The 288,358-nt window shown below is 41.0% G+C and overlaps 7 protein-coding genes across 19 annotated transcripts; 5 read left to right on the plus strand and 2 right to left on the minus strand.

Annotated features, from left to right (window-relative positions):
- The first annotated feature begins 7,367 nt into the window (after positions 1–7,367).
- Positions 7,368–58,095, plus strand: ncam1b (neural cell adhesion molecule 1b). Of its 6 annotated transcripts, XM_079556929.1 has the most exons (22): positions 7,368–7,656; positions 29,198–29,272; positions 29,492–29,701; positions 30,216–30,359; positions 31,314–31,451; positions 31,976–32,093; positions 32,680–32,840; positions 34,245–34,387; positions 35,335–35,358; positions 39,947–39,976; positions 44,422–44,572; positions 45,779–45,966; positions 46,225–46,321; positions 47,381–47,551; positions 48,339–48,467; positions 49,336–49,368; positions 50,868–50,992; positions 51,156–51,336; positions 53,170–53,368; positions 53,696–53,812; positions 54,499–55,536; positions 56,362–58,094. In XM_079556929.1, exons 1-22 carry the CDS (start codon positions 7,605–7,607, stop codon positions 56,471–56,473), a joined length of 3,636 nt encoding a protein of 1,211 aa, XP_079413055.1. In that variant the 5' UTR covers positions 7,368–7,604; the 3' UTR covers positions 56,474–58,094. The 6 variants fall into 6 exon arrangements, with proteins under 6 accessions (XP_079413055.1, XP_079413056.1, XP_079413058.1 ...); XM_079556930.1 differs by lacking the exon at positions 35,335–35,358; XM_079556934.1 differs by lacking the exon at positions 54,499–55,536 and having other exon boundaries at positions 7,369–7,656; positions 56,362–58,095.
- Positions 58,096–59,633: 1,538 nt separating this feature from the next.
- Positions 59,634–76,158, plus strand: zbtb16b (zinc finger and BTB domain containing 16b). 2 transcript variants are annotated; one of them, XM_079564677.1, is made up of 7 exons: positions 59,634–59,758; positions 60,872–62,116; positions 64,025–64,122; positions 66,175–66,261; positions 72,397–72,567; positions 73,480–73,647; positions 73,894–76,158. In XM_079564677.1, exons 2-7 carry the CDS (start codon positions 60,999–61,001, stop codon positions 74,121–74,123), a joined length of 1,872 nt encoding a protein of 623 aa, XP_079420803.1. In that variant the 5' UTR covers positions 59,634–59,758; positions 60,872–60,998; the 3' UTR covers positions 74,124–76,158. The 2 variants fall into 2 exon arrangements, with proteins under 2 accessions (XP_079420803.1, XP_079420804.1); XM_079564678.1 differs by having other exon boundaries at positions 59,640–59,758; positions 60,868–62,116.
- A 4,467-nt stretch (positions 76,159–80,625) lies between these two features.
- Positions 80,626–84,042, plus strand: tmprss5 (transmembrane serine protease 5). The gene is made up of 13 exons (XM_079579945.1): positions 80,626–80,722; positions 81,118–81,247; positions 81,359–81,439; positions 81,519–81,632; positions 81,927–82,062; positions 82,220–82,333; positions 82,417–82,460; positions 82,622–82,784; positions 82,895–83,079; positions 83,269–83,367; positions 83,475–83,617; positions 83,746–83,898; positions 83,967–84,042. Exons 1-13 carry the CDS (start codon positions 80,720–80,722, stop codon positions 83,973–83,975), a joined length of 1,374 nt encoding a protein of 457 aa, XP_079436071.1. The 5' UTR covers positions 80,626–80,719; the 3' UTR covers positions 83,976–84,042.
- Positions 84,043–84,376: 334 nt separating this feature from the next.
- pih1d2 (PIH1 domain containing 2) lies at positions 84,377–87,176 on the plus strand. The gene is made up of 5 exons (XM_079580018.1): positions 84,377–84,622; positions 85,995–86,121; positions 86,203–86,454; positions 86,614–86,879; positions 87,038–87,176. The coding sequence occupies exons 1-5, from the start codon at positions 84,440–84,442 to the stop codon at positions 87,170–87,172; spliced, it is 963 nt and encodes a 320-aa protein (XP_079436144.1). The 5' UTR covers positions 84,377–84,439; the 3' UTR covers positions 87,173–87,176.
- A 2,349-nt stretch (positions 87,177–89,525) lies between these two features.
- Positions 89,526–97,802, minus strand: dixdc1a (DIX domain containing 1a). Of its 3 annotated transcripts, none has more exons than XM_079557158.1 (15): positions 97,573–97,802; positions 97,322–97,473; positions 95,614–95,771; positions 94,112–94,257; positions 92,772–92,858; positions 92,539–92,592; positions 92,403–92,453; positions 91,673–91,777; positions 91,492–91,545; positions 91,306–91,395; positions 91,066–91,227; positions 90,910–90,976; positions 90,604–90,712; positions 90,222–90,330; positions 89,526–89,969 (listed from the first exon to the last, which is right to left on the minus strand). In XM_079557158.1, the coding sequence occupies exons 2-15, from the start codon at positions 97,342–97,344 to the stop codon at positions 89,886–89,888; spliced, it is 1,299 nt and encodes a 432-aa protein (XP_079413284.1). In that variant the 5' UTR covers positions 97,345–97,473; positions 97,573–97,802; the 3' UTR covers positions 89,526–89,885. The 3 variants fall into 3 exon arrangements, with proteins under 3 accessions (XP_079413284.1, XP_079413283.1, XP_079413282.1); XM_079557157.1 differs by having other exon boundaries at positions 89,527–89,969; positions 91,306–91,398; positions 97,322–97,526; positions 97,621–97,802; XM_079557156.1 differs by having other exon boundaries at positions 89,528–89,969; positions 91,306–91,398.
- Positions 97,803–99,717: 1,915 nt separating this feature from the next.
- nkapd1 (NKAP domain containing 1) lies at positions 99,718–103,668 on the plus strand. The gene is made up of 6 exons (XM_079557286.1): positions 99,718–99,842; positions 100,087–100,155; positions 101,192–101,280; positions 101,430–101,564; positions 101,656–101,709; positions 101,788–103,668. Exons 1-6 carry the CDS (start codon positions 99,834–99,836, stop codon positions 102,239–102,241), a joined length of 810 nt encoding a protein of 269 aa, XP_079413412.1. The 5' UTR covers positions 99,718–99,833; the 3' UTR covers positions 102,242–103,668.
- Positions 103,669–103,798: 130 nt separating this feature from the next.
- Positions 103,799–241,856, minus strand: lrfn1 (leucine rich repeat and fibronectin type III domain containing 1). Of its 5 annotated transcripts, XM_079557018.1 has the most exons (6): positions 240,706–241,856; positions 212,827–212,976; positions 174,946–175,006; positions 140,089–140,195; positions 107,656–109,049; positions 103,799–106,743 (listed from the first exon to the last, which is right to left on the minus strand). In XM_079557018.1, exons 5-6 carry the CDS (start codon positions 109,029–109,031, stop codon positions 105,855–105,857), a joined length of 2,265 nt encoding a protein of 754 aa, XP_079413144.1. In that variant the 5' UTR covers positions 109,032–109,049; positions 140,089–140,195; positions 174,946–175,006; positions 212,827–212,976; positions 240,706–241,856; the 3' UTR covers positions 103,799–105,854. The 5 variants fall into 5 exon arrangements, with proteins under 5 accessions (XP_079413144.1, XP_079413145.1, XP_079413146.1 ...); XM_079557019.1 differs by lacking the exon at positions 212,827–212,976; XM_079557020.1 differs by lacking the exon at positions 174,946–175,006.
- Between the last annotated feature and the right edge of the window lie 46,502 nt (positions 241,857–288,358).

The following is a 288,358-nucleotide window of genomic DNA, read 5'->3' on the forward strand; positions in this document are numbered from 1 at the left end:
ACTCTAGTGTGTATTTGCATTTGTGTAAGCAATTTAAGTAAATGCACAACAAATAGGCGCTCACATTTAAAACCTAAATATACTGTATACAGGGGAAATATGACAACATAAGAGTTACTTCTAAAGTGAGTGTCAAGAGCACAGTGAATAAAAAGACTATAGTGGACACTTTTATTCATTAAAATAACACACTTGTCATTTGAAATGAAAGCAGATAAAACAAGTCACAATGTATCAGGCTGAGGTGCCTCATTTATTATGCACCCGTCTCTTGTCCACTTTAATGATATATACAAGGAAACAACCACTGTCACAATCTGTCATGATCGCTGCGGATGGCAATGATTTAGCATAGTCTACAATACAGAAGTGATTCCTAATTTTAGGAGAAGAAATGTAGCAGCTAAGAAGCTATAGTAACACAAAGCAGGTTCAGTTAATAAATCAGAGTTAATAAATTACCAACAAGTCTCTGGACACTAAAAAGACACTTCCCAAGAAGGTATGGCACAAATAGAAATAATGTGCTAGCAAGACCAAAGATATTGCAAAACATCAAACAACATCAACCAGTAGCTAGTAGTAACAACACTATGAATATGACAACAAAACTGACTTTGAGTGGCTACACAACTAGGCTGCCTCTTATTACTTGGAGCATAAAGGTTATTCTAGGTTATTTTGTTTAACATTTATTGTGAATTTGATCCATCCTCCACCATGGAGCAGTGCTTTGATGAAGGGCCAGCTTCACAGAGCTCGGAGACCGGACCCCTTCACCAGCCCTGTTTTCAGGATCTTGGTCAGCAATGCAGTATCGCCCATTTGGATAAGTATGGGAAACCACGTGCCTGAAGGAAACCTACCCAGACACAGGGAGAACATAGACAACACAAACTCCATGTTTACAAGACCCACACTGTCTGGGAATAGAACCCATGACTGGGAACCGAGTCACACTGCCTTAATGAATACATCTGCCTAGGCCTGTCACGATAACAATTTTTTTAAAAGTTTCATATACTGAGGCAGGAAATCTCGATAAGCAATAATATTGAGGACCAGTTCATATATACAGTCTATGGTTTATGCCGACAAAACTGTCACTCTCAAGCATGTTTTTTTTACTTACAATGAAAATGATAGTAGGCTATTACATAGAAATATAAGAACAACTAAGAAAACATATACAAACAATAAATATTGATCCCAAAACTATATTGTTTATCTTTCATTTATTGAACCATATAGTCATTATCGTGCCCTGGAATACATTTCGATGTCCTACTTTGCCTGGCCGTTCAGAAGACATCATTAACTATACTCAATCTCTGACTTCTGTGCATCTTTTATTTCTTTAGCTTAACTCACTTTGAATTCTAATCATTTCAATTATACATGCATATATATATATTCTAATTTATTTTCTCTATTTGCAACCAACAGCAGGTAAAGCAATCACTTTCCGGAAAGCATATACAATAAGGTGCAGAGTGACTTATAGCGTTTCTGCGCACTTCAAACAAAGGGATGATTGAAAGGCCAAAATGTATCAGGGATGTCAAAGGAAATGAGCAACGGACAAAAATTCTTTGTACTTATCTTTTCATGCAATCAATAGATGAGAACAAAGGGCCAAATATGGAATGCTCTTCCTTCAAAGTCCAGCTCATTCTGTTTGAAGTCCAAGTGTACTTTAAAATGAGAATAATGCCTCAGGTGCCACGCTGCCCTTGGCTCTGCCTTGATTCATGTAATATGAGGCAATAAAGGATCCAAAGAATGTCAAAAACATAACTGATGAAGCTAAAAAAAATATGGGTTTGTTGGTATGGATTATGTGGCTAAATGCAGATCTTCCAAGAATGCCCAGTGTGTTGGACAATAGGTTTGGTATCTGGACCAATATTAAATCCACTTTTAATTCCACACCCTCCTGCCTCTCTGACTTCTGTACAGTATCTTGTGGCACTAATGAGCTGTGCACATTTGAGTTTAATTTCCAGAGCCGTTAGTATTTTGGCGCTACAATTTCCCTTAGCTGAGAAATAATTAGGAGCAGAAATGAATGTCCTAAATGAGATATATCTGCACGACGGTTCAAAGTTTCATTCTTTATTCATTTAAATTAAACCTGTTAACTTCCCATTGGCGAGTTCTCAAACCCACTTCCATAAATTAAAGCAGCTAAATGAATTTGTAGTGATATGATCCTGTTATAGAGAAGCCCTTTGTGTGCACACTTTGATGTGACTTCCTTTAGACTTACAGAGGACACAAGTTCCCACATAAAGTGACATGTATTCCCTCCTTTACCCCAAGAACCTTAGAAATACTAAATAAGCTGGAATCCCAGTTTGGTACTCCTGACCAAGGGCATGGCTCTTTATAGAAGGGTGGTGCACAGCCATGTGAGTTGCAATGCATTTCTAACCGTAATCTTTGAAATTGTTTACTTTTGTCAAATAATAAGCCGTAGCCTATATCATGCAAACACTGAGAAAACTGCCACAGACCACAGTTCGACAAAATAAATAAAAAATCCTACTTCAATCTATTTTCAATTTGTGTTGTAGAAGGTGCTTTTATTCATAGCCTAGTAATCAGAATTAGAATAATAATTCCAGAAATGTGTAAATGTCCTCGAGCCAAAGGCAAACCTTATGATAGTGTTTGGTAAGCCAGATTCCTGTTCTGCATATTGGTCTGAAATGAGGTTTTTGAGAGTGTTTTCGGCTTACCATAAAACTTGAGTGAGATCCAAAGTGGCAGGCCTCTTGAAAGACTGACGATCTGATCTGAACTGTCACGGCACATTACAGGAGATGCACCGTGTTCGACTAATGCTCTGCAGAGGCTGTTTGATCAAAGTCTTCAAATCAGAAACACACAAATCAGAGGCGCAAGAACTATGCTTTTTGGGCCCCACTTTGAGAATTAAGTGTCCACAATTGTATAGATAGATAGATAGATAGATAGATAGATAGATAGATAGATAGATAGATAGATAGATAGATAGATAGATAGATAGATAGATAGATAGATAGATAGATAGATAGATAGATAGATAGATAGATAGATAGATAGATAGATAGATAGATAGATAGATAGATAGATAGATAGATAGATAGATAGATAGATAGATAGATAGATAGATAGAATTTGTATCTATATTGTAAATAGAAAGGCAAATAAAGTCGAATGAATTACACAGGGCGCTAAGTCTGAAATAAATCTGTTCCTTTTCCACGTTCAATAATGTGGCGATGCTGCCATCCTCAGTCCGGGGGCTGACATTGCATTCTTAGAAATGAGGTCGTCAACTTTTACAACAAATAAATAAATAAATGAAAATAAAAACGTGTATTCATATCACAAGATGGCAGCAGATGTCCACTATTCCATACAGTTCAGGGAGGGAGAAGAAGAAAATAAAAATCAGTTGCAAAATCTCAGTAAAAGTAAGTTAATCGGCTATTATTTTTACAAATTCAAAGTAGAGGGGGGTGGGGGGATGTCATCGTTTTGAGTTGTGAGAGCCTTGTTTGTTCTTCAGACTATTGCAAAGGTCCCTTGTGTCTTTACAGAAGACAATACAATCATTTGAAAGTTGATGACATGATGGTGGGATGAGTGATGCACAATGCAGTGTGTCACTGGCAGTTACATAATGAATATGTATGAGGCTGAGTCTGTGTACACATGTGTGAGCTTAGCCAGTCGCCTCCTGATCGTAGCCTGCATGTGGAGATTAATATCTGCTATCCACAAAGATGCTCTGTGTGCTGGGCAGGACACGCTGGACAAGGAATCCACTGTGTGGCTACTCCATGTCCTACTCAAGGAAAACCATGCACTTGTGTCCAGAGATAACGGAAATCTTTTATTGAGATTTAATCATTAAATGATGAGGCTGACCAAAAACAATTGCACACTGAGTTTATGAACAATCACTATCACCAATCAGACATACAGACCCTATTAACTCCTTTTGTCGTCCAGACCAGTATGTCCATAAGGATACGTTGTGTCTGCTAAAAGGGGAAAGAAAAAGCTTTCTCTTCTGAGACTACTGAAATCTCTTTATAAAGCCGAATACTACGACACAAACAGGCTTGTCAAAGGGGAAAGAAAGGTTAAAATTATTTCATAGACAAATGGAGTGTGGAATGGAATTCAGAGAGTCTGGAGTTATGAGAAGGGTTCAAGACAAGATAAAATGGGACTATATTGATCTCACAACAATTCCCTTGTTGCTTCAGCTCTCAAGAAACACTCAGACGGAGCAAAATAGACAGGAAAATGTGCAATCAGTAATAATAAGAGGTATCTTTTTGTTTTAGAATGATTTACAGTCATGGTGCAGATGAATATGAGACAATGCTGGAATGTGTGGTGAGATGTTGAAAATCTAAGCTAAGTTGCCCTGATGAGCCATTACAATTGTTATATTTCAAACATGTTTAGAGACAGTAGCCACGGTTAGTGATGCACAGTTAGTGCTCGTGCTTCACAGCTATGGTTCTGGGATCGGTCCCAAGGCGGAGGAGGGCCTTTCTGTGAGGAGTTTGCATGTACTCCTTGTGTATGTGTAGGTTTCCCTATACCACTAAAAACATGTACAATAAGCCAGAATTAATGTAGTGAGTGAGTGGTGGTGGTCAGAGAGGCCGATGGAACAGACTGGTTGCTTCCGTCAGTCTACCCCAATGAATGCTTTGAGAAACTTGGTAATCCAAGCTTGTAAAGCGCAATACAAGTGTAAGCCATTATAATTATTCATTATTAATTCCTTCTTTCAATGGATAATTCAATCGCCTGTTTTGCTGTGATTGAAACCATTTTTTGATCTGGAAGCTTCAGTTTGATAAACCTCACCTACTTTCACATGATCATGAATGATATTGTTTGGACTGATTCTGTTCGTTTGGCAAAAGAGGCAGGAAATTTGTTCTGACAACCCTAAAAAAAAACAATATAAATATTAATAGAAAAGACGAATGTCAATTTATCAAGGTAGTATGATGAATTGACTCCTGAATGCCTTGTTAATGACCAACTTAGAGAGAGGTACTGTTCTGCAAAAACAAGATAATGAAATCAACACTCTCGTCTGAACAGTACTGACAACTTCAAACAAAGAGCCCAGCCTCAGCCTCAGCCTCAGCATCAGTGTGGGCTACATTAAACAGGAGATTGTATTTGGAGGGCATGTGTAGTATATACGGCTGACTCACTGACTGACTCACTCCCATGATGCTAAAATGTCAGTCATCCCCCCACACACACACATACAGAGTGGACCCAACCTGTTCATGGTTCTCTATGTCTCCAATGTTTCTTAAATTACATCTGAACTATTTGCTTAGAGTTTTAGCTGCATTGCCTGCGCTCTCTCACTAAGTTTGGAAAAATTATGTGCAAAATCGACAGAAAAAAAATACATTAGCCAATCAATTTAGGCTTTCTGCTCCACTACAGAAATTGATACACAGTCTTTTACAGTCTGGAGTTTAACTTCTAATTGGGAATGCTTGAATTGGGAAGGGCATCGATACACAGTAAAGCAAATCTTGTTTATACAGTGCTTCTATGCTTAAATTTCAACTCAAAGTCCTTTATATATATCCTTATATATATCTCAACCCCAGAATCCATATCAGGCAAAATAAGGAAAACCATCATTCCAAATCATCAGTGAAATCATTCAACATCTTAACAAAATAAGCCTTTAGCTCCTAGGTTGTTTTGTATTTTAACTGTGTACAGTCTGGTAGGGTAGATATTTGTTAATTTGTTACATATATTGGCAGTAACTAAAAATTACGAATCACACACCTGTATTATTAGTGTAACAATGACCTCATTGACATGGTGAAAATAATGGTGCTTTTATAGAGACAGGGCACTAATGGAGTTGCAGCAGGCAGATGTATAGTATAGTGAATGAATGAATCATTAATGTACTGAGAGAGTTTCTATTGCTGTTTCATGTTACACTTCACACAGAACATATGGCTCAGTGGGAGTAGCATTCGTAAGGTTTAGTGTGAATAGGTTGACATGTTTCTTAACGTGTTGAATCACTTTGTTTTTTTTTTTCATGTTTAATGCATGATAAATGTAGGATTCCCAGAATGCTGCAAGACAGTGAATACCTTGAAAACGACACACACTGATGACTGGTCTTGGTTGCATATTTCCTTAGTTTAACCACAAAACATCATCCATCTAATTACTATTATGTTTAAGATTGTTTTAATCTTAATTTGCTGTAAGCATTTCATGTTTCCACCTAAAGAATTTTGCTTCTGTTTTGTATCTTATAGCGACTAAGCTCAATACTTCCAATCACTGTCCACTGATATGAGCACATTTTCAATGTTTCAATCAATAAAAAAGGTATTTTGGATTGCAGTTGAAGTACAACATTTTTTATATAAAATGTGTGTTCTTGTTTTGGTTCTCAAGCAGAACGCAGAATGAGCCCCATGTTTTATTGCCATATTCAATGACTAAAATCATTCTGATCGATGCTATCGAACCATTTGAGTTTAAAGCCTTTTAGTTGAGTGTATATTGCTTGTCCACAGAGAATAAGTACTGTCTTTACTCTGCCCGATCCCGTCACAACTCGGAAGCTACACAGGGAAGGGCCTGGTTGGTATGGGAGACCATTTCAGAACACCAGGAAGCCTGGTTGAATGTAGTGTGTGAGTGAGTGCTTTGTGGTGGTCGGAGGGGCCAATGGCACAGACTGGTAGCCTCGCTTCCGTCAGTCTACCCCAGGGCAGCTGTGGCTAAACACATAGCTTACTTGCACCATATGCACTGAATGAATAATGCAATGTAAAGCGTCTTTGAGAGTCCAGAAAAGTGCTGTGCATTACTATTGTTATTATTGTTATAAGTACACAAAAACAACCCAGTTATTGTTTGCTGTTGTTGCAATGCCCTTTTAAAATCAGTTAGAGCGCATGCTACATACCCTGCCTTGAAATTATGTTTATGTACTCTCTGGATTTCTATAACTTGCATTTTTTTTCTTTTCTTTTTTAGAACAGTCTCAGACATAAAAGCCTAACCAGAGAATGCTACGGGGAATGTTTAGCTCACAGAGAAATTATGCAAAATGCAGTAGCCTTTGCAATTGGACGTAAATAATGAATACATGAAAACATTTTAATATGCCTACTTTACACATTTTCTATTTTAAAATCATGCAAAGCGGTTTTAAGTCGGTTCAGGCTATTTATAAAATATATAAGACTTTGTTTATCCATGGTCATCCTTGGTAGTAGTCGCGCACTATTTTCCGTGAGCTGCCCCAATGCGCTTACGTGGCGGACTGATCCACATATGTGCGCAGGCCGTGCATGTCAGTCAGACTTTGAACGCTGCACTGGCGCCGCTCATCATCGCTAATCTCTGCCCGCTGCCCGACACTGCGGACGCTGCTACTGACAGCTATTATCTCTAGCATCTCAGAAATACACATTAGGATGAACAGTCGCTGGGAAAAGAGGGAATAAGAGGGGTAAGACACCGGGGCTGAGCGGACATCAAGCAACACCGTTTATCGTTCACGTTACTCGGGAGTTACGATGGTCCAGCCAAGGGACATCTTTTTAGCCTTGCTTCTAGTGAGCTACACAGGTAAGTAAGCCCTCTATTTCATCCTTGCATCCCGTTCGTGTGTTAGCGGGATTCACCCTTGTGCTACTACGTGCCTGGCATGTCTTTCCACACACGAGCAGTGGTGGGACCGCTGGCATCCTCCTTGGCTCCTGGTGTTCCCCCTCTCCGCCTGCTCCGCCCCGGGGCGCTCTGTTGTGCAGGTGCAATGGTGATGATACTGCGACTGCTGCCGCTAATGAGCTTAAAGAAGGAGATCTGTGCCGTTTGTTTCACTAAACCTTCAAGTGCCACAAATGCACTTCATCATTAATAACGCATTCATTGCAACGCTGAGTTTGCCTTTCTGGATATTTAATAAAATATGATCAGAGGGCGTGCAGTGCGCTGAATCAGTTTAGAATAGACCTATGCACTGGAGCTCATGGACCATGGAGACTTGAGCGATGGACAGGACGTGTTTGTTGTTGCTGCTGGGTTTGCAGACACGGCCCTGTGGATTAAATCTCTTTTTTGTGATGTTATTACACGCATAGTATAGATGGTGCTCTGTCACCAGTTACCCTCCACTTGTCAGGTTGTTATTGTATAAGGGCTGTCCGTGCTCAGCCTGAGCCTTTTGGACAAAGTGTGTGTGATGGAGAGCCAACACAACTTCTACTCTGAATCATCTGTTATGTAATCTGATGCCACGATAAATGCTTTGAAATGGGATCCCTCTAAGTTGGCAAATGTGCTGTTATGTAAGTCTAATTTGGAGAGTTAGCGTCAAATAATGTTTGAATAACCTTTGGGTTGAGTTCTTGATGGAAATCTCCTCTTCTCTGCTCATGGAGTGAGAGCTCCACTTTGCCTCAGATTCAGGGTTTGTCCTGCCTATGTGTTGGGGTGTTCCCCGCACACTTACTGCAGTTGACTGAAAGCTTGGAGATAGAAATGGTGATGTACACCTGGGGCCATGATTTATGTTTGGGAAGGATGTCTCAGAGTTGACTTATCCTCCATTGCTGCACTCTTACAAACACTCGTGTGGGCACTACAGGGAAAAGGTATGGCAGGCAAAAAAAAAAAAAAAGCTATTTAAAACCTAGCATGTATCCTCTGGGCAGCCATTTTATGTGCATTGAATACAACATACTGGTATAATAATTACTAAGATGAAAGAAATTGTGTTCAACCATATCAACATATGGCCTCTGTCATCTGTATTTCATCTTGCTTTGTAACACAAATAACTGATGAAAGGCAATCTCCATTACTGAAGCTAAAATTAAAAAGCCTCTTTGGGCAGTTTCATAAGTGGCTTTTGTTCCTTGTATTCTGCAGTGCAGTGTTAAAAATAGCCACCTTATAATTTTAACATACTGAATTGAGACAGTGAAAGAATTTAATATCATGATTTTTGTTTTGTCTATTTAAAGTCCGTTTGAAATACTGACTTATATCTAAATCTGTTCAAATAAAACACTTGACATTGAATACAGAACTACAGTTACACATTTCTCCATGGGTTATTACAAATGATGTTAATCGCGAGTCAAATTGAAATGGTAGTAAAGGTCAAATCATTGCAATTATAATGTCCTCTGCACACAACAGAATCACACATGCCATCTCTGAAGCTTTGTCTAAAAGCTACTTCAGATTGAACCTCTGTAAACCTGCTCTGAAATGTGTGATTGTTGTGTTAGTATAACAGCTTACGTTTCCGTCTCATATCAAACTGTGAATTTGATCTGAATCCTCTTTTTATACAAATTACAAACCAAAATTAATTGAAAAAAATCTTAATTTCTTAATGTATCGTAGTGTCAAATGGCTTCTCTGGTTCAATATGACTTGACCGTTGAAGCACATTTTTTTCAATGAGACCCCATGTGTGCCCCGGGACACTACTCGACATAAATGCAGGAGCCAGGCGGCCTCTCCAGCTTCTTCACGTCTGACCTGGCATCGCAAAGACCCAAATCAAAACAACAAAAAGATATGGCAGCCCTTCTTATAATGACAGTGTGGACTGGAGCCTTGGAGGTTTGTGCATGTACTATTACTGAAACTACTGCAATACAATCACAAATACATCGTTATTGAACAGGTCATTATTGATTGAAATGATATAAAAAGCCCTATAACTCTGATCGGTCTGCTTTTATATTTTATATTTATTATTGCTTTTATCATTCATCCCTTCTTCCAAGCTATAATCTCTAAAACAATGCAAATGAGCTGAAGGTAGAGTTCTCGGGTATCCTCTTTACCGGACGTTGCATCAATTTATTCTCGTTATTATTTGCCACTATGGACATTTGTTTACGTATTGATTGATGGCGGCACGGTAGCGCCTCCGCTTCACAGCTAGAAGGTCCCGGGTTCAATTCCCACCAGGACGGGGCCTTTCTGTGTGGAGTTTGCATGTTCTCCCTGTGTCTGTATATAGGTTTCCTCCGGGTACTCCGGTTTCCCCTACCACTAAAAACATGTTCAATAGGTGAATCCTCCAGCCAGGTGATTCTGACCATCAGCCTGGCTCCACATCATGGAGATGGGTCCCCGGGCGCGGCACGGCCGTCGACCACTGCTCCTTACGGGTTGCCCCAGTGGCATCGAAGGATGGGTTAAAATGCAGAGGACAAATTTCCCTACGGGGACAATAAAGTAAACAAACAAACATATTCACTGCTGCCAGTTGTAGTCTTCCATAGTAATAAACAAATGCCTTTGAAACATTACACTTTCTATGCAATTACAACAAGTGACACAATTAGCAGCTCTCTGTTCATTGGAATTGTTCTTCTTATCTCAGGCCCTGCAGTCTTTCCCTGACAGTGAGGACCATATTACAGCTTGTTTGAGGATGTCCCCGACGCCAAGGCTTTTGTTCCACGTTTAGGTCCGAAACAGGAGGAAGCTGTGGTGTTGTCTGGGCCAGCACTGCTCAGTGTTTGGTGACAGAGAGCGGATGAGACAGATCCAGGTCTGGGAGGAAATGCACATGACAGTACGCATTCACGTGACCCGGGCTGCACACTGTGGCCAGCATGCCTCCGCTCCCGGGCGTGTTTACAGATGAGGCATACAGGAGGCTAAGCAGTTGTTTTTCAATGACTAACCTCAGAATGAGGCAAGGTCAGCGGCAGGCTCCATTTCATTATTGTCGCTCACTTACGGTTTTAACCGCTGTGTTATTGAGCTGCTCGTTTCCCTCTGCTTTGACTGTAACTACACTTTTTTGAGTGCTTGAATGGTGAGATGAGTGAGTATGGACTGTAAAGACACACAAGAGCTTTTTCCTTGAGACGGAGGGCCTCACCTGATGACATCAGCTGGTGGGGCAGTCATTTAAGCTTTTGAGATCCAAGTGTACAGTATATGTTGGATTACTCAAATGCACACAAATAATCAAAATCTTTAAATAAATCACATTTTAATGTTCTTAATGGTCAATGATCAAACCAGAAATGACAGCACAATATCATATCCTCAGCAAGCAACAAATATCTCATCTCCATGTTTTTTTTAATGTTTATAACCTGCTAATCCTGTAGTTTAGATTTCTACAAACATGTTTAAAGCAGTACTAAGTAACTCATGCCCCTAGAGGCCATAAGCGCCACTGCAGGTGTTGTAGCATGTTGCATTTTTTACTCTTTAATTGTCTGTGAGAGTAAATACTACACTGACAGAAAATTCAAAGGGAGAGAGGGATATTGTACATTCAATTACACAATGGAGATCATTTTTCACTCAAACGTGGCTGTAAATACTGTTTAAGTGGCGCTTCTTCGTGATTCTATTAGTGTGTATTGGTGATTCCGACTCTGTAAAGGGACGTTTTAACTGTGGTTTTCTGGCCAGAGACACAAGGGCGAGATGAAAGACCCCCCAATCATCCCATTGACACTTGTATTGCCCCCAGAGGAACTACAAAAAACATTAATTGAGATAAACAAGATACTTCGTTCTGATTTAAATTGCACTGACATATTAGTTCATGTTTCTAAAGTTTCTGCTCCATGTGTTTCAAATGTGCACAGTGCGCTCAGTCTTGATTTAAAACATAAGTGCACATATTTATTTAATAATGTTGAATATACACAAACGTGATTGCAATACTTTTCAGAAACATCACTAATATGTTTTTTTTCCCCCCAAATTGTACATTACCAGAACATTTGTGCAAGCTCAAAAATAGGATGAAAATAGCCTTTTAAAGTAAATGACTAATCTGTGCTTCTTCCCTCATGTCAATGTCAAAGACTTACTGCTTAAGGCTTTTGATATCTAGGCTGCAAATAAAGACCAGGAAGCAAGGTGCAAGAGATAACTTTGTGTTGTTGCAAACATTGAAGACAAACCTGAAATCTGCATCTCTCTATAAGATCCCTTCATCTTCTGCTGCTGCTCGTAAAAGTCACTAATCGTCTGATTTGTGTGCTCCTGTTTGCCACTTTCTTCTTGTAAACAGTTAAATCTCCTGCAGCTTATTGTAGCATTTTGTTATTTGCCTTCAAAAACAGTGCGGCCTCCACGGACCACGTGTAGTGTTTGTCTTGCTCTAAATCCTCATATTACGCTGTAGTGCTCTCCAGTAAACATATGGCGCCCGTGAGAGTGGAGGGGATGAGCTGAGGGTATCATCGGGACAGGGGCCAAAGGTCAGTCAGAGCAAAACGACGATGGTAATGGTGAAAACAGAGACCTCGCCTCTGTCAATACAAGCACTGGACCAATTCTTACCATGGTTTCCCCTGGAGTTTCCTCAGGAGTGAATGGAGCGAGATGTGAATGTGATGCTCTTCAGATAAAGGAGGGGAGCTGAAGGTTCTCCTCATGTTCAGTCTGTTTGATCGGCCACAAACATTGTGTGAGCTCTATTTGTTTGCCTTTGTCTGCAAATAAGACCGATTTTCTTACATTTGTCAGGTTTCTTAGGTAGTTACTTCTGACTTGGCTTATTGTTACTGAACAAATTGCTTTTGGATGAACCTGAGATAGTCTGCTTGTTTCGACTCTGTCTTATTTGGGAAAGATTGGAGGAGGGCATGACAGGACCTCTGATCCATCCTCAGTGCAAACAGCCTGCAGTGCTCAGTGAGCTCTCAGTGTGTGCTTTAAGGCCTGTCCTCATTTACAACTTTTCAAAGAGATCCTCCTGTACGTTTGACTTATGAAACGACTCCATGTTTCATCTGAGCGTTATAAAGCAATATGCTGTTGGCGAGGATTTAGCCCTCCACGTCTTTTATGCAGCTTTAGCGGAAGCAGTGTGTCTGTGTGCTCATGCGTCCATGCACATCGTGTGCATTTATTATTGAAACACTATGCAGTGTATGACTGTGCACAGAGCAGGGGAAATTAGGATTGCTATGCCTCAGGCTCTCTTTTCATACCGTCACACTGTCCCAGCCCAGCAGACAGTACAGGCTCAGGTAGTGCAGCCTCACACACCTCTGTCTACAGCACTGTGACAGGTATTAAGTGTATGTGATGAGAAAATGCCTGGACCTGATAATGGTCAGGAGCTCTCATTGAGCTGATGGCTGTTATTTTTAATCTCTAATTAGAGCACAGTGTGCAGAGTCTCTGAGGAGAGCGTTTCTTCCATTCTCTGTGCACTTTCCACTCAGTGATGTCAGTGTTTGCTCATGAGAGAAACTCTCGAGAGTCGACCTTTTAGCACCAGCTGTCACTGGGTTCACATCTGTCAGAGCATTGCATTTTCCTCCTTGTCACTACTCCTTATAGTTTAACACTTACAGCAGGACATAATTACAAATGTGGATTTTTCACTGTTTCACTTTCAGCTTTTTAGCTGACTAATGTTTAGCCCCATTACTGTAGGCCTTCAACAAACGACATGTTACGCTGCTTAAGTCTTTCAGTTTATTTGACTTGAACATGACACAAAGGTATTATTGCAAATGTCAACCATAAAATAATCAAATTGTCTCTTTGAAATAATGACGTGTGGTGCTCCTGATAACGCCTTTGCGATGGACAGGATTTGGACTTTCTCATTTCAGATCACTATTTTTTATCTCACATTCGAAGTGTCCGTTCCCCTCAGTGCAGGGCTGTAAGTGCTAACTCCCACTCGAAAACAGAGAAGGTGCGGAAAGTAAAGTATCTGCTTTAGCTCCCGGCACGTCAGGGCAACCTCTGATACTGTATGTACACCACCAACAGCACCGGCACATCTGCACCTGCTCTGAGGAGAAACGACACGTCACTGGGTTTTACAGGATCAATCATGTCCATTGAGACTAATGCACTGACTATGTCACTCTGTGGAGCCAAAGGAACTTAGCAATGCTACAGTTTCTGGTTCTACAGACCATAACGTGGCTTTTTTTAACCCCTGTGTTATCCTTACATTTTCTTTCATTCGCCACCCTGGTGTACAAAAATGTACACGCCTAAAAACAGTCATACAATCACTGTACATTCAGATTTTTTACCTCTTTTTGCATAAATCCCTTCAGAAACTTGATGTTTTTCCAAAACGATTAAAAACATTCAATCATTTTATGGATATTAATCCTTTAAATTCCAGTTTTATTATGTTATCTTTTAAAAATGTCCAACCAAAAACCTAAAAAACATAAATGTTCTCAGTAATTAATATTACAGGGCTGGGGCTTTGGTGATGAGCCTTGGATGAGTCAAAGTTACGACCAAAATGGATTTGACTACATTTGTAGTTTTTCTGTAGTGGACGAATAAAACCCCAAATAAACTGCATGTTTTGAGATGGTGAAAAGTGATTTGTGAGACTATGAAGATTTTTATAGCTGTTTTTAAAGGTGGTGGTGAAAGGGTTCCAAATGCACATCTACAACATTAGGGGTGTAACGGTACGCTAAAATTGTATTCGGTTCGGTTCACAGTTTTGGAGGGCTCGGTTCGGTTAATTTTCGGTACAAATAAATAAGAACTAACACGATTTTTCTTTTGAAAAGCTGCCAATACACAATAGAATTCTTGCATAAAATAAATAGTGAAAAGTGATTATTATATTTATTTTAAATAAATTGCACTCTTAGAATGAAATACACATTTTGTAACATTTAAAATAAAAATTTAAATACTGCAAGTAAGTGATACAGTAAGCGCACTCAAGCGCATAGCTTGTTGACCACATCAGTTTGAGCTTTTTCATAAAGTGTTGGTATAACTATTTGGCTAAAGTGCGGACGTGATGGGATATTGTAGCGAGGCTCAAGACTTTTAATCAAATACGTAAAGCCAGCGCCTTCAACAACTGAATATGGGCGCAAATCCGTAGCGATGAATACACCTATACGATTGGTTTTGCCTGATCCGAACTACTTGACAGGGGTTGTTTGAATGCCGACGTTAGCGGTGTTTGCACAAGGCTGCTTTTCTTTAGTAAACATGTTATTCACATTCGGATGATGCCATTTTAAGTGCGTTAACATGTTTGATGTGTTGCTGCTGCAAACCCGATCTCCGTGGGACAATGTCGGCGTACAGCTTTGGATTTATCCACTCGTCTGTCCCCGTCATGAGTTTTAATGATGTGGCAGGGTCTTCAAGCTCTGGCTTCTCTTTCGCTGTTGCCATGATGCCGTTCTCTCAGCTACTCATGCAGCTTCAATGTACGCCACTCAATAGCGTCCGTGCGGAATCTAGCGTAGGAACTTTGTTCCGCGGCACTTAATATGACGCTAATAATAAATGTACATTATTTAATCAAAATAACACACCGAAACGGTACGCAAGTGGACCGAACCGAACAGGCCGAACCGAAACGGTTCAATACATCCCCGTGAACCGTTACACCCCTATACAATATTCACCATATTCCGGAAGTTCACATGGGCGCCGCCATGAGTTGTGCCAGCCCCGTTTCTCCTATCTATTAACATGGGACTGGAGAAGTCCACATAAAATCAGTTAGCACACAAAAACAAAGCCGCTTTTTGGCCGCGCTGAGAATCGGTGCATTGTTGACTTGTTGGTGCAAGTGAGCATTAGCTATTTTCCACAAATCAATCTACTAAACATCAGATTTGAGCGGAGAATGTTTTCCCTCACTCTCCGTTTAAATGAACGGGCTTTGCGCTCAACCGGAAGAGCCCAAAGCCGAGACAAAGGAAAAAGTGGCAAAAGTGGGCGGGGCGGAATAAGGTGAATAAACAACGAGAGAAAAACAATCACTGGATTCTGAAAATTTGGGTCTAAGGAATATTTTCTGCAGAAATCCACATCTCAAGCTGCGAAAATGTACACAGGATGTGTGTGGGATCACCCGCCATGCTGAAGGCTTTGCGGGTGAGACGGCGGAGTACAAGTTCCTGGAGGGGAGAGGGGCACTGATGACCGTCTCAGCTGATCCGTTTCAGTTCAGTATTCTGAGTCTAAGTTGTGTGTTTTGTTTTCTTGAGTTTGTATGTAACGGATTATCATTCATCATTATTTTTACACCGTTTTTTCTCAACAAAAGAAATCCAGGGGAAAGAAGAACTTAAACTTTCAAGGTGGGCGTGCACTGGTGAGTTTTTGATCGCTGTTGTTTTGCCTCAAAAATGTAATGTACAAAATGACATCAAGCTGCTGGAGAAAAGGGAACCAATAACAATCGTTTGATGCTGCGACCAGTTCATTGATTGAAGAATTATAGCCTATTACCTCACGAAAGAGCTGCTCATATTTGTTTAACTGACCTCATCGTCCCAGGTGTTTAAATGGAAAAAGGCTGAGGTGTTCCACAGTCCCAGCAGACCCAGGCTGCCGTGTGTGGTTTCATGGCGCTCCTTCTCAATCAGAGGTCACAGCGGCGCCGAGCAGCAGGAGCAGTGGGGAGGGGCTGCTCTTCAAACAGTCTGCCCGTCACCACGATCCGCTCAGCTCATTCATGGCTGCCCCTGCATTTTCTGCTAATTCTTTTTTTGGCTGATATGAAACAACTTGCTTCTGAAAACATTATTACCATGACTTTAATGACACTAAAGCAGTAGATAGATTTCAAAATGTAGACCCTCCACCTGTTTTCACAGTGTTTGTGAACACTGGTCTGAATAATGCAGAAGCAACTGTTTGTCGGAGGCACAGAGGCTGAATCCTCACACTGTCCTCTCGCTGAAGCTCATGTGCATATTTTTGGCAGGAGACCTTTCCTGGTTACTGAAGGAGAATGCCACATTAAGAGTGAATATAAATTAGGCCCGACCAGCTGCACATGTGATGTAAATGTGGTTGTGGTTGTCTGGTCAGTGATGTGCCTGATGAAGTGCTCATATTCTGGGCCCATGTGCGCAGCTCTGTGGATCTTCTCTGGCTGACTGAGCTGGAGAGCTCCATAAATTATCAAGCGTTGTCTGGGGGCTGAGAGTGGCACTGCTATAAAAAAGTTCCTCAGTTTGTCATGAATTTTTTTGGTGATGCAAGGCACACTATTTATTCAAATGGTGTCAACATTTTGAGAACAGCACTGACACTGTTGGGAATTAATGGAATATTTGTTGTATTTTCTATTATGAGTGATGTTTAGCTGTGATTTCCACACTGAGGTCTGCAGACATGAGACTCTGACATAAGTGCATTATGAATGAGCGTAAAGCTGCATGGGCTGAAGTGTCAGTGTGATCAAACATGTATACTGTGCTCATATGATATAATGACACATATATAATGCAGAGCAATAGTTTAACGCTCACAGAGCTCTGTCTGCACATATGTCTGGGCGGTGGGCCTGGTCCGCTGTGTCTCATGTCTCTCATGTCTCTCATGTTCTCCCTAAAGACTCTGACACACCGACTTGTGCCTGAAGCTGTGGAGCTCGGGTGCCAGCGCAGGCCGGATGTGTCATGAACCCCATCGCGCATCTTTTTCATGGATGCCACCGAGTGTAGAGGCGGCTGACAGACCACTGAAGCAAGTGACGCTCTCCCATGATCCTCTGCTGAGAGCAGGGCCAAGCTCCCGCTGTGCTCTGGTCAGGGCAAAAAATAGCAAAGCAATATGTCGAGGGCATGAGTGAGACGCTCAAACGTTGCAGTAAATCTGTTTGACAAAACAGACCAAATGATAATATGATGTTAATGCTATTTCCATTTTGTGCTGTAAAGAGTGATCTGACAGATCACAGTGCAGCTCTGAGGCCCACTGTCCACTGCTGCCACAGGAGACTCTGCACACATCAGCTCACACAGACAGAACCGGGTCACTGCCAGCTTCACACACTGCACATGTGGCCTGAGTGAACCGGGTTTAGGACGCTTGTCTGAGAGCATGGCACATGACTTATCATTTACTTTAGTGAAGCAGTATTAAGTCTGATCTTCTTTATCTGTAAACTAGTAAATCCAGTTAGTGACAAAGTTGGAAACTCTTTGACATCAGGAGGGAACACATTCAAATTTAAGCAAAGCAAAGTTCACAAACATAACATACACAAATCAAAGACACAGAGCAGCTGTCTCCTCAGGCAGAGCAAAATCAATTAGTGTGAGTCCAAGCACCTTTCCATAGTGCAGAGCGCTGTCGTAGGCATGCCTCTTGTACTCTCTTGCTATTTTTCTCTCAATCTTAATTACAAATGTAGCTTAAGGCAGAGCTGCGTTGAAACCTATTTCAGCACTGTTATGTGTTTTGTTTTGTTTTTTTAAACCTGCGGATGTTTTGCAATTCCAAGGTGACATGTGTTGCCAAAATGCATACATTTTGCAGATTGATGGCTTTGCTGTGTTGTACAGTTGGTCAAGTGCACAGTGTCTGCAGCACCTGTAGAAACACCATTTTGTGGAAGAACTTTAGAACAATAGAGTTACTATTGATTTCATTCATCATTTATAGTATTATTAGCAAATAGATGAAATCCTGTAGTCAGACTGGGCTCTTTCCATCTTTTTTCTGATATTTCCTGCATGTATTGTAAACAAAGTTGGTTATCTGGGATATTCTTCCTGTTTCATAGAGTCGAGCCCCTCAGAGAAGGACAGTTAACTCTCTGGAGACATCTATTTTTACAGTACGGCCTGTGATTGGCTAACGAGGTGTGTGTGTTGTGTCATAAGGCTCCTGTATGCCATCTGTCGCCCAGTGGAGCCCTGCTGAAGCCAGACCACGCCTCAGATCTGCCTGTGAATGTGAAACACAACCTTGGGCTTTCCTTGCTCTTTGAGTCCTGAGTGCTCCGCTTCAGGAGAGGGAGGGGCCATGCGGAGCGGAGCGGCCATCATGACGCCAAGGAGCTCCTCTCTGATTGGTGCCGCCTGATTGATTTTTATTCAAACTGCTAACACAAGTCGACAGTAAATAATTGATGCATGTCATGGTATTGATTGCTGGAGATTGGAAGTATTGGCAGAGAAAGTGCCATCTGGTCATACCTACTAAAAGTAATCAGAGCAGATTTACGCAGCAGGTGTCCCGACAGATTGTTTATTATTCATCTCCAGATTAGTCTAACTGCAGTTTCTTGTCGCACAAGAATTGTTTATGATTGAGCTGAGCTGGCTCGTCCGCGGTCTTGGATGACTGAAGCGTGGGCATGTGTGGGGGATTGTTATTTCAGCAGGATACAAGTTTAGCATGTAGCTATCATCAATCTACTCGGACGGGGACTTGAGGAGAGTGGAACATAACAATTAGTGTTCACTCAAGTCCGCATACGAGTAGACAGCCACTATAGAAAAAGAACATTCTCGGAAAACAGTTCAGCTACTTTTAAATTGCAAAAAGCAAATACAAATAATGTAACTTAATTAGGAATTTCGTTGTATTTTCTAACGCTACCAGTCATGTCATATTGAGAGTATGGTATAGCAGTGATACAGGCCCAGTGCCATCATCTGCTGATGTGGTGAATCCAACATGTCTAACTCTGTGCTGTAACGTATCGAGTCTGGCCCAGGGCCCTGATCCGCTTAATCTGCCACCTCCTACAGTGGTTTAAAGCAGGCGGCTCACAGATGGATACTCCATGGCTTATGTACAATGAGACGTTAATGAGAGACATCTTGAACAAGCATCCGCCATGCTACAGGCGGACAGGAAAATCAAAATTCATCTTTGTTACTCTTACATTTAACTTTTGAATGTGTTTTAAACATTTTGATTCATACATTGCTCATTATTGTCTTTTATCTTTGAAACATAGTTGATCATTATTAGGATGATGACCTTTACTGCCCTATAATGTTTTGTGTTCTTTTGCAAAAAATGTTGCAGCCAGGATGTGTCAGACTGTCAGAGGAAATGGAAGTTCTCCTCAAATGGAAACTCGGGCTTCATGTCCTCTACTGCACATGCTTGTCACTTTCAAAATACATTCATAAAATCTAAACGACCTGAATGTAGCCTGAGACACATTTTCTTTCCGGAGCATATTTAGTACATTATTATTTAGTGAAGGAACGCTTGCTATTTGAACATTTTTGTCACAACACATGCCCTCGTCTGAAGCAGCAGAGACGTCACTAAAGAACGTCCTACATTCTTTTATATCGGGACATAAACATCTCAGCTATTTATGAATTGAAGGTGATGTCATAGCAGTGAGGGCTTTTACCTATTCCGTTTTAATGAGACTACAGAGTGGTCTTAATGTTTGAGCTGTAAAAGTTTGACTTTATATCACCTGACTATGGCGAGATGACTGGATGGAAGAGTTATGAACTAATGCTAATTGAATGTCCTCACAGTTTAACACAAATGGCCGCCCTGCCCTTGAGACTGACAGGAACAAGTCGCCCTTCAAGATCGAGACGCCAAATGGCTTTCTTAATGTCTGCGGGTTCAGGTTTGTTCACTAGCAAGGACCACGCCACAACAAAGTGCAATTAAGATTTTATTCACAGGTTATAGTGTAGAGTGAAACTGGGCGAGACTGTGGGTGGGGGCTCCGTCTCGGATGAACCCAGCTATTCAGGACCCCCCTTCTAAGCAGGAGAATCATTGCTGAAATGGAACAGACGTGAAGGGAGGGAGGGTGGGGTCGACAGTTTCAAACAAACTGAGATGACGTGGCTTGGCTTGGCATATAATGGCTTGTGAGTAATTAGAGGCGTGGTTAGGTGAAAGCAAGAGAGCAATATTGACTCCATGAATTGACAATATTTTCTTCTTAGTGCATCCATTCAACACCAAGAGGAGTTTTTAGGAGCTTTTTCCAACCTGTGAGAGATTGATCTCGAATCAATAGGTAGCCAGAGGTTCCCATCCCTAATAGTAAGCTGATTAAAGCTACCTCCTCACTGTAAGGTGCATAGGAGTGGGCGGGGTGAAGGAGATGGCATGTGACCGTATTTGAGCATAAAGCTGCTGCCGAAAAGCAGTGAATCATGTGTCCACCACTTCTACAGAGTACGGCAGTTCCTCCTTTAGATCAGGGATTTAGAGAAGATTTTGGAATTGGTGTTGGTTTACAGTTACAAATGAGACACTGTTCAGGGAGCAACTCTAAATTTGACTGCCCATCATTGCTTGCTGTGTCTTGCTGGGCCTTTCAGGTTGAATATTTTGTTGTGGTTGACTTCATCTGCAGACAAGAAGAGAGCAGCTGATGCCTGATCATGTCATCACTGTTGGCGTTTGACTCGTGTTTATTTACCGGCAGAGCAGCATTTTCCTTGGCAGGTGCTAATGTCTGTCTCTGTATGAAAGGCAGTATGTAGCTGCTTAAGAGAGATGGCCAGAAGCTCAGCTACAGCCAATTGTCCTAATGCCAGCATGCAATGGGACAGTCATGGCCATCGCTGTCCACTGTGTTTGTTGGCCGCCTCCTGACTACATCATGGTCGATGCTTCTCTAACGCTCAGTCTCGCTTCAGTCAGACAGCTGGAACTCTGTCATCTACACGGCATAGTGAGTGCTCAAGTGGCGCCCTGCCTCTCTGCCCTGCCCCTACTGGCTGCTTCTGAAATGGTGCGTCCCTCCTATTGACGGTCTTCCTGGTCGCGCCGGGCAGGCTTATCCGGCCCGTCCCGGCGTGTCTGCAGGCTGCTGAAAGGACGCACAGAGAGAGCAGTGTGCTGGTGCCAGGCTGCAGCTTGTGGCTGAGTGCTCATTGTGGCTGCTTCACTCTGTCCCACACCACCCTCTGTTTTCACACCAACATCACCCGAGCAGGTATCTGTCATTCAGCTGCTCAGGTTCTACCTCTCATTCAGCTCTCTGGTCTGAAGCTCGTGTTTCTGCTGCTGCCTGGGCCAGTCTCAGTGTGGGTTTGTTAGTGGGAGTGTGTCGTGACTAGCACTAACAGGGAAGCTCTGAGAACACAGCCATGATTAATGTGAAGAAAGAGTGTTTTTATGACAGTCGGGTGATTCATTGCGCTCACACAGATGTGAACATCCCAGGCCTTGTTCATGCCACACAGACTCCCGATTCTAAGTGTTCTTGTAGACTTTCCTCCGAGATTCAGGCTGTGGAATATAAAAGATATCTCTGCTCAAACGCAGAACTCCACAGTGGTTCCATCTCACTGCCTTCACATGTCTGTTTTAGACACAGCAAACCCACTGCTTTGTTTATGCACAGGCTGTACTGCTCCACTGCCCTGGGCTCCAGAGAATTGTATTTCAACAAAGCCTCAAACTTGGAACATGTTTACCTAATGGCTGTTTCCAAATACAGCGTCTAAAATAATTTCACCATTTAATAAATGTGAAACTCATTTCCCTGCACTTGTTCACTTCATTCCACAAATGTCCCTGTGTTCGTCTGTTGTCGCATGGCCTTGTAATGAGCCTTTTAAACAGTAAATCATCCGAGTGGCACGAAGCGGCGCATGATGGCCACTGATGCTCTGGGCTTTTGTGGAGGTGCAGCTGAGGCAGATGCTCAGGGCTCTCAGTCTAAATTGGCTGAATGAGGATGGATTCTGTTGAGCACTATAGCTCATTCAGCCACTTTGTCTCCAAACTGCGCTGCTCAAAACCCAAACACACGGATGCTTTCTGTGCTCCCTAAACACGCTTTGCAATGTGGAAGATTTCAGTAATTCAGTGCTACCTCTATTCATCATTTTTGCACTTTAAGTTGCCACCAGCTGCCATAATAAGAGTAGGCAGACGTAACATACCTCTGACACAGTGACCTGCAGAAGGGCAGTGATTCACTCCTCTCTGGCTCATCATCAGCTCACGCTTGTGCCTCTGATGTGCGCTGTTCTCTTACATAACCCACTGGACACATTACGTCAGGGGTTCATTTCAGATTTAACTCATCTTTTTAATGCATCGCTCTAGACGTATAGAATTAAAATTATTTATTTAGACTTTATGCTTGGAGCTGCTGACCATCTGTCGTGCGCTCTTTGCACAAACAAAGCCTGCCAAATATTCATGCTCCACCAGCATTAGCAAAAGACTGATGTTCTCTACCACAGGAAGAAAAAAAACATTAGGGATGACTAAAAGGGAATGCGATCGTTGTGATTTGCTGAAAGTTTTCAATTCATTTGTGATTAGATTTGCAGCCCTGCAGTCAGCGTGAGGTCTCTCTCGCAGTGAACGCTACTGAAAAGCAGCTGGAGTGATCAGGTGCTGCTCCTCTGTTGACTACAATCCAGCGTAAGTCACTACTCGAGGCTCCGCTGCACCGTCCAATCAGGGAGCCGCGAGGGAGGGGTGGGAGACGGAGAGCGCTGATGTCAAATTATGGAGAGGGGAGCTGGGAAACACGTTACCATGGCAACTCAAGAAGAGAGTATAACTCCGCTCGAGAGGCATGAGCAGAAAGCAAATACTGACTGTTCCCTAAAAGTACAAACTATAAGCACTTGGGTCGCATTGTAATGCTGAGAGCTGAGGAGAGTTCCAAGAAATATTGTTTTGTACAATTTTCTAAAAAGACACACAATTATCAGCAGCAACAACTTTAATTTTATATTTGTATTTATACATCTTAGCTGTGATAAGTTAGTGCTCAATCTGCCAGTCCCAAGCCCAGATGAGAGTAGCTTCAGGATGAGTATATGGTGTGACAACTATGCCGATATGTACAAAATATGCACATAGAATGGTTTACATCACGCACATAGTATTGGTTACTTCATGCACATAGTTTGGCTCACTTCATGCACATAGTATGGGTTACTTAATGTGCAGTATGGGTTACTTCATGCACATAGTATGGTTTACTTCAAGCACATAGTATGGTTTACTTCATGCATATAGTATGGGTTACTTCAAGCACATAGTATGGTTTACTTCAAGCACATAGTATGGTTTACTTCATGCACATAGTATGGTTTACTTCAAGCACATAGTATAGTTTACTTCATGCACATAGTATTGTTTACTTCATGCACATAGTATGGTTTACTTCAAGCACATAGTATGGTTTACTTCATCCACATAGTATGGTTTACTTCAAGCACATAGTATGGTTTACTTCATGCACATAGTATGGGTTACTTCATGCACATAGTATGGGTTACTTCATGCACATAGTATGGTTTACTTCATGCACATAGTATGGTTTACTTCAAGCACATAGTATAGTTTACTTCATGCACATAGTATGGTTTACTTCATGCACATAGTATGGTTTACTTCAAGCACATAGTATGGTTTACTTCATGCACATAGTATGGTTTACTTCATGCACATAGTATGGTTTACTTCATGCACATAGTATGGTTTACTTCATGCACATAGTATGGTTTACTTCAAGCACATAGTATAGTTTACTTCATGCACATAGTATGGTTTACTTTAATGCACATAGTATGGTTTACTTCATGCACATAGTATGGTTTACTTCATGCACATAGTATGGTTTACTTCATGCACATAGTATGGGTTTCTTCATGCACATAGTATGGGTTACTTCAAGCACATAGTATGGTTTACTTCAAGCACATAGTATAGTTTACTTCATGCACATAGTATGGTTTACTTCAAGCACATAGTATGGTTTACTTCATGCACATAGTATGGTTTACTTCATGCACATAGTATGGTTTACTTCATGCACATAGTATGGGTTTCTTCATGCACATAGTATGGGTTACTTCATGCACATAGTATGGTTTACTTCATGCACATAGTATGGGTTACTTCATGCACATAGTATGGTTTACTTCATGCACATAGTATGGTTTACATCGATTACAGAGACCAGCCCGCGCTGTCAGGCTCCGAGTATGTGTGTGTTGTACGCCGACAGAATGGATAATGAGCATAATCCCACAAGGCAAGTGGAGCGAGTCACACAAGCTTTAGCAGCACATCCAACAGACCGGGCTGCAGCTCTGGAGGAGCCCAGATAACTGCGCCGGAGAGAGAGGGCCGCGACTGCACTCTGCACAAATCCCATACACTGTCCTGCCTCTCCTATCATATCTTTTACCAGGGCGGGGGTGAGATGGCAGGAAAATAAATCTCTTTTAAATTATTGTTATCTATATTTTAAAAAAAAAGTATATATGGCTTTTCTCTGGCTCAGGAGCATAGCCAAAATGTTGTTAAACCTCCACTTAACCAACTCCACTCCTGTACAGATTAATACAAAAAAAGTGGCCATTCTGTTCCTCCAAAGTCCTGGGCTCCATTCCTTGACCAAGCAGAACATTTCTGTGTGGAGTGTTGCCTCCATCTGCGTCAAGTTCCCCTTCCTCCTAACATGATGTTCAGGTTGGCCCATAATGGCGGCGTGTGAAGTAGCGGCAGCTCAGGATAGGGCTGCTCGATTATAGAAAAAATAATAATCACAATTATTTTAGTAATAATTGAAATCGCGATTATTCAAACGATTATTTGTTGCCTTAGTTGATGACATCATCACACAGCGCTAATGTTTTTATGTCAAACCAAAGCCTGAGCCTTTAGCTCGTGAAATACGAAGGGAACAGAAACAATCATCTCAGCAGCATGAAGTAATAAGAGTTTGTTTGAGCTCCGTTGATCTGCTCCTGAAGAAGAGTTAGACTTTTCTACTAAACAAAACCAGAGCCTGAGCAAAGGATGTTGAGGCTTCTAAAACAGCTGTTCTTCTTTCAGCACAAGGTGAGCTCTTAACAGTGGTGTTATCTCAAGAGTTAGGTATAAAAGTATTAGTAGATATTATTTACAGTTCTGTCACGCTGCGCTGGTGTTTCAGCTGATCAGACGCGTCACACAAACCGCGCAGGACGGACTTTTTGCGCTTTGGATGGACGAGCGGGAGGGCATCCTTAATAATCGTTTGTTCTCGATTATGCTATTTTTGTGATCGTCTAGTGTAATAATCAAAATCGTAATCGAATTTCGATTAATTGCACAGCCCTAGCTCAGGACTAACTCCCATTCTGAGATCTGCGCAATTTAGGTGTACAACTGTGTAATGATGACAATAGAACCACTTTACTTTTCTTGCTTCATTTGAATATATTGCCCAGCCTTTCGTTTAACATTAGTGCTAAGAAGTCCGAGCATTCCTGTGGCAAAGGTTCTTTAAAGACCCAAGCTGAGGAGGGGTAAACAAGGCTATTAAGGCAATCTCTCTCCACTGATGCAACCGCTGATTACTGTTGCAGAGAGACGTCAATGTCCATCATTTTCATTCAAGAAAATACTCCACCACCACCAGCAGCTGAACCGCATGCTCATCGTCACACTCTGCCACGTGCAAGCGCATGTGCAGGAGCTGCTATTAAAATGGCACAAAGCCTTCTGGGTGTGTGCAAGAAATAATGCATGGACCGCAAATAGAAACTCAAAGCAGCACGGGGTCCCAAAGAGTGCACTGTTATTACTGCAATTACTGTAAAATAAGGCCTGAGGTACGGGGATCAGGCGATGTTTGGATGCACTCTCAGCTAATGGGAGCTGGCTGTGTAACAAAATGGGGTTTATGATTGGAATTGGTTCACACTCCGCAGCATTAAGGATTTCGGTGACCCACAGAGATATGAATTATTGACACTGCAAGCTGTCTCCTATAGTCATAATCAGTCTGCATCCAAATGTGACTTTGCCCACAGCCCACAAACTGTGTCACATTCAGATGTGCGCGGCTCCTCTGCCTTCCAAAGTAAACAGATGCATATAATTTCCCCTTAATTACCATTTCAATTATAAGGCGTCGCCAGACACGGAACAAAGTCGAAAACACAGGATTTTTTGACCCATGTTTTGGCATTGATGTTTCGTTAAAATGCATGTTTGGCCAAATAATGATTTTGTTTATTTCTCTGACAAACTCAATTCAAAGCTCAGATGGCGTCAGCGTTCTTAACACAGTAACTGCGATGTCCAGTTAGTGGCGCATAACGTCTTGTTGGTTTCATAACCGTCCCTCGCCTTTCCTCTACTTATCTAAAGCCTTATTTGATTGTAATGGAATAGTGTCTGCCAATATTATAAAATCCAAAATGTTTCATTTAGTCTTTTTGTGTAACGTTTCCTTTTAAATCAGTCAGGTTTGAAAAAAAAACCCACACTGGTCTGACTTTAAAGAAAGCGTTAACATAACATGGGAATCCGCCATCTTAGGGAGTACTAGTGACATTTTCCATGTACACTAAGGGATACTTTACTATGGTAGTCACTGGAGTTGTTGCATTTGGACACCATCCTTTGCTACATGGATTTACCAGTTGTGACTCAGTATGACTTGTTCCATGGCTCTTCTCTACACTTAATGTATTTAGCTAATGTCTGTCTATGGACAATGTTGACTTGCGCAAGACAAATGACGGATTCCCATGTTAACGTCTAATTTACGTTTCAATTCCATTCCGTGCTCATAAGAAATGCACTGACAACACGGCATAACAATAATTATATTGCTGTCAGAGATGGTGTGTTATATGAGCCACAGAAGCATTTTCCTCTTTTTCTTTTGTTAAAGTAGAAACCTGTTGCTTGTTTTCTTTTGTTTGGCCACTTTCACAGACCACTGCACCCCAGGCACACCCCTCAAGTGCTGACGTTTTGGAGAAGCTGTAGCCCTGTCATCTAGCCATCACAAGTTTAAGGCTGCTTGTCAAACATGAATCTTTGCGCTTTTTCACTCCCTCCACATCCACAGAGAGGACAAGAGGCTCGCTTTCCCACCCAGAAACAGATGCAACAGTCTGAGTCATTCTCTCTTCCTGTCAATGGTCATATCGCTCTATTCTAATCCGTGTAGGTTTCCACATAGAAGCTTCGTATGGAGCCACAGTTGCCTTTGGTAGATTGACATTTGTGCCAATGAGCCCTCCGAACACCAACTACTCACACATTAAGCACGAAAGGCCGTGACTTTATCAGCAGAACTCCAGATGCTGGGGTCGGATTTAAAAGGAAATTGTTTCTCGAAAGCCTCAGTGGGATTACATTTCTAGGACGGTGGCCGTTAGTTGTCATTTGAGCACCTCCCGCTTGGAAAGAGTTGCCCTCTTTAACTTGCACTCGAGCCGGAGACGCTCGTTAGACTTCTTTATGGATCAAAAACGTGCTGTGGATGGAGAGCAATTTCCTGCTCTCTCTCTGAAATGATCTGGAAAAGGATTCATAGCTGTGCTCAGGGCCTGCGTTGGCTAATTAGCTTCGGACTAAAGAAGGATTTAATTTGCTAGGGTCCCTGATGGGGCAGGTGTGCATTTCTACACGGTGTGAAGAGATTACTTTAAAGCAGCGACAAACATACCGGATATCTATTTTTCTTCAGAAAAACGGCTTCCAGGGCTGCGCCAGAGCTCTAAAGCGCAAATTGAATCAAAATAGCTCATTCAATAGTCGTAATTTGCAACTTTCAAAGACCACTATATTCTTTGCAAACAACAAAATAACTCCACGTTGTTTAATTATGTATTAAACCTTCTGACCCTGACTCAGCAGATCATATTTCATTCTTCTCTCAAATGAACGCTCCTGTGTTTCAAATGTCCACAACTTTTTTATGTTTGGATTAAGAAAACTCTAAATCTTTGTATTATTATTATTTTTCTGAGAAGCTGTAATACCCAGCCTTTGTACCTGTACAGTGGCGCTGAGCTGCTTGAAGCTCGTCAGACTGTGGGAGTCGGTGGTCACGTTGCCGCTTGCGCATAATACTCTTTGAGGCTGGATTTTGGGCTTTTTAGTCACAGTTCTTAGCCAGCCACTGTAAGCGGACTGTCTCTCGGGAGCTTCAGCATCAACAGACAAGAGCAGCTTTGTTCTAATTAAGCCCGACCACACTCTGCTATATGGAATAACAAAACATTGTGAAATCGTGTTGGTATACACAGACATAAATTTACACACATAAACTGCTTCGCGAGACTGAAGGAATGGTATTTTTTTCCCCGTCGTAGTCTGCTGCTCAGATCTTAAATTAAATCCTGCTGCAGTGTTGATGTAGCCTTGCTTCAAACATGGAGATAAAGATAGAGGCCGCGGGCAATAATAACAAGTATCTTTGGGTAAACAGGTAGCCTTGTCAGACTCTCTCTCAAGTGGTGTATGTGAACGGCATTGATATCTGCTCATCCTCCTGTCTGAGAGCGGTAACAAAAAACAAAAAAAGTTCAGTTGAAGCCGCAAGTTTGTGTGTTTTTAATAATTTACCACTTTGCCGCGTCTTGCTTCAGTGAACATTTTCCGAATGACTGATTTGGTTTTTCACATTTGCCTGTTCTAGTTTCCCTGGATGTCCTGATAACCCCGAGTCACGGCGAGATTAGCCTGGGAGAGTCCAAGTTCTTCATTTGTGAAGGTAAGTGTTGGGACTGGGATCTGGGATTTAATGCTTGTACTGTGGAGGGAAGAATTCTTTCCTCCACTTGGTTTCTTCCCCTGTTATTATGTAGAAGTGTTTAGACTATTACATAATAAAATAGGAATAATTAAAAGAGGTCTGCAAGTTTCTGAAGTCACTGTAACTGCAACACGCTGCAAGCTTCAATATGTTTTTTCTGTATTTTGCTGTATCCAGTGACCGGAGCTGCCAAGCACATAGACTGGTTTGGACCAAAAGGCGAGAGGATAGAGCCCCACAGACAGGACATAACAGTCAGCCGTAATGATGAGTCATCATCCACCCTCACCCTGTACAACGCCGTAGAAGACAACGCGGGGACCTACAAGTGCGTGGCCACCAGCGGAGACCAGCAGGCAGAGGCCACCGTCAACGTCAAAATATTCCGTGAGTGCAGCAAAAACGAAAGCTCTGCGCAGAGGGGAAAGCTGTTTGTTGAAGGGTTTTTTATTGACTGTTCAAGGGCAAGACACTCCTTTTTTTTTCTTTGTGGGGGAGGATGGATTTTTCATCAGTTCAATAAACGGTGGGAAGGCCATTAGAGGGGCCGTCTAATGATCCTGTCCGTGTTTCTCCTGAACAGTAGCTGTTATTGTCAATGAACACCAAGCATCAGCAAAGCATCAGCACATGAAGTTTCAAATCATCTTATGCTTCCAGAGAGGTTATGTATTATCTATTTTAGTGATTCCTACTGTGTTAAGGTTTTGCTATGCTAAGTTTCTATGTAGCGTCAATTCACAAAATTAGAGAAGAGTCAGGAAAGGTGAAAAAGTCAGTTGTTTTTTATTTTTATTTTTGTCTATCTTAAATTTAGCACGTTCTTGACATATAACTACTTACTTCTATGAGCGCTGTGAGGTGCATTTAACAGCTCTTAAATGTGTTTCGTGTGTTGCAGAGAAAATCACTTTCACAAACGCTCCATCTCGACAAGAGTTTAATGAAGGAGACAGTGCCAACATAGTGTGTGATGTGACCAGCTCCCCTCCGCCCACCGTCTTCTGGAAGTACAGAGGAGTGGGGATTCAAATGCAGAAGGATGGTAAGGCTCTGAATTGGTGCTGTTTTGTTGACAGTGAAAAATGAAAAATCCAATCGTATGAAAGTTGCGACTAAAGTGAGGTGCTTTTTTTTGTTTTTTTGTTTTTTGCACTGAGTTCCATTGAAAGTTGTGGCTTTTTTCTGATCCTTTTGAAGCATAGAAGAGCTTTGTATACACTTGATCAAACATACTGCTCCGGTGTCACCAGAAGTAAGAAAGCTTTGTTTTATCATCTTATTATCAGGACAACTGCCTCTGAGTGAGAAATATCTCCCCAAAGAGTCTTTTCGAAAAGCAAAAGATAATTATTAGTGGAATGGAACCTTTAAAGGCTGCTTCTGAAACAAACCCTTGTTCAGAAATATTTCAGCCTGCATAACTAGCACTGAGGTGAAGCAGATGTGAGGCCAGTTGGAGAATGGGGTGGAGTTGGGCTGCAACACAAGCTTGGAAGCAGATGAGGCGGTGGAGGTGAAGGCTTAAATGTAGGGTCCCGGGCGAGGGGATAACACCGGCTGCTTCTGAAACACATCGTTTTACTTCCATGCACAAATTACCTTCAGTAGTTTAAACATTTCACCTCCTTTAATAAAATGATGGGGTGGAACCTTTGTTTTGCAGTACCGTTTTTTTCTACTATATTCTTAACCATTCAAATCCACCTGGTGTAATCAGTTTATTTTACACAATAGTACACAATAGATCCACATTGTTTTGTGAAAGTTTTATTGGATGGTCTGCCCAGTTCACTTCTCTACACAATCATGCTCTGAACTTCTGGCTGAACAATCGGGATGCGAGAAATCTGCTTAGGTAGCGCTTATTTTCTTTACTCATCTCTGACCTTTTTTTTTTTTTAAAGCCAACACCACATTAACAATATGTACAAAAAACTATGTCGGGCTTCTGAATCTTTTTTGTTCACTTTTTTTTGTTTGCTTTTGTCTGTCTCAGTTCGGTTCAAAGTTCTGCCCAATAAGCACCTCCAAATCCGTGGGATAAAGAAGACGGACGAGGGCTCGTACACCTGTGAGGCCCGGCAGTTCGCTCGTGGGGAGATCGATCTGCGGGTCATCAAGGTGGTGGTGAATGGTCAGTTCGCTCTTTTGATATGCTTTTGTGCACATCTTTGTTCGGCCACTGTCCTGTGATACACAAACACTCTGTGTGGAGCTGCCAGGCCTTTTGAGCTTACATGTGCATTAAGCGGATGTGACTGTAGGTTGTACAGTATAACGGCTGCCCAAGTCACAATCACATCGAAAGTTAATTGTAAATCACCAAGACTGCAATTTTTAAATCAGTTAAATTTTACAAACAACAACAAATATGTCTCCGTGGGGTCTTTTATGTTTATAACCCTGCTGCTAACTCAGTTCTGGCATGCATACAATTCTTGTTTTACAACAGCAGTTTATACTCTCAACAGTCAGTGCTCCTGGACATGTTTAAAATTTTAAAACATAGTTCACAAATCTAATCACAATGCTGGTGACTCATGTGTAGTCCGGGTTTTTGTGTGTGCCCCTGTCGCCATTACTTTAGTATTTACTTGAAAGTGTTTTCTTGTTAAATAGCTTGTTCTGTCTCATTTCATTCTTGTGTTTTTATTCCAGTGCTCCCGACCATCAGGGTTTGGCAGTCAGAGGTGAATGCCACTGCGGATGTTGGGAACTCCGCCATGTTGACTTGTGCTGTCGATGGCTACCCCGAACCTATGGTGACATGGACAAGGTAAAATGAGACAGACAAGAGATTATTTATTATTATAGTTTATGTTATGCTGCTTGCATTTTATGTTTTCGTTATTTTTAGTAAAGCACTTTTTTGGGGTAAAAACATTTCGATTATTTCAAATGTTCTAAGTGGCACTACATGGGAGAAGTTTGCAATGACCAAAGACATGAATTGAATGTAGAAAGACGCTTAATGATGGAGTATCAAAGGAGCATCTAAACAGTGAAACCTGAAGACCAGGCTATTGTCAATCGGCACACTATCCCCATTATGTGAAGCAGTCATCGATAGCCTCAGCTTTTGTCCCTGTTCCATTTGCTTTTGAAACTGCAGTTAGCTTAGAAAAACCTGTGCTCACTTTGAGGACTCACAAAAAGTGCAAAAACACAACTTGGCTATTTGAAGAAGCACTGTTTAATAGCAAGATATAAAAAGAAAGCCTCATTCACATACCCTGCTGTCACAAGTGCCACTTTGTTCATTAGTTATTGATAAAGAAATAACAGTTGTGGTGTCAGAGAAGTAAACACAGTAATAGTTTATTATTGATGTTGATTCAACTTGAAAATATGCTTTTTAACAGAAACAAAGTTGTTCTTGAAGCCGGGGAGAAGTATGGCTTTAATGAAGATGGCTCAGAAATGACAATAATGGACGTTTCAAAGCTGGATGAAGGCGATTACACCTGCATCGCCAAGAACAAGGCTGGAGAGGCGGAACAGGAGCTCAGCTTAAGAGTGTTCGGTAAGACCTGCCCACGGCCCTGAGTGCAGCATAAGGAACAGTAAAGGAGGCAGAGCGGGTGGGAGAAGAAAAATGGTGTCCATTGTCTACATCACAAAATGAGGTGTTTTGTGTGGGTTTGTCAGTGTTTCAGGATTGTGGAAAGTTCGAGAGTAGGATGTGCTCATTAGGTGCTCGGTTGTACTTGTGTTAGGTTATGCTTTATTTCATGTACACTAATAACCCTGGACTTTCACACTGCAGTGTATGGTTTATCTGTTTGGAATTCACAATGCATCACCACATGCAACATCCATTTGTGGAAATTATATCCTACATAAAATGAAATGTAAATGGATGATGATCTTCCATGTGGGACCACTGTGACCCTGTAAGTTAAGTGCTACTTTCGTGATTTACTTTTGCAGGTCACTTATAATTTAGTCTCCGGTATGTCGAGTGGTGGACATACTGGAGACTTCTGACATCTGGCAAGTAAAATGAATTGACGTATGATGCTACATGTACTGCAGAGTACTCCCAATATAAATGCACATTAGAGGTGAACAAAGCATAGGTCTGAAGATAATATTTCACATCCTGTGTGGATGTATAGCTGGAGCGTGCTGATATTTATATTCAGCAGAAGCCTCACATTCATCATGCACAATATTCATAGCTGCACTGCAGACAGAAAAGCTGCAGGCTACTCTTCACCTGTTTGTGCCATTTTAGGGTTCACTTGCTAACAATGCTCTTTGCTAAATAACCTTTCCTATGTTTACAATGGTAAACAAAGCACTGGAAATGAGTTTCATGCTTACTACAATCCATTCAGAAAGCAAATTACCAGTGTGCATAAGCTTGTTACACCCTGAGCTGCATTAAAAAAAAAACGGTACACAGGCTTTTTCAATCAAGCTTTTCTTTGTAAAATAATCCACATGTGAATAAATTGCAGATTTTTAAACATTGTCGACTGGACTGGGTTGGTTCAGGTGAGGGCATTTTGCTTCTATGTGCTGAAGCTTCTTACACTTTACAGAATACATAATTACTGGACGACTGAGAGCCTACTGATTAAGGTTGCACATGTGAAGTTCACTCTAAAACTACTTACATGTATGTGCTTTAATATAAGCATACTGAGATTCCCAGAAAGCTATTTTCTCCTCACTCCAGTCCAGTCAGCCCAGGAATCCCTTGAAATTTTATTTCTAATGTAAACACAAAGAAAGGCTCAATGCTTTCAAACAAGTGGTGAAAAAGGCAATGCGTATATTGAGTCTTTAGTCTTTAGATTCCCCTGCCCGTCAAGCCGCTGATCCTTGCCCAGCTTTTGAACTCATAGATTCTCTGCTCCTCTGTCTGTGTACCGTCAGCCCACCTGACTGTCTGCTTTAACAAGCCGTATGTGTCTTACAGTCAAACCCAAAATCACATACACTGTGAATCAGACCAGCCCGGAGATGGAGGAGCAGGTAACCCTGACTTGTGAAGCCTCAGGTGATCCCACACCCACCATCAGCTGGACTTCTGGTGAGCACGTCTTCACTGAAGGAGAGCAGGTAAAGTCTGAGCACTCGTCGTGGTAACAGTGTGGGCAACAGAGCTAGAAACAGCCTGAATCCGCGGTATCCACTTCCCCTCCTTGAACTGTGGCGTCCTGTGAGAATTTGTCTGACTAGAGTAATGAGCCACACCTGCACAAGTAGGATTATAATGGCCTATTTCTGTGCTCCCTGGCACTGGAGAACTACCTGCATCCAACTATTGTGCACATATGTGTTACCAAATCAAAGAATAATGTTTTTCAAACTCAACTATGGACAGATTTTATGACAAAGCAGTGTTTCTCATGCTGGTGCTTGTACTTTCTAATGGGGGCACTCTGTAACCTCTAGGGAGCAGACAAAGCAAAGCTGGACACCTGTGTTCCAAGAAGAGGAATTGAATACCTTTAACCTAAATTCAAGTGCTATATTGATCACTTGCAGATGCACTTTTCATTACAAAATAAGGTTTACAGCCACTACATCCACTTAAACAGCAATCTGAACCTACATATTGGATTTTGTGTAATTAACTGAACAGTTGTTTTTTATTGTCTTGCTCACACTTTTTAATTACAAAAGATTCACAACAAAAAAAATAATTTGAAGCTGCCTGGTGCTCTGTATTTACTCAAAGATGCACTTGAATTGTGTTTACATTGCCATTGTCCGGCTGTAGATATGATAAATGACTTACAGTAGTTGCCCCTGAAACTTTTGTTTGGCAGCTTCTTGTTAACTTGTCATTTACATCCTTGATACTGCTGGTAATATCCCATTTTCACTGCATTCAAATCAATGAATACCTCATTGGTATTCTCATACATGTGTTGCTCATGCAGCCAGTTGTTGAAGGTTGTACTGTCTTTCATTAGCTGAGATGGTGAACAGTACAAAGGTAGACTGTAGTCCATACAGTTCTGGAGCCAGCCCATTACATGCACTCCATTTTCTTCCAACAGGCACATCTAAACAGGATCTATCAGGTATGGCACTGATGTGGCACAGAAATGTACTAGAGTTGCCTCTAGATGAAATCATTTATGTTTAGAATAAACTCTTAATGACAAAAATTTGGTTGTGAAAATGCTGATTATCACAAGGAAGTAGCATTTCTGTGTCGCTGTTACCTGATCGTGTGAACTCTCCATCACAGCATGAGGTTGCCTGGATTCAAGCCCAGCTCTGTCTGTCATCTCCATAGTGCTGCTGTAGACTGTCTAACATTGTCATTTTACAATATCATTATTGCATCTTTTCTTTAAGCGATCCACTGAAAATCCAATAAAAAGCCACACTCTCTCCTGTAGGATTGTTTTGGCCATGTGCAGTTTGGAAAATAAAAAAGGCCATATGACAATAATAACAGACATGTTAGACATGACAGCACAAAGACTAAATGATTGTAGCTTGTTGTGCAGCCACCTGTCCTGCTACAGGCCTGAGTGTGCAATTGTATTTTGGTGGAGTCTTGTAAAGCACATTACCACCACATGAGACTGGCACATGAGCACCATCAGCCACAGTTTACACTGCGTGTGAGGCAGTGTCAGTTCCTCTTGAGAGCTATGTTATTGCTGAGCGCAGCCATCTGCTGTGGCTCTATTTTTGTTGCTGCTTTGACAATCTGATCAGGATCTGTCAGTGTAGGAGTCATCAGACGGTCTGTTCCAGCCTCCACACAGCACTGTTTAAACATGCCAGAAGAATCTTTGCAGGTGGGACTGCATTCAAACAGAAGCCTCCCATGTGAAGTGCAGTATCCACACTGATCTGTGCCGGTCACATGACACATCATGTGATGCACAGCTGTGCTCTGGTGGCAGTGTGTTTTGCTCAGTAGCTGCTGTGTCTGTTGTAGCCTGTAGAGTAGATTAAAGCTCGTAGATGATGTGTCCTAACGCAGTTTTCTCTCCATCACTGGGAATGATTGCAGGAGCGCTCCTGAATGCATGAGGATCAGCGGCTAATTGTTCTTTTTGTGTCCATGTGGTGTTTGTCCCCCATGCTCTGTTTTCATCACAGCTGTATTTCATCAAGGATGGCTTTGACAAAAACTACTGCTTTTTGTTGAACATGTGTCAACAATTACTCGTCATTGTCACTGTTCAGAATAGATGTACCGTAATCTGTTTTTAGAAACTAAATCCCTTTTTTATAATTGCACTGATGGCCATGCTTTCAGATAACAGTTTTAAATGCTCCAGAAAACTGTCCCACTTGTCTAAATGAACACAGTAGAGACTCAGCGCTGTGAGGCAACGTGATATTGGGCTTTACAACAAACAACTTTATTTGATTTGACTTTCTTTCAGTGTTGTTCTTTTTGTCCCTTTGTTGCTGAATTGTGAGGGTGAACATGGATTATTAAAAATAGAATTATTTAGTTAAAGGCCATTATTCTTGAACATAAATTGAAGGTGGCATTGTCTGATGCCCGTGAAGAGCACAACAAAGAATGGGAGGATTACTGCTTTGCTTCCATACAATAAGAGTAGTGCTACTGTACATAACAAAGGCCGGATTTGTCAGAAGAGATTTCCCCTCTTTAGGGTGACCTCTGGAGTCATTTTGTTCTTAAACACTGTTCTTGTCGCTGTTTTGCTCCTCTGGATCTTCTGAACGTCAATTTGACAGAATTTCTGTACATTATTGGGATTTTCTTTTGTTTTCCAGCGGTTTTTTGTGTTTTGATTTCTTTTGCTCTTCAAAGCAGCCTGACCATTGTTGTCATAGTACACAAAGGGCCACTCTTTTACACAGTACGTTACCAAATGCTCTGATGCTTGTCAGTTTTTGTACTGGAGAGAATTAGCCTACAACAATAACAACTCCCACATACAGTTGAAGTGGTTAAACTGTAAGAATAAAACATTTGAGGAGTTTGTTTGTTAAGTCTCTCCAATGGGCTTTTATGATGCACGTCAGAACAAATACCGGGACAGCGCTCGGTAGAAGTGGAGAACATAATGCTGAGGGTGTCCCTTGGGACCCGGGCGTCACCGCTTTGTGATTCTTCAGTTATACACATCCTGGTCGACTGTTGTTTGACTGGCTTTGTCTTTAACTAACACCTGTCACAGATATTACTGCGTGACCGTCAGCTCAGTGTCTCCGGAAAGCTTCTCTGTGAGTCAGGCGACGGTGCCCCTTTCACTGGATTGCTGTTTTTAATTGGCACCTACTCCTCCTCACAGTGTGGTTATGCACAGTTGAGATAAAGAAGCGTGTTCTGACAGAGGGTTCCAGTGCCCTTCAGAATAAATTACACCATAAACAAATACTATTGATGTACCTAGGATTGTTTTTTTTCTCTCATTCTCGCTTACCCCTTTTATTGCTAAGTGGGTTCAGGAAGTGTTCATTCCCCTCTTGCTTATTTATTTTATTTTGTTTTTTTATTACACACAGGCGTATAGAGACTTTACATTTCTGCGTTATGGGCAATGAAAGGAATCACTGTCCTAAACTTAGAGAATGGGTCTGCTGTCACTATAATTTTCATATAATATGGACAAAAGTATAGAAATAATTCCGAGAGATCTAAAAGCTCTCTGTATGCTAGCAATACTAAAGATACTGCATATTCAAAGGAGCATATTCAAAATGGAAAAAGACATAATGATCCCACTAGGTTGCTTCTGTTGATCTTACATCTTCTTGTGGCACCTGATGAAATCGCTGTATCATGTCCTTTACACTTCAGTTCTCTTTTTCTTTGTGGGCCATCGCTTTCTTTCACTTAACAGTATCACACAATTCATCAAGCATGCTTTGCAAAAGGCTGTTAGCGCTGTTGGCCTGTGCTTTAAATGTGTGTTGAGGATGTCTGATCTGTTTGATAATTTATTTAGAGAGTATTAGTTGTTTTGGGTTATTTTTGATGTAATCCAAACACTTGAAAGTTGTTTTTTGGGTGGGGGGGGTAAATATTTCTCATTTTCATTCCAAACATTGCTTTGCTCTTTTTTCCTAACTTGCAGGAGGCCATGTCTGAGCAGTAGTTTAATAGTCTGCTGCTTGTTCCAGATACACCAATGACCTCCTTATCGAAACACACGGCGTTATCACGAAGCCAATGGACATATTTATCATAGGGTCAGGAGCATCGTGGTTGTGCAGGAAATTATCACCAAAATATATTTTTTTTCTTCCTAACCCTTGTGCCTTGTGAAGGGAAATGCGTGTGTCTGAAAGAGAAGATTGCTGCAGAACCGTGTCTTTACATGCTTTTATACATATCTGAATTTTAGCCCGATCTGATCAATTTCACCATTTTGTACACACGGGAAATGTGCACCCATACACTTCCATTATCAGCTCTTTTCATACCTCCCTTCTCTAAGTCAATGTACTAACATTTATGTACCCTGTAGTTTCTCAGTTATATCTAACAGACTCTTTTGCAATTATTCTTGTAAAAATAAAGTCATTTTAAAATTTGCCCAATTATACTGTAACACTTGCTCTCTGGCCCCTATGACGCTGAGCAGTTTGGGCTCATTCCAGCGCTGGAAATGTGATTATTAAGTATTTCAAAGCAAGACATAGACTAATCATCATAACGTGATTGTTTTACAAGAAAGAAAATACCAAATGCTTAAAAATATGGTGAAATGCTTTTAGAATGTTTCTGTTTATAAGATTATGTATAAATTATGTAGATGAGTAACACATAGCTGATTAGCTGCTATTGTTCTTTTATCCCCTTACTATACCTCTTGTACAGGAAGTCTATGGGGATTTTGAATGGGATTATTACTTCCTGCACCAGGGAGGAGCTCATTGTGAGAATTCATGACTTGAAACCAGACCAAAAAAATGTGTGAGGCTGAAAACGGTTTTAATGTCAGTGAGTAGGGCTGTCACGATAATTACTATATTGACTTATTGTTCAATAAATAACAGATGAACTATACTATACTACTATTTTCGGGCTCGATGTTTATCGTCTGTACATTTATTAGCATTTCCCTCCTATTTTTTCTTTGTAAAACTTCGATCTTTTACTGAAGCAAATTGAATAATATTATACTTCATGTTTATTGCAGCTTGTGTGGTGTTTTAGGATACGATGATGCACTTTTAGAACAAAGGTTTACTGTCATGTTTATGCCAGAGAGTTGACAGTATCCAGTATCGTTAGAGTCAATAATATCGTCTACCGCGATACTTTCCTACCTCAATATATCGAACTTCAAATGTGTTATTGTGACCGGCCTATCAGTGAGTACCTCGTCGTGGGTTTGAGTGAAAAAGCCTTTTCTGGGAATGTGCCTGTGGGTAATCAAAAAACATGCTACAATATCATCTAAAATACAGCATGTTTGTAACAGAAGCTACAAAACAATATTCTTGCACTCCCAAGTGGCCCATTTTTTAACAAAGCACAAGGGTTAGTGAAGTTTAAACGAGTTTCACAAATGCATAACGCGGTTTCTTTGAACTTGAAGCAGAAGCACAAAGATTAAGGCAGACAGTCCAGTGCGCGTCATGCCAGCTTTACATGCATACCGATTATTTTTCTAAGAATTGTTTTGCCTTTTGTTTGTTGTTCTGTCTCTGTCCTCACAGGCATCGTGGACTCGGCCTGAGCAGCACAAGGTATTCTAAATGCATGCCTTTTTCAAACTCCCATCCATCTTTCATGTCAGGACGGTCTCATTTAGCTGCGGATGGACGTAGACCACGACTTTTGATTGGGGCGCGCCTGTTTAGGTCTTTCACTCTTTGATTTTGTTATAGGTTTTTCTCACATCTGCCTGATCTTCTGCCTGATCTTTAGTTGGACTTTGTGTTCTGTCGTGATGCATGCCGTTTTTTTCTCAAACTGTTTTTGAGGAAAAATATCACACTTTTATCTCCACCCACATGTCCTCGCCTGGCCTGCTGCCAAACTGATACCTTCAGACTTACACTTGCATTTATCTATAGCGCTCGCCCGTCATCAGTGAACGTGCATTGTAGAGAATGCCTGACAGCTTTTGCAGAAGCCAGATGCCTGTTCCTGAAACAAATTAACATTGGCAAAGAAACAATCGCCCACACGAGCCTTTTTAACTCAATCAGAATGTGGGTTTACATATGGGAGAATAGTGAGAAATTCTGCTCTCCTCAGGCAGCATATTAAAGTGATCTGGTGTACAAAGTTATTCATTCTCATTTGGCTCCCGCAGAAACTCAGTAAGAACTTTAATTAAATTTTACAACTTATCTTAAAGGTGGAAGCCTTTTTCTGTTCCGTCATTTTTCGTTCATTCATTGTGGGAAAAAAAATATTTTTCATTTCATTGAATTGGCCGACAACAGTTTTTAATAAGCCCTGCAATTCGATGTGATTTGATCAATATTAATGAGGGTTTAGTGATTCCAGGAGCACATGCTGTTTCTGCCGCTCTACAACTACTACAGCTACAACTTCACATTTGTTAGGCTGCACAATATATCACCAAGGTATTGTTGTTGCAATGTATTATCCGTATTGTACTAACACAGACTATTATTAAAAGGCACTGGTACTTAAAGCAGTACTAAGTAACTAATGCCCCTAGAGGCCATAAGCATCACTGCAGGTGTCGTAGGATGTTGCGTTTTTTACTAATTGTCTGTGAGAGTAAATACTACGCTGACAGAAAAGACAAAGACACAATGGAGATAATTTTTTTCACTCAATCTTGGCTATAAATACTGTTTAAGTGGCGCTAGCCCGCTGCTAGCTTTGCCCGTTTGCCTGTTAGCTTCTTCTTCGTGATTCTATTAGTGTGTATTGGTGGCTCAAACCCGGTGCAGGCAAAGTTGCAATTCTGGTTTTCTGGCCAGAGACACCAGGGGGAGATGAAAGACCCCCAATCATCCCATTAACACTTGTATTACCCCCAGAGGGACTACGGAAAGGATTTATTAAGGTAAACAAGTTACTTAGTACTGCTTTAAACATGTACAAAAGTCATGATTTATCATTTATCATGATTTTGGTCATTTAGTTCCATTTGACCCTTGTTTTGATCCTGCTTTAGTATTTTTGTTGTTATGGACTTTGTTGAAATTTGATGTACTGTTGGAATGGTTAAGGTAAATATTGTATTCAAAACAGTGTTGCTTTTTTATGGTTAGAAATGTATTAAGTTATGTTGTAAAATCCACCAGTGAGCACTACTGGTTGTCACATTCCTCTGTAGTGTGTGAATCCCGTTAAGAAGCTTAGAGCATGCAGAGGGTTTATGAATGTGTGGCATCTCTGTGAGTGATTTGAAAAGGTAGAGTCAGAGAAGGCTGCATTTGTATTCGGGTCAGCTCCAGCACGGTGAGACACGAGTATAACATGGCTTTAGTTAGTTCTCAATTTTATGCTCTGATCCTCCGCAGCGTGCCTGTCTACCCGAGTGAGCTGGGAACGCTGCTGGCTGGCTCTGCTTAATAAAAGCTATTGACTGGTAGCAGACTGTAAGGGGAGGGTCTACTTTAGTGTCGTGTAGATGGGAGTGTTACGCGGCGTCTTGAGCGGGGGTGCAGACTTTAGTGTTCAGGTTGTAGGGAAATTGTTTGTTACTTCGGGTCAGAGTAAAAGGGTACCGAGTTACGCAACGGTCTCTCCGCTCCTGCTACCCAGTTTGCATAATGAATGCCCCAGACATGCTTTGTCTTTTGAATTTGAATATAACCAAGGAGGTTTTCTCTTACACGACTGTCCGGATGGGCCCTAATTCAATATGTGTAAAAGCATCCATGCCTTTGTTGGGCCGACAGCTTGGATCAAAGCCATGTGAGCAATACAAGCCTTGATGTTCAGTCCTATTGCCCTCAAACAAAACAATTCACAGGAGCACAACAGCGCATTTTAAACGTACTTGAAAAATGTGCATCTTATTTGATTTTATTTGTTTAAACCAGGTTAGATGATCTTCAAAAAAGGGTCACTTGGTTATTATCCTTTGGGAGTGTAACTACAAACCCTAATAGTTAAGTATCTGGTGACAGCAGGTGAAACCACAGTTGATCTGGGGTCAGCAGCAGGAAGCACTTTACACTGCGTTCCAAATTATTATGCAAATGACATTTTTCTAAGGTTTTCTAAATTGTCAACTCAAATGAGAGTCAGCATATTTTTTAAGTCTTTAACTGGTAGAGGATCATTTAAATGTGGTGGAAAAAATTTCCTAGTGATAACAGTATTTTTTTCAAAAATAAATATAGTAAAAACCTCAAAATCCACTGTTCCAAGTTATTATGCAACTCATCGTTTCAATACATTTTAAAGCTTGTAGTTAACTGAAAATGGTCATTTGTTGTATTTGCAGCATTAGGAGGTCATATTTACTGAAATCAAAAGCTTTTTCAATCAAAAAAATATTAACAGGTCAAGTTATATTTTGACATAGGAGCCCTTGTGTGAAGCAGCTTCAAAATTCTTAAATCCATTAAAATTGTAAGTTTTTGGACAGTTTCTGCTTGGATTTCTTTGCAGGATGTTAGAATAACCTCCCAGAGCTACCGTTTGGATGAAAACTGCCTCCCACCCTCATAGAAGTTTTTTTTGTTGAGGCTCCAAATGTTCTCAACAGGGTTGAGGTCAGGAAAGGAGGGGGTCCACATCATGAGTTTCTCTCCTTTTTTGCCCATAGCAGCCAGTGATGCAGAGGTATTCTTTACAGCAGGACATGGTGCGTTGTCATGCATGAAGAGGATTTTGTTAGGGAAAGCATGGCTCTTCTTTTTGAAGCATAGAAGACAGTTGTCAGTCAGAAACTCCACATATTTTTCAAAGGTCATTTTCACACCTTCAGGGAGCCTAAAAGGGCCTAATGGGGCCGACCAGCTCTCCCACCATGATTCTGGCCCAAAACATGACTCCGCCCCCTCCTTACTGACGTCACAGCCTTGTTGGGACATTGTGGTCATTCACCAACCATTCACTACTCCATTGATTTGACCATCTAGGGTCACACGGCCTCATCAGTGAACAAGACTGTTTGAAAACGAGTCTTCATGTAGTTCTCAGCCCGTAGCAGCCGTTTTTGTTCATGAACATTCAATGAACAGTGTAGGGGAGGCCCGGATAGAAGGTTTATGCACAACTGCAGCCTCTGGAGGGTCCTACACCTTGATGTTTGGGAGACTCCAGAGGCACCAGCAGCTTCAAATACCTGTATACTGCTTTGTAGCATCTGTTCTCTGAATCTGATGTGTTTGTCTGGCAGAAACCGTCCATATTGTGCCTTTATCGGCACAAACCGGAGTGTGCTATGAATCATCCACAAATCTCTTATCAGTACGATGATTACACTTAATCTTTCATGAAATATCGAAGGTTTTCATACCTAGACCAAGGCATTCAACTATTTCACGCTTTTCATCAGCAGAAAGACCCTTTTTCTTTACCATATTGCTTAAAAATGATGATCTGCATAATAAAGTGGAACACCCTTTTTCAGTAGTTTTTCCCTTAACTGGGCTTAACCCGACAACTAATCATCCCAGGTCTCTGAGATTAATGTCAGTGATTCATAGAGCCCCAAGACACGATACCATCCATGAGTTTCATTATTATTGTTGTTTTTTTTACCTTTTTGACACAAAAATCCAATTTGCATAATAATTTGGAACGCAGTGTATAGCGGCTTCTTGAATAAATGACAATGTTTAGTAGATCGGGCATTTACACTGGTTTCAAATTCAAGTAAATTACAACCCTCATGTTATAAATAAAACATACTTTGACCTTAAGTGACATTTCTTCCCGTAATTTAAAGGCTGCAGACTGACTTTTTTGTAGTGTAGTGCTTAATACGGCTTGTTCTATTCTCCTCGATGTTCTTTCATCCGCCGTGTTGTTCACATGCCGAGGCCTTGGTGTGAAGAGCTCTGGATACTTTCTCATGCCCTGTCTCATTATTTATTGACAAATGCACTGCCCTCTTTCTTTAGCTTGTCTTATCTTTCTTTCCATCTTTCCAGGTCACACATTCATGCAGCCGTATGTCCTGTCAATGTTGCAGCGCACGTCTGAATGACGTCATTATCAATCCTACATGTGTTTGTTCTTCTTTTAGAGTCCAGATGGAAATGTAGTCGTAAGAAGTGATGCCCGCGTATCCTCCCTGACTCTAAAGTATGTCAAGTACACAGACGCGGGCCAGTATCTGTGCACAGCGAGAAGTGCCATTGGTGAGGACGCCGCCACAGTATACCTGGAGGTGCACTGTAAGTATGCTGTTGATTGTCAGATTAACGTGTGGAAAAGTTGTCTCTTGGCTGAGATTTTAAAACTGCATTGACAGGTAAAAGGTTGCGTTCAGATGACATCATGGATTTCCGCTGAACCAGTAGTTAAATAATGAGATTAATATTCTATTTAATATTGAGGACAAGTTTTGGTAGAATTTACCTTTTAAAAGAGACACATCTCCTGTATATAATAAACTCTCTTTGGGAGTATTTACAATATTATAACGTTTTGATCTCAAGGTAAACATACTTAGGGTGGCATTTCACTTCATTTACGCTGTTTTTAGTGATCCTGTTGAATCTAATTAAAGTATTAAAAGCGAATAACAGATTTCTAAAGATCTAACTGCACTTATCATGGCGCCATTGATTTGTGAGCATGGTGTTTGTATGTAAGTATGTAATCAACTTTTACTGACAAAATACAGATTGATTAATATTTCTAGGGGAAAAAATTGCTCGAGGTTCAATATCTTCTTAATGAGGTGAAATGAGTTGAATGGGTTAAAATACTTAAATACTATTCTATCAGAAAGGGGTGACCATGTTCAAACAAAAAGGCTTAATTGTTATCAGTTGAAAGGGCTTGAAGCTACAAGATTAATATGGCAGGTTTGTTCACATAATTTATCAAGACAGGTGCAAAATAGTGAGCACAAGCTGGCATATGGCTGTTTGTGTGCAGGAGGCGCCTAATTTAGAATTTTAAATTGCTTGTATTGCAGTTTTAGGGCCCCAAATCTGACATGTAAAGGAGAGAATGCTGTATGTCTAGAAAAAGCTTAAATGACTCTGCTACTTGTCCACTTTTGAGCAAATTACCCTTTCTCTTTGGATATTTCATTCAGTCGTCCATAGACCTGCATACAGGCCTGTCCTCCATCTGACAATATGACATCCAATTTTTGAATGTGAATTTAACCTATGTCTGACTCCCGTTTGGCTGTTACCAGTTTTGTGATTATACTGTATAAAGTCCCGAGGATGAAAGAGTTTTCAAACAGAGCATCTTTATCAGTAGTGACAACGCCCCAAAGGAGACAAAAGATCTAAAAATCCATTCTTAGCTGCTGCAGTCTCATTAATTCTGCCTTTGACAATACATAAATCACACCCCCTTTATGCACAGGGCACTGAAACCGAAAATGATTGCAAATGTAGAGTGTCCTTGTGTTTTGTCAGACGCTCCTAAGATTCTGGGCACAGTGGCTGTGTACACCTGGGAGGGCAACTCGGTCAACATCAGCTGTGAGGTTCGGGCCTATCCCAGTGAAGTGTCCATCGAGTGGCTGCGGGACGGACTTCAACTGCCCAACTCCAACTCCACGAATGTCAAGATCTACAGGACGCCTTCATCCAGCTACTTACAGGTAACTGCTTATATTCAACAGTTCACACACGCTCTGTTCATCAACATTTTATGAAGACTGCGCTGAAGTGTAGGATTTTCTTTCAGCTACATTGTGGAAAAAGATGTCCTGAATTATTTAGCAGGAAACCTCAACAAATAAAAATAGGCTACTCTAATGGACAAACGTAAAGGTCACCTACGAAGGGTTGACACAACTTTATTCATCTCTTCTGCCTTCCATACGGTAAACGCACTGCTTCCCCCTATTTCTCTGCAGATAACGCCGGAGTCGGAAAATGACTTTGGGAGCTACAACTGCACTGCTTCAAATGAGATGGGAACCGAGTCCAAAGAGTTCCTCCTCATTCAGGCCGGTCAGTCCTGTACCAACTCTTACGCAACCGTTTAATGATATTCCTTCTAGTGCCATAGGGCAGAAAGTGAGATATACAAAGGCTTATATTGCAAGATAGATATTGCAAGTACAAAACAGGATTGAAAACAGCCTCTTTAGAACCAAATAAGATAATTTTTTGTGTAAAAGGATTTTATATTCAGCTCAAATGCTAAAAGAACCACTGACAGATGATTTTCTCTTCGGGTCTTTGAGTTGTTAAGCAAAACAAACAGCCTTAAGGATTTTATTCAGCGCAGTTAAAAATAAACACTACTGGTGCTGTCTGTGTGTGTACACATGCATAGTCTCCCACTATCACTCACTACCACAGCACCACTCTCACACTGTGTGGAAGATTTACAAGTCTGCAGCTTTAAAATGAATCGACAACACCTCAGTTTCCTTGTTAGAGATTACACTGGCTCCTTTTCCTTCTCTCATCAATGCACTGAAATCATCAATCATTTATTTAGATGAAATGAAATGACATCAGTATCAGTTTATGGAGTCAGTTTAGCACAGTGCTATGTGAATCCAGCCGCAAGCTACCAAGCAACAACGTATAATCATACAAAAACATGATGGAGATGCTTTAGGGTAAGTTTTATTTATTTGAAGGACAATGTGCAGTTACATTAAAAAGATGGCTGCACCAGATGTAGCACCATGTCATTTCCAACAAGGCACATTTAACATACACAGTATTTAGCAGCATTATTTATGCAGAAACATATAATCTCACCCACAGAATTCTGCTGTGACTTATGCATATTTATGATGTTACAAGACGTTAAATGAAGTAGTTCATTATTGTTCAGCTTATTTATAGGAGGCCACCGTAGCCTCTTGTCTTGGTTCACTGTATCCACACTTGTCCTGACTTAACTGCTGTGGGTGTGTTACAAAATAAGAGTCTAAAAAGTTCAAACACACCTCACAGTGCAACAGATGTCACGTCCTCCACTCAGCAGCTCTGTGGGCATGCTGCAATCATTCCACTCCACCAGTAACCCCCTTGTCTCGCGTCCCGTTGCAGACGTCCCATCGGCCCCCTCTGTCAGCGAGGTGAGGCCCTTCTCCACCACCGCTCAGATCTACTTTGAGGAGCCCGAGTCCAACGGAGGCGTGCCGGTCCTGAGGTACAGAGCAGAGTGGAGAGCTCCGGGGAGCGGCCGCTGGCACCATAAGGTGTTTGAGGCTCAAGATGGTAAGAAAACAGAGCGTGGGAACATTCGGCTCTGTTTACGGGATGCTTTGTGTCATGTCAGTGCTATTTCTACTACTCTGTAAACTAATAAATGTCAGTAACAGATATTTTACAGCATTATATAGGCTTTGACAAACTATAACCTAGGGAAATGTCTTGGTCATTGTTACTTTATAATACAATATAAAACAAGTTGAAAGATACAAAAAATTATGAAAGATTAATAAAATTAGGGCTGGGATAATATCCACTTTTGTCACGGTCCAATAGGTATCACGATACTCAGGGGCCGATCCGACACCTATTGCAATACAATAAGTGCCGGTAATTATAATGAATAATATGTGTACCTTCATCAAAAGTCATGTGGCCATTTGATATTTATTGAGGTGTTAAGATTGAAAAGTGCATTAACACAAAATGTGGAGTGATGATGAAAATGCCTCCAGTAGTCCAACAGTATTAAAGATATTGTGATACTTGATATAGTATCGATACTTGGTATTGCAGCACAAAGTATTGCGATCTGATATTTTGTCCCAGCCCTGATAAAATTTAGGTATACAGATTTGCATACTTATACGTATTTCAAAATTCAATGTGCATATTATCTGTTTATTCCTTTACTGACTGATATAAAACTTGGCTTGAAGATTAAATAATGATTTTAATGACAGCTACAACACATTTTCTTTCATGCTGACTGTAGATACTGTAGTGATGATGAACCAGTAGATACTTGTGCTACTTCATATTAATTAAAGCTGTGAACTGCATCTCGTGACAGGTTTTGTCAATGAGATGATCATCACAGACCTGAAGCCAGAAACCAACTATGAAGTCCGACTATCAGCCATCAATGGGAAAGGCGAAGGGGAAAGGAGTCCTGAGGAGTTTTTTAAGACTGAGCCCGTCCGTAAGTACATGTTTATTATTCAAAATGCAGCATTTCCCCCTAAAAAAAACAATTGGAAATAAAACACTACGATGAATCCCTTTGTGCTCTGTCTTAAATTGAATTGCTCAAGTGTTTTCATGCAGAAAGTAGTACAATTCCTCACCCTTTGTCTATTACACAACCAGTGCCGGTGTTTGAACCGCTAGCATTTAGCGCCATCTGTTGGTTGACGACAGCGATGTCACGCCGCGTGCTTATTACTCACCGTAGGGTTGAAGTCTGTTTGGAGACACTTGGACAGCATTCAGTGTTATCTTGATGCTAATCATCGGCCGGCTCTTTCTTGTTTTTGGCTGAGTTTTTTCCTGCTCTCATGTGGGCAGTGCATCAGATTTAGTCGTCACCCGAGTCTTATTGAAATAAACACGTAGGATTGATGTGTTTTTCACTAAGGCACTGTTTAGTCTGTTTCACTGGATTATCATCTTTCTCCTTAATTGATTTATCTGTACACAGCCATATATGGACGCTCTACAACCAACTTTTTTCTTTTTATTTATAATGAACAAATTCTTTCTAATATATCAAACGCACAAAGTATATTTTTCTGTATTGTATAATCTTTTTGCAAGAAATTCTGCAAACCCATTTCTCTCTGTACAGGTTGTTGTGAGCACACAGGCATTTCTTAATATGCAAACCAGTTCAAAAGGGTCTTACCTAAAATGGCCTTCTCTCCATGACATGCCTCTCTTCCCCAGGCTGCGCCCAGAGCAGCACCGTCTGAAATAAAGTGCAAACTGAAGAGCCACTTCACGGGCCCAGACTGTCATTGGCGAACACAACTGATTCTGATTGCTTGATTTGTTTCCTTTTATGTCCCTAGATGGCACTTTTCGTTTTGTCGCGGAAGACAAAGGTTTGTTCCGTAGTGAGGATAATAGTTGATTAGCCTTTAGTGCCCTAGCTTTGTGTGTCCCTCTGGACCTCCATAACTGTCCCTGATTAGCTACATTTAGAGCCATGATTTAACCAAAAGTATGCTCCGTTAGCCCAAATCCCTGACCTCGTTTGAGTGTTACACCGGCGGAAACCTCACTTTTCTCTTACCTCCAGAGCGTTATTTACGTAGCGCGGTGTTAGCTATGAATATTAATATGAATTACTTCTCATGCTTGATTCACAACATGAGTAATAATTGTCTTAATGACTGTATTTCTGAAGTAAGTGCGAATCTCTGCAGTTCAAACGCAGTGGGGCCCCGCGAGCTGCCGCCATTGGGTGTGATTTGTAAATGTTTACTTTCGGATTAGGCTCATCAGCTTTGATTAATCAGCTGTCGCCTAAATCACAAAGTCTTAAGTGAAGACAAAGCTGCTGGATGCACCTTTAAGAAAACAGCGTTGTTGCGGTGCCATGCCAGTCTGTTTGTTCGCCTTAAAGGGATTTGTCATGCTTTACTCGTGCTGTCGTGTCTTATTCTTCATTTGTCTCGTTCACTCTCACATGTGTGCGTCATGTGATCTCCCACTCGCCGCAGAAGGTAACAGCCTATTTTTTTTTAAAAGGACCGTTTCCTCATCAGATAATTCAGATTAACTCATCCATTTAACCGTGATTGCTCTGAAGCGATCTTGTAATGTAACCCAGCTCAGCTCCAATTGACTAATCACTCATTTGGACATTTGCCGCAGCAGGATGAATGAGGATGGACCAGAGATGCTTTGGTGGTGATGCATAACTGTCACCAATCTTTAATATCATTATCACATTTGGTTCTTTCCCCCTGGTCTTATTTTCTTTGAATTATGCCTCAGAAATGGAGCTTGTACCAGTTTAGCCTCAGGTTTCCTCATCATCTACTGAGTGTGCAAGTAAAACATTGTTATTAAACTAATTCCTAACCTCTGATTCTCTTACATTTCAGACATATTGCACTAATATGTTTAATAGTTTGTGTTGATGTGCATTCAGTGTTTAGTTTGTTCCAGTTCCTGTGTGACAAAATCTAAATATGTAATGCAATAGTCAATAAAGTTGTGTGATTTACTTTCCCTAGAGTTACCTTCTCATCTGCTGTTTTTTTTTTTTTTACTGTGAAAGCCAGTATGTAAAATAAACAGTGAGTGAGAAACAAAAGGTTCACGTCCTCAGAGCTGTATTACATTGACACTATGTTGGTTGTCTGCTGATTGAAAAACACTCCCTGGCTGAATCAGATCAGCATGTGTGCGTGTCACTTGGTAATTAGACTGACTTGAGACAATCTCCAGAAAGTGATTTAGAAAAGGCCAAGACAGTCAAATGAAAACCCCACAGTGGATTGTTTGTTTCTAATAACAGAGTTTACTTATTAAGGACACTGGCATCTGTTTATTAAATATCGTGTTCACACAAGGTGTTGCTCTGTTCCCACAGGAAATCCCAACCCTCCAAAGCTGGAGTGGGCTCCTCAACCCAAAGGCAACTCCCTGAGAGTGAGCTGGATCAAGCAGGACGATGGAGGCTCACCAATCTTACATTACCTCATCCGTTACAAACCTGTGAGTATCGCAACTACTGGGCTAAAGTAATTAGTTGTGCATTATGAAAACAAGAACTCTGCCATTCTTATTTTTGTTTTCCTATCATCACATCTTTGATAAATTGCTTTGTACTTAGTTTCTCAAAAATAACAGCGTATGGTCCTGGTTTGTCCATGTGCAGGTCCAGGCAACGCAGTGGAAACCAGAGATCCGGATGCCCACTGGCAGTGACTCTGTGGTCCTCAGTGGACTGGAATGGGACACAGAATACAATGTCTTTGTTGTGGCCGAAAATGAAAAGGGCAAGTCCCAGGCAGCGTCGATGTCCTTCAGAACGACAGCAGAACCTGCCGGTATCCCAGGTATGCTCCCTCCAACTCTCACAGATGACTAAAGAGCAACCTCACAGCTCAGACATCAGAGTCTATTTTTACCTTTGCGCCGCTCAAAGGTGAATGACAACTAAATAAATCTTCAAAAAAGATTTCTTGGACAGCCAGAAATGATTTTCCGGTTGGATCTTCTCACTCTCGAGTTTTGACAGGCCTTGTTAAATGAGCCTGAGTTTGCTCTTGCAGAAATAGGACAGGCACTTCCTGCAAAGGATGACGGGATTTCTACTGAGTGTTTGTAATTTTGAGTTCTGCTTTGTCAAGAGTAAAAAAAAAAGTAAAGCATTACAAAGCATCCACGTCTCCCTAAATATTTCATATTAACATTTCTAACTACTTTGAAATGTGGAAGCAATCTAAAAATACTGTTAAAAGGTAAAAGTATTGCCGGTTGGAAAAGGTGAACTAAAAACTCCAAAGCACTATTGTTAAATTTAAAAAGCCTTTATTGGTTCATATATTATTTTATATTATATTATGTATTTTTGTCCACCTTTTCCACCTGACTGGCTATACCTTTACCTCTTTAAATAGCATCTGACTGATTATACTTTTTAACCAAATCCATGAAGCGCTCCCCATCCTTTATCTAAAAATAAACCAGCTTTTCAGATGTAGTGAATGCTTAACGGAGATTAAGCAGAGCTTGTGCTTTCTTTTTCCAGTCTAAAGCATCCCCTACTCTCCATCATCTATCAACATTGTGCTGTGCGTTTTTGATGTGTTGCCATTTCTCCCCGATATAATGCTGAGTTTCCTTATTATACTTTGTTTGATTTCAGACCGTACACATTTTCACTTTCTCTCTTCCTGTGTTCTCCCGCCCCTCTCTGGTTTTCCTCTTTGTTTCCCTTCATTTGCCCCGCTCCTCTCTCGCGCTGTCTCTCGATGTGCCCGCTCTCTCCTGGTCTTGGACATTGGTGTGGTGGACCACCAACATTTGCATCCTGACCTGTGTGCATTATCAGCCACTCAGGGCTGTTCATCTGTGACATACACTTTGGTATCACTCATCCTGTCTGTCTTCACCATGTTCCTGCTCTAATAGGACAGGGAATAACGAGCCGGCCGTTTTCAAGCCTCTCTGGACAATTTCACGCCTTAGTTTTATCAAATAAAAGGTGCTGAACATCTTTAACATGACAGACACTGAGCCAAATGCATCAGCACCAGCAGCATTATAGACTCTGCAGTCAGAAAAGTCTTTATGTGGGATGATGAATGACAAACAAAAACCCTTATAATGATTGATGAAAAAGTGTGTGTGATCGTAAAGTTAGTATTTTTAACAAATATGTGCAAAATATGTCGTTACATTTTCATGTCTTAATCTTATCCATATATTTGCATGTATTATGTGCTTTCATTTAAAGATGTTTTTATACATTTTTTAAAAATAATTTGCATCAAATATCTGGTGGGAGACTAACAAAGATACAGCAACATTTGATCCCTAATTTTATGTTATAAACTGTGTAAAATGATGTGTACAATACTTTCGGCAAAATATATTTTAAATAATATGAAAATGTGTTATATTATACTAAATGTTTAAAGAATACGAGCAACAATTTGATTGAGTGTTGCTTACTAAATAAAAGATGTATTGAAATTCAAAAGTATTTTATGCCTTGCACCATTAGTAGTTTGATGAAACATCAGATGGGTGAGTAGTTTCTGTTTTATGATAGACTGTACGATGCAGTAGGTATCATAGTATGTTAATGCAGTAAAAGTAGGTGTGTGTTAGAGCCAATTATGCCTCAGCCCTGGTACATAAACCTCCTGTTGTTTGTCCTGCAGATCTGGGAGATGAGACCGTGCTCAACATGAACACTATTCTCTGGGCAGGCATCATAGTCGTAGTATTTATCCTGCTCCTTCTGGCTGTGGATGTCACGTGTTACTTTGTCAACAAGTGCGGCCTCATTATGTGCCTTTGTGGGAAGTCGGGCACTGGCACTAAAGGACACAACCTGGAGGAGGGCAAAGCTGCATTCATGTAAGTCATGTTTTTATTAATAAGTATTTTTTAGCAGATTTGTGCCATACAGGTCAATACAGATTGTAACATTGTGTTGTAGTTGGGTGCAGTATAGATGCAGACTGCCACAGAAGGCAGACTTTAATCAAATTGTGTGGGTAGTAGAATTATATATTGATTTTCCTACATTTTATGCTTCTACTTTCAGTCATATGCAGCCACAAATATTGATCTTGTAGCGCTGCCGACAGACACACAGAGAGAAAATCTATACTCAAGTCATGTAGAAAAAAATACGCCGTATGCTGTTACTGTTATGAAAATATAGACTGTATCTTACAACAGAAAAGATGAGTCCAAAGAGCCCATTGTTGAAGTTCGAACGGAGGATGAGTGCACAGCCAATCACAACGCAGCAGGCCCCACAGAGCCCAGTGAGACCACGCCCCTCACAGAGCCAGAGTAAGTGACGCTGACCTGCAGGGGGCGCCCTTTAACTCTTCTTTTGAGCTGTCGTACAATGCACTCCACTTCAAAGAATAACAGTTTATCAGATGACACTGATTTGGCCTCCATTTATGCCTCTTTGAAAACGATGGGTCATTCTTGAGTGGAGTCCACTGAACTGTGTTGCTTTTTGTATTTTTTCCCCCCATTCAGAGGGACTATCGCACTTTATGTTTCTTCTCCTGCCATTGGAGAGCTTTCTGATCTAAAGGTTGAAGCAATACCAGTTTATGACAGTGATTATTTCCGGCATTTAGAGTGGGATCAACTCAATAAGTTACTTGACAACCACAGAAAGCCATTTTTCATGTAGGCAATGTGTAAAAATGCATTTCAAATTTGTCACTGGTACTGTTTAACCCGTAGTACTGTAGTTTTTACTCGACTATTCCTAGTATATTAGTTTTCTAGTCTGTGTACTCCATGTTGTGTGTATGGGGTGTATCTTTTATGGTCCACTCACTGCATGACAGCTTTTTTTAATTTATTATTTTGGCCTAATATGTGCTTTTTTCAGTTGCTTTGTCTTTACCTGTGTGGTGTTCTGACTAACCCCGTGCATGCTGGTCCCGGCCACCTCCCTCCGTCACAGTCCACCTGGTGTCTAGTCTGTGTGTCTCTGTTCTCTCCTGCTCTCTCAGGCTGGCGGCTTACACTGCTGCTCTGGCACTGGACACGCTCTCCTCCAACACCGCCACCGCCACCCTCGACCCCGCGCTGGACAGCCCCTCTAGCGAGACCACCACACTCACATGTAGCCTGTCCACTCCGGCGAACGAGCCCGCGCCCCCAGCTCCGTGCGCCGACTCCAACACTGCCCCACCAACTCCTGTCAGCTGCTTTACTGACCACTCAGAAAAAGTGGAGGAAACTGAGCAACCGGTGAGAAAAGTGGACAAACCGAGCCCGTTGGTATTGGATCAGAAGGAACTCAACATTCCAGAAGTGCAGCCGAAACTCAACACCCCTCCTACCACCCCGGACCGGACTAAAGGCTCCAAATCTCCCACGCCGATTCCACCGAAACGGAGATTTTCTCCCAAGCTTATGGCCGCACAACAGGCAAGAAATAGCCCGCCCGTCTCTCCACTCGCTGCCTCTTCCCCTTCTCCCTCTCCCACACTACGTAAGCTCGCTCCGCGCCCTCCAGTGGCCCAAAGGCCCGACCCGCAGGACTCTGTAGCCTTAGATATTAACACTGCCACCAATCCTGCCCCTAAACAAAATGTACACAGCACTGCCCAAGATCAGAGTAGCTTTACAGCCTTTGACACAAATAAACCACTTAACCAAATGGACGACCGTAACATAGCTATGACCAAAAAGGCTCCTTCAGGTGTCCTAGGCAACCCCGGCCCGAATACCGAAGAGAATGCAGCTTTAGTCTCAGATGTCCCAACTGGACACAATGCTCATTCCTCTCTCAACAACTCGAACGATCTCCTCGCGACACATCTCGACGCGTACGACCTGCTAACACCGACCGACCCACACCTCGCCGGCTTGGAAGGTTCTGACACAGAGTTTGAGCTGGGGAGCAGGCCAGGGAGAACGTCATCGCCACCTGCCGATCTGATTAGTCTTGACAGCCCACCCTCTGACCCTGCTCTGCCCGATGGAGATGAAGTAGACCCCTCAGCAGCGCCTGTGGCCAAGAACGCTCCACCTGTCTGCAACGAGTACGGCTCCCTCTAGAGGTTTATCTGTGTGTTTGTGCGCAAGTGTGTGTGTGTGTGTGTGTGTATGCCCATTCATTCACCACCGCATCCTGCCATTGACCACACACTATCTACCGTAATGGTTAATTTGGCAATGACAGTTTTAGACTAGTTCAGTGTTGTGCTGTGCTGTGAATGAAAACTCTGGTGTCTTAGTTGTTTTTTGTTTTTATGCTTGTGTGTCGTTCTCCATTTACTTTTGAGACCCACTAGAAAGGACTTTCCACAGTCTAAAGTTGAATAGTTATGATTAAATATGTCAGAGTACACTGTATTCATAAATCACGGTGATTGTGCTTGTAATTTGGAAATTACTTCACAACAGGTTTGTCTCCGCACCAAAATTGTCACCAATGCACCTAGTTATATATTTTCCTCTCTTCTTTCATTAACTGTTCTTTGTGTTGTTGTTGTGGTCGGTCATGTTGATCACATAAATAATTTATTGCAGTTTACAAACAACGTTTAGTGTAGTGATAGTCGCTTTTCTCAGTTACTTGGATTTACAAAAAAAACATTAGTATACAATATATATAGTAGCTGTCAGCCGCAGGAAAAATAAACCGCTATCCCCATTTTTTCTTGATGAGTCTGCCATAATTGTCGAGTTTTCCCTACTGTCAAGGTGGTGAAGAAATATGTAATAAGATGTCTAAGGATAAAGGACGTCTTTTTACATATGGGTGAAAATGTCATTCTGAATACATGGCTCAATTGTTTGAGTTGTTTGTAATTAAAGTAATTTAGATCCATGATTTAACCCCTTTTCCCATTTCACCCTTCCAGGGACTTTTTCTCAGATGAAACAGGCAAACTGGAGGAGGCCGTGTTAACAAACGCCCTGGCTGAGATCTCCACAGGACACAACAGTATCATACAAACTGAGAGCAAAGCATGATGGGACATGACCACTTTGAAACACGGACATTTTAAGTGAGAGCATCCAGAACAACTGTGGGAGTTTTCTTTCCAGTGCCCTTAACTTCATTTACAAATCACAAACACTGGTTTGAGTGCACTTTGTGTGCTCTTCTTGGGTCACATGACAAATGTTTACTTCACCCTGAACTTTAGGTCATAAGAGATTTATATTATTTTTTTATCTTATTTTTTATTTACTCTCACATTATACACAGTAACTATAATATCTGCCTGGAAATTTATGAATTTCACTAATAACTTTTTTATGTGCTTAAGGTTTCAACTGCCGTTGTGCACAACAACATTGAATTACTATGAAAAGATGTAAAAAAGGACTATATACAGTATATATATATATATGAATATAGAAATTATTTTTCTTATGTTCATGTTCTCCTGTTCAGATGTACATTGTTGTATTTTTGTTTGATGCTGAATTCGTGGGTTAGTCTTATTGAAGCTTGTTCTGCATGTCTGACCTGTAAGAGTTTTAAATTTTCATTTACAGTGGTTGGTGTTACAGCTTGTCTACTACAGGAATGTTGTAGGTGTGTGGATCATGAAACCAGATCTTTAAGAATATTAAGATAATGCTACAAAAGTTTATTTTTTTCTTTTTTCAAACCTCCTTAGATTTTAACTGTACTTGTTTTAGGCACTAAAACAAATTACATATCAATATCCTATGACAATATGAGAACAGTCAACACATGGCCAGACAATAAATAGTTAAATTGACATGGCCTGGTCCTGGAACAACAGCTACAAGTTCAACTATTTCTGTATCACGTGCAAAAGATTAGCTTTATTTTTTTGACTTATGAAAAGTGTGTTTTGTAGAAAAATGCATTTTTTGTTTAAACATTCCTGCCTGCAAGCTTGTGCACTGCACCTGTGTGTCTATACTGTCTTGTCCTCAGTTTCTATAATAATCTGCATAGCGTTGTGACAGAATTAGCCTAATTCTTTTTAGTATTCTGAATGAATAGAACTTAAGTATAATAAATGGACTAACATGGACTTTATTACATGTGGTGTATAAAACTGTCTGTCGCAGCACTACATTTTGCCAACTGTAGTGAAAGAAGGTGTTTGATTCATGGCATGACTTAAATCTTTTTAATAACAAATTGTGCTTATAATGTCCATGTTTGCTTTGGGCAGCCTCATTCCCACAAAGAAATGATAGTACAGTACAGTTTTCCTCTATCAAAGGCCTTTTTTTGTCTGTGTCCTGCAGGAGCTTTATAACATGCCATGCCAGTAGTAGAAAGTTGATGAACTCTAACCTGATGATATTGGTGTAAAAATATGCAGTGTTTTTACTGGGCCATGACAGGAAAAGGACTTGTTTGCAGCTCATCACTTGTTCTTCCACTATTCACATCATTCCTTGTCAATCTCATCTTTAAACACGTTTTATTTGACTTTGAATTGTGTTCATGTACAGTTACAGTATGGGTGCAAACCTAATAAAGAAGGCTAAGTCTAATACGTCTGGCCCATTTTGTCAGAGTGATCTTAAACGTCCTAGATCAGGGGGCTTGTGGTGGGACGATTTTCTTCCTCATCAAAAGACGAGGGGCTGAACCTCCCATATCGTAAAGTAAAACGCCACTTTCTAAATCCCAGTTGTGCATCATATATGACCTAATGGGATTAGGGACATCCCCGCAGAATTGTTTAAAGGAATTGACATTTTTCTGAACTATGTAGTTAATCTCTAATGTGGGCAATAATATTTTATAAAAAATAATTTAGGGGTCAGAAGTTCTTTGCTGGAGTACCATGTTTTGCCTCTGTATTCTTGCCCTACTTTGTGCTGTGAATATGTGTAAACCTGAAAACTATTAAAGCTAGAAAGGAGAAGGAATGGTTTGTAGTGGAGGCAATATGAGTTTTTGTGTTATTGTCAAAATGTTGTATTTAGGAGCAACCTATTACCATGCATTTATTTCCTCAAATCTGTATAGCGTTGTATTGACCCCGGTCCTCAGAATTGCTCAAGCATGTATAAATGAAACAAAAGACGGAGCGACACAATAGCATTGTTAGAAGCTCAAAAAGTCAATTCAATCCTTGAGCGCACGCAGTACCGTGTGTTAGTCAGTAGATGGCAGTACACGCCCTCCAATTGCGTCTTGTTTTCGCCGTGTCATGGGCGCGCGCAGGACTATTAACAGAAAGGTTACAGTGCAAACAGGTTATTTTGGGTTGCTCATTCTTCGGGACACTTGTTCAGATAGCGCCATGGAAAACAAGCACGTGGTTATATAATGCATGTTTGTGCGTGAGTCAGGTTAACACTTCCCGGCTTGGATGTCAAAATATTGAGTGGGGCACTGAGAGTTTGGTATTTTCAGCAGTGGCATGCCTACAGCTAATGTGACACGAAGCCACAAACGGGTGCTGTGTCAACAGTGTCCGTGACCACAGCAGACCGCGGTGACCTGAAGAGGCATCCTCTTTCAGTATGCCACTAAAAGGCCCAGCTTCACCTCAGTTCACTTTTCACTTGCCTCCTAAACACAACTCCTGTAGCGGACTCCGCTCCGCCAGTTGTGCTTGCCCTTTCGAATTGAAAGTGGCTAACCCGGTGCCCTGTCAGTCTTCAGATGCCCTGCAGATGTCTCTGATTGCAGCAGGAGAGACGAGGAGCAGAGGGCGATCACTCAAAGCCGTGACGTCGGCCGGTGATGATTTGCAGCCAGTCAAGACAGCGGCAAACTCCCGGTGTAACGCAGGTATTGACGGGAGGTGTCTTTCACAATAAAAGCAGAGGGCGCGCGATTCGACCCAGCACAAACAGCCTAAATCTATTTCAAATCACCGTAGGCTTGCTGCGCTCCCAACTTAACTTTGGCTTTTGGCTATTACTGTTGCATCCATGGTGGTTCATAAAATTAGGCTATCCCAATTCAGTCTCACACACGTGGGTCATTTTAGGAGAACTTCACACTTTGCGTCCCCATGAATTTCCTGTCTTTCACTCAGTGTTACACATGTGTCATGTAACCTAGCTAGTGGCCTTTGATGAAAGTTAACTTGGGATATGACAGGAGCTATCGTTTAACCTGTGTATAAAGGGCCTTTTATTTTGAAGTGCCCAGGTGGGTGGGCGCGTCTTTCCTCGTGCTGCTTGACGGCGGCGGCTGGCTGGTGATTTGCTTACTTGAAGCAGGAGTGAGTTTGGAGCGCGTACTGTGAAATGTGTAAGCATGATGTTGCCTGGATAATCAACGGAGGGCGCGAGGACAAGGAGGTAGGAACAACTGTTACTGCGCACTTTTATTAGGCTAGATGATTATAGGCTATTTGACAACTGACAGTTTAACTCGGGTCATTTCGGTGCGTGAACTAGGATGACTTTTCTATGGTGGACTGATTATTCTATATTTTATTGTACTTTATCATAGTCTGCCTGGGGTAAGTTTGATTTAGCACCGTTTTGGCTTCCAAAGAAATAGACTTGACGGAGTGATTTGAAACTATTATATCCTAAAATTTGGCCACCCCATTCACATCGCTAAGTATTTTTGGGAAATGTCCTTTTGTCGACAACAGGCAACTTGTCATTGCCCGGTCAGACAAGGCACTGCAGGAGAGTGTTGTGGAGAATAATTTGTCGCAAAGTGTGGGGATTTCTACGCGCGGGTATTTCATATGCACCTGATGCGCGCAGACGGAGGGGAGTTGAGGCTTTATTACTTGAGCATCACTCGGCTGCCGCCAGACCGTATAGACTATAGTCATCATAATTACTCACAAATCTATCTAACAGGCACAGCCCCACGACCCCATCTATTATCACGCCCTCATCAATTAAACACTTTGATAACTTATTTAGGGATTTTTAGCGGAGCGGTTTAATTGTCTTTAACGCGTCTAATCACGAAGACGTGCAGTCTAAATGAACTAATGAGCCTCGAGGGTGGCTGGTAATAGCGGGCCTACCTGTTGAGCTCAAGGATGTGTGAGGGGCTTGATAAATTGAAGCGTCACCTCTCAGTATGCAGACGTTATTACAGCGACGTGACCGCGCGCAACGAGACCTCCGACTATAATCACCACAAGTGCAAACTGTGGTGCGTATCGACCAGCCCCTGCCTCTTATCCGCTCTTTAATTAAAATACATAGCCCTGCACTTATAGCCATAAGGGTCTGGAATAAAATACTACAGTTGTCTTCAAATAGCCCAATTAATGGCCTCGGCCTTCTGCATTTTAAACTCAGAAGAATTTAAACTTTTAAACTCAAAACTAATAAACTGTCATTTACTTTTCTTACTAGATTTTACAAAGACATGCATTTTAATTGAAATTGTGGAGCTGAGTGTAATTAAATGTGCTTTGTGTCACAATGTAACTGAGACAGGTGCTAATGATCCTGTGATCCTGCACAAACCACACACCACAACAGCTGAGGCCAACAGAACCAGGCGGGACAGCACACCTCATGCGTGGCTCAGGCCGGGCTCCGAGAGGAATCTGCTCTGGCAAACATGGGTGTGCTCCAGCTCCACAATCCTTCTCACTCCAGCATTTTGCTGCAGCGGGCCAATCAGATGCGTCTAACGGGAACCCTGTGTGATGTCATCATCACAGTGGATGGCCAGGAGTTTCCTGCACACCGCACGGTCCTGGCCTGCACCAGCAAGATGTTTGAGATCCTGTTCCACCGCAGCAGTCTGCGATACGCACTAGACTTCTTGTCCCCCAAGACCTTCCAGCAAATCCTGGAGTATGCGTACACAGCCTCTCTGCAGGCCACAGCAGAAGACCTGGATGACCTGCTGTACGCTGCTGAAATCCTAGAGATAGAGTATCTGGAGGAGCAGTGCCTCAAAGTGCTCGAGACCATCCAGCACGAGGAGAGCCACGATGTAGCCCTGAAACACCACAGTCCCACAGACCACAGCGAGCAGCGTGCCCGCCACTGGAGACAAGTGCTAATGTCAAAGAAGCATTCCCTACAGGACGGGCCCGCCCGCTCTGCCCCCTCTGCCCTGCACCAGCTGGCCCTGTACCACATGTCTGACAGAAGCCCCACTGCCATGGAAACACATAACACTCCACTGAGCCCAAAACTGCTGCAAGAGGGCAGGCCCTCAGAGCTGTCCCAGGCGAGCTCTCTGGATCCCAGCAGCATCAAGTGTGAGAGCATGCAGGTAGATGAGTGCCCAGACGGCCAAGGCCACCCCTCCAGCCCGGGCCAGGGGAGCTGTGTCTCAGAGCAGCCTCATGATGATGGGCCAGGGACACCCCTAAGAGGCAGTGTCATCACAAGTGCCCGAGAACTGCACTCCAGCCCTGAGCATGGAGGAACAGTTGGCACTGCTCTGGACTCTCTCTCCGGGATAGGGGACAAACATATGACTTCCATATACTCTATGACTGCTAACCACACTGGGGACGGGATGATCCCAGTTTCTATGGCACCACCTTTGGGGGTCTCACTCGACCCAAGGGCCTACAGCGGCCTGCTGCACCAGGGTCTGCTGCACAGGGAACTGCTGAACCGACTGGGCCAGTTCGCAGCAGGGATGAGGCAGGACCAGAGCCAGTGCTGTGGTGAATGTGGACTTCAGCTGCACAGCAGACAGGCCATGGAGCAGCACAGGTAACTCACTTAACACACACGCTGACACTGAAGAAATGTAATACTTGTGCCAACACACCGAAACATGAAACAAAACATATCAAAACATTTATTACCTATTTTTTTTTTTGAAAATGACATTGAATCATTTATTCACTAATTACAGTGTATGTTGATTTGTGCGTTGTATGTTTTTAGCCAGTGTTTGTTGTGAAAATATATAGATTTTTTTATACAAACACTTCTTAAATGCAATGAAAATGTAGGCCGTCTTTACCCACCTAATTATTCATAGAAAAAAACTAAACAAAAGAGTGGTACCTGGAAGCAGTAGTAGTAAATATGGAAATGTCTTCTCAGGGACACCTGCACTCATGTCGTAGAAAGACGTCTCGGCGAGTTGGAATTAGCTCTTTGTGAAATACTTGGTATAAAGAGCCTTGGTGTCGCTGTTATTCACAAAGGCGTACTTTTTAAATTCTGTTTGATTATTTGTGCAGAAGCGTGCCTCTCACAACAGGCTGTCTCTCAGGCTATTTGATATGCATTCCTTTGCATCAGCCGAGAGAAGCCTCTCAGCAGGGACCGGCTGGACGCTCCGGCTTGATGATGGATAACTTCTGCCTCCCAACCCGTTGTGTTGTTTTGTTTATTTCTCTTTTATTTATGAGCCTGACAGATGAGATTTTGTCATTGTACACAAAAACTTAGCAGCACACACAAACTAGCTCAATGACAGCTCTAATTATCCTGATTTTAGATGGTAATAATTGCAATGGCTTGGCAGCGTTTTACTCATCACTAATCATTACAAACAAAACAGCCTTTGAGTGGTGAATCCTCATGTGCAGTAACCCATCATTAGTCCGGAGGCTGTAGCCTGTAGTGCCCCCCGCAGAGCCTGAGTGACATGAGCCTCTCTGTAGCAGTGGCTGAAGTACTCGGTCACACCAGCGTCCTGTGGGATATTTGCTGCTATGCCTCTCACTCGTGCACGCTCATGTCCGCGGGTCCAAGGAGCTCATTGGTGCCACTGCTTTAGGACGGAATGAAGTTGGTGCAGGGCTGGAACCAGGTCACTGAGCATTCACCTGGTCTGACGCTGACATTTCAGAGTTGTTTGAGGACACCACTTTTGAAAAAAAAGAAAGAAAAAAAGCAGGTTTTGTTGTTGAACGTGGAGCAAAATTTAGAAGACAGAAAAAAATGTAGAAAAAAATATCTTTTGTAGGAAGCTTATTTTGGAATACTGCTTGTGTGATATGTATTACTTCATCAAAGCCATACATTTTCAGTACCTTTTTTTTTGTTCACATGTAGTTATTGTGGTAATGTTGGCCAGTTGCCCTGCTGTATGCTGAATTACTTCCCATGTTGTTTGGACCACATCTGTTTTTAGGTCACTCGTCTGTTTGCGGGGTGATCCAAGGATAACAGTGCAGATGCCTAGCATGCTTGGATGTGTGTGATATGATATGATAGGTTTTGCCGGCGGAGCTCCAGCGAATCATCTTCTTTCCCTCTTTTCATTGCAGTTACAAGGGAAGTGTATATGCGTGCACAACACGTGTTTAGCTGGGATGTAATTTTGAATGCATTTGTGTCGTGTGTGTGTGCTGTCGTACAGCGCTGGCGGGTGGAGGCACGCGTTTGTCGGCACTCTGAAATTAGCCAGATATCCTATTGTCTGTGTTCTTTTAGCATTCATGCATTGTGATTCACAACTCCAAGGGCCTCTTATACTAATGATGCTGCATTCAGTGAGGGATTCTTGCCTGAATTCAAACATGATCCTCTTGTTACGAGGACAAAAATGCGTTTGGATTTTTGGGACCATACAGACCAAAGGCACACTAGATACTTTTATCATTCCAGTTGTGTTGTGGGCTCAGTTTCTGATAACACACACTTGTGTTTGTCTTTCCACAGGAGGCTGCACTCTGAGGAGAAGGGCCACGGCTGTGAGTTCTGCGGTAAACACTTTCAGGACAGCATGCGGCTCAGGATGCACATGTTGTCTCATACAGGTACAAAGTCACACACTCCTCACACAAACCACTGCTTATTAAGTCTCAATAGTGCTGTCTTTCAGATGCACCTGTTCCATACCACTCACCCCTCCCCACCACACACACTCTCAGTTAGTGCTGCTCCGAATACTTGGATCATGCTTTCTGTTCATGCTTAGGCCTGTGCACCTCTTCTCCCTGCCGCCTCCCGCTGCAGTCTCTTGCTTGAATCGTTCCAGTGTTTTTTCGGAGACTTTGGCAGCGGGCCAGCTCGGCCCCTTCTGAGTGATGACATCATGAGCTGCCGGCAGGCCTGGGTGTTCTGCCAGTGTTCCGAAGCGTGTGTGATGGCTCGCTCGCAGATGTGTGTCCAGGAACACACTGTACCCAAATGCAGACTTAATCAGACCTGACTGCTCTCCCAGCTACTTCATCCAAAATAGAGAAAGAGGAGCGAGGGGGGTGAGGGGTGGGGGCTAAAAATGAAACTAAAACACAAGATGAATCCACAGTAGGAATATGTGCAGACAAGGCCAGGTCCACATCATGTCTGCTCGTCTGACCGTTGTTTGGGAATGACATACTGCTGACAGATAAAAGAGAGTCTGTTTCTTTAAACTGAGCTTAAAGCGCTTCACCTGAGTCGGCCCCGCTTCAGTATCCTCCGTAACCCTAACCACACATCTAGCCTTTCCTCTCACACCTCAGCATCACGCTCCACACTTCAATCGCCTCTGTCATGTAACAGCAGCACCTTTAACCTTGTTTGAATTTTTGCATAAAGTCGCTACCCTGATATGTCACCCCTTAATACTACAAAGAAAGATGTGTGTCTCGTTTCTTTGTGGCTGTGTATTTGGTATAGCAGCCTTAGATCCTGCTGGTTGCTAAGGAGCGAGTGCTCCACCGCTCTAATGGGCTGATTTGGTATTCAGCTCGATGCTGGCTCTTATTTTGGTATGCCAGACAAAGTGTTTTGATGGAGGACGATTGCAGCCGCGTCTGGAGACAGTTTGATGGTTTATGGATGAGAGCACACTCCGTGCCTTTGACTGCACAAGACAATGCACTATGTTCTCTTCTTCCCTTATCACAGAATCACACACAGCACAACATACCACACTGGACAGTGCCACACAACATCAGCATCTACACACTTGTATTTTTATTACTATGGAAAACTACTCACAGCCAAGTTTTATTTTAGACTGGGTAACAAAACGTGCGCTTTCAAAACAATAACTATTTGTTTTCAGGAATTGTTGTTTTAAAAATGAACAGATTGGGGCTTTTATTATTTGCACAGCATTGGGAACAGTGGCACACTGTCTGTGCACAGCGCAAGAGTTGAAAGAGGACCACATTTAGGCTGTGCCGCTCAGAGTTCCCAAAGCTTGTGGGTGTTTTAATGAGTCATTTTAACTTCATTTAAAGCCAGCTGAGCAGAAAATAGATCAGTGAATGAGCCCTGGGCCAGTATGGATCTGCAACCGATTTACATCTCTGTGAGAGCCAGCCCACATCCCAACAGCTGTGTGTGTGTTCAGGTGTGAGAGCGGGCACCGCACACTGTCTCTTTCATGTCTTCATCAGAATAGACAAGGGCATTCCAGAGGTGAGCGGGGAGGCGCCGTTACACTGGCCGCAGTGGGATTTGGGTAGTTGACACTCAGTATTTTTGATATAGAATATGCTGGAGGCTGTGATGCTGTAGACAGAACCATAGACAGAGCGGCCTAAGAGCCGGTCTGCACAACCTTCACTGCACAAGGCCGCGGTAAATAAGTCTTCAGCGTGCCTCCTTTCTGGTTAAGAGAAGGGCCGGTGCCGCTTGTCTGGTGCCTTTGTTTGTCCTGAGTTGTGTTTTTATAGCACTTTCTCCTATTGAACTCTGCACAGTTACTTCCTTGTGTTAACACCTGAAAGGCACAAGTGCGTAAAACCCACTCCGTAGGCCACTTTTCATTAGGCCTCCTTTGTTCTTTCCTTCTGGCCTTTTGCTCAGCGTTAATGCTAAATGACTCCAATTACTAAAGTACTGTCTAAAATACTTCTCACTTGCTCTTACAGCTCCCGCAGAAGCACTAGTTTGTGATCAGTGTGGAGCGACGTTCTCCTCAGAAGATGCCCTGGAAGCTCACCGACAAACGCATACAGGTATTCATGAAAATAAAAACAAACTCTCTTTGTTACTTTTCCTTAACCTGGCACCAAACACCCAAACGCACTGTAAAGAGCCGTCTGATTATGGCTCGAAATGTGCTTGTCATGCTGGCTGGGTTAAACTGTTCCTGTTATGATGCTCCATAATTTATCAACACAGAGGTGGGAGGCCCTCTCACATGTCACCCACTAATATCTCTTGGCACCTAGAGCCACCGAATGCCACTTTGCCACAACACCAACGTCACCATTTTAAAGAAGCACACACCACAATCTGGTCAAGTATGTCACTTTTGAAACAACCAGCTACTGACAATATTTTTCTTTCTTTCTTTCTTTCTTTCTTTCTTTCTTTCTTTCTTTCTTTCTTTCTTTCTTTCTTTCTTTCTTTCTTTCTTTCTTTCTTTCTTTCTTTCTTTCTTTCTGTCTTTCTGTCTTTCTGTCTTTCTGTCTTAAGTTTTAAGTCTTAAGTATTAATATGTATATTATAATATACATGTCTTTTTTATTGGTAAAAAATACTATAAAATAGACATTTTATACATTGTTGAAAAAGTAAAGTAAAGTAAAGTACTTTTTTTTTTTTTTTTTCTTGTAGTGAAGTCAAGTGCTTTATTTGTCATCATACAGTTGCATGAACAAAATGATGTAGATGACATTGCTGATTAGTCCTAAGCCAATTCGCCGCCACTATGGCCACATGACTAGCACGTTTTTGGAGGTGAGGGAACTGGAGCACCCGAAGAAAACCTATGCAATCATGGAGAGAACATGCATCCTCCACACAGAAAGGCCTTGCGTTCCTGGGATTCAGACCCTGGACCCTCTTGCTTCGAGCAAAAGCTCTAACCACTTAGCCACCGTGCCCTCCCTAGTATTCAGATCCTGTGCTTTTTAATTGGATACAAACAAACAAATGTTATATTTGTTTATTACAACCATTACTCCTTGCTATTTTTTAGTGTTTAGTCTAAAAGTTTTTGGTCTGTGGTTAAATTCCATTTTTTGCTCAAAAAAGGAAGAATGTGTAATTAAAAATTAATAATTTTTGAACATTTTCAGTATCAGACTTCAGCATCATAACCTCAGAATAAATAGAGGGAATGATCATATGTTTTATAATAGCTAAACTGTCACTGGGGTCAGATTTCTTTCAATTTGATATAAGATGAAATGCATCTCCCTCTACTGCTGCTGACTTCAGAAGTTAAAAAAGCAGTTTGGTCTCCAATAATGATTGAGTATTGTTGTACATTACAGCCGCCATTGTCCACACCTTTTTTGTTACTGTCAGAGAAAGGCGATCAGCCTCTCAGGCACATTGGCATGTAACTGTAACTCCGGGTGGCACACACACAATGAATAGTTAATGGATGTGGACATAGAGGGGTGTTAACGATGCCCAGAAGTTTCTACCCTCATCTCCCCTGGTTGTAAACATCCCCAGCTCAGTTTCAGCTTGGCCGGCATTGTAGATCTGGAAATACTTCCCTATTTTGTTATGGCCTCAGTCTACAGTGCCCATCTCCTTTCATGCTGAGCTTATTTTGCTTTATGCGTCAAGCTGAAATTGTGTTATAAAGAAAAAATATGGTATAATTCTGATGATCATTGCTTTGGGGTGTGTCTATTCTAAGCCAAATTTGCTTCCTCATGACAGATTTACACGTGCCAGAGCTCAGAGTGACATGTTTCCCTTCAGATCCCTGAGCAGAAACATAATACTGCATAGGAGAGACTGGGTCCAGAGCTGTTGGGTAACACTGGCATGGGACTAGTTTACAGTGAAAGTTTAATCATTTTGATATGTCAGAGGTGAATGGCCTTTGGTCAGTGACATGAGATCAAAGGGAGGAGGTGCAGCGGGGGCAGGGACTGGGAGGATTTCCTGAAGGCAGCAGGATGGCTGCTGGTGTTGGATGCCAGGACTGAGAGAAAAACATCATGTGCTCCTGTTTACTCCTCACCACAGCCATGACATAGTCTCCTCTGACCTACTTGTCAGTGCCCAAAATAAAAGAATGGATCTGTCTCCGAACTGCTCCACCAACAAAGGAGTTTGCTTCATCAGAGGAGTCAAGGCTTTGGGGCACTTTGCTTTCAATTTCAGGAAACTCCAGGCAGGAGCTAATCTACAGCAGTCACAGAAATTGACTATATGCGTTAGCTAACTATTTTGCCACCTTGCCTTTAAGGCAAAGGCCAAAAGAGTGCTGCTTTTGTGTACTCACAGCAGCTGCACTGTTTCCACACATTACTGGTTGCTTTGCCAAGTGAATAATATTACCTTCTGCCCAGGCTCTAATTAAACAGTCCTGTTGCCCACTGAATAACAGCCTACTTTTACAATACAGCCCTACTCAGTGTGTAGCTGCCATCGTAACAACCAATGGCCACTTGTCATTTGTAAAGTTAAACTCAAATTAATCTTGTGCATATCTTATTGTATTTATTTGTTCTGAGAAGAGACTTTAGGTAAAGACAAATGAGAAAAACTCTGAACATCCAGGAACCGAAGGAGCTAAGACATTAGCGTATTGTGTGACCTCAATGAACTGGTCCATGGAATGGTGGTTAAACACGAGCGACGTATCTCTTGTTGTATTAATTATTGAGTTGGTTGTTCTTCACTCGGGTAGATTAGCCGCTCACTGGTGAAGGCCTGGGGTTATTTAAGGTACTGTAGTGTTTCTGTCTAGAGGGAGCAGCATGAGTACAGTAGCATGAACGCACAGGGTCATGTCAGGCCGAGCACAGCATGCATGACTGTGTATGTTTAACTGGCTAATATTATTATACTAACAGGAGTTAAGGACTGTCTTTATAGTGTCCTCCCACTATTCTTTAAGTACTGCTTAAACTATTCTTTAAGTACTGCTTATGAATATCAGTGTACTTGTAATATCTGTGCATTGAAAGAATTTAATATCTGTTTCTTGGTTAATTTATTTTAATAAGCTGTGTTATTTTCAGTTTTTAAAAAAAAGTAATTTTAGATTAACACACAAGCATTATAAAGGTTGTCAGTGGTCTTGTTCAATTTGCAGCAAGTTTACTTCCAGATTCTCAGGGTGGGAAAACTTTTGTGCGATGCTTGAAAAGAAACAGGCTGTGCTTATTTGTGAATGAAGGGATTAGCTTGAACACTTCACCCCAACAAGGATCATGATCCTATCTGGTTGCCTGGACACATGGTTTTGTTTCTTGGGCAGCGTGAGAGCCTGGCGGACTCCCACCTCAGTTGGACTGAGTAAGTGGCAGATGTATGAAAGCAGGCCATGTTAAATCACACGAGGATATACATAGTGTCACTGTGGATGGCATAACAACCTCAAATTGCCCCTAATTACCAAACTTAATTTAGCAAGCAGTCCAATAATGTAAGAAATGTACATTTTTGTTTTGACCAGGCAAATTCCCACTATTCAGCCTGCTTCCCACAAACACAATGCACAGTCAACTCTCCGGCCATTCTGAAATGCCATTGATTACATGGTATTTACCCCATTGAGGGCCAAAGGTCAGGGGTCATCCAGTGCCTTAAACCTAAATCCCAGGCCCATTGTCTGGTTAAGGGTGAGAAAGCAGGGGGCAATGACGGCCAACTTTAGAGCTTACTCTCTCATAAAGAAGCTCCTCCGCACTTATTATTGGGGCTTACTGGAAAACCCAAGAACCCAGAATGCTTTTTGTTTCAAAGGATAAAGCCTTTGAACAGCAAGACAAAATACGTGCCACCAAAAACATTTCATTGTCTTGCGATTTTTAAGTTTAGACTACATGCCTCGCTACATTATTTGATATTTTATTTCATTCTCTGTGAAGATTGTGCAGAAAAAAATAAAATAAATATCTACGGAGCCTTTCCACGGCGTGTCACCGTGAGATCAAGAGTGAGGGTTGGTGACAGGGTATTTGTCAGTGTTTCTTACTCATGTTGGAGAATTCTTGGTGACAGAAACAAACGACATGCAGATCAAGCAGTGTCTGGGAGTCCTGACATTTTGCCTACACTATTGTTAACTTTACTTTTGGAACAGACAGCACCGTGTATAGGCGAAATCAGGGCAGGCATTTCTACACAGTGGCATATTTTATTAATAGTCTGGATAAATAATGCTTCATTATGGTTCTGCAAATGAATGAAACTCCGCTTTGAAGTGTCTAAAGCAAAAGATGTGTTAAGTTTGAGGGAGGCTCTGCTTTCACCACACTAGACACATTAAAGTAAAACGCACTCCCCCTGCTGGCTTTAGGTGTTATTGCATTATTCTTTGGACCAGATCATAGCTTCTCATCTTTAACAGAGCATGTAATGCAAGAAAACCTGCTTGGTTCAGATGTGTGTTAAATACTTACTATTTTTAGATCAATGATGATTCTGCAGTCTCAGTTAAGCATGACTAAGGCAAAAGGTAATACTGTTTCACGACTGAAAGGATTTCCTGTATGGTCAGCGGATAAGAGGTGGGAGTGGGAGCAGAGGCAGTGAAAGTGGTGGGGGGTGGGCTTTTGTCCACTCAAATATTGTGATCCGTGGGTGAGAAAAAGCCTTGGTCATTAGGCAACAACATAAAGACAGGGATTGTAGGAGTTGCACAAGGAACCTATGACTAATGGGCTTGGTCAATGAGGGCCTGAACCTCATTGTGTGCCCTTTGTGCAAAAGTCCACAGGCTAAAGCCCCTGAACAGGTGCAGTTCATTCCAGCGGATCACCTCCCTGCAGGATTGTTAAGATCAGGGAATGTCTTTCATCCTGTCTTCTTTCTGTTAATGATTATAAATGTAAAAATGATCATCTATATTAGTGCAGTACAGGGATATCATTCAAAAGATAAACATTTGAAAGACAACAAATAAAACACAGACAGGCATTTAGTGCATTCATGCCTATTTGTTCTCTAACGAACTTTAAAATGTCCGGAAATGTCTTTTGTTGTCTAGATTAAAAAACAATACATGCTGAATGATTTCCATCCATTCTTAAAAATGTGAATTTGCTTGAATAGTTTTTCTGTCTTCTTTGAAAAGGCTTGTCTGTTAACTTGATTGAACCTAAAGCAAGTGTCTGACACTCTTCCCTCTTAGTATGAGTGTGCTGTATCCTTTTCCCTGCGTTAATTCCAATTTAATTGCCAGTTGCCTCAAGGCACTTCAATAACAGTAACAAATGATTTGATTTAGTGGACCTCATCAGACTGCATTTTAAATGCGACACAGCAACCCCACTTGAATTCCAATGAAGTGCTGGCACAGTCTTCTGTTTACTAATGATCCTCCGCTGGAGATGTCTGATTGAATCTGAGTCAGGACCAATGGGAGCTGCTAGCATTGTAAATGATCTGCAACCTGAGCAGACAGAGAAATAAGCGGCTCATAATCTCACATTAAAGCTGTAGTCTCTGACACCAAAACAACTAGTCAACCAGTTTTTAAGTCTGGCTCTTATGATGCAGTATAGTGAGTGCCAGTGTGAATCTGGATGCTGTCATACACACAGCTTGTATTTCGAGCATTGAGAGCATGACAGCCAATGGATCTTCACATAGACATTCTGACTTGAAGTAGCTTGCCAGCGTCTGCCTATCTGTATTCCTCTCCACACTCAGTGCAACAGGAAAGCAGCCCCAAAGAGATGCCAGGTCACACACAGGATTAAACTGGATTGTGTTTTTTCCTGCAGTCCTGCCTTTAATGGCTTGATATCACTGCTTAACATTCAGCACAGAGTGCATGGTGTAGGCATCATTTAGGGTGGAGTCACTATCTGCCGCTCTTTGAGCACACAGACAGAGGGCTTCACGGGCTGAGGCCGACTGCTGATGGGGAATGAAGAGAATAATTACACATCTAACACACCAGGAAGGTGCCATTGATTCCGTGATTGGCGTGCTGTGCATTGTGTGGAAAATTCTTAAAGAAAACAATGACTTTGATGGTTTAAAATAGAACATATAAAGACGCACAGTTGAGAGCGCCTGTGGGCTTTTAGAAGAGTTAGTTTAGGTGCAGGCACTTGCTCTTTGAAAGAAGCTTTTCCCTCAGAGGACTCACACAAAGTTGAAGTGACCCAGTTTCCCCACTTAAGGCCCTGTACTGAAATAACTGTGTCTTGTGCGTTCTCCAGGGACTGACATGGCGGTGTTCTGTCTGCTGTGTGCAAAGCGCTTCCAGACACAGAAGGCCCTGCAGCAGCACATGGAGGTCCACACTGGCATGCACAGCTATATCTGTAGCCACTGTGAGCGCCCTTTCCCCAGCCACACCACTCTCAAAAGACACTTGCGCTCACACACAGGTAAGACCTTCCGTCTCAACAGCCTACATAGATGCGGGATCAAACTCACAAGTGAAAAAGAGAATGCAGGTTATTGTTATACATTTGAGTTAAGGTATTTCGATGATGGTTTTAGCTGATTTGCGTGCAGCCTCTTCCACTTTTCTTTTTGCCGTTCTATAAGATGACTCACCTCTCTGATGACAGCACTGTACCGTTATGGCCGGTGCGTACTTTGGGCAATTTCATCCTGTTTATATTTTGGGTTCTTAGACAGCCTTTGGGCTTCTGCAATTCACGGCTGTCAGTTCTACTGTGGTTCACCCAAAATGATAGAGGAAACCCAAATAAATATTGAAGGAAAAGCAAATGGAAATGACTTGTCTGTGTGTTCTACTGAGGGTGAGTCTTAGTGCCGCGGGAGACGCAGAGATATTTACTGCCAAGATGTCCCCCTTTCTTCTTTTACCTTAAATAACACTCGCAGCTGTCAGGACGACTTGATGTCTAGACAGGAGAAATACATAATTGATGTGAAGAGACAGAAGTGAAGGGAGTTTTGGCCATGGCAGCGTATCTTGTTTGTATGCCTTTCTGCTTGGAAGTAACATTTTGTAAATGTCATATGCTCCACAGTGGGGTGGGGGATTGGGGAGAATCGGCCTGTAATGAGGAGAGCAATGTATCCTCTGACTAGGCTGTTGCTGTGGACACTGAGATAATGAGGCACATAGGTCATTGGAGATGAGTCAAACTCTCAGCCTAGGAGAGAAATAGATTAACTACAGTATAAAGAACAGAGCAGATCATGTCTGGAGGACTTGTATTAGCTGACAGCCCGGGGGGAATGTTTTATGGGCAGCCATCAGGATATCAAAATGACTCCAGACCAGTGCATCTGTGCATAGTCAGTGTGACTCTGCTTTCATTTAGGTGACCATCCATTTGAGTGTGAGTTCTGTGGGAGCTGTTTCAGAGATGATGGTACACTGAGGGGCCATAAACGCATCCACACTGGGGAGAAGCCTTATGAGTGCAACGGCTGCGGCAAGAGGTTCAGCCTCAAACATCAGCTGGAGACGCACTACAGAGTGCACACAGGTCAGTGCAACACAACACCTGCCTCACAGAGAACCAAATCACACTTTATTATCCAGCCTAAGGAATGTGCTTATCTACATCTTCGATCATCAATGCTCTGTGAATGTCTGTGAAAAATTAAGAACATCACATTTACATTTGAAAAGTATGGATTACACACTGCACAGGGACTGTCTTTGGGTCCAAAGTGATTGACTTGGCAATTTGTTCAATAAAAATATAAAAATCTTTAAATTTGTATTTCAGGGGAGAAGCCATTTGAGTGTAAGCTCTGTCACCAACGCTCAAGAGACTATTCAGCGATGATCAAGCACCTGCGCACTCACAATGGAGCATCTCCATACCAGTGCACTATCTGCCAGGACTTCTGTCCCAGCCTGGCCGCGATGCAGAAGCACATGAAGGGCCACAAACCTGAGGACGTGCCCCCCGACTGGAGGATAGAGAAGACCTACCTGTATGTCTGTTACGTCTGAGCGGGACTTAGACTGAGCACACACAATCACACTCCCTGTTCAGTCTTTTGGAAGGAGGGTTGTAGCGCTGGAAGACTGGGGCTTATAGTTTACAAGAGAGTAAGATTGTTTTGGATAACAAAGTATTAATGTGACCTATTGTTGGAGGAACATTGTACCTGACAGGGTAAGATATGAAGAACATGGGCTAAATAAATTACTATATTTAGTTAAAACATTCATTGAAACAGCAGAAGCCGGCTTTGTCAGTTTAAAGCCCAAAATAATTAAAATGTGAAGTTTAAAACATTTCTTCAAAAGCAAAAAAAATAAAATCTGTTATACTCACGTGATGAATATTGCTGTTTGTTGTGTTATTTCAGTCCATGGGATTGAACCTAGATTTCATCCGTGCTATGACAGAAAATGCTCGTGGCTGCCACTGCCTGTGTCTCTAGAGGAGGTTTTGTTACTTTCAGGATTGAGCATCAAACACAGATCACAGTTATTCCTTAAAAGCGTCTTGACTTAACGTTTTCTCCAGAGTCCAGCTCAGTTTTTCTCCTTTTGGTTTTATTTTTTGGAGTTGTTCGTTTTGTGCATGTTTTACTTGAATGGCTGCCATGTTTTGACCTCATAAGCTTGATTATTTAACTGCCTTGTCTATCTTGCAGTGGCTGTTCTTTCAAGCTAGCTGGCACAGACTTTTAGTTTCTTGCAATGTATTTGATTTTGCTATATATGTTTTTTACCAAATATGTGCTGGTGTGTATCACAGGCAGCATCTCTCAAGATAATTTCTAGTAGAGCAAGCTCTACCTCTGATTTTTCTTTTTTCTTTCAAACTTTCTGAAATGTGTTTATTCGTCAAAACATTTATTTTCTAACTACCACCATTCAAACACTGATGGTCAACAATGTGTAAAAAAAAAAGCCTTGTCATGGCTTTTATGTGTAGTTTTTATTGTTAGCTGTATACATATAGATGTCTTACAAAATCAAGAATCAGAATTTTCTATGAAAAGTTAAGAAAATGTGAACTTTTTTTTCAATATGAAAAAAATCTGACATTGTGTCATTATGAGCAGGTAATTGTTAATTGTAGTGTAGCTGTAATGTACAACTCGTCCCGTTATTCCCTTATGTGAGCCTAACAAGGCCTTATAGAGTTGAACTTGTTGTATTTTTGTATCACAGTAATTTGCTATTTGTTTACATTTGGTATGATTTGAAGAGACATCTTACTGTGCGTTTTGTAAGTGTTGATGAGACCCCTCCCTTGTGCCTCTTTTATATGTAGAGCCTTGATGTGCTTGAATACATGGGTCTGTGCTATTGGTAGATGTTTCTGAGTGTTTGTTTATTGTTACTTAATTCAAATAGACTGCCATGTAGATCCACTCGTCTGAATATTGCAACTGGAAGCAACAAACTGTGATAGTGGCTGATACTCTGATGCAAGTTACAAGCAATTTTGATGTAAAAAAAAAAAAAAAAAAAAAAATAAACTTAAAAAGTCCACACTCGTCTCAAATATGTAGTTGTTTCAAAGTGACAATAGACTGAGGTCTTTGGATGAAACCAGTGAGTAAAACAAACCTTGGCGTCTGTGGGCATTCCCAATGCCTTTTAAGTAGCCAACAACACTCAGTGCCATGAAAATACACATTACTGTATCTACATGAACATGCACTATACTAGATATTCAGTGGACCAAAAGAAACAGAGCACTTTTGTGTGAAAAGGGGTTTTCTTTGATCTTTCTATGTTGTGATAATGCAGATGTCCTTTTATTTGATGTGTCTAGAAGGATGTGACTAGCATTGTTTAGATTATGTCAATGTCTGTCTACCTCAGGGCCAGATCAAAGCTCGACCTGGTGTCCAATCAGGGTTGTACTTCTTGCCATGTGTGCAGTAAAACTTCTCTTCATTACAGCTTTGTAACACAGTGTGTGGAAGTGTTATCCTCTGTGTGGATTCAGGCACAACTCTGTATGCATCAGTGTTCAGTGGCATGGTTCAAAAAAGAATAAAACTGTTTACCATTTTATGCATTCGGTCTCCTTTGTGTGTTCTTGCTCATTGTTCTGACCACAGTGCTGCTGGTCATCACGTTACCATCAGCTTGAGTTTTTGTACCACGGGGACGACTCGCAAACAGCTGGAGTGGACCCTGGCTCTGTGGTAACCTTTGATGCAGCTGACCAGAGCCACAGCTGGAGCCTGCAACAAGCACAAATGAGAAAAATCAAGTGTGTCTCAACTCAGTCCTCAGGAGAACACACTAGCCCCCCTATATTACAAGTGAACAGCAGCTAGTGTTTACATGTTCAGTGGCTGTCCAATGCGAGTCATTATTTGTTATGGTCTTGTTATATCTTTCTTTTCACAGTAAAGTAGCCCTGGAGAGCCCTATAAATGTTTTATTTGGCAATCTATTTACTGGGCACGCCGCTGCTACCTGCATTGTTTTCCTCATCAATAATGGTAGCACTCCAAAGAAATGCAGGAATTTCCCAATGACAAAACGATTACTTACCCAGAGTGCATACAGGCCTTTTAAATGGTCATCCAAATTTGCTTATGCACATTGGCCTGAATGAGTATTGTTAATATGGCTCTTTTTATAATACAGTTATTTAAAAAGATGTCCTTGCATTTAATCTACTTTTCTTTTGTGAATGACCACAAATCAACATGAGAAAGTGTGATTATCAGTAGTTAGATGATTATGTTGTAGGAAACTGCTGACTAAATCATGTTTCTTTGCTGATAATTATAGGTGCTAACAACCATATAACAAATATCTGTTGTATTTGTCTAAATATACTCAGCCCATTGGGATGTTGAACAGAATAATTCATTCATTATCCATGAACACCCCTTGTCATAAATGTCGGAGTAATGCTTTAATATTTAGGATTTTATTTTATTTTATTTTATTTCATTTTCATTTATTTATCAGTTCAGTTCAGTTTATTATGAATATACAGTAAAAAAAACATTTTTACACATTCATTCATGGAATAATGCATATTCATAAATTTATGAATATGCATTTATTTACATAGCAATTACATTGGACGAACCAGATGCATTGTTTAAAGTGTTATAGCACATGTGCTAATTTTCAACAACTGTCCATAGGGGGCTTTTAGGTTACAAAGATAACACACATTATTGAACAAGGTTACAATAAAACACATTATTAAACAAGATAAGGCACAATTTACACATGGGAACAACTTATGGGGAAAGTATTTAGGATTTTAAAAAGCCAAAGTCCAACTTTGAGACAACAAGGGAAACCAAATTACCAAAAAATTCAAATCAATAGAATAATTCTAAAATTGAACTACATAATTAGTAGGGAACCAGGGAACCAGAAAGCATAAAAAACAACATTGAAACAAAGTTAAATAATAAAAAAGACAGTAAATATGTAAGCCTGGGCTACACTGAAATTTCATAGGCTCACACATTTCCCCCAACAACTCTTCTGAGGACATGATCAGGCTGCAGCATTAGGGATAAAATATTGGCAGTCACATTTGTATCCGTCCACCCCTGGTCCCAGCCCGCTCCAGTCGGAGGAGCTGAGTGAGAGAGGCAGCAGATTGAGTGGGGGCCAGTGTTAATGCAATCGCCTCTGTTTAATTAGAGTAAGCGTGGTGGGCAGCTAAGGCAAACCACATTAGCTACCATCTGCTGTGCTCTTAGCCACTCTCGCCATCATTAGCTCGTACAAGACAAGACGCAAACACATACATGACAGCTATTTATTCGGCCTGCCACTTCCAATACAGGCATAACTGCGTCCCATTTAGAAACTGCAGCGAGGATGTGCCGCTCATAGGCAAACAATGCACTGTAACTAAAGGGGGCTTTGTGGGACAACAAAGGAGAGACTGTAAAGGGACATTACAGTAGAATTGACCAGGTTCCACTTTTTCTTTTTCTTTTTTACAAAATATGTGTCTAAATCGCTCTTATCTCGTTACTAATGTTGCAAAGATGAGCGTAACTTCAGCAGCGTGAACGTCAACCACAAGATGGCAGCATGGTACATGGTATTTGCACTGTGGTTTGTCCACTCATATCCATGTCAGATTGTTGTTGTCTTTATCATAGTTTAAATGTAACATCTAAGTCACATTTAAACTAGTTATGTTTATGTTAAGTTTTATATTTCCTGTGGCACGATTGAACAGCAAAACAAAATTCAGTTCATGAGAATAAAACAATTCTGATTCTGAGGAGCTGAGGCGCAGGTCACAGTGGAGAGAGGATTCACAGCTCACTGGAAGTCCCAGACACAGCTGTGGTCAGGGGGTCCCGGACTGTTGCATCATGGTCTGTGCACGTGAGTGTTACAGATGGATAATTTGTTTTCATTATAATGACACCCTATGAGATAGAAAGTGCAAATAATGCTAAATCAGCAGAGGTGGGTAGAGTAGCCAAACTATTTACTCAAGTAGGAGTAACGTTGCTTTGAAATGAGTTCACTCAGGTAGCTGCAAGTACAAAGTATTAACTCAAACAATTACTCAAGTAAAAGTAATAAAGTACTTGGATAAAATTTTACTTGAATACTGTGAGTACTGAGTAAAAGTCTGATTTATATTGCACCCAATATTTAAATTTATATTAAATTGAAAATAAATGACTTTTACAAAACAAGAAAATACAAAAAAAACTAGGTGCAGGAGACAAACTACGTCTATTTTATAAATCAATCAGGCATATTTACCCACAGTGGAAACAGTAAAAAAAATAAAATAAAGTAAGAGTACCAATACAGACTTCATCATAATCTTACTCAAGTAGAAGTAAGTACTGCACAATAACACTACATGTACTTGAGTAAATGTACAACCCGCCTCTGTAAATCAGCAACAGATGTTTATACAATTTGAATGAATACACATTGAATTTGTTTTTGTTTTTTTATGATTAATTATTGATTTTGCTAAATTTCTCAATTAAATGCTCAATTTAACTAATGGCTTTCAGACAGTTGTCAAATTTTGAAGTTGATTCTCTCATATCTTCACAGAGGAGTGGTTTATTGTTTGCATTCTTTTTAATGGATTAAGGCCATTGTGGCGGTTCATGGAAAAACCCCATGTCACTAAACATAAGTTATTAAAGATCAAGTTAATTAACCACACCGTGAGGTAATGTTATTGTTGCTTCAATCATTGGCGCACACATTTCTGTCTGAATTGGCTCCAGTGAGACTACCTAGTGTGTATCTAGTCCAATCATTAATCCTTTCTCTCCAGGATGTCACGGTCAACATAAGCCACACATCACATGAATCAGTGTAAATGCCTCGGTGGGCTGGTACCGGCCGCCCCAGTCTCACAAGTTGCTCCCATCTCCAGTGCCCAGTCTGGTTGGGACATGTTAGCTGAAGGGCTTCATCTAGTGTCTGAGGTTTGGCCTCACCAAATGGCACACAAACTAATGGCTGAGATAAGAGCAAGGCTGATCCAATCTCAGCAGACAGGAGAGAGCTGGTCCCTGGGCAGAAGGACAGCTCCAGCTCACACTGGGCTGCGGCCAGGATCCTCGCAGTCTCTGGACAAACGTAGGCAAGATGGGCTTATGTGATGGTGACAAGATTCAGGCATAAATCACGAAATTAGGATGTGAAAATAAACATGACCAGAAGAGGGAGACAGTGCAAAAGTAATTAAACACAGTGTACTGTTCTCTTGCCTCAAAGCAAGAAGTCCAGGGTTCAATACCTGGTCCCTGTTAAAAAAAAGATCTCAACAAGTTCACAGACCAAATCTCAGAAAACATAGACCTAATGAAATAGAACAACCATCACTCAAGTTTGTTGTCCCTTAGAAGCATAGTTTGCACCCAGCAGAGTAAATGTAAAACACAAGCATTTTAAAGAAATAATAATAATAATAATAATAAATAATAAATAATAATGAAAATAGTCATAATCATAATGATTAAAAAATATTTAAAATGGCAATCAAGTCGTCTTCAAAGTGGTTTCTCTATAACAAGTATCACTCCTCAGAAAAATTGAACAATCAAAATGAGTAATTATAATAATAATGATAAAAGGAAAAGGAAAGAGAGAGTGAGAGTGTTGTGTGTCAGTAAGGGGACAGACCAGATGTTATTGTGTGACTGAGTGCTGAGAGACATTAGCTCATGACTCCAAATGGACATGATATGAGGCTTTTCAACAATCTGCAATAATGACCTTCTCTCTGAACCGACAAACTGTCGAGTAATAACCGTCGTGCGGTGAAAATTGACATTTTTTGGCACAGGTGAGATGGTTACCTAGCAACCCAGGGTCCTATCAGTGTCCAGTTCGCAGGTATCTCTGGAGATGCTCCGTGGACAAAGACCTGGTTCAGCCTGCAGTGTCCATAGGCCCCATGATCCCACAGGACAAACAACAGCCTCATTCTCTGCACCACTGCTGACCTCATTGTCTCTTTGTCCAGGGAAAATCCACACTTGCATTCTGTTAAACGGTGCGTCCTCGGTGAGCGGAGCAGACCTGTGCCTCCAGCTCAGGCCTGCCGATGAGCGCGGACGCAGCTGCCTTTAGTGGGGATTGAACGCAAGGGAAACATGGTAAGAAAGGCCAACATGACTTGCTTGAATAACTTCACTTCACTTTTCGTCCTTGGACCGATACACTTCTGACCAACTACCTTTCTTTAATGCACTCATCTGGTGGGTGGGGACCTTAAAGTGCATCATGGGACTATTTTCAGGATCAACAGATCTCTGTGAGGAAATACTGTATTTGGATTTTAAATATACTAAAAAAAAGGAGGTCCTGAAACTACACCAGTTGAGAACCACGACTTTGTCTCAAATTTGCAAACTAAATTGGTATTTTAATTTGGACTTTGAATGAGATTACTCTGATCAGTCTGTCACTGAAAGGTCAGAAAGGACTAATAATGATGAGGAAAAATAAACATAAATCAGGGTAAACACACCTATGACTCCGGTGCTTGCAGAGTTGCGATGGAGAGACATTATCAGTAATTGAAAATCCAGCAGCTGTCACAGCAACCTCTCACTCAGACAAAGTGTCAGGACTTGTGGACACCAAAGACGTGCAGTGCAGGAACTGGCTTCATTCCATTGGTAAGCACCCAAGAGGATTCCTATTGGCTACTGTGTAAAAAAAAACAAAAAAAACAATGCTCCCTTCGATTTTATGTTGCATATATTTTATAATGTGAGCTTTGACTTCAGCACACAGACTGGTGAAGCTTTTGGCCGCATTGTGCGCGGTGGGACTACTGGGGGGTCTGGCAGTTGGAGTCTGGTTTCTAGGTGAGCGCAATAAATGCTACCTTCAAATTCACACTGGATCAGTATAACCCAGATGCATTTTCTCTGTTTTTAACTGCAGTGAAACTACTCCTACGGCCTTCCTCTACCCATAGTCCGGTAGGTTTGGGCGACACCAAAGGAACCCCCTTCTGCAATGTAACTGAAGACATTTCGATCTCTGACTCCAGAAAAGGTCTATTTTCTCTAAAGCTTATATCAACTTAATAACGGATCATTAATTAAGCCGTGTTCGTTGTCTGAATCAGTGGTTGTATACTCTGCAGTGTTGCTTTGTTGAGCAGCTGCATTACTATTCAAAGTGCCACTTCACGTTGCATTGACTGCCATGAAAACACAGTGCATAATGGCCTGTTTGTTTTGTAATTCCTACATTAGAATAAAAAAAGACAGCTTTTCCGAGGGGCCGAGTATATAATTATTTATTGAGTGCCCATCTCTGAAGGGATTTTGAATGAATCAGGTTCAGTGTTTTACAGAATCAGTCCAGAGAATTCCCTTCTGGAGATCCAGCTGGGGAAGTTGCCCACTTGGCTACCTGTGTGCTACGAGAGGTGGAACTCCTCACTGGGAACGCTGGTCTGTCGGCAACTGGGCTATCTCAGGTCTGTTCTGAATCAACATCGCTTTACAATACCCTGAAAAGTCCTTACAAATTAGCTGAGAAATTGGCCTGTTTTTTAATTTCCAAAGCACGTGAGATTACCAGCCTGAAATCTGAGTGTGAATTATAGGGCAATTTATATTGTCCACTCTTTACAGACAAATGAAACACAAAGGAGTAAATCTTACAGACATTGGGCCAAGCTACACTGATGGCTTTGTGCAAATTGCTCCGGAAAATAGAAGTGGGCTGGAAAACATGTGGCAGCTAAGGTAAAACCATTTGTCTTTGAACGACTCTGCATATATTATACTTCACTTATGCATCAATAGTTACTCAGTTTGTTTTCATTTAGGGGAAGTTGTACCACAGGGAAGGTTATCGCTCTGCAATGTTTCGGTGAGCTAATTATTCACTTTTCTGCCTTTGCCTGAAATACAAAAGCCTATAGTCCTTAAGTAATTCTGGGGGAGAGGCGTGGATGGCTGACACAGTGATGGATGACACCTGCTGCAGCGGTGTTAGACCTTCTCTTTGCTGATGAATGGATCTCTGTGTAGAGTGTGGGACCAGGGCAAAGCTGCCCCGGATTATCGGCGGCGTTGAAGCCACGTTGGGCAGGTGGCCGTGGCAGGTCAGCCTTTACTACAGCAACCGTCACACCTGCGGAGGCTCCATTATCACAAGCCGCTGGGTCGTCACAGCCGCCCATTGTGTTCACAAGTAAGGTTTCGCCACGTCCCCTCCAATCAGTTTTTGCATCCGTAAGAGTTTAAATAAAAATGTAATTCTTTAATATTGTGTATCGCTTGTGTGTATGTCTACCATGAAAGCTACAGACTTCCTCAGGTGTCCAGCTGGGTGGTCTATGCTGGCATTATCACTCGCAGCTCGGCTAAAATTACTCAACACACGGGATATGCTGTTGAAAAAATTATCTACAACAAGAACTACAACCACAGAAGCCATGACAGCGACATAGCCCTGATGAAGCTGCGGACACCACTAAACTTCTCAGGTAAGCTAGGCTTCATCCAAACAGGCCTACGCATTATTAGGTATATCATGCTTATTTCACAATATGCTATACACTCGGAAATGGTAGCAATTTAAATAATAGTGCTTTCCCCTTTTATGATCCACTGGAAGCAGACTTTTACAGTTACTAATTAAAAAAAAGAATATAACTGTGCACTTCTTTCACCAGATACAATAAGACCAGTGTGCTTGCCTCAATTCGACTATGATTTACCAAAAGGAACACAGTGCTGGATCTCTGGATGGGGTTACACACAGCCTGATGGCAGTAAGAATCAACAATCATACTATCAATATACCGTACAAAATGTCTTTCTAATATAGCCTGCGATGATGTCAGACAATCTGTCATGTACAAATCCTTATTTTCTGTAGTACAGTCACCGGACACTTTGAAAGAGGCTCCTGTTCCTATAATAAGTACAAGGAAGTGTAACAGCTCCTGCATGTACAATGGTGAAATCACCCCACGAATGCTTTGTGCTGGATACACAGAGGGAAAAGTGGACGCTTGTCAGGTCAGACGAGTTTGAGCTATACGATAATGTAAAGAGGTTGTACTGTATGTAGTTCTGTTTTTTACATATAGACAAAACCATAAAGGAAACATCCTGGAGCCTGAGCGTGATGTGTACATACCTTTCAGGGGGACAGCGGGGGTCCACTGGTCTGCCAAGATGACAGTGTGTGGAGGCTGGTGGGAGTTGTCAGCTGGGGGACAGGCTGTGCCGAACCTAATCATCCCGGTGTTTATACCAAAGTGGCTGAATTCCTGGGCTGGATCTACGACATGATTGAAGTGAGACAACAATCACCCCATGCGTCACGTTTAATAGCAATACTGTATGGTTGTGTTCTGTTTTGCAGAATTACTGAGGAAGCATCAAGGCTGAAAATACTATTCCCACCGATTACAGCTGAATAAAAGATCTGTTATATAGGCTTGAAAGTATTTAAGGTTCTATTACATATTTATGTTATATTTTTGTGGCTTAAATATCAGTATATATATATATATATAATATGTTATTAAAAACAACTTTTTGTCCTACCTTCAAAAATGCAGCAGTTATTTTGTTCACCGCTTGGGGGCGTTAGTAAACTGCACAGTTTGATAATGGGAGCACTCTATCACCATGGAAACGGACAACAGCACTCTCGCTAACAAGTGAGAGACATCTCTTTTATAGACCCGGCTAAATAGCAAACAAAACTTTCCTAGAATAAAAAAAAAACCCGCAAAATTAGCATCAGCATTTTTGTATGAACACGAGGTCAACACTTGATCAACAAATCCAAGAACAAAATAGGCCTAGTTTATTTTGCGACGCACCGTGACCATGCCGTCTTCGGGAAGCACAGGAGATGTTCTGCAGCAAGTTAACCGGTTTTGGTCCATGCTGGATGATCTTTGTCAAGATGACCCCGAGGCCTATGGCAAACTTATCGAAAAATGTACCAAAGGAGGAGCTGATTTCAATGCTGCACCTGAAGTAGACTCATGCATCTGCACGGAAATACAGGTCAGTTTACAAGAGGATAGACAGAGGGAGGTTACAGGCTATTCAAAATAAGCACGAGACAATTCTTTGCTCATTCAATAACAAACTAAACATAACTGAGAAACTACTAGTCTGCTGTGACAACGCTCAACATCATTGTGGTAACTATGGTAATGGTAAAAATCCTAAATTTATGACTTGATTAATCCACATGAAACAAAAACAGTCACAAAGTTCAACGTCTTCTCTCTCTGCACATGGTCAACTTAAATGTCTTTATGTCATACAGGTGTTCAAAAGTGATTATTTGAAATGATGTGCTTTATATTGGTCCGATGAGAGGACTTTCAAGTTTATGTAGCAGGTTTGTGAATCCAATCACTTGCAGCCTATAGTCATTGTGTCACTAACGTGACCCCTGACCAGGGGCCCTTTGGGGCATGTCCAGTAGCCCTTGGGACTTTTTCTAAAGTGTAAAACACTTCATTTTCTTGAATCTAATTCTTAAAATAACAGTTATTTCGGTTCTTGTGACTCAGTATGAGTTTAAAATAAAGCTATTTTAATATAATATGGGGTCAATATCCTATAAGTGAACAGTGTACGTTTAAGTCTTTAGGATTTGTTTTTAACTGGTAGCCCTCGAACTACTTAATGCTCTTAAAGTAGCCCTCAGCTGAAATAAGGTTGGTGACCCCTGCTGTAGGTTAACTGATTTGAAGTAGTGCGCTATAATGTAGCAAAGAAATGTGCATTTCCTTTAAAAAACATTTTTTCCCCCAATGTACTTATTTTGTAGGCAAGTTTGTCCCTCCCCTTTCACCGAATTGCCTCTAAGGCCCCACTTTGGGAACCACTGAATTGTAGGCATTAATACATTCAACTTTTATCTACATTTCTTTCAGTATAGGTTTTTTACTCACAGCAAAGGCAAAGTACATGAATTAAAAACAAAACGTTATGCATACAAATCTCATAAAGAAAGTGTTGAAAAATTCTATAAAAATCAAAAAAATATAGTTCAGTGCAGTTTGCTCTTCCACTGTTTCCACCTTTTTATTTATTGTCAGAATCCCCTTGAGTCTTCATCGACCTTCCAAACTCCCTGTAGCCTGAACATGATACATATCCCACAATATAAGGTGTAAATGTAAAATTGTCATTTAGATATTGTTGTATTGTTCGGCGACGGCTGCCAGTATAACAGTTAATCACTTGCCTGTGCGAGATGATGGAGATTTAAATGACAGAGTGATTTTATGATATGGCAGTAAAAAATCTGAAGTGTTCACAGTGATTCCCATATGGAGCTGTCCCATTTGTCTCTTGTTTATTGGTTTGAAATGGTATGTTTCACCAATTATTTATGATACAACATCTGTGTCCTCAACAGGGACCAAGCCAAGGGCTGCTGTACATCAACCTGTGTAGCTGGAAACGCGTGCCAGCTCCTCAGCATCCCGGCAAGCCATTACCCTTGTGCGGCGGTAAACTGGAAATAGAGGGAAACAGAGGTCAAGGTAAAATATGGACCAGAGACAGCGGCCATTATACGCAACACGTTTGATATGACTATTAACGTAGTGTGGATTTACCTACAGGGTCTTACTCTGTGCTGGATGTCGCAGTAAATCCCGGGCTGCTTCGGGAATGTAAGCCCAGCAGAAAAGAGATGAACCAGCTCTACATTCTCCTTTTGAACTTTGCACAGAAGCAGCACAATCTCAAGTTATCTCAGCTGTTTACTCATGTAAGCTCAAGCCCTAAAAGTACCCCGGATGACTTGCACCGTAGACTCGGATTTCAGCAGTGTTCTCATGTGGGCAAAAAAGCCGACATAGGAGCACAAATAGGTAACAATATGATGGTGGCTACTACTGCACTGGGAATACAATGGTTGTAAAATAATCGTTTTTGCTCATGCTAATTTCCCATTTGTTTGATTGAAGAAGAAAAGAAAGCACACCAGAGTTTATAAAGTTTATATTAATATGACTTATTTCTTTTTACAGCCAGTCAAACACCAGCTTCCCTCCTGCAGCAGATATCTTCCCTACACACGGATAAGGAAGAGGGGGTTTCCGTTGCTCCTGAACCCACGGAGCATAAAAAGAAGAATTTGATCCAAATCCTCTCCTCCACATTTGTTCAACCACAGAGCCCGGAGTACCAGCTCGAGGTGAAGCCCGATACGGCAGGCGCTCCTCGCTGCGTGGAGCTGACTGTGGAGCTGCCAAAGGTTTCCAACATGTCAGAATGCCAACTGCGGATCTCCAAGGTTAGTGCTTTCAAGCAACCTTGAACAATGTTATAATGAACGGCTCCACTGAATCTCAGAACATAGTTGGAGATCATGAAAAATGCATAATTGCCCACGGTGATTTGGGTTTTTCTTGTGCGGGTCCAGGCAGCTGAAGTTGTTTTTCTTTTTCGTAGGATGATGTCTTAATGGAAGTTGAGGATGTTTACCACTTACTGCTGGACTTTCCGCACCTTGTTGATGAAGACTCTGCTACTGCTGTGTTTAACAAGAAGAAAAGACAGCTGACTTTGAGAGTCAACGTTTTATAATTATTCTTACTAATAATAATTAATTATTCTTATTACACTTAAAATTGTAAGAGAACTGCTGATTTAGAACATACATTTTGTTAAAGGGGCTAGATGCAAGTTAGCCATTTTATAATCACTACTGCCACCTCAGGTCATACGTGTAACTGCAGCGTCTATATTAAGCTCATGCATGACGTCACTTCGGACTGGAATTAACACCTTTTTTAACGACAGTGCAGGATTTTAGAGTCTGTTGTGGTAAATAGATCTGGGCTCATTGTACATGTAGGGTTAGGAAAATACTTAATTTTAACATTTTTAAACTCTGTATAGTCCCTTTAACCTTTTCTTCATTACTGCCATTTCACTGGTCTAAAACGATGCCTAATGCTTGCCTTCAGCGTTAACCCATCAAACTGAGTGATAATAAGAACAACATCTCATATGAAATTCACTAGCTACACTTCAAACTGCGTACATCCATGACAGTTTTATAGTAGGGCTGCACAATATATTGCAAAACAAAAATCGTATTGCAATATTAGGCGATGCAATATCCGTATTGCAAGAAGCCACAATATATCGCAACATCACATAGAAAATAGCCAAAAACAAACAATGCATTGAACTTATACATGTGTAAAAGTTTAATTTGACCCCCGTTTTGGTCCTGGTGTAGTGTTTATTAAGTCTTGTTTTGACACAATTTACTTACGATTTGTGTTCAATTAGACAAACATATTGTGTTGAAATGGTTTCGTAAAATCAAATCAATATCGTTCAGGCTTGTTTTATATACTTTATATACTTCAACAAAAATACTTAGAAGGAAGTAATATTGTTATTATTTTAATAAGATATGTGACACAGATGAGCAGAGACTGTGACAGATTTACTCAGATGGTGGAACAGTAAAAACCCTGAAATAAAATCTAATTATTTGATCTATATTTATTTCATTTCATTTTATTTATTCTTTTTTCAAGGTAATGCAACCTAAAATAAAGCAACAATCCAACAAAAAACAAACAAACAATACATTCCATGAAAAGAAGAACAGGAGTTGGATGAAGAAAAAAAAATCTTATAAACTCCAACCCCATTCTTGGAGAAAAACTTACAAACTAGATGGCCTAACCGATGTAAAAAACACATTTACACAATTACATATACACATATACACACATATACATACATTTACACACATATACACACAATACACACATATACATACATTTACACACATATAGGCAAGGCAAGGCAAGGCAAGGCAAGTTTATTTGTAGAGCACAATTCATACACAAGGCAATTCAAAGTGCTTCACAGTTGAAAACAAATAGAGTCAATAAAAACATCAACATAAAATTAATCAATTACAGTAAAAGGCGAGAGTGCAGATAAAATACTTTCAGTCATATGCATTGGTAAAAAGAACTGTTTTCAGCCTGGATTTGAACATTGTCAGAGATGAGGCCTGTCTCACATCCTCGTGAAGACTGTTCCAGATTTTAGCTGCATGAAACTGAAACGCAGCCTCACCGTGTTTAGTCCTGACTCTGGGAACCACCAGGAGGCCCCTCCCTGAAGTTCTCAGGGCCCGAGATGGTTCATACGGCTGTAACATGTCAGAGATGTACTTTGGAGCTAAACCATGAAAAGACTTGTACACGAGCAGAGCTGTTTTAAAGTCTATTCTATACACACATACACACGCAAAAACCAGATGTAATCAACTTTCGATTTTAACTTTTTTTTTAAATTATTATTACTATTATTATTAATGATTGTTTGCTAAAACAACAGTGATGCAATGGTGACAACAGTGGCAATGGAAACAACGACGAGGCCACCAGACCACACAACGCACACCCACACACGCACACAGGCAGGCATGCACGGGCACACACAGGCACACACACAGCACACACACAAAAGGAACAAGAGGAGGATTTACATTTGTATATTTTTTTGGTAGTTTATACATTACGGGCAGAACTGTGAGCTGTTACATTGATTTCTTGCCACAAAATAAAGTGCAAATATATACATATTATTGGGTGTCATTATCGGTTATCGGTATTGATTCAGATTTTCATTACCGTGCATCCCTACTAAGTAACCACTTCCCTTTTTTCATGTCAAGATGCCACAATCTCTCATCATCGCCTCATCAAAGCCCATTAGCTGCTATGATTTACCTAATTAGTACAATGGTACATGTACAGTTTATACAGTTGTTTATCTTGGTGTGTGGGTGTTGGGATGGGTGGTGTAATGATGTGGGGATGCAGCAGTTCACATGACTGTATAATTAGGCAATAACAAACAACTGATCCATGCATTTATTCATTTGTTTATTAATTAAAACAGGACACGCGATTTGGCAATGTGAACATGTTGTAAACACTATTGTACGGTTGGCAAACTCTGCACATTAGAGCTTATACAATATATTTTGGATGCGTTATGTGAAATATCATACCTTTCATGTATTGCATTACTTTGACCATTTAGCAAGCAACATCTTTAATGTATGAGATCGCAAACATTGTGACATGTGCTTTGGTTATATCCAATGTAAATACAAGTGAGCTTTGTGATATGGGGTTACATCCATTGGTCCCGGATCATTGTCTTGTTCTTCTTAATGCATTAATGGATCACAATCACAAATATTGTAGTGGTCTCTTGCGTTGTCAGGGGAGTTGTAACAGGTTTGTCGCACTTCTCTCTACCGTCTCTCTCCGTGGTCTTCTTCAACCCATGCCACAATCTTCCCCTCCCAGCCCGGCACTATCGCTCCATCTTGAAAAACCTACACATAAGAACATTCACAATTTTGCATATCTGAGAGAAAAAAAATCGACATGAATAACGAACAGAGATCTCGACGCAAACTCAAAACGACGACTCAGTGCTATCAGAGTCTTTGGAATGTAAATGAGGGTTTTGAAGTATACGCTGGACATGCTGTGACTATTATTAGCATATTATACTCCATAGCTGGCATGTATTTGCGTTGTGAAGCTGAGGGGGGAAAAGAAGTAGGGTCTATCATTTTTTTTACCTCCTCTTTGACGGTGCCAAACTCGGGGTCAAGGGCTTTGAAGTGGTATCTGAAAGTGCCTTGTCGGTCCACAGCGGCCTTGAAGTCCCTCAGTGTCACCTCACCCAGCCTGCAAGTGCAAGAGCGCATTATCATTCATTATCTGCGCAGATGTGCTACTAGAGCACACCCACACACGCATTAAGAATTCTCTGGGATAAACATTTAAAGAGCCGAGCCACAGAAGCATGCATTTATAGTCCTGGCCATACACGGTGCCAGCCCTCTGCCCTCATCTGCAGCTTTCAACCAAACATAATTTAGCTGAAATGCCACATGCATATGTATCAAGCGAATAACATCACCGTGACATAAATGGTACACAGAGCACTTATATAATCACCTTTTGGGGATGTTAATCAGGAAGGGAGTGAGCGAGCGATCAGTAAAGTAAAGCACTTTGGTTGTGACGGCTGCGTCCAACCCCGGGCTGCTCTGGGAGTGCGCCATTTCTGAGACAAATGACAGAAAAAACGTCAAACACGGCTTTTCACGGTCTCAGTCTAACACAGCAGCGGATTCACACTCAATATTGTCCCGCACACACTGGACTGGTCCGTAATTAAACGTCATCCTTTGATTTAAAAGTCAGATGAGATGGGGAAGGAGATATTCAAATCTAACAAGGCAAAGATTTTGGTTGCCTCACTTGAGCTTTGCGGCCAGGAGTCACGGTCTGTGGAGTTGGCTCTGCGCCCTGGGGATTTAAATTCCTCCTAGAAGAGAGGGGCATTACTCAGAATAAACAGACTAATCTCTCCATGTGTTTATTCAGCTCTGGATGGGGGGAAAAAGTGGCACGCACCCCTCGGTCCTGTCTGAGCTGTGTGTCCAGAGAGTGTAGGCGGTCCATGAGGCTGGCCACGCCCTGCTCCAAAGTGTCCAGCGTGTGATGCTGCGGGTCGTGTCCGGAGAAGCCGTCCCGTAAGCTGCGCAGAGCTTCTCTCACCAGCTGCAGCTCCTCTCCCTGCCAACGGTCAAACCCACTGTGTGAGTCATACCAGGTTAAGAGGTGGTAAAACGGAAGTTCCTTTAAACTTTGTACCCGTCCAAGGTTGACTTCATGTGCTTTATACTGGGCTTCATCAGGCTTCTGTTGCTGCACTAATCGGTCCCTCCTCCCGACCTGCTGCTGCTGCTGTGACAGGCCAGATGAATGCCATAAATCACCAGCCGCGTGCACTCAAATACATGTGCGAGCGCACTGGGTATAAATAATAAAAGACAATACCTCATATTCGCTCAGTAATTTGTTCCGTTCACTCAATTTGTGTTTGAGCTCAGCCTGCAAACACAACATCACAGCGTCACACTGATAAATGGGGACAGCATTGTTTTCCCATTAACTGCAGCCTGTGGTGAGATGGGTCAGGCATTACAGTGTGTCAAACGGATATCATAGCTTGTCTCACATTTTCCCCTTCCAGCTGATCTTTGGCCATGTTGCTTCTCAACAGTTCTTGCTTGAGCTGCAGCACGGTGTCCTCCTGCACTGCCAGGCGCTGCTGCAGAGCATCCTAATGAGACAGGGACCACATCAAAGAAATAGCAGTGACAGAAGCCCCGAATACTGAAATACCTTATACACCTGCCTTATTGACAGCATGCAGCCGCCACTAAAGCTTCATATTTGCAATAGGACATCGATATTTAAAGCCACTCTGTGTGACACATTTCTTCCTGTACATTGAATAAAATACAAGCCTTTTCTTCAAGTAATTCTAGTATCCCAACGTCATTTTACATTTTAGATCCTCTTCCAAATGTTGAAGCTACAAATTGAAATTGAAACTATAATTTGTAGTTTCATTTTCAGTGGTTCCCAACCTTTTTTGTCTCAAGTACCCCTAAACTTTGAGTACCCCGTACCTCGAGGATCTTGCCAATATCTTGCCAAAAGTGGTCAACTAAACAATTTTTTTCAGTATTTAATGGAGTGTGTGTCCAAAATGAAGCTGAAATACTCTCACATTCAAAACCTTGTACTGAGACACATTAAACTTTCTTTTGAAGATAATAGAAACATAAAACTGGAATCTTCCGCAGTGGGGCTCTAAAGCACAAAAATCCTCTTGGATTGGCATGGCAAACACAGGCGGGCTTTATAAGTTATACTGGATGCTGTATGAAAGGCTTATGTACCTTGATGGCCTGAATGTGGCGCACCTCCTGTTTGTGCCTCAGAAGGTCTCTCTGAAGCGTGAAATAAATATATTCAATTATAAAGGTTCCCATCTCCACACAATGTAAAACCTAATAAATGTTTGTGTTATTGTACCTTAAGATCAAGGGTCTCTTCCATACTTTGGTCCAAGCGGCTTCGGATTAAAACCTTCAGAGAAATAGAAAGTGTTAGTAGCATGTGTGACATATGACAAAGGCCACCACTAGATCAGAGCGATTCAGATGTGCTTTACACAGGAGTCATGAGACAGCTGTAAACAACACAAATGTTCTGATTTGTGGAGCAACAAAGTACATATTAGTTTTGACAGAGAGGGGGTGCTGTACCATTTGTTCAGTGTTGGGTCGGCTGTCTCCGTAGCTGGCTGTCCCACTCTGGTCCTCCTCTGGGAGGGATCCGTGTATCAGCAGAGCCTATAGGAAAACACACAATGTTTGTATGGAGGATTTACAATGTCCAGAACAGTGATTGCCATCTTTACCCAACATCCTGTATTGACACAAGCATTTAAATCAATAAAACAGCTTCTAATGAGCTGCCTAACTGTTTAGTAAATTGGACACCAAAGCTTTACAGTAAATGATTTAAGTTCTTCATTACTGTAGGTCTGAGCACTAGCCACGAAAAATGGACTAACTTATTGTTGTGGTGATTCAGAGCTCTGGAATATCCCCACAAAAAGGTCAAAGTGCAAAGACAAACAGCTGAAAGCAAAAAAAATATAGCATTGTATCAGATTCAAGATTTATCACAACAGAAAAAGCAATGTTAATGATATCACAAAGGCTACAATTATTTTTAGAGTGATAAACTGATCTGTACTAACTGTGTAGTCTCGACTTCTACAAACATGCTCCGAAATGCATGACTGCTCTTTTTATATTATTACTTTTATAAATCTATCGTCTGTTCAACGTTGTTGTTTCTGGGAGTGTTTAACATGTGCCCCGTGAACTCAATGTATTGTTCAGACATAAAGAGTTGTACTTTTTGTATTGTTCCGTGTCCTACAGCAAAAAAAAACTAATTTCTTGAGCGTGGTTAAACACACTTCATGTAACCGTAACATTCAGTAAATGATATTCTTCTATACAATTATGACACAATACAGCGTGCTGTTGAGACAGAGCAATTACGGTTTTGTCAGGCGTCATCGTGACGCAAATCAAAACAGGTCTGTAATTGGTATAGGATATTTGACAGAACACCACTTAAACATGAATTTCCGTAACATTACAGACAACTTCCCAAGGCGAGATTAACAAGATCGTATAGGGAGAAAGGTTTTTTCTTTTCTTTTTTCAGACATTCATTGATTAAGCCTTAAGGTCAAAGTCAATTTTTATTGACTTTTCTATGCACGGATATGCAGGATTATGTGTAGGCGGTCATCCCATGGTCACGGTATGGAGAACTCAAATTACCCTATAATTAAAGTTAACAGCAATTATCAGGTCAGATGTGAACAGGGTGTAGAGTAAATTAAAAGTGTTTGAAAAGAGAAATTAATTTGATTTCTTTTTTGCATCATTAAGTTAAAAAATGAGACATGGGGAAATTATTTATCTTAAAAAAAAAATCCTACAAAATCCTGCTTCTGTATGCTGAGACTCGTATGCTGAAAGTGTGAGAGCACTTAGTTTGGCTCCATTAGTCGCTCAAATACCTGAAGGCGAAAGACCATCCTCCGTGCATCATGCATCTCCTTCTCCAGCTGCTCCTGGTGGGCGTCCAGCTGCTCCACCCAGGACTTCTCCTCCTCCTGCCCATCCTGCCCCAGGGACGGACACAGGCCACAGAGCAGCGCCTCCTCTGGAACAGACACAGGAACGAGGGACTTCAGCAAATGAAGGGGGTGGAGTAAATATGAAGATTCATTTCATTGCATCCAATCAACATTATCTTCAGCTTAGATATTTCTATCAAGTATTATGATTGTGATTTCTTTTTTTAAACTGAAAAACGTAAAGTACAAGTAAAGTACAAGAATCACAAGCATTTCAGGTGTTAAACTACAGCTTTGACAGGGTTTACATAAATGAACCAATGCAGACCGAATGTGTTGTTGGATATTTGTGCTTTGCAAATGCCAATTCAAACTGAAATGAATCTTTCAGCCATGTTATGAACACTCATTATAGATTTGAATCCTTCTGATATGCATCTATGTGAGAATAACATCTGTTTGTGAGTCATTATTAGGCAACAAGTCACTATCTAGCTTTCAGTGTAAAGCAACTTGAGTGGGTTTATGGCACCTGAACAAGTCAGAAAGCTGTACCTTATGTGATAGTACAGCTGTAGTAGTTATCTCCAAAGTGTCCAAAGAAAGAAAGAATGGTGAACATCACAATGTCTGAAATTGAGACAGCTTTTGCCTCTACCTCAGAGCGGTATTCTGACAGAGCGCCAGTCTCTGCCAAATAACACAATGTTCTTTGATTCAATATTGAATTTGGCAGTGATTTGCCAGATTTTTTAAAAATCTGAGCATGGTTGTCTTATGTGACACTATCTTGTCCGTACTCTTTTGGGGGCATAACAATGTTAAATCTAAGTGAATAATTGAGTGTTAGAGAATAAAATTAAATCGCTATTTATCATACTGGGTCAAGCTGTACAGTTGTACTATCTCTGTCATAGCCTTGACTGTAGAGCTCAGGCGCCTTCGCTCAGCCATTGAATGTGTTGCTTGCATATCAGTATGACGCTCGACAGAGGGTATTTATCCCTCTTCCTGTGGAAGCATAGGGAGACTTGAATGGTAAGACTAGCGCAATGTCTCCAGTTCTTGTCTCCAGGTCCTGCACTGATGGTAAATACCCTTCTCCTGCATAAGACATCCAGACTCCATTCTATTTTTTTATCTATCCTCTAGGACACCATTGTTTATTCTGTAACATTGAGGATTTCTGTTTTTTTTTAAAGTTATTCCCATACCTTTATGAATTTATGTACCCCGTACATCGAGGATCATGCATATATTAGTGACCAACTAAACTAGGATTATTTAGGGGGGTCATGATGTTATGCTCATTCTGCATTTATCATATTAACGTGGCAAGCTAATTCTGAATTGACATGTGCAGTGAATAGAACCTTTTAGTGGTCCCTGTAGTTTAGTTTCAACACTACTCAGAGTGTCTCTTCAGTAGAATGTGTACTGACCTAAGGCTGGTTTCTTCTCTGTCACCTCTGATTTGTCCTCCAGAAGTTCCCCCTGGGCCTCAGAGCGATCATTGGCTGTTTCGTCTTTAGAATCATCTGCGGTTTGGGTAATAACATACTCCTCTTTGGGAGAGTGTGCCGGGCTGGCTGAGGAGAGGCTGAAACAGATGGTGGGTACAAGCAGCAGTGAGTGCATTTGCATTTTTTGTCTGATGATACGCAAAAAATAGACCTCGCGACAAAATAGGAATACAGACCTAAATAATCCCCCATAGATCACAGGCATAGTGCTTTATGGCACCTAAGCTGAAAATTCTAAGTCATAAGCATTTTCAACAATACTCCCAGGAGCTTAGTACCATTGACTTTTAAGTTTTAAGTATAATATTATGATTCAGGGCGTAGAGCTTCTAAGAAAATCTCAGTCCAAGCAGAAATGCATGCAACTTTGTCATTTTTCACGCAGGAAATTCTTGACATAGTTTGCTCCCCCTTCGGCTATAATTTCAAAACATTATGCAGTGCACTTTGTGAATGGCTTCAGAGTGAAGTTGCTTGTGTTTTCTGAGTTCACAAAAAGCACCCCCAGGAGCCTGAGGTCTCGACTTCTGTCATCTCCACTTGGTTTTGTTTAGAGAAGAATTATGCGGCCAGTGTGCCCTGTGACTTAACTGTGAGTATATAGAGTGACGTCCACTTAAGCTTGATTTCTAAATGGAGATCAAGAGTGAGGGCGGGACAGAGCTGTGCATCTTTGATTTTCAGGCTAAAAATACATCAATGTGAATAAAAATATCAGACTAAGTTTAGAAACCGCTGAATTCTTGGCTGAGCATTTGCACAGTCAAACATATGCAGTCAGATCCAGCTTTGAGGATTTTCTGCTTACCCAATGGCATTAGTCTGCAAAACTAATAACACAGCTCATGCTTAACACAAAACAGAAGCACTTGCCTTTATAAAACCAAACTGTTACTAATACAGTGGTTTATGTATTATGTTTCAAGCCTCCAGCTAGAAAACAAAGATCTAAAAACTCTCATGAAGATTATTCTTGCCATCTTTGCCACCAACAAGACTAATTGCACAGGGTCATGTAAAAACAAGACGTGCTCCTTATCTCCTACTGCATTGATTATTCCTCAGTGTTTGTTTAACGGGATCAAAGCCTACAACTTATCTTGCCATTGCAGACAATGACATTTTCAAGATAGCCTTGATCACTGTCTCAGGGTTCAGCTCAAAACATGTGTGCAGTAAATGTACAGTTGATGTTCTCTGCTTCTTTGTTCTGCCAATGAAACAGAACACAAGTCCACTAGATTTCTACATACAGACAAATATGTGGACTCAAAAATATTCTAAATAAAGCAAGTGTATATACGTATTTCAAATAATAGAACTGTACAATGTTGGTACACTTTGTACTAATAAAGCAATATATTATTTTAAAATGGATGAGCGCTGCCACAGGAAGTTGGTCGTTGCTAGGCAATAGCAGCCTTCTGCCTGCACAGAAACATGCAGAGACACACCCACACCTCCTGGGCTCTGAGCACTGAACAATAAGTACAAGGATTAAAGTCATGTTGCCATGGAGATGTATCTTTATCACAAAGACATCACCTGCTGATTTAGATGTTAAACTGCCTCACACCAGAGAAAATCAAAGCAGGCAGTGCAATAGCAATGAACAAACAACGCTTACCATTTCATCTGTTTGGCTCCCATGCTGGTTCTCACAGGCTTAACCTCCGGTACACTCACTGAGATGCATCAGGGTGATGCCCTGCTTCTGAGTCAGGACCATAGCCCAAACACAGCCAGGGGCAGCAGGGAAGGGAGTCTCCACGTCCCACACTGGGTTCAATCAGAAGTAACAGCATGTTCAAATCCTCGGCAGCCGCATATTCCTAAAACATAAAGCATCAAATCCTAATGAAAAGCCATAAAGCATACCTCTAAATCATAGCAGGGCTCGGGATCAGCTGGCAGAGGCAGACTCACGCAGGGAGACAGAAGGAGGAGGTTTGTGCTCAGCGGCTCCTCATTGCTCACGCCTGGTGGTTCAGCTCCCATTCACAACATTATGTTTTTTGTTTCTCGTGGACACCGAGAGATGCAGCCCTCACGCATCTTTCACATTTCTTTTTATGCCTTGATTTCCTCCCTCCTCCTCCCGTCGCTCTGTCCTCCGCTTGTCTTTGTAGCAGCCCTGCTTCTTTTCAGTGCGCATGGATGTCAGACATGGTTGTGTCTGGGAAGGTGCACCCTCCCCCACAGCTCTCTTCTTTCACACTGAGGCTGGGTTGGGAAAAACTCCTTCCTCCGCCCTTTTCTTCTGTTGGACTGTAATGCAGATGAGAGCAGGACATACAACCTCTAGAATTATATTGTATATGAAGAGAATGATAAAATAAAGATACAAGTGTTTGGACTTGGTGATAAAAAACAGAGCTGTCTTAGAATAACGTTAATTGTTATGCAATCAATAAAAAAAATTGCATTAATAGTAGTAGTTGTAGCAGTCGCAGCAGTAGAAACTAGTAATAGCAGTTGATGTAGGAATAGTAATTGTGGTAGCAATAGTCCATCATATAGTATAGTTTATATAGTATACATTCATTTTTGCATACAATGCTGGCAGCAGTGATTGGGATACTTTCCCAGTAATAATTGAATATGTTTTAAGTTATTTTGTTCATATCATTCATGTGCAACATTTGAACATTTGAATTTCTTCATTGTAAGATCAATAGTTTCTTATCGTAATTAGATAAGTGGTAGGCTAAAGCTACATTACAAACAAATGCTGACTGTAGTGAGACTTAAGTGATTTTAGTGATACTTTAAACAACTACAGAATGTGTCATCAATAGAAACGACAGATGCTAAAAAGTTTTACTAAGCGAGAATGTGGGTGGATGTTATTATGAATGCAGAATAAATAAGACGTGACTTTGCCGCTAAAAGTAAAGAGAAAGTCATCTGTGCTTTGGAGCTAAGAGACAAAACACTTTGCAGCAGGGACACTGCGCACTCAGGCAATTTGTAAATCAAATGAGCTGCAACAGAAGGGCATATTGTTTGCGTGGCCACTGTGGAGTGTGTATGTAAACTGTTTTTGTCCTGGCTCAAAAAGACTTACCATCCATACTTCTTATTTCAGCGACCCCCAAAGGCATATTCACAGAGCTGGACAGGGTGATAAGATTCACTGCAGAGACTCTCATCCATTTTGCTGTCAAATACAATTCAAATATGTCCTGCCACTGATAAGTATTTTGGGAGAAAAGAAAAGAGAGAGGCAAGTGAGACCAACTATTGACACTTTGCATTAGTCACTGTCATTTCCAGATTTGTATCACTTTTCAAAGATTTCCTACAAAGAATTCACACAGGACAGCAAACTGCAATTTGTAATATGACACAAAATGGTATTAAAGGGCGAAATAACAATTTGATTTATGAAAACAATAAGCAAATGAAGACAAAAACATCTACAAGCAAATAGCTTAATACACAGACCTCTAACCCTGTCTTATAAACTAAATACCAACAATAACCAAGACTGATCAGCTAAAAAGGCAATTGAGTCTTTAGCCTAGGCGTAAGAGTTCCTGCAAATTGTCATAATAAAACAAAACAAAAATGCAAAGATAATTTGTTGAAAGATAACATTCAGAGCTATGAAAATGTGGCTAGACTACAATCCCAAAACAAAACATATCATGTAAATAAATGAAATCCAAGAAATAGCCTCACAGGAATACAGGCTACAGTATTTATGGTAAAGGCAACTGCTCACTCAATCCAATAACCAAATAGTAAGCAGTTATTGCTGAGTCTGACCAAGCCAACCCACTTTTGTAATATTTGCTAATATTTTCTCTCCTTTTCACACACAAAAAAAGCCTAACAGACTGGGCCAACCTTTTCATTACAGGCTTATGGCAAATGTTTCTTGTGCTAAAATGTTGAACTGAATAAGAAGATACACTTTGTAAAGGTTCGTCTAGTTTCGCGTTTTGGTCATTCCATGTGGCAGTACAGATGAGTAAAGTAAAAACTGAAGCCACACCGCAGGAAAGTCATTTCAGAAAACGTCAACGTCATCCTGCGCGACGCTACGTGTGTACGCTGGGCGGAAGTCGCCACCGGTGTATTTTTAGGACATGTTTTACTTTTATTTTCATTTTAATTCTCGGTTTTAAAGGTGTATGATGAAGGTATTGAGAAGTAGCAACCATTGTGTTAATACTCGCGAACAAGATGTTTGATACACTGCACCTATATGTTGTTATTATTACATCGAAAACTACAAGCTAATGTGCTAGGCTAACCACTAATGTTGTCAATCCCAGATCTGTAATAGCTTTGTATGAGCTTTTATGCAGTAATTGCGTGTTTGATGTGTATTGTTTAATATGTATACCTGTTCATACTTTTAACGTATGGTGTTCTGTCTGGTAGATGTCCAAACAACCGATTGGGAAGACGCTCCTGAGGAACGTGATCAGACACACAGATGCCCACAACAAGGTTAGTGATTTCAAAACAACATTTATTCATTGGTCTAAATACCATATATGCAGTGTTGGGTAGTAACTGAATACATGTATTTGGAATACTCATTTTGGTTAACTGTATTCAGGTACAGTTACTCTTTCATTTGAGGCTTTCTTCATATCAAAGGATTACATCAAAGTACTCAGTCATTAAATTTCAGTTTCATAATCATAACATTATGAAGAAAAAAAGGGTTGTGGGCATTTGCAAAGTGCTTTTTTGCATTCCAAATTAGCTGGTTAAGTTTGGAGCAAGTGTAGCCTAAACATCTTCTTATCATATGCCACATTTATGCTTTAATAATATGCAAATTAACGTTAAAGTATTCTAAGTATTTAGAGTACAGCACTCTGATTAGACAAAGTATCGGAATACGTTACTAAATACACTTTAAGGCGAGTATTCAGTATTCTGTAACTACATACAATTTTAAAGTATTCTTCCAACACTGCATATATGTGATTACATTTTAAGCTAGTCTCTTGATATGCAACCAATATTTCACTAATTTGATTGAGACTATGATGACATAGGTGATTTTAAATATTTTTTTAATATTGATGCTGGCAGGAAACATGTCCCTGAATTTAAGGCAAGGCAAGGAAACTTTATTTACCCCACGCATTTCGTACACAAGGCAACTCAATGCGCCTTAATTTAAGGGAGTCTGATTTTGAACAGCCAAGTCATCTTTTTATGTTAATACTAATTCAAATTGCGAACAATATATTTAAAAATGCGACTATTAGGGCAAGGCACCTTTATTTATACCGCGCATTTCATACACAAGGCATCTCAATGCGCCTATTAAGCCGTCAGAATGTTTTCTATTAATGGGATTGGAATGGCAAAGTTTGACAACAATAGATTAATACTTTATGACACAGTTTTGATTCTAAGTTTCTGTCATAACTTGTAATAAAACGCAGTTAATCCAATTGCTATTTTAAGATTATTGTAATGTCACAAGAAATATAGCTGGTACTTAACCGCTCTTGATCCACTGCAGATCCAGGAGGAGATGGAAATGTGGAAAATGCGAGAGTGGGAGACACACACGTCCCAACGCAAACATTTGCCAGCAGCAGCCAGTATGAGGTAGGACCTGTGAACGTCCCAGCTTAATATAAACTTGCTGAGTACAAGTGCCACCAAAGCTCCCCTGGGATTTGGTCTTATATTGTGGAAGTGCTTCTGAGAGTTGTCAGGCCATCTCTTTGATCTACTTGTTGATGGTTGTTTTCCAGGGGACACATGCACTGTGATCAAGAGTTGGATCCATCTAGACACATCAGCCGAAGCAGAGTTTCTGAGCATGACGACAGAGAGGCCAGATACTGGACAAAACAACTGTACGAGTTTGAAGCGAAGGATCCCGAAAGGTATAGTGTTGTGTACAGATTAACAAGATAATGTATTAGTAGTAAAGTAATACTAATCTCCTGTAATGCTTTTTGTGTGTGTGTTTTATAGATGGGGACACAGTGGCTTTAAAGAGCTCTACCCAGAGGAGTTCAGTAGTGACAGGTGAGTGCAAATCCTGAATTAAGAAAATGACTGAGACAGTAAATTAAATGGCAGTCATTTATTTGTGTCGTATGGCAGTGATTCCAGTGATTCGCAGAAAATGATCAGAGCAAAAGGTAAAAAATCCAAGTCTGGCAAGGAAGCAAGACTATCAAAGCGTTCAAAAAAATCCTCTCGCAAGAAGAAAAAGAAAAAGAAGAAAAAGGACGGGGAGAGCAAGCGAAAAAAAGCTGAAAGCGGGAGCAGTGACAGCGAAAGTGATGACAGTGGTGCTGCTAAAGACAGACCAAGACAGAAAAAAAGGACCAAAAGTCGACATAAAAACAAGAAAAGTGCTAAAAAACGGAGGGAATCTGACAGCAGCTCAGTGGACAGTGACAGTGAGAAAGAAAAAGAGAGACAGACCTCCAGGAGAAAAAAACGCAAGCAGGGCTCCCATAAACCCACCGACTCTGAGCCAGACTCCAAGAAAAAGAGGAAAGATTGGAGGGCAGCTGGAGAGGAGAGCTCTGATGGAAGTTCTGGAGATTGAGATGCAGCTCAAATAACAAGCACAAAACTACTGCAGCCTGTTGTTTGTTTCCAGTGTGCAGATAGTTTTCTCGGCACTCCTGAGTTTCATTGTACTTTTTTAGACAACTAACCTGTGCTGTCTGTCTTCTCCATGGGCGTTCTTTTGTTGCAATATCTCATCAGCACCACTGTTGCTTGTAGCCCGCAATACAGCAGAGGAAGCAGCAGGAAGCAGGGTAAAGCTGGCAGGGCGCACACCTCCTGCTTCTAGAGGAAACGGGAAGGCTGTAGGTTCATTCCTTGATCACTGACTTTCTCTTTGGGACGTTCACCACTAGGATTTGTATGCACAGCTTGAATATCGTAGTACTGTTTTGAATTAATTGTTTTTTTTTTTAACATGTTTTAAACGAGGGTGTTACAATCCTGTGAGCAAGAAACAATCATATCATTTGATATTTTTTGTTATTCCAACACATCGTACAAAACACAGCCTAATGTCCTCCAATCATCAATTATGAGCTCACAAAGAAGCTGAATAGTAATCAAAAAAACTAACAAAATCATGAAAATATGGTGCTTAGCTGTGAGATTATGTAAGTTGTGTAACATTTTACACTTCTCTTTGGTCAGATGCAGTAGTGTGTGAAACACACACAAATAAAACCGTTAAACTGTTGTTAACTGCAGTAGATGGATTGTATTTCTGCATCTTTACATTCTTAAGCTCAGCCCAGTCTGAAGCCGTCTTTGGGATGCAGTACACCGCTATGTCAGCAGCTTGTGATCAAGGTGAATGAATGTAAAGACTTGCAAAACTGCTCCTTGACTGCTGCTCAAGAGGTCTTCACTGCGGTAGAAACAAACTGCAAACATGTACTGTATTAAATGAATGACAAAACCATTTTTACCCTTTATCCAAAAAGAAACTGTCTTCTGTTACACCTGGCAGATTGCATTTGTTCTCCTTTGGAAAAAGTAGTAACACTGAAGAGAGGTTGTCTAAACAAACCTGGCAACAAGCAATGCCCTACCATCTGTGATTTTCGATTAAGAAATGTTGCACAAGGAAGCCCACTGGTAAACTATTTGTGTGCTGGAAAAGCCTAAAGCCTTTCTCACAGTCTGTGTCAATAGGCTAAGTGTTTTCTCCAAGCTGCAGAGAGTGGGCTGCATTAAGCTTGGCTGCAACTGCCCATTTGTTGGAAAGGGAAGAAAGAAAGCAATGCTCAGGCAGCAATATCACAGTTGACATAGGTGTAGAAAACAAGTTAAGGGTTAATAAGTATTGAAGTAGTCACTTCCATAAGAGGGTGTTGATGTAACTTTTTTGTTGAAATTGAAAAAGCACAAATGACTATCCTTTGTACATGTTGTAAACCTGTTTTATACTTGAGATCTATATAAAATAAACAAATACAATATAGGTTGAAAAGCAAAAAAGTTATTTTTGGTTTGTCTTTTTACCTTTTTACAGCACTGTAGCATTGCCTGTTATGCCTTAGCCACTATTTTGGCCATATTAGGAAAAAACAACTGCAACGACAAATAGCTAAAATTACACAAAAGTGCTTTAAAAACACTACTTTTAGTGGTCAGCATGAAAGTTTTCTTGACCACTTAAAGACAGTCTCCCCAAACACATTACTATGCATTATACATATAATGGGTTTTTCGGTGGGAAAATTACCCCTGTGTTGCATAGAGGCAGTTTTTCTCTCCTCTGTCAGAAGTGCTGATGAGACACACTTTGCTCCGTTCTCAGTGTAAGCTAGAGTGTCTGTCCGGGTCAATCTCTTACACTGGCTGAAGCCTGAGGCACTGGGCTGAGCACATTTCAGGGTTATTTTGACTGAGTAACGATTACAGATTGGCGCAGACAGTCATACTTGTACTTGTGTTGTAATATAAACCTGCACACATTTCAAGTTACCTGCAGTAAATTATGGTGGAGGCACAAATCAGATGGATGTTTCTGTACACTGTAGCAGCCTTTTCAACTAATGACAATATTTAGTCATCTATAAATGTGAAATGTGCAAGAGATGTGCACTGGGTATTTCCTTTGGAACATCCGAGTCTACCACTATAAAACATTTCACCCAATAAATAGAATAAAATACAAGCATTTATTTTATTACAATTATTCTTATCATTGAAAAATACCTTTAAAATGAACAAACAGAAGAGCTTTTTGAGCGGTTCACCTTTGCTGAGACCTGATAAATAATCATCTTTAATAATCCACTGCACATGGTTGGAATCATAATGAACATGTCAAAGAAAACGTGCTTCTAGATAGATCTGTGTTTTCATCTTTAATGTAGAGCAAGTTCATTGGTTATTTAAAAGCAATCTTTGCTTCAATGGGGAAGCTACTAAAAGTTACCTTCACATCCCTCATCACAGCAGTGTATGTGTGACTCTCTTGGTGAGTTATGTCTCCCCCTAGTGGATTGCCCTCTAAATTGTTTGCCAGGCCACCTCGACAGCGTTTAAATTCAGCGTCCTATTCAGGCTGTCATGTTCCCGGGAGTCCACTCTGCTACACGGCCGCTATGCAGCTTTCACAGTAGTGCAAATCTTATAAATAGTACGCAGGCATCAAATATTTATCCTCTCGATTCATGTGTCCCTCTCTGCCGCAGTGGACACTCGGAGCGGTTGATGTTGAAGCACAAAATGAAAGGCTTGGAAACACACATGATACCCACACAAAAATGTTTATTCCCCTTTTCCTCGGGGTTAATGACCCAAATCTCAACATACTAAATAGGACGGGTGTGATGACACAGGTTTTTAATGTAAAAACTTGCAGCCAACACCCAAATGCTTTGTAAAAAGTCATGTGACATATGACTTACTTACATAGTTAGTACACATACACCAATGTTTTTATATACTTATATATGTATCTTTTGTCTTTTATCTAGACCAGCCAGATACAGTACCCATTATTATACACAATACCTATTCAACATGATACAGTCCGGCCACCACAGAGGAATTCAGGTCCATCCTCCATAGAAATCTGCACTTGTAAAATTCGGTTCTTTTTCATTATTACTGTTATTTGTATAGACTGGTGGTGATACTTGTCCTTGTATCTCGTGTCTTCTGTGCAAAAGTTTTTTTTTTTTTTTCTTTAAAAAGAACCAAAAATGATTGACGTAACAGGTTACCTTGCTGTTCACTTTACATTTATGAAGATGGTGTACTGTTTTTTTGTTTTGTTTTTGTTTTTTGAACAATTAATCAGAAACAGTCACATCCAAACATCACACTCCCTTGGCATGTCACAGAAAAATAAAAATGTAAAAAATAAACAAAAATCCAAAGATACACTCTCAATGTCAGAGGCAATGAAAAAGAGGAAGGTTTATGACTAAGCAGCATCCTCCATTCGTACATCTTTTAGAGTAAGGCACTGCTGCATAAAGTAAGGACATGATCGACAGAGCTCTAGGGAATATGACAGGGAGCCAAGATGGAGAAAAACTGTTCAGCAACTCGGAAAGTTTGCTTTGTAAATGTGCTTGTGTCTCAACTGCTGTGTACAGGAGTGTGCTTATGTCATGGCCTGTTCTGTTTGTACATGTGCTTACTGCTGTCGCACAGGCTATAATGCTCCCTCACACGGTGCTCTCCAACATCCACTCAGTGCTGCTGAAGGTAACTTTCCTGTTAGCGAGAGGGGACGGCTCTGTGTTGAGCTGGTTGGTGGAGCGGTGCCACCTTGTCCTCGCTCTGCGCGGGTAACTATGACTCTGAAATATGGAGTAATCCCCACCATCAAAGGAAAATCTGTGCCTAGTTCGTGACAGATCATTGGGGAACAGCCCCATATTGGCCAGAGCACTCTTCTTGTCCTTGAGCCGTGGAGCCTCTTTGGTTCCAGCATTGGGCCCAATGAGGCACAGCGACATAGTGGAGCCGGTCAGGCTACTGTCCGTCTGTGTGTCCTCAGATGGAGGGCCAGAAAAGTGTGCGTCCAGGCTGGTTCTCCTCTTCATCCTGTCTGCAGACAGCACAGGCAGCTCCACCTCCAAGATGGCAGTGGTGCATGTGGGGTCCTCCTTCTTGTCAGAGTCCACTCGCAAGACCAGGGCCATGCACTCCTTAGGTGCCTGCCCCTCATCAGACGGCTGCTTGGACACAGAACGTGGCAGCCTCTGCTGGCTGCCGTTGGTCTGTGAGTGCATGCTGGAGTTGCCCTTGCTCTTGCTGTCCTCTGGGCTGCTGTAGGCTTTGTAGCGTATCATCAAGATGATAATAAACACTAGCACCGATGCCACAATTATACCTCCAATAATAATAATCATGGTGCCTCCCAGGAACTGACTGTGCATGAAGCGGCACTGGCTGACCTCGCTGGCTGTGTGGAACTGTACACAGCCCACCACTCGAGTGGCTGTGAGGGAGGTAATCCCATCATCATACACTGCCAGTACACAGAGGTCATACTCGCGTCCTGCTGCTAAGTCATTGATCAGGAAGTTCTTATTGGTTGAAGGTATCATCCTGCAAAGAAACACAACAGTAGACCATTAATCATCTATATTACAGTGCTCCCATCCAGCCATTTGCATATAGTGTATTAAATCACACAACGGTGTCAGTTTCTCACAACAAAACACTACAGCCATCTCAATCTCCTCCGGTGTAACGTTAGATATCAGTCACAGAGGTAGGCAAACATAAAGGGCCTAACACTTCATTAGAGCTGAGTGATGGGAGAGCGGGTCAGATCACACCATGCCTCTAAAAAAGCCCTCAATGGGTTTGTGCATGAAATGACAACAAAGGTAAGCTACAAGGTGATAAACAGGATAGACATGGCTCAATGGCTAAACAATATTCTACAACAGCTGCAGGCTCTTGGACAAGTGACGCATGACGCTCAGCCACTCTGGGTCTGAGTACCTGCGGTTACATATTGTCTATAACAGAGGGATTACAAAGTAGCTCACGGAGGAACAGACACTTCAGGTCAGCTCTCGCATTAATAATTAGATCTTTGTTGGCTCTTCCTAAAGGGCTTTGATGGTTATCATTTGTTGGAAATAATGTACCACCTAAAGACAAAACAACACTAAATAGGTTGAAAAAATTATACGGATAAGTCAGTTATTGTATTAGATCAAATGACTTCCTATTATTTACTACATAAATAAACAGGCATAGTACGGAATATGTTTTTAGCAAGATGGATAACTGGCTATCAATCTGTATAATTCTTTTATTGTTTATTGTCTTGCTTACAGTGTAGTATTTGATCACAGAAGAGATGTGTTTGATAACCATCCTTCATCTTGCTGCATGTCATGCATTTGTTATGGACCACAGTGGCAATGACCAGATGGCAACTCCAGATGCTCCTCTTTCTCTGATGTGCCCTCTCTAAGACCCTCCCTTCCCTATGCCCCTCCATACCTGTACACCAAAGTATCATCTGCCGTGCTGTTGTACTGGATCTGGTACATGCGGATGCCGGGGATGTGGCGCTCGGACGGCCAGCGGATGACCGCGGAGGAGGAGGTCAGCTCAGACACCATAACTCTCCTGTCCTGCTTGTCGTAGCCCTTGGTGTCGTTGCCAGATTTGGTAGAGGTGGTGATGTCAGAGAGGCCAGGGTCTTCCCTCATGTGGCCCGTGTTGTTAACAAACAGCGGCAGGGGGATCATATTGATCTCAACAGCAGCTGTGGCGATGCCTGCAGCATTAGATGCCACACAATTAAAGGCTCCACTATCCTTCAGAGTGGTGATGAGAATATCAAGGGTGCCATTATCATAGAGGATGGTGCGGGAATTATTATGCACTAGCTTTCCATCTGGAGAGCGCCAGTGGATCTCTGGGTCTGGATCACCCACTGCTTTGCATTTAAGAGTGACCCCCTGACCCTCCATTACAAAGGGCTTGGTGGCTATGTGTTTGGTGATTAGGGGTGGCTCACAGATAAACTCCTCTTCTTGAATAGACCAGAAATACTTGTCCATGAGGTGATCTGGAGAGGCGCAGGTCTCCAGATCGTCCTCCCTGGTCAGTCTACGCAGCCACAGCAGTTCACAGTTACAGTGGAGAGGGTTTCCTCCAAAGCTCACTGCCAACGTGGACGAGCTGGAGCCTTTAGTGTCTGACAGAACCTGGGCATGTTGAAAGAGACTGTCAGGTGGCAGCTTCTGCAGCCGATTGGAGGTCATGTCCAAGCGTACCAGTTTGGTCAGCAGTGTAAATGTTCCTGCACCAATGTGGTCAATCAGATTGTGATCCAGCGTGAGAGTGTTTATGTTAATCATTCGCCCGATGGCCTCCCACGGCAGAGTGCGCAGGTTGTTGTTCGACAGATCCAAATCCTCTATAGTGGATACAAATTCATCAAAGGCGCTGGGAGCGACCTCGTGGATCTGATTGTTCCCCAGAATAAGATGGCGCAGATTGACCAGACCTTTAAAGTGGTCACTCTTAATGGCAGTAAGACGATTCCCATCCATATGTAGCGCCCGCAAAGCTCGCAGGCCGACAAAAGCATGCGGCGTGATTTGACTGATGGTGTTTCGGGACAGAGTCAGGTGCACCAGACTGGTCATGTTGTAGAAGTCTTTGCGGCGAACGATGGTTATGAAGTTATCAGTGAGGCGCAGCTCCACGGTCTTGCGGTCGATCGTGGGCGGGACAAAGAGCAGGCCGGTCTTGGCGCACAGCAGCGTGAGGGTGGGGGACAGGTGTTGGCAGATGCAGCGGCCGGGACAGCTGTAGCCTCGCACCAGAGCCGCGCACAGGAGCACACACAACACCAGCCGCTCCATCTCGATCTGCTTCAGCTCCTGTGAGGGGAACACACAAAAAAACAGAAAGACAGACGGTGAAAAAGAGATCGCTGAATTAATAAAAAGGGGCCTATATCTGAGGCAGCTACAAAAAGACTGACACTGGCCAAGATTGCTGAGACTGCCTGTGAGGTATCAATCACAAAATGAAATAGAGCTTTTCTGGAGTAATGGCACCTGGAATGAAAAGCACCAGCAACATTGTCCAGGTCCCTGCGCCCTTTAATGGACTTTTTGTACTTTTCTTCTTTAGTGCCCATGTACAATGAACCTGTATTATATTGTAACTATTTCCCCCTCATTAAGCTTGCAACAGGCTGTGCCATATGTGCGTCTGCCACTGCACAATAAAGCCCATGTTTCTCTCATGGTGAATTCCCATCAGGATGGAGTATTCGAGGCAGAAAAGGGCACTTGTCAGCAGGGTGTGAGGATTTTATGACCTTTTCAAGAGCCATGCTTTTCCTCCACTCGTCATGTGTACTGCTGGATTAGACAGAGAGCTGTCATGTAAATCAAAGCCATAAAAAGTGAAACGTAAAAAAGGTGTGGTGTAACCAGTTTTTCAATGAAGACATGGCTGCAAGATATACAGGTTTAAAGGATGTCCGGATTCTCTGATTCCCATTTAGCGGTATTGATTTCACTCCTGGAGTGAACGCGCCTGTGGTGACAGGAGTAAAAAGAGATCCTTGGCTGTAATAACCATGAAGGACCCAGTGGAACACAACACTGAGATACTGATGCCAGTCTACCAGTGGTTTCAAACTCTTTGGCAGCCATCTTGACTGCTAATGCCCTGAGCTCATCAACACTGCTGATGAGAAGCCTGTTAATGCCAGTAAAGTGATGACACGACACGTGACGTCTCCTCCTTCTTTTCCACAGCCTGAAAACATCCAACGTGTCAGTCCACAGCGTTGTGTACTGGGTTACTGAATAGATGTCGTCACAGATCAAGTCTATCACTTTTGAATTTGACAGTCAGTCAGTGTGGGTCCAAAAGCCCTAAGGCAGAGTTTATTTACAATTAAACACAAATACTAAAAGTAGTTGTTGAATTTGAACTGTGGTGGTGTGGCCTCGAGCTGGGGTGAGAGGTATACTATTAGTGAAAAACAAACACGGTAACACTTTATAAGGTTACATCAAAGTGATGCACTTTTATGCTTTGGGCAATAATCAAGGACAAAAAACATTTTAATGTCATAACATTGACATTAAAAATTGTAACTGTCCACAGTGCTGTATGAGTTTCAATTAAGTTAATGTTTTGTGGTCCATTACATTTCACTTACGTCAACATAAACACTAAATTAAAAATATTGCACTTTTTTTTTTACTCTGTCACAAATGTGTCCAAAGCATAAAAGTGCATCACTTTTAATTACAGCAGTAAGTGGCATATTAAGGTATATCTTGCAAACTATTTTTTTCAAATCATGATGATTCATGATATTCATGCATAAACTTCATAATTATGAGTAGTTAATGTTTTTGTTAAAAAAAATTAAATGTTTTAGTGAATTCATCATGATTCTAAGATCATGATATATTAACAAGATTTCCTCATGAATTCAGTAGTTACTTAATTAATTCATTAATTCATGAAGTCATCAATGAAAGAACATGAAGTCATGTTAACTCATGATGAGTCATGATATCACCATGCATGAATACATCATGAAATCCTGCATGACTTCATGCAACCTTATTATTAAGTGTAACCACAAACACAAGGTTAAACAAACACAAATAAACACCATTTCCATAACAGAAATCACCCATATATACATGTGCCACCACCACCAAAACTACAAACACAATCACCACCTAAAGTGAACCCCTGTCACACCCAGCTGTCGATAGATTGGATCAACACCGACAAGAGGGATATTGTTTAAATTAACAAAATAACAGTAAACTAACTCAAAAATAAATGGCAACCAGCACTGAGCCTATAAAAGCACAGTGTGATTAGTAAACAATAATACCAAATTAAAGCCGCAAGCGGCATCGAACGGCCCTCGCGGGCCGTGCCTCCTTTAGCGCCTCTATTGCCGCGTCTATGTAACCGTACCAAGGGCGCCACACTGCATTTTATTGCCCTGATGTGCCATTAATCTTTGTCAGTAAACATCTGAGCTACATTTTTAGCCTCTCCATGTAAGCAATGGCTCAAGCCTGCAGAGGGCGCTAGCGCGCCCGTAATCTTTTTAATTTCACAAGTGGCATCAGACGACCCTAACGGGCCGTATTTCCATGACCACTGTCCACAAGCTCCTGACAGGGGGCGCTAACGCGCTGTAATGTTGTATAATGTGAGATGTATGTGTCAGCCCCATTGGATAACATGGGGGGCCCCGGGGGTCACCATGGCAACACCGTACAAAATACGATATGGGTCTCATTGGCTTTTTGGATCGGGACGCCATCAACTATTTTTGTGCCGAATTTCATCCATTTCCGACAAAGTAATTTTTTTCCCATAATGCATTTTTTCTTCTGCACCTGGAGGGGGCGCTATCGCGCCCAATGGCACTTTTTCCACATCTGTTGCGTCCAGGGGTGAAAGGTCAATAAAATGTATATTTCCGATTTTTAATCGGAGTTTGTTTGTGCGAATGGGAGCGATTTTTAGTTTTTGATGAATCGCAAAATACTTCGGAAAGATTGCGGCTTCGCCGCAAACAAACCATAAAACTTAGCCAAAAAATTTGGATAACTTTTGATGCCCCACATCTCGAGATGAGCTGGAGCGATTTTGAGCTCATTTGGTGAAACGCCCTAGGAGGAGTTCGTTAAAATGCGACGTCAGCGAAAACGCTGACTCAGCATTCTCCGGCCTTCCTTTCAAAATGGCGGACTTCCGGTTTGTCAGGGGGCGTGGCCACAATAATATTTTTTTTTAGTCGTCACATGACGAATATCTGTACCGAATCTCGTCGCTCTACGACAAAGTTTACTTCGGCCCCTCCCCCATTGGCGTAATGTATTTTCACTATTGTAGGTGGCGCTGTCGCGCCATTTTTTTTTTCCCCAATATGAAACACACATTTTAATTAATTTTTCACCGGACCTGAATTTTGGGCAAAGTTTGGTGAGTTTTCGACTATGTTCAGGGGGTCAAATTCCTGCTCAAAGAGCAGAAGAAGAAGAAGAAGAAAGAAGAAAGAAGAAGAAAGAAAGAAAGAATAATAATATTTCCGAGAAAAACAATATCGTCGCTTTCGCGACGATATCATATTATACATTTTTGGAAAGCTTTCAACGATCCGCACGCATCCGTGGGGTTCCTGGGTGGATGACGAGCGCTTCGCGCTCGTCATCCACTATATACCCCCATTCACACTATATACCCCCATTCATTTTAATGCAATAATAAGTATAAAGGCCCCACACCTTCGGTGTGGGCTTCACTGTTTTACACGGTGAGTTTACGGTTGACATGGGGACAGCGCTTCGCGCTGTTTTTGTGCGCTCCGCGCACTTAGGTTCAGTGCGCTGCGCGCACTGCGCTGTGATTGCGAATACAATAGGCCCTTGCGACGGCAGGCCGCTCGGGCCTAACAAGCCAACAATATTGACAAGATAAAATCATACCATTAAACTGGACTGTTAGGACCCTTAAGTGTTTTGATTACAATAAAGAGAATATAGAAAAGTCTTAAAACCTAAACATTTCTTCAGCTCACCAGAAAGCAACATGTGCACAGAAGAGGAAGTAGGCATGTGTAGCTCCACCCTTTACAGACTGTCATGTGATGTGATGACCAGACCCTGTCCCTGCCACAATTGCCTCAGATGAATCATGCATTGCACATGCTCTTGTCTGATAGCAGTTCGAAGCCTGGTCCAAAACATGAATAGTATGAAAAATTGGTGGTTTTCACTGTCATTATGTCGACTTCCTCGGGCTCATTCAGTATAAAGTCTTGGCTGGTTGTTGCCTTCCTTTTTTGCTCTGTTGCACTCTCCTCGCTGCGTACACTCTCACAAACAGGGCTGGCTACTGTCTGACAGACAACAGCACCTCGTTATCTCTGAAACAGCGTTGTCCAATCACAGCGCTCATTAAAATCTGCCTTTGTGTAATGTCATTTTCACAGAGGTAGAACAGCTCCGAGCACAAGTTGTTCCACCTTTTTAAGGCGCTTGATTACATCCACTCTGTTTCTGACAGCGCTGAAGCTATACCTTATTTTACTGAACTATTAAGAGCTTATTTCAGACAGGCACCAACCAATCCTGCTTAATCTCTGGAACTCTGGAGCAAAATACTAAACTTGTCCCAATCCAACATTATAATCTTTAAATAAGGACGATGTGATATTTTAAGATACGCTGGCTGGCTGTGCCTCTCCACCACATGCACTATATAAAAGTCACTTAATAAAAATGTACGGTGGTACAGCGGTTAGTGCTCGTGCTTCACAGCCAGAGGGTCCCGGGTTCAATCCCTGGGAGTTCTGTGTGGAGTTTGCATGTTCTCCCTGGGTACTACAATTTCTCCAACCACTAAAAACATGCACAATAGGCCAGAATGAATGTAGTGTGTGAGTATGTAAGTGATTGGTGGCGGTCAGTCTACCCCAAGGGGCAGCTGTGGCTACGATAGTAGCTCACGATAGTAGCCTGTCTGTGTGGAGTTTGCATGTTCTCCCCGTGTCTGCATGGGTTAGTGGTTGGTTATAAAAACATGTGCAATAGGTGAATCCTCCAGCCAGGTGTTTCTGACCATCAGCCTGGCTCCACATCATGGAGATGGGTCCCCGAGCACCAGCCCACGCTGGCAGCTCACTGCTTCTACAGGTCACCCAGCAAGATGAGGATGGGTCAAATGCAGAGAACACATTTCTCTTCAGACATTTTTTCTACAGAGATTAATAAAGTATAACTTACCTTACCTTTACAAGCAAAGACCTAATGACATATATAGCCTACATAAAGATATATGACATTTGTAAACCATTTGTTTACAATGAACATATTTGTAAAACCTTCTTCAGGATTTGATAATATTTAAGACAGTATGCTTACAAAATACATTTGAATATAAGCGGCGCAGGTTTTCATAGTGCCGTGCGTCCGCTCAGAGCGGCCTACGGCGCGGATGAGGAGGAAGAGTCACCTCATCCAGGAGAAAGGTGCAGTTGCGAGCAGAGGGAGGGCGGCAGGGACAGCAGTGATGAACGTGTAAAAAAGGCCAGTGTAGCCTACCTCAATGTGGGATGTGACGTGCAACCCGTCTCCAGCTCACACCGCTCCCCAGCTAAGCCCTTCGACATTTAGACTAAAGTGAGCATCATTTTAAAAGTTACTCATCTACCGTTCCTCAGCCAAGAGCAGTGTTGATTAGAAGTTCAGCCATAATCTTTCGCCAAGCCCATCTCACTTTTGCGTTTACTGCAAGAGAGTGCTTAGTGCCTGTTGGCGGCTATATATTGGCCACAAGGTTCGAAGCGTGGGAAAAAAGTATCGGCTCATAGGCCGGAAATTACAGTACTAATGATGGGCCATTATATATCACTGACTTCACTTTTTCCATCGCCAGTTCATTGTTCATTATTTGCCATTGTTTGCTTTTTAGGTATTATTTTACTTTTGGGCTAATTATGACGTTGTTTACCAACATTATTATGCTTAATAGGATAATTTAATTGTTTCCCTCTTTTATGTCTTCCACTTCCCTTTTTCTAAAGATCCTGGCCAAGGCAAAACAGCGTGCAGACTATAAAGCAAGTTGGATCACACAGTTTCATTAAAAGCACTCCCTGAGCACTCCCTGGTGTTAAATATGTGTAATTTGAGTCCTAACCTCTGGATACAAACACACTTATTTATTATTCTTGTTACACTGTGTTTCTGTAGTTTATTAAGGCCCTAACCTTGATTGTGTTAGCCTCCTTTAACTAGGCCACAAAGCTCGTCGTCTCTCGGAGGGCCATCTGTGCACAAGCATTTTCTGCCACGCCATCAAGAAAGCTCTATTGATCTTTGGGCAGATCACACAGGAGGGAAAACTTTGTTACCACAGCAACTCCGTGTAGAAATAGGTCTTTGAATCGCATTAACAAGACGCCCAAAAACGCGGGGGCCCTGATCGTAATGGGTGTTAAGAAGGTAAGATGGGACGTGCACTGATGTACAAATGGCTGAAGCGGTGGAGAGAAAAGGGCAGCTCTGCCTACAAATGCTTTATTGCTTAATATTAGCCAGAGCTGCTAAAATCGATAAGACGAAGACAGCCCAAAGCACAAGGTGAACTGGAGTTTATTTTTGTGCCGAGTCATGCCACCACAGTGCACATTAGGATGATTCAAAAGATTACTGAGGTCTGCTCTCTTATTTTACTATTCTGGTGGTATGGTGATCACACACACTAAGGTATTAATTAATTAATTCTTAGACAATTAATTGATACAAGTGTTTAAACAGTGCAGGCGGAAGTGGAGTGAAGCTCATCAAAAGTTGCAGTATCATTACTTAAAATAGTATCTCCCCACTTCCTCTCTCAGTTGAGGCAAAAAGCTATTTCCTTTGTTTGGAATTCATAAAATAATTCTTGTTTCCTTTCAGTGCATTAAATCTGTGAAAAATGCTGGTAAAATATGTATGCCACTCACTGGTAGTACAGATTTGCCCAGAGGCAGACTGAAGGTGACATAGCAGCCATACTGTGTCAACACGCTCTCTAACGGTGCGCCCCTAACTCTGCATTCACACCCACACCAGCCCGTGCGACACCGGTGGAGAAAGTGGGTTAAGCAACAAGGAACTGTAACACCTGTGAAATACTGTGCCAGAATTAAAGAAAACAAAACCGCTGTGGAAAATAATCTTATCGTGTCTGTGCGTGGTCTTTAACACCATGGCCTATAAACTGTTTTAATATATGTCGCCGTGCTGGATGAGATTTCTTATTTTATTATCCCAGTGCAAACCTGCGGAGTGTCATTGTGCGACCAAGGGCGCCCAAACTGCTGTTCTGGCTGCTTTATTTAAGGCGTGGCAGGGTTTGTTTTATCTGCTTGAGGGGATAGAGAGTATTTTCTTAGATCTTTGAGAGCTTAACCTTTGTACCTTTGTGAGCTGTCCTTCAGGCTGCCGAGGAGAGGAGCTGCCCACTGACCATTTACAAACTCGGTCCAAGGGGGAAAGGGAAGGTAGTTCAGCTGGGGGCGGAGAATGTCGAACATTGACTTCACAAGCCATGTTCTTTCAACATTTACTTTTTTTAAATTTAGTTTGAGTACCGGATGGTAGTTAATTACTGTGCCCAGTTATTACTGATTGCAGTGTTTGAAAAAGAACAATGATTACAGCAATTTCTCGTTGTCGCTGTTACTAATTACGTTTGTTAAGTGATGATGTCATCGCTCTACTTGGAGTCCAACGGCGCTTTAGCCCTATTCACTATGAAGGGATTTAGCTGATTTTAACCTGCAATAGAGCTGGCTATGAGGCTCTTTTTAAACATCTGATCACAAAGAAATATAACATTTACTCTGGATTTTCTTTTGTAGTGCTTTTCTGGCCTTACTTACGAAAAAAAACAAAAAAAAACATTGAAGGCTTATTTGATATCATTTTACCTGGAGAAATGGTTGAGAAATAGTGTTCGAATTAGGTGTAAAACAGTTTTTGGCCTTTTATCTGTTGTTATTTCAGCAGCAGATTCGGATTAAGTTGTATTTTTGGCTGTGTTTATCAGTTGAACTCTCAAGTAGATAATTTATTGTGTGTGATGTCACACTTAACAAACGTATAGCCAGCATCTTATTCCAGGACACTGGTAACTGGTATCTTTCCGACTTGAAAATTATGACTTGCGCCCTCAGCGCGTTCCAGGTGATTAAACTCGTATCTAAACAACACGGCTAATGCTACAACTGTTAGCTCATACGATGCTAACATTATTCACCTTATTCCGCCCCGCCCACTTTTGCCTCTTTTTGCCTTGTCTCGGCACTTCCGGTGTATTGACACTTCCGGTAAAGCCTGTTCATGTAAACGGAAAATGAAGGAAAATGTGCTAAAATCTGATGTTTAGTTGATTGATTTGTGTAAAATGTCCAATATTTGCACCAATATGTCAACACTGCACCGTTTCTCAGCACGGCCTAAAAACGGCTTTGTTTTCGAGTAGTAACTGATTTTATGTGGACTTTTCCAGTCCCATGTTAATTGATAGGAGAAAAGGGTCGGACACAATTCATGGCGGCGCCCACGCGATATAATAAAAAATATGCGACATAACATTGTGTTGCAAGCTGTAACTTTTGTTGCACTTTAATCATTCGCTGCTCCTCCACTGGGGGCCGCCATTACTGTCTTCATCTTGCATTTGAAAACGTAGAAGTCTTGAGGTCTCCGAGTTTACAAGTTCGAGCGGTGTTCGAAGGCCTTTATCCAAGTCGGAGGTGGGAAATTGACCAGTTACCAGTTGCCTGGAACGCACCATTACTTACAATCGGCTGACAATACTGCCTATTTTCAGTCACAATGGTACTTTCTTGTTATGGCTGCCATAGATAGTTTTTATGTGAGTTTTTATGTTCACAACAACATTTGCTTGGAAGGCTCACAGGTTAACACTTCTGCACCGTCTGAAACACTGTTTACTTAAGTTAAAGAACAGTCAAGCATTTAGTGCATCGCCATGGTGACTGACATTCATATTAGTCAATAGAAACTAAACAAAGGATAGTATGTCTATTTTTTGATTGTTAATTGCCATGGCACTGATCTTAATCGTTTTGTCACTTGAGACCCATGATAGCAGTGTTTCTACCATTGCTACGACAACAACTTAATGATTCACTATTGAGCAGAGCCACCCACATACCTAAACATGGGGATAGTTACAGGGAAGACACGTACGTACATACATGTTGTCATTGACATTCGCAAACAGCCTGTACAAAGACAGAGAGCCAGGGATTAAGAGTGAAATAATATATTATCAGGAGTGTTTCACCCCCCTGTCTGTTTGTTTGTGTCCAGGGGATGCTTATAATAGATTCATAGTGCAGTAACCACAGCCCGGAAATATCCTAATCTTTAAGGAGCTTGAGAAACCAAATAAGCCATTCCTATAGGACCATGGTGTAAGCAGTTTGAGCGAGTCTGCGCTATTTCCGTGTGTCACACCTCTCTGCTGCAGCTGCTTCTTCAAACACAGAACAAAGCGCATGTGAAAACAATCACGGAAACTGCGCTATGTGTCTGAAAACAAAAAGATCCTGCTTCGTTATATATCGAAAAGCCTTCCAACGCGCTCTCTCACGGTATCTATGGTACTGCATCGGTGCAACAAGGAACTAATTCTGTGTGTCTTCTAACACAGAACAAAACAGATGTGAAAACCATCATTGGGACCGCGCAGTGTTCCCCTCAGTTGACTAAAAGATACTGCTTAGTTATGTATCTTACAAGCAAGTATTCTTGGTATAAAACGTCAGAATTCACAACACCTGTGGGCAAACTTGCTCTTTCCAATTAGCACATTGGATAAAACAGAAACAGAGATAATTGTAAAGTGTGAGGCTGAATGTGGCACCACCCATTGCATATTAATAGAGAATTAAAAAAGCACATAAATTTGTGTGAAATGCACGTTTAGCCGGTGATTACATGGGCTTGGAAACTCGCATACCAATGGAATAAGTTAAGAAAAAAGTATCTTCATGTAGTGACATATAAGTGTTGTCCCCTGCAGTATATAACATAACAAGCCTGTAAACAGTTTGAAATGAATCAATAATATATTGTCTAAACATAATTACTTTGAATCTATATTTAACCCATTGTAATTGTTCTCTTTAATCTATTAACCCCCGCCTTAATCGAGCACATTTTCTCCTCACGTTTACTTTTTTCCATCATCACCCTTTTGTCACTTTTTTGTTGCTTTTTCTTTGCTTTTTCGGGTCACTTTTTCATTGCTTTCTTGTCACTTTTTTTGTTGCTCTATTGTTGCATTTTGTCACAATTTTATTGGTCTTTTGTGGCCTTTTTGTCAGTCTTTTGTTGTTTTTTGTAATTTTTCTTGTCACTTTTTACATTCTTTTCTTTTTCTTTTTTTTACGGTCACTTTTTCATTGCTTTTTTTGTTGCGTTTTCATCACATTTTCCCTCCCGAGGTTAAGGATTTTAATGTACATTTATGACAAACAAAACATGACATATTCTTATCACTATTATATTGTCAATTCTTTTGTTTGGGCGGGACAGAGCTGAATTTTGGATCCACACGGGGTCTGCGACTCACTGCACTTTGTGAATATCTCTATCCTCTACCACTTATTTAATACGTTCATATGTATTATAAAAGAAAATGGTTTCCACTGCTGCCTGTGAGTGTAAATAAAATAAACTATAAAACTCTCATAATTCAACTTTTCCGTATGTTTTCATTTGTTTTCATAGATGCCTCTAATGACATTGACAGAGATGGCACGTTCCCCCATCTGCGCTGATGCAGAGTAAGGATATTTTAACAGACAGTACTTTGTCAGAAAAGGCATAAACACCAATTAGAGTGTGCTGGCGGTGAACTGTTGGCTGCCCTTCTGCGACTTCTGTCAGGGTACAGGCATAATTATTGACAAGCCAACTTCATCCCCGTCAGCTCTGTCTGCAGCACTGGTGGCCCCGGAGCCCGGCAGTGCGGCCCCAGGGAGTTCTGGTCACATCTTATCAAGTGGGGCGGAGGCTATCTGCGTAAACAGCCACAGGGACATTTGCATATTGTAATTATGTCCGCATGCAAAGATGGTCTCCTCAATTACATCCCAATGCGAACGTCCAATGACAAAAGAATTAAGGAACCATTGCAGCCCCCCATAAACTTTAATTGTAGCTGGCGTTTCTAAAACAAGCTACTGAGGGCTGGCATCTTAGGCAGAATACGAATGGACACGCTTTACCTTCAAAGCGTTGATCTCTATTGAAATATTTACCCTCTTTACTAAAAAGCTGTGGCATTGAAGAATAATTAGGCTATTTTACTCAAACTGAAGTTGTAGCCTATGCCTGAGAAAAAAAAAAATACACTGCAAAATAAGCAGGTGTATTTTGTAGCACTGTTACTTTTGTACAAAAAAGAGGAAAATACGTTTTTGAATACTTTTTCAATGAGCACTGTACCCGAGTGTAGATTTGAGAGTCATAATCCCAAAACAACAATCAAATCTATTGTGGCAAAGACGCACCATGGGGCCCTGAGCTCCATTACAAAGACTCTTGGCCCCCACTGGGTGACTCACTGACTTAAGTACCATCATTATGTATCATTATTATTATGTATACAAAAGTAAATTCAGCATGTGATATAGACAAAACAGAGTAAATATAAGATACAGCCAAATACTTTCTACGTCTGATATTTTTTTGCCAGAACCGGCAAGAAAAAACCCCCAAGAATAACAAAACAAGAGATGAGATGAGAACTCTGAGAGGGTGGCACTCGGTAACAGTTTAAATCTACCTTGAAGAAATGGTTGAAAGATGGTAAGATTTGTGATCACTGTACAAACCTAGCAACCATAGTATCTTTCTAAAATGTTAAATATTTTGTAAATATCTGATCATAGTTGTTGAGGTGATCATTCTGCCGGTGCTTCTTGTAGATGCCTGTGGGGTGTTTTATGTGTATGTGTTTGCTATGGACTTTAGTGAGAAGGCTCACTGCACACAGTAAACCTGCCGTCTCTCTGCCTCTGCAGACTGCAGATGAAAATGAGCTTGTAGCTTTCTCTGGTCTGTGCAACACATTTTTTGTGCAATATCCCAGACAAATAAAAAAACAAAAACATTTTTTAATAAAGAATAGTTGGCCCGTAGACTTTATTCGATAGAACAGCACTAGATGAAAAAATGTGAAGCGCGGAGAAAAACATTCAGCAAACTGTCGGGACTCAAACCCAAGACGCTGCCTGAAAGGGATATTTCAGGATTTTTGACATAGGGCCTTATTTCCTAGTTATCCAGAGTGTTGTTGATTTCTGGAGATTTTTTTTTTTATTCATGCAGTCCTTACATTTGAAGAGTTTAGTGGTGCTATAGGCTAGTGCCAGGCTAGAGCATATCTATGGTAACTAGTAGCCTGCATTAAAAACAAACTCAAGCAAAGACCACCTGAAGCAAATCCCTTATAACACCGGACAACCGATTTAAATGTCTGTGTTGACTGAATCATTTTCAAAATTTTTGCATTTAAAAGAACTTATATTTGAGCAGCATCAGCTTCCTGGTTGTAAGCTACGCAGCGGCAGAGTGATCTGCTAGGTGACCGGATCTGCAGTAGTTTATTTACCTGCTGCATTACAGCACGTGGAATTCACAAAGGAGCTTTCTACAAATCAGATATGGCAACATTTGGAGGGCTACTCGATCATTTTGAAGAGGTTTTTAATGCAGGCTACTAGTTACCATAGACATGTGCTAGCCTAGCACTAGCCTAGCACCACTAAACTCTTCAAATATAATAATATAAGGACAACCCTCTGGATAACTAGGAAATGTGGCCCTATGTCAAACATCCTGAAATATAGACTAGACTATCGGATGCACCTCTGGACTATTTTTATGATTTCCCAAAACTCGACACTTTAACCACAACAAACATATAAAATATGACCAACTCTTCTACCCGCTGTCAAATGATGTGGAAACCAGGGAAATGGAATCCTCCGTGCAAGCGCATTTTACTTTTAAAAGCTCATGCTACATATTTTATATGAGAAAACGAATATCTCCACCATGCATACAGATGTTGTTCTTTTCGCCATGAGACAGATTTACTGTCAAATCCCATGAAAATGCTGAAGAAAAGTTGCCAAAAACACACAGACAAACAAGTCATGATAAAATAAGAAGTCGGTCGCGAGTGATGCTAGGAAACAGAGGGACGATGCTCAGTGACAGGAAGCTTATAGGATTTCTATTTCGAGACACAGTTATTTTGAAATTGTACAAGGGTCAGTGACAGGAGCAGAAGATTCATATGTCCTTTTGCTCTGTGATTATCTATGGGAGCATACTTATGATTTTGTTCCTTTGTCACTATATATACAGTATATTCATTTTGACAAAGGTGGAGAATTACACTACGATCTGTATTCAAGCAAAGAAGGATCCAGATCAAATCAGGAATAGACTGGATCTAAAAGGGGTGTACAATGGCCTTAAATTGCACAAAGTTATGTCTAAACTGTGTGTAAACCACACCATCTGCAACAAGAAACTAATAGTCGAAAATGGCATGACCCAAATTACCACCTGAAGAAGCCCAAGTACCACCGGTGATACACGTACCACGGTTTGAGAACCCCTGTTATAGGTTAACTAGCTGAGACCCGGCCTTCGGCCGGGCCTCGCTAGTCTCCACATTTGATATTCTGAGATTGTGAGTGATTACAAAGAAATGTCCAACCCGTCACACAGTTCAACTGTAGACCAGTGGTTCCCAACCCATTCCAAAAACTATGGCCACTACAAATGAGTAACAGAATGAAGGCAAAAAACAATTTCAAACAAACTGCAATAGGAGTGTTTGATGCACCCGTGCTCCTTTCTTATAAACTACAACCACAATATGTTCACTAAACTCGGGGAACAGGATTCAAGAGACAGTGGAATAATTATGGATAAATATTAGGGGTTCAGCTCTAACGGTTTGGTTCACGGTGCAGGACCTGTGGTTTGGTGCATCACGGTAGTGCACAATCAAAAAAATAATGAGTAGGTTTTGAACTGAAATAGCCTAATGATCGTTGTTTGACAGTATTTATAACCTGACAATAAAATGGGCAATGCGTTCAAAGCTGCTTTAGAATCAAATGTACCTCTGGGCTCACAATACGTGAAAGCAAAATAGAAAACAAAAGGTCCAGCAGCAAAGTAAAAAAAAAAGAAAAAAACTACGCAGTGCAGGCCATGCGCTCGTTAAGTGGTAGTTTCATTTTCGCTTTTACTCACACGGAGGATAAATCAGTCTGAGCAGCGCGTTTGATTAGAGGCTCGTGTTAGAGCAGGTTTTGGGCACGCACGCACACACATACACACACGCCCACACACGCACACATCGCCCTGTTTGGATGCGCGCACACGCACGGCAGTCAGATCTCGTGCACTCGCTTTTTTGTGACAGCGGGTTGTCCTCGGACAGCAGCACCACCAACCACGCACACACTCAGTACTGTCGCCAGGCTTCCTGGTCTTCCCAAACGGTCTCCCATCCCAGTCCTAACCAGGCACTTCCCTGCTTAGCATCAAAGTCGGTATGGGAAATAAACATGGCGGCGCCCAGGCGACGGCCATTGAGATAGCGTTTTCTATAATAGATATGATCCATATAGTATTGTTTGCTTAACAATAACCAAAGTAGAGTCACTTTTCTCGTTTGCTACTTCTGTTTTGTTGGTAAATCTTTCTTCTGAGGCCATGCATTTTCAATACTAGATACTTACTACACTAGACATGTGATGGCAAGGTCTGAAACACTGTTGAAAACGAGGCTCATATTGCACCGGCAGATCCCCTCTCATTGATCATCACTATTGCCATGTGGTTATATGAGTCTACACTGCATTCATGACTGACTTGTTTCGAGCTAAATGACTTTTGCCTGAAACAACACTGGCATCTGTTACTGTTTCAAACATTTATGACAAATTTCACAGATCAAATTGGGAAACACTGGACTCATGACCCTTATATGACGAGATTGTATTGTCTCCTCTCTATAGTTCATTCATCTTAATCCGACCAAACTCATTCTATCCTGTGCCATGTTGTTTTTTGCGACGACATGAGGTCACGATGGAGATTCATTACCAACAGGCTCCACATGACTGTAATCCCATTTTGAAAAAACTCACACTTTTCTAATTGTTACTCAAGACAGAGATTCAAACCCACACAGACTAGGCTGTAATGCATACGACTCAGTGCACACAAATAATGGACCGCACGGCGTTCAATTTGACACACTTCACAGAAACCCTGCACGAAGACGATTTAGGAAGAACTTTCAGTCAAACACCAGTCTTCGGGTATTAGCGAAATTCAGGTCGCGAAGCCAGACAAAGCTAAGACCTACAAAAAAGATTGCAAGTTTTTGTCATTTTTTGTGGCTTTTTTGTTGCTTTTTCATCACATTTTTTCATTGCTTTGTTGTCATGTTTTCGTCACGTTTTTGTCACGTTTTTGTCACTTTCTTGTAGTATCTAAACCAGACCCAGTGCTGGCCCTTCTGGGGCCCTAAGCAAAAATCCACACGGGGGCCCTACAGTAGCGTCCCATGGCTATTCGACAAAGAGAGAATCCATTTATGGTCAAAACAGTTCCACTGTTCCAGGGCAGAAGCAGAACATACAGACCTCAATTCAGGCCCTGCCCCCTGTGTGAGGACCACTAACCACTAAACCACTGTGAGACTGGGATTTAGGACTACTAATAGACTACTAGTCTATTTCCCTTTTTAAAATAGTAAATGGCAAATGGTCCCATTCTCTCACCTCTGGTCCCTGACCCACAGATTGGGAACCGCTGATTTAAAACTAACTGAAACCTGCTCCTAACGGTTGTTTCTGTCTTAGCGCTGAGAATTTGCCTGTGAGTCACCCAACCCGTTTTAGACTGTGCACATTCAGAGAACCAGAGTTACTGTAAGTTACTGTGCTCATGAGAACCATGTGGATTCAACTCAACAAAAAGGCCAAGAACGGCTTTACTCTCATCTACTCGTCAAACTACTGTCCTGATACTCCAGACTCACCAGACACAATAAGAAGAGAGTTTAAATGAGAGTGAGGCCCAGAGTTGCAGCCCAGAGTCCGTGCAGAGAAAACATGAGAGCTGCACCCGGACACGGGTGACATGATGCAGCCGCGGAGGAGCCGCGCATGAGGCGAAGCACCGGGAGACAGACGGCCGAGCGGGACACGAGCGGAGAAGCACTCGCGCTTTGGAAGAGACAAGGGGAAGGCGGTCGGTCTCTCCTGCTCATTCACTTGCAGACTGCTCCGTGTTGGTGTGTATGTGGCGAAGTAGGCGGAGAGTGAGTGCGCGCTGGAAGAGCCTGTCCCCGTAACAACGCGTTGATTAATCCGTGAAACAACACCGTAGTTTTACTGAGATGCGGGGCCCTTGCGGCTGCGGGGGCCCTACGCACCTTGCGTAGTTTGCATATAGGAAGAACCGGCTCTGATCTAAACAGCCAATAAGAGCTGTGGAGAGCTCCAGTCAACTGCCATCCCTGAAAAAGCAAAAGACTTTAAAGGGACTATACAGAGCTTAAAAATGTTAAAACAAAGTATTTTCCTCCCCCTACATGTTCCAGCAATGTCCTAATATGTAGAATGAGCCCAGACCTGTTCACCACAACTGCCTCTAAAATCCTGCACTGTCACTCAAAAAGTTTCAGGGCTGAAGTGCCGTCATGCATGAGCTTAATAAAGAAACTACAGTTACGCGTTAGACCTGAGGTAGCAGGTGTATAAAAATGACACACTTGCATCTAGTCTCTTTAATTCCCCGTGCATTTCATAATTTTACGTGCATATTTGATATAAAACCATAAAACCACATGACAAAGTTTACAATCATTAGCCAAAAAGATAAAGACTGAAATGCGTGTAAATAACGACCCATGCTCATGATGTACAACATGTGTGGCATTATACAGATGACAGCCTGGATAGAAGAGGCATTAATCCTGTCAGGGAAGAAATGTCAATAGAGAAATAGGGCACTGGGGCAGTAAATACTCACAGGGGTGGACTTTTGTGTTGGCGGTGATCCAACAATCTTTATTACAGAGACCTGTACGTGTGTTCACCGCCCCCCAAAACACTTCGATATTGTTTTTGTGCAACCTCTGTTTCTGTTATTGACTTTCTTTTGCGTTCATTGTAATAGCCGTCTAGTTTCCCAGCTTAACTCATTTTCTTAGCACAAATGTTTGTAGTTCTAGTCACCTTTCTCTGGCATTGTTAGCAAATACCAATCATAATTGTTTGTACATGTCCACAATGTTTTGTTCTCTAATAAGTAAATCATCATCATATCAACAATTTCTTTAACTCAGAAACATGTGACCTGTATAAACCAATCAAACGGCAGCATGGAAACTGATCAGGCACAATGCTAGACTTTTGTATACAGATCCCAGTGTGAGCCTGAGTAGGAATGATAGCAATTCTGGTCTTTCTCAGTTGCTGTAGTTTGAAATATGACTTTTGAGTGTTGGCTGCCAGGTCAGGTGTGGTTGCTGCAAAGCTGATTTTCACAAGAATACTTTACACCTCCATGAGCTTTGTGCACATATTTCACAATTGCAAAACCTCTTGACACATCACCGGCAGCACTGGATGGAGGCAGATTCAACTCAGCAGCCCACATGCCCACTTGCATGTGCATGAGATATTAATAAAACAGGAACCCACCATGAAACAGTAACCGCAAACCTGTATGACTTAACCATATTTGAGCGATTCACAGAGTGTGGGGGAATGCAATATTGTAGAATTAGCGAATGCGGCAGCACAATGCTAAACCTGTTTTCCATAAGCACATGATAATGATTTGCAGAATATGTATTTTTTATATTGTCCCACATCTCTGAGTCTTGGAGTTTTTTTTTTTCAAATAGATGTGTTGACCAGCTCCAAAACCAAGATACATTTTGAAAGAAAGACACACAGCACTGGATCAAACGGAGGAAGGTGATTCGCTACGGTCACCTATCACACCAAACGAAAGGAAAAGAAACAGAAAAGCCAGAAGAATGTTCAATTATGTGCATCCTGACATACCAGCATCATGGCTAATGAGGGAATTAAACGTTCAGAGGGCCCACACTGGGGCTGATGCCACACAGTGTGACAACCCTAATCACAAACCTGTCAGGGCTGTTTGTAATGGAAATGCTTATTTAGCTGTCTCTTATCTGACGCGTAATTATTATTATTTTTTATCTAAAGTTAATTTCACCAAATCATTATGAAACATAGCGTACAGAGCTACCGCGGTGAAGAAGGACTGACAGACTGACAAACGACGCATCATATATTGTGTCCGTGAAACGAAGCTGTAGCATAATTAAACGCCCATAGTGTGGTCAGAGCCTATTATAAAGGACTTAAATACTGAGCACATGCAGTGACTTTACCGGCGGCTATGGGAGCTTTATCAGGTGGCCACTGTCCTTTAAGCTGCGCCATAAGTAATTAGTTCACAACCTTTTTGATTGAGGTGGCATTATCAGAAATGTGTTCTTTATTTTTCCCGCCGCTGGTTAATTAGTAAATTTGATAAATTGGCTGCGAGATTGAATTGCAGTCCAAAGCTATCAAGTTCGAAGCAAATTAAGCCTGAAAAATGAGGACATCAGAGAGCACGAGGCGGGATTGAGGAGAGAGTGTTTAAGTTGGTTCTTCTTTTTTTTTTTGAAGAAGAAGAAAATGTGGTTTTAATTCGAAATCCGACATTACACGGCGTCAACAGATTAAGGCGGCGGGAAAATCAGACGTGGTTTTGGTAAATAAAGCTTCTGTGAGGAAATGTAAATTCACTTTCAGCGTGTGCATGATCGTTCCTGCGGTTTGAAACCCCTACCGCGCCGAGTTAATAATAATTTCTGCTTTTTCATTATTCTGCGTTTTAGCTGTCAGCGATGGCCTTTCTGTAGAGCTGAGTTATTTCCTCTAGCTGATTCTAAAGCCTTTAGAGATCTCACTTCAAACCAAAAGACTGTACTTTAGTGTAAAAAATTGTGAAACCCTATTGCATTTGGGTTTGTGTTTGTTTTTTTCCTAAGGTCAAAGCAATTATTTTGTTTCAGCCTTTCATTTTTCTCACTACAGTAAAACATGCCCGACGATATGCATTTATTTACTTTTCAAATTGGCACTGCTTTTAACAATGGATGTCACGCTGGCATACTCCTCTGTATGTGGCACACAAACACTGGCACAAAAACTAAACTGGTCTGTGACTAGAATACAATATGTAGAAGCAAAATCACAGCGATTTGACACAACGTTAGAACTGACCGGCAATTACACACCAAAAACTCACCGTTTATTTCACTGCATTGCATAAACATTTGGCACAAATCTTATTATTTAGGTTGTGCATTATCTTTTGCAAACAAAATAACAAAATATAGTTCTGAAATGCTTCTAATTGTATTTCAATCTTCCCTCAAATGTTGTTTAAAATGTGCACTTTGTGTGTCATGCAGCTGATAATCTAATGCGTTAAAGCCGTACTAAGTAACTTGTTTACCTTAATAAATCCTTTCTGTAGTCTCTCTGGGGGCAATACAATTGTTAACGGGATGATTGGGGGGTCTTTCATCTCCCCTTGGTGTATCTGACCAGAAAACCACAATTGCAACTTTGCTGCCTCCGGGTCGGAGGCCTAAATACACAGTAATAGAATCATGAAGAACAAGCTGACGGGCAAAGCTAACTGTGGACTAGCGCCACTTCAGCAGTATTTACAGTCAAGTTTGAGTGAAAAAAATATCTCCATTGTGTAATTGGATGTACAATATCCCTCTCTCCCTTTGTCTTTTCTGTCAGTGTAGTATTTACTCTGACGGACAATTAATGAGTAAAAAAATGCAACATGCTACGACACCTGCAGTGGCGTTTATGGCCACTAGGGGCATGAGTGACAAAGTACTGCTTTAAGGCTGCTGCACATATGGCACTGTTCTCTCCACAGCGTCATGGGTTCAAGTCCCAGCTCTGACAATTTGCAGGACGTCGCTCCCTGCTATTCATCCACTTGAGCTGCCCTGTTGAAAAAAAAAGCCTACGGGCCAGAAAGTCCTTCAAAAGAAAATGTGAGCGGAGTCTGGATTTGAAAACTTAAATTGCTAAACTAATCACATTCGCAATACTTGTACGTGAAAAAATAAAAGTAATTACATAATTCCCTAAATCGTGCAGCCCTTGTTTGGGAAAGTGTTTGTGGCATGCTATGAATACCCTTATGTATATCTTTTTGTCTTCCTGCGCCATGCTTTGAATGTGACTCCACAAATCAAAGCTATAAAGCATGCAGCCGCCGCAGTGAATGTGACTGGAATCGATTCAAAGCCCACATTTCTATAATTTACACCGTCCACTAACACCGGCCCTGTAATCTCAGCCAGACGGACAACCTGCTCTGCGCCATTATTGCATTTTAATACAGCGCTGCCTATGCCAGTGGCCCATAGTGCTACATCCAGCACAGGGCCCCGATGCGCTGCCAGGACCACTTATAACATCCCTGCCTCACGCTCGGCTCCTCCTCTCCCGCTCTCTCCTCTCCCTATGAGCCAATGCAAATTACAGTAACAGCTTGGACGTGAGTAAAATCTCAAGTGGTGCGAGCTGGACTGGTGGTGAGGCATGTGGGCAGATGGAGGCTCAGAAGCTGCCAGGCCTCTGTAGGAGCTCCTCTCTGTGTCCAGCCGGAGACAATGAAGGAACTGTGGGTCTGCTGCCCCAAGTGCTGTGCCCATTCCCAAGTGTTGCATTAGTTAAAACGAAAGGCTTCCTGTAATGAGTGTGAAGCACACCTGGCTGGAATGTGTGTGGAAATGTTCATTCATTTGCATTGCTTAGCTGGGAGAGGTTTTTTGGGAAGCCATTATTTGAGCTAGGTTAGGGCCTGTTTACAAAACTGTATTGCTTGCCAAAAATACAATCATTGTGTTCTGGACTGGTCTCTGTTTACCCGGGACTGACATTTGTAAGCGCCAACTTTTTCAATATTTCAGAGTGTTTTGCTTCTTGAATCTTCTTTTTTTTTTAGACAGGACTGCACAGGGTGAAAGGGGGTTAAAAAGCAAAGAGAAACACTCAGCAAACTGTCAGAATTGCTATTCTAACCCATAACGCTCATGTCAGAACATTGTCTGGCATACATGTGCAGCAGCCTTACCAACTAGGCCATCGAGGCACGGGCTTCCGGTATCTACATTAAAAGAGCCATGTTAAACAGCCTGTGAGTATGTGACCGGGCAAACATTTTTTACATTGCCTACTGACGTATTGAGAGGTACGCTTTGTCCTTTTCATCGCTTTTGTATAATTTCTCTGGTTTCTTCATCATTAACATCTTATACGATGACGTTTAGTGGCCACTGGATGTGTATTCGACCTAGGGCTGGGCGTTAAAAATCTAATCGTGATCTGATCTCCATGATGATCTGCTTATTTGGTAACATCGAAACACATTCCCCCACTCACTGCTTCTACTGTCAGGATTAAACCAGAGCTAAACCAGGAGACTAGGTTTAAACTAAGTCTAAACCAGGTCTAAAATCGCACAATATCACAGACTGAATCTGGATTAATACAGGACTAAACCAAGACGTAAACCAGACTAAAGCACAGCCTGGCATCAAGGTCTAAACCAGGATCAAACTAAAAAAGACAAAACCAGGGACAGAACGAAATTAAGATTACCCTAGACTAGACCAGGTCTAAACCCAAGGTCTCAATCAGAAATAAACCCACCAACCAACTGGTCTAAACCTGTACAATATCACAGATTGAACCAGAACTGAACCAGGACTTAACCAGGATTAAACCATGAGAGAAGCATGTCAAAACTCGGACTAAAACAGGTCTAAACCAATACTAAACCTGGACAACACCAGGTCTAAACCATAGACCGTTAAAAAGAATAGACGTCTCCTGCTCACTCCTCCCCGTTTGCCACAAATACTACACTCAAGGGGGAGATCGTGGCAGGTTTACAGACTCCGCCTCCCCAGCTCTGACGAATCACGTGCCTAAAAAGGGCGTAAGGGCGGGATCTTCACTTTAGACTCGGCCTATGTTTATTTGTATCTAAAGGTTTGTAAATTCATTAATGATTTAATTAATTAGTTGACAACAGCTGAAAACATCTGGATCGTTCATAATGGTTTAATGGTATAATCTGCGATGATTGATGGCTAATGCAAATGGATATAGGAAAAATACATTGAGGCAGGCTAAGGGACACTGAAAAACCTCCCAGACTAGCCGACTTACTAACTGTCCGCATACGTTAGGATCGAACGCCACTTCTCCTTTTTATTTCTATGGTGCAACTGGAACAACAGTAGTTTAAAGTAGGAAAGAAAGAGATGTTGATGCTTTTTCAGGTGTAATGCACTGCATACAGTGGCAGTTGTTGGAATAACAGGTGAAACACATTTGTCGATGCATTTCATACGCTGATTATTACTATGTGTGTGATGTGTAAACAAACCTTTATTTTGAACATGCCTGCATAGGGCATAAAGCCAGTCTCTTACTTTGTTCCTATATGAGCATTCATTCTTTGAACCTGTGCATATATACAATATTTATATAGCATTGAGGCATAATTAATGTGAGCTTTTGTTGTGGCGCTACAGAGAATAATCACATATTTTTTCATGATGCACCCTTATGACTGAGGCAGCTTCTTTGTTCTTCCTCTTGATTTCCAACGTCAGTGCCTCGTGTCTGCTGCTGTCAGGAAACTGACGTGAGAGTTTAGCGGTAATTTGCCATGCCCTGCTGACTTTTGCATCAGTAGAGGGAATAATGAATGAACTTTGTGCACAGGAATGTTAACTTGCTACGGAGATTTGCCCACCTGACTACAGTTGAAAAATCCTCCAGATGTGTTGTTAGTTTGAGTGAAAGAGCTCCAGGCTTTCAACTCGCATGACAACTCGGATCAGATGCTGTGCGGCTTGTTGCTCAGGGAGAGACTAGAGACACTGATTGAGCTATTCTTAGTCATTGATAGGAATGAATTGTTAAAAAGCGTCTGTGCTGCGCCGTTACCAGCGAGGCGGCTTACGTAAGCGGACCGCACCTGCACATGTCGTTGGGCCTGATATTTGCAATCATGTGATGTTGCAGATAAAGAGACAAACAGATGCGCTGCGGAAGACTTCACCTCCTATATAGGTTGTTTTCAGATTCAATTCAATAGCGTGTCATCTAAAACCCAGCATGTGGAGGATTTCTGAATGTGATCATTCCAGATGGGGTGCGAGAGTCAGTCTTGCATATTGATGACGTGCACCTAAAAGAAAAGCCACAACATTTGCTGGACCAGACCATTTATGTTTGTGACATTTTGAACTCAAATCTGGTTGCTAAAAATAGGGATTTTGTCTTTCCTGAATGTTATTCATTATAATTAGAAAGAATTGAATTGTACTGGATTTAATGTGATGTTTCAGATTTTGGTCTATATTTGATCCTTCTTTCTTTGGTTCTGATTTGATCTTGATCACGGCCTTGTGGTATTTGGAAGGCCAAATATTTTATAAGGTGTGCAAAGTTTGAGAAGCTAAAATAATTTTCTCACAATAGAGTTGGAAAAAAAAAAGCTCTATTCAGTCACACAAGAAACATTCCTGTCAGTTCAGAGAAAAACCTTGATGAGATTAATTTCCCAAGTTTGTAGACACACACATAAGAGACCTATAAATTGCTGCGCTATTATAAATCCTCTGTTTGGATATTTCTTTGGAAAAATGTGTCACCGCAATCTGAATTTTCCACATCACTGTATTGAGACCGTGAACCCAACCCATACACTGTTATAGAATCACCAGAACGAGCACAAAGAAAAATCAAACAAATGAATGTAAAGTGAGTCAGCAGCAGCTTTAAGATGGGCTTGTTTAAGTGAGTCAGTCTCCTGTGTGTTTGCCAACCTTGAGAGCATTCACACTCACAAAAAAGAGATTTGACTGAGAGAGAAAGACAGAGAGCGGCGTGACTGAGCGGAGCACGATAGTCCCCTGCAGCTAAGCATCTTTTGTACCAACTCTGTACTGACACTGCTTGCGCAAACGCAGGTGTTTTTGAATTCACCATATTTTTCTCTGCTAAAGCTATAAGCAAAGGCACAAAGCCCTTGTTATTCTGGGATATAGCAGAGACAGAGTATGAGGCTCAATGAGTGTGTCTGATTATAGCGATGCAGCGAGCAAACCAGATTCTGCCTCATACAGACTGGGGTTTCTATAAAAGTAAGATGCACTACACGGAATGTATTGCAGATTGTTCGACAATAGCTCTGCAAACCATGGGTATGATGGAAATTTTAATGTTTGAGGAAATACATTGCTCAGAGGGTAACAAAGAGATGGTTTGGGCGACTACAAATTGGAAATGTACTGTATTTTACGGACTATAAGTCGCACTTTTTTTCATAGTTTGTCTGGGGGTGCAACTTATACTCAGGTGCGACTTATATATCAAAATATACAATTCCACATTTGTTATTTTCACACTGACAGTCACTAGAGGGCACTGGAGGCTTGTGTACCAGCATCTGCTACTCCAGTATCTGCTACTCCTGTACCACTGAAAATAAAAAAATAAAAAAAATAGAGCAGCTGAGAGAGTTTGGAGTAAGTGAGAAACTTGTGAGGGATTTGCGAAAAGCTCTTTAAAAAAAAAACTAACCGCGGGCTAAAAGCTACATGGCCACAGCTAGTGGAACGAGTTCGCAAATGAGAGCTTGAACAACGTGCTGCCAGGAGAGGCTTGTCAATGGTGCAGTTATGCCTCCATGCTCAGGCTGGTGCGACTTATACCATTATGTTGTTTTCTTCTTCATTATGCATTTTTTTGGCTTGTGCGACTTATACTCCGGAGCGACTTATAGTCTGGAAAATATGGTAGCAATAACCCTAAACTTTTATACATCAAACCTGCAAGAAAGCAGCCAAGAAAAAGAATACGGTAGAATAAGGTGCAAAACTCACAGATAAAATGATGCAAGACAAAATCTATGCTCGCTACCAAACTTACCTGTGCCAGCGTAAACTCAAAATCAGAGCTACACACTGTTAGCCTGACATTTCCACACAGAGTGAGACAATCTTTCACTGTTTCCACTGAAGGTCAGGCAGAGAAATGCGATGTATCTGTCCGTTTCACACCCCCATTGCACCCCAGGGAGCTTCTTTATGGCTGCTTTTTGTTACCACCAACGCCCACCAGATGTGTTGGTGGGCGTGGGTGCTAACATCACCGTGACATCATCACTGGAGGGTGCCCCAGATGTGGTCACGGCACTCTCCGCACAGCTCTATTTTCTGTTTGTTTGTTCAGGCAGATCTCAGTCAGATCAATATAGAATCGGACTCCTGTGATACATATAACGCAAGGGTCAACTGCGCTATAGTTAACTACAAAATGGCCAGTCCTGTGTTAGAAATTCTGTTAAATATGATGTCACCTGACTCTGGTATACTGCTTCTTCCAGGAACCGTAAACCCACAGCCTCAGATTTCTCTAGAAGAGCAGCAGACCACAGCGCATGGGGCAGGGGAGGGCTGTGCATATGCATGGTGCCATCTCTGGAATATTGAACACACAAGGGTAATAGCTTGACCTCCTCATCATTCTCCCCCAGACCCTGATTAAACTGGTATTCGCTACCTACTTAGAGCGCATTTGAGGTGTAGCGCGGCCATTCTCAGTGCTTTAAGATGAACTGATAGAGAAACCTGTTGAAAGACCTCTTATTAGCCTTAAAACGATTAAACTCCAGAGATATTACAGACTGAAAAAGACAGACCAAAAACAAGCACGTTTGCCCTTGAGGGTGTGAAATAATTAGCGGTGGAATCAAAACTTACATTTTACTGGCTGCAGTTTGAAAGACTGAAATTACTTGATTTATATATTCAAGGAGCCTCGTTCTGAATCAAACCAAATGCATGCGTTTAACAGTTCATTCTTCTGTCAACTGTTAATACTCCTTGTTAATACTCCTATATCAAAACATACACTGTGATCTGAATCTTTAAAACACGAATCTCTAATTTAGTCAACTGCAAGAGTGAACGTTCAGCATCAGGACCTTACAGAACGCCACGGTAGAAAATTACTATTTATGTAAAAAACAACCATCTCTCTCTCTCATAAATAGTATAACTCCAACTAACACACAACATATTCTGCAAAGTTAGAAAATGCCTCTTTTACTTTGTAAATGTGCCTCTCGAAAGCTCATAAACCGATTATAAGCTACAGCAGTCAAGCTTCCTTTAAATGTTTACGACCAAAGAGAGAGCAAAGTAACCAAAAAAACAAGCTAGCCAGCGGCAGAGTAGTGACCCAGAATAAGTGTCCTCTTTGGTCTTAAATGAGTGAGTTTGGCTGCAGACTCTGGACTTGTCATGTTGTTCTGCTTGTTTCTTGCCAACTGCTATTTCAATCTTCAGCAGGTAGGGTCACCATATACAAATGAGACTAACACGAAGAATACAGATTCACAAAGAACAATCATCTGTCTTGGGTTGCTTCTCTAATCCGGGCATCGTGTATTTATTATATCTTCAGGCCCCAAAGATGATTTTAAAAATATTCATCATCACAAATGTATATATTTTCGATTCATAAAAAAAAGACTTGATGAACAGACCCATTTTAAGTTCATATAATGGTAGAGTTAGACAAGGAAAAAAACTCACTGATCGATGGTTTACACAATACAGAAATCAGCATTTAACAAAGAGGCCTCAGCGTTGTGAGATTGAGATTGTGAAGCTACCACATATAACAGAACAAGACTGTAGATAGCGCACTCACAGAGAACTTGTTGTAAAGTAAAGAGTAACACTGCAGTGAAAATGAAATGGATTTACGATTTACAACAGAAGAGACGAGGTGGTGTTGGCTGAAGGGGACGATTGTTCTTAAGTTTCTTGTCTCAAGAATTGCATTGTGTGGATGATGCGTGTGATGATCTTTTGTCATGATTGTTGTACACTGTTTCATTGTATTTTCTTGATCTGCGAGGGACCACAGATGGAAAGTATCCAGGCTAATTCTGGCATATTTACATTTATATGTTCATTTGGATTGTCCCTTTAAAATAATGCATTTATTCTCCAGACCTCACGTGACTAAAGCAGAATTACTGTCATTGACCGGACTCTTACTGTCCTAACTTTTCTCCTTGTCACCTGTTGGTCGGCTCGTGGTGGAACAGAGGAGCGGAGTAAAACTCATAATAACGTCAGTAGATTATGGATAACATACCCAACTCGGGTGCTATGATGCCAAGCTGCGGAGAGGCCGTGACAATGGAGACAGGTAAACAGCGTTTTGAAATCACACTGGAACCTTATTTGGCAAATGTTCGTTTACAGAACCCCAAAATACCCGTTTTGTATGCTGGATTCATAGGCGCCGATTTATGTTCATTCCAGTGGGTGCCCAGTCCAAAAAGAGATAAGAACGAAAACAATACAGGGTCAGAATCTAATTCACAAACTTGTGCGTATGAGCCGGGCGCTCTCCTCATAGACCTAAACCTGCAGGGCAGTGTGCTGCTGCTGCACCTACATTAACGTAATGGACCGCCTCACACTCGCATGTTCACAGGAAAGGAAGTGACAGCTCGTGATTTACAGGTTATATCAATTGAATCATTTTGTATGTAGGCTTGTATGTTGACTTTGTGTGGACCAGGGCCTCACTTTTGGTTCTAGCAGTCTGTTCATGCCACACTGTTCTGTCCAATAAAGCCAATAAAAAAAAAAGCCATAACATCAGCCTCTAATGTGTGCATACATTTTGCCACTATTGAGTTCACTGTACGGTATACAGTACTATGTGTAAACTCAAATTTCCCCACCTGCATATCGTGTGGGAGAAAATATGCAAAGTTATGCAGGGCGAGCGTCTGTTGCGGCGGCTGCCTGTTTGCTGCATGACAAAGGGGAGGGAAGTACACTGAGGGGAACAGCAGTTGCGTTCAGACCGCAAACACAAACCGGCTAATTAGCGCGGCCCTGCCATTGCCTTTGAACCGGCTGAGGACAACCGGGAGCCATTGCATTTCTCTGTTCTCAGCAAAGGGCGCGTCTCACCCCGACCGCAGGACTGGCAGGGGCTCCGACCACCAAGGGTCAAAAAGCACGGAAAGGCAAAGTACCCCCAACCGCCGCTACCGCACCTCAGGGGAAAAGCAGTAACTTTTTCTTCCACACACTACCTTCAGCAAAACGCACCAACTGGCAGTTTGCTGGCTCAGATTCTGTACTTAAGTGTGGGGAGGTGACATTTTGAGGATGCACGCGTCTCCTTCAGGTACACTAGACAGATGTTGAGGGGATACAGCTTGCACTTCACAGTTATTCTCGGCTGGCTGCCCTCTGAAGGCGCAATGCAGATTGTTACCTCTATCCTCTTGTGTATAGAGGTAATTAATAGTTTGATGGGATACGATATACAAATGAAACAAGAAGCTGAATTTATGTAGCGCCGCTGTGTTTAGGACATGGTTTTATGGCCCATTTTACGTTCGCTAGAAACACTGACAATTCTATTACAACTCCAGATAGGCTGTTTTTGTGCTACACTGGGGAGACGTAATTTCATTCCTTGGCCTGGTTAATCACAGCATTGAAGATACTTGGCGAAGTTAAAATGGGCTTTTACATAATTAATAAGAGATAAATTTAGTGTTTTCAGTGTACTTGGGATTTGTATTTTTTTATACTCGTATTTATGGCATTGATTGAGTGACTTCGTCCAAAGATTTATTGTGGCAGTTAGAATCTAATAATCTTTCATTCTAATGGCAGATGGTTAGAGCAGAAGGAACGAACATTTTCAATGATGATGTTGGTGAAAGGTATTTGCTGCTATACTCAAAAAGTTGCATGGATTTCACAACACCTTGATTGAGTATTTAAAGTGGAGATGTCTGGCTATGTGCAGAAGTGGGAAGAGTAGGCACAATATTTCCTCAAGTAAGAGTAATGTTACACTTTAAAGAGTAATGTTGCTTCTGAATCATATACAATCATCACTAATCATATACAATTCATTCAAATGGAAGTAAAAAGTAAAGTAGAAAACAAAATTGTGACTCAAATGAATCCAAAAAGCATATGGTGATAATCACTTGTGTATCTGTCTGAGCGAAAACTCTGATTTACGTTTCTTTGCCGGAATAGGGACAGAAAAAACTTTAAAAGTACATGCCATAGAAGAGGGTCTGCAACCTTCAACATCAAAAGAGACACTTCAGCCCGTTTCAAACCAGAAGAATGTCTCTAAGAGCCGTGTTTATGCTCACAAAAAACAAAGCATACATCTTCTTTTCTTTGATAGTATGATGAGAAATAAATAAATAAAGTTAAGACAAGTTGAATGTAAAAAATATTGAAAATGTATTAAAGGGAAATATCGGGGTATACTTTTTCAGAGATCAAACGAGTTGTACCATAGGCTTTAAAGATGTGGCCCTGGAGAGAGTGGTTGCCTGACATAAAATATATAATCAAAATAGATAAAGAAGTCATTCTTAAGACAAAATACAAGAAAAATAATTCAAGGCCATAAGCGCCACTGCAGGTGTCATAGCATGTTACGCTTTTTACTCATTAATTGTCCGTGAGAGTAAATACTACGCTGACAGAAATGACAAAGGGAGAGAGGGATATTGTACATCCAGTTACACAATGGAGATACTTTTTTTTTCACTCACTTGGCTGTAAATACAGTTTAAGTGGCGCTAGCCCACAGTTTACTTTGCCCGTTCGCCTGTTAGCTTTTTCGTCGTGATTCAATTAGGGTGTTTTGGGGCCTCCAGGTCGGAGCAGGGAAAGTTGCAAGTGTGGTTTTCTGGCCAGAGACACCAGGGGGAGATGAAAGACCCCCCAATCATCCCATCAACACTTGTATTACCTCCAGAGGGACTACGAAAAGGATTTATTAAGATAAACAAGTTACTAGTACTGCTTTAAGACAAAATTAGAACTAAGTAAGTCATTCCGTGAGAGTAAAAACTACGCTGACAGAAATGACAAAGGGAGAGAGGGATATTGTACATTGTGCCACAACCCAATTACACAATGGAGATGCAGTTAGCTGCAGTTAGCTTTGCCCGTGAGCTTCTTCTTTGTGGTTCCATTAGTGTGTATTGGGGCCTTTGACCCGGAGCAGGGAAAGTTGCAAGTGTGGTTTTCTGGCCAGAGACACCAGGGGGAGATGAAAGAGACCCCAAATCATCCCATCAAACCTTGTATTACCTCCAGAGGGATTTATTAAGGTAAACAAGTTACTTAGTTATTCTTTAAATAGCTTGAACTTAAAAGCAGTTAAGCATTAACACAATAATCAAATCATTAAAATATGGTGACTCACTATGCAAATTCATCGATTTTCATGTGCAACAGTGTTTTAGTATGGGGAGGAGATATTTCTGAATAAAATACTAATATTCAAAATGTCTGCAGGCCTGGAAAAGACAGGGATGGATATGCATTTGAAGCAAAAAAAAAAAGGTTTGATAATGTATTATTTTGCTGCTTTCACGCACAGGCGACATGACTGAAAAGTTTGTAATGTTAAGGTGTAGATGAAAGTGCAATGACACGTCGTGTGTCATGTTCAGTGCACTAGATCGGCCGGTAACCAGGGAACAGTATTGGCACTCTGCAGTCACCCGTGCATATCTTCCCTGACGGAAGCTATAAAAAATGTCCCTGTCAGGATATTTACATACGGCACACAGCTCCTATACGTGTTCCAGCGCTTCAATCACTGTCAATCGCACTTTGAGGTGATACATTTTCAGGACTATGCGCTGCAGGCAAAAAATAGTAACGTATTGCACTCTGTAGTTGAAGTTAAAAGTTTGCTAATGTTCCTCTTTTTGGAGTATTTTGTAAACACATACATTCATTTTAGCCTCACTGTCTTAATCCCGGTTTGTGCTGAAATGTCTCCAGGCTTATTACGCTGATCCATCTGCTTCTGTAATAATGTAAAACACAGACAAAGGCAAAAACAAAAGGAATGTATTTGCAAATTTGACCTAGTTCTGCCTCACACCTGTATAGCTTTCACCACCGTCTCTCTAGCAAAATCCCCACCGGTGCTCCATATCTGAAATGTGCTGATGCACCACAGTTAACGTAATACTTCCAGAGTAGTTATTGCTGAGCTGAGTTTGAGGTGAAAGCTGCGGTCGCTTGCAAGCCAATAGAAAAGCGTACCTGATATCAAGCCCTGGGGTGCATTGTGGGGTTTGGCATCACCCTCCTGGTCAGCGTGTGTCAACAAAGAGCGCAAGTACAGGAGTCTTTTACCAGGGAAACACCACCTAGAAAAGAAACATATAGAGTTAGTTTGAATGTAAACTTCAACCATTTACTTCGTCAAGAGTGTTTTCCCAAAACAATTTGTAGATATCTTCTTCCGCGAGAAGCACCGTATTACCATTAACTACAGAACTGTAGCATACAAACAGTGCACTCAAAATGTACTTTTGTATGATTCAATTGGCTTCAACAACTGTTTCCGAGGCCTCAACAATTGTCAAGTATATGTCATTATGAACACAAAAGAAGAAATTGTTAAAACATCAATCCTGCTCTCTGTTCTCTGATTTCACTTTGAAATATTTTACATAAAAAAGAAAAGAAACTGTAGTGGATTTCAAGCTGCTTGGACACATTTTGTGATGTTCATTATCTATTCCTCGACAGCACTCTGGCGAAGAAAAGAAAACATAACTCAACACACAAGAGGCGCAGTCATACATTCATAATCTCATTGACTGAGCTTGCTTCCCTTTTCCACTTGGCAGCTTTGGGTGCGATATGAACGCTCATCTGATTACGAAGCCAACAGGAAGGCAACATAAACAGCGGGAGCGGCACCAGCACAGGGGAAGAGCTGGAGACACCGTGACGGTGGATGTGTGGCCTGCCATTAATATTTCACTGCATCATCGTGAGGGAGCACAGAACAAAAGTGTAAAGGGGGACGAAATGAAAAATTAATCATATTTTGACATTGCCTTGGAATTTATCTGCGCAAAAACCAAGAGAGGCGCAGCTCCCACATGTGATGAGATTATACTGGGAAAATACTGGATAGTGGATAAACATAGCTCTAATATTAAGACAAATGAGGACAAGCTTTTGCAACTTACTCAATTCAATACCAACTTTTGCACTCTCTGTCTGCCTCTTTGGATGACAAAATGTTACAGAAGCCTGGTTTTGACACCCATATAGATCTAGAGGGTAGTGTATGTTTTTGAAAACATTTTCTGACATTAATGACTGCTTATTTATTTCCGAAAATGGCCGCTGAGATTGGTAACTGTATTTCCTGGAAGGTCCCAAGTGAAGACCCTATTGGATATGTTCTTGGTGGTCGGGGGGAAACGTTCAAAATCAACACAAAATCACTTTCTTCTCGGGCCTAGTAGAAAGGACAAAATTCATCATATAATATGAAGTTTATTGTTGCCCTTGAATTCTGACCAATTTACTTTTATCTGTATCAGAACGATTTTTACAGAAGAAAACTATGGAAAAACAGCCTTAGCAGAGGACAGACGAGAAGAGTTTTATTATGCCAGAAATAATGTTTTTTGAAATAGCTATTTTAAGCTATATCTTCAGTGAATGGAGCTGCAGTGCCAAGGTCACTGGCTTTCACATTCTCACTTGTCCCTAAAATTCAAAACAAGCTACTTGACATGTCACAGCTCGGCCCACAGGCGAGAAGCACGCGACCCGGGGGAGACGAGCCCAGCGCTGGCAATTTGTCTGCAGAGGGCCTTCATGCATTAAAAACAGAGATCTTCACTTATGCTTCCTCCACTGTACCTCCATATGTATTCAGGGACAGGCGTCAGACCTGTCACCCTGATAATGAAGTATTTATGACGCAAGCTTCTGCCTTTAGATACGTCACTTGGACACTCTTCAATTTGTCCGGTGTCAGGGTTGAAGAAATTGAAGGGGAGAAACAAGTTAAGAGAGCAGGTACTTCAATTTCCTGTCTCCCATGTCCTGAATATTAACATTTACGCTTGTGCCTTTTTAAGAGCGAGACGTGAGATGTGTGACTGCGATGAGACACTATAAGGGCTGCGGCAGAGATGATATAATGAGAGTCAAGAACATCTCGTAACTGAACACAATTATTAATATTCAACACCCACCGACCAAATCAAAACTCATCAAATCTCAATTTAGTTTTCTCTTTCCATCCCTTTCCTCCGATGGCCAGAGAGCTCTTCGCAAAGCTGTGATCCAACACTTGGTGATTCATCTGCTTAAGTCGATATAGCAAAGTAATTATATGGTTTAAAAAGGACATTATGTCATACATCGCTCCTGCTTCAGGATACAGTAGATACATGTGATATGTGCACAAACAACAGATTTTGTTTCTTGTTCAACCTCTTTACCCCCAACTTAACAGAGCACATTTTCTCGAGTTCGGCCTTACCCAAATCTAAAAGTTTCTTGGCCAGTGTAATGGCTCATTTGATAGCTGCAGAACTAATCGTAACATTTTTGTTGCGTTGTCGCTGTTGCTTTTGTTGCTTTTTCATTGCATTTTTGTGTCTTTTGTTTGCGTTTTTGGTCACTTTTTTTCCCATCACTCTTTAGTTGTGTTTTTGTTATTGTTGCTTTTCCGTTATTGTTGCTTTTTCGGCACATTCTTGCTGCTTTTTTGCAGCTTTTTTGGACACTTTTTGGTTGCGTTTTTCACCCTGGTTTTTGTTGCTTTTAGATTTGGGTAAAGCCGAACTTGAGAAAATGTGCTAGGTTCAGGTGGGGGTTAAGAGTTTGAGGGTCTGTGCTGCAGAATACTCTATAGTTCTCAACCAGTGCAATATAACTCTATCCTCAAGTCTTAAACGATCAGTTACACTGCATTTCACCCAATAAATAGCATAAAATACAATTACAATGCGATTTAATTGGTAAAACATATGTGTCTTTACTGTAAAAGGCCTCCCCTCTGCTTTAACTACAGGTTTGCTGCTTTATTTGGATAACCCACAACAGAAATACGTTTGTCAGAACATGGAGCATAATTAGTAATACATGTTCTTAAAAAAATGTTTAAGTTTTGCGATCATTTTAATATACCCTGCGATGTGTGTGTTTGATGAAACCACAAACTTACCAGAGAGCACAAGGGCCTGCTTCAAGAGGGGCAAGTGTAATCGCAGGCCAGGGGGGGCGAGTTGGGGGAGTTATGCATGAGGAGTTACGTGAGCACAGCATGCATCACCTGGCTCTCGTGCGCTTCCATTATAAAAACATTACATTTGGAGGAGTGTTAAAGGGTTAAAGCACGTCTGAGTCACATGGAAGTAGACAAAAAGACACCTTACAATGTAGCTTTAGAAAACTGGCGAACAACACATGAAGGTCAACGTTCAATAGGAGAATAAAGTCTCTCTCTTCCCCACAATAGTCCCGCGAGTTATATTCCAGTTAAAGTTTGCTGGACCGGCATCACATCATTACCTGGCCCAGCTTGATAAGTCCAGAGTTGGCTCGGGACAAGACAGTCTCACTTAATCTCCAACACTCGTCTCTTTCTCTGTATCAAGAAGTCCATTTCGCTCCGGCTGCCCAAGGATCTCTCCTCTCTATTCCCTTTCCCTTCGCTATCTCCGGGCTCTTTACTCACAGTGAAAGGATGTAGGAAAAATCTCAGCACCGTGGCGTTCCTATGGCCAAAGGACATGCTCTGTCAAGTCATTATCCATCACAGTGATTCCTCACTTTCCGACTGAGACAAGAGCGGTGGTAGAGCAGCCCCTGTTTGCTGGGACTGCTATAGTATTGTATGAAAACAAAGATGGACAATGCCCCCGTTTCTCACCTCAGTACATTTACTGTTCTGCGCAGAAGTCTTGTGCAAACTATACAAGTCTAACAAGACACAGCTCTCGCTAAAGTGAATGATCTGGATTCAAACTCCCAGTAATATCTTCCACTGGTGAAAGAGGTTAACTTGCGCATTTCGAAAGGGCATAAAGTTCCTGTTACAAACCTCGAATCATTTTGTGTCTGGCCATAGCAAATTAAATAATATTTATTTCATGAAGAGCTTTTTTTTGTTAGTTGGCAGTATTTTCACACCCTGTGAAAAACTTGCACAGAATCGTATATTCAGCCTGTCGAGCCAGACCGAGGTGCGCATGATGTATGTGGCTTATAAATTGTCCATTTCAGCGCAGAAAATGATAGTATTTCTTCATTGCCCCAAGCATGCAGAAATGTGGCTAACACTCTGGGCCAATATAGATTAGAACAGTGGAGAAGGGGGATGAAAGCATGCACGCCTCATTAAAATAAAAAGAGCAGAGGGGATTTGTTATGAAGGTTCTTGGAAAACTTCACAGACATGGTATAACAGAATATTGTGCGTGTGACCATATGCCTTATTAACAGCCTCATAAACTCTCATTGCTTCAAACCAGAAAAAAACAATGGCTGGTTGCTCTGCTTTGTGACCGCGACGCTAGGGTCCGACATTGCCCGTCATTGCTGTAGTACCTCCATATATGGGCGGCAAAGCAAGCTAGTTTTCCATTAGAAATTACTGCACTTTACACACATTCTAAGCAACTGTAAAGCCTGGTTTCTAATTAAAAAAAAAAATTCTACAGCTAGATGTTGCTCCTGTGATAACGTAGCCTGGCATCCAGACTAATCTCCGATGTTTATTAATTAATAAACAGGAGACTAGTCTGGCGACCCTGTCGTAGAAAAGCTACTGCTTGAGGCGGGACTAATGTGGGACAACTGAAGCGCATAGCAGCCAATGAGAACATAGCGGATGTGATGACAGAAACAGCGAAAAGAAAGTTGTAGTCATTCGGATATTAACAATGGCGCTCCCTGCCACACGGAGTTCAGTAAATGACTTCTGTTGTTTATGTCAGAAAAACTTAAGAATACAAGCATACTGGAGCATTACGTTGCTTGTGTTGAAAAACTACAAAACAAAGGCGCAAACAACGTGACGCCCGTTCAGGGAGCTGCTCTGATTGGTCGGTAGGCTCCATATCACTGCGTCACTTCCTTTGAAAGCGCGCAATGGAGTGTTGCCAGACCCTCTTCTGTAAAGAAGCGGAGTCTGGTTGGCGAGACTAGTGATAACGCTGGGTTAGTTACAATTAAAGAAGTCAGGCTGATTTTCGTAAGGCATTTTAGAAATCTCGTATGCTAATGAGAGCCAGACTTTGATTGACAGGCCGTTAGCATCAGAGCTAAAGGCGCGGCTACGACCGAACTACGCGCCCTCTGAGGAACGAGTCTACGTGACGATCCCGCCCTTTTGCCCTTTTTTGGAACTTGCTTGGTCAGAGCAGGGTAGGAGGAGTCTGTAAATCCACCATCACTTCCCTTTCGAATGTGGTCATTATAGTAAACGGGGAGGCAATATTTCTCTGTCTACTATCACATTTTTGGGCCCTTTGCAAACTCTCTCAAATGCTATTTTTTTAGGCTCCATTTCCTCACACAAACTTAAGTTACAAACCTGTGCAATGTTGCGTGCTGTCAGAGGTGGTTTGTTGTAGCTCGTGAAAATAGATTAGTTCTCTGCAATGTCAATGTAAACTAATAAATTAAATCCACTTCTGACACTCAAAACTAGTGCCCAACCCTCCAAGCCTTTTATTACAATCTTGCATCCATAGGGAAAAATGGAATAAACCAAATCAAGCCTCAAAACTGCACTCATGTATGGATTTTAATGAAAGCACACATGGCGAGGAGGCAGTCATCCTGCGTCCTGCCCTCCTCAGATATCGACAAAGGGATGGCAGTTCCTGAATGTACGAGCGAGTAACCAAGGAGTCGCAGTTAACGGGGCTGGATCCCACCGTGAGGTCGATACTTTCTTCCTGTTGTTACACGGGCGCTATCTTGATGCACGTCAGACCTATAACTCCAAAAATAAAATTAATGCTCTGTATTTTACTGTTTACGATTCTCATTTGCAAGATGCATAACCCTCTGGTGTTGTTGATTTGTTTTGAGCCAGGAGGATTCAACATTCATCATGATCAAATAGCTGATATACGGCCACATATAACAGGCTCGGTCTTTATTTTTCATTTTTATTGACCTCTTCATTCTAAAAAATAAGCACATTGTGAATAAGTGAGCAAATGGAAGACTTTAGTGTTAGCTCTCAGTCAACCAGCAGTTTTTTATGGTTTTTGCCTTGGCAGAAGTGAGGCTTTCCAAGTATGACACAAATTTACTTTTGTTGTCACCCCACTGATGAATGTCTTCTTGAGCTTTCAGGTTATTTTTCAATTTCTCCGCCAGGGTAAAGGGCTTCTAAAGACAATATTTTTTTTCACGGAGATTGCACCAATTACCAACAACAGTGATCACTGTGGCTGGGACAAAGGCAGGCTATAAAGCAGCTGCAGCTTATTAAAGGACACTCTCAATGTCACCATGACTCAGCTCTGGACCAAGAACTACTCTGCCTGTGTGAAGTGTGGCCTGCTCACAGTCCACTGTGCCTGCAAGCTCATCTCCTGCAAATCCACCAAACTGAATCCCAGAAGGCATTCTTCTCCCTCCAACTTTTCTTATGTCCCATGTGTCAGTACTTTGATTAATGGTTTGATTTAAACTCAGAATTGTATATGATGAACTATCAATCACACTCTGCGTGTGCTCCAGCTACTACAGCATCTGTGTTCTCGGGTCAGAGCCTAATTACGTCAAAGTAATCGAGGTGCATGAATAGCAATGCCCCGAAACGCTGTACATATCGACTATCTGCCACTAAATGCAAAGCTAATGTGTTTAAATACATTAGAGATATCCTGTTTATTCACCACTTGCAATATCGCCAGCGTCAACTGAGGACAGGGCCGTCAGAGCGAAGTGATTATGAGGCAGAGTGGACTTGTTTTCGTTTTCTTTTTTTTTTTTTTTTCGTCTGATCCATTACCGCTAATCTAGCACGGCATCACACCTCCCATCCCACTCGCCTGCATTACCTGAAAATGAAGGAAAAAGCACTTAAAGGAAAATTGCTTGTAGGAGCAGTCTGTTTAAATAATTAGCGTTTTATTAGCTTCCACAAACCTTTGGCATTAGAGGTCACAACGAGATGAATGTCTGCGCGTTCCCTCGGCCAATCAATACTCATGAATTTGTGCCAGCGGCCATGGTTACCAAGCAAAGAGGTGCGACCAGAGAGAGAGACTTAGGTCACAAAAGACTCACCTCCATTATAGTTATCGGGCTTATGGCGCTATTACTACAAACGCTATTGTCTTAATAGTTAGCATAAAGATAGACCCGACAAGTCATACTGTATCTCTGGGGACTATGCTTTATACTTAATGGCCACTTGAGGTTGGAGTTTGTATCGCATTGTATGATTTTTCTAAAAGGGATTTTGTAACGACTGGGGGGGGGGTGTCTAAATTACACGATTGAATATAGCATGATTATACACATAACGAATAATAATACACACTACCCGAGTGTTTCAAACAGCTGACGCCACACTGCTGCATTATGTTTCATACTGTGTCTCCCTCCCTGCTTTATTTCTCTTTTCGGAGAAAAAAAAAAAAGACTCCAGATCTGTAAACACTGTCACTGTTTGCCATTGTGTGTCTCCGGATTGGTCAACAGTGGCATGTGATTGCTGTCTGCTTTGGTAGCCCGCTCCCAGCACGGCGCTATGTACAAGTGTTCCTGAGCTTGTTTAGACTGTTGTTGTCGCAAATGAAATTAAAAAGAGAGGAAGAAGTTGGATGTATTTCCATCGTGATAGGGGAAAAGAGAACATCGATGGAGAAGTAGTTTTAGCCTGATAGTCGTGAGTTTACTTTTAAAGTTCGTCTGCGGTTGAGGTCAGACTGAAAAAAGTGCCTCTTGTGGCTTTTCTGTGTGGTCTGTGCTCAGCTCGAGCTATAGATACAGATGGCATCTCTGGAGTCGCCCATACATGGTCATGTTAGAAGTAGTTGAGGGAGAAAACAAACTGAGTAGAAAAATCTAAACATTCAATATTTGCTCCAAAATGACTTTAACAAATGCTGAATTATGAATATAGTTTTCTACCCAATAAAGATACAAAGACATGTATAGGAGCAAAGTGGTTCTACAGCCCAGAATTACATAAATAACAGAGAATGCTACATGCTAATGCTGGCTATGACGATAGCTATCATATAATAAAGGCTAGATGTCTCGTACGCGCTGCTGGCCAGTGGAGGGCGATGTCCGCACACGGCGGCCATCGTGCTCACTCGTAACATTGTGTTTTATGGTGCATGTACTTTTTAAATAACCATAACTTGCTAAATTTTCTACAGATTTTCAAATGATTTGGTTTGTTATACACGTCAGAGATGTAGTTATGACACTAAATACACATGAACATGAACATAATCAACATGTTCCAGCATTCAGAATTACGTTAATAATGTTTGTAAGAAACCAAACCGTTTGTAAATCCGTCTTCCCTGTGGCAAGATGGCCACCGGTTATGCCGGAAGTGACTCCGCCTTAAGACATCTAGCCTTTATTATATGATATCTGTGGCTATGACTGCCGTTTTTTTGCTTCTACTGAATAATCAGCTGTGAAAAAACATCCATATGGACCCGATTTAGACCTGACTTTATTTGTGTGTGATAAATACCTTAATATTCCACCAGAAAACGGCTAAAAAGAGTGAAGAATTGTGCTTCCCAAAACATGCTTCCTTCCTCCCCGGCGAGGCCACGCCTCCTTGTATGACACGTTGCCATCTGTATCTGTGGCTACACTATTTTCTATATTCTGCTCTGTTATTGGCCGCTGGGCTCTGTGTTTTCACATTTGGGTCGGTAAAATAGGCCACGCTGCTCCTGTGCGTCCAAAATGGGCTTTAAAAATCAAACATGTTTGATTAATCGCAACTGGGGTTTTGGTCATCTATTTCCTCCTCACACATTGCGCGATTCGAAGTCAAGACTAAAAATTACAGCAAAATCGGGCAAAAATATAGTTTGTCCTCAGCTTGAATCTACCCTCTCAATCCATTTTTTAGATACATTGCAATTCGCCAATTATGCAGCATAAAAAGTTTCTAACAGAGCCGAGGATTTATCAATATGGACATTACTTTGAATTTACTGCATGTTTTTGACTTCATATGTGAAAATCAAACTGCATATAAAGTATGCTCGTGCAGCTTCCCGAAAAACAAGTGGCGCCTTTCGGAGATTAAAAGTGGATGCACATAAGCCAGAAAAGTGGAAAATCCAGGCCAAACATGGTGAAAAAGTCTCATTACTGGGGTCAGAAATCGTCATGTTTTGTGAAGAACTCTCTGAGAACATTCTGGCGCCTTTCCCCATGTAATACCGAAGGGAAATATTGTACTTTTTTTGGAGATATGATCTAAAACACATAGTAGGTCATGACTTACATTACTAAACATCAAACATCGTGCTGTGGTCGCGGTCCAAGCAACTGGCAAGTGATAAAAGATTAAATTCAAACTAGGCGGGAGTCTGATGAATAATAAAATTACTTGTCTCTGAGCGTGTTGAGCGGTTTAGGCTACAAAATACAAGTTCAGCCGTTGAGCCGTAGCTGCAGTTCGTCTTTCCCAGCACCTCAAGGGTCAACTTATACAAGTCACAGACGTAACTATAGGCAGGATGTGCGCTCCGCTGAAGGAGAGCATAGGAGATCCATGGGTGAGCACTTTTGGGAGAAATTGACGGATAATTCCAATTTCCGGGAAGAAACACGCCGTCTCCTCCTCAGACGGTGATGCGCACACACGGAGAGATGTCATGCAGCGCTACAAATCACTTGAATATCGGTCTTAGCAAAAACAGCGGGCGATCGGGGAAACAGTGGGGACACGTTTCCATATGGGGAAAGGAAGTGGTTTTGGTGTGCCGTAAAGCAGCTGTGGTAAGTTCATGAAAAACAAAAGGGGAGAAAAGCGTTGTTCTGATTGTAAGTGAAGCAGCAATCCTAATACAGAAATGTCACAGCGTTCCAGGTGATTAAACTGTTAGCTCATACTTTGTGTTGAAATCTGTGTCCAAAAGTCATGCTCACATCAATGATGCAGCGGTTTTGTTACAGTTTTAACATTAGCAGCGCACCTCCACTGGGGGCCGCCATTACTGCCTTTATCTCATACGAACTTGTAGCAGTCTTGAGGTTTCCAAGTTTCCAAGTTGTTATTACCAGTTTGATTCCAAGGCATTTTTACAAGTGGGAAGTGGAAAAATTACCAGTTACCAGTTGCCTGGAACGCACCATAGCACTTTCGCTCATTTCTCATAGCCTACGTTTGTTAAGTGGTGACGTCACAGCTCTACGTCCGGGCTCGCATAGACCGGCAAGAAACTACAAAAAGACTCTTCAATACCACAATCAATATTTCTGAAATTCAACAGAGAGCTACTGAACATACTTATTTATTAGGCCCATTAGCCAAAAATTCTGTACCTACAGCTATATATTTACCAAAATCGCTACATTAGGGTTTAGAGGAGAAAAATGCTAAGCAGCAGCTCCGCTAAACCCGGAAGTAGCAACTTTAGTAAACATAACTTTTTTAGTAGTAGGTGCGGCATTTTTTGGCTAATGAGTCTGAGAAATAAGAAGGTTCAGTAACTCTCCGTGGAGTTTCAGAAATATTGATTGTGGTTTTTAAGAGTTTTTTCTCGCAAATTTGCCGGTCTGCTAGGACCCGGAAGCGGAAGTCGTGACGTCACACTTAACAAAAGTATTGACTTAACATGGTTGGCACGGCAACAGTTTAAAATAGTTTACCTTCTTCTATGTCACTTCCTGTCGGTGTCCAACTATAAACATCACAAAAAAGGGCCAAACTAAAGAAAGCTGGGTACAATCTTTAGCAATATCTTAAATATAATCGTGTTAACTACGTTTTAGCAAAAATTGTGTCTAATGTGTCATATGCACTTTAAGTTTTGGACAATACTGAGACACATGGGATATTGACTATCAAAAACAACGTTACGGACAATTGGTTTTAAAAATGTGATGCTGAAGTGAAAATGGTTGATTTTTTTCCCCCATGTTTCATCATCAGTGGGGTCTTGAACGTTGATTTGTTATAGATCAAATTTACTTCTAGAAAATGCTGTGGCGTATTAGAATAGATTGATTGAAATAGATTACAATTGATAGTGTTCATAGGCAAAATACTAGAAAATTATTGCTTTAAATTTCATGTTACAATTTTTCTTAGTTAAGTCTACATATGCTCTCAACTGGTCCAAGACAAACCTTTATTTGACGAACTGGTGAGTAGAAAACATGAATGGTTGAACCAGCTCTCATGTCCATTAGTTTGCACAGCTTTTGCAATTTTGACTCCCGTTTAACAGATAATAAAATGCAATCTTGACTCTGATTAGAAGAGGCTGAAACTTGTTTGGACACTTGTTATTATGCGAGTGTGGACATCGCCACAATCACCTGAACCTGGATAAAGTGATTGCTCGTTTGTGATTATGCTAAATAGAGACGCCCTTGACCTTTTCAGGGGACCAAATTGAAAATGCAGCCGCAGAGGACCAGGCTGAGTTGTGTGAGTAGAAAGGTGATGTATGGTTCCCTCGTGCGTACAGCTCATAATAAATGCTGTCACTCTTTTAGATCACACTCCAGCTACAAAAAGCGCTTATGGATTAGATTTCACATTTACTTAATTCCCATAGGATTCCCGTGCATTTGGAGTCATAATCCCTCTGCAGACGAGTTCTACTCATCGCATGCGCTACATTTAGAGGGAATTGTGCTGCGTCCATGACTTGGGAACATTTAATATGAGAAACAGTGGGTGTGAATAATAATGCAATAAAACAGCACAACACAGACATGAAATATGAGACTAATTTAGCCCACCTTGAGATTGTGTGACACGGTGTTAGGACGTGTTGCTTTCTGCGTGTCTAACACTGTTAGCGCATGACATTATTTCAGTAACAGTGACACTTTGATCATCTCTCGGAGCCGTAATAGTAAAAGACAGCTCTGATGTTCTAAATGAGGGTTTTACAACTACCAGACTTGCCCCATTGAGCTTTAACCTGAGAATGCAAATCAGCTTTATGAAAACCAAGTGATTTCATGGTTCACCGGTGGCTACATAAGCATATGCTCAGCAGGAAAACTTATTATACCATAGCACACATGAAGCTCACTTCCCTAATGTAACGTTTGTAATTTTCCAGTCATATTCAGGCAGGGCATACTTGATTAATGGTTTAAAACATTGAGGAGAACAGGGTATTTTGCATAGCTGAAAAAGTGTGCCACCAATACCCACTACATAAGACAGGGCTCTCTGTTCACAAATTCAAGCATGAAGATTACAAGAGCTTAGTGAGACAAGTATTAGCATATCCTGTTATATGCGAGCCTTTAAGCAGGGTTTGGAGACAGTAATAGAATTGAAGTAAAGTTACTGAAAATTCTGCAACAAAATGTTGACACATATATAACACAACTTGTTCAAAATATCAATCATTTAGGCTGAACATGATCGTAAGCTGAAGACGGGGAAAATTATTTAAAATGTCTACTTACCATTATCAAAGTGGGAGGCCTCAATTTGACTAAGCCCCCTAGCACATGCATAATTAGCTAAATGAATGTGACATCTTGTTGGTAAACAGAAGTGGGTCTATATGAATCATACTAGCTAGCCAGATATTTTCTGCAAATCTGCAAATAATGTCAGAGTTGTGCCTGCGCTCTGCCAGCGCTGTCACTTTGACAGGCTCTGGAGGTGGTGTTGCAGCAGTCATCAAGAAACAGGTTCAAAAACAAGCGCTCTTCATTTCCTCCTCACGGAGACAGATCCCAAATCTCTGCAGGCCAATAAATACTCACTCCTATAATTTATGTGTGTCACAGTGGAATTTAGTGCCTGACTGTAACAGGATTTGTTTGTCAAGACAGAGTGGCAATGAAGAGCCCATGCAGAGGAGACGGCTGATAAGATTGTGTCCAATGTGTCAAAGAGGAATACAGAGAGCTTATCAGATTTCCACAGCTGCCTCTATTTGTCTGCTACAAAATCATCTGCTTGGACTCCTCCACCACTCTCAGCTGGATGGGCCTGTTTGTGCAAATCCAATTTTATTATATGTATTTTCTTGCTTTACAGTATATTATAAAACTGGCAATTATTTAGTACAAAATCTCTCAAATGATCTTCCTTCATCTTGACTTCGTGAACTACTCAGCCCCAAACATCAAGTATTCATCAGATCTGAAGGCTGCGCAGTTGAAAGGCAGATGGCCTGAGAACCCAGTGTTCTCCAAAGTGAGCCGGCCCCGCCACCTTATGCTCTATGGGACTTCAAGATCAGAATTCAAAGTAGTTGTTCAGCTAAGTTTAAACTCGGGACAGCGTGAGGTGGCAGAATTTCATTTTATTCTCTTGCCACATCCGGGAGCCTGATATAACCACCACTCCGATTTATGGCCTAATAAAATATTTCATGTCAATCTGAGTCATAATCCAATGATACTGAGGAAATTTGATTTTCACACAAATATGAATCATTAAAAATATTTGAAGATGATGAATGAAACAGCAATTAATCAGAAACTCCCCCAAAGTGTTTGATGTTACATAATAAAACAAACTCCAATTTAACATGGTGTGAAATGTGAAGATTCGCTAGCTGTGTCTGATTCAGTGCAAACGGCATAACTATATCAACATGTAAAGCCGGGGTAGCTGATTTTTTCTGCACAAACCGTGACATTTTTTGATTTGGCCCAAACTTGTCTCTAGCTCTCACAATCCCTCCTGCTTGTCCAAATTGTTCAAGCAAATCGTTTATATGAATGTCTCAGGCCTTTTTACAGCTTTGAGCGGTGTCAAAGTGAAGAAAGGGGTACAGCCCCCAAAAGAAATTGCAGTAATTTAGATTCTTCTATCTTCTAAAATAGGTGAAGATCATGCAACAAGGTCTGGTTTACTGGTGGTAAAAACAGAAACAGTCAGGTAGCCCAGCTTTATAGGGATTCGATGGAAGTTGACGTTTTTATACTCACTACTGCCACCTCAGGTCTAGCGCGTAACTGCAGTTTCTATGTTACGCTTGTGCATGACGTCACTTCGGCCCTGAATTAACACCTTTTTGAGTGACAGTGCAGGATTTTAGAGGTGCATAGGTTGTGGTGAATAGGTCTGGGCTTATTCTACAAATTAGGACATTGCTAGAGCAAGTAGAAGGAAGAAAAATACATGTTTTTAACATTTTTAAACTCGTCCCTTTAATGATATTTACCACAAGGAGTAAAAAAGCACCCGTCAGATGGAGTGCATTTGCAACCTCTCACTGACCTCTCCCAGTGCGGTTGACAGCTGTAAACATATGTAAAGCACAGGAAGGCTGAGCTGACCATCTATAATGGATACAGCGACATGTGGAAAGGAGCTCGTCATCTCCACTGAGATACTGGGACCACATAAATGTGCAAAACACTGCTGTGAAAGCTCTGCATTTCCATGAATAATATCCGAGCTTTGAACCTCTTTATCAGACCTTCCGAGATCTGCAGTTCAAGGAAAAATATGTCTGTGTTCAATCTATGTTGCCTCAGAGATGTTCCATGTTTAATATATGGCCTCCCGCTGGTTTGAAATAACCAGAGCTAATCTTCACTCACGCCACTGATTGTTCACACTGTTGTTGTGCGTTTCACCTTAGTTGAGGATGAAACAGCCCCCACAAACTGAACCGTCTCTTGAATCCTAATGCGCAGGAAGTTGAAATTGGATTTTAAGCTGCTCTCTGGAACGTGGGGCATTTTCTATGGGCTCCCCCGTTGCTGTTTGTGCTGGTGATTGCTCTGTTTGAATCCTTTTTGATCTCAGTCAGCCAGTTGACACCACGGACCAGGTCATCCCACTTGAAAGCCTCCAAAAAAAGGTTTGTGATACAGTTACAGCTCTTCAAATGCTACCTATTTGTGCTGGTAGATCTGCTACTGCCTGTGTTTTTCATGTATTCACTAAAACATTGAAAAATCAATAGAAATGTGCTTCAGTCATTAGCTCCACTATCTTAATTGTTGGATGGTTCGCTTACCTTTTTTACCAATTGAAAAAAAATCTTCCTCAACATTACCTAAGTTTGGTAAGACACCCTTTCCCTCCTCAGTAGCAACAATTTAAATAAACTTGTCAGGGCTCTCAGCTCTTTGTTTGAATTAGAAAAGCATTAGATCAAATTTAGCTTGGGCCAAAAGTGATTTACTTTGTGTGGCCTTCTTCCAGTCTGCAGTAGTCAGCATCTGCCAAAAGTGGTGCAAGGAAAGAGAGGAGGCTTGCAGATAGAAAAGCACACTTTAAGTGGTCGTAGAAGTAGAATTACATTACTTACAGAAGCTTTCACTATTGTACGCGTCTAATTTTGCAGTTTGCCTGGTTTAATCACGAGCGTCAGCAATACCAATAAACCAATAAGTAAACCAATTTAAACAAACAAAAAGAATGAAATTCAAATTGACAAATACGCTGACTCTTTGTTATCTCGGTAAGGTTTGAACCAGCATGGCCTAGTACCATGATCCTCTTTTTGGTGCCTGCTGACGTGACTGCGCTCTGATTCATTGTTTTAATTAAAGTATCTTTCTGCTCAGTTGGTTGCTGTCTTTACCGACTAAATGTCAAAGGACGACGGCACTACTGTGACATTTGGTGATGATCTAACTCAAACACAGTTACTCAGGCCTTTGCGAAGCTGATGCTACACAAACCCCTGAGCCGACCAGTCATAGCCTTTCGCCCTGCGGTGCACTTTGTGACTGAGAGATCTGCCCCGTGTGTGTCGCCTCTGGTCAGTTAGCGCTGCCCAACGACGGCGGCTGCAATATTAGGGTTTTTCATCATGGTGCGAAGAAAAAAACAGAAGAAAACAACTGTGGTTTTGTCACACAGTAAGTTTAGTACATATGCATGAAAGATTATGAGTATTATTGAATAGATTCCTCAACCTCACCCACATTCAGGGCCATGACACCATTGTTTACGTGCCAAAGCTATGCTCTGCTAAATGAATTTAAGAAAGACAAACAATTGCCTTGAATAATTTGATTAATCCTTGGTTGAGTTTGTTGTTCAGCAATTACCTTTTCAATTAGGACACTGACATTTAATATAGTATTTTGCAAAAACAAATAAAAAGCTTTCCCTGGTCATTTTATTTGACGTTTATAACTCTATTTCCTTCTTTGGACATGGCACAGTGTATGTAACAGTTGCCCTGCACCAATACTGTACGAATGGGCCAGGAGAAGTCACATTTATCCCTCTTCCTACCACTTTGTTCACTTCCACAAAATTAAAACTCACCACTTGCGTTATTCCATCAAAGTTAGAACCATAAAAACTTGGAAACTTTGCACTTCAAGTTAATTTGACATAATGGACATAGCTAATATTGCTTTTAATACTGTATGTACCATAATAAATGAAGTAACCTAAGCATCTTATTACAACAGGAAGATAACAGCCTTTTCATACCTGGAAGTCGAAACTGCTGAACAAAGTGATTTGCTTGATTTATAGAACGAAACATCTCCTTGTTTCTCTCGGTTTCGCCGCACATTTCCAATAAAAGGTCAGCTAGCTCCAGATTTTAATCAAAGTGCCACCCTGACTACGCTTCAACAAATTCTGCTTCACAACCACCATCTCAATACGGCTAACAGTGCGTGACTAATGGCCAAACACTGGGACAAAGGCAGCCAATTGGAGACGCATGTTTTATATTTATTTGACAAATAGCACAGTGGAATTATGTTGATGCATGTGTTAGTTTGGTTCCCTTGCAAGGACAAAGTAAAAAGTATCGGTCCTATATGTTTAAAGATGTTATATTAAAAATGGCCCCATTAAAAACATTATAATTTAGTGATCCATAATATTAGGGGGATGAATCCACCTCACCATTTTTATTTCCTAATTTCTTAGACCGTGTGGCAAAAGTGTTATCCCAACACTTGCAAATGATCGCTCTTAAAATGCAAATTTAGAGTCTAATACCGCTCTTCTAAATAAAGACACAGTTTATTGTGACAAGACCGTGGAACACAGAGTAATTAGACTCTTTAATTATCTGGCTTTATGTGGCTGGTAGATGGCGCTAACTAAAGCGCTTGACTAGAACTGCAAAGTAAACTTGACAGGAAATACAGTTGTACCTTTTACTGTTGCAAATTAAAACAAAGTGAAACTCCAAAAACTCACTTTGGATTTAGGGGAAAGAATTTCTCACACAAACTTGGGCCGATCAAAGCAGCAAAGAAATTAGAGCAGCTATTGATCTTTTAATTTGGCGATGTCTCACTCTAACATAAGCGGTGTGTCGGTGCCGCCAGTAAACGGGTTTATCATAAACCCAGTTTCTCAGTGTATCTTTTGAACATTACTTACGCTAACATGAAAAGAGGCTGAGTAGAAGTAGAACTTCTGCCTCTAAGTGAGAAAGTTATGGATTTTTACACCAGTTGACTGCAGTCTCTTTCAGTGCATTAAAGAACCATTAAAACAACCAATAGAAATGTGAATCAAGATTTATAGACATTGGGTGAGAACTTGTCTGACAGTGTACAGTACACCACGCAAATGTTGTGGACATGTTGTAGTCCTAAAGACAAATATACGGCTTTTAAAGCAGAACTGAGTAACTTGTTTACCTTAAGAAATCCTTTCAGTAGTCCCTCTGGGGGTAATACAATTTCTAGCCAGAAAACCACAATTGCACCTTGACTGCCACCGGACCGGAGCAACCAATACACACTAATAGAATCACACTAATAGAATCATGAAGAAGAAGCTAACAGGCTAACGGACAAAGCTAACTGTGGGCTAGCACCACTTTAAACAGCATTTACAGCCAAGTTTGAGTGAAAAAAATCATTTCTATTGTGTCATTGGATGTACAATATCCCTCTCTCCCTTCGCCTTTTCTGTCAGCGTAGTATTTACAGACAATTACTAAGTTAAAAAATCGCAACTTGCTACGACACCTGCAGTTGCGTTTATCGCCTCTAGGGGCAGGAGTACTGCTTTAAAAATAAAGAAACATGTTGTCCTAGGGCTGTGCAATTAATCAAAAATTCCATTATGATTTTGATTACTAAACTAAACAATTGCAAAAATAGCATAATTTGATTTTTTTTTCTGTTTTTTTATTTAATTATTCAAAAAGACAAACAAACAATACTAACAATTTCAACAGTTACAATACATTTGACAAACTAACATCAAGCCAGGATTACAAAACAACACAATATACAGTAGACAACAGTCTTGACTAGACAGACAACACAACACTTCAGCACAATGCATTCCAAAAAGAAAAAGGAAAAAAAATAGTAGTAGCTTTACCTGGACTGCATTCTTCCATCTCAAAAACATATCACGACTCCGCCCATCCCTCACTTTCTCTGCCGCTGAATCTCTGATTCATGCCTTCATCACATCCAGAATTGACTACTGCAACAGCATCCTCTACGGCTGACCATCCAAAACCCTCAATAAACTCCAGTACATCCAAAACTCTGCTGCCCGCCCCCTCACGCACACTCGCTCCCGTGAACACATCACCCCTGTCCTTCAGAACCGTCCCTCAACGCACCCAGTTCAAGGTCCTCCTCATCACTTTCAAAGCCCTCCACAATTTGGCCCCTCCATGCCTCACCGACCTCCTCCACCATCACACTCCATCTCGCTCCCTTCGCTCCTCCAACGCCAACCTCCTGTCCCTCCCCTGTAAGACCAAGCGCCGAACCTGGGGAGACAGAGCCTTCTCCATTGCCGCCTCCACACTCTGGAACTCACTGCCCCAACTGCTCCGTGCCTGTTCTGACCTCCCCACCTTCAAGAAAGAACTAAAAAAAAAAAAAAAAGGCTTTTAATGTCGAGTAGCTGCCCTCTATTTTTAATGTGCTCATTTTTATGTGTGATTTTATTATTGTTTTTCTGTGAAGCGTCTTTGAGTGTCTTGAAAAGCGCTGAACAAATAAAATGTATTATTATTACTATTAGCTTTAGTAAATGTTTGGTTGATGATGAGGATGTTCATCCTTTTAACTTACTATAGAAAAAACGATTATTAAGGATGCCCTCCCTCTTGTCCATCCGAAGCGATCTCACGAAGCAAAGCAAACTTGCATTATTTCATGCCACTGGGATTATTTTCCCTTCGCCATTTCACGTGCCATGGCTCATGCTGTTTGCGCTGTGTGATGATGTCATCAGGCTGCGCTGCTCAGTTTACTTGCGCAGGTGTGACTGCTGGCCAGGAGGCAGCAGGTGTGAAACAGAGAGCTCTCCTCAAAAAAGGCATACAGTATTTGAAATCATTTGTACTTCTATGACTGTTAAGAAAACAGAAAATATTCAGCATAGTTTTTTTGATTAATAAATAAATGAAATAAAGATAGACTTTTTTTTAAAGGCAACAAATAATCGTGATTTCAATTATGACTCAAATAATCATGATGATTATTTTTTCAATAATCGAGTAACCCTATGTTGTCATCTTTTTAGCACAGTAGTCATCTAGACTAGGGGACTGTCAGGATACTTTTGTAACCATCGTAAAATAGACCGACAATGGAGAGCCAATGCAGACTATATAATAATGTTGTTAACTACACACTATTAGGTAATGTGTAAGACATCATTCATAAACATTTACACAGTGTTACAACAGTTAATCGTTTGTAAATGCCTTTAAACTGTGCACATCCCAGCACAATAGTACGCAGATAAACGGCATTTAATAAATAGTGGAAAAGCCAGGAGTAACGGAAGTCAGTTTAACGCTCCTAACCCAGCTATTGAAGTTACCAAATCCAAATCTCACTGTCGAAAATATGCAAGGTGTGAGATTTCACTTTCTGCAAACCACCTGAAAAATTGACTGTTCACAGCTCCCAAAATCTACATATCCAGCTTATCCAGAAAATGTGAACATAAAACCCATAGAAATGCTTCACAGAGGGGCCATTCAGCCATCTTGCATTCCCCTGGCAGTGAGTTCTGCAAATCGCACATAAGCGTGAATGAGGGCGCAGCGACAGTGGAGAGAAATGACATGCTGTACTGTCTCGAGACGTGTCCTTCATGGGCCACCATACCGCAAATAGTGTTATTAGCTATGACCAGCGCATTCTGTTTTCCCAGCCCGACTATGCCCACAATGACTAGAACCACCTTTCATCTTGTTATTTCAATGTTTCTCTTATAATCTCCATATGTTCCTCCCCCCCCCCCCTTTCACTTTCACAATTACAGGTCTTTGCAGCAACACACATTTCAGAGTCTGGTGGAGGCAATGAATAAATTAGACATTAGAGGGAAAAACAAAGCTCCTGCAGTCCGAGGTCACATGTTATTTGGCGTCCATTTTCAAAACGACGGGAATAAGCATACGCCGGTGAATTGGCGGTCAGTGGGGATTGGCTGAATAATTTATCAGCCCCCTTGTACAATCAGGGGTGGTTTATTTCAAACAAAAGGAACAAGATGTCTGATATGAATCCCTGTTACGCTTTGTCTCGCCCCGTTGTGTTTGTCTAACTGAATCAGATTTGCACAGATTAGGCAAAACATTACGACCACCTGCTTAAATCTAACGCTGGCAGCAAGCCCCAACAAGACATTCGCCTTTGATCATCATCAGTGCTTGTTTAAAAGAGTCTATTTCACGGCATTTTGAAGTTGTGGTCCTTGCTGGTGAATGCTGTATGTGTCTCATTATGCAAAAACTGCTGTATTTTCTGAGCCTCTGAGCTGTCTGATCCAGAGCGTCAACTTTCATAGCAATTTCACCAAAACTTGCAGGACAATTTTGCTCAGAAAAGTGCTTTCAGTCGCTGTTACTTGATATTAGTTTTAGATATTGATCTTTGTAGTCCATCCCCCAGAGCTGCGAATTCAGGAGGCGCTCTGACCAAGTGCTCTGGCCTTTACAGTTTATCACACTCACAGAAGTGCCTCTACATTACCATTTTTATGCTTTTACACATCAGCCATGTCCACTTGCCTCCCGCATACTGTTCATTCTAATTCACAGTAGATGTTTGGTTATGCTTGATTGGTTTAAGCTCTTGTGCTTCACGTTGCATGCGGTGTAGAAAATAAGACGTGTTATTTTTTTTTTTCTTGTTTTTTTTTGCTGTGTGTGTGTGTGCGCTTGCATTACAGAGATGTATTTATGCACCAACATATAATCTGGCACCTCTCATCTTCCCCGCACAGCCCGGGATGTCCCACTACGTCTGTCTCCAGAGATGGCGGTGGGTCTCGCTGACACAGTTCCTCAGAGAAACTCACAGCTTGATCCCTTAAACATGCCACTTTCCTCCCAGAATTCATACTGCGATGCGCTTCGGCTTTTTAGACTGCCAAGACATTTCCGAGGCCGTGTCACAAAGGCCCGGGACAGCTCTCATTTTGTCAGGGTATAAAACTAATGGGTTTAAGAACAAAAGAGCAACAGACTCCTCAAGTGGAATTAAATGTCAGTAAAGGGAAGATTAGCCCGAATTAGCTGATGTAACAGTATATGATAACGCCAAAAGTTTTATTCAGCTAAATTGTCCAGAAATTAGAGTCTGTGAAATGGTTCTGCAGGCCAATATAGTTACACAAGACACTGCAGACTTATCACCTCCTGTAAATAAGTGTACAACCATAGAGCCTGTTAGCAAGACACATGGGAAGGCTTTGCAGCACTTTCAATAGTCACCGTGGAAGATTAAAAGATTACTCAAACATGCGTCAATGGCTCAAAACACAACTGCAAGTAAGTTTTTGGTGGGAGGACAACATTGCAACATGTCAAAAAGCTCTAAAAAGTCGGTTTTGCATAATGGTTTATGAAGGTGAGGTCTGCTAATGGTTCCTTTATGTTAAGCACCCTGAGGTCAGTCACATTGTGTAGCTAGCTGTTACACTTTTTTCACTTTCCATTATAAAGAGTCTGAAGTCTTTCTGAAGTCTGGCAACAAAGAGCACTTTTGTCGTTTATTATAATAGATTATTAATCACTAAAAGGTACACTGGGAACACTGCGAAATTCGTACTTATTTGATGGATAGCACTCTTGTCAAGCAACTATTACAACCGACACTGCTCACATCCACAAACACAAAAAAAACAACCTGGCAGACAAAGAACAGCTATTAATGGACTTGCATCAAAATGTGGCTGCCAGTTTCACACCATTAGGGACTGGGCAGACATAAACTACATTATGCTCTCCTTCATGATGTAACACAAGTCATGTTCATAAATAAATCAGATGTTATTTCAACTGAATTCAAATCTGTCCGTGCAAATACGCAAGTCCACTAAAGTTCCCTGGTCTAAGCTTGTTGTTCGGTTCTTTGGAAGTCTTATCATAATCAAAATGGATGGTGCCCTTTCAAACTTACATCGACGGAATATGAAAATAGTGGAAGGAGCCAAGTTGGGGATGTTAAGTGCCGAGCAACGTGATTAGTTTTCAGGCAATAAACAATGATGTCCAAACACTGGCAATGAGCAAATCAAGGCCACACGAGGACATGCACAGTTTTTCTCAGTTGAGGTTTCCAGTCGCAGCTTCCAAAGTATACACAAATGACGAACTTTAGGTAAAACTGAAAGTTCAGATTCTGACCTCATCTTTCAATTTTTCATTCAAAATCCAAAACCTTGAACATAAGAAACAGCTTTTAACAACAAAGCCAACCCAAACAGAAGCTTTTAAACTGAACATTTATTTATTTATTATGGCAAAGCAGTTGTAGCTTGTTTTCTTAAATGGTGACTTCAGGTTTTATTCACATCCATGTTTTTCCAGGGTTAAGCACTCAACCAAAAATGTGCCTCTTCGTATTAACTTCTGAGATTAACAGGAGTTCTTGCTGAATAAAACACTCAATTTATCAAGTCATCTCAAAGACTTAGCTCCACTAATCCCATCACTACACACAGGAGACCCTTATAAGTTTACCTAAAATCTGTCAAGAATATTTTAGTTTTCAACATTTTCGGTAAACATCCTGTAAATAGCCAGGAGGTCTAGTGCTTCCCATTCATCAGCACAGACTAATATTGGATTTCTGTGGTTTGAATTTAACCATAGAAGCTCTATGATGGCCCCAGGCGCGGATCAATGTCTGTAAGATCAAGTTACAATTTTGCTAGTCTAGTTCACAGCAAAACAGATCAAAAATTCTTAGCACTCCATATATTTGAGGCATTTAACCATATAGTTTTTAATGCTCTGGCACATTTTTGTACCCTCCCAGAATCGAATTTCCCAACAAGTGGCAGTGATCCGAAGCTCAACGTGACCTATAGATCCATTGCCTCTCCAACTCAGTGAAAAGCAATTAGCAAATCGATCCAGATGCCAATACTGAAAATTAACGATAATGGTTCCGGCGATCAATCTGTCACTTTTTTTGTGGCCGTTTCATATTATCTGAACCAGTGATTGTGCAGCTTGTGTTGCTTGGGCTAAGATACCGATGCGCATCCATTGCTTAGAAGGCAAAAACAATAGCAAGCTTTGAACACCAAACAAATTAGCATCTCATAATGGCTCACAGCCTTGTTTAATGTGAGTGCAATAGCGCTAACTTTAAACACATTTAACACTGGCTAGCTGTGAACTTGCATATAGAGTATAGCCCCGATCCGCCAACGCTACACATCATTGACAGCTCTTCAATACTATTAGAGATGTCTCCCTTCAAAACATAGAACTACGCAAACTAGAGGGACATAAAAAAGGGGCCTATATGCACTGCAACAACAGACGTAATCATTTGATCTTTTTTTTTTTCCAGCTTTGGAGAGTTTTGCTTTGAATCCTAACAAGCCTCCGGAGGATTATGTCGTATTTGCAGCTTGTCTATAGGATCAGACAGTAATTTGCTTGTGCGCATGTGATCGTGCGCAAACAGTATATAGCAACAGGAATATTTGCTCAGCTCTATCATAATCCCCGACTCATCAAGGAGATCTGTTTTCTGCCCCCTTCGGTACCTTTTTGTAGTGGACAGCAAACACGGACAGAGTGGCCGGGGCCCGCACTGTGCGTAAGGATGATGAATGGGAGTTATCTCGGGGGTGTCGTCAAGTTCCCTGGACGCACTTGTAGGCGTAGACCTGGGTGGTGCAATGTGGAGAATAAATAAGAAACACAGTCTTTTCTCCTGTAATTGAAAGGGATTTATCATGTGATGGAGAGCTGAGCTATAACAAAACAAAACAAAAAAAAGTCTGAACAGAACAAAAAAAAAAAAAGCAAATGCTCAGTTGCTTTATAGCTGTTAAATTGGGCACGACTGCTTAAATATAGGAAGTCATTTTCTGGTTTGATTCCTTAAAACGAGGTTGTTTAAGACATTGTGGAATTCGTTTGACTGGTAATAAGTCTCAAAATGCTTTAAAATTTGGCAACGACAAGCAATTCTCATTCTGCGTTTTCATTTTAAAGCGTTTTTTTTTTCCAACACGCGCGGTAATCGCCTCTCAAACAAGATTCTTCACAGATTTTAAGCACTCTTTCTTAGCTCTATGGCGTAGCGGTAATGAAGATAGATTTGCAAATTTACTGCTAACACGTCCAGCCCAACATATTCCATTGTTTGTGCTTTATTGTTGTACCACTTTGACACAGTGGCTTTTCTGCAGCAGCTATTCCTCAAACTGACACACAATAAAGAAGAGCTGCAGCCTCCTGCTTAATTATAGTGCCCTCAGATTACCCACAGATGCAACAAAGGGACTTCAAAACAGTCATTTGCATGAGTCAGCTGGAGAACGATTTTAGATATGAACCCAAAATCTCTGCTTGCAACGGCCCAATTTACTGCTATAGAGGTAAGTACTGCGCTGTTTGATTTTGTGAGCGATAAAATTAAAACAATATGCACATCTTCTCGGCACAAAGAACTCATTCACTGAACAACCTTAATGTGTGTTAAGTGCACCGGCTGCTTTCAATCATCCAATGTAAATGTGCCACATAGGAAATCAAATTTGTACTGAATGGCAACACAAAGACCTCCTTCTACCTCCATTTCGCCCAATAATTGATAAGAATTGATTCACCCATTGATCTCATTAAGTGCTTGCGTATTTTCTGTGAGCAGGCGGTCTCTCCTCAGACCTGCAGTGTCTTTGCTTCCAGTGGATAATATGGCACTGCTGGTGTTTAGATGTTCGTTAGGATCATATTGTCAGTTTGAGTTTTAAAATAGATGCTCTTGTGCCATAGCAACGCATAACAAACACTTACTGAAGCACTTATCTGGGGTACTTTGAACAACCTATAATAATCAGAATAATCAGTATGAGATTTGGATTTAAAGAAGAACTAAGTAACTTGTTTACCTTAATAAATCCTTTTTGTAGTCCGTCTGGGGGTAATACAAGTGTTAATGGGATGATTGGGGGGTCTTTCATCTCCCCCTGGTGTCTGGCCAGAAAACCACAATTGCAACTTTCCCTGCACCGGGTCGGAGGCCCCAATACACACTAATGGAATCATGAAGAAGAAGCTAGCAGGCTAACGGGCAAAGCTGACTGCGGGCTAGCGTCACTTAAACAGTATTTACAGCCAAGTTTGAGTGAAAAAAAATCATCTCCATTGTGTAATTGGATGTACAATATCCCTCTCTCCCTCTTTGTTGCCAACTGCAACAGTGGCGCTTATGGCCTCTAGGGGCATGAGTTACTTAGTTTTGTATGTCTAGTGTATTCTAGCTTTATTTTGAACACAAATCACAAATGAATCGGAGTTTAGTTTTATCACTTTATGAAAATGTCAGGATTCTCGAGGTATGGAGTGCTCTGAGCAGTGTTGGGGGTAAAATATTAGCTACAAAAATACATTTCTTTTTTCAGTAGCTATGGGATAAAATATATTACTTACACAAAGTACGGGAATATGTTAGTCATTACAATTTAAGTAACTCGAGTTACAAGTGCATTCAAATGTACAGACGAAAAAATGCCAAATTTCCCTCAAATAAAATGCAGCACTAAATCAAGTTGGACACTGGTGTATTAGATATGCATTGACAAAACACAAGAGAATGGGAAAAGCGAAGGAAAAAGAAATCTCCTACTGCATTTTGGTGGCATTATTACTATTTTCAGTTTACATTTGGCTAAAAGTAACTCAAACGTAACTCAGAAGTAACTCAAAGTAGTGTAACTCAGCTACATTTTCGAAACAGTGATATGTAATACAACTTATTACATTTTTAAAGCTGTAATCACTAATATAAAATAGATGACGATTTTTTAAGTAATTTGCCCAGCACTGGCACTGAGTGTAAACAAACGACTCAAGGGGTACACCAAGCAAAAAAGGTTGGTGAGAATTTTTCATTTTCAAAATTTTTCATTTTCAGTATACTCATTTTTTTGCCTGACTGTACTGAGACAACACCATTACAGAATCCAACACACTGTTCTTCCTGGAACTCCTCAGAGTCTATGTTGTACTAGTTTACAATGTTGCCTGTTCAGAGTATGGTTTTACCCTGTAACTATTCTGCAGCGCCAATAATCAATCATTCATGAACCGCATTGCTTTTGGCTTGAAACATTTCTTACTACTAAGCACTATGCTAATGATTTTTACTGTATAAACACACAGGAGTTTCATCACCCCAGGAATTACTTCAACTTAAAGTGAGGAGAAGTGTTAAATAAGCATTTTGAGTCCATTTTAATAATTCATACTAATTAACTACATTAGAGATTATTTAAATATTTTCCTTGTTTACTATTGCACTCCCCCTAACCATCAGCAACAAGCTGAAGAACTGAATTAGGGGGTCTCAAATGGGATGAGTTGTGCGGTGTAAGCTGACAGCAATTTAGGCTGATTCCCTGTCAACAGTGGGACTCACGGAGACTCCAGCTGAGTTCCTCGGCTGTACTCAGGTGCAGCTTTGTGCTAACATTGTGTCCGAATATAAGACTATTTTATCCTCATTAAAAACACTGTCCAGACAGGAAAAGAAAAAAATCTCCAAATACACTGGCTCAGGACAATTATGAGTGTTTAGATAGGGGGCTAAACATGGTCGAGTATTGTAGTGGAAGTAATGCCGGGGCCACAACATGTCAGATGAGTCACAGTTGGGACTGGCTATTTAAAGCAGGACAGAATCATAACAACAACAGTGTTGGTATTCTGAATAATATGAGCAGTGGGAAAGTTTTTCTTATTTTTTATGAAAAGACCAAGACTCTGGTATAATTGGTAGTATTATATATTTTATTTGAAAAAATTAGGAAAAACGTCCTTTTTTGAACTTTGGACCATGGTATAATGTGGTTCCCTCATTAAAGACATACCTGAAGTATTTCAGTAATCCATCTGAAGTGCTTTCTGGAATTTTGTGGCGTAATCAGTCTGTTACTGAAAGAGCTGCTCAGCTCCTCTACAGTCCCATGCAGTGAGTGGGAGGTGTTGTCCATGATGGAGGTAAGCCTGGCTAATACCCTCCTGTCCCTCACCTCGTACACAGAGTCCAGGGGGCAGCCCAGGACAGAGCTGGCTCTCCTGACCAGCTTGTTCAGTTTGTTCTTGTCCTGCTCTGTGCTGCCCGGGGCCCAGCACAGGGCAGGGTAGTGGATAGCAGAGGCCACCACAGAGTCATCAAAAGAGGCTCGCTTACTCCGAAGGACCTCAGTCTCCTCATGAGGTGGAGTCGACTTTGGCCTTTCTTGTATCTTGAAGTTTGTATCCACTGTTTGTCCCATGTTGCCACTGTTGCCGGTCGAGGCTGCTCTAGGTTAATTCAAACTCTCACTATCCTCACTGTCCAGAAATAGACATTTCAAATAATAAAATGTAAAAATATCAATGCTGAGGTACCAAAAGCATGTTTGTATAAGCTACAATTACACATTTCTCCATTTTAACCTTATAGGTTTCTGTCATTTCTTTTTTTTCCTGTTATGCACCATTTTGAATTTCAATAGTGAGAGCAGCAACGGTTTGAATTGTTTATTGCATCACTTGAAACCTCTCCCTCAGAAAATTTTGAACCGAACATATTATAACTTCCTGTAATTTTATGCATTTTAGATGAACTAATTACATTGCAACACAATTGTAAAAATACATATATTCAAAATGAGACATTATTTATCATAACAATTTATAGGATGCTAGTCGGACTGTGGCATAATTGTCTTTCAAGAGTATATGACAGTTATAACTATTTATTTTGCCTTCCTATTGTGCCAATATGTCATGAGTGAGTTAGAATTGTCTGGCATTCTACCTCTTGTGTCTCCAATGAAACATACATAAAATCAACTATATTTTCATACAAATATAATATGATAAAAATATAGGAATAATGAAACAACAAACATAAAAAGCTGTCATATGCACTTTAATCTGAAACCTCTGTCAGGACTCCTAGCCTAAGACCAGCACCAAAGTAAAAACTCCGGGGAGAGATGAGTAGAGTCTGAGGCGACAGCGCTACGAGTAGAGGGAAGGGGGAGAGCTCAGCTACCGCAAGTGAGACATCAAACCCAAATCATTTAGTGAAGAGGGGTGGTTTTATTTCTGTAAATAAGCCTATTCTACTAAATCAACCAAAACAAAAATATAGCATTACATTATACATTTTAGCGTGGATGCTATATAGAACTTAAAGTAAGAGGCTTAATAGCGACACAATGCAATTTTGAGTGTTTTGCATGCGCGCCAAATTAAAATGACACTCAAAGCCCAAAACAAACTCTTCAGATTAATGAGTGCACATACATTTTTATTTGAGCAAATTTTCTGACTCAAACAGTGATGTGTTTACAAAGGGGGAACAATCATTTCAGTGCAAACATAAATTAATAAACTATTCAAACAGTCCAATTCTGAATGCATTGTGAATACCAATAGCGCCGCGCCTTACCTAAGTTCACTTACCCAGGAATGCTAATGTTTCTTCTTAACTATAAATCCATCAGTAAGCCTGAATCCCTGACTCCATCAAATTTGCGCCGCTCATTTTTAGCGATTTAATTAAAAGTTAAAAGCCGCATATCGCTTCGTGTACTGTGCGTGGAAATACAACCGTAATGACCACCATCAGGGCCCTTTTCTTTGTGCGCTTTGCTATGCCTCTATGGATTATTAACTTTCTATTTTATCCCTGTTCTGAAATTAGCTGATATGGCCAATTTGAATGTGCTGCTGCTGAGGCAAGACTCTGGCCTTGTGCAGAGAGCAACACCGAGCAACTGAAATCGATCGCGTTTCACAGCACCACATTATGTAAACCCCAGCCGTCTGAAAAGAATCATCTATTGTTTCTAAAGCACTTGGTGACCGGGTCATCTCATTTGTGCTGGAGATATGAGACTCTAAATAATGTCACAGATGCAGGGTATATTCCAGGAGCCACGGATGAAGCCATGAAGTCGGGCTGCTATATGAAAAAGCCACATCACAGTATTGTTTTAGTTTGGATATTTCAAAACAATCCAATCCAACTATTTGATCTTATATGGTAAATCATGGACAGTGGCCGTATATCTATGTTCTGTTTCAATTAAGAGGATTATTTTTCAATCATCTGCTCCGCCAGGTCAAGCTCCACAGAAAGAACACGAGCAACATCTGGATATTCAAAGTGAATACTCTGCACGGACTGTATTTTATCAGAATATTTCCTTATTTTACACGTTAAAACCTTGATATTTCCATTCAGTAGCATGTTTATTATCACTCTAGGCCATCAAAACACTCACACAGCATGATTGAAGACTTATTGCACTCATTCACGTATCTGTTCTCAGCCCAGTGTCCTTCATGTGTGAGGAACACTGGGCTTGTGAAAGAGAAGGTGATAAGTTTCAAAGCAATCTCCTGTGACTGAGATTTCAGCTTGTCTGCTTCAAAATAGTATCAGTGTTGGGCAAGTTCCTTTGAAATGGTAATCAATTCTAAATTAACTGTTGAGTTACTTTTGGCAAATAGTAAACTGAAAATAGTATTAATGCCACCAAGCAAGATTTTCCTCTTTCCCCATCCTCTTGTGCTTTGTTTGGATGACATTAGCTCTACGCAACTGCAGATCTTATACACCAGTGTCCGACTTGATTTGGAGCTGCATTTTATTTGAGAGAAGTTTGGCATGTTTTTGTTCATAATTTTTTACTACTGTATTTTGCTTGAGTAATATGTTATATTACTTAGTAAAACGGTAAATGGTCTTATATAGCGCTTTTCCACCTACAAGGCACTCAAAGCACTTTACAGTAAGGATCCACTCACCCATTCACACTCTCATTCACACACCAATGTACGCACACGCTGGAGGCAAGGTGGGTGAAGTGTATTGCCCAAGGACACAACGACAGTGTGCACATTCAGGAGGCGTGATTCGAACCCCTGACCTTCCAATCATGAGACGACCTGCTCTACCATCTGCGCCACTGTTGCATTTACGTAGTAGGGCTGGGACAGAATATCGGATTGGACTTGGATCGCAATACTTTGTGCTGCAATACCAAATATCGTTACTTTATCAAGTATCGCAATACTTTCAATACTTGTGTTTGGAGGCATTTTTTATCATACACTTTTTTTTTCCTGTGACAACACTTTGTTACGTTTTGTGTTAATGCACTTTTTAATCTGAACACTTCAGTAAACGTTAAATGGCATTTGATTTATAAACTTTGGACACATGACTTTTTACACATTTTAAGGTAAACATAACACTTGTTATAATTACTTACTGTATCGCAATACGTATCGGATCAGTCCCTGGGTATCGTGATATGTATCGAATCGTGACAAAAGTGGATCATCCCAGCCCTATTACTTAGCTACTGAAAAAAATAACATATTTTTGAAACTTGTTACGAGAGCCTTTTATTATTTTATTAAGAGTTTTATTTCTATAAACCTTGCACATGCTCTCTTCGAGCTCCTCGGGAATCTGCAACCCAGTGGTGAGGAGCCAGGCGGACTGAAAGCGCATGTAAGCGTTCATTTTTGTAACCATTTGGATGCGGTCAGGAGTGGAGCATTCATGCATGCAGTGGAATCCCCCTGATCCTAATTTGATCTTGGTGGAACTTGAAATATTTCAAAAGTTGTGAGGTGTAATTGGTGTGAAAAGTATGAGAACCACTGATATAGCCTTTTACTAGAAAACAAATTCAACTAAAAGTAATGTAAAATCTGATTCATTCTCCACTTTTTGTTCAGAGCAGAGAATAGAAAGGGCTCAGCGAAAAGGCTTATATGGGTCAGTAGCATGGTCAGTTAATCACAAGGGTAATACAAAGATCTATTAGAGGCATAGGACGTGAACAATTTTTCTAATTACATGAGATTGCAAGTATAACCCAACCATTATGTGTCCTGGATGGAGAACACTATGGACAGCAGCCACCGGTGAACACGCACAAACTCTTCTCATTCACATTTATTCACAGCGGAGAAGTCGGAGTAACCAAACCGTGCAGAGTGCGCTCACAACAAAAAGCTTTCATTTTACAGCCCAGGAAAGTTGGGAACAATTACTCCTCTAGTGTCTCTTTATGACACTGATGAAGCTGTTAGCAGAGGCCCGGAGAAGCCACAACACGCTGGATCCTTTAGTCCCATTACCCAGCCTGACTTCAAACGGAGGCGGAAAACTTTTGCAGCGTGTCAAAAACTGAACAAACGAGGAAACAATTGGCAAAGTAACTTCACAGTGCGGTGCTTTTGATTCCCCCCTCCCCCCTCCCCCGCCATTACAAACGCATTTATGAAAAGACGTCATTAAAAGATCTCCGACTGCTCTGTTCTCCGAGAGGTGATCTTGTGATCTCGTGAGAGCTGCGACAAAGGGGGCCGCACATGTGATGCAATGCATGCTGCGCCACGCTATCACATGAGACTACCGCAGATGAAAAAGACCTGTATTTGCAAACACGTATACCATGGATCAGCCAAACAAAGGGGCACGCACAGCAGCTCAGACATGCACCTAGTAGGAATCCTGTTTAATGTTTGATATGTCCTAGATGGCAGTCCATAAATAATTGCTTCAGCTTTAGATGAATGGTGCCTTCTCAAGTCATTATTTACAGTGGAAGGCAAATTCACTGTGTCCCCAAACAAACTCCTGAGAGACATATCACAGAGCAGCACGCTCAGGTTTATGAACCAGTCACCTAAAGCTACAACGATGATCAATCACATTTGACGTGGAACTCCAATGATAAAATGTATTTACTTTTTAATTGCAGCACCATAATGAATGTCAGGGATCAAGGCTAGAGATTTATTGTATTATTGAAGCAGAAAATAGAATGAAAACTTGGTGATATTGTGTCATTATTCTGACAGTATGCCTTTTACAAACATGCAAAAGAGCTGCTTATTTGTACACAGTCCCACCAGCTTTTCCCACCCGGAGGAGATACTACTCTGGCCCTAGTGCTGAGTGTGGCTAATGATGACGCATGCTCCTAAAACTCAGTGCGCCCCCAACAAGTCTTTGTGCTTCACTTTTCTCTGTGTGGCGAAGGTGTGCACCAGATCAGAGATGTTTGGTGGAAATATCACTGTGTATCTTGCCATGACCGATTTCTACAGTTAGCCTTGAATACAAAAGCCACACATAAACTGTGTGCATTGTTTGTAAAAGACTGAAGTTCCTTAAAGCAGTACTAAGTAACTCGTGCCCCCAGAGGCCATAAGCGCCACTGCAGGTGTCGTAGCATGTTGCGTTTTTTTATGTATTAATTGTCCGTGAGAGTAAATACTACGCTGACAGAAAAGACAAAGGGAGAGAGAGATATTGTACATCCAATTACACAATGGAGATAATTTTTTTCACTCAAACTTGGCTGTAAATACTGTTTAAGTGGCGCTAGCCCCCAGTTAGCTTTGCCCGTTAGCCTGTTAGCTTCTTCTTCGTGATTCCATTAGTGTGTATTGGTGGCTCCGACCCGGTGGCAGCAAAGTTGCAATTGTGGTTTTCTGGCCAGACACACCAGAGGGCGGTGAAAGACCCCCCGATCATCCCATTAACACTTGTATTACCCCCAGAGGGACCACGAAAAGGATTTATTAAGGTAAACAAGTTATTTATGTCTGTATCTTATTGTGTATATTGCTGTACTTTATTTGTTGTATATATTTGTAAATAGTGTGTGTGTGTGTGTGTGTGTGTGTGTGTGTGTGTGTGTGTGTGTGTGTGTGTGTGTGTGTGTGTGTGTGTGTGTGTGTGTGTGTGTGTGTGTGTGTGTGTGTGTGTGTGTGAGTGTGTGAGTGTGGTGGTCACATGACCACCCTACCAGTACTTAAGGCCACCTGGTGCCTCTTTTAAACATATGCCCTGAGGAAGACCATCTGTAGGTCGAAACGCGTCGGCATGTCCATTCAATAAAGGACTTTTAACTAAGTCAGAGTGCCTCAGATAATTTTTTCCTCTGATAAACAAGTTATTTAGTTCTGCTTTAACTGAGCGAAAATGAGAAAACCTTTGAACAGACTTAAGTTGGAGCTGGAGTTTGGGCTACTCTGAGGTTCACACCCAAACATTTCAGATCTAGGAACGTAAAGAAAAAGAGGGTGAAAAAAGCCGACCACCAAACAATTTGCCTGACCCTGCCTGGTTTTGCGTGTATTTTATGTTTATACACTTTCCAGAATGCTGGATCTGATTTATCCTGGGTAACAGCTAAAAGTGCACTATGTTAAACTATACTAGGTTTGTTTTTGTTTGTTTTTGTTTTTTACAAAAGACTGGTCACAAAAACATGGCACGATAAGTGAAAAGAAGCACTTTGCTATCTCAATGGTACAGAAATATTTACTGAGAAGTGAACTCAAAGCTAATGTTCTTCTAGGTCAGGGTAACTGCACTTTCTGTTGAACCACAACATTTTAATATTTCTTTTGAGGAATCCTAAAATGAATCTGTGTCTGTCAGTGAGGTTCGCGTCTTCTGCAAATATTATTTAGTGCACATCTTATCAAAAAGCATAGCACCTCTAAATGTAAACAGTCATCTATATTCCCACTAGAATTCATCATTTGCCCCAGACCTTTACTGGAAATGTCACCAAAATAAAGTATTAAAGCATGTTTATTGAAACACTCCTGGTTAACAGCATATTTCACACCTCATTTTGACGGCGCGCTGTATTCAATGTGCATGTCAGAGCGGCCCTGGGTGTTGTGTGCCGTTCATTTGAGCGCTGTTTTCCCTATTGAGATAAGAAATGAAATCTGCAGGAGCAGGGGATGCTGGCTCTTGCTGCAGGGTGGCGAGGCAGCCGCTCTGATAATGGAGCTGACTCCCTTTGCACAGGCTGAGAGGCACAGAGCCGTGGCGCCGCTGTGTAAGGAGAGCCGGGTGTCATGCACAAGAGCTCTGCTGCTCACAACGGGAACACATGGGCCAATCTGCATGCGATAAAGAGCGAGCGCAGGGCACAAGTTTATATGCGGTTACACCTCAGGGGGAAATTACTCCAGTGTTACTAAAGTCATTTAAGAAGCTTCATAAAATCAGAATTCATATGTAATATATTCTCGCTACTTTGAGGAGGCTTTGCAGTAGTCTCTTGATACGAAGAAATTGTAAAAGCTGTAAGTACAGTATGGTGCGATAGAAAGCGTGAAGACTAATTTCAGTTGTAACTAGGGGCGGGAGACTTGCCAAAACAATTTATATTCTAATTCTCAAACAGCCTGGGTCACGATTTTTGATTTCATCCTGAATCCTGTGCACTTCTTCCTCAACAGAAGCGTCTCTGTGTTTGCCGTAAAATAAACTGGAACCATTGCACCAAACGGCAGCGACCTCAGGGAGACAAACTCAATGATTGATCAGGTATCCCTCTATCAGAGCCGTGCCAGCAGATTCCCTGTTGCCCCCTCATTGTCTGCGGCTGTCTGCTCCCCTGAAACTACCTATGTGTCAGTGTATTATGCAAATGTAAAGAGGGTTTTATTTTACCAATTGGCCACTCACCAGGAATATTGTGCGCAGTTTTTTTTTTGGATGTTCCTCACAGGGTGGACTTCAAAGTGGTCTGTGGAGAGAAATGAAACGGTTACACCTTAATATGCAGTCGCCGAAATAACAGTTAGAAGCATACGCCACCAGTTGTAATAGTGTCACAATCATAAAAAGAGTTCAATTTATGCTTCCACCTTTTGTGCATTCCCAGACTTAATACAAATGGTTTTTCTGCCAGCGTGGAATAATCATCGTCTGCCCAGAGCCTCAATTGAAGATGTAATTTAAATCAGGAATCCAAGCAGAAATATTATTTTACCTGCTTGCTCTAAAATGGCTTCCTAATTTGTGAAATCATATTTTAGTGATTCCGCGCACAATAAGAGCAGAGTAGTTCTTTCTTCTAGTAGTAGTTGTATCAGAAATAGCCCAATTATCACTGGTAATATTTCAGTCACAATATGGGCAGAAAAGAGACGTAGATCAGAGGCAGATGTGTCTTATATTTTTACTTCTATCATTAATCGAACTTTTGCTGTGGATGACATAAATATGAAAGACGGTACTGCAGTTTTTTGGGCATCTTATGTTTCCGTATAAAAATGAGGTCTTTTATGCCTAAAAATGCCCAAAATTCCACATATTTGCGGCCATAACTGAATAATGGATGGAGCCTGGTTTGAATTGATGGTTTTATTTTGTTACAAATACGCTTTCAGAGGAGAAATCTTGTTAAGTTGTAAAACAACTGAAATTTTGCCGTGTTTTTTGAAATTCCAAACTCAATATATCAGGTTATGAATTTTACTTTTAAAAACCCCTCTGAAAAAAATCTTCAAAATGTTGCTATGTCCAAGACTGGAAAGTTAAGAGTCTGTAGGTGATACGGATGTGGAGATATTGTCTGTGAGAAAAGTGCATTTTTAGAAAATGGCTCTTGAAATTACAATTTTCCATATAAACCTATGGCGAAACATTGAGTCAGTGCAATATATAAACATGTTATTGTGAAGATTCGGTATCTTGTTTGTTTCCAGGTGAAAGTTTGTATCATGTTAAATTGGAAAATAATATATATATATATATAGTTTCGCCTGTAGTGTCTCCCCTTAAAGCAGAACTGAGTAACTCATGCTAGAGGCCATAAGCGCCACTGCAGTTGTCATAGCATGTTGTGTTTTTTTTTACTTATTAATTGTCCGTGAGAGTAAACACTACGCCGACAGAAAATACTCAAGCTTGGCTGTAAATACTGTTTAAGTGGTGCTAGCCCACAGTTAGCTTCTTCTCCGTGATTCTATTAGTGTGTATTGGTGGCTCCGACCCGGAAAGGGTAAGCTGCAGTTGTGGTTTTCTGGTCAGAGACACCAGGGGGAGATGAAAGACCACCCAATCATCCCATTAAACTGTTGCTTAATATTTTTTGTCCCCTTTAAACATTGATATAGTGAGAAAAAGAAGAAGAAGCAGGAATAATGGTTCCGGTTTATCTTGCACTTTACAAGCTGGACAAGCTTCTCAAAGCCAACATCTCATTAAATATAAATCTGTCACAGCTGCCCAGTGGCTGACTGACGACAGCGTGCCTGCCAAAATGATCCTCCATAACCAACCTCAAATATTGAAAGAGTCTTGTTGTTAGATGATTCTCTACTGCCAGAGGTGAGTTGTCCTGCACAGGGGACGAAGTGGCAGTAAGTAAAAGTAGTAGTTGTAGCGATGAAAAACATTTTGTTCAAAGTAGCAGTTTAATGATGTAGGCCTATACTTTCAGGTCTTCACCACTGAAATTTTGAAGCACTCAGATTTGGAGTGCATATCCCCACTCAGCTGAGAATGGCCCTGAACTATGCTACAGCTCATTACTTTTAATTAGGCCTACCTTTTAGCTCATTACTGACAGATGCACTGACTCTGTCATTGCCATAACGCTGTGAAGTAACCTTTGGAGATGATTTCTGCCTTGAAGCCAACTAGCACTCAGTAGCATAGACGGCTGTCAGTCACAAGGCCAAGCTTAATTTACAGTACGCCTTATATGTTGTATTCCATCATTTTAGTTGACTCGCTCTGACTTTGGTGGGAGATATATCCGTGGTCGATATAGTTCTTTAATGCTTTATTCAGGTGCCAGTCTGTGTGCAACATTGCTCTGTGATGTCTCCTCCCATCGCCTGCAGCATCAACAAGGATCTCACACCAGCACTACCCAGGGCATCCAGGCGCTGTTTTTGGATAACACACAAAGTGGCTCTTGGTAACAAAAGTTATTGTCCAAATGATGAAAGTTTACCGTTCATTATCAGGAGCTGAAAATATTACGAGGCGCATTTGTATAAATGTCAGATATTTTTTGACTAATACATTGAGCTGCTCTCCAAAGCGGTGCCATGAGCAAAACAAATTAGCATTAGCAACCAAAATATGAACATATGAATAATCAAGTGCTGCAACTCACAGCTAATTGGCCACAAACGTGTGAGTGGTGAGGGCTATTTGTTTTTCATATGGGCCGATCACAAGAATTCTCCACAACTCATGGCTTTGGTGGATATATTCACCAGAGCCTCAGATTTTAGTGCTTGTACAGCCAAAACAACATTTCATGCAGCATTTTATGTATCAAGCTGGAACCAAGCACCAAACAAAAGCAGACTCAAACAGAAGGTCCATGTTTCATACGCTATGTTTTTAATAAACATCTGGTGTCACAGTATACAAGTCAAAGGCATTTTCATAGAGAGGCAGTATTTATTTTTTGAATTGAGAGCAAAACAGTCGGGGTGAATCTAAGATCACACTGTCTTAAAATATGCAAGAGATGGATTTCATTTGTAACTTGTGATAACATTACGCTGAGACCTAACCACCATAACACCGATGCTAATTAGGGAAAAACAAATCTCAAGTTGTACGAAGGGTAAACAAAGCTGTTGCACATTAGTGACACTGGGAAACTTTTAAGGTCCATGAGTCAGCCATTAGCGCTAAACCACAACCTCATAATCACAAAAATCCCACATTAAACCCATTGTATTAAACCATTTTGTTTTCCAATGCAATTTTCTGTCTCCAAAATCCCATTATGTGTCACCCTATGGGCCGCTCTCCCACTGACCTATGGCAGCAATGTGAAAAGTCTCATTTCGTGGCTGCCCCAGTACACTGGGATGTCCATCTTCTGCTCATGTCCCCTGAAGCAACCAACACCGAGGAATTGATTAGAACATGGAGCAAACACGCTCTTACACACTGGCCCGTGCAGTTATAATCTGCTGTACCAAGGCGGCATGCTAACTGCCTCTCCATCTCTTCATCACACGCCCACGTATCAAGCAAGCATACAGAACCCAGCACGCACACAGGCCCAGGAGATGGACACACGGCTCTGCCATTTAATTACTATTGTCACATATATAATTTAACACACAGGGAGATCTAACAGTGACCTGGGAATTGGAGAGAGGCAGCTTTATCAAAAAACAAAGACAACAAAACGTCCACAGGGTCAGGTTTCACATGAAAACCGCCTCCAGCCTTTTCTTCAATTAGGACTGGAATTAGAAAAATCATGCTTTCATTGTTTTGTAACTGATCATAACTGCCACACAATTGAGACCACCTGCCAATTATAGTAACTGCTATGTAATTTTTCCCTTTCTTTCTGCCGAAATCGACTCAGACGATGTGATGGCTCAGACACAATGAAGACCAATTGGCGAGGACATAACGTTCGCTTCAATGGTCAATGGTCAGATTTATTGTTTTGTTGCATAAATGTCTTTCAGCAGCACGACTGAATGTAGCTGAACAGTTTTGCTGTGATGTACCCGGATTCAGGCTCTGCCTTCTCATTTGCAACCGTCCTCAAGGACAGGCAGCTATTTGTTCAGCGTTCACCACCTCCGAGTTTCAGTATGCAGGGTGAGCTAGCAACGTGGTAGATCGGTGTCCGCATGGCAACAAAATTTCATGAAACCACTCCAAAGGTTTATTCCAAAGTCGAAAGCATGAATGTGTATTGCTGTTGCTGGCAGTGACAGGGAGCACACACTGGCCATAGAAACATTACCACCTCACAGTTGAAACACCCTGTGGAATTTTTAATGAAGAGTGACAAAAAAAAGCTTGGGGGCAATCCTATAATGGTGCATGTGTGAAAATACACCCACACAGCCAAGCCCACTCGGATGGAATAAACATTTGGAGGGCACTTGCTATTATAAACCCTTCAATAAAAAACAAATAAACATAGTATATAGCTGATCCAAGTCACACTGAACTTAAGCATCAGCAATGAATGTACACAGGGCGTATATGTGGTCTAAGCAAAGACTCTCTCTCTAATCCCTCTCCCCCTGAAGGCATCATGGCGGAATACAAAACAAGGAGCGACACGGTGCGAACAGGAAGGATACCTGTGCTAATGCACCGCGCCACGGCTAACTGATGGCACTGATGATAGCACTGAGCTAAACAAGCATGTGTGTTGACTGCCCGCTGCCTCCGCACCGTGAGGAATAACAGACAGCATACGGCTCCGTTTGCTGGCCCACTCACTTGGCACCCTGACCATTAGCGCTGCCTCGAGGGCGGGCCGTGGTGACCTCCAGAGATGAGAGAGAGCAGCAGACAAAGGCAGCGAACCCGAGGCGAGATACAGACCCACACTCAGCTGAAGCACGAACAGCACATGCATGGATAATCGCTCTGAGGGAGGTGTGAAAGGATGAGGAGAAGACAGGACATTATAGTCGGATGTGAATGTTAATACTTTGACATAAGATACTGTATAATGGAGACAACTTGCATCTCTTCTGAGAGACGGACAGCTGCTGCTATGAGTAAATGTGCCAAGAGAGATGCATGTAATCTTTTTAAAACAAGTGAGAGATGATTACCGTTATTCACCGGGGGGAAAGAAAGTGCCATAGCTGGATAAAGTACTTAAATATACATTGCGATAATCTTCTGAGTAATTTTGATGTAATATCTAAAAGACCTAATTTAAAATCAATTCAGCTTTACATCCTGCTGAGTTGAACTAATTTCTAATTACACAGTAAATAATGATGTTTTTCATTTGACTGATGTGTTATTCGGAAAAAAAGAAAGCCGGTCAAGTGTATCAGCTAAAATATTAACAGAATCGGTGGTTGTTTTTTGTCCTGAACATTTAACATTGTTGATACTGCTTAGAAAATGTCAAACTGTATCTGCTGTAATAAATGCTCTGGTCATGCTGCTATTTTGATCAGAAAACACATTAACTATTCAGTGAACTTAGGTCAACAAAAAGGGAATTATGAATCCCCTTTCTGAGATGATAATAATCTGCATAAAGTGACGAAGCATAATCGAGTCCAGACAGAAGTACAAGAACAGCGAAGACCATATCCTGCTCATACAGTGAGAATCATATGTTTGCATACACTTCATAAAAAGACACAATTGCATTTTTTTCTCACTGTCTGACATATTTTCAACTAAAATGAGATCAGGCCTTCACAGAAGTTGGACATGCAGTCGGACATTTGTTTCTGATTGAGCGATTTTCTGTGCAGTAATTGCAACGTGGGCAGATAAATCCAAAATGCAAAGATCTGAGCAGCTCGGATCTTTCATCTGAGCACTTCTGATGATTCAAAAGTGTGTGCTCATGATCTTCTGCTGGCATAGTAAGGTTCACAGCCCTGCCTACTTCTTCTCTAAGTGAGTTGATGATGTCCACAGAGCTATTTATACACTCAGCCAGGCTCAGCACATTTCGGGCCGGCACATAAATAATCAGTAAGGTATGAGAGACACACCAGATCACTTTGCTTTAACGCAGCATCTTCTGGCTACACACTTTTTGTAGTGCAACGTTGGCAACATCCCTCATAGCGTTGTTTTTTCCCTGCTGATGCGCTGGGCCCTGAAACAGTTACTTACTAATGCAGATGTAAACAACTGACTGGCTGCATTATGGTTTATCTAACTGCAACGCCTGCAATGGCCACATCGACTACTTTGGACAGTATTGATAAGACCTGACTGAGAATATACTATGTGTCAGCACAATGCAAACTTCTGCCTAATATAATATCATAGTGACAAATATAGCTGATTCTGAACAGCCTTTTCTGCTTACAATAACATGAGACTAAATCAATACAGATCTTGAATGTCGTGAATATTATTCAACTACCGGTACTGCATATGCAAACATAGACATATACCACAAAAGTGTCATCAGAGGTACAGTGCTATTTCAGGTAGCACTTTAGCAGTGCAATTAACATGGTAATTATGGTAATGACCTGAAAACAGGGCTCAAACTTCATTTATTATATGACTCTTTTGACATAACTCATCATAACACTTACCGTAACCCAGTATAAGGACTGTAAATTACCAGACAAAATGGCTAGCATTTTAATAATGGAAATAGGGCTGCAAAATATTATAGTTCTCCATTTACTCCTTGTTACGACCACACTATTTCGATTCTGTTATTACAGGAGAGTTGTGATATGACGATGGACACATGTAGTTTATAATATAAATTTAATAATACAAACACATAAACCATGTCTTTATTACTGTAGCGGTTTGTTGTTTTGTGAGTTGGTTAGGATTGGCTAAAGGGATGATCAAATCAGCTGCAAATGCTCTGCTAAAAGGTCCTTTCGCTGTAAACGATTTAGAGAGCCATTCCAGATTGATAGTACTGTATTACAGTGCTGTTATTTGCACTGGAAAAGCAAGCTGGCTCTTTCCATGTTACCAGTTTGACAAAACAATCTGGCAAACTCACCTGTACGGACCTAGACTGCAGCTTTAAAACAACAACAACAAATAACCCCAATACTTTAAAGGATGACATTTCTGAGTACCATTGTGGTTAGTCCCTATCTACCAATAGTCCAATACATCAATTAATATTAAAGATAAGATAAGATACTTGCTTGGGCAACAGTGCTACTTGTCGTCATTTTCCAGATTGGATTTTACTACTGAAAATGCAAGTTGATAAAAATAGGAGCCGTTTACAAATGACAGTCACTTGAGCAAAACAAAAACTTTTTTTGACACTGCATACATCAGAGGAGCATGAACTTATGGAGCTGTCAGGATTGTGATATTCTTTTAAGTCTGCGAGAGAAGACGTGTTAAAAACTCTGGGAGGTTCACTTTAAACCCCAATATGTCAACAGACAGACACAGGAGCTGTTACCAGCTGTCTGTCTATGTCAGAGATAAGCACACCAATTATCAAGGAAATCTGAAACACAACAAATGCTTTACAAATGATGATCCAGTGGGCTGAAAAATTAATCAAGAACACAGCTTTACAACAGCAACAGCTAACCTGCTATTAACCTTGTTAATAACAACTAACCTATCATCAGCTAAAGACTCAAGTTTCAGTCTTACTGTCAAGTTCTTTTATCCAGGTTTGGGAATGGGAGACATGTAAACCCTATGAGGCTAGATTATAGGCCAATACAAAATACTATGCAATAAAGACCAGTGGCAAGTTATTAATGGGCACTGCATTACACGTCACATTTGGACAACACTTCCTGTTGTAAAGTGATTGTTTTCATAGCTTTCTCAAACGGTCATGGTTAGTTGGACCTCAGACAGCCGCGCTTAGTCATACTGACAGACCACTGCTTCAACCGAACAACAGCAAAGCCCTGGTATGATCCACAGTCAGAGCCCCATTTAAACTGCTGCACCAATTGTGGCAGAATCACTTTTGTTTGTTTAGCCCCAGAGATGAGCTTTGTGCCGTTCGGGACCCTGCGTGTCTACTATCCAATCATTTGCTGCAGTATCCGCTGGACACGAAAATACCACATGCAGTAGTTCGGGCTGAAAGAAATCAAACGTAGCTGTGTGACAATATGTTATTAGAAACGACAGCGTTTCACCGCTGACTTGAATACCTTGTCTTCATGGTGTCAGAGGATCCCTCACTTACATTTATATCCCTACTGTCCCTAATAATAACTAACTCCAGCTTTCACAGCGAATAATGTGATAAGGACCACCAGACTTGCAGCACCGTGTGAACCATGCTGTTTTATCCCACATGCACTGGCCAAGAAACTGAGACAGAGACCAAGAAAAACAAAAATAAGTAGCTGTTTATACAATTTGTCGCTTTAGTTTGTCTCCTCAGTGAGTGATTTTTGTGTTGATCATCTAGCTACGGTATTCATTTAACCTTCAATAAGAAAACAAAGACTATAGAGAATACTTTAAAAAGAACATTTTTCACCCTGTAATTGAACATTGTTTGAGAGAATAGTCTCTCATCTTTAGAAAGACTATTCCACACTAGCTGCTAAAAGAGAACTACTCAAACATCTCCAGAGAAAGTACCTTCTTCACAGTCTAAAATGACACATTATCTTGTCAAGGAATCCACCCTGACATTTATGTCTCTGTGGAGCTTTTCATAGTCCATGCCATACTGCCACAGCCCACATGAAACATCTGAACGCCGGCCCTGTTGCGCTCTCTCCATGTATGTGCGGAGTATTGACAGGCGTTCTGATATTGAAGGGGATTATGTGACTTAAGTCTCCGTGTTGTGCATGCCTGGAGAAGTGTTCTACTTGGACGGAGACTGATCTCGCCTTGCCAGTCAACTGCGTCTAAAGAATACCCACTTCCTCCTCTTCTGCCCATAATCCCGGGAAAATACGACTCTTTAATGCCTAACATCCTTAACACGGCTCTGTCAATGCCTTGAATCAGAATTAGCCACCATGGATGCCCAATCCATTTTGCGGCGCACGTTAGGCCTTTTTGCATGTCACTGCTTTTATGCCAGCGCCATGACTCCGGTTCAAAGTGATGTGGATAAAGAGAGAGAACTGATAAGGGGCATGCAGGCAAAAGATGAGATTCTCTATGTAATGCCTTTATCAGATTAAACCATCTCCAACCCTCAGTACATCTATATGTCTTCCACAACATCATCCTGGCACTATCCCTATGGTGAGTTTGATATACAGGGTGCACTTTAGGCTGCAAAGTAAAGCTGGAGATTTCCATTAAGATAAATTGGAAAAACGTCGTGATGCGAAGGCCGCAAAACTCCCTGCTATGGTTTCACGGAAGGACAACCTACAAAAAAAAGCAATAACTGATTTAGTTTTTGTGTTTCTTGACAGTAATCCCGTCTTCCTGGTGCTGTGTCTAACCAGACCTGCCATCTATTTTATTCAGCCTCCCCTTTGTAGATGTTGATGGCGGCTGAATAGAAAGAAAAGCCACCGTGCCGCTGTATTCAGTTATTGTCAAGGGCGAAATGCTGCCTCCTCCTTTACATTTTAATGTCTGCGGATATGTGATGCAACGTGTTGTTGGGGACATCAATGCCTGCGAATATCTTGCCAAGCCAAAGACTGTGTGTGCATGAGTGCATGTTATTACCCTCCAAATATTCCTCACAGCGACCAGCGAACTTTTCAGGGTGTCTGGAAGGTTGCAATAAAAGAGCACAAGCCTGGCTAAAGACGCAATTTGAAGTAAAATTTAAATATTGTATAAATTTCTATGTATTCATTTTGGTTTGCATGATGTTGATAAAAGCAGAGATGCTCCGATCCAGCTTTTTTCTACCGATGCGATTCCGATACTGGGTTTTGAGTATCCATATTTTGAGAGCCAATATTCGATATTTACTGACACCAAGAGACTTTCTTAAAAGTCTCAGCGATCTGACCATTTCAAATATGTTGGAGCAGTTATTTCTTAAACTAAAACACAAACACTAGGCTTCAGCAGTGTATATTATAGTTTCTGACCCAGCCTTGATCCTTAGCATTAGCATGCGCCTGCTAGCTTTAGCATACTGATGCTAACCGCAGCATTTTGCGTGGCGATATAAAATACATATAGCGGAGGTTAAAACTAACTCAGCTATTGAATTCTCCAGCTTCTTAGCCTTACAGTGACATACAGCATGCCCATATTCACTTAGATTTAGGTGGCAAAAGGTGTGTTTTTAGGCACTGAGAGACAAAACTAGTATCGCTTCAGTATCGGATATTTGTAGCCGATACCCTATATTTAATTTTTTTCAGTATCGGCTCCGATATCCGATAGATAAAAGACAGAAGAAACTCTTAAGTGTTTAGGTCATATTTCGTATAGAGGTTAAAGTACTCACAAATTGATAGATTAAACAATTTACCTTACCGCTCATATCGCTATCACTACTACAACTGCTGCTGTAACTAAATCCTACTACTATGGTTAATCCTCACAGTGGCGCTTGAGAAGAATAGTTCTGAAAAGTCTGTTATTTACAAACATATACAACTGGGCACTTTTCACCACTGGGTCATGTTACCTTTAGAACAATTCCAGTGATAAATGCACTCAGTTTGTAAATGAATTACCTGGATATTTCATCGTTCAATCAGCCCCCTAATCTGCTTTACTTTGAAAGGACAAAACAGAAGAGAAATATTTAACCTTGGGCAGTGGCCAAGCCCTATACCAAGATTTGTGAGTTCACAAAGTAGAATCCATCTTCTCCAGCTCGGGGCAATGTGTTTCTGGTGTGACCAATGGTGTGGGTGGACTGGCAAGGGCAGCTTTCTGGATTGAAACTGCACCAAGTATTTTACTGCTATTTGATGGTGGTTTACGAGGGCTGCACGACATAAGGGGGTAAAAAATGTGGTATTGAACTTTGCAATTGACATTATTCCATTACCTTTTAACAAAAACATCTCAAGCAATCAGACAAAAAAAATAGACAATCACCAAATCAGCAATGCAAAAACTTCAGTTCGTCAGACGTGAAAAGTGCATTAATATAATACATAAAAATCCAACAGCAGAAAGCATATAAAGATACACCACTCAGCGTTATGTATGGATTTGAAGTAGAACATACAATGTACAGTCTAATTTGCACTTGTTTACAGTAATCCCAGGCGCTTATTCGTGCTCCCTATATTGGCTTCCTTTTCTATATACTATATTAGCTATATGCATTCTATTTCCTCCACCCTGTAGCCCACAAATGCATTAGCGGTGGCATCTCTCTTGTCTATCATTAGCGGTGTTGCTCGTAAATGTCACTATAAAGCTGGATTCTCGCTGTAAATGCCAGGCTCTAACAAGGACATCCACAGCCAGTACAACACCAAATTACATCTTTTGTATTCTCTGTTCGGCGAAGCTAAACAGTAGGAAGTCTGCAGCTCGCATCCGGGGAAGAAAATTTATTCAGAGCCAAAATATAAAAATACAAGCAAGGCAACACATTGTCAGTTGTAATTCCTGTCCATGTTTTGACCCCTTCTGACAGCTGACTTGATGCGCACCTTTTGGAGGAGGTGAGGTCTTTCACAAATTCGAACTTTCTGTCTATTTCTAGACGAGAAGGAAGCCGGAGAGAGACTCAGGGACCTATTCTGTCAAAATGCAAACAGCGGACGGTGTGGACAACAAACTACAGAGAAATCCCACACAATCAGCAACGTTTTGAGCTCTTCCACCTGCCTTTGAAATGAAAACAATAGTGATTCCCTTCATATAAATACCCTAATACATGAATATCACAGCTATACTATACTCTCTGTGAAAGAATACCTCAAACATTCTGTATTAGCATCAGTATATTTCAAGAGAAACATATTTACATCTTAAAATCCCCTTTGGCTTCTCTGTTTTGTTTTGTTTTGTTCTTTTGTGGTCAAAAAAATCTGCAAATGTCCTACATTTCTATAGCCACTTTCCACCTCTGGGACTATATAACAATATGGCGTGTCTCTATTTTAAACGGCTTCATACTGTGTCATTTGCATATCCCATATTGCACATTTATTACGCTCCCATGAATAATCTAATTTCCATAGAGATCTGCAGGGGTACCTCTGTATGATAAGCCTGAAACGTTATACGGGATTATCTTGCTGTTTAGCTACTGTGTGTTTACAATATTACCCATTACACTTATGCAAATGTGAGGTGACCCGACCAGCGCGGCCTGAAAAACACAACAGGAAGTCCATTTTATCAGTCAAATCAGAGGCAGTCGAATGTACAATTCACTCCTATCGGGAATGCTAAATAATTTACAGAGTGAGAGTGCATAAATATGATTTCGTTTTATTTTTTTTTACACCAGGACACTGAGGCTTATGAAAATGCTTACACTGAGTGCAGCGTACGAATACATTAAAGTTAATTGCAAATTGTGGGTCTTTCAAAAGAATAAAAATACCTCAAAGGTTTGCCGATCTAAATAAAGTGAAACAGTAAAAGTTCACAGTATTCACAGAGCACAGAAAACATGTTTGTCTCCATGCATATTCTATCTAATTTAGAATTTGTACTAAAGATACACTGCATGTTGGCAATTTCCATGTCTTTGCAATAATGGCCCAATGAGGCTTCAATTACTTCAATTGAACCTAGGGATTTTGTTCAGCCATGGTCAGTTATTTTGAAAGGTTATGTGTTTGGTAAGAAACCTGTATTGATCAGTATTAATGGTGTATGTTGTGGGCAGTCATTTGGTTTGTGATATTTGTCTGTAGGACTATGTTTGGGTTACACTTGATCATATGGTTTAACACACTGCGGACCGATCTTGTGTTTTTAAATGCAGACTATAGCGTAATATTTTGCGCTTAGTAGGAGCGCGCTTTGAGATCTTGCAGCTCCTAGACTTAGCGCATTGATGTGGGAAGTACGTGGGGTGGAAAAACACCCATGGCCAATGTTGATGTTATGTACAACAGCCTTTTTCCTCCAACCAGACTCTGCGGATGGGAAGGGGTGAGGGAGAGGGGTTGTGGGGAGTGGGGGGTGAACATGTGCTTTTGTTTTGGTCACAATTACGGCCAAGCGAGTGCCGATCCACGCCACAGTGGGACGGGCATAGGCTACAACTCTTTCTCTTGAGACGCGGACATTGTTTACCTCACGATGGGGTTAATAAAGTGATTAGTTTGACCTGCTTGTAATAAACCACGCCTCAGTCGACCTCTTCTCTTTTTATAAGCGACGCCCTCTCGCAAGTGGCGAAGGCACATAGTACAACACCAGTGCCACTCGGGAGATAGCCATCAAGTTAGAGTTTGTTCTGTCCTTGCTCCAGGCACAAGATCTGGCCCAGTAACTTATAGGGCAACAAGACGTCTTAACACCATTTTAAAGCTAACCATCTCTTTGCAGTGAATATTGTTGGATATCATGACGGCTTGTGAAATGGAATGAAATGACATACAAAGTGGTTTCAAGCAGCATTCGAACAATAGTGGGGAAATGCAGGTTGTAGCGATCTCAGTTATGCTCAAACTACCCTTGACAGCATTCATTATTAAAGACAGAGTGTTATACAAAGTGTAGAAGACACAATGATTAACATGTGTTGTCAGTGGCTTGCTCTAAACCAAGCCGAGTGAATACAAGAGAAGCACCCACCCGACAATTTTTCATTAATTTGTCATCATTTAGGCTTAGACAGTGAGAGGGGAATGTAATTATGTAACCAAAGCCCTGTTCCATCCCTTGTGGGAATAACCAGTGAAATAAGATTCACCCTGCAGAGTTTTAAAGCCAGATTTGAGATTGGTGTCATTGGAGTTAATCCCATTATAGGGGCAAATAGGAGTCTGGGTGAAAGTACGGATATGTATACAGAGAAAATAGGATCAGCGCGCAGATTCAGCCAAAGCCGCGCTATGGGTGAACTCACGCTTTAATGGATTAAACCCAGTCAGCCGCCATGATTAACCTGAACTACTGTTGGAGCGATGGCCCTTTGCACTTTAGAGCTTACGCAATGCACTCACAAACCAAGGCTTCGGGATCACTACAGCGTCCCGAGGTGAGAGAAAAACATGTCGTCTCATTTACCGGGGAAAGCTTTCAGCAAATACAAACGGTGATGATAGATGATATTTCAAACACTGATTCAGTATCCATGTGTTGGCATGGGTGTCTCATGGAATTATGGCTTCCCCAACAACTGTAAAATAAAGGCTATGAATCAAGCTCTAGAGAAGACAGTCACGATCGTCCCAGGGCGTTGAAGGCCGGGTTAAATGCACAGAACAAATTTAGCAACAAATTGAATAAAATATGAATCTTTAAATCTTTAGTATTTTTAAGAGAAAATAAAGCCTTGTGCCCTTGCAATTCCCCTGCGGAACATTTAAGTAGAGCTAACATTAACTTTAGTCTATTTACAGTACCTTCAAAATCATATAACTCCACCCACTGCATATCCTTTTCATCGACACTCTTAATAGGGTACAATTCTTGGCTCCCCCCGCCAGCGCTTGGCCGCCCCTCATGTCCATCTGTGTCAGGGCAGAAGACTTGAGGGGGGGTTGACTAGTACCGCGAAGACCAGCGGGGTGACTCAGCTCGGCAGGATTTGTCACAGAAAGAGAACACTGGCTGTTGGTGTTGAGTCGTGGCGGAAAGGGGGCGGGGGCGCGCGGTGACAACTGTGTGATACATGCTCTGGTGACGGCAGCACTATCAGGCCGAACTGTCACACGCTGATAACCCAGACAGGAGGAGGTAACCACGGGCTCCGTCACCGCCAAGTCTAATCTGAGGTTCAGCAACACCAGTATACACTGCCTTTTCATGTCTGTGGAAGCATTCAGATGAAGCTGTACCTTTGATCTGTAGACCAGTGGCTTGCAAACTGTGGTATGGCGAGTGCAGCTGATGCTGAGGACGCAGGCAAGTAATATAATAGATTCAACCCTGGAATACTGGTGTGTAAGGGTTAGGTTTAGGGTTTAGGGTTATAATTAGGGTTAGGAACGGCACATGTCATGTAGGGCTGAACGAAAATTTAATATCTCGATACTCATGCCAGATATCTCGATATCGATATGATACAATATACGATACATAGTAACTGTGGGTTAGGTGAAAACCAAGCATTTTTCAGAAAAATAATAGCATAACACAAAAGAGTGCAGTTTCATTGATGAAAATCTATATAGTTTATTTAAAGCTTGCTTTTTCGATTTTAATGTTTTGAATCTTTATACATCAATCCCAATACGATAATGATATATCTTTCAGCCCTAATGTCATGTAAGTTGTGTTTCACTCACACAGATACAAGAACAAGAAGGTCTTGGCTTTCTAATGAGGTATTACACTGGTATATAGGCTGTCAGTTCTCCAGTCAACACGCCTTGAGATATGGATTTGCATAATAGCTAACCCTAAGCTGGCAGGTAACAGGTTAAAGCTGTTTTCCCTATTTCAGTCCTTATTTAGGCCAATTTTATGCATTAATTTGCCTAAATTCATTTAGCAATGTACATGTTTTTTATTGCTTAGGCTTAAGTTGATCAAATAAAGATATAAAAGTTCTAATCTAATCTAATATTTAGGTGCAGATAGATATGCAGATCATTATTAACTATACTGTTGGTGTCATAGATTTAGCAAAGAAGAAGTTCTCAAACTTGAGGACCAGCTAAATCCAGTCTATGACGAGACTTTGCCAGTTCTAAAGTTGGACTGAACCCAAAAGAGGACAACAAATTGTCTGTGTATTAGACAAGTATTAATGCAGTCGAGAATCTAGTGATACTGTTGAGAATGACTGCACTAAAGAACAGATTTTGCTTTCATCACATGTTGGAGCACAGTGTAGACATGCATGTTGCTATAATGTAAAACAGTGACTTACGAACATGCAATTTTGTTATTTCGGTCTTTTTGGTTCACTCACTGACACACACGGCAACTGAAAGACAGCTTAACAGTCTAAACGATGTTTCTTGTAAAATGTCAGCGTAGAGCTGTTTTCTGGCTGTAAATGTCACTACAGATAACAAGAGTGTACAGTCAGTATCAGCTCAAATTCTCTGTATCCACAGTGGAATTTTTCTTCAGCCAAGAGTTAGTGAATTCAAATTGTAATTTTGCCTCCACTTAATCAGCCAGGAAGCAATGAAGAGGCAAGAACTAATCAAAATGCAATACATTTCTCAATAAGAGCAATATAAACTATCAGACATATTTACTTTGCATGAAATATGTTTTATGCACAGTTCTGTAAAAAGTATTGCACTTTCTGAACTGCTCAGTGGCATCTTTTGAACAAGCACTCTGTTTTCTGAAATTGTAGACTCAGAAATTCATTTTTACCAAAGTATCAGTGAAAATGTGTTCCACCTCGAGGGCTAAACACTGTGCCTGGGTGCAATTGAGTCCTCACCATATCATCTGCCAATAAACCTGTTAGTGGTTTCTACAGCCAGAAGTGATTATGATATTTGGGAAAGGGTTTAGGCTCAGGAGGCATGAAGCGTGACTGTTGTATTGTCAGACTTCTCTTCAACTTTAGGTGGCAAAAGAAAACGTGCTTATAGAATGTGATGGATACCAATTATAGCAACTCCACATTTCTATTACGGCTTCAAGGCTTAGTAAGAAAAATCTAATCTAATTTACAGTAGTGGGATTAAAACATGCACGGATAGCATATGGTAAATGATAAAATGAGTGAATCACAGTTGTGTGTGTGCCAAAGTGCCTGAAAAGCCCTGAGCTGTCTGACCTGAGCATGGGTGCTAGACTAATTAACAAAGACATTAGCCGGGCCCCGAAGCCTCAAACAAGCACTGGACGAGAACAAGGGCTCGCACACAACACTCCTCCAGATTTGACCATTTCAAACTTACTATGCTTAAACACAGACCATGCATGACCCGTAACTTCAGCAAAACGCCACAGAAGTCACAGAATAAAGACAATCCAATGGTGTTTTTGTTAGAACTAAAGCATAAAAAAAACAGTAAAACCTTTATCTACGGCTATGTCATATCAGAACGAAGAAGAAGCAGAACAGGCTAACGTGCAAAGCTAGCTGCGGACTAGCGCCACTTTAGTAGTGTTTGCAGCTTCAATCTTTTCTGTGAGCGTAATATTTACTCTCACGGACAATTCAGTAAAAAAAAACGCAACATGCTACGACACCTGCAGTGGTGCTTATGGTTACTTAGTTCTGCTTTAATCTTTAATGATTAATTGAAAAAAAAAAGATTTAGATTTAACTTAATTAATCGAATCATATGTTTTGAACAAGCACACACCTGTCTCTGAGCACACGCAAGACCTAAAAGACAAAGCACTTGCATTAACTACATGTTGTTAGCCTTTTGACATGATGAGGTACTTTTATGTAACAAAAAGGGACAGAGAGCTACTTATGCATCAAAGAGGCTTGTCTAATTATGCTGAAAATGACTTTTGTCCTTAAACTTTATTTTATGTACCTGAAGGTTTACAAATTCTGTTGAAAATGTTCAGCACCCAAAGAAAATGTATCTAAAATGTGACTTATCAAGCCTCGGATGAGCGACTAAGAAAGGGCTGGAGAGATCTCTGTTATAAACTGTTGTGCTTTTCTTGTAGAATTATGAAACTGTGAATATTTGGTTAATGAAATGAGAGCAAATACTTTCCATTTGAGTACTTTATGTTGGCCAAGTATTAATAATGAATATAATTATTAGACAAAAATTCAACGCAATTGACCACGATTTGAATTTTGATTAATCTCAATCAAAAGAATTAATCGACTGACAGCACTAATAAAAATTCAAACTTTGTTCTTCCTAGCGTGGCTATGTGATCTCTTTGATACATTTTCATAGAACCAGCACCGAAAAAAGTACCCTGGTTTATAATCTCTTGTGAGAATACCTCAGACATTTTCTGAAATATTTAGTATGTTTGACAAACCGCAGCAAGAAAGTATTTTCATCTAAAAATCATCTTACAGCGTGTTTTCTTGCTTTAAAGTATATGCCGCACTGGAAATATATACCCTTCACTCAGTGGGCCTACTCTGAATGCCTAAATCTTGGATGCAGAGCGTATTCTTGGATAACTCAAAGTTCATGACGTGCGGCATTGATCAAACCAAGGATGTGACAGTATAGCCTGAGCCGGGTCTGGAGACAGATAAAAGCAGTCGTTCCACAGCAGCCGACAGCAGCTCCGAGACATTAGGATCACATCATGCGACCATTCAGCCCCTCTGTCTCACAGACATGGCATTTGGCCGCATTCTGATTAAAGCACGGCAGATGAAAAGTAAGTTACATTTAAAACCATAGTTGAAGTTGCAATGTTTGTGAAGGTTGTTTCTAAACCGCCACAGAAAGTCATCTGCCCTGCATGATTTCTACACATATGTAAATCCACAGTGGGACTCCCCCTACAGACTACAATGTAAAAGCAACGCGCGATTAACCTGCCACTGAGGTCCACACTCTCAAAAAATGATTTGTGATTATGAGCTCGTGCCCATCCAGTCTTTTCACGGTGTGAGCCCCGTGTCATAAATGTACTTGTTCTTTACTCTTCGCACAAATATTTATCGAATGGCGAAATCATATGTTAAGGTTAAACCAATAAAGGATATACCACAGTGTTTTAGTGTAAGCCGCTTGTGCCCTGAGAAATGACCTGTGCACAACACCGAAGTTTTATTTACTTTGGAGCAAGGCCGCTCTGTGGGCAGCGGTGGGAACTTTTCACGCCTGATAAATTACTGTGCAGCTTCAGTGCATTCAATAGTTAATAAATCTCGAGAGTCCCCTTGAAATCAGAGAGGTTCCGTCAGGCCATAAACATATTTTTAAGACATTGCCCTCCATATTTGAGCAGAACGCCATCACAGGGAAGACTGAAAGTGTGCAATCATTTTAGAGCTTCACCTTGGCGTTCTCAGCCAGATGAAATGACTAGTCACTACAAATAATCTAAAATCAACAATTCATATCTATTTTTGTCAAGCTTTTCCATTTGAGATTACTTATAGGCAGCAATTTACACTGACAACCAACCCTATTCTTCACATTTATACAGGCTTGGGGCAGGCACAGGGAGTATACTAGTGTCAAAATACAGTTCATCTCTAAGCAAAACTTTTCCCATGAAGAAATTCCAAATCAAATGCGTTGCCATGCGGGTGATCAAAGGTGCGCATGTCTCTTGGATATTTTGTCAAACCCCAATGAGAGAGCCTTTCATGCTCACTTTGAACCCCACCCTGTCGACAGAGCCTCTCTGAAGGCAACTGTAAAGATGAGTGCTGGCATCTGTCTGCCACAAAATCTAAATCCTGCACCTCTCCCTGACAGTAGTGCCAAAACACCTGGGAGATGAAATCGAGGAAAAGGCTCAACAACTCCTGTGAATCCTGGCTACACACCCAGAGCGAGCTATATGCAAACAATCGTAATGCTAAAGTGATACAGCAGTCGGATGAGTGGGAGTACTCCTGGCACTATTCTGACAAACTCTTCTTTAAAGGTGAGTATAGTGGCAGGTTTTCATGACATAACAAGGCATAACTTCTCGGAATTGTGTCAAGGATTGCTCTTAAAGCAACAGTACGAAACATTTCACCGGATAAATAGGATAAAATACAAGCTTTTATTTTTTTTATTACAGATATTTTTTGTGCTGAAAAATACCTTAAAATGAACAAACAAGCTCTTTGCTGAGACTTGACCTATATCTTTACAGAGCGAGGACGTCTGCAGCTCGTCTCTATGGTGATGTTGACTGAAGTCAGCCAAATATGAGATTTAAATAGGTTTGGTCCTCATCCAAATCCATTCTTTGATTACCTTCTGCAAAAATACTATTTTCTGTGTCTCGTTGGTCATTAGGAGAATGTTGTGTATTGATAGCAGCAGTATAATGTTACGCAGTGTGCCTTTAAAGATCCTATTCTTAGCTTTAATTAGGCTGTTTAAAGCACTTCTGAACAAAACTATACAATATGTTTAAAAGCAAAACAACTCGAGTCACGTTTTAGATGCTAAGATTCGCTCTCCATCTTTGAGGAATTAACTACCTATATGAGAGAGAATTTATATCATTACTCTTTTAGACACTTTTGCTTTGTAAAACAGTAAATCTATATATTTACTATTCTTATACTTTTTTGATCTCACAGTGGAGGCGTCACAAGAGGAGCTACAGGAAACAAAAAAAGGGACAAACGAGGAGGTATCCAGGCAAGACTCCCAGTGAAGCCACACATGCCTTCTATTGTTCTGACTAATGGACATTCACCGGAGAATAAAACAGATTATCTGCTAAGTTCTTCCAAGAAGATGGTGAAAGACTGTTGTGGAGCAGAGGGAGCTGCGCAGGAGGAAGAGGGAGGAGGAGGTGGAGCTGACCAATGCAGGACACCACGCTCTGAAACAGGGACAAACCCAGGAGGCGCTGCACCGTTTCAGAGGATCAGAGAAGTACTGAAGGCAGCCAGCCAGGTTTCCTCCGGATTCTACGGTTTTCACAACTTCCCGGTCAGGTCGGCCCACAATTGCTGGCGTGGCTCAGACGCAGCGGCTCAGGACTAACACCTGAACACTATTTAGTTGTGCGTTTGTACAATAACAAATAAAGCACTTACTTACTTACTTACTTACTTAATATAACCTAGGCCAATGTGTCTACAGTCGTGGTTCTCTATTGGTGTAGCCTTGGGACCCACTTTCAACATATCAAGACAAGACACCCACAAGCTTCCCAAAAATATTAGTTTAGCTAAGGATAAAAAACATTGTGTAGTTTGGCCTTGTTTTAGTGTTTCTTCAGTGTCCCTGCATTGCCCCTCTTAGTCAGTCACTTCTCTGTACTGTCAATGTGTTCACAGCTTATAGGCACAATAAGCCTGGTTATTAAAAAGAAAATTAATCCCCAAACAGTGAAAACTCATAAGTCTGTCTCAATTTCTCACTTATGTTTTATTGTCGATGTGTGATTTGCGATTTGTTTGGCAAGCCAGATAATTCATGCATTAAGTTCATCAAACTGACTCAAGTTTCCAAAAATACAAAATAATGTTAGTCACTGCACAAAGGAAACACTGGATCTGTGCTTCTTGTGACACTTCTGTTGACTAACCCAAAAAATGTTGCAGTCGCAGTAGCAGTGACAGAGGCTGAATTTGTTAAGTAGTGACATAATAATAGCAATACCAAAATACTAATAAGTAGCTGTAGTTATTGTAAACTAATAGGATCATTTAGGAACTGTTAAATCTATTCAAATCTGGACAATAGAAGGCAATTGTTTAGTTTTTTTGAGGCTATCCAATTGTAGCAGGGAACAGCCAAAGGGAAAGTGGAAGGAGAAGTCCCTGTGCTATCTGCAATTAGAGCCTGGTTTATTCTGCGGAGGCTTTTGTGTTGTCCAAGTAAAAAGAACAAGAGTGCATTGTGGCATGTTGGTCCTTGTCACAGAGACAAAAGCCCCAATGGGAAAATTAGCTCCCATATTCTTCAGAGAGCAGCGAGTCCAATCTGCTGCGTTAAAAAAAAAATTGACAGCGAGGAGAGAGGCGGAAGGGAGCGGACGGAGGAAGAGTCTGTAGCGTATCGACATAAATATGGTACAACATGGGTCTGAAGGGAGCGCAGCAGCAGGCGTAGAACTGTCAGACGACGCTTTGATTAATGACAGCTCTGTCCAACGGAGGTGGGTATATCTGCCACGGTTCAGCTCGCGCCCGAGCCCCCAGCGCCTCAAAAAGTAGATTACCCTACAATAAACTCGCTCATTATAAGAAAGTACAAGACGTTGCATCCGCTCTCATAAGCACTGAAATGTAGAAAACATGGACATTTGGACATATCTGCACTGAAATATAAAGATAGCTCTATCTGTAAAATGTGTTCTGTGCTTTCGATTCACATTGGTATCGCACAATATAATGTTCGAATATGCCATATGAGAGATTAATCAAAACATAGTGTTGAGCAAGTATTTCTGCTGCCACAGCCAAGACATTTTGTACGTTGCTGTTTCTGGTTCCACTAGGCTGTAAAGTTGGTATCATGAGAAAGAAACATATATTTTCTTCGGTACTATTGTGTCCACCTTAATGTTTGTTTTTAGTGACCTTTTACTGATGCTCAGCTCAATAACAGCACTGTGGTAGAAGTTCTTTCACCTATATGTCAGACGCTGAGTACTTGGTCCACTCTCTTCATATATTAATGTAATGGAAGATACAAGGCAGAGTGAATGAGCATCAATCAGAGCATGTGGAAAACCAGTTTGTCACGCGCCTGTGAAATGACATGCACGTCTCAGACAGATGAAAATGCTGCTGTGACAGACGGCACTGCATTTGTCATCTACGACCTGTTCAGCGTGAACGAATCTTTACAAAACAATGACATTTCAGACACTTTGAAATGACCAGCAACAATGAAGTTGCAAAAAGAACATGTCGGAAATTGGATGACACTGAACAAAATAAATAATCTGCCTGTGACTTGTTGTTTTTATAAAGACAAGTTTGGATATAGGCCACCATTTAAATCATTGGGGTGAGACAGAGTTGTATGGTATTAAAAAAGGGATGTGTTATTTATTTATGCTGAATATAGGCATCGCAAATACTTTCTGACTGGTAAATATACTCATCCTCACCATGTTCTTTAAAGCAGTACTAAGTAACTCATGCTCCTAGAGGCCAGAAGCTCCACTGCACGTGTCGTAGCATTTTAGGTTTTTTTACGCATTAATTGTCCGTGAGAGTAAATACTACCCTGACCAAAAAGACAAAGGGAGAAGGATATTGTACATCCAATTACATATTGAAGATAATTTTTTCACTGAAACTTGGCTGTAAATACTGTTTAACTGGCGCTAACCCGCAGTTAGCTGTGCCCGTTAGCCTGTTAGCTTCTTCTTTGTGATTCCATTAGTGTGTATTGGTGACTCCGACCCAGTGCAGGAAAGCTGCAAGTGTGGTTTTCTGGCCAGAGACACCGGGGGAGATGAAAGACCCCCCAATCATCCCATCAACACTTATATTACCCCTAGAGGGACTACGAAAAGGATTTATTAAGGTAAACAAGTTACTTAGTATTGCTTTAACAAACTAAAACAGAGCGATTGTACAGTGAGTCCTTCTTTGGGTTGGAAACCAATATGAGACAAATGAAAAATGTCACTTTCTGCTTCCAAGAACCAAACTTCTTTCTTCTTTCTGCACAATAATCTACACTCTATTTGTCATTTAATTGTGCTGCAGTGTTTTGGTCCTAATGACCTTCATTAGGCTTTCAAGAACTTGCATTTTTTTTTACTTAACAGAAACAAAGGCTGAATACATATTATGTTTGTGCTTTACCAAAGCATAAAGCAGCAGTGTTCTCGAGGATAACTGGTATTATGATAATAATCTACAATGAGCAGAGGGCCAGCTCATTGGCCTATGCGACTTACATGACACAACAAAACACACAATGTGGCAATCCTTTGTGGTTAGTTTTAATCTGCTGCTCCACAGATGCTCGCAGATAGCATCAGTCATCATTGTCTTGTAATTGTGTCACTGTTGAGAGCAGAGTAATTGTCCCAGCTCAATATTAGCTAACGTCGCATGTATTGTTAGGCCTGAGCTCCACAATGGGGTATGTCCTTGTGCCTTTTAAACACTTTTTTTTCTTTTATTTTCTTTTGTCGCTAAAATGTGGAAATTGTTTGACTGGTAATAGCAGCAGTAGAATTGGTTCTGAAAAGTAAAATTAAGACAGCAAATAGATAATACCTAAATTTAAGTTCCACAGAAATCGCCATCATCATTGAAGACTTACTGAGAAGAAGAGAGTTCCTTGCTTCTTGCTGTAAACGTATAGAAGTAAAGAAAATGATGGTATATCAAAGTAATAATCCCCACATGAATTAATATAATTTCTTCATCAAGCCTGGCAAGCTAGCTTGACTTGCCCCATGTATGAGAAACATGCAAAGACAGTCTGGCAGATAGACAGTTAAGCTGTTTTATTTGGACATCGCCCCAGACCAAATCAGGCTGAACCAATCAAAGCGCGGGAGGTGGGAGTTTGTGATGAGACACTTTCAGCTGACCCTGGATCAGTAGCAGTTCCACTGTCTCTTGCCATGTGTCCTGGCATTCATTGGTCATATCGGTCACAACCTTGACATGGGAAGAGACCAGAACACAAAACAGAGACTAGAACACATGCCTGATTTATGCAGCGGTTTAGCTCTGTTTGGAAATGTAAGGACCCCACTGGTGATATTTTATGCTCAGACACGTCTTGTTGAGAGTTGTGTTGTGCTGTTGTTTTGGGGCTGCTGTCGCGGCGCTGTTGTTGTGAGTGCGCTTGACTGTGTGCCTCATAGCTATCACTTCAAATCTCCATTCTACATACCTGGACTCATTGGTTTAATGTTGATCTTGATTTAGTGTAGTCTTGTTTAAACCTATTTTGTCCACATATTCATCGCATTCATACAAGGCTCGTGAATACACCTTGTACTCTCTAATTTTTCCAACAATAACAACCATTCATTGGAGCGTTTACTCGACGGTATGCCAGGATTGTTTGTGGACTACAAACTGACTAAACGGTAGTGTCACATCTGTGTTTCTCTGATTGCTTCTCTCCGGTTCTCGCTGTGCTTGTTAGTCCCGCCTCTAGTCTCAATTTAAAATTCAACTCAAATGGCTCAATCCCAGACTGTCTTCCCATATATCTCATATATGAAGCAAGTCAGGTTGGCCTTTCACTGCTTGCACCTTCGCCGCCACATTATTCATCGGACCAGGTTTCGGTCACTGGCCACTGTGGCTAGTGGTTTTCTAAAGTTACTAGCCACCAACTGATTTCACTAGCCAACAGTAAAATGTGTATTGGAAAGTGAACATGTACAGTTCGTTATATGTTGTTGTTTTTAGCCAATTTTAACTTCACTCATGGTAGGCCTAATATTAACGTGAGCTATGCTGTGTGTAACATGCTTGAAGCTTTCTGGTGAATATCCACCGTCAAACATTAGTAAGTAAGTAAGTAAGTACATTCTCTATTTGTCATTGTATTAGCGTACAATGAAGTAGTGTTCAGCTGTTAGTCCTGAGCCGCTGCGACTGAGTGCGCCGCTGCAGTGGGCCAACCTGACCAGCATGTTTTTGGAAGTCGGGGAAACCGTAGCACCAGGAGGAAACCTGGCTGGATGCCAGTCTCCTCTGATCCTCTTAAATGGTGCAGCGCCTCCTGGGTTTGTACCGGTTTCAGAGCGTGGTGTCCTGCACTAGTCAGCTCCACCTCCTCCATCCTCTTCCTCCTGCGCAGCTCCCTCTGCTCCACAACCCTCTTCTGGGAAGAGCTTAGCAGTTAAGCTGTTTTATTCTCCAGTGAACGTCCATTAGCCAGAACAATAGAAGGCATGTGTGGCTTAACTGAGTCTCGCCCGGATACCTCCTCGATTGTCCTTTTTTTGTTCCCTGTACCTCCTCTTGTGATGCCTCCACTGTACTGCAGGTGTGGGGAGCTCTTGGTGCCTCTTCAGTGTCTCAGAAGAAGAAATTTGTAGGTCTCAAATGGGTTTAGCTGATAAGCTAGCTGTTTACGTGAAACCAACTTCATCGCGGATCAAAGCACTTGTCTCCAGTTCACTCCTTCCCTTCTCCCCCTCCCTCTTCTCCTCATCACTTCGGAATCTTTCATTAACAGAGCGACTTTGTCCTGAGAAAAAGAGAAGTCCTTGTGCTGCGACATCGGCATGGAGCCATGATGTCGCCAAATTTGGGCCATTGAACGACATTCTTCCTCTCCATGAGGCTAACCAATTGTACGTTTGAATAATGTGAGATATTTATGTCTCTTGCCACAAACTGCAATACTGTAAAAATAACGACATGGGTCTTATTTCAATACTTTAACCAAGCTGTGCTGTAAAGTGCTATCAGTGATAACTAATTTAGCTCTTATTCAGTCCTAAATGTTCCCCTCATGTACCTCTCATTTGTCCAAGAGTTGAACAATGTAAAGGAAGTTTCTGTTGTTTTCAGCTGAACGGGATTGTTTGAATTGAACTTTATGCCTCAAACAAAGGCCTCGTTTTCAATTACACATTTTATTTCCTAATATTGTGACGCCCTGTCCCCCAAAAGACACTAAAACCAATAATACTTTTTAGCGACCTAAGACACTGGCTGTTGTTTTAGCTGGGAGCAAACCGAAAATGCAGACACAAGCAGCTAGCGGCCTTCCCTTCAGCCATCTTTCTCATTTAAGCGTACACACAGCATGCTCCTACTCTTACATGCCGCAGTCACCTGGACGGCACAGCAGCTTTTGTCTGACACAAATGAACGCTCCGCACGAACAGCAGGTCTATACAATATTAAGTGCGAGATGCTGCCAGATACATGTCAAGTCACCGGGAGTGCCGCATTACATGATTCATTTATGCAGTACTAAATATATTTGAAAGAGGTGACCTAATTGCATGCATAAATAATGAGCTAATTGAATAGAAGGTTTCTAGTTTCACGTTGACAATGACAGTGATGCGCGGATGAAAAAGTCTGGAACATTTTGAACACTTTTAAATAATGGGAAGAAGACATTCAAGCTGTCAGAGTATCACACTGAATACAGAGAGAGGCACAGATCTAAGCAACTGATCATGTCCACGGGACCCAATTATGAACCGTATATGGTAATTTTAAAGAAGTCAATATCTATTTGAAACCATCGCAACATTTACTATATACTACATAGTGTCTTAGCTGAATATAATATAGGCCGTTCAAAGTCTGAGAACCAAGCCTTCCTTGTGTTATACTGTACAAATAGTTCATGAAGCAATTGGTCTATGTTTTAGATGAAGGTTCATGAGTCCTCTCCGTACCCTGTAGTTGAAGAGTACAGAGTATATTATCTAGAGATGCACCGATCCAGCTTTTTTGCTACTGATACCGATACTGGGGTTTGAGTATCTGCAAATATCCGATATTTACCGATACCAAGAGACTTTCTTAAATTTTTTGAGTGAAAAAATTAATTGTCTCTTCTCCATCGGAAGGTCAATAAAGTTATATTTTATTGTCATGTTACAGATCAATTATTACTCTTGGATAAACATGCAGGCTAACAAGGATGATTTTTCTAGACTAAATATACTTGGTAATGACAGGCTACATTAATATAAACAACTCACAGTAGGTGATCTGATCATTACAAATATGTTAGATCAGATATTTCTTAAACTAAAATACAAATACTTGGCTTCAGCAGCAGATATTTTATTAATTAGGCTACTTTAGGTATTTCTATCATAGTTTCTGACCCAGTCTTGATTAGTTTTCGCTAGCATTAGCATACTCCCACTAGCTTTAGCATACTCCCGCTAGCTTTAGCATGCTATTGCTAACTGTAGAATTTTGCGCAATAATCAAAAATACATATGCAGAGGTTAAAACAAACTCCAGGTTCTTTACAGTGACATACAGCATGCCCATATTCACATAGATTTAGGTGGTAAAAGTTGTGTTTTTAAGGCGTTGAGAGCCAAAAGTAGTATCCGTTCAGTATTGGATATTTGTAGCCGACACCAGATATCTTTTTTTTTTTTATCATATAACAGCAAATCTCATGCACCAACAAACCCTTGCTGGCTATTTCACCAGTTTGCCGCCAATTTTTATAGTGCATGATAGGATCAATACCATTCTCTATAGTGGTTCATTTATGTGTTTTTTTCTTACATATATATTTGTTCAAGTCCCCTAAATTAGCTTAAATTAGGCACCTGTGTGTTGTATAATGTTGATGATTAATGAGCACTGTCCATTTTCAAATAAATAAATATTCTTCAAGTGTTACATTAGTTTTTGTTCTTTACTGAAAAACTCACAACTCTTGTCCTTGATGGCACGATTATTGCATTTTCATTTTCAGGATGATGAATAGTGGCAAATTTTGAGACTGAACAATATAAATAAGCCACACAATGTCAACTCTTTTAATTATGTGTGTAAAATCTTGCCAATAAACGTCTAGACATGCCTGCAGTGATCTGTATTGGGGCTTGGTAAATTATGCACACATTGGCTGTGCAATCAAAAATATTGTCAGTTGCAGCTATACGGCTGACAAACTTCTAATTGCAATTTTTCTGACAAGCACTGCAATTGTGATTGGACTTTTATGCTTAATGTGTCTAGAAGCATGAAAGGGCCTGTATCTGATTTTCTAGTAGTGAAATAAAATGAATGATGTCTGAAATGCTAAACTACTCAAAGAATCACATACATTCAAATCATGTGTGTAGGGGTCAAACTACATGTTAGCAAGTTTTATCCATACGAAGATCCCATGATTGCAGAGAGCAGTACTTACCTAAAGTTTTTGTAAGTGGCTAATTGCAACCTTTTAAATCTCAATTTGGATTTGACTGTGACGTATTTAGCAGTGCGTATCTGTTCTTTACATATAGTGTAAGAGCGAATTGCAGTTTTGTCATTGCAGGTGTTTTCGATCACTTGTTCCTCCTCACCGCACAGCTTTGTCTATAAAAAGGTATAGAATTCATGACACAATCCCTCCTGGAGCTCGAAGATTTGGTTTGATGGTTATGGGAGAAGTTGCCCCACTTTCCACTCATCCCCCTGGGGAGCGGTCTTCACTCTTCCCCACATCTCGCACACGGAGCTGGGGCCGCGCTGAAACAACTGCGCTAAATACGGCCCTGCAGTTACCATAGAAACCAGAGCCGTTACATCCTGACTAGTCCTACTGTATTTTGTTTTTCACTTGACCCAGAAAAACATGCAGAGGTTGATACTAGGCTTACTTTCTTGTTATAAAAAAGTGAGCATATGGGTTATAAGACTAAGAGGTACCATAAAATGAGAATAGGAATAAAGAAGCACTTTTCAAGGAGACTGGAAGGAGAAAAGGTGCTGAGATGTGAAAAGACCCAGACGAGTGACGACTGAAGTGCTTCGGGGACAAGAGAGCTATAATAGTGACCACAAAATGGAGAATGCAGAGAGGCCAGCCTCCTAAACCGGACTCAACATGAAAGGCCTGGTGCACACAGAACGATAATGTATAGTTTTTAGATGTCACATTGCAAAACGGGGAGATCGTAAAATTGTGAGCCTGCACTCATCTCCACTGTGCGATGGTTCAAACAGAGAATCGCAGCTACGACAAATGTTAGCCTGGGATTTTCAGGCTTCCGATGACGTGTGTTTAGCTGAGGCAAGTGCCACACACTAGCGATGCTTATTTCCAAGGAATAGTGCTCTTTGCGTTTGCACTTAGTTCACTTGAAGCAACATTAATGAACTCCACAAAAGAAAAGGAGCAGAGTGTGACCAAGTGTGAATAGACCCTTTTCTGATTGCAATAATACTGTAATGAATAGTGTCCAGTGATCATTTTATTTGATTGGTCGCTTTATGAAATGATTCTCTAAATGGTAGCCACAGGCTTGATGTCAGTGTACATTACATTGTGTAAAAAAACAGGCATGGACATATGAAAAGTCTTGCTGTGAGGTGAGTGCCATGCTTACCCGCTACCATGCGACTTGATCGTCTGTTCATGAACTCACCAAATACAGAGATGCAGGCCTCCTTATGGCAGACTGCTTATTTATGGTGGTTGCAGGGATATTTAAACAATAGTTATCCAACAACATGTACGGAACACATTGGTTTGCACTTAATAGTTAATAATAAGATAAGATAATAATAAGATAAGATAAGACTTAATAAGATAATTTGTTTGTAAGTTCAGTCTCTTGGGAATGCCGCCTCAGTTTTTAAGCCATACATGTCTCATGAACCCAATCTCGTGTCTCGTCTCATGGGATTTTCACCTCGCCCGTACAATTTACACTTTATGCCCCATACAAGCAGAGTATAACCAGAGAGTTTCAAAGTTAGCAACGCTGTCCATGTTGTTTACGGGTGGACGTTGGTTGCTCCATTAGTGGGGAGCAAACAGAAAATGGTGACAGGTTTGACACTGCTACCAGCCTTCCCCTCGGCCATATATCTCCTCCATCCTCATTTAAACTCACACAGCCTCTTTCTTATACACCTCTTGCAGTCAGATTCTGCTCATATCACTGTATATGACTGCACTCAAAAGAAGAGAAGAGGGAAAAGTCTGAGACACTCTTTAAGGTGACTGTATTAGCCTTTTTATATCCCAGAACATTTAAGTAATTTTTGCCGTAAACCAATTCAGATAAGTTCCGAAATGAGATCTTATCTTGCAGTATATTCCTTTATGCGCTCTATAATGTCCAGCGATTCCACAGAGTTCTCATTCGCGCATCTCCAGTGGGACGTCATTAAGCAGCCATAATGCTCAAGCCAGCCTTTATTTTATTTCAGCGAACATGAAAAAGCTTATAGCCCATTAATATGCTTTGTAAACAGACCCCAGATCTCCCCAAAGTGTCTGGCACTATGTCAAATACATTTTTACAAATTGTGGTTTACGTCTAGTATATGGTGTTTCTTTCTCCGTTTAGAAACAAGCTACAAATATTCAGAAACTGTATACTGCAGAAAAACGTATTTGAAAGAAAGTCTACACTTCCTACACATACAACTCGACATCAAAACAATCCCCATAGGTCACGCAACAAAAACCTAGCAGAGGTTTTAATCTACATTCTGCTTTTACTCAAATAAGCTCCATCGGGGAATCTTTTAAGTCAGCAGATGAATAAAGTGCTATAAGATGTAAAACTCAGTAAGGCGCTACAAATAACCAACCCCAATCCATTTTCTAATGAAAAACCCTGAGACAAATGCTTGTATTGCAAGGGTCCCCGTGTTCAACCGTACAGTATGTTCCCAGGCTTTTAACACATCTATTCACTAAGGGATACAGATGTTATAGAGGCATTACAAATGTATGGGATTCTCCCCATTCTCTGGGTCATGAGCGACCTAATGTTGTTTAATGTATGAGACAAAGAGCAATGCACATGGTACAAAATGTATCTGAAAATGTAATAAAATAGTCAATGGTGAATAGGTTACACAACATAGCGTATTGATCTGTGGATGTTATATTTATGCCACACCTCGGGAACAGCAGTGAGTACCGCAGTGACCTTGAAGCCACATAAAGGCATGCATCAAAGACTAAGAATATTGAGTTTAAAGGTCCGATGCTTTATCCAGACTTTTTAAACATTAATTGTAGCCTTCGCATTGTTTTCTTCCCCTGTCTATAACTTAAAATAATGCACAGTGTACGCAAGGAGAAAGTAATTAAGTCCTAATGCCAGAATGTACAAATGCATTGGAGTCTGTTGGGGAGAAAACTTGAGCCCTGCAATGATCAAAACCAGTCTGCTGAAGGATTCTGACATGAACAGGTGCATGGGGCAAGCGTTTTGAGATCCGAAAGAAACAAAAACACCATAAGTGGTTTTGTAGAGGGGAAAAAAAAACAGCAGAATACAGCTGTTGATAAGAGTCTGATGAAATAACAAATATTCTATCATCGTTGATACATTTGACCGTTTGCGATCATTAACGGCGGACTTGAACTTTTAATTGAAAAACTGAGAGGACTTGATCTTTAGCAGTAACAATAAAACCCTACCCCTAGACTGTGATCCAGTGGAACTAACCTTTCACTGGGCACTCTCTTAATGACCTTTATTCTCCATGTGAGCGGAGCACATGCACATTGGACCATATTATCGCCGGCCTTCCACCCCTTTTAATCCTAAACTGTAACCTCATCTCATTAGCCTTTTGCAACAGCCAATCAGGCTTTCCGTCGTTTTGACAAAGAGCTAACAACAAGCTAAACATCAAACAAGTGCAGCGTCAAATTATACTAATTATTGTATAGATCTTTGTATGGAATAGAGCTTTGTAATCAAGGCAACCCAATGGGTAACTATAGGGCTGCAGACGAATCAAGAGCTACTTGTGTCTGTTAGTTTCCACTAATACGACCAAAAACACATTTCTCGCCATTATTTGCTGTCATAGATTCATTCAACCAGCCTGCACAAAGGAAGAAGAGACATTTAATTAAAACCAGAGGTGGGTGATCAGACACAAATAAATAATTTAACATCTTTCTAGATTACAATTTCGATTTGTACCACACAAAGGGGATCATTATCAAGACAGGTACAAGCTGAAAAATAAAATGTAGCATTTCTTCAGCAAGTTGTAGCTAATTTACTGTTTGAAGTAGCCTGTATTGCTGTTCCCACGGTGGTGCAGATGGTAGAGCGGGTCGTCGCATGATCGGAAGGTCGGGGGTTCGAATCCCAGCTCCTGAAAGTGCAAACTGTCATTGTGTTTTTGGGCAAGACACCTCACCCACCTTGCCTCCAGTGTCTGCGTATACCGGAGTGAGAATGGATGACTGGTTGGGCCTAATGATGGTAAGTTGAGACCATTTAGTGTATTAAAGGAGAACTAAGTAACTTGTTTACCTCCGGATTGGAGGCGCAATACACACTAATGGAAGAAGCTAGCAGGCTAACGAGCCAAGCTAACTGCGGGCTAGAACCACCTAAACAGTATTTACAGCCAAGTTTGTGTTGCAAAAATTATCTCCATTGTGAACTTGGATGTACAATATCCCTCGCTCCCTTTGCCTTTTCTGTAAGTGTAGTATTTACTCTCAAGGACAATTAATGAGTAAAAAAAAACAACAACATGCTACCACACCTGCAGTGGTGCTTATGCCATCTAGGAGCATGAGTTACGTAGTTCTGCTTTAAGCCCCATATTGGAAATGTAAATGAGAGAATGATGCGAGAGTAAATGCACTAGTGACTCTGATACACGTTTGTTACTTGCTTTGCACATGAGCAAACCCTTGGTAAATTATATTTGTTTAAGGATGCCTATATGAGATAACTATGATGTTTGTACTTCTCCTTTACTGTGATTGGCTCACTCTGCCTGTCACTCACTCAGAACAAAGGCAGTCCAATAGAAGAAGTACCTGTGCATGTATTTGGGACATTATCAAATAGGGTTAGATCATGATGGATGGATTTCATATCGTCAAATTGCCAATCCCAAAATTAAGCTGTACTTGTTTGAGACAGGTTTCAGCCCCCCAAAAAACAAAAAAAAACATCTGAGCTGTTTTTGTTCTCACTATATTCTATCCAAATCTCATTAAATAATGAAACTGTATTTTTTAATATTCAAACGTGTTAAATAATAGAACAATGCGTATGTAAAAGAAAAAAAGGAATCATAACAGGGTGTCCGGTTCTTTACTGTGATGATCCTTGCGCAACAACTGTTACATCAATCGGTTCTGCATGCACCGCTCAGTTGAAGCCAAGGCAGCTCTCTGCAGCGAGCATCAAATTACAATGCTGGAAATCTTCTATTAGGCGTTAGCGCTTGTATGGCTGCAGACAAGTGCGGCCTTTCAAAGTGGTTTGTGTAAGAGGCAGAAAGTGCAGCAGGCTTGAGCGGCTGCATCTAAAAAGGCACTCTAAGGTTGGGAAAGGGGAGGGGCCACGACAGGTACACTAACACAGTGGATAAATTGTCACTAGCCATCCAAAAAATACAAGCTGCCACACAAATGTCAAAGGAGACCAGCCTTGCCTAGGTTTGCTATATCAACCGGCAAAATGAAAACATGACTGTGCTTCAAAGCAGGAAAAGGGAGAGTGTGAATGGTACACTCTGGCAAACAAGAAGTGCTGAGAACAACATAAAGCCTACACGTGTGCATCTGCAGTCGCTCCATTCCTCATTGTTGATGCAGCACAATACATTTGCATACCCTGCCTGCCGCCGCTTCAGTAGCGCGTGTATTAGAGCTATGAAGATGTAATCACTTGTCAAAAACCAATATCCCCCCATACATTCTATACATGCACAGATCAGATTTGCATTTAGAGACTTGATTCAGTCAAAAAATCCTCCAGTGAAGCAGAGAGGAAGATTAAATTAGGGTTGATACAACCTCTGTAATGGCAGGCCTCCAGAAATTATTAATAGCAATTGTATGACTCCATCAGATTGTTAAAAGGAAAATGAATAGGACTTTGCAGCGTAGGCTCCAATGAAAAGAGTGAACGAGTTGGGCCTTTTGTATTTAACTGAAACATTTTTCTTTTAAGTAAATTTGAACAAAGTCTTGAGATGTTGTGAATTCTGTGAATGCTGTTGAAAGGTCAAAAATGACTCAGTCGCATTTCCAAAACTAAGAGGTATTTTCATTTCTTTTCACAAACAAGAAGAAAAGAAAATCTTCCAAAATTGCCCAGATTCACTGACAATGCTGTGCCAGAAACAGCAACTCGTTTGGAGTTTGGCGGAGTACTTTGGAAGCTTTGTTTCTTAAATGATACTTAATTGGATTTGGTTTCTTTCCTAAGAATAAATCAAATGTAACCAAAAATCAAGACCAATCAATATGAGGAGGAAAAATTGCTATGCATGTTTGTTTTTTTTACCATAGCCTTTGGTTACTGCACACCTGAATGAGTCACTGCATATTGCTGTGTCCTAATATGCACATAGACAAACTGATGTGACTCACCCATCTTTTGTAAAAATGAAGTCTGAAATGAATAATACAAATATCAGCTGAACTTCTTAGCCAACACCTGAATCCAAATGTGACGGCGCGTAATTACACAAAGCTGTTCGGAGTTGGCGTCAGTGAAAGCTCCCCTCCCTCCCTGGCCCCTGTACCTCAGCATATGGACTCACAGCAGACACATTAGCATGGCTGATTAAGTGGCCAGGTTAAGTGTCTTGCACTTGAGACTTACAATACTATCTGCCTCTAGGGATTCTGGCCATAGCAGCTACAACTCTTTACGGGTGCTCCAGTGGGGGGCCATGCTTCAGTGCTATAGTAACACATCATAGACATTGACTGTGTTTGTGGTTAGACGGATGAAGGTGAGAAACAATAAGGACGTGAGCCAGCGTCACCCGGAGAACGATAGGGAAATGTGTGGTGGAAGAGGCTAGAGGATTCCTTGGGATTGAACAAATGCTCACACAAGCTTTAAGAAGAAAATGCAGAGAGGAATTCACGAGGCTGGACGAGGAGGGCCAGGCTGCAGCCCCAACCTATTACGGCGACCTAAAGAAAATCAATGATGAATCTCAAGTTCAAAGGCATCTCAGCGGGAAGTTGACTGTTAGTCTAAGTGAGATGGGGCGAGGGATTTCTATCTTTACAGAGCACACACTTCATGGCGCAGGCAGCTGGTAGCAGATGGTAGCGGCCTGTTGTTAGCCAGAACAAATTACATTATCTTTAATTTTCTTAGAGTGTCCCTTTGGTGCTTGCAGACAGATCTGAAGCCTTCAGACCAGTGCGGGCCCGAGAGCCGTCTTCATGGCTGAGGAGTCTTCGGGCTGTCAGTGGATCTCCTCCTTTCTCCAGGTTCCGTAAATATTTAGCTCCGTAATTCCACACAGATGCTGTCACCATTAGGAGTTGTAGTTCTTGTGCTGCCTGCAAGTGCTACTAAAGGTTGCGATGGCTCGACTCTACTCTCACTCTAAATCCCTGTGTGGCTGCCGGTCACGCCGAAGGGCCCGTTTCAAGCTGCCGCAGATGGAGCACAGGTTCTGTTTTCAGGGCAGTGTCTCTGAGCAGTCACATGACCACAATCTCTGTGTCCCGACTGATCCAACCTGTTCTCCGAGACAGTAGGGGATGAATACATTACGTCCTGATGCTTCATTAGCTGAATGTCGGGCCTAAGTGCACACCGACAAACAGCTAGGCAGTTAATACAATGCCTTGAGAACATACAAGCGTGGGTTCCCATGAGGCAGAGTGAACACTGACGGTGCTTTGCCTTTCAACTCCACTTCAATGCATAAAAGAAGACCTTTAATTTGACTGCAGTAGTCCACTCAGTGATGACAAACTTTCTCTCTCTCGCTCTTAGATAGATAGATAGATAGATAGATAGATAGATAGATAGATAGATAGATAGATAGATAGATAGATAGATAGATAGATCAAATCAAATCAAATCAATTTTATTTGTATAGCGCTTTTCATACATGTCATGTAACACAAAGTGCTTTACAGATTTAAAAACATTCTCTCACACCCACTTCCTTCCAAAAAAAAAAAAAAAAAAAAAAACATAAAAAAAATAACATTGTAGCATTCGCACTCCCCCCACCCACCTCCCCAGAGACACACCACACAAGCACACAATACACACTCAAGGTAAAACAGTGGAGATTATGGACAAAAGGCTGAGATAAGGCTGGGTGCAGATAAACCAGGTAAGGGAACACCATCCAAGGAGCCGTCTGCATCGGGAGCGGCACCTCGGCTGCAGCCACAGGGACCAACACAGGGTGCCCGGACAACACCACACCTCCATCCAGACACCCACAAGACAGCCCCCCAGCAGCCACAGCCAATCACCGCTCCCGAGGCAGAGGGCTCCTCCAGAGGAAACTGGGAGAGCATAAAAATTGTTAAAATAAATAAAAGTACGTAAGTAAAATTGAATAATAGGATAATAAAAAATAAGACCGAGAGGTAAAATACATAAATACAGAATAAATATTAATAACTATTAAATGTCAATTTAATTAATTATAAGGTGCTGATAAATAATAATAAATAGGCCTAGCAAAAATAAATATCAGTTAAAAGCTAAGCTAAGATAGATAGATAGATGATGCTCTTGAGGCATTCATCAACCATTCTTTCAGCTTTGCATACTGTATATCCAAAGCATTAATGCAATCCAAATGTTCATTTTTCATCTTAGCGCAACATTATCTTTTTCATTTCAATACTGAGCAAGCTCCTTGGAGATATGGGGGTGATATGACAATGGCAGAGACCAAAGTTTTTTTTCTTTCATTGTTAATATTGAAGTCGCTGCTGGTAAGTCATCTTCACACTTTCTGCATACTAATTTTCACGGACATTGTCCTTGAGAGGCGTGTGATTAATATTAGATACAGTGTGACTTTATGTGCGTGACCATTGAGCTGCAGCAATGGCTTTGTTAAAGCAGTTAAGAATTTAGAAACGACAACTAAATATATATGTATTTTTTTATATGGGACACATCACATGCCTGTAAACAACACCACACCAAATGACACAATGACTGTATGCAATGGTAAGAGCTAGATTTGAACTGGCCACCTTTGAATCCATGATGCTCTCAAAGCAATGAGCCACAGTCAAGTGCTACAGCTACACCTGGTTTTCCCAGTCATCCTGGTACCAAAGTATTGCGTCTTGGCCTCTTTGACAATCTTCACTCTTATCTGTTGTTGCACTCTTCAGAGCTGGGATCAAATCCCAAACTATTGGGTTGGTATTAGAGGTCGACTGATATGGGTTTTCTTTGTCCGATAACGATATGCTTGGTCGATTTTTTTGACCGATATTTTTGGGAGATTTTTCCAAATGTCTGGTCAAAACATAAACACATGGCCACTCAACTTTGATTAGTTTTTCATTGCGATGTTTCTCTGCTCTTCTGAGGCCTAGTGAGTTGTGGGAGGACTTGTTTTAACAAGAAAACAGAAAGTCTTGATCACTTATTGTCCCGGAGACATTTTCGGCACTAGATCCGCTGTAAGCCGATATTGTAAAATCTTCTAATATCAGACCGGTATATTCCCGGCCAATATATCGGTCGACCTCTAGTTTGTATCCGTGAACCACCCATGAAATAAAATGTTTGTTATACGGAGTTAGAGCCTCTGACGCTCTCTCCTGCTTTCAGCACCAGGAGGCTGCAGGAAATCAGTGAAATCTGATCATGTATCAGAGCTGCCTACAGCTACAGTCCTGCATCACCACAGTCTGCTGCTGCTATTCTGGGAGTGTTTCAGAGCCTGTGAAGTGTGATGCATTCATTTTTATAGCACAAAATATTCTGCTAATGACTGACATTCTAAGGATCGCTCTCAGTGTTATGCCAGTCTCAATACAGGAGATTAACGCACCGGGATTTATCAGGGTATTTAAGACGATTTGTGAGACAAAACGCCTGTCAAAGTATATTTAAGTCAAGTAATACAAATGAATTTGTACTTACATGGAGTGCGTACATCTGATCTCTGATTACATGGCCACGGTCCAAATTTAGGCACGGTTCAAGCGGAGAGCATCACGCTGACAATCTGTGAAACATTTGCGTCACTCCTTTAAATACATCTTCAATAGCAGGTTACAGAACGCCGAGTCTCTGTAAAAAGCACAAGGAGGAGCTATCAACTTTAAACTCCACTTAACTGCATTGAGAATTCATATATTAACCGGTTGAATCTGGCGTGTTGTAATGATGTTTTAAATATGACAGGAATGATTTTCTAATGAGCCAAAGCAACACTGAGCATACTTATAAGCAAATATGTCTGCCTCCATGAAGACGTAGTGCATGTTAAAGCCTTAGCTGCTGAATGTGATAAAATTACTGTAATATGCAGAGCTCTACTGATGATGAATCACCCTGCCACTCTCCACTTTGCAACATGACCGCTGCAGATATCTATACAGAGGTGTCCATCGTAAACAGTTACCCTCTGCAGATCCAGCAACAAATCCTAAAAACCTAAATGATTCCAATAGATTAAATACATTTCATAGTATGTCTCAGAATGACTGGGAAGAAAAAAATCTATTCTAAAGGAAGAACTTAAGGGAAATCAGGGCACAAAGAAATTGCACAATATCAAAGAGAACGTTTAGTGACACTAGTGCAGGTTTTCTGTTTACTTGCAATTTGAATTAATGGTGACCGAGTCTCAATTCTCTCTTCCATGCATAAAGGCTTCTTATCCCGTTTAATTGGCTGCGTTGGTCTTTGGTATTTAGTCTGAAAAAAACCTAAGACAGTGTAAAAAAAAAAAAGTATTTGCATAGTGTAGTGTTTGGAGGCTAAACGCTAAGCCTCTTTTAAGCAGCCTCCAGGTTTGGCAGCCATAAAAACCATTGTAAAAACTATTGTGTGTGATCTGAAAGGCGAACCTCTGGGACGGGACCTGCCAACGATTTGCCGCGTACTCACGATCCATGCTGATTTACTGACAAAAACAACGTCCCCTTCTGTGAGTCAGTCGCCCAAGCTCATCTCTCAAAGGTAATGACGCGGAAAATCTGGATGTCTTTAAAAGGCAACGGGGGCTACGGGGCCACGCTACCTGTCCTCTATTGCTTCCAACGCCACCATCTCGCCGCAGACAGGGTTAGGCAGGGGGGGCACTGACTTATCACCTAATAATGAGTGTGATTCAATCCCAGCGACGGCTGTCATTGCGGCTTGGTTTCGAGATGGCGCTTGAAGTAACCCGCAGGTTGATTCATTGTCAATCTTAGTTGAGGCTCGTGCCATAATCATTTCACGCATCTGCAGAAAGGAGGGAAGGGGGCAACAGATCATGTGCAAATTAGATAGTTAAAATAATATCCAGTCATTTGTGTGTGATGAAGCCTCTATAAGATACCAATTTAAAAAGATTGGAAATTCTGATTTATTATGGGGTCTAGAGTGAATCATCTGCCACCATCAAACCAACGCACGATGTCTCTCACACCAACCGACTTGATATCCTCTTTCCCAACATCTACAAATCTATTTGCTCTTCCTCTTCACATAGTGTCAGCCAGCGCTCACACCGGAATCCTTCACCATCCCTCTACACTACATGTGCAAATCTACTCAGTTTGGCCTGTAACTTCATCTCCACTGAGTGTGGAGTGAATTAATGGGGATGAGTGTTTGGACAAGGCGCTATACTAATGTAGTATATCGCCTTGTAATCGATTAATTGATTTATCCCTTGGCTGTGAATGGTGCAGGATTAAAAAAAAAAAATCACATATAGCTTAAGTGGCGCTGCTCGAGGATGAGTTGATGGAGTAAACTAAGGGGAAATGTTTGTTGGAGGCTCTATTCATGAAATGTATGTTTAAGTAGGTTTTCACTTTCAATATTACATTTTTTGTGTCATTTTTGCTCTATTTAAGTCTGTGCTACTACTAAAATAGTTGTTGACTATTTCAATAATCGAGTAGTCGTTGATTAATCGACTAGTCGTATACTACACTATACTATACTAATGCATTACTATTATATGTTAAGAGGTTTTGTACACTTAAGAACCCCATAGCAGCAAACTGCAGTTTCTAAAGATCAACAAATTATCAGTGCTGGGGGCAACGTATTACAAAAGTAACAAGTTACAAAAATATATAATTTTTTTCAGTAACTATGGGGAAACAATAAGGGAACAATAAATATTACTTTATTTTTACTTTAACATGCTGAAAATATGTATTTTCCTCCCCCTACTTGCTCCAGCAATGTCCTAATGTGTAGAATGAGTCCACACCTATTCACCACAACTGCCTCTAAAACCCTGCACTGTCACTCAAAAAGTTGTTAATTCAGGTCCAAAGTGCTGTCATGTACGAGCTTAATATAGAAACTGCAGTTACAGACAAGACCTGAGATGCCCAAAAACAGAACGCAGCACCAAAGCAGGTTGGACACTGGTGTAAGATCTCCAGTTGCATACAAATGTCGTCAAAACAAAAAACGAGAGAATGGGGATGAAGAAGGAAATGGAAATTGTTGACTGCACTTTTGCTCTGTGGCATTAATAATATTTTTAATTTATATTTGGCCAAAAGTAACTCAAAGTAGTGTAACTCAGCTACATATATAAAACAGGGATATGTAATACAAACATATTACATTTTTAAAGCTGTGACTACTAATATAGAATATATTGCAATTAACAAGTAAGTAACTTACCCAACACTGCACATTATACTCTCACCATCACCTTGATATTCTGCGCTTTCATTCACGCAAATCACTAACTGAGGTATACCTAATAAAGTGACCGGTGGGTGTACGGTATATCCATGCACGAGAACACGTGGCCGATAGTTGGTGTTCAAGACTTACCTTGCTAAGCTGGCTTATACTTTAGCTCATAGCACTTCTAAGCTTCTTACAGAATAAGCCCAAACTGAGCTAATTATCCACGGCCACAGCTTCCATCTGAAGAAGCACAGCCAAAAGATGGATTCTGTAATGTCTCTTGTAACAACTGTGCAGGGATGTCTTTTTATTCTACAAGTCTCAAGTCTCCATTCATTGGTCCTTTGACATCTATATTTCTTTGCCACTGGCTTCAGAATATAATTAGTGTCAACGTAATAAAATTCAGTGTTAATTTCCATTTCAAGACTTCATTTCGATCTCAGACAACCCATCAGGAAAAGGAGAAACATGGGTTACTTAATTAACCATTATTAATCTTAATATGGTTCCCCCATGTGGATTTGCAATTATTTGGCTACTTCAAAGACCGTTCTACTCTTGGTGAGGAAAATTCGCAGAATTATTATACAATACAAAGGGTAAAAATGATTTTAAAACGTGCAGATTATCTTTTTATTCACCATTCAATGCAATATATCCAATGTTTTCAAGCTGTGTGGCAGAAGTTTATTCATCTGGAACCATACAGTGTAGGTAATATGAAAATAATTGTCTTTTTAATGAGAAGCAATGGGCCTCTGTCATGAATCAGAATAGTTTTTATTGCCATTGTTTGAGAACAGGTTCATAAACTAAGAATTTGACAAGTTATTTTGCACAAATTTGTTGACAAGGTTTTTGGCAATTTGTTCCAAGCTGAAAACATTGCTCTGGAAGTACAAATCCTTGCGCTCAAACAAATCTCCATTTCTGTACACGATCATGATGGCGCATGATGGAACCCAAATGTAGTCATATATATATATATCATAAATAATCCAATATCATTTGATGATAAAAAATGCACCATCTTGATTAATTCCAGGAAACATGTAAATATAATTATAATAAATTACATATAACTTATGTTTATTCAGAAATAGGGTGGTAATATTACTTGTGCTTATTAACAGCAAAACCGTACCAGGCTGGACAAGCTGGTTAAGAGGGCGGGGTCAGTGGTCGGGGGGTCACTGGACTCTGTTGAGGCAGTGGTTGATAGGAGAGCATGGGGAGAAAGGTCCATCCATTCATCCATCCATCCATCCATCCATCCATCCATCCATCCATTTATTTAATGCAATGTTAGTGGGTACACGACCACTGCAGCACCACACGATCGCCGCCTACTTGAGCTAAAGTTCTTTTTTCTTTTGGGGGGTTTTCTTGGTTATTAGTTTTGGATCTGCCATCCGTGTCCTCTGGCTGCCTGTTGCACACGGCACTTCTTGCTCTTTTATGGTGAATGAGGCGGTGACATAATGTTAAGTAGTCCTAACACGCGCCTTTGATTGTGTATCACCAACCTCAAAACACAGGTGCAAAGGATTTTCCCTACCTCCTAAGTACTGATTTTGAGACGTTTTTAAAGAAGATGTTCATGAATGAGGCCCAATGTCCTCAATGCAACCCAAAACATGCACAGTAGGCCATCCAGCTTGATACTTCTGACCAAGACAATGACTAAAGATCTGAATAGGGATCCCACTGCACCTGATTGCCAGAAGGAAATGGTTGAAAGACAAAGCAGGAAATAACTTAAGAAGTATAAGATAACATAAGATGATAACAATCTGAAATACTAAGATACACATTTCCCTATTGGATTCATTTAATCAGATACAGTGCACCTATAGACCAGCTTTATCCCGCACTCATTTGCATCTATGTCCTAATCCTTACTTATCTTTCTTTTCCTGGCACGTCAACATCAATCTGAAATGTATGTAAATGATTTGCCGGTGCACTTAATCATCAGCACACTGACAACTATATAACCTGATTGTAGTTAGAGCCACATTACCTAAAAACTCGTTTATGGCACACAATTGGATGAAGTGTGGGAGTCATTGTTGCGGAGGCAAGCATAATTATCTGTGTAAGATTATACAGTAATTTCATCCAACGTGATTAACAAGGAGTTTGTAATTGTAAAAAACATCAACTGTGACGTTAAACGAGAAATATTACCTGTTTAAGTGCTTTGGGGCCCGCCTTTTTTCTCAAGGGCTCGATGATGTTTGCATTTTAATGGACTAGGTGATAAAATATGTAAAAATAGAAGTGTTTTTAAATAAACACTGGAGTACTTTGTGCTGTGTTTTGATATTGATTTATGATTCACAAAGAAATTATGCTAATATTAAACTGCAATTAGCTTTTTATGTGACTGTGCATAAAGAGGGTATTGTGAGAGGCAGTGTTGAAATAAATGATTTATGAAGAAAAACACTGTGGCCCAGTTTGCGGCCAAGCAAAGAGACTAAAGCCTAAAGTAAGTCACGGCTAATTGACAAGTTGTAAGAAGAAAGAGCAAAACCTTTCGACCTCCCCCAACTTCTTCCAACAACTGTCTGTGAAAGAGTGTTTTTTAATGATGACTCAGGTTCATAGGGACCAGGAGCAGAAGATCATAAGCCAAGCACTAAACTTTGCACAGAAATGAGCTGTCTGGAGGGAGGAGCAGGTGTGTGGGATGCCCCTCTTGACTCTCACTGTGGAAGGAGCAAACTAACACAAAGTTACATCAAGAGATAAAAACGCCACAGATGACTTAAAGGATGCCAAAGCAAAACAAATGAATTCATTGTTAACTTCCATAATGTTAATGTTGATGCTCAGTGTTTTTGCACATTTTGCTGTTCTAATAATGCCTGCCTTTTATAATGAACCATGAAGGCAATATAACATTTCAGCTCATGTAACACCTCATGACTTTGAACAGTTATAGAGTGATCTTGTAAATGTCATGTACATAAAGGTTCAAGAGTTCCCCCAGTTATGTGGGAATATGTTCCATGTCAGCTTTATTCATTCTTTTTTTAATTGCGAATCTGTAAAAGTATATGTGATGTTTAAACATAGAAGAAGAAATTAAAAAGTATTATCCAAAAGACAAGAGACATCTGTATTGCAAATGTGAAGGTATTGTGTGGAGCTTGAGTTATTCCAGGCCATAATTGTAGTTGATGAAGTTAATGGCTGAGGGTCTATCTGTGCCATGAAATGTGTTTTACTTGGAGCTAAATCATTTGGAGCCTATTAGTGTGCCTGGCCCAGAATGATAGAGCTGTAGGCTCATGAGCCATATGTTAGGCACCCGATTAGACCAGAGTCCTGCTGAGGGAAACACAGCCCCGCAGCCACATACCAAGGTGCATCTGTTTTCAAGACGGCAACGCTTGCCTCTGCATATCTAATTCAAACGGACAGTTCACTTAGAGTACAATCACCGGCAAAATGTGGAACTTTATTTGCAAAGGAGGCGAAAACTGACATAGTTTGGTGACTTATTAACATGTGCTCCTTAACTCTTGAATAATGTGCTGACAATATTATTGTAATTGTAAACAAAACCATTCCAATACAGCAGTTTCCATTGAATTTAGGCAAAAATTGTTGTTTGATACAATTTTCATCAAAATCAGGACAGAGTTAGGCTAATATGGATGTAAATGAGTAAATCATGACTAAAATTGCACTGTTAAAATGTGTAACTCACTGTCAGATGGAAAATCTCAGTGATTTTGTGATCAAATGTATTTTCCAGGATTATGAATGTTGCATCACCTGTAAATGTAATAATAATAAGTTGATGATATATTGTGTTCAGTAATAAGGTGTGGTGTTAACCTGGGGTGCTTGGAAAATAAGAGGTAAATAGTAGGGCTGGGACGATCCACTTTTGTCATACGTATCACGATACTCAGGGGCGGATCCAATATGTATTGTGATACAGTAATTCAGTAAGTAATTATGATAAGTAACATGCTTACCTTAAAATGTGTAAAAAGAACAGTCATGTGTCCAAACTTTATAAACCAAATGCCATTTGACATGTATTGAAGTGTTAAAGGAACAGGCCACCGTTTTTTTCCATACTGAGATATGTTCTTACCTGTCTGGTCTTTGTCCGTGCTGTCAGTCACGCAAAACGACCAAAGATGTTGTTAGCATTTGGCCTCTCCCAACATATTCCTATAGCTCCAAACGGGGGTGAAGTTGGAAGCGACCAAGCTCTTCCATGGGCACAAAGACCAGACAGGTACGTATAAACTCGTATAAACTCAGGTAAGAACATATCACAGCATGGAAAAACTGTGGCCTGTTCCTTTAAGATTAAAAAGTGCATTAACACAAAATGTAACAAAGGAGTGCATGATAAAAATGTCTCTAAACACAGGTATTGAAAGCATTGTATTGTGATCCAAATCTGATCCGATGTTTTGTCCCAGCCCGAGTAAATAGTCTCCACCTAAAGGCTCTCAAAGCAGTTTTCTAACAAGTCACCCATCCACACTCATATTCACACACCACTGTACACAGACGGAAAGGTGATTTAAAGGAACAGCCCACCGTTTTTGCATACTGAGATATGTTCTCACCTTAGCTTAGACGAGTTGATGTGTACCTGTCTGGTCTTTACACGAGCGCTCAGTCAAGCAACAACATCTAACATGTTAGCATTTAGCCTCTCCTCCTCTCCTCTATGGGGCCAAACGGGGGTGAAATTAGAGGTGATCAAGCTCTTCCACGTTTTCCCTATTTAAATGCAGTTACATGAGCGTTTACACGATCCAAGTATAGTTACACAAAATTAAACACTTCCGCGCAGTAAAGTCGAAGTTCTCCTAAGGTGTTATTACGCCTTACAACATAGTGCCTCTTATCATCCGCTTAGAAAATCGACATGTTTAATTTTGTGTGACTACACGTGTAAACGCTCATGTAACCGTATTTAAATAGGGAAAACGTGGAAGAGCTTTGTCGCTTCTAACTTCACCCCCATTTTGGTCCATGAGGAGAGGCTAAATGCTCATGTAACCCATATTCTACATGGTAATATTTTATCGCCTAAAACCATTATATCCAACGCCCCTTGAATGCATCATAAAATTCCCAGTCCCCTCGAATGTATCTTGAATGCATGCGGCCTGCGTCTAGCTAGAGACGGCAGAGCGAGACACGGGAGCAAATTAACAAGATACACAGCGAGTGAAATGATATAAAATACGTGTTAAAATGTACTTTTAACAAGTTCTAACTCAAGGTTATGTACTTTTCAGAGCCTTTTATGTGTTTTGCTCTCAATCAAACCGGGTGGAGTGTGTTTATTTTCTTGGAAACTCCGGTGAGTTACTACAAACTAGCAGGAAAATCTTAGCAAAGTTGACACGTGGTAACCACTACAACAGTATGTGATCTATTCTCATGAAAAGCTAAAACCAGTCGGAGTACAACCAAAATGGTACTGTGTACAAATTGGTTTGACATATTTTATTTAGTGATGTTTGAGGTATTTTTACAAATGCACTAAAATGATCAATTTGATGCACTTTTGTTTAAATGACCTTTTATTCAGTGCCTTTTAAGCACTTTGTAATTTCATTTATGGGTTCATTCATTTGAATACGTTATTTAAAATCAGTTATTTCAAATACTGAATAAGTTAATTTCATATGCCTTAAAAAGGTAAAACATAACTAATTTGATTACATGTAATGCAGTATAGCAATACATTTGGAATTCATAAAGCAGAAACAGTGTTGAAACAACAGTGTCAAGGATTTTGATTTTGAACACTTTATGAGATCTCATTTTATTTTGAAACTACTGTCCAGAACCATTATTCATTGTTCTGTACTGTATGTGCAGACTGGTTTTTAGTGATCCTGGATCTGATCTTGGAGTTGGTTTGGGATACCGATGGCGAGCCAGACCCAGTGAGAACTCTTGGCTGATCCAGAAGCAGTGTGGCCAGCTGTTCTGGATGCGGGAGTAGATCTACAGACCCAATACCTTCCAATCACAGGATCCCAGATAAGAACACAATAAAACCACGTTATCCTTCCCGGATCAAAGTGCTGGAGAATACTTTTCACTTCACCAAATCCTGCACAAAGGATTCCTGACTCAGAGACTGTTGAAGCGTCCCACCTTTGATTTTTATTTTATTTTATTTTCATTTTCTATGAGCGCCCTGTCATCTGCAATCGGCTAATCGTGCCATTGTAAGATTGTAATAAATCTGCCGGCTGTTCAACGTTCAATTCTCTTGGTTTAATTTTACTCCTCTTGAACCTAGTCGATAAGCCTAGCCTCTACACTAAGCAGGCGTTACACTCACAACATGTTTGGTGTTTTTGAGTGACTGAGCGCACGCACAAAGACCAGACAGGTACGCATCAACTCGTCTAAGCTCAGGTAAGAACATATATAAAGTGTTTTTTGGGACCGTGTATGTCAATGAACACACATGGGACTCATGCAAGTAAACGCCGGATTGTGGCAATGGGCTGATTTCCATCTGTTGTCCCCCATTCTCAATAAGCCGTGCCTATTGTATATGTTTTTAAATTCCACACAGACAAGCCCTGCGCCAAAGAGTCTTGCCCAACGACATCAACAGTAGGCTATGTACTGACAGAAGCTGGGATCGAACTACTGGCCTTTGGATCAGTGGTGCAGGACTGGATGGTGCAGAGTCAATAACAAAGGCTACTCGCACCATAAAACGCATGATCAATACGTAAATCACTCCATGTTAGGCAGTGACGACTAGAGCAGGGCAACATTAGACTCTGAACAACTCAATAATGTCGACAGAGCCTTCACTCAAGCTGAGAGGTCTTCACACTTCTGATGCAATGCAGAAAGGGTTTTAGATTTGTGAATATACCGTTTATGCTATGAAGAAATCTTCTTCTTCTAACATTATTTATTTATAGTTTATATTTTCATGGCTGTTGTTTTACTGGAAATGTAAAAATCTGAGAAGACGGTCTCTAGCTGGTGGCGCTGGTGCATCCAATTATCATCAAATGCAGCACTGAAAGCACCTTTCCTTTACAAACATCTTCACAAAAAGACAGCTTGGATTGATGTTGAAACAAAAACTCAGAGCAGGCCGCACACGCTTCAATCTGCCTCTCGCAGCTAAGATTTTCCGCAGAAGTCTTTGATGTTAAAACACCTTTAAATTTTAAGATCTCCCCATGTCCCGCCACACAGCATTTCAAAAATAACGGGAACGAAAGTGGGGGTATCTTGATGTCTTAAAAAAAGCCCTCTCTGATTCATCTTGCGGGCACATTTTCAAGTATGACAGTCACACCAGGGGAAAGTGCACAAAGAAGAAAGAGCAGCGCGTACCAAAGTGTCCAAGCTGGATTCAAACTGAGGACAACACAATTACAGAGCACGCGCGCTCTCTCTCTCCATCTGAGCCACAGGACATCACACGCCACTGACAGGTCTGAAGGATGTCCGCTGCCATGGCGACGACACAAATGTCTTGTTGTTTATCAACAAGCACACAAAGTCAGGAAATTAGAGATTTCTTGAGTCACAATAGAGCTCAGAATTGTGTAAATTTTAAAATACTATAATTATTGTTCACATAAAAGCTTTTGGACGTTACATTGTGTATCAGTAATAAGATGTCAGCTAATGGACTTGTTCCACAACTCTTTTCTTTACTTTTAATCTTGTTTTTAACTAATGCTAGTCTATGGACACACAAAATTATGGATTTTTAGGGTAAATTGATGACATTCTACCCTAAAAATAATGTCTTAAAAGATTCAGTACGAAGCGCACATTAAATAACAGTCGAGAGAAGACAGACATATGAACTGCTGAACTAAAACAAGGCCCCCGTGCATTTCGGCTCAACTTTGTTTAGATCTAAACTAACAGCTTTTGGAAATAATAAATCTTTATGGATACAGATTTCTCTTGTTGTTTTCAAAGGACACAACGTTGCCATAATACTATAATTGCAGAACCTGTGCTTTGCTACTTGTGACTTTTTTGTATAAATTGCAATTCTGATTAAATTGTGCCTCAGTCAGTCTATCCCGAGGGCAGCCGTGCTTACACACGCGGCATCACCACTGTATGGAGTGAATACAAATTGTAGCTTGTAAGGCACTTTTTGACCATGTCAGGGAAAAGCGTTTAACAAATAAATCCCACCACCTTATGCCATAAATGTGCATCCCAAATCTCCAATTCTAATGCATTAAAAAGTGATTTGAATAAAGTCAACACACTCATGCAAATGGAACAGTGTTTGTGTGTGTTGTTTCTTGTTGATGTTTTTTTGCAGAAAAGCATTTATGGAAAAAAACACAAAGAAAGTAATTCATTTTCTACCACTCGATTTTTCATGTGGTTGACAAAATGACATTGTTTTCTGTACAAATCAAATCATTTGATGTGAGTGTGAAGTAATAAATGATACATGGAGTGAGCAGCAGAAATAAAAGTCTCAAAGTCTCTCACTCCTTACAGTATGTCCTTAGAGACATTATTTGAAATTTTAAAACGAAAAATATCATATGCTCAGGATGCAAAATAATATTTCTAAGCTTAATTTATGTACAACATGTACACTTTAACCATACAAATTGTAATGGTATTTTCAGTATCTTTAAAGCAGTACTAAGTAACTCATGCCTCTAGAGGCCATAAGCGCCACTGCAGGTGTTGTAGCATGTTCCGTTTTTTTACTCATGAACTGTCTGTGAGAGTAAATACTACGCTGACAAAAAAGACAAAGGGAGAGAGCGATATTGTACATCAATTACACAACGGAGATCATTTTTTTTCACTCAAACTCGTGTAAACTTGCTGTTAATACTGTTTAAGTGGCGCTAGCCCGCAGTTAGCTTTGCTTCTTCGTGATTCCATTAGTGTGTATTGGTGACTCCAACCCGTAGGCAGGAAAGCTGCAAGTGTGATTTCCTGGCCAGAGACACAGGGGGAGATGAAAGACCCCCCAATCATCCCATCAACACTTGTATTACCCCTAGACAGACTATGAAAATGATTTATTTACTTAGTACTGCTTTAACATCACTTACATGTTCAAACTGAGCATTATGATTTGGTGTGGGCAGTAATAAAATAAATAGTTTTACAATTGTAGGTGGAAGTAGTGATAGTTGAGCGAATTGTGGAAGGAGAGTTAGTTTAGTCAATGGTACAGAATGAGAATAGCATCAGCAATAACAGTTTTGCCACCCTCTTTCCATGTGATTATCACCAAGAAAGTACAATTCATTTTTCCAGGTGCTTGTCTATTTCTTACCCCTTGACCAGCTATTACTGTGCTGTAAGTTCCGCCTGAAAGAGAATACACAGTTTTCATGATCCTTCCTGTAATAGAACATGTCATGTAATTTAATACTTTATTATATTTATGATCAGAGGAAACTATAAAACAGATTTGAGAGTAAACCTTCTCCAAAAGACACTTCAGTGACACACTGCCATGTTCACGCTCAGATGGCTTATCTAAAATTACAGATATGCAGGTGGAAATAATTATCATGTTCTCATCATTTCATTTCACACTTGGGGTGTAACACTTTAGAAATATTATGTGAGAATCTCTTGGTTTATAAAGCTATGCATTAATTAGCAACATTCAAAGTGAGTCCTGCTGGGAATAGCAGATGAGGAGAGGTCACATGTATGTTTTATCAAAGTACTTTACTTTTCCTTAGAAGCAGAAGACATAACTGTACATCTAACAATGGTTAAATAACCTGCAACCTCGCTGTAGCAGTGAGTTGTCTGAGCAGTTTTTGTAATTAATAGTAATTAATCATAGGTTTGAATAAATCAACAGAAGCGCCAATAAACAACATTTTTAACTCTAAACTGATTTTGAACATATTCCGCGTGTACAGTAATTGTTTGTAATAAGGGGTCTCGGCCAATTATCTAGTTCGCTTCAATGTGACACGTCCTGTGAAGTTTCTGTCAGTACGAGTAAACAAACACGACTGTCCGCCACAACCGGGATTGGACCGGCCCAACCTGCTACCAGACAGAACTCTCTGGCTGCGTCTGAAACCATCAAATTGTAGCCTCTAAGCACTAACACTAGCAACTAACTCCTTAACCTTTCATGGGGTCGACTGTTAGACCTCTATGCAGTTAGTGAACTAGAGCTTCAGCAGCATTTTGAACAATCCGTCTGTCCTTAAACAGGGGAAAGGGAAGTGACACCACCAACAGCTGTTTTTCTTCTTCTTTAAAGTTATTGGCGCAGTGGCTTGTGGGATGGCACATAGCTCCTATTCACCGGTTAGTTAGCACCAGAGGTCCCTATGCTAAAGTGGCCATGATAGTTAGCATCGAGGCTCCTTTTCCTGATTCCTTCCTAACTGACAGCACAATTCGGAAGCATCTTGCCATGGCGGACGCTGACGCACATCCGGTTTGGCGTAAGAGCTCTTACCAATCTGCTCGTTTCGGACGCAGCCTTTGTACAGAAGAAAACTCACACCTGGTCGTAACGGGCTATAATGCAAAGGAAAATACTTTTAACAAATGATGTGTGTATAGTTTAACTCCACCGGGTGCAACTGTGGACTGAATAACCAATATAAAGTGCTTTGAGAATCTAGAAGTGCAATATAAATGTAATTCATCATAAGGTGTAGTGGCATCTTCCCCAGTTCTCTTTATGAATGAAGTATATTCAATTTATTTCATAAAAATCTATCATGTATTCGGTCAGCGCTGCAATATATATAGTTTTGTGCTTTTTGCAGGTATTTCATGATTATCTCAAACACTTTTTTGGTTAGAAAAGATTAAATTGATCTAAAACAGCTAAAACAAAAATAACCAGTGGTTTCACTTCCTGATTTTAAAGGGATCTCACCATAAGCCGCCTCCTGTGGCTGCAGTGAAGCTATGGTGAGTGCTTTTACTTCGCAATGAAAGGATTAAGCTGAGCAAGATATCGAGAGGTGAGGATAGCATTTCCTGGATACGTAGGACCTCAGGAGGAGCTGTTTGGGAGCTGTCACCACGATGCTGGGAATAGCCTCTTGGGAAGATTCAACATAATGGGCCAAAACACAGCTCCAGGTATGTTTCTGACGAGGGAACAACATTTTAAACAGCTCTGAAAAAGTCAATTTTGCATAATACCTCTCCTTGTTGCCTCTCTGACCAGACTGTGCATGAGGTCTTACGATGCTAATGCTATTCAGACTGTTCTGCTGTGGTTTTTCTCCAGTTTTATCCTTTTCATCATGAGCTAGACCTTTATTTCCTCTGAGACGCGCTCTCACCAGCACCATCTAATCACCGCCGAACAAATAAAATGCACCAAAAACACATTTGCGTTACAGTATTCGCTGTTTCTAACAATTATACAAACGAAAAATATCTCTGTAATACAATGGCGTTTTTTTTTTTGCACATAGAGGCTTACAGTAGGGTAACACTGCCAATAATGACTTGATCTGCTTGTTTGTTAATATTAAGCTCGCAAATCCTGACAAATCTTTAAATGTGGATTATTAATTAGAGACACTCCACACAAAGTGCTACATAATGATGATGCCACCAAATGACTGCAAAAAAAGATAATCAAGTAGCTCCTTCCTTGAAATGGAGGCATTGTGTTTATTACAGGTGTTCATTTTACATGTACAGTTGTGCTCAGACGTTTACATACCCTGGCTTAACTTCAGATATAAAAGATAACCAAAAAGTTGTTTTTTTCACTCATAGTTAGTGGTTGTGCAAAGCCATTTATGGTGAAACAACTGATTTTGCTATTTTTAGATCATAATGAAAAAAGAATGTACCAAAATGACCCTGATCAAAAGAAGTTTTTAATACTGTGTATTGGCTCCTTTAACATCAATGACAGGAGTCTTTTGTGGTAGTTGTGGATAAGGTTCTTTATTTAAAGCCTCCAGTTCCTGTAAATTCTGGGCTGTCTTGCATGAACTGCACGCTTGAACCACAGTGGTTCAATGATATTGAGGTCAGGAGACTGAGATGGCCATTAACAGGACCTTCTTTTATTCTGCTGGAGTCAGTGGCATCAGCGAACCAGCTCCATATGTCACAGTAGATATGGTGCACCTTTTTGTTGTCATGATGAAAAGTGCACCATACCTACTGAGAAATGTGTGGTGTGTGGTTGTGTGTGCCTGGGTATGAAAAAGGTATACTTGAACTTTGCATATTCTTACTAACTTTATCAATGTAATGTTAATTGTTACAGTTGTTATTGGTAAAAGCAGATTCAATATTTTTTAGAATTTACACTTTTCATTTGGATTTATGGATGATATTGTACCACTGAAAACTAAATAGTCTGTTTGTTTTGTCTGTTTTTCCCAAAAGCAGTCAAGATGACAGCCATATTAGATACATTTTTTGCTCCTGCGCTTAACTCTGTTTCGAAATTGGAATGAAACCAATTGGATTTGGAAAAAAGTCTAATCTATCAGGCGTCTCCACTTGCAGAGAACAGAATAAACAGCAACATCTGCCATTTCTTCAATTATTGGTTTTCTCTATTGAATTGTTTCTATATTGTTCTATATTCAATAGTGGAGGTTTTAAAATTGCAGACAAAGGGCTCTTAAACTATAGCATCCAGCCGCGCCTGGTATTTGTACTGTAAAAACTTCACAAACAGATGAAGAAAAGTATATAGAAGTTAACTTTGTCAGTGTGGCATCTATCCAAACAACTGGTGGGAGTCTGCTTCACATTAGGCTCGACACGACTAATCCCTGCCTTCATAAACGAGGCACTTTTAGTCAATAGACCCCCAGCCCACGACACCACCATGGCGTCGTCATTTATCAAGCCTCCCGCAGGAGAGATACTTTGTCTGGGTATTTCTAATGACCTGCCTTGCCCTGTCAGAGAGCCATCAATAAGCACAAGCTTGAGTGGCTCCAAAAGGCTGTTCGTGCAACCACCTGCTACCACCTACTTCTTACCAACTCATTTTTTAACGGCGCAAGCACTTTTACAACACTCTGCTTGTTTGGTAGTTCTCTGCATAGCAGAGTGAGAGCCATGAAAGTTTCATATGGTCGGGCATCTCCGCACCACTGGTCAAGAATGATCTGCGGATGACCTTCTGAGGAGCGCTCTCTGCTTTGTGAGCATTGATGGAGTTTGACAGACAGGACTGAGGTGGACTACGGGAAAAGAGTGTTGTTTTTCCTCCCACGGTCTGAGGCTTGAATCTTTATAATGCGAGTTTTTGCCAGTTCACGTCTCATGTAAGTCAAAGTAGCTCACCTCGTCTGAAACATGCAAGGGTTGTATATAAAGTAGAGAAAGCAATGACTACTTTACATGCAGTCATAACTGGAATATTAGAACCGGAATATGCTCATGAAAACCCAAGACCCCTGGATTACTCCTTTTCTAACCCAAATATTTGGCCACATATACGTCTAACAGAATATCCCCATTGAAAGGAACATCAATTTGTGTACCAGAAATACACAAGAAGTAAAAATGGCAAAACCGAGATCCAGGCGCAGCACAGAACCAGAACTGTTTGGGTGAGGAGAAAACTGATTACTTTATTAGTGTGGTGAAAGACATGAATATAAAGTCTTTCGTTGTTGCTGTGTATTTGCATCATAATGTTCTCCGTGCGTCAAGACGTTGTCCATGCATCAAAGTTTGGATCAGGATTTTCTAATTGATTACAATTACTATGCAGGAGTAACTCTGTCTGCTCACACATGTAAACATGTTTGATTTTTATTTAATTATTGGTTTACTTGGTCAGAACAGTGCATGTTAATGAACATACATGGTCTCATGCATGTAAACCCGCCACACACCGGATTGTAGCTTTGTGCTAATTTGCATCCCTCGTCCCCCATGCGCACTCTCAAACACACTTTCATTCATCCTGGCCTATTGTACATGTTTTTAGTGGTAGGGGAAACCGGAGTACCCGGAGGAAACCTACGCAGACACGGGGAGAACATGCAAAGTCCACACAGAAAGGCCCCGTCCCTGGTGGGATTTGAACTCAGGACCTTCTAGCTGTGAAGTACGAGCACTAACCGGTGCGCTTCTGTGCCGCCCAAAAAAACAGGTTATTCCAAATGTTTCAGAAACCGGAATACTGACCTTAACCTGCATATTGGCGGCATGTAAACATAGTCAATGAAGTAAAAGATGTAGTACTGAAATGTGTAATCACGTTATTTCAAAGTAAAAGTACTAAAATCATTATATAATTACAATTACTTCAACGCAAAGCTACTTGAGATACAACAACAATATTTTTGCTATTGCTCCTTCTCTGGTCCTCAAAACTAAGACATAATTAAAAGCCATTTGACAATTAAAAAGTATTATCACAAAATGACCGCAGTCTGCCTCCACAGGGCTCACCTAAAGGTTATAATAGGCCACATTCCCTAGTAGTTTCTTATAAGGTAAACAGTAGAAATCATACTTTAAATGTATTTTCTTTACAAAAGTAAAAGTACTCAGTTAACCTTTGGTGCGAGTATGCAAAGAACACCTCGAGGAAACGTTTGGATCCTGCTTATTTTCAAAGGTGGCTATTTAAATATTCATTCAATGCTCACTCATTGAATTTGGCAGGCCGGCGTCTCCGCAGTGACTTACACTTGCTCAGTGTTCATAATTAAGACAAAACAGTGGATCAACTAAAGCCATTTGGAACTGGCCCGATTTCTGCAGCATTTGTTAAGTGTTGTGTAAGTGCACTGGGAAACTGCTGGACAAACAAGCGTTAACTGTCAGCTTTGTAGGACACAGTGTCATGCTGCAGTATGGGGAGTGTGGTCATTGTGCGAAAAGCTGCAAAAAGCTCCTATTGTTAGGTTGGCATATATTTTTGAGCAAGATTGGAAAGTAGGACTCTCTTGTGCAATACAATTATTCAATAATTGTATTGTACAATTGTACAATATGTGGGGCGACGGTGGCGCAGTTGGTAGAGCGGGTCGTCTCGTGATCGGAAGGTCGTGGGTTCGAATCTCACCTCTCACAAATGCACATTGTCATTGTGTCCTTGGGCAAGACACTTCACCCTACTTGCTCCAGTACATTGGTGCATGAATGAGAGTGAATGGGTGACTGTAAAGCGCTTTGGGCCTGATGAAAGTTGAGTCCATAAGTTGGACTCAACTTATGGACTATAAGTTGAGTCCATTTCCCATACAATCTCAATGATCTACAATTTATTTTCTTTAAAAAGTTAAATGGTTAGTAGTGAAACTGTTTGTGGTAGTGGTATGGTGGTATATATTTTCTATGTGACAATAAGTCTTTATTATCTTATACTATTTATAACCACTAGGAGAAATGCTCTAGATGTCTATAATTATAAAAATAACAATATGTTTTGTGATGAGTAAGCCTATACCTGCTTTGTTACAGAAGTGCAGTGTTGCTTTAAAAACTATGCCACAAAACTTAGCACACAGTAAGGCCATTATTGTAGTCTATTTATGGCCACAGTTACATTAGGACCTGGCAGCAGCTGCTAGCAATGATCCTCCACTGGTCCATAAGAAATAATGACATTCCTCTGGTTTTGTCACTGCTACTACATTAAGGACAAAAACATCCTCTGGGTTTACGGGGGGGTGAATAAAGGATCTATGTTGTTGACTTTTTTTTTTTTTTTTTACTTTAGCATCTATCTTGCTGCTCTCAACAATGTCACCTTGATGCTGTGCCGAAAACGGTGCAATGACCAGGTGCTAATGTGGGACGCAATTATACCTAGTCAATTACACACCAGAGCCACTTGCAAAGGTCCTCTCGCTGTTTTTATGTCAACTTTCTCCTTGGCTTATCCCTTCCCTGGTTATCTCCGCCGTTATGAGTGCAAATTAGCCAATTAGCCAACCTGATGGTTTACTGTCACTTCCTTTAAAAACGTCTTCCCTCAGGTTGGAATTACAGATAATAAAAGAGGAAACAATCAGTGTTTATTAAGTCGTAAAGGACCAGGCCCTGTAAATGATTTTACTTCAAATATGAACGCAAGTAGATTTACGCCAGGCTACATATTAGTTATTAAACTACTTACATTACATTTTACAGCTGTTACTGCAACAGACAATTACATGATTGAAAAGAACATTTTTAACATTTCCTATTTCTCACTTTCCACGGTGTGAATGTGTCTCACTGGCATAAGGGAAAGCAATCAGTATATCCACCCGTAAAGGAACCATGCTTTGTAAATTACATTATACATTATACAACTCCACACTGCACTCAGCATGGAGCCCATTTAGGAGCCTACAAGAGATGGAGATTATTGTGTACAAGGTTTATAAAGGGTCTACTAAACAGGAAATCAGCCACTGGACGCAGGGGAGTCTGAGCACAGCCCGACAAATCTGAAAATCAATCAACAGAATCATGGCCATAAATACCAACAAAATGAGGCATTGTTGGAATTAACATGCGCACTGCAGCAGCACTGGCCCATATAATTGAGAGGCAAACTTTGGTAAACAATGCGGATACACGGAAGAAGCAACCAATACAAGTGGATTGGGTGAATGGATTTTCCAAGCCACAGTTCAAAGCCGGTGTCAGCAAGAATCTGCCTCGCTGATGAAGAACTGCTTTGTGCATGTACATACGTATAATAATGTGCTGATCAGTGACTTATAGTGCTGAGGTCACGAGTATTCAAATAGCATATGGCCTTCTCTGCTAATCAGTGTTTGCCTTTAGTGCCTAAACTGAGACACAATAGAAGCCCACTACACTATTACTGTAATTTGGAAACATTTTTAGGCATTGGCAAAGAATAAACAAAAGACACTTACCACTCAAAAACAAATGAGAGAAAAGCTATGTAAAGCTCTGAAGCTGAAGAGTCGGGGCTCCTCCCTGGTGCCGTAAGCAAAAAATCCTTTCAAAATCTCCTTTAAATAAAAAGGATAGAAAATAGTAATAATAATAATATCTTTATTATTGTTTAGGGTTTAAAGCAGGTGAAGGCAAGTTTGCTTGTGGAGGGGCACTTAATGGCTCTGTGCGTAACTTGAAATCACACTAACGCCGCCCCAGAAGTGACTTCCTGTTTCGATCCAGCGCACCAAAATAAAAGCACAAAGCTCGTCTCATTGATTAGTTCAGCAGGTACTTGCAACATTACAAGAATATAATTAAATACACACATTTTAAGTGTTTTGTCTGTTAATAGTTAGGCAGCGAGAAAGTTGAACTAATAAACTGCTAAACTAATGAATAAGATGGTGCATTGTCCATTGTCGAAACACCACAGGCTGTCTTTTCCAATTGTAGTGCAAATAAGAGGACCACATCTACAAATGGAAGAAGAGGTATTGCACTACCGCTCAAACATTGGCTCCTGAATATCAAGACCTAAAAGGCTGTTTTGCAAGGACATTTTAACAGAATTGTATCTATTAAATCTCAGAATTGCGTTGTAATATTTCTGAAAATCATCTTGAGTACCAGAGGTTCTTTGCTGGAGGGACAGATTTCTGTTAACTCAAGGACAGAAAACTCACGATTTTAAATTGAAGATTTGTCCAAAACTTTACAAATCCAAAAGTTATTGAAGCCTTTTGCCATACTTTCAAGTATATATTTTTTTCCCTGTAAAATATCCAAGCTATGATCATCAGCACATAGCTGATTATTCTCCACCTCTATGAAATGTTGAATGTGATCTTTTTTCTTCCGTCGCCAGCTTCCACTGTTGAGCTCCATTTGGCCTTTAGTGGTTCATTGGGTAGTAAAAGTCACAACAATGAAGTTTAGTAGTGAAACAGCGGTAGAGTAGAAGTAATAACAGTATACGGCTTATAATAATGATAAATGAATCTGTCACGCTCAACTAAGCAACGCATGGAAGTGACGCCCAAGGACACAGTGGAAGCAGACTTTGAGTTTATGCACAAAACCTCCACCAATTATAATAATATATGGCCGTCGCAATAGTGTTGTAATATATTGTAACACAGGTAGTATATCAACAGTAATAAAGTTACAAATAAACAACTCATTTCACATCATATCCCCCCCCTCTTACTCAATCCACATTGAATTTGTCATGCTGTTGAAGAGGCCACTAATTAAAACAACACGGACCGTAATTTTCCACAGGAGCAATCCTGTGTCTGAAATCATGGCCAAGTGAACATGTCCTTGTATCTCGGTGCAGTAAATGCTTCAGAGAGCTGTAAGATTTAAGCTGCAATAATGTGAGACTCTTGGAACATATACAGTAGCATCACACCTTAAAATAAACCTGCCAGCTTGTTGTTAGAAAAGGCGCACAGCAGTAAATTACCACTTTACCAGCGCTGTGCGTACGATGAGAAAGATATCAAATAATACATGCACAAAAGGCAGCATCAAAGGCAAAAAGCTATTTCATGGATCTGTGTCGAAAATGTGGATAGTTTGCGTTCTCCTACTTTAAGCTAATATATATTTCATCTTCTCAGGACTTGGTTGCTTTTTCATACCAAATTTCCCTTACATTTCAGTCTAAGCATAAAAAACTGGGAGAGTATTAAATCAAGGTGAATTTGCTTTCTTTCTTTTGAGCTCAGAACGCACGCACACTCCGATCAAGTTGTGAATCCTCCGAACTTAGCGCTGTGATAATGAATTAAGGACAAAGAAAGAAACCCAATTTCCTCTGACTATTCTTATACTTTCAAAAATCAAAATGATAAACAGACCTTGAAATCCACAGCACACCTTCAAGAAAAATAAAAACAAATTGAGAAAGAATCGTTTGTTTGTTCAGGGGTTTTGAGCGTAATGTGAAATCCACACTAAATGAGAAAAGGAAATAGCAAAATGTGAAGATTGAAGCTTTGAAAGAGGATATTTTAGGTTTTTATTAATCAGGACTGAACATATTCACGGTGGTTTGAAATGGATATTAGCTAAAAATGATAGAATCATCTTTCACTTCATTTTTTTTTTTTCAACATCTGAGTTGGAAAAAGAGTTCTTCCTCTACTATCTTCACTTAATCTATATAGAATATTCTATGGTAGATTATGTCCATTCATTCATTTTACATAAGATACCCCCATGTACCTGTGTGCACATTATCCTGTTCCTCTTTGATTGCACATTGTCCTGTCTATTTGCACCCCCTGAGTGTTCTTGGGAGCTAATGTTATGAGATCAATAAAGGCTTATCTTTGGCTTATCTTTTTTACTGTAATAATTTGTAGTACTTTTAGATACATTGTGCAGCCTGAGGAAGTATCTCTACTTGCAAATCATGAGCCAAGACAAACCGATCCCCAGTTATAGCGACATATTTAGTGGTAATAATTTATGGGTGCATTATCTGATGTTAATGCCCCATCCAGGACAAAGTGCTCCATTAACTGCAATGCATTTGGACTATTGCTCTGTGGTTGAGAAGAGAAAGTCTTAATAGAACAAGTTAGCAGTGTGGTAGCTCTGCACAATAAAATATTGTTCTTATGCATTATTTAATGGCACTGGGTTGTGTTTGCGTGCGTTTCAGATTGGGCATGGGAGTGAGTAGTCGTCCTAATTGACTTTCTCTAGAGAGCCAAATGGGAAATGCTGTTCTTTGGTAGAAGTTATTGATCAATATGAACAGATGCAGAGAGTGAAAGCATCATCTGAATCAATGTCACCTTGAGGTAGACTGCAGGAACACCAGAAGATCCCATGTAAGACATCAAGAAAGAGATTAGCCATTGCACTACTCCCAGCATTGTTTACAGGATATTAAAGCCCTTCATTTAACGGGCCATATGAGCAGGCACACGATGACAGGGCTCAAGGCAGCAGCGGTGGCAGGATAAATGCACAACAATCTCTTTCTGGAGGGAGACATATGACACAAGTCATTTTCCTCCAAAGCCAAAAGAAAGATTGTGTAGTGACTGCACTATGTTATCTTATGGTGTAGTAAAAGCTTCACAGAGTTGTCATCTGAACTAGTTATTTTATTTTAAGTGCTCGACCACTTTTTTTAGACACCTTAGAAGTGATGCCTGTCTGTAAAATATCATTATCACTACAAAACAATATAACTTTCGTGGTCACCTTCGATCTATGAAGCATTCTGTGGTTTTACATTTTGCAAATACTCCTGTTATGCCATTCAATCAATCAATCAATCAATCAATCAAATTGTATTTGTGTAGCGCCTTACAACAGCCAGAAAGTGCCCGGGGCGCTTTCCAGTATAAAAACAAGAATGCCCCATTCCAACCATTCACTCACACACGCATTAATTCACTCTAATATTTCAATTTGATTTTAGGGAGCCCTGGGACAATCCCTTTGCTGTGTTTACTTTTTATGATATTTTTGTATGCAAGAAGTGAACATTTTAGAGTATCCAAGTTTCTCGGTAGTTACGCTGCAGTTATTATTCATTCACTCCATACACGGTGGTGGTAAACTACTGTTCCACAGATGCCTCTAGGTTAGACTGACAGAAGTGAGGCTGCCAACCTGCACCATCCGACCACCACCAACCAGTCACACAGGCAAACACTCTCATTAATTCTGGCCGATTTAACATGTTTATAGTGGTAGGGGAAACCAGCGTATACGCACGGGGAGAACATGCAAACTCCTCACAAAAAGCTGTTAAGTACGAGCACACTGATGCCCGGCAGGAAAGACAAAGTGCTCCTAAGGTGTCATTACGCCTTACAATATAGTATGCCTTTTTATTCACTTAGAAAATCGACATGTTTCATTTTGCGTGACTATAGACGCTCACATAACTGTATCTAAATAGGGAAAATGTGAAAGAGCTTAGTTGCTTCTAACTTTACTCCTGTTTGGGTCGATGAGGAGAGGAGGAGAGGCTAAATGCTAGCAACATGTTCGGTGTTTTTGCATGACTGAGCACACGTGTAAAGACCAGACAGGTACGCATCAACTTGTCATCACTCATCAACATATTTCAGTATGCAAAAACTGTGGCCTATTCCTTTAAGGATCTGAATTACTATATCTAAAAGTAGACACAGAATAGTAAGCAGCTGTGAGATAGATCTAGATTGATTGATATCACATTAAATATGAAAAATATTGTGCAGTCTTATTCCCAAGAGGATTGAATGTTTATGGTATGTTAATAATGTGTTTCAGCTGGCCGATTCAATACAGGATTACATTCTGCAAGTATAATTAGCTTCTTAGCAAACCCATACTTGCTTCTGTATCCTTATTTCTCCAGCTCTTGTCTCCCTCTGCGCCAGTGCTCTCCTCCCTTCACAGGCCTCTATTGTACATTCTGGTCACACCCTATAGCTTCCATTTGATGTGACATTCGTCATGTAGCGGCATGAGGGTCAGTGCTGAAGCACGGCAGCTCCTTAGCTCATCTGTTTCTATCAGTGTGTCAGGAAAACAACATGCTTAGACATGGTTAAAAGGCATGCTCAGGGCAGACACTCGAAATCCACAATAACAAATGGCACATCCATTACTATGTAGAGAGAGGTAGAGGGAGTGCAAATACACCTTAAAAACATTCATTAATTCAATTGACATATAAGGTTATCATTTGAAAACTGTTGTAATTGACTAGGTTAATAGTTAATATTTCATAATGAAGAATTTGATAATAAGGGTAAAAACAAGTATAAACTCAAACAAGCGTCCCTTGTCCTTTCTTGCTACGTATATTGCGTAAGAACTAAACATTGTAAAATAATACAAAATGTGGATACATATAGGCATGAATCATATGACTTTTTCTCATATTTTGCACATTTGGCAGTACCCGCTGTTGTGTCTTGCTCTGAATAGCGGGACAGATTATTGCACATGAAAAGGGACAAAGCCCAGCAGTGTAAAAGAGGGCGAACATAGACAAGGTCACCCACAAGTTTCTGATCCATTTAACCTGTGTGACTTTGAACTGGGTGTAAACCTGTTCCACAAAACTGTGAAAATCTGCCGCCTCTGCAGTGGGAAGATTGAGCGGGTCAGGACAGGTCACGCTGAGGACTAGACCAGCAACTGAAGCATTATAGGCATCCATACATTAACCATCGATGTAGGCGAAACAGCACAGCGGCATTACAAGAAATAATTTGTAATAATATTTCATTTAAGCAATATGACGCCAAAAACAGAACTGCGATCTGATCCGTGACAATCTGCTCTTTTGGTGATATTGTCAGTCTGTGAGTTGTGGCAGAGGTTTTTAATGTTCCATGCTGCTCTATGCTATATACTGCTTCTACTGGTGAAAGGGGGATTTAAAGCAATAGTGACGTGTTGAAGTTTCAGAAGTAGCAGATGGCTTTGCTGTCCCTAAAATGGAATATGCATCAAGTGCACAGCAACAGTGATAAAGTGGATATTGTGATCGAGACCACAGAAATCATGATATGAATGAATTTTATTGACCACCCCTAATGAGTAGACACTCGAGGCAATGAACAGGTGTTTGAGATGTTTACCCATCTTAAATCTTCTAAACTCAATACTGAGTGTGTTTACTCTCATTAATGCTAAAAGTGCAGCTAAAGCTGTTGAGTAACACGGCGGCAGTGAGATATGAGATTTCTTTTGGAAGTTTTGGTCATTAGTTATGCTTCTGTTTCCTCCTAAACCCAGAGTAGTAAATAACATGTTTTGGTAGACGCATTCATCTTGCTCTAGCCGTTTTATTGCTACCTTTTTTCCACAACGGAATCAATTCTTCTCACAGACTCCCAAAATCCGACTGTTACTAAAACGTAGAGCATTTTCTCTCCCTGACATCACTCTTTTAAAAGTATTTCACATTTTTTCATCATCTAATTCTTTGATGTTTTACTGTTTATTTACAAAAACATGTTAGAAAAATGCCAGACTAATTTTTGAACACTAAATTAATTTACATAACGAGACCATAGCCTACTCTCTGTTCTTTTCTAATAAATTGGTTTGTATTATTGCCCTGGTGCACACACTGTTGCATTATGTTCTTCATTTTATTCTGTTGTAGTTTGCCCCTGTGAATAATTGTGTCTTGCAGTGGAAAATTACATGCATGCTAAAAAAGTGTATTTTCCTTCGCAGAGCTCACTTGAAAAACATCTTTGGTACAACTGTGTACAATGTGCAAATGTCACGGTGAGAATGAGTCACCCTGGCTATTTTCATAGTTCAGGTTTAAATCCTCTGCTTAAAGCCTTCACCACTGGCTTATAAATGAAAAGATGACACTTGTTATACTCTCCCAAACCTGCAGTGCTTGATAACCCTGGACTTGTGATTTCATAATGTGAACACATGACACGGGCACTACAAGCAGCTGCTGTAACACAATGCAACAGAATGGCAAGCAAGAGAGCCCCCATTAATCTAACCCCCTCTGTCTGAGTACAGCAACCCAGAAACAGAAACCTCCTCACTTCAGCCATTTTAAAGCACGCTACAGCACAATCTGTACATTTACCCAGAGCATGCTGAACTAATGCTAAACCTGGAGAGAGTGTGAGGAATAATGCATGATAATGGTAATGACCATCCTGTCTGATCACATTATGCACACACGACAGCCGGTGTCCAGAGCCTGTGCTGTAACACACTGCAACACAGTGAAGCTACAGGATCATTACTAACAACATTGAAAAAAACATCTCTAAATATACTGTAAAGAACCTTGCTGCATGCACATGTTACTTCACATTACAAATCCGATAAGACTCTAGGGTGTCAGTCCTCCTCATGAACCTCTATTTTAGGAGACTAGAGCTGATAATTTCATTCTATTCGATTCAGTGTTACCGTCTAATGAAAAATTGCTGCTTCTCTTTATTTGAGCAATAAAAGTCAAGTGTCTTTATTGCTTGTTGCAATGCTACAACCTTGTGACGGCGTCCATTCTACCCCTGCTGTGCAGTTTTATATGAGCTCCCCATTGACCGCTGCCCTGCTCTATGTATGAGTGCACCACACAGTCCCTAAGATCACTTAAGCTAAAGCAGCCTGTACAGCGCTGTGTTTTCCAGTAGCTCTGCAGTATGACTAGTGGCTAATCTCTGGTAGTAGAGCTGGCCAATGCTGTGTTCCCCGGGGGATTCCTGCACAGAATTATGAGGATACCGCTGGCATATATGAGAAATGTTCCCTTGACTTTTCTGTGAGTGTGAGGACTGCTAACACACCTCCATCTAATAAATTTACAACTTGGCTCTGTCCATGCACATGCTGTATAACATGAAGTCCCATCTGCTGTTCTCCCTGTACTCTGAGTGATGAGAGCAGTCTCAGAGACCAGACAATGACCTTTGTGGCCCTCTCTGTCTCAGCGTGCCAAAATTAGAGTCAGGGAGTAACTTCTCCAGAAGTGCTGAGTGGAAGCTGAGCCCATGAGCATTGAATAACTGCAAAATGATGGCAGGGGCTGAACATTCGAGCAGACACAATTGGCAGCACTCATTTATAGTGCCTATGAGATCCTAATCATGCTGCAGTAGAGTATCTGGGGCTCTTCATCATATTCAAACAGTGTCGCCTGATTGATAAACAATAACAACATGACAAGACATTCAGCTTCAGTCCCATTAGTAACCAAAAGCCATAATCACACCATTAACAAGTTCATGTCAATCCTCGCTCACAAGAGTCACCCCCACTTCAGTATACAGTTCACCCTGCAGGGACTGTGGCGAGACCGGCTCATATTTATGAAGTGCTGGCCCATATGCACGCATGGTGCTGATGCAGACACACCCGGGCCAGTCAACACTATTCTCTCTGTCTCTCGACATTCAACTAATGTGTCATAGCTTAAGCATCTCTGCCGCGCACTAAATAGTCAAGGCGTAGACATGCCAAGACTGTCCATCATAGAACTAACAGCATTTAGAGCTATAGCCGATACCAACAGTAAGTGCACCACCACGTGAGGTCTGCTCCAGTGTGCTTAAGTATCCAGAAGCATTCAGCAGATAGATAGATAGATAGATAGATAGATAGATAGATAGATAGATAGATAGATAGATAGATAGATAGATAGATAGATAGATAGATAGATAGATAGAAAAAGGTGGAAAACATTACTTTCTCGAGTGAAAAAGGTGTGATTATCCCTCTTATGCTGCTGAGGTCTTCCTAGTGACTACTTACCAAAGGCAATCCTCGGGAAGCAAACGCTGAAGAGTTGGACATAATTTCCCTCGTCGGATGCAGTGACATTCGTTATTCCCACCGTGCGCGTAAAAAGCCTTTATGCTTTTCTTACCGGGTTTGCGTAGTGAGTGCAAGAATCCAATAGACAATCTGCAGTCTTCGGCGTGAGAGCGGGATCTCTTCAATTGCCTCCTTCAAAACCCCACCTTAATGTCAAAAAGCGACAACAGAGTGGCTTAAAACACAGAGCCAAAAATCCATTTCCCAGGATAATAAAGCCGTTCAGAGTCAGGTGTGCCCCAGATCGGTGTTTTCAAGCGGGGCTAGAGCGTGAATACGTGGTCGGCTCAGGTCCCCCACGTAGTTCTTTGTAGCACACAAATAAGGGAAGGTTTAATTTCCAATAAATCTCGCGCGCGTTCGAATTCACAGCCCAGATGGACCCTTGACGGAAAACTGCAGTCGCTTTCGAGCGCATCTGACGACTGGGAGGCTGGCGGCAAATTCTGCACCAAGTCTACAGAAATAAAACCACGAAGCTCAATAACTATAAGGCAGCGGCGCTCTGTCGTGCTCACGCCTGCCCCACCGGTAGTTGTTGTCTTGCCACAACTTCTCTCCTCCTGGTTCGAGCGTTACAATGGAATCCCACCCAAAGCACGGATAGTGTGTTCCTTCCTCCGACAGAGCAGCCCGTGTGAGCAGTATAGCGCTCACATAAGACTTCTTCCACGAAGTAATGTCGAGCTTTTCTTGAGCCAGAGAGTTACGTTGTATCCTAGGCGAATAGAAGCCTTTCCCAAACGCCGTCCACCTGCGTTATGAGCATCCCAGTGCAAATGAAAACCTGCTGCCTGTCACGCCATGATGTCTGGAGGAAAGAGCAGTCCAATGTGGTCGCGAGACAGGACGCACTAGTCCTTGGTTATCGGAGGAAACGACTGACACCTTTCACGGACAGTGCAGCACTGCAGCAATGTGATGTCATTTGAGCTGCGTTTGGAGACAGGAGAAGCACCGGGGTTTATTGCTGTGGTGTGTGAGAGCTGTGTGTTGTTGCATGCATGGGGAGAGGAGGAGGCGCTGTAGGAGATGTTTGTGATAGCCCGGAATGGACTGCTGCCGCTGGTGGCTCGTGGTCCAGCACAACAAGATACTGCAGATGGGCGGAGGGAGGAGGAGAAGAGGCTGCCGGCCCGGGCACTGCACCTAAAAATCTATGCCAGTCCTCTAAACCCAGGTTTGTAGCTGTTACAGCACACAGTCTTAAAGCAGAATAGCTAATTACAAACATAAAAGTTAAAAACATAAAAATGCCCAACTGTTCTGGGATAGGCAGGCTATAGCTCATTACGCCGCATCAAACAATCAAGATAAAAGTTGGAATCTGCTGTGTAGGCTATATGATCATTGATGTGTTTTTTCCCCTAGCCTCTCTAGGCCTAAATTATTGTTTTGTTATAAGGATTTAGTAGAACTGCTTTGTCAGTTCACTTGAAGGCCACAGCAATGGACCTTAAAACAAATTAGAAACACATTCTGAAGAATTACAGCCACACTCAGAATTGATAAACCGAACATAGCCTTGGCAATAGCTTTTGTGGAACAAAGTTTATATTGCAGAGAGAGAGAGAGAGAGAGCTTTTGCTCCTTTTCTCAACGCTCAAAGTCTGGCTCTCTCATGAGATTTGCTCTAAGTAAGATATAGCCTAGTTAAATAAACACTCTCCTTTAGCTGCAAATAGAAGGAGCAAGTTTCGATTTGTATCACTATTTCAATTATTTTTCACTTGCTACTGGAGTGCAGTTGTGACAATGTTCGGAAACTAGTTGCTGATGCTGATTCTGGGATTGAATTGTTTTAAAAGAGGATTCTTGCTTAAGAGAGCTGAATCAAGCGTGTTGTGATGATGGTGAGCAGTGGCCTCATGCCGTGAATACTGAGAGAAATAAAGCAAGAGCCACAGAGGAATTCATCGGCTATTTATATCAGCTGCTCTCGGCGGGGTGCCGCTCTCCCACAGTAATGCACAGTAAAAGGTGATTGATAACAGCGGTATTGCTGGACTGTCCATCTTAACTGGGTAAAGTGATAACATTACGCACACTAGTCTTTTATGGACACCATCACAGTCAGGTCAGTCACAGCCGCTCAAATGGGAAAATCACACCCTCTAAAACAGAAAGAACCAGAGCAACATCCTCCACTAACCCCCAAGTGAGGGCTTAATGACCTGGAACACATTACTACAGAGGTGACTTTATTTAGGCCAGGTGCCGGGTATTTGTATCTGTCCATTGCCAAATGCACTTTCTGACACACCACAGTCAGTTGCCATATTGCCCTTTGCTTTAACAAACTGGTCAGATCTGTTTCCATTGAAGATTGTAGAAATCCCAGTGTCGCCGTTGCACAAAAGCACCTTCAATGTGACACTCTAGTGATCCAGTCTAGGATTGAATGCCCTTGTGCACATCCAGTGGGAGGGAATGAATGCCATCACACACACAGATATACACGTATAGCCACCTGCTGTTGTTACAGTGCCCACAGAAGTACTACACCTACAAAAATGCGTCTTCTCAAGTTTAACGCTTTATATACTAATTGGCTTGTTTTCACGTGTGCACGCGGCGTGAGAAAGAGGATGTTTCGCAGACGTTATGTATGAAAGGTGAGACATGAGGTCAGACATTTAGTGGTAATGCAGTACATATATTAATGTTGTTGTCAGCTCCTGTCTGATTCACTTGAGTTGAGTTGAATATATCCAATTAATAAGAATACCATGCTCTTTACACAGGTTTCTATCGAGAGCACGGCAGTTTTCCATAGGATGATGACGATACACTTATTTTTTCATGCTCTTTGATTGGGTTAGGCTTGAATAAAAGAAGTGCTCTGGTGCTGCTGCTGCTGCTGCTGTTGTGGCAGGGTCTGTTCAAAGGCATCCTTGTGTGGTCTATAAGATGGATATGGGTCATCCATAGTAAGATGTGGGGTACAGTTCACACGCGAGATGAGACACTGTGAAGTTGCACAACAGAAGCCGACAGATATTTCATGACGGAATAGTGGCCACTTGCAAGACCGAATTAGTAACAGTCTACCAACCAGTCAGGACTCTGCGCTCCTCTGAACGCACCATGCTGGTCGCTCCCAAATCCCAGACTCGACTGCCGTTTGAATGTACATCTGTTTGTTTTATTTATTGTCGTTTTATGGATGTTTGTGACTGTTGTTTCTACCCTGAGAGGCACCGTTTGGCTGTTGCTTTACAAATAAAAATTGATTGACTTACACAAATTAAAATCAGGGCCAAAAATCTGGGAAGATTTTCATCAGGGAAAGTGTGTGATGGCTAAAGCAGTTGTCGTTGCCAGAATTTTGAGAGTAGAAATTGTGGCAGTCGACACCTTTTCGCATTAAATGATAGACTAAGGAAGTACTTTTACCCCACACATCTCTTGCTGGTGCGCGTGGAAAAAAACAGCAATATGTTTTCAAATATTTTAATATATATCAGCTCAGCACAATAAAGCCTTTTTAGGAAATGTAAGTAGAGAGTTGAGATGTGGGAGGAGTGCTTTGGTTTTTGTTTTTTCTCTTAAATTTCTGTTCCCCAAACACCAAAAAGCACCTTCCCTCCTGTATGGTGTTGACTTCCTGAGCACTTCGCGTCTAGTTTCTCTTGTACTTTTACCCCATGTCTGTTTTTTTTTTTTCTTCGTTTTTTTTTGACACTTTCTTAATGGAAGCACTTAAGTGATTGTTCTTTTAAAAGAACGCTCTGTTCCATCAGGTTTGTTGTTTTTTACAGGTAATAATAGTTGCATGAAACGCTGTCTGTTCTGTACGACCCGGATGGGGTAATTTGCTCCTATAGATGTAGTTTCCCTATGAAAAGGATCATGTAACTCCGATTGAGGCTGAAGAGACGTGGAGCATCGTTGTTTCCTTCTTAAGACCTAGTGGAATGCGTGCTGTGCTGTTTACTTGTGTGTGAGTTCTTTTGATGTTGAGTGAGCGATTTAAGCCTTTGAACATACAGACAGACAGCTTTTCACGCTGCTGATAATTGATGGCAACTGGCCTTGAAAGCAGACCTCCACTTTTCTGTAAAAAAAAAAAAAAAAGAAGAAGAAGAAAAACCTGCATATCTTTGGCAAATTGTTTGAAGAAGAATCCACCAGCAAATGTTTAAATGGTGTTAAGAAGTGGTGACTGGCACTACAGTTCTAGGAATGATCAGTGACTTGGCAACATGGAGAGTAAACATTATCAGCTATGGTAACTCTTCCTTTTGAAAACGAGTGAGGCATAGATAATCATGTTATTTTGTTCAGAAAATTTGAGTCTTCTTTTGCTTCACTTGCTATGATAATATTTTAACTAATGACATTTCTAGCTACAGTTATTTTTCTAGAATTTCCTTTGTGCCAACATCTATTTATATCATTGTTCTAATTTGGCTTTAATATAATTCAAAGGTGTGTTAATATGAATAAAAGCTCCAGGTGCCATGGCAGCTGAACTTTCAAAGAGTCCTGATCAGAACAGCGGCGAAAGAGAATCATTACAAGAGACACCATTTGTTCAGTTTGTGCAAATGCCAAGCAACAGTCTGATTGCACACGTGAGCCTGGTGCCATATTGTCACACGGACGGCCAGTCGTATCTCACGCAGCCTGAGTGGAGCTGAAGTGGCAGCAGCAGCCGCGAGGAGATGAAAGCTTCCCTCAGTCCACACTGCAACATGGTTTAGCACCTAAAGCGTTGGCATAGTGATGTGAGCTGGACAGGTCTTTGATTAGCATCCCAGGAGGAAGACAGTGCCTACGTAGAGAGTTTTTCTTTTTTCTTTTTCTTAGTTTTATACTTATGACGTGGCTACCATTCTAGGAGCTACAAATTTTTATCTTTGTGGCTGCTCCCACTTTCCAATATCTCTCTCCGGTGCACAACAAATAAACAGTGTGATAAAGGTCCCATCCATCACTAAAAAATGACTCTAAATACCACAACTTTCTCCGTAGTATATGAACCCATCCCATCTGGCCCTCTGAAAATTATCATTATTCTAGTCTCCAAATTAGCTGCATTTTATATGTGGCGGTTCTCATTTGCAACTCACTCAAAGAGAATAAATCATGTTATATTGGGAAACATTCATATTTTATCAAATGTTCGACATGGTCGAAAATGGTGCAATGTAAAGACTTAATGACAAACACTTGACTAATCCTTAGGGCCATAAAAAGTAAAGTAAAATCAAGCCTGTGTTGCTAAGGTACAAGTAAGCTATAGCTTAACCATAGTGAGTCAGTGGCACTCCTCTGGCTCAGTATCGCCAGAAGGTTTTATTCTAACACACTGTCAATCACACACAAGGACTAGGCGTCTCTGAGAGGAACACTCAGTACTGCCTGTGTCAAACCACTATAATCACTGCTCGACCCTGGTGTAAATACATAGTAAAGAAATATAGTAATGTAAGATAGAGTCATATCCAAAACACATAAACAGAGGACACAGTGGATGTGGGATTTGATTTTTTGCGATTATGATTTAACAGAATATTGTCAAACATCGGCCATGTGGATATACTGAAATACTCATATGATAGAAAGGAGAAAACTAAGCCATCGTGTAAGACGAGTTTTAAATAAAGTATGAATCACTAAAATATGTCTAAAGAAAAAACGAAAAAGCTGAAGTATGAGAACGAGTTGGCAAAATAGTCTCCAAGTTTGAGGTATTGATTAAGTTTTTGGGCAGTCCAATTTCGATACTGTTATAGCCTGTGTATAACAGGCTATAACAGTATAGGGCGGCACGGTAGCGCAGCGGTTAGTGCTCTCGCTTCACAGCTAGAAGGTCCGGGTTCGATTCCCACCTGGACGGGCCTTTCTGTGTGGAGTTTGCATGTTCTCCCCGTGTCTGCGTAGGTTTCCTCCGGGCACTCCGGTTTCCCCTACCACTAAAAGCATGCACAATAGGCCAGGATGAATGATGTGTGTGAGTGAATGTATGGTGGTGGTCAGAGGGTCCGTTGGCGCAGACGTGTGTAGTCGCGAAAGCGCCTCTGACAGTCTCCCCCAGGGGAAACTGAAGCTACAAACGTAGTTTACCACCACCGAGTGTGGAGTGAATGTACAATTGTCTCATGTAAAGCGCTTTGTGACTATATGTCTGTGAAAGGCGCTATATAAATAAAGATCTTCTTCTTCTTCTTCTGTGTGCTTCCATAACCATATCTTTCCATAACTCCAGAAAAAAGTGCAAAGTTCTTGTAAGTATGGCGCATGCGTATTGAGATAAATGTTTGTATCAAAAGAGAAACTAGGACCAGGCATAGACTGTAAAATTAAGGAAGGACTGCAAGAGCGAGGTTTCCCCCATAGCATTCAGCACGGGCTAGCAGAAGCTCGTTCATGCTAGCAGATTTGTAAACCAGCTCTGTTATTTAGGATAATAGAGCAAATGAGCAAAGATTGTGCCCTGGAAAAAAGTGCATGAGTTTTGTGAACTGTGTCCAAGCCGTGAAATGTGTTCAAGGTTTTGACAACAGTGTCCTGTTTTTGAAAAATGTGTGCAAATAGTCTACTGCCATTTTAGTTTGAGAAAACCTACATTTCACTAATAAAAGTCTTCTTTGTATCAATATAATATCGTCTGCATTACTGCCTTCATTGTGTAGGCAAGTGGAGGACACAGTCTAGTCAGAATGAGTTTCCTATTGTATTGTATTTTTTTTTTTTTTCAAAAGTTAGTCTGGAACTGCGCCAAAGAAGTTTGAGGAGATCTATGTTTTTTGTTTTGTATTGTTTTCCAGCCATAAAGTATATTAGAAAGCACAATAGTGTAAAAGGGGTGAGGAGTGGAGAGAGAGATATTTAGTAAATTGTCGGAGGAATTAATCTTAGACACTGCTGCACAGCATCCTGTTTGAGCTATTGAAAGATAACACATGTTATATTTCTGTGACTGGTTTACTCTGATTGGTTTAATCCTATGTATGCGTTAATATGATCCAGTATGTACAAACCATTATTATGTACAGTCTCACATAATCAGGAAATGAGTCATATTTTTCTTGGTATTTCTGAATCATACTTTAATGCATCTTTAAAAACCTTTTTCCTGGAATTGCTTTTCATGCCTCAGTGGCTCATTGTTAATAAAGAGCCTGCTCCCGCAATGTATCCTTTTTGAGCAGTATTTGAGGACATAATGTTATCAAAATGACAGCATCTATTCAGTGTGCTCCGATCTGCTCTTCTCCTTATATAAAGAAGACTATAAGCTTTAATGAAAGGACATACAACTTGAGGTCTCTGGGGGCTGGCTATAGTGCACATTATTTGTGTAGGTGCAGCTTCAAGGTTTCCTGTGCCACGCTTCTTTGCCATCGAATAGATGAGTGTTAGGGTTCAGTGACTGTGTGTGTGCAGCAGAGGTAACAGTGAGATAAAAGCAGGGGCGCTGGCTAATGCACGGTAGAAGGAGTGGCAGTGACTCAAGCCCCCGGTAGCACCACAGAGCAAGCCTCATCTCCCTTGCGCTTGCTTGGGGTGATAGAGAGGGTTATCGTGGCAGACAGGCGGGCTAAATCACTCGTCTAGTAAAAGGTTAGAGCGACTGGTCTGTTACTACAGCCATGCGGGCTGGGGCAGGTGAATGTCAAAGCCCCCAGTATGAGAGGCGGACACTCAGGGCCAAGGGGTGAAACAACCTTCGAGGCCAGAGGCTGATTTATGCATTACTTGTGCTCAATGGTGCAACAAGACATTAAAGTGAGCGGTCCACTGATGAGCAATATATAACACACAGAGATGTCGTGGTAGTAAGCTATTCCCACATAGGAACATTAAAGCTGCTAAAATCCTCTTGAGCCTGGCTTTTCATTTATGATTTCACACGCAGCACAGCGGGACGTTGCATCAGTGGATACCGTATGTCAAACGTGCCATAGAAAATTACACATGTGGTTCAGACCGGAAGAGTTGTTAGGGCTGATGAGCAAACGTCAATCATTGCTGTGGAATAATGAGCGTGTTTTTGAGAAATTATGTGTGGATTGAACAAGATGCAGCAGTTCATATGTAAGATCGCAAAAGCCTGCCTACAGTACTTAGCTCTATAGTTGCTAGTTCAGAACAGAATTCTACTCCCCGAATAACTGTCGACAAATCTGGACCCGGGTTCAATGCGTCTCTCAGCTTTTCATCTTTCAACATAAGACTCTTGGATACCGGGTTGGGGGCCCATTTCAGCTCTCTTTCAAAAGTGATTGGTTCCAGTGAGCGTGATGCATATTCAGTTTGGGGGAAATAATTCAAATTCTCCCAGTTAATGTTTTGGTGTTGACAAAATAAAACCTTAATGCTTAAAAGGTTTGACCACACGGCTACTTATTTAAAGCAGAACCAAGTAACTCATGCCCCTAGAGGCCATAAGCGCCGCTGCAGGTGTCGTAGCATGTTATGATTTTTTACTCAATAATTGTCCATGAGAGTAAATACTACACTGATAAAAAAGACAAAGAGAGAGAGAGGGATATTGTACATCCAATTACACAATGGAGATAATGTTTTTCACTCAAACTTGGCTGTAAATACTGTTTAAGTGGTGCTAGCCCGCAGTTAGTTTTGCCCATTAGCATGTTAGCAGCATCTTCTTCGTGATTCTATTAGTATGTAATAGGGCCTCCGGCTCAGTGCAGGAAAGCTGCAAGTGTGGTTTTCTGGGCAGAGAAACCAGGGGGAGATGAAAGACCCCCCAGTCATCCCATTATCACTTGTATTACACAAAGGATTTATTAAGGTAAACAAGTTTACTTAGCACTGCTTTAACTCGTGTAACAAAACAGAAATAATTAAAACATTTCTTAAATACATTTCTTGACAACATTCTCCTAATTGCCTGTCTATTTTACATGAGTTTAAATAATATTTCAGGTGATTAAATTAATACAACTTCACAAATAACTTTTAGCCAAAAGGTGATAACTATGTCCACATGTAAGAACTTGGCTCCAAAGGCAACAACAATGGTCATGAACTGAAATGTCTCCCTTGCGCTGTAACAGATCTATGCTCATTATATACCATTACCATTGCCTCTATACAATTTTCCGGCACATCGCAGAAACAACAAACAACTGCTTGCACTCTTCATGTTTCCCATAGCTAGTTATATTGTATAGTAAGGATAAGGATGAATAAGTGTTTTTTGTGAATCAAAGCTGGGGTACTGGATTTTGACATTTTTTCTTTTGGCCCAAACTTGTTTCTAGCTCTCACAAAAAATGTAATTACATGCACATCTCACACCCATATATAACATTGAGTGGTGACGCAGGGGCAGCCACCCCCAAGATAAATTCCACTAATTAGATTAGACTTCTATCATCCATTGCTCAATATAACTTTAGGTGAAAACAACAGGTCTGGTAGCAATGTCTGTGTTTACTGTACAACATACTGTGAGGTGGCAAAAATAAATGTATTCTACAGCACCAAAAAATCAGGTACCCCAGCTTTAAAGGAACAGGCCATTTTTCCATACTGAGATATTTTCTTACCTGAGCTTAGACGAGTTGGTGCGTACCTATCTGGTCTTTGTGCCCGTGGAAGAGCGTGGTAGCTTCAAACTTCACCCCCGTTTGGAGCTATAGGAATATGCTGGGAGAGGCTAAATGCTAACAACATCTTTGGTCTTTGTGCGTGACTGAGCGCACACACAAAGACCAGACAGGTATGCACCAACTCGTCTAAGCTCAGGTAAAAACATATCTCAGTATGGAAAAACGGTGGCCTGTTCCTTTAAGAACATGCATTTCTCTAGTGTAAAACAACAGAAACTGTCCTGAAAGTCCCAGATCTGTCCGGCACCAGCTTGATGGAAAAGGTGTATTTGAAATCTATACTACATTCACAGGACACCTTTACATGTTTAATGTGATTTCATTTAAAGCCACACTGCGTAGAATTTGACTCAATTAATAAAATTGAAATACAAGCATTTATTTTATGACAGATATTTTCATCATTGAAAAATACCTTGTAAATGTACAAATAAACATGAGCCTTTGCTTTGAGCGACTCAGCTCTCCTAAGACATTTACGGGGAGTGGGTACGTATCCAACTCATCACCATGGAGATGTGACTAAAGCAGTGTTTTAGATTGAAACAAGTTTGGTCCTCAGCCAAATCCCTTCTTTGCAAATCCCACTGCGGAAATATCATATTCTGTGTCTAGATGGTCATTAGGAGCATGTTTCGTACTGATGTCAACAGTGTAGTCCAAAATGTTACGTGGTGTGCTTTTAAGTTATAGATGTAAAAATATTAAATAGACGATGATGTGATTTTTCTTTCACAGACATAAAATCCACACTCAAGTCAAGACACCACGGCAGTGTGTGAAATCCCCAAAGGACGCCGATAAATCATGAAGGCAGGTCAGTGCACACAGGCTAGCAAGGTTCCTGCTCATTAGCAAACAGTGTGCACAAACAGCGCATGACTGTCTGCAGCACTTTACGTGACTTTGTACTAGGCTGCTGTTTCAATGAGCTTTTAATGGCATTTGGAGAAGAAGGACATGAGAGAAAAGTTCAAAATTATAAAGCAGATCCTTTATTGGTCATAATGAGTTTTGTTTTGTTTGGTATTTGTTAAATCCTTTCAAGCATAATATAATCACTATATCAAACATACATTGTGCTGCTTAAAATACTATATTGATCTTCAACAACTTGACTGTCTTGTCCTCGCTCCCCATCAAAACAACCCTCCGAGGAGCCCCAGGTGTCGCCACCGTCAGACATCGGCGCTTGTATCAGATGGTGCTGCAGCATGTTGTTTTGTTGAGGTATTTTTTTCCTGCTGCTCAGTTGAGAACAGGTAAACTGTGCTAAGAAACAGGAGCAGGGTGCTTTGTGATGCTGGAGAAGCTCGGAGGGAGCAATGTATGAGCCTTATGAGCCTTAGGCGCCATAGAGCACTTTGAATAGATGCAACACAAGACTCAAGGATTCCTTAGACATGCGTGAAGTCTGCAAGTATGTTTTTTATTGCAATATTGTAAAGAAAAAAGATCTGACCATCACAATCTAACCCTTATCGAGCTTGGTCAAATCCAGACCGATTTTATCCGCTTCTAATGCTTTAACTTTATGGAGAAAGGGAGCCTAACACCCACTTGCTAAGTTGAAGTTGAGCTTATCTATTTTCTGTAAAGTTTTGGCCATTCAGTCTAAATATTTATTCACCACTTTTTTTTCTCCTTGGGAAATATCCTCCTTTGCGTCTTGCGAGTCTTTACTTTGAACAACCGCCTTATTTTATATTCTCGATCGCTCCAGCATTGCCAACTGTCCCTCCATTCTTGCATCTGACGACCTTCACTTAGCTCAGCCATGCGTCCAGTGGGTCTTGATTCCTTCAAAGAATTTATAGGCTGCTAAGTGATTCCACTTGTGTGCGCCCCTCTTCAGAGAATCTCACCCTTTCCTCCTCCTCCTCACAGCTGTGAATTTGTAAACAAAAGTTTTTTATGCAAGGGCTGTGCGACAACCTTCAGAAATCAGAATGCACGGATTGCTATACGATGGGGAAGCGGCTTTGCCAACAGCACAGTCACCGTCTGCACACCAATTGCTTTGAGTGTAGCCTCTTCTCTGTTATTGCATTTTTTAATTTATTTTTTAATCATAAATCAGTCCATTTGTGGCGTCTCTTTTTTTCAGGACATTTAGAGTAACCCTGGGACTCACTCTGTGCATAATTCTATTTGCGCAGCAGTCCAATAGTCTGTTTGAGCTTCTGTGTTTACCGCATTGACAAAAGCCCCACCAAAGGAACGCTTACTTTCTATTATCTCTTTCAAGACGACTTGTTTGTTTTCCCTCGCAGGCCATTTGTTTGTTTGCCAAAACGCGAGGTATGCAAAATGGGAAGTTTGTGAGCCCACCAGAGACATAATGTATGGCTGAGACAAGTGAGAGTGGCAATTCGGACTCCTTGGAGCTTTGACACCCTTTCATCCATAAATCCTCTCCATTGGACAATCTGAGCTCGGGGTTAAACAGCTGCTGCAGCTCTTTGCACTGGCAGAGAACAGGAAGCCAGAGCAGGACGAGCTGAGCGCCGTAGCCCGCAGCTGCATCCATCCCCTTTTTTCTGCCAGTGTCATTTTAACTAGACGTCTGATCGAGCCTGCTTTGAGCTGTGATACCCCATTAATTTCCCCAGGGTCAGATCATTCAATATTCAATAGAGACTTCCATGTGACTGCGGATTGAGGTACTGTGGCGGTTTTCGCCCTGACCAATAGCATGTTATCTGAACACAATCACTGCAAAGGATCATGGGATTAGAGAGTGAAAAGATATGCTCTGCAAACCTGTGTATCTTTACCTGTTGCGGCGGTCAAAGTTGGAAAGAGAAACATGTTTGGTGTGTTTTAGTGTTTGTCCATGGCTATGCCCTGAGACTGTCACTGTCTCGGCAAAGGTTTGAGGTCCATATTCGCTTATCAGCTTCAGTGCAATAATATGTTTTTTCGACTTTTTGCCTTGTTTTTTCTTCCCCCAGCCTCAGGGTATAACTCTTTATCTTTGAGGAACTTTTTTGCCAACTTTATACTCCTCGCTTTTGTTGATGAGCTCATAAAACGGAGTGAGATGTGCACAGAAATTGGGTGGAATTGCTGCCATTTTCAGTAGGACAATTTAAGGAATAGATTGCTGTGTTCTCCTATTTTCTTCCAGATCTGTGTGGGAGTTCTGCATGGAGAAAAGTGGGGAGTGCAGGCAAAACAAACACTGTGATGCATTGTCCGTGTTAGCGCCTAAGCACAGCTATGTATATCCCAAACAAAGCAAACATGTGCCAGAGTCAGTTGCATCTGCTCACCTTTGTTTTTCATTTAGGTGCATCAGGATATAGTTTGGAACTACCACTTCTTTTTCCCCCCAAAAGCATGCTGAAAACAGGACTTAAGACGAGATATAGAAGGTGAAAACATAGATTTTTCTGAGCTCGCCCTTTATGATGCTTATTGTATCACATTTTCTCAATTCGCACAACAGTGTGCCTCATCTATCCTACACGTATGATTTCATCCATTGACATCCACGTGTAGCAGGAAAGGCGAACGATATGACGCTGTTATCCAAATATGGTCATTTCCTTTCTGGGAAACAGTTCACAGAATGGTACTGCCAACTGCCTCTAAACTGTCATGTCATGATTTTTTTAATATCTAAATGTTTTACCAATTTCACCTGCAGTGTTTTGCCTTATAGCGCCTCACATGTACAGTGGGAGGAAAATGTATGTGAATACTTTGGAATTTCTCACAATTCTGCCTAAAATGGTCATAAAATGTGGTCTGATCTTCATCGAAATCATGACGAATAAACAGAATAATTCTATCCACACAATTACATGTTATCATATTTTGCATGGCCATAACATTCACAGGACAGGGAGGGAAAAGTAAGTGAACCCAGGAATCTCGCTGAACTGCATCAGCTTTGTAAAGATGAATGGTCCAAGATTCATCCTGTTCGTTGTGCACGTCCGATCAGCAACTACAGAAAATCAGTTATTTCTGCAAGAGAAGGTTGGCCAGCTATTTAATACGACGGTTGGTTCACTTACTTATTCCACGCTGTTGTAAATGTCTCAGGTTTTTCAGCAAAATACCTTGGTAAACTTGTGAATTAATTTTTCTATTGATGTAGTTACAGATTAAACACTCACAACGATCAGGAAGAGTCTTGGACCATTCATCTTTACAAAACTGTTGCAGTTCAGCGAGGTTCCTGGGTCCACTTACTTTTTCCTGTGTTTACATGTGTTTACATGTTATGTCCATTCAAAATATGATAACATGTGATTTTTTTGGGTGGTATTAGTTTAAGCAGACACTGCTTACTCATTCTTATGATTTTGATAAAGATCAGACCACATTTTATGACTAATTTAGGCAGAAATGTGAGAAGCGTCACATACATTTTCCTCCCACTGTATATTCATGATAATAAATATAGTCTGTTAATGGACTTGAATTACTTTTTAGACTATTAACTTCTCATATTGAAACAGTATTATGGCAACAACAGTTCTATGAGTGAGGATCCAAAGGAAAATATTGCACCTAATACATTTTTGGATCTATATGCACCACATGTATCTTACCAAACTGCTCTCACTCTAGAGCCCTGAAAAGTTGCTGAGAAGTTGCTGAAGAAACGTAATCTGGTGTTGCATTTCGTCCAGATTTGCAGGCTCTCAGACCACTGTGGGCTGTGATGCAACTTTTCTCAAGGTGGCAGATTTCTGACACATCGTCTTGTTATGCTCTGCATTCTCAACACTCATTAATTAATGTTCAGTGGAAGATTCAACTATCAGACACACGAGATTCACAGCTGCAAAGTGTCAAATATAATGCTGTATTTAGTGTGTAACTTTGAAAATGACAAGTATTGCTTCAAACAAAAAATGTTATAGTTAGTGTACTTGTACTTGTACTTGTACTTGTACAGTGTACTTGTACTGCAAGGCAAGAAACACATCCAAAACCTATTCTATCTAAACTGCATTTGTTTTAGATGATGGAAAGGAACAATCTTTATCAAATTACAGTGTAGTATCTTAAAAATGTACATTGTCAACTCTTGTTTTCATTGCATTGAATAATATTTCAGTTCCAGCTTTTTGGGGTATTGTGGCTACAGATTTTATTAATGCTGGTTTTGAATTTCTTTTGAATGTTTCCTGTGTGCATGAAAAATAAATATCCACTGACAACATTTCATGATTTTCTGGTCTGAGCTTTGCACCTGTGAAACTCTGAATGTTTAGTTACTACTGAATATTTAAATCATTAAGAAACTGTCCTCCACCAACAAATTCATGTATTTTCAATGATTAAAGATACAAAAGAAAAAGGTAGCATACCAAGGCCCTTCAACACCTGGAACCTTGGACATCTACAAATAGCAATCTGAAGCAAGGTCGGTTAGAGAGGTAGGAGTTTGTAACGCAACAATAGTAGAAGCGACTGTATAAAGCCGCTCTGTGATGGATTTTCAAGGCCTCACCACAAAAATCTATCAACAACCACTAACGGTTTGGTTAATACAACATTTTGGTTTTAAAAGGTGCAATGTCAGGTCATTAAGTTGTGCCATGTTTGTGAATACCATTAATTCAAAAAGATGACAAGAGACATTGGCTGGATCTCATTTCACTTCAGTCACAAAGCTTGCGGTTATGTTGGTTAGTTACTTGTGAAATAGTGAACAAAATTCTCCATTGTACTTGGTTTGAAAAGTTTAAGAATTGCTGCGTTATGGACTGGTTTATACAGTAAATATATGTGCGTAAGAGCAGCATCAACACATCTTCTCTGTACTTTGAACTTTGCCGGCAGATTTTATTTTGTTTGTTTATAAAGTTGGAAGAATAAACAACCATTATTTTAGAAGTCAGTAAAGATTGAACACATTTGCTGGTCATGGAAAACTGGAAAATAGCATAGAGATATTTGTGGCCGTGTTGCATCTGATTTACCATCGGAAATGACCTGTATTACAGTTAAAGGGCCCCCAATTTGAGATGTAAATGAGAGGATGCTGAGTGAGTAAAAATGGGTTAATCACTCACCGCTGATCCACATTTGCACAAGGTACTCGTGTTGCACATGAGCAAATGCTTGAAATGACCCCCATCGTGTGCATGTATTTTGTTCTGATTTTCATTCATAAAATTCAAGAAAATCCTTTCAAGAGACTTGGTGGCTATAATGTAGGTTTGTACAGTGTACTGGGGAGAAAAATCAATGACATTTACAATACTTATTGAATATTGAGCTGCAAATAGCATGTCGATAAAACATGGGCTCCACAGGTTTCAAATGTTAATGGTCTTCTGCAATAGACCACCAATCCTGTTATTGATACCTATTGACTCAACAGAAAATCTGCTGAAATCTAAATTGGGCTCTGGGCGAGGACATGACATAGAGCAGCTGTCAGTGGGATTACACAGCCCCTTGGCATTCTTATAAAAAAAAAAAACAGAAACAAAACATTTAGTACTCTTTTCACGTTGCATTCACTAAACGGGCCACCTCGGGCGAGGAAAGGACACAATAATGCTGTGTTGCATTGATTGCGTTAACAATGTGCGTGAGGTTTTGGCACCAATCTTTGTTTGTTACAAAGTACAAAAGATTGAAAGAAACTTCAACCTGGATAGACTCAAACAGACGAAAGCAGCGATATATTAATTAAACTTAGTAAGGATGGGTAGGTTAGCGTTAGGGATGTCTTCCCCGGAGCCTGGACACTGGTGGTGGTATGGGAGACCGGTTAAGGATGTAGCAGGATGAAGCCATGGATGGAAGAGGCGGTGAAGGGGTGGAGGTGGGCCGTAGCACAGCTGGGAAGCGGATGAGCCTTGAATGGTGAAGGCCTAAACGCAGGCCCGAGGGCGATGATTGGCTGTGATGAAGGTGTGGCTCTGCGCTGATAGGCTGAGGTGGAGGTGTGACCCTCGTAGATGCGATCATTGGCTGAAGGTGATGCAGAAATTAGTCTTCCAGGTTGAATTTACACCTCGGCTTAATTAAGGCAAAGTATGGCGAAATTGAGAACCTCTAAGGGACATTTTGAACAATAAAAGCTAATTTCAATATGTTTTATAGCAAAACCGCTGATGTAGTTTACAAAAGAAAATCGGCACTTGGAATGCGTTAAAGAAATGTGGTTGTATTGGATACTTCGATTTTCGCTGCAATTACATAGCTTTACCGATTTGTTCTGGCAGCAGTTTCTTTGCACTTAAAGCATTTTGGTGGCGGGCAGGCAGTTTGTGTGTTTGACAGTGGTCAGCGCCTGGGCCAGTGCCAGCCCTGGGAGCCATTGCAAAGGCAGGTATAGGGTATAAATTGTCTCGGTTCGATTCAGGCCACTCATTGTCCCTCCTATACCCCTCGGCTTAAGTGATTTTTCAATTTGTCCAGACGTGATGAGCAGTGTGAGACTATGGCAGCTCCAATACTCCATTTTCACTCCAATTTCATTCCATCACTGACCACGCCACAGCTGAAGGTCTAGGTTGATTCATTAATTATGATTATTTTTTCTAAGTCAACTAAGGATGAGCAATTAGCAACACTCCTGCCATGTACATGGTGGATTTGAGAACTGACCTTTCACTCTGAACTGTCCAATCAAATAAAGCCTATGGGCCTTAACTCCCTAAAAGATAAAATGCAGTAACATTTTTCTGTTTATATGATGGCCATATAGGATTGTTGTTCCATAACTTGTTATGACTGATGGATAAAAAAAAACTATAACTTAAAACTGTCAAATGTATTGCTTTGGAGATGTTTCAAGCCAACAATGATGAAACAGTGGAAACATATATTATGACAGTTGAAAGATTGTCTAAGACACTTTATCTTTTATAAATCTGCTTTGCCATTGTCACAAAGATAAGAAGAAGTCATCGGGTTTGTCTTCCTTAGCCGAGTACATGGCAGCCAATAAGCTGGAAAATGCCAACTGTGGAAAGTGTCTAATAATATCTAAATCCAAATAGCACAGCTGACTGAACAAGGCATATGAAAACGCAACAGTTTCATTTTATTACTATGTTTTTGCATGATTTAAATGCACAAATGGTATCAAAACATTACCTCCACAAAGAAACTTTTAGCAGCAGTTCACTACATGTAGTTGACCTGTGGAGGTAAAAAGTACATTTGAATATAAATAAGCTTCTGTCCCTTCACTGCATTTTGTGGTTATGCATATTCATTAAAACAATGCCATGACTCCTGCTCAGAGACACAAAATACACTCATCAAACCTTTATACAGGCATTTATGTTTCATAATAAAGCTTATCTAGAAGAATGACAGTTGCTTCTGTCATGGTGCACATACAGATAAACATTGTTAAAGATTTAATTTTTTGGTTTAAAACATATTTTAAGGGTAAGGTGTTCCCGTAGATACATTTGTCCTCTGCATTAAGTGCATTTTAGCCTATCCTTTGCTGGGGCGACCCGTAAAGAGCAGTGGATGACCGCAGTGCAACGCCCGGGGACCCATCTCCAGATGTGTGGAGCAGGGCAAATGGTCAGTAACACCTGGCTGGAGGATTCACCTGCTCTACTTGTTTTTTTTTATTTATTTATTCAGATTTAGTCATTAGTCTGATTTTAGTTGAAGAAATATCACTTCAATTTTATCAACTCCATCAATAATGAATGAATTCCTTCGTGGGCAAAGCACTAGCCTTGTTCCTTTTGCCCTGATTTGAATGATTTTCTTTTGTTTCTTTTTTTTTGCTTAGATCTCTTTAGTCCTTTCTTTTTACTTTATTTAGGATCTCAAGGAAGTCAACAAAAAGTATCTGTCAATATCAGTAGCATTCATAACACTTAATTGTTTGCTTCAGATCGTGAAAAAATACATATTTTAGAAACATGCTCTCAAACCTACAAAATATTTCAAGAGGTTGGAGAACGGTCTTAATATCCCAGATTGTGAATGTGTATAAAATTGTTTATTTAGTTTGTTTGTTCTGCCAGGAGCTTTACACTCTTCTCTGCATCACGCAGTCAATACATTTCATGCGGCAAGATGCCAGCCATCCCTGAACGGTGTTTTTTTCAGTTTCTAAAATTACCTTAAATACAGCTTTCACACCATCAAAAGCCCACAGACCGACTGTGTGTTCACCAAATATACAACATGAACATTCAAGCAGGATATTTTAATTATATGAACAAAAGTGGGAGTGAAATGTTCTGTTGTCGCATGTTTTTGAAATTTTTGAGCCTGTAAGAGTCTTCGAAGAGGTGATTTTGCTCTAAGTGGAGCGTAATTACTACCAATTTGAAGCTTTCAGTTTTATGAAGTCAGATAAGTATGCAGCAATCTTTCACCCTCTCTACCTCTCAACATTCAAACAGCCTAAATATTAGCTTTGGCACATAGCGGTTATTAGTTACTGGCAAAATCTTAATTATTTTAACCTCCCTGGCCCCTTAGAGCGGATTTATTCATGCTCCTCCATAGAAAATGATGCATCATTAGCTTAAACTTGTAATAATTGATGATTCCCCCCTTGCATATTGCTTCATTTGGACGACTGTCTTTGAAGGCCAGCTGCAAATCAGGGTTATTGAATGGTTGCAGTAAAATCGCTCTCCACCTCATTACCTGAACGAAGGGGCGCTAAGATAAAGGCAATTTGTATCAAACCATTGTGGAACAGATTGAGCCCGGCTAAGGACATTATGTCACGTCCTCTTATGCGCTAATTGTTGTTGCCTATGTGCACACAAAGAATGGCTGGATGAATGGACGTGGAATACAGATGCATGGTGTCCCTGTTGCCACCAGTATGTCCACTTTTCAATTTGATGGCTTATAATTTATATTTAACTCTGATATTTTTCTGGTACAGCTTTATTTATCCATGTTTGGGAAATATAGTATAGGTTCAAAGTGAGGAAATATGAGAATCTTAAGTTTTAGTGATATAATAATTCAAAAGAAAATGTTTCATGTCTTTTGAATGGTGAAACCTTAAAATGCACTCATAATAAGACAAGGTTATGTTATTTTAGCTCCAAGATAAAAGCTCCTACCTTACGAGCACTGGCGTTCCCTGCGGGGCAGGATTGACATCCAACATGATGGTTGTAACACGTTGACCGTCCATCAGTAACTCGTTGTCCTTTATCAAATCCTGACCTACCTCTTCATTTGTTTGGGACCCTGCTAATCGTGAATGTAAAAGATAAGGGAGAGGAAGTTTAGCACCGATCTTGTTGTCTTGGAAGAAATCACATAGGGACACTGTGCATACAGCCCATTGGTTTTATATAGGATTATGGCAATGGCCTTTTAGGGTTGATGCATCAGTGGCACTTACTCCTTGGACACAGCTCACAGTAAACTCATGAAAGTAGCCATGTTGAAGCAGCGGTATATGGGGGATAAAATATTTCATGTCGGGTGCAGGAGTCGGGCAGCATGTTTTGACCCAGATTCCCAAGTCTTTTTCCCGACTTGTGCTTTTTCTTGACTTGGGAAACTTTTCATCTCCAAGTTCCCAAGGACCACATGAAACTCATTTATGTTTCAGTTACCGGTAACGTTTATCTGTTTTCATTTGTTGCTGTATCTGAGAGTTTGCACAACTACAGAAGCCCCTTCATTTAAACGGAGAACGAGGGAAAATGTTTGCCGCTAAAATAAGATGTTTAGTATTGATTGATTGATTTGTGTAAAGGTCCAATGTTCATTTTTGCACCAACATGTCAACACTGCACCGTTTCTCTGCGCGTGTAGTATTATCTGGACTTCTGCAGTCCCATGTTAACTGATAGGAGAAAAGGGGCAGATACAATTCATGGCGGCGCCCACGCAAACTTCCGGAATAAGGTGAATACCCTTAATTGACTTTGCCGAAATATTGATCCAGTATACTCTGCATTGAAAATGAGTGCAAAGGTATTATCCTTGCTATGAGAACATATTTAAAAGAACACAAGTACAACTCAGATGACGCCTTATAAATTCAGAGCCCATCACTATTCCTGTGCTGAATATTCACTTGACCACTGGATGGAGATGAGAGCTCCCACTTGAAACAAGCATAGAGTGGGAAGCGAGTAGCATTAGACTAGCTGTGTTACATAAAGACAAGAGGGCTTCGTGCTCATATTTGACAGTTCTGTGCTGCTCCGGCTCGGCAGACACACAGTAGAAAGAGGAACAAAATGTCAGGCTATAGATTCCAGCTTTAAGTGACTAGACTGAAGTCTTGAGAGAACGCACAGTGACATTTGTTAGCAGCCTCCCTTTTGTAAAACTGGCAGTGTGTGTGACCTTCAAAGGTTTTTTTTCTGTCAGGTAACGACAATCACCATGAATGCCTTTGCTCTACACTGAGTCTCCCGTCAGCTGGCCCTCATTGATTTGGACATGGAGCCGAGCGTGCTGCTCCGGTCCTGACCGGCGTCCATCGCGGACGGATGGCCGTCTCGGTGACATCGCCGCGGAGAGCAGAGGTGGAGGTGCCGCCCTATCAGCGTGCAGCGGCGCCTCCAGCTCCCTCCTGATTGCCTGACATTCTTTATCAACAGTCAAGTAATTCTGTTCCCATGGCAACCGTTTTCCTGCTGATACAAAGAATCAGGTATCACCTTGAAAGTTTAGGAGTGCGCCATGGGCCTTTGTGAGGCAGCCGCACCGTCATTTTGAGTGGGATACAAGAAAAACCTGTTTGTGATTAAGTTCAGGAGAAACTATAGCGTGTTTTTGCTCTTTTTAGTCGATTCGTCAAAACAGCAATACTCAGATGCTGATCTATACTAAGCTAGATACTCGTTTATACTCACTAGATACTTTATATGATGGGGAAAATGACAGCACATGTAATTAAATAGGACCAAATTCGACCTGTATTGAGTTTTAGAATAGTCTTGTTGAGTTTTATCAGAAGAAAAGAAAGACCCTCCTTTAAAGTCAGTGTTCAAAATTACATTAAATGGAGCAATGGAGATGGTAAACCGGACAGACAATACAAGCCTACTTCATCAATATATCCACTGTTAAAAAGTGAGGTTTTTTTTTTCCCCATTGGAAAATCCAAATTGGTACTAATGGGTTTTCTTTATTAATATTAAAATGTTTTCATTGTACATTACTTAACACTACAACAGAACATTATGGAAGAACATGAACATTAATGGAAGTTTTTTTCTTACTTTGGACAACAAGAGCAAGAAGAAGCGTCTGAATGTAGAGGCAAAACATCCTGAGGCGTTGACTTTGGACTCCGAAATGATCCAGATTGGACTGCTGAGTTTCCAAATGATTCCACAGATATTGGAACATGCAGTCTTTGAGTGGGAGGTATTGTCTTTTAAATGTACAGAAACGATTACACCATGAACAGGGTTATTTGGCTGTCTGCAGCACATCATGAGGAGTGGCATCCAGTGGGAGCTGAGACATTTATATTGCTTCATCGGCTTATTATGTGGGAAAACTTGATGTAATAAAATGCAACAGTCAATGCTAATTTGAAGGATGGTTTCTCTGACAGACTCATACATTTTCAGTAAAACAGATGGTTTGGTAATAATTGTTTAGTGCATATTATTTATTGCATATGTGTTAACATTGATATGGTAGAGGTTTCAGACCGGAAGAGGCTTTGACAGTCCCAATGGAACAAGGAAATTACATGAACAGGTTCTGCTCTCTGACCACTGCAAGCCACACTTCCTCCGGGTCGGAGTTCAGGGCAGACTAGAGGTGAGTTTACGTCAAATATTGTGCTGAAGACAGACTTACCCGGGAGCCAGTGAAGAAGCGAGATCACGAGTGGTTCACACAGCCGCTGATCATCATGGGTCAAAGGCCTTTAGCACAGTCTACTCTGCACTCAGGTGCACTCATGTGCACAGCCGCAGCTCCGAGAGGCTGCAGTGCCTGTCAAAATATAGGCCATACTGCAGTCTCCAGGCAGCTCACAGGCACAAGGGTGAGACCAGGGTAAATATTGATTTACTGTTTTTCTTAAATCCAATTGCATAATGCTTGTGGTCACACAAGGAATTATGCTAATGTAATTTGGTGTTTTGGTGTGTGCAGCAGTATCTCAGGAGGTACAAATTTTGATGATCAGAAAGATTGACAATTTGTTCCTCGCTTCGAGCGCACTACTGTAACCGTAGACAAAGACACTTTACCACCCCTGTCTGTCACACTGCTGGTGGGTGAATGAATATCAGAGGCCACTCAAGTGCAGTGAGTGAATAGTGGACTAATACAAATGTGCTTTGAAGGTCTTTACTGAAATTCCAATGCATTATAATCATCATACCAAACTAACATCAGAGGAGATGAATAAATCACTGTAATCATTTCAGTGTCAAGTCTTTTGTGAGCTCTAAAATGTTTCATCAAGAATGTCTTGACATTCGAATTGCAGTGTATTGAAATACCAATACACACATGAAGTTCTGTATGTCAGGACCCAAATGTGTTATAGTTACAGACAAGGTTTGAGCTAAGATGGAAAATGTATTTCATTGCTCGGGAACACTTTATTTTACACTACCCTTGATACATTGTAAATTAAGTACAATGTTAGTTGGGTATCAAGGTAGTGTAAAATAAAATGTAACCAATTGCTCTGATACTTTCACATGACAGTGCAAATCAACACATGCTATCACACATTACATTATTGAGGTGCTTGAACTTCATCTCCTCATAAATGTGCTAAGCATTTCAATGACCGTAAAATCCCACGCTCATTCTTAAAATGTCACAGTGAACTGTAATCCTTACATATTTTTCTATTCAGTGTAATGCTCTTCGGACGGACTGGATGTGCAGATTGACGGCATCCTGAAGTGGGCCTGTGAACACAGAGTGGATTATTTGTGTCAAATGGCGTGAAGAGGTTGTAAATGTGAGGCGGCTCCAGGTCACAGTCAAAGTGCCTGAGCAAATGCCCTTCAAGCACCTGAAAATATGATTCCCAGACCAAGGGAGATTTGTCAAGCGCACATTGATTGGGGGCTGTGGCAGGAAGGGTGACATGCACAACATGCTGAAACAAGCATCTTCTCAGCCTCAAGCAGCAATACCAATATTTCACCCTGATGTCTTTCCAATAGGTGTCTGCAGCCACAAGCACAGACACACCTGATTTACCACTTCTTAAAAATGTAATTATATCTCCTGACAAATAATCTCTCGTCTGATTTTTTAGGCTTTAGACTGCGTGCTATTGAATCAAATCACTGTTTGAGATTGTATTTTTCTAACTTTTCCTCATTTAGGTGTTGGATGTCACATTGATTATTGCGCTTGTAATTGAGAGTCTTGGCAGTGTGATTAGTAAAAGCAAACCCCAGTGCTGTGCTGCAAACTGCCTTTGTTGTTTCTGTGCACTGTTGGTAATGCTCCATAGACAATATACAGAATACTGAGGGCACAATACATGTTATATTAGTCTAGCAAACAATGGCACTGTGGGGTCCTCACAGCTAACTGAGCAGAGTGCCAAAAAAGACACTATTTCTGTAATGAACCCTTCTCACCATGTGCTGTTAATGATAGAGCTATTACAAAAGCCATCCATCAACGGGTAGTGATGAATTGCTGTACTTGATCTATATTTTTGTTCTGATTTGTAATAATTATGAAATCAATCGATCAATACTTTTTGCATAGCCCTCTTCAACATCCAAAAGTTCAGCGAAAGCAATTTAGAAAACATTTAATTTTATTTATTTATTTTTGGTAAAGGGTAAAGTTGCCTGAGAGAAAACCTCGACATGTTTCTGCATGTGTCTGACTTTTCTCACTTGCGTTTTGGTTTACTTTACTTGAGCGCAGCCATAAAATGCTTGAGTTGTGCGTGTTATTTATTTATTTATTTCATTTTAATTTGTTCTTTTACAAGAAATCTGCAACGAATTGGGTTTCAGATTCAACACAAATGACGCGGACAGCTTGTAAACAGTCAATTTCATAGTTGATATGCACGCGTAGAGCAATTAGGACAGAAATATGTGGACAATTCAATTATGCAGCACTAATTGCTTCCATAGTAAAATCAGTAATCTTTGTTAATGTGTACAATAGCAATGAATATATACCCCTCCTCTTTGGATCCATTGGCAGAACAAAAATTTCCATTAGCTGTGCCTGCGCGCCACAAAATCTGTCTTTTATTTGCTGATGGTTCGCTTCTCCTTGTGTGCAGTGCCTTTTCCCACAAGTCTGCCAAATATTATGTTTATCCCATGTGCCGTTTGCCACTTGAAATACAAAATTTAGATGGATGCTCCAAGCCTGAGTATTTATTTAATTGCCAGCCTAATGACCTATTAAGTACACTCTTACACAGGCGGCATGTCAGCTTTGAATGAACAGGATGTGACAGGGCTGAGGAAACCCTGCTTTTCACGTTGCATCATATATTATTTTCACATGCTGCTGCTGCCAAATCATTTTAAACCGGTGGGATCTGGCACAAAGCTGCGGAATAAGCTCACATTAATAATCATTCTGATACAGTTTCCGCATGTATAATAATTTAGATGCTTTAATATGTCATCCTCTGTACATATATGGAAGTCTGGATTCTCCATCTGACCAGTACACGACTCAGAAACAGACTCCCCCATCCACATGTCCACACGCAGGCACAAGAGTAAAGCCCCTTTGTGACCTGTGGAGGGGTAGAGGGAGTACAACAATGCCTTCTGCTTATAACCCACAACTCAAGTGCTTTTCTTTAGAATTAGACCAGCCACGCTACCTGTATTTGCACCTGGGTAATAAAGCTACATCACACACAGTAAGGCAGCACAGGTTCATCAAAAAAGGCAAACTATATATTTAAAAAAAATTGGGTTAAAGCAGTAAGTAACTCATGCAACTAGAGGCTATAAGCGCTGCTGCAGGTGTCGTAGCATGCTGCAGTTTTTTACTCATTAATTGTCCGTGAGAGTAAATACCACGCTGACAGAAAAGACAAAGGGAGAGAGGGATATTGCACATCCAATTACACAATGGAGATAATTTCTTTCTCTCAAACTTGGCTGCAAATACTGTTTAAGTGGTGCTAGCCCACAGTTAGCTTTGCCCGTTAGCCTGTTAGCTTCTTCTTTGTGATTCTATTAGTGTCTATTGGTGGCTCCGACCCGGTGCAGGCAAAGTTGCAATTGTGGTTTTCTGACTTAGGGGGTATCATAGTGTCTAAAGAGTGCAAATAGAAATCCCCTTTATTAAAATACATTGTGGTGCTGGTACAACAACAACAGAGGGTGCAAATATTTGAAAATCAAGTTACATTGCTGGGCCTGGTTGCCATAAACCATGTTATAACGTTGTTCCCTTGTCAAAAACATACCTAGAGTAGAATTCAATTTCACACTTTAATGAGTGATCCTGTTCCTTTGCTCATTTCTTCTTCTACTATATTACTCTATTGGTAAAACACAAAACTGGCCTCCACATTTTTAAAGCCCATAATTCAACACTGCATCAGGTCTGAGCAATTCTGTAACCCTCCTTCCCACTGCTGTCTGTAGTGGGCGCTCCAGACAGCAACTCCAGTCCCGACCCCTGTGTGTCAGAGTCACTGTCTTACATAGACATTATTTCATGTTACCCAAAAGAATGTTAAGCCTCAATTATGCATATGTCAATTTTAAAATAGGTTTCATTTCAAGGTCTGCTGAATCATACATTGTCCCATACACACACATATTTGGTCAACAATAATTTACTATCTCTCTCTCTTTCTCTCATTCTTGTACCACATGGACAAGAGCCACACTGTTAGATACACTCCAGAACATCTCGGTCATGAACAAACAAATCCCATATTAGTCAAACAAGTGTAAATAATACTTACAATAAGCCCCAGCTGCAGAAGCATTTACACATGATGAAATCTCATTGGCTCATTGACATGTTGCTATTCCTTTATCATCATTTCTGGCATAATTTTTAATTGTATAGCCCCTGTTTTTCTTTCACTGACCTGTACAAAAATTTGACTATACCCGAAACCGCGATGGTCCAATTCAGTTATAGACACGACAATAGAAATTATATAAACTCTCTGCATTGTTCTTTTAATGTTAGTGGCAGAGAGCGAGTTGTCTTTCGGAAAGGTCAACTATAGTCCACGGAAAAACAGAGCGAGGCCATTCTAATTGAAACCACAGTCTGTATATTCTTCCTCGCTGCCTGCACTGCGGTGTCCTCTTTAGCAGATAATAAGAGGATACACAGATATGTACAGGAGTAGTGACATTTCCCCTGGTGCAGGTGAAACAGCAGTACGGATGCTTTAGAAACTCCCCCACCAGTAAACGCTCGCCTCAAGTGTATAGGAACGCAGGGCTGTAAGTTATGAGTAATTAGATTAAGACATTAGTTCAGATGGAATGTAAAAGCAAATGTCACCATACATTTACATTAAAGTATATGTTAAAACTGACCCTCTCAAATGCCCCTGCTCTCTCCCCTCGATCTCAGTAAATACAGTGCTGAGCGCTTAAGAGAGTCTCCTCTCCAGAGCCCCGAATGACAACTTAATGAAACCCGAGCCCCGATGAGGGCTGTCTGACCCCTCTTTGAAGTATCAACCACCTCTGCCACCGCACTTCAGGGAAAAAGTTACTTGCGCTTCTCTCCCAACCCAATTTAACTTCAACTCTGCAGGCAGCATTCAAAATAACACCGCATTTTTGCTTCTATTTATTGTTCATTTGATTTAGTTGTTTTCTTTTTCCATTTCAATCCCTAAGAAAATAAATGGAACGCAGTGTGAGGGCGTCATGGCTCAGTGGGCCCGAGGATTGCAGCGGCGGAGGCGACGGCACATCCTGTTGGTTTATCACAGCGGACATTAATCCAGCAAATTTGAGGGTCGCAAACCTCCTGCTCGAACAAATGCAAAAAAAAAAAAAAATGGTGATAAGAGTGTCCTAAAAGACTTCGCTGCACACTTCATTGGGCTGTCGTGTGTCAATTCAAAGCTGCCCTGAGATGACTAGTGTTATCACCTCTGTCAGTCAACTATAGCTCGTAGGTATCTTTTATCAACATGCACTCTCACTGCCAGTCAAGAGAAGGCAGGCATAGATAACGTGAAGTCAGTGTGCAGGCCATCATAGGAAATACAAATGTTATGGAGCTTAGTTTAAAGGTTGAATGGCTGTAGGATGGTAATAATAATGTGTTTATCTCATGTAGCAATTTTCCAGACATTAAAAATAAATTTACAGTTTGATTTTTGCCTCTGATTTATCATAAGAAAGTAATTTATTCGTGTATAGCAAATCTGAAACGTACTAACCAAAACTCTGACATAAACCAGGAAAATAAAGTTTGGATCTATATTCTGAATGCAGCACAATGTATGGACAAATGAATTTCGTCGAAATCGTCCATCATGAACTGTACGTTGGAGGTAATCTAGCAAACACAGTTCTCAGTATAATTGTAATGAACTGGTCTGTTACATTTGAAATACTGACATCAGTTAACAGTTGTTTAGGGCTGCCCAATAAATCGCCAAATTATTGTTATTGTACAGTACAGATGATGCAATATTCAAGCCTCATGAATAATAATCACAATATAGCCACTATGAGGTATAATCACTGAGGCCTGGCACCTGCCCCGAGAGTCACATGTACTTACATCTTGGCCGTGTTTAGATCCTGGTTTAGCATGTTTTGACACAATATGTGTAAAAAAGAATAGCTTACATTTTTTTTTATGAAGTTAAATTTAGTATAGTATTGTTATTATCTGGTAATTGTATATGACAGTCTTTGAATATTGTTTTTCTCATAATCTACACTACAACCATATTGCACTTAAAAAAGACAGGACACAAACTTATTGACTATTGTATATCATCAGTGTTGAGGCAACGTATTATTACTGAAACAAAATATATTGGGAATATATTAGGCATTACAACTCAAGTAACTTGCATTTAAATATATGAACAAAAAAATTTCCCCAAATAAAATGCAGCATACTAAATCAAGCCGGACAATGGTGTATAAGATCTGCAGCTACATAGTCAATATCGTCAAAACAAAACACGAGAGAATGGGGATAATGAAGGAAAAAGAAATATTTTATGGCACTTTTGCTCGGTGGCATTATTTCTATTCTGATCAGTTTTCCCAAAAGTAACTCAGAAGTAACTCAAAGTAGTGTAAGTCAGCTACATTTTTGAGACAGTAATTTGTTTACAAACACATTACATTTGTAAAACTGTAACTACTAATATAGAATATGTTTCAATTTTAAAGTAAATTGCCCAACACTGTCTATAATTGAAAAATAAATACAAGCTTTCAAATGCAGTACGGAGAGGTGAGAATAAAAGAAAACTATAACAGTCCCTTAAAGATTTCAATCCTTCTATAATTGTGAGTTTAAATTGAACATCTCTCGCCGGGAAGTGATAAGAATAAGTGCTCATTGTCACCTGCTGTTCCGGAGCAGCTATTGCCACTTAAGTTAGGTAATCCGCATCACTGTCTGCATGTCAAGATCTCTCAGCGCTGATAACACAGGCAGACACAGGCACAGCGGAGAATAGAGTCAACCTGTGTGCCGCTCTTATGACAGCAAAGCACTCCCTTAAGGGCTTATACGCTTCACTACCCAAACAAGGCACCTCCCTGAGAAATGCAGTCTCAGAAGAGCTGGAAATTAATGTTACTATTTAAAACCGGGGGAACGCTGCTGTGAAGAGCTACTTTAGCAGAAAGTTAAAGAAGTATCGAGAAATAGCACGTGCCGGCATCACGAAAAAGAAAAATCTATGGAACTACTGTATATTTCACCTGAACAATAAACCTTCCAAGCTGGTGGTTATAAAGTCCATCCCTCAAAAGCAATTACACTTTTCAGAAAACGTATTTAATAAAGCATAAAAACAGAGATCATACACAGAGCAAAACATCTGTCAGCTCCGTTTTAATGAACCCAGATGTGGTATTGCTCAGCCGCTGTGTCAGCACACTCTCCTTTTGTTAAAAATTATTCAAATGATTACTTCTTGCTCTGCCTCACACCATCAGCGTCAACAGTGCATTCGTGGCTGCTAATGCGCGGCGCTTATTTGTTTTTCCAACGATATTATCATAACATTTACATCTGTTGATGCCGAAGACATTTATTTGACAAAATCTAATATACATATTTGAGAAACAACCATGCAACATTGAATGACCACCCTGCAAAATGAACTAAACCATAGTATATAAATATTTCAGGTCTCTGTGACTGACGACACAATAGTTTGATTTACTGATAAAATAAAATAAAATAAAATAGTTACATTTCCCTCATCATACAAAAACAAAACAAGAACGCCAGTATCGCTTTATATTAAGTATTAATAAGTATCAGTAGTCTTTTTGGGGTTAGGGTAGGCTATGAATAAGATTGGTATTCATGGCCTCTTAGCATGGTAGTTGTTAACAATATAGTAATATCTTTATAAGCATATTATTAATGGCCTATACTTGTATGTTAATAGTTAAAAGTATAATAAGCAACTATTAATACTTTACAAGCATATTATTAATGGTGTATTAATTACTAATGCTCATGAACACTTTATTAATACTTAAAGAGCATACCTTAAAGGGACTATACGGAGTTTAAATTTGTTAAAATTAAGTATTTTCATCCCCCTACATCAGGGCTCTTCAATTACTTTTGTCACTGGGCCAGATTTGTCGGAGGTCATTGGCCACTGGGCCGGTCAGTCGGTGAGCCGACCACTGCCACCAAACGTATTCATATTTTTGGGATAAGTAAATGATAATTTCATTATCATCAATGCTTGAATAGAATAGAATTGGACCTAAACACAATAGTTGTATTATATTCCAGCATTTTAGGCGTTAGAAACATTGCAATAACATATTTATACAGAATAATAAAGAGCCTAATAATAAACTAGGACTACTCAGAACTAAACCAGGATTAAACCAGGGCAAAGCATGATATATCAGGGCTAAGGCAGGACTAAATCCCATAAACCAGACCAAAGGCCTGATACAGAATAAGAGAGTTACATGTGAGACCAGCTCATCTCAAACAACATGACTAACTCCTGCTCAGCCACTGCTCCTCAGCTGAGGGACATACACTGACCAAACCCCTGTGAGAACTCACGCTTTATGATAAAAGTGAAAGAAGCTCATCCACATATTCAGCCTCTCTTTTGCCTGTTAACTTCACAAAGAGCATCTCTGCGCTTGTACTTTTCACACAAAGATGAATGAAGTCGGGGGAGAAAGGAAGAAAATGCACCTGTCAGATTCCTGATTCAGATGTTATTTAGTGAAGTTAGAGCCCAGAGAGCGAGGTTTAGCGCTGACCGGTTAAACACTCGCGCTGCAGGTGCAGAACACTTATCCAAAACTCACGCACCATCAGCTTCATCGTCCACTTTACAAACATCCACAACTGAACTGGTGTCCCCTTACCTGACAGTAGCTGGTCAAGCCCTTTGTAACGATGTAGACGACAGGGAAACATGTGGTCATCTGCCGCGGTGCGCGAAGAGAGCTGCTTCTGTGTGGGATAATCCGAACAAAGGTCCAAAAACACGCTGCACACTGTCCCTGTGCTTCGGTTTAGAAAACCTGTCAGTCCGTCCAACGGTAAGCCTCCTGTTCACTCAGTTTACACCGTTTTAAAGAGCCATGTTTTCATTTGAGCCCGCGCTGTAGGAGAGACGCTGGCTAGGCTGCAGGCACACTGCTACGAAAAAGTAGCGCAATTCCGGCGCGAGGATGATGCCAAAAAATAGATATACTTATGGAAAATGAGGCGCGGGCCGGATTTAATTAGTTGGTGGGCCGGAGCTGGCCCGCGGGCCGCCTATTGAGTAGGCCTGCCCTACATGTTCCAGTTATGTCCTAATGTGTAGAATGAGCCCCGACCTGTTCACCACAACTGCCTCTAAAATCCTGCACTGTCACTCAAAAAGTTGTTACTTCGGGTCCAAAGTGCCATCATGCACAAGCTTAATACAGAGACTGCAGTTACGCATAAAACCTGAGGTGGCAGTAGTGAGCATAAAATGACCAACCTGCATCTAGTCTCATTACCAAAGCGTTACCAAAAACCCCAGCAAAAATGAGAGCATTGATCGCACCTTGAATCTACAGTTTTGAGGAAAGGGTGACTTGTTTTGATTTGCCAAACACTAAGCTTTATGTGTCTGGGTTTTATGATGTTTTTATTCTATTCTATGAATCCAAACTATTCCATTAAATCCAAAACAAGGCTATAACCCTCTTTCCTAGTCAAAAATGCCCGTGGTCTACAACTCTTAGCAGTCTAAGCACCAAGTAATTGACTCAACTGATCTGCTGGTTATGTCTCAGAAACCTGATGTCCAATGATTTGAAGTCGAGAACTACTCCAGTCCTGGCTCAGCCAAAGCGAAACATCATCTTTTTTCCAACTTGCAGAGAAGCCAGAGCAACGAGAGGGAAAGAGGAGAACTCACATGCTTTCATGCTCCCAGAAACCCAATATTTTCCACATGTTGCCACTTCAAACATTTTTGGGGGTCTGTGCCTCTCCCTGTCATAAAAACCGTCCTGGCCGTATTGAATTACAAATAATGGACACATGCGCAGTGCCTCCATTTCAGCATCATGGATGATGAGAGCATGGCCATCTGCCCGTAATATCACAAACACAGAGAAATCAATAATACGAGCCAGAAATGCAATTTAGAAAACGCCATCCAGGAGCAGATGTTCTGCTATAACCAAAAGCACCACAGCAGTCTTACACCAGAACTCTGCACACTTGATGAAGCTGTTCCAGAAGAAATCCAGTAAAAACTGTAATGTTGTAATGGAACACGCCACGGTGTTTTGCGTCTGAGCACAAAGATAGAGACAATGGTTTTATCGGGCGTAGAAGATGAAGTCATTGTCACAGGTTGCATAAGCAGATGTGGGTGCAGCGTGTGTGAAAGTCCTCATCTCCTCTGCCTCCACCAAAAACCTCTCACAGACTCTTCTGATAATCTCCACCACTATGTTTAATCTGAATTTTTCTCTCGTCCCCTAAATCAGGCAGGCAAAACATGAGCACTTTCCTCATATTTTATAGAGTAGTAGTAGGGTGGTAGTGGTGGTAATAAATGAATACTTCAGCAGACACCAGCATTTTTCAAGTCCCCGGCGCTTCTAGTGTTTTCCCCCTCATCCCACAACCTCTGTGTAAATGTAAATGTCTGTCACTCAACGTTCTTGATGTCAGGCTTGCAGTTGACAGTGTCCCCGGCTGTCCTCGGCTCGAAGTTGCTGAAATGAGGCCCAACCAAGGACAAAAAAAAGAAGCATTTTCCGTCTGCAAACAGCATTCTGCCCTGAACTGAACATTCACTGAATATAGGGGAGACCGGGTATGGTTGTAACATGGGGAGAGTTGTAACACCACCAGTTCCAGCACTCAGGGATAAGACAGGAGTCAAATGATCATATCAGTGTTTACCCACTTCCTCCCTGAACCTCCCTGATGGTGGTTGTCAAGGTTGTAAAAAACATATTTTGTTTAGTGCTTATATTATTGCTCATAAAACCATATGACTTAGATTAGATTAAATCCCCTATATACAGTTAATAACACTTACTTGATGTTAATACTTTTACAGAATGCCTTGACAGTGGAAAAGAAAGACTGATAAATGTGTGCTAATGTTTTAAAAAAAAAGCATCTGATGAGGTCAGAAATATGGGCAAGTCAGATCAGTTGCAAAGACACATGGAATCTGCCATGTAAAACTGAGCAGATCCTGCAAAACACTTCAGAAGCTGAGAGACCAGGGGCCAGTGATTGTCCCAGTGCAGTTTACTGAAGCATGAACAGCGTTTTCTCTGAGGTGCAGGAGGAAGTGTTGGCGGACTATTTGACTCAGACAGCAGACCTGTATTATGGACTGACTCCACCTATTAAGCATATGACAGATCACAGAGAGAGAGAGATTGTTCTGGATTGTTCTTTTATTTAAATAAACCTCTCGTTGAAGCACATCATGTGACGTGGCCTCTGTTTTCATTTCTTTTTTTCTCTCTGTTACAACTTACCCCAGCATGTGTTACAACCTACCCTGGTAGTGGGGTAGGTTGGTTGAATACAGGACCACCATGTATTTGACATCAACTCACGAGGTCTGTGATATTCTTGCAGAGGTTTGAATTGGTGCCATTTGTAGTCAACAAATGTGGGTACTTTGTATAAAAGTTTGAGAACTCTAGCTCCAACATTCAGTGAGTTACAGGTGCTGAAGCAAAAAGTGTTTACAACCATACCTGGTCTCCCCTATCGTATGTCAGGAGACGCCACAACTGACCAATCAGCTCCATAAATCTTCATGAAATCAAGTGGCTCTGGAGCCCGCAAGAAACGTAAACATGATTTTAAAATTTAACACACATTACCTTTATTGATCCGTTGTTTTTTTCTCAGCTGTGGTGCTTTTTCGACATTGTGTCAAGTGGATCCGCAAACGCTTACCTGTCCCCCGTGAGTGGCCCAATGGTAAAAAAAAAATCTTGAATGTTTTGGTCCAAGTAAACACAATGACCGTGCAACATGTGCGCGTTCTGAAAACCGTTCCGCGAAAACTGCCAATAGTAGACTGTATGTTCAAGCTCCGATTCAAAACCATGCTCCACGACAAGTAGCTTACCGCACTCACTCCCAAGCAATGTTGCAAATCCCCTTATAATGCTAATGCTGTTTAATTGTGTTGACAGAAGAGCTACATTTGAATATTAAATTAAGCCGGTCTCTTATGTTGAACCGTGATAAGCTTTTTCCCATTTTATGTTATTTTTCGGCTGTACCGCCCCGTGCTACTCCACCTGTTTCTGAGTGAGTAACACAGCTGTACCACACAAGGATTAGATTTAGACCAGAAAAGCGCAACTTGAATCCGTCAAATGAACACAGCAATGGCATAATTTATTCATGAATGCTTCAAGATGTCTTTTTGCTTGTGCCCTTCCTCATTAAACTTTAGCGGGGAGGATTTTTCTTTTTTGTTGCTCAAAGACAAAGCCGCTTCATACTTGCACCACCGGGGGCACGCGCTGCCAAATGAAATGGTCGGATAGTTTTATACGCTGCTTTCGTGTCACACATGGGGCTATAATTAACATCCACACAAACACATCTAAAGCGAGTTTCCCCCCCCCCCCCCCCCCCCCTCCAACTGCCATGTGCAATTACAGCAGTGTTGCCTGAGAGAAGAGACACGGCTTCATCTTTTGACGGCGTATTGAACTCCATTTGTGCACTTCTTGGACAGGTCTGAAGGACTCTTCATATAATCCCCCAGTCCCAGCGCTGAAATGGACACCGAGCACAATTAGACTTGGGATGGGGGACGCACTGAGTGGACGCTACAGTGGGCTCGAGTCGGAGGTCACAGAAACTGTTAGCCCGGACAGTTCACAGTATGTCACCGCGCCGCTGTGATTTCATTTCCCAGTGGCCTCAATTTATCAGAAGGGATTGCCAGGACATCCCCTCATATCTAAGGACAGGGACGGCTGTGTGGGAGAGCTGATGAGATTAAAAGAACCCGGTAGAGCTTTTTGTACGACATGCTAATGATAACGTAGGCTGAAATAAATAATTATCAAACAGAATCTGACTCACTCTGTTTGCTTTTGTTTTGATATGACCCAAACTTGGGGTCCAACTTAATTCTTTTCTCAAACAAAAACAGGGCAATATCTCTCCAAAAACTTGTGAAAAGCCCGCACACACACGGCGCAGTCATGATTTCTGAAGTTTTTACCTGTTATTTGAGCCTCGAGCTCCTCTGATGACCTAGAACTGCCCTGTTCTCTTTCACACTGAGTGCCTTGTATTTGAGGTTTTCCCACTGCAAAACAACCCTGCTTTGTATGTGGTTTTGCTACTTTTCCTGTTTTATCAGCTCTTGAGCTTTGAAAGTGCTGGTAAAAAGCCTGTATCGTCGACTGGACTAAGTGATTGGTTGAAGGCATTTCGTTTGCAGAGGTTTCTTCTTCGCTCTTGTGATCAGAAAATGTGACCATTTGACCCAAGATAGAGCGGACTATTTAAGACTCCCAGGAGGAGGAAACCAGACTGACAACACCCACGACACTGAAGTTGTACACAGTATCACTCAATTAGCAAGTATTTTTCATGCTTTGATGTAGAGACGGAGAGGTGTGATGACCCTGCTCTCAATGATCTGCCATCATACAGTGTAAGGGGACAAGGCCTCAGCTGCCCACCCCTGCTGAGACTGGGCTGCTGCTTCTTGAGAAAAAAATGCCTTATACTCCCTTCTGAAACCATCTCTTCTCCCTGAAAAATATTTTGACTTCTTTATCCACAAAAGCATGGCTAATGGCTTTTAGATGGAGATGCCGGGCTGACTGTGGCCCCCTGCAATGCTGGGCCATTCTTTTGAAGAGATGCTTCTTGGTTTCCCCTCTGTAATGGTCACTGCAGCCCAGTCTCAACAGGGGTGGGGGACTGAGGCATGCTTTGTCCGCTTTCTATAATGGCCTATTGAGCTCAGGAGAATGACTCCTCTTTGTTAAAGCTAATAATGGGTCATCACAGCCCTCCGTCTGTGCATTAGAACATAACAAAGACTTGATGGTTAAACAGAACTGGAAACAATGTCAGCAGGTTGGCAGTATTGTTCCCTGGGTGTGTCTTTTATATACCGCTCTAGCTTGGGTCTAGTTGTCAAATTTTCTGACCCCAAGAGGGAAGAAGAAGCTTTTGCGAGAAGTGAAATGTCCTCGATTTAAAGGAATAGGCCACTGTTTTTTAAATACTGAGATATGTTCTTACCTGAGCTTAGAGGAGTTGATAAGTAGCTGTCTGGTCTTTACGCATACGCTCAAACAGAGCACAGACGGCGTTCACATTTAGCCTCTCCTTCTCCCCTCTATGGATCCAAATGGAGGTGAACTTAGAAGCTCTTCCACATTTTTAAATATGGTTACATGAGCCTTTACACGATCCAAGTATAGTTACACAAAATTAAGCGTGTTGATTTTCTAAGTGGATAAAAAGGGGAACTATATTGCAAGGCGTGATAATATTACTATGCCTATACTACTATATTGCAAGACATAGTAGTACTGCTACGCCTTGCAATATAGTTGCCCTTTTTAACCGTTTAGAAAATCGACATGTTTAATTTTGTGTAACTATACTTGGATCTACTTGGTCCAGCTTTTCATGTAACTGTATTTAAATAGGAAAAACGTGGAAGAGCTTGGTTGCTTCTAACTTCACCTCCGTTTGGATCCATAGGTGAGAAGAGGAGAGGCTAAATGGCTAAATCTGTTTACGTAAAGAACAGACAGCTACTCATCAACTCCTCTAAGCTATGGTAGAACATATCCCAGATGAACACTTCCTGGACGAATGAGAGCTTTTACAAACTTCAATATATTTCATGTATTTGTCTTTTTGATCTGATACTGTACAAGCTACAATTAAACTGTACTTTATGAGGCCTTTCGTGAGGTTATTATAAGCAAGCTTATTCAGCCTGCGCCTTACGAGCAGCTCATAAAATGACCCTTCCGTTCTTTGAGTTACAGAATGAGTTCATAGTTTATCTTCCATGAAAACTTTTTTTTTTTTCTGCACGTTTTTATTTTAAGGTCTAACCACTGCAGTGTTGTTCGAGCTACCCACTCCCCTGCACTCTTTACAGTTGCTCCGGGCCGTTGGTGTGTCATGCCCAGCATAAATAGGAAGCAGCATTTCCATCTGTCTGGTATAAACAAGCTGGCTCAGTGTCACCTCGATTCACCCACTCTCAAAGTCTCCCAGAAGATGCAGATATTCAGATGCTTTACGGTACATTTAACTTTAACGGTAATTTCATGTAAACATACAGGCTGTTTTTTGCTTTACACAAGAAACAAAACTCACTGATAAAACTCAAACCTCTTATATTGTGGGCTCACTTTCATGTTTTGCCAGTTTGGTGAATGATGTTGACTGACTTTCCTTTGATGCATGGAGCGATGGATTGTGAATAAAAACCCACGCCTTCTATCACAACACGCAAAAGGGTTTATTGGTCACATTTAAACAAGCACAAAAGAAGATAAAAATACCAGGCACAAATGAGTTTTCCTATTTGTGTAAACAAACAAATCCATTATACTATAAAAGTGCCAGTCGAAGTTTGCCCACAACTCAATTTATGTGGCTGCATGAGCTAAATTGCAACTTTTGTTCAACAGATCGTAATTCTGCACTTCAATACATTTCCAGTCAAAGCAGGCGTCATGGGATTGGTCTTCTTAAGCCTGTAGCAGCTACTATTATGTGAGTTTCGTTCTTTAATTTCTTCCGAATCACAGCTTGTTAAAAATATTTCCACCTGAAAAGACTCACAGAAACAAAGCAGCATTTGAAGAGTCTTATTGGACATGAATCATGTTTGGCGCTCAGACCCCGGCGGAAGACATCGAAGCAACGGTATGAAATACAGGGATGGATGTAGGAAAGTCTTCCCCCGGAGTCTATAAAATGTAATAAATGTGAAAGATGTACAAGTGAATGATACCAAGAGATGCAGATGTTCTATTTTGGAGTGAAGAGAAAAAAATGGATAAAAGAACTGAGCACAACTTATCAAGATGGGGTGAAGACTCTCCACAGAGGGTTCGACTATGATTATATGCAGTGAGAACCAATATTATTATACTTTTATACTTATTATTTATTCTCTCTTATAACCTTGCTGTAACATTTCTGTGGCTGCACTTAACTCATCCAAACTATCCATGATATATATATATATATATATATTTTTTTTTCCATATATATTTTATTGAATTTCTTTTTGTAATACAACGAGCGCATCACTGCAGACGCTGCACCGATCCGTCTGTCGATCTCATGCTCCATTCGTCCTTCACTTGCGAACAAGACCCTGAGACACTTCTCCTCCACTGGAGGCATGGACTCTCCACGAACCTGGAGAGGGTGAGCAGAGGAGAGAGTAAATAGCCAAGAGGTTAGTGGTTAGAATCCAGGCTCCCGCAGATGCCAATTGTTTTTGTGCCCTTGAGCAAGACAGTGTGAATGTAGAGTGTTAGTGCATGAGTGACAGTGAGGGCCGATGGCGCAGATTGAATGCATCACTTTTGTCAGTCTACAAGAGCAGCTTTGGCTACAAGAGTAGTTTACCACCACTGAGTATGGAGTGAATATTGACAACAGTGTAGCACTTTGAGAAACTTGTGACCCTAACTTGTAGGCACAATGCAAGTGTAGACAATTGTTTTCATTGTCACAACACTTTTTGACAGTCAATGGCTTCAGAGTTGGAGGTGCTGATTCTCATCCCAGTTGCCTCATAGTCTGCTACAAACCCCACAATGTAGGCCCTGATTTAAAGGATCTGTATCATGCTATTTTAGCCATTCCAAAGTAAACTATAGGCATTTATATTAAATACTAGCTGAGACCCGGCCTTCGGCCGGGCCTCGCTAGTCTCCACATTTGATATTCTGAGATTATGAGTGATTACAAAGAAATGTCCAACCCGTCACACAGTTCAGCTGTAGACCAGTGGTTCCCAACCCATTCCAAAAACTATGGCCACTACAAATGTGTAAAATAATGAATGCTAAAAATAATTTCAAACAAACAGCAATTGGAGTGTTTGATGCACCCGTACTCCTTTCTTATTAACTACAATGACAATATGTTCGCTAAACTCAAGGAATAGAATTCAAGAGACAGTGGAATAATTATGGATAAATATTAGGGGTTCAGCTCTAACGGTTTGGGTCACGGTGCAGGACCCGCGGTTTGGTGCATCACGGTAGTGTACAATCAAAAAAATAATAAGTAGGTTTTGAAATGAAATAGCCTAATGATCGTTGTTAGACAGTATTCATAACCTTACAATAAAATTGGCAATGCTTTCCAAGCTGCTTTAGAATCAAATGTACCTCTGGGCTCACAATACGTGAAAGCAAAATCGAAAACAAATGGTCCCGCAGCAACGTAAAAAAAAAGAAAAAAACTACGCAGTGCAGGCCATGCGCTCGTTAAGTGTTAGTTTCATTTTCGCTTTTACTCACACGGAGGATAAATCACTCGGAGCAGCGCGTTTGATTAGAGGCTCGTGTTTGAGCAGGTTTTGAGCAAAGTTTTGCGTGTACTTTTTTTCCGGAGACAAAGCTTTGGAGACGGAATACGGTCAGCACCAACCACGCACACACTCAGTACTGTGGCCAGGCTTCCAGGTGTTCCCAAACGGTCTCCCATCCCAGTCCTAACCAGGCCCTTCCCTTTTTAGCTTCCGAGGAACGGTCTCCCATCCCAGTCCTAACCAGGCCCGTCCCTGCTTAGCTTCAAAGTCGGTATGGGAAATAAACAAGGCGGCGCCCAGGCGGCGGCCATTGAAATTGCGTTTTCTATTATAGATTGTACCGCTACCCCTATGGAGCACTCATTTTTGTGATAAATATAAGTATTTTCTGGAGGTATTTTTCAAACCCGGAAGACACAACGCTTCGATTCAGTTAACTCCGCCCCCTCTCTCGTTTGTTTTCTCGGGCACTTCCTTTTTTTTTTTTTCCTCTCTTTATTTCTTTCTTACAACAGCAATAATGAAAAAGCTGTTTTACAAATTAAAATCAGGCCGTAAGCATAGAATTAAGACATTACATTACAGACGTCGAGCACTTCCGTTCCACTCTGACGACACAACTGAGCAAGTCAGTCATTTACCAGGAGGGGCGGATTCAGAACGATTGCTGAGAACTGCGTGAATGAAGCCGAAAACCACTGGGGGTGTTTTTGATAAGGAAATAGCGTAACAACATGGTAGATTTTGCATGATATAGCCTTTAATGATGCCAACAAAACAATATCATGGTACATGACTATGCCTAAAAATGAACAGAATCAGTGACAATGGGCAGCCCTGGCAGAGATCACCATGTACTGAACTGGTCTGACTTACTGCCGTCAATGGGAACCAAGCTCCTGCTGCGGTCACAGAGGGAACCTGCAGGCTTAGCAGCCGGCCCTGAACCCCACACTCCTGGAGCACTACATAATTATGACATAAACACCTACTTTCCCACAGATGCAACATTTAAACTTGTGAGAATTTCACGTTCCATCGACATCCAACAAACTCTAATTGGACACAGAGGCGACGTCACTGCTCTGATCCGCTGTTAGTGTTTAATCCTATGATCCCGAGAGCCTCAGAACTCATGCATTATTCTGCCGCCCTGCTTGTACACACACCAACAGGCCGGCACACACCTCTGCCTCCTGTCAAAACGCTTTACAGCTTCATAAACGCGCCGCAAATAAGCCCTGATACCAGCAACAAGAGCTGTAAAACCAGACAGCTGTGTTGATATCTCCATCACTGGGTTATGGATGATAAAGCTAAAGCTATGACACTCTTGTCCTTTGCATCTTTTACATATTGTTACAGCCACCTCCCAATGTTAAGGCTAATCCATGCAGACAGGATCATATGGTCACCTGTATCAGTGCCACCTGTTCAGATTGGATTACAGCATAAACATAATTCTGGATAAGACATTTCACTTTCAGGGTTATATGCAAAAAAGCCAGTAAGTGTTCAAAACTGTAATTCTCTTTACAGAAGGCAATACTAGAGAACAATACAACATCGGTACTGACTAAATAAAGAGTAATTTGTCAAACTATAAAGTGATATTTATTTCATGATGCACACACACAAATTAAGTGAATGGTGGGTGAAACTACAGCCAGACAGCCAACAGCCAACTTACTGATGCAGCGACGTTTGTCAGTTCTCAGGGGAACTGTTCTGCCGTGGGGGCGATGTGTATTTGCCTCTCACCAAACGCCAACATATGCCCCAAGCATGAATGGATTCTGCACTGTATTGATTTTAGTATTTCAGGACTTTGCATTGATGTTACAACAAGAGATTTAGGCAAGACACTGCAGGGGAATAGGGAAAATGCTTACATTACAACACCTGGGGGAAACCTTGCCAGCTCCCTTCCGTCTCCTCTGATCCTCTGAAATGATCCAGCGCCTCCTGAGTTTGTCCCTGTTTCAGAGCGTGGTGTCCTGCACTGGTCAGCTCCTACACCTCCTCCTTCCTCTTCCTCCTGAACAGCTCCCTCTGCGCCACAACAGTCTTTCACCATCTTCTGGGAAGAGCTCAGCACTTAATCTGTTTTATTCTCCAGTAAACGTCCATTAGCCAGAACAATAGAAGGCATGTGTGGCTTAGCTGTGAGTCTCACGCGGATACCTCCTCATGTGTCCCTTCCTTGTTTCCTGTAGCGCCTCTTGTGACGCCTCCACTGTGCTGCAGGTGTGGGGGGCTCTTAGTGCCTCTTCAGTGTCTCAGAAGAAGAAATTTGTAGATCTCAAATGGGTTTAGCTGATAAACTAACTGTTTACTTTTAAAAGGCTGCTTCTTCACCTTTATGGACTCTCTGCAGTAAAATAAATCCACCGAAAAAAACACGACAAAGATTTACAAAAGTATCCAGTGAAACAATGTGGAGCATAGAAACCACAAATGCAGTTCACAGAAAAAGGAAAAAAAAAAAAAAAAAATGCAGCCGTACCGAGAGAGCTATCATTTTTAAACATTTGCTGTATATGAGGAAAAGATATATCACATGTTTTCCGTCATTTGTTGTTTTCATTTAAAGGTTTTATGCCTAAAAATGCCAATGCCAAATTTCCTATCTCTTTGGTGACGAAATCTGAATAACACATTCAACTTTTTCAGGGGATTTTGGATATCTTGGAAAAATCAGTAATAATTGACATTTCGCCTTGTTTTTTTGCAATTCAAATCTCAATAAATCAGGCTAGGAATTAGTTATTAAAAATATGAAGTCTGTAGGAGCTACTGACATGGAGATATTGTTGCACCGATATGAGTAAAATGCATTTTGAGAAAATGGCCCTTGAAATTACAATTTCCTATATAAATCTTTTTTTCCTTTTTTTTTAGTCTATGGAGAAATCTATGGAGAAACGTTGAATCAGTGCAATATTTAGTTTTTGTGATTATTAGGTATATTTCTTGGCCCAAAACCTGAAAACTGACCAAATGTAGTTTTGCCTGGTGTCTCCCCTTGAAATAAATATGGTGTCTTTAGATCACAGGTCTCCAATTAACCTTTTGCTTCTGTCAGCTACTATTATATACCAAAAACGACAGAGAGAGTAATGTATGCTTCAAAGACACTTGTGAATGCGACACAGGTGGAGTTCACCTTGAAGATAAGAAGCAAACATGATATTTCAACCCAATTACAGTACGTGTGTAAAGAGATTATTATTATTGTTGACCTTTATGGCAGTTTCTTTCAAATCCATTATGCACACCTAAAAGCACACATGTTTTTACTATATTTCTAAATGGATTTGGGGTGATGTTGTCAGTATCAGCGGATCCTGGCGCTCTCTTCCCTGTCTGCTCGTCCTCATTTTGTCTGTGACACCTGTCGCAGACACATTTAGCCAGATTAGGAGTGAGCTGGTTATCTCTCTACTCCATGTTTGTCTTCCATTACACCTCTGGAATATCAATGCGGGGCAAAATACCGAGAAAGAGCCGCAACCGAACTGGTGCTAATTATTTGTACTCATTTGCACACTCAGTTTACAGTGCATTTTCCATCATGGTGAAATAATCATAAAAGTGATTCAAACTGGGTTGTGCAGCTGTTGGAGACAAAACTTGGCACCGAGCAGGGAAGATAATATAATAGAGCGTTTTTCTTGGTGCGTTATTACACCCCTCAGTTAGCCATCTCCCTATAGCCACGGCTGCCCTGTTGAAGCAACCTGACCGATATGGCTGCAAAACAGTTTATAAATAATGTGTTCGATTATCCTCATGAAACTGATTTGCATTGATGTGTTTTATTTCAAAGGATTGTTGAAATGGCCCATTCTCACAGAGTCTTGCGATTGGCTTTGAATATTTCTCGGAGCGTACTGCATCGCCTTATTGAAGTAAAAGAAGAATGTACACGGGTAGGCGGAAAGTCCCAAACCAAATTTCAGCTCAACGGATTGTGATCTCATTATCTGACGATGGCGGAGATTGATTGTGCTCTATCTAAGTGAAAAAAAAAAAGAAAAGAAAGATTGAAACTCTCTTGGCAGGCCGCTTTGTGGATTTCTTACCCGCCCAAAAAAATCGGTTTGCTGTGAAAATAATACATCTATGTGCGCATTTGCTCTAGGCTAGTACGTGTCAGCCAGAAATCTTCAAGTACACAGAGATGATTTATGGTGATAGTTTGACAGTGATGCAGAAAAAGCTCCTGCCAACTCGCTCGCTGACCTAAAAATTCAAGACATGTGTTTAATGTTCCCTTTTGTTTTTGTCATTACTGTTTATCTCTGTGACATCAAAAGATTCAAATAAAATCACCATCAAAAAGACCTGACCAACTTACAACCAAAACAAAAAATATCCCTGTTCTACAATTCAGATTTGACAAAACGTTGTGGAAAAGGTGCACGTACCATGATAACTACGGCTTACAAACCACATTTTTGGCATCTCAGCGGTGGAATTTTATGTTTATTAATCTAATTTAATGTTTGCATTGCATTAATTTAGGTGCTGAATTACGAGAAGTACTTAAAATTAACAATTTTTCATGCAGTTTTATTTTTCGTGTCATGATAAACTCGACAGTACTCACTCTCCGCCACTTTTTGCGCATCGTGGCAGATTACTGCGCGGATCTCGAACTACGCCTGGTATTATTACGCCTTACAATATAGTTCCCCCTTTTATCCGCTTAGAAAATCCACATTGTTTAATTTTGTGTAATTATACTTTGTAGTGTAGCACTTCACGTAACCATATTTAAATAGGGAAAACGTGGAAGAGCTTGGTAGCTTCTATCTTGACCTGTTTTGGAGCTATAGAGGAGAGAGGGAGAGGCTAAATGCTAACGCTGTCAGTGCTGTGTTTACGTGATTGAAGGCACGGGGGAAGACCAGACAGGTCCTAAAGAACTCGTCAAAGCTAAGGTAAGAACATATCTCAGTATGTAAAAACGGTGGCCTATTCCTTTAACACATATCTGAACGAATGAAATCTTGAATCTTTTAACTATACTGACGAAATCAAAGCACAAAAACATGTAGAAATCCAAACTTTAAATGCAAATGTGAATATTTATTCAAAATTTGAGGTCACACACACATTTAAGCATCAACATTATTAAGGTTTAATGTATAACAGGTCTGAAATGGGGTGAATGACAATTACAGTAGTGGATGGAGTATCTTTGTTACATTGGTCTAATTATCTTTAATACGGTTTGGCCTGATCGATAGGTTTACAAAGGGTTTTTAAAAGTAATGTAATAAAAATTGTCAAAGGTAGCCTGGTCTTACCTCATACTCATTTCATACAGAGGGTCTGGATCTTCACAATTGAGCTCCATTTTCAGGTGGTAGGGGTGAACTCCTTTTATAGTTTGAGACGATTGGATCTGATTTCACGTAGGCGATGTAATGCGCCCGAGTGAGTGAAGTGAGCGATCAAATGCTACTTCTACAAGCCCCGCCTCCCCTGCTCGCTGATTGGTAGGTTGAAAATCAACCGATGTAACGCGGCTGAGATCAGACCCACATGAAACATGTAGGGACATAATCATCGGCCGGATGGCGATGGCGAGGTCAAAGGGGACATTGGTCAGAGCTGGAGTAGCCTGCGCTCAACACCAAGCCGACAGACACCGCAGGATGGAGGCGATCTTTCACCTGGAGGCCATGGAGGTGGACAGCACTTGTTTTGGAGGACGGGTTTGGCACCGTGATGGTCAGCCTGGTGGCGCCCGAGAGGAGCCAGGTGCGCCTGGTTTGACCACTTCTCTCCTTGTGTGGGTCCCCAGAGGCTCTCCAGTATACTCGCTCAGGCCCAGCGCGGGTACTCTCGTGGAGCCGCGCTGAGCTGCTCTTTAGAGCTACTGCGGCCGGTGCTTGGTCGAGCCCGTCCAGGGCTTCATTATGTTGCAAAAAGTGCTTTTAACAATTGTGATCAAAAAACAGTTTCCCCTACCACTAAAAACGGATGGAATTAGCCCAAGGCTGCAATCCAGTGTGGCACGAGACCCATGTATGTTAATTAACACGCACTGTCCCAACCAAATAAACCAATAAATAAATTGATTACAAAATTAAAGACAAAATTAAATTTGTAAAGCTATTTTTTTTTACCAGGATTTGCTCCAAATGGTGAATTGTCGACTTAAAAGGAGCGTATACGATTATACTGAGCTCAAAAATGTATATATTTTTAAAGAAAAATGAATGAGAAACACGAGGTTTGAAATGGAGAGTAGACGAGCGTGACCACGAGGATGGTCACCACAACAAAGAGAAGTTTTATAAGAGAGCGAGATCAGGCCGTACCTCTAATTTTGAAGGCAACATTAATACTCCATCAATTACTGATAAATATTCAACAAAGAGTAAAAAAATTGTGTGACACACATAGTGAGGCAGTTAATATGTACATTAGTCACATTGTCAGTAAAGAGTCTTTGGTCTCGTCCAGAGGGTCCATGGCCAGCAGCAGCTTCAGACCGTTTCATGAGTGTCATAAATGAAACAAATAGTTGAAATCTGTTTCTTTCTTTGTGATAGGACAGTCTTTGCATGGAAATCCACTGTCTGTGGGGGGGAACTTTGTCTGACCTCAAACACAAGGCCAAGATGTTGGAGATTTAGCAGAGTCAGGGCTGGCCACCTTCCCATCATTTCAATCCTGAATCCAGAGGAGTGTGGCTTTCAGCAGAAGTTAAAAGCTCAAGGAAGTTTCATCTTTGTGAATGAGTTTTAACATTAGTATCAGTTCCTGTTTTTACTTTTAGCGGGTTCCTTGCTATCCCAGTGGGGGTCTTGCTTCTGGCAAAAGGAGAAACAAAGGAGTGCCAGTCTGGAGAGGATGGAAGTCATCCATCTTGTTGATTATATCCTAGGAGTTTAATTCTAAGTTCAGTCCCAAAGAATTCATTATGCTTTGTCACTACTTGAGTAAAAGCATCTTTGTAACGTCAAAAATATGACGGTAAACTTCTGAAAACAACCCAGTTCCTGATCACCTCTAAACATTTTTCATACGTTCTTAAACTCTGTACAGTTTGGGTAAGAGGGAAGGAGTGATTAAACTCACACCAGCTGTTCCCCTTATTTCCCTCTGCAGGCCTGAGCTCTGAGTCAACACGTGGCCGTCCCAGGAGGAGAGTGTCCCAACACAGGAGACTTGAGCCGAGACCGTTGAGCTGAAGAAACAACCTAAATGCAGGTACAAAGCGATGCTGCCCGCGACAGCAGCCACAGTACGAGGTCCACTGCAGCTGCGTGGAGCCCTGCCCCGGGTCCTGCACATGGGGGGGTTTGGTGACTCATCTGTCCCAGAGCTGCCCGGTCCGGTTACACACAGTACCCTCACGCCCCATAATGTCACGCCCTATCCTCTCTCGCGATGTCCTAGCCCTCGCTAAAGGCCGCGCGATATCCTACCCCTCGGTAGTGCCCCGCGCGATGTCCTAGCCCTCACTAATGCCCCGCGTGATGTCCTAGCCCTCACTAATGCCCCGCGTGATGTCCTAGCCCTCGCTAAAGGCCGCGCGATGTCCTAGCCCTCGCTAAAGGCCGCGCGATATCCTACCCCTCGGTAGTGCCCCGCGCGATGTCCTAGCCCTCGCTAATGCCCCGCGCGATGTCCTAGCCCTCACTAATGACCCGCGCGATGTCCTAGCCCTCACTAATGCCCCGCGCGATGTCCTAGCCCTCACTAATGCCCCGCGCGATGTCCTAGCCCTCACTAATGCCCCGCGCGATGTCCTACCCCTCACTAATGCCCCGCGCGATGTCCTAGCCCTCGCGATATCCTACCCCTCGGTAGTGCCCCGCGCGATGTCCTAGCCCTCACTAATGCC

Source organism: Gobius niger, assembly GCF_951799975.1.
Source record: "Gobius niger genome assembly, chromosome: 1".
Lineage (NCBI taxonomy): Eukaryota > Metazoa > Chordata > Actinopteri > Gobiiformes > Gobiidae > Gobius > Gobius niger.

Coding starts and splice junctions, on each gene's coding strand:
- ncam1b (XM_079556929.1), top strand. CDS start 7,605: ATGGTCCAGCCAAGGGACATCTTTTTAGCCTTGCTTCTAGTGAGCTAC. Junction 49,369..50,867: donor TTTTGTCGCGGAAGACAAAG/GTTTGTTCCGTA, acceptor CTGTTCCCACAG/GAAATCCCAACCCTCCAAAG. Junction 53,369..53,695: donor GAGGGCAAAGCTGCATTCAT/GTAAGTCATGTT, acceptor ATCTTACAACAG/AAAAGATGAGTCCAAAGAGC.
- zbtb16b (XM_079564677.1), top strand. CDS start 60,999: ATGGGTGTGCTCCAGCTCCACAATCCTTCTCACTCCAGCATTTTGCTG. Junction 64,123..66,174: donor GCACATGTTGTCTCATACAG/GTACAAAGTCAC, acceptor TTGCTCTTACAG/CTCCCGCAGAAGCACTAGTT. Junction 73,648..73,893: donor GCACTACAGAGTGCACACAG/GTCAGTGCAACA, acceptor TTTGTATTTCAG/GGGAGAAGCCATTTGAGTGT.
- tmprss5 (XM_079579945.1), top strand. Junction 81,248..81,358: donor GAACTGGCTTCATTCCATTG/GTAAGCACCCAA, acceptor CTTTGACTTCAG/CACACAGACTGGTGAAGCTT. Junction 83,368..83,474: donor TTACACACAGCCTGATGGCA/GTAAGAATCAAC, acceptor TATTTTCTGTAG/TACAGTCACCGGACACTTTG.
- pih1d2 (XM_079580018.1), top strand. CDS start 84,440: ATGCCGTCTTCGGGAAGCACAGGAGATGTTCTGCAGCAAGTTAACCGG. Junction 84,623..85,994: donor GCATCTGCACGGAAATACAG/GTCAGTTTACAA, acceptor TGTCCTCAACAG/GGACCAAGCCAAGGGCTGCT. Junction 86,880..87,037: donor GCCAACTGCGGATCTCCAAG/GTTAGTGCTTTC, acceptor TCTTTTTCGTAG/GATGATGTCTTAATGGAAGT.
- dixdc1a (XM_079557157.1), bottom strand. CDS start 97,344: ATGGGAGCCAAACAGATGAAATG. Junction 92,593..92,771: donor GACCCAACACTGAACAAATG/GTACAGCACCCC, acceptor ATTTCTCTGAAG/GTTTTAATCCGAAGCCGCTT. Junction 89,970..90,221: donor TTGGCACCGTCAAAGAGGAG/GTAAAAAAAATG, acceptor TCTTATGTGTAG/GTTTTTCAAGATGGAGCGAT.
- nkapd1 (XM_079557286.1), top strand. Junction 100,156..101,191: donor ACACAGATGCCCACAACAAG/GTTAGTGATTTC, acceptor GATCCACTGCAG/ATCCAGGAGGAGATGGAAAT. Junction 101,710..101,787: donor GAGGAGTTCAGTAGTGACAG/GTGAGTGCAAAT, acceptor GTCGTATGGCAG/TGATTCCAGTGATTCGCAGA.
- lrfn1 (XM_079557021.1), bottom strand. CDS start 109,031: ATGGAGCGGCTGGTGTTGTGTGTGCTCCTGTGCGCGGCTCTGGTGCGA. Junction 106,744..107,655: donor GATGATACTTTGGTGTACAG/GTATGGAGGGGC, acceptor GTTTCTTTGCAG/GATGATACCTTCAACCAATA.